General features: G+C 44.9%; 3 protein-coding genes across 14 annotated transcripts in view; 1 reads left to right on the forward strand and 2 right to left on the reverse strand.

Moving 5' to 3' along the window:
• Positions 1–27495: 27495 nt before the first annotated feature.
• On the reverse strand, positions 27496–56739 carry dbr1 (debranching RNA lariats 1). 5 transcript variants are annotated; one of them, XM_038789036.1, is made up of 9 exons: positions 56537–56739; positions 50385–50713; positions 49974–50098; positions 49375–49455; positions 48861–48946; positions 34621–34845; positions 29942–30022; positions 29548–29693; positions 27496–28547 (listed from the first exon to the last, which is right to left on the reverse strand). In XM_038789036.1, the coding sequence occupies exons 2-9, from the start codon at positions 50579–50581 to the stop codon at positions 27860–27862; spliced, it is 1629 nt and encodes a 542-aa protein (XP_038644964.1). In that variant the 5' UTR covers positions 50582–50713; positions 56537–56739; the 3' UTR covers positions 27496–27859. The 5 variants fall into 5 exon arrangements, with proteins under 5 accessions (XP_038644964.1, XP_038644965.1, XP_038644963.1 ...); XM_038789037.1 differs by lacking the exon at positions 56537–56739 and adding an exon at positions 56260–56352; XM_038789035.1 differs by lacking the exon at positions 56537–56739 and adding an exon at positions 56076–56289.
• On the forward strand, positions 56352–168568 carry armc8 (armadillo repeat containing 8). Of its 8 annotated transcripts, none has more exons than XM_038789031.1 (24): positions 56352–56567; positions 60688–60725; positions 68789–68865; positions 69946–70017; positions 72504–72646; positions 77912–78009; positions 78473–78565; positions 87570–87650; positions 90999–91074; positions 91656–91746; positions 92017–92077; positions 96052–96252; positions 97065–97160; positions 114537–114619; positions 118046–118127; positions 130835–130921; positions 131331–131423; positions 140918–141067; positions 144194–144289; positions 154759–154854; positions 160655–160727; positions 160995–161084; positions 161816–161909; positions 166207–168439. In XM_038789031.1, exons 2-24 carry the CDS (start codon positions 60720–60722, stop codon positions 166238–166240), a joined length of 2073 nt encoding a protein of 690 aa, XP_038644959.1. In that variant the 5' UTR covers positions 56352–56567; positions 60688–60719; the 3' UTR covers positions 166241–168439. The 8 variants fall into 8 exon arrangements, with proteins under 8 accessions (XP_038644959.1, XP_038644957.1, XP_038644955.1 ...); XM_038789030.1 differs by lacking the exon at positions 56352–56567 and adding an exon at positions 56744–56873; XM_038789033.1 differs by lacking the exon at positions 56352–56567 and adding an exon at positions 56953–57180 and having other exon boundaries at positions 166207–168568.
• A 104770-nt stretch (positions 168569–273338) lies between these two features.
• Positions 273339–288358, reverse strand: part of kcnh3 (potassium voltage-gated channel, subfamily H (eag-related), member 3) — a 1115372-nt gene continuing 1100352 nt past the window's right edge. Inside the window, exons 13-15 of the mRNA XM_038789040.1 lie at positions 288250–288356; positions 281978–282024; positions 273339–277992 (exon numbers count right to left, since the gene is read on the reverse strand). Of these exons, the coding sequence (XP_038644968.1) occupies positions 277246–277992; positions 281978–282024; positions 288250–288356 (901 nt within the window). The 3' untranslated portion in view covers positions 273339–277245. The remainder of the gene's footprint in view (positions 277993–281977; positions 282025–288249; positions 288357–288358) is intronic.

The raw sequence follows: 288358 nt of genomic DNA on the forward strand, positions 1-288358 counted from the left end.
ACTTAATGTTGCTCGTTCTGGGTGAGTGTGCTTAACACTCGATTTGGCTCTGTTTCGTTACTTAGCTCTGGAGTCGCCAGGTTAAGATACCGCCTCAAGTTTCAAGGTCAAGTTCAAAGCAATAAAACCATACACCAATTAGTAAGTTCAAACAACTGAGTTTATTATAATACAATTATAATACTACCCATGCACACGCAAAGGTGACTAAACTATTCCTACCACGAAATAAACCAATACTTATCTCAAAGGGAACTGCTGGATCAGGGGACAAGGCCTCTTGCTGTGCTCTGGTCTGCAGACTTCAGGTTGGTACGGGTTAAAAAGGGGTCAGGAGTGTCTATCTCTGGTAGCGATCGTTGTGAGACACACTTGCTGGCGGCTGCTGTCCCAAACCTCTCCCCTCGCTCGTTCAAGGTCTTCTTTGGCAAAAGCTGGTCGAGATGCTGGTCCAGAGAGGAGGGCTGGTTAAGAAGAACGAACTAAGTTTGGGACCTGTCTTTTATAGATCCTAGGGCTTTGCGCCCTTTTGGGCGGTCCATCTATCTGCTGGGAATCGATTGGGTCTCTTCCCAATCGATTTGTTTGAATCCCCCAATACTGAAGCTGTCTCTCGGCTACTGGGCGGGCCTTCAGGTGCTTTGTTTTCGAACCCCGCTGGTGCCGGGGTGTCTGGTTTCCCATACACTGTTGCAATCACTTCTCTATTTGTGTCCATTGTCCCTGGGATCGTTCCATTGCTATGTTAACTATCCCGGAGATTGCCTCATTAGTATGCGGAATGTTCATTTTGGTGCTGTCTGCTCTTTTAGCAGACAGAATACACATTGGCTTGGTGCAGCCTGCTTGTGCTGCAAACATTGTCCATTTTAACCTGCAAGCTTTGCGTTCCTCCATTTTGTATTGAGGGAATGGCCAACTTCGGTGGCTACACTCCAAACCAGGAATAGAACCTGGGACCCTGGCACTTTGAAGCAACAGTATTAGCCACTGTGCTATTGTGCCACCCATCAAAATTATGTAATTAATGGGAGGAGTCAGGTCTGTAGCAGAAAGGTTAGCTTTTTGCTAGGAGCTTGAAGCTGAGCAGGAGATTTTGCCAACGGCTGTCAGGTTAAGCAGTCATCTCCTAATGACAGCAAGACTTACAGCTGGTGTCTGAAAGCCTTTCTCTCCCTCTTCAAGCAGTCTTTCCAAAAAATGTCTATCCAGAGGACAACAAGTATCTCTGTGTTTGTTAACTTTATTTATTTTAAAGTTGTTTTTGTCCTGTGATGGGGTTGCATAATTAAAGATAGAAACAGTATCAGTTAGAAGTTGAAGAAGTTTATTGTAAAGAATTGTTCAACTGTTAATTGAAAGCTATTTTCTGTGACATTAATGTATTTAATCCTATGTTAAGAATAAAGTTTGTCAGGGCAGCACGGTAACGCAGTGGTTAGCACTGCTGCCTCACGGTACCTCAAACCCGGGTTCGATCCTGGCCCTGGGTCTCTGTCCATGTGGAGTTTGCACATTCTACCCATGTCTGTGTGGGTCTCGCCCCAGAATCCCAAAATGATGTGCAGGGTAGGTGAATTTTGTTTTTGTTTTTTTTATAAATTTAGAGTACCCAATTCATTTTTTCCAATTAAGGGGCAATTTAGTGTGGCCAGTCCACCTACCCTGCACATCTTTGGGTTGTGGGGACGAAATCCACGCAAACACGGGGAGAATGTGCAAACTCCACACGGACAGTGACCCAGGGCCGGGATTGAACCTGGGACCTTGGCGCCGTGAGGCATGAGGGCTAACCCACTGTGCCACCGTGCTGCTCCCAGGGTAGGTGAATTAACCACATAAATTGCCCCTCAATTGGAAAAAATAATTGGGTGCTCTAAAATTGTTTTAAAAAAGAATGAAGTTTCTTTTAATATAAAATATCCCCAGTTGTCGGTGTAATTACTCCTGGAGCAACGTATCCTTTCCTCATAGTTTTATAAATTTAAAAAAGTGTTTGGGGTTCTTGTCTAGTATCCTAGCAAATATTGGGGTCTAGACCGGCATTGTAACAAAATTGGGGGCTCATCTGGGATTGTTGAACTTAAAAGACAGTGTGAGGCATCGAATTCTGACTGTTTTATTGGCTAAGAGTTTTCTGGGTGTGGTTGGTTTACAAAAGGTGGTTAAAACAAAACTTTTGGATTTTGCAGTCAATCCGCAGTTGACTACCTGAAGGCGTGAGGAAGGTGGAGATAATTCAAGTGATAGCTAAGCATTTGAATTTGCCAGAGACACCATCTGAATCATTAGAATTAGATAAAATTCAATTACAAATGAAACAATTAAAAATGCAGGAAAAAGAGAGAAGAAATGGCAAAGGAAAAAGAAAGCTTCTGAAAGGGTAATTGAAATGAGAAAACTTGAGGGTGAATTGAAAGATTAGCAAGGCAAGAAAGGGATAAAGAAAGAGTGACAATGGCAGAAGCAAAAGATCATTTGAACTTCGGAAACTGAAACTGCAAGCGAATATTAACTTGAAATGTTGGAGTTAAAGGCAGAAGTTAAGGAAAGTCTAGAGGAAGGATTAACCTCTCCTAATCAAACAGCTAGTGGAGATGTGTTTAAATATCTTCAAGCATTGCCAAGGTTTGACGAGAAAGATGTGGAAGCCTTTTCTTAAATCTTATTTGAGAAAGTAACTAAACCATTGAATTGGCAAAAGATCATTTGTTGGTTCAAACAAAGTTAGTAGGTAGAGTTAATGAAGTGTTTGCATCACTGTCAGAGGCGATTTCTAGAAATTATGATAAGTTGAGAAAAGCCATACTAAGAGGATATAAACTGGTGACAGAAGTTTAGAAATTTAAGGAAAGAACCAGGTCAGACAAAAAAAGTATTTGAAAGAATTTTAAAAATAATTTTGAACAGTGGATAAGAGCATTAAAAATAGACCAAACGTATGGCGCTCTTGAGGAAACAGTTATTTTGGAGGAATTTAATAGATACATAGAACATACAATGCAGAAGGAGGCCATTCGGCCCATCGAGTTTGCACCGACCCATTAAGCCCTCACTTCCACCCTATCCCCATAACCCAATAACCCCTCCAAATCTTTTTGGACACTAAGGGCAATTTTAGCATGGTCAATCCACCTAACTTGCACGTCTTTGGACTATGGGAGGAAACCGGAGCACCCGGAGGAAGCCCACTCCCACACGGGGATAACGTGCAGACTCCGCACAGATAGTGACCCAGCGGGGAATCGAACCTGCCTCCTTGACGCTGTCAAGCCACAGTGCTAGCCACGTGTGCTACCGTGCTATCCTAATGATTCACTCCTGTTGTATTGAGAAGAGCAAATGGTTAAAAATGCAAGACAGGTTGCAGAAATAGATGATTTTGAATTGGTTCACAAACTAAGTTTTTGGTTTTCAACATGAATTTCAATCTGTCTATGATGGAAACTGTGGAAAGGTGAAAAAAGCTCCACTCCAGCTTTTTGGGGTCTGGATTTACACCCTTAGCCTACAGGTCTCTAGAGGTATCCACAAGGCAGTGGAGTTACCTTCCTTTGGCCGGTAGTTTGGTTTGTGAGTGTGTGTCCACATGCCAGTGGGATTGCATCTAGGGGCCCAACCTCCTCTGATTTGCACCGATGCTATATGCTTGAGCCACGAGAGGCCCAGTTTCCATGTGTTACTATGAGGAGGCAGAACTGAAGACAATCCATGGGGAGGCTGTATACTGTCAGAGGCTTTATGCATCCTTTTTGAATTACTGCTAGCCAGCGGTATGTGCTTCAAATTAGTACACATACAGCAGGAAGCTTGCTAACTTTCTTCACCCTATACTAGATGGATTGCATTGACTTGTTGGAAGCACAAGCATGCTTTGACACAATGAATTTTAATATGGCAATAAGCAAGTTAAGGGCCTTTATGCTGGTTAGTTCGTTCATTGGAAATAAGGCCCCACAGGGCCATCTGTCACTTGTTTTTCAGTTTTGCTTTCACTGAACACTGACCCTTTACTGACCTTTGTTCTATTAACATATTTTGCTATCTTAACTTTATGGCACTATTAGCACTTCTTAAATCCTTAGTGCAACCTTTGATAAAGATGTCTTGAGCACAATGCAATGTCTCCTTAGCTCCGACTTATCCGTGGCCTTATATTCGGCTCCACATCCCTCTCCAACTATATACTCCATCCCATTTCTAATTCTTTTCATTTCTGTAGAAGAGTCATATAGACTCAAAACATTAACTCTGTTTCTCTCTCCACAGATGCTGCCAGACCTGCTGAATTTATTCAGCATTTTCTGTTGGTTCAGATTTCCAGCTGCTGCAGTATTTTTCTTTTAGTAGAATAGTAACATTGTACAATACATGCTGCATTAACATGACCATGAAATCATTGTTGTAAAATACCATCTGATTCAATAATGTATTTTAGGGAAGGAAATCTGCCATTGCTCTGGCTTACATGTGAATCCAGTCCAACAGCAATGTGGTTGACTCTTAACTGCTCTTCAAATTGGCTCAACTAGCTACTCGGCTGATTCAAATCATAGAACATAGAACAGTACAGCACAGAACAGGCCCTTCGGCCCTCAATGTTGTGCCGAGCCATGATCACCCTACTCAAACCCACGTATCCACCCTATACCCGTAACCCAACAACCCCCCCCCCCCTTAACCTTACTATTAGGACACTACGGGCAATTTAGCATGGCCAATCCACCTAACCCGCACATCTTTGGACTGTGGGAGGAAACCGGAGCACCCGGAGGAAACCCACACACACACGGGGAGGACGTGCAGACTCCGCACAGACAGTGACCCAGCCAGGAATCGAACCTGGGACCCTGGAGCTGTGAAGCATTTATGCTAACCACCATGCTACCATGCTACCCTGCTGCCCAAAGACTAAAAGGAATGAAACAAACAGACCACCTGGTAGTGACCTAGGCACTGGAAACAACAATGGTGCATCCAGCCCAGTCGACCCTGCAAAATACTCCTTACTTTAAAAAAAAAAAATTCAGAGTACCCAATTCTTTTTTTCCAATTAAGGGGCAATTTAGTGTGGCTAATTCACCTATCCTGCACCTCTTTTTGGATTGTGGGGGCGGTACTCATGCACCCAGGTGGAGAATGTGCAAACTCCACATGGACAGTGACCTGGGCTGGGATCGAACTCGGGACCTTGGCGCCATGAGGCAGCAGTGCTAACCACTGCGCCACCGTGCTGCCCAAAATCCTCCTTACTAATAACTGGGGTCCGGGAGAGTTATATCACATACTGTAAGGTGCTCAATGAGCATAACTATGCTTACGACCACCACGCCACCCGCCATCCTCTCAACGGATGAATCAGCACTGCTGATCTTGTAATCCTCCACATTGAACACAAATTGGAAGAAGCACTGAGGGTGGCAAGGGCACAGAATGTACTCGTGACTTCAATATCCATCCCATAGTGGCTCAGTAGCACGACTATTAATTGAGATGGTTAAATCCTCAAGTACATAGCTGCTAGATTAGATCTGCGGTGACTGGTGAGAAAGTCGAGAGAAAACCTTCTGGACCCTGTCCTCACTAATCTACCTGTCACAGACCCATCAGTCCATAACCGTATTGGAACTACCACCCCACAGCCCCTGTGGAGACAAAGTCCTGTCTTCACATTGAGAATTCCTCAATTGAGTATTGTTGTGTGACAGTACTACTGTGCTAAATGGAATAGATTTTGAACAGATCCAGCAACTCACACCAGGCATCTATGAAGTCCTGTAGGCCATCAGCAGAAGCAGAATCATTTTCGACCACAATCTAAGTTTGTGATGATATTGTCCATGCTATCATCACCATCAGGCTGGGAGTCAAACTTGGTTCAATGAAGAGCACAGGAAGGCATATCAGGAGAAGCACTAGGCGTATCCAGAAATGAGCTGTCAACCTGGTGAAGCAACCAACAGGACTGCTTGTATGCCAAACAGCGGAAACAGCATGCAACAGGCAGAGCTAAGCGATCCCACAACCAATGGATCTAAGTGCTGCACTTCTGCCATGTCCAGTTGTGAATGGTAGTGGACAATTAAACAACTCACTGGAGGAGGAGGCGCCACAAATATCCGCATCCTCTATCGTGGGGATCCCAGCACACCAGTGCAAATGATGAGGCTGAAGCATTTGCAATAATCTTCAGGCATAAGTACCGAGGGGATGATCCAATCTGTTGTCCTCATGAGATTCCTAGCATTACAAATGTCAGACTTCAGCCAATTCAATTCACACCACATGCTATCAAAAATGATTGAAGGCACTGAATCCTGCAAAGGCTCTGGGCCCCAACAATATTCTGGCAGTAGTAGCAAAGACTTGTGCCCCAGAGCTAGCCGCACCCCATGCCAAGCTGTTGCTGGTAATGTGTAAAATTGCCCAAGTATGTCCTGTCCCAATAAGCAAATCAAAACTAGCCAATTAATTTCCCATCACTTGATATCAGCAAAGTGCGATTAGGCAGCACTTATTCAGAACTAACTGTTCACTAATGCTCAGTTTGGGTTCTACTCTGGCCATTCAGCTCCTGACCTTATTACAGCCTTTGTCCAAACATGGATAAAAGAGCTGAACTCCAGAGGTAGGGTGAGAGTGACTGGCCTTGACTTCAATGAAGCATTTGACCAAGTGTTGCATCAAGGAGCCCTAGCAAAACTGGAGTCAATGGGAATCAGGGTAAATTCTCCATTGTTGATCAGAGATAGCATACAGGAAGATGATTGAGGTCGTTGGGGGTCAATCCCAGGACATCACTGCAGAAGTTCCTCAGGTTAATGTTCCAGGCCCAACCATCTTCAGCTGCTCTATCAATGACCTTCCTTCTATCGTAAGTAGGAATGTTCACGGATGAGCACACAATGTTCAGTACCATTTGTGACTCCTCAGATACTGAAGCAATCCATCTCCCATGTGCAGCAAGACCTGAACTACATTCAGGAATGCTAAATGACAAATAACAATTGCCCCACACAAGTGCCAGGCAATGACCATCTCCAACAAGAGAGAATTTAAGCATCTCCCCATGATGTCCGACGTATTACCATTGCTGAGTCCATAGAGGTATGTATAGAGTACATGGTAAGAAATTGTTCCCACTCGAAGGTATCACGAATTAGAGGGCAAGATTCAAAACAATTGGCAAAAGGTGTAACAGTGATAAGGAAATATTTTTCACCCAAAGTGTGGCTGGAGTCCGGAACAAATTTCCTGAGAGGATGGTGGAGGCAGGTTCAATCAATGTATTGTTTAAAAAACCCACTACTGTCAAATGCAAGAGTATCCCAAAACCCAGACAGGTAACTTGGAACCCTGATTCTCAGTGGTGTATATTTTCAATTTGGTATACATGAGAAAAAATTGTGAACCAGGGAGGAATAGTTCAGTCATTGTATGAACAATTAATAAAGAATATTTATAAACTTAAAAGAAAAAAAACTACAAGAATGACAATAATATGCTACAACACGCAATTACACGAATGGCTATACACACAGTATTACAGTAAATTACACCTTGGTTCCGACTAGCTATGTTCCCTAAAATTGAGTCACCCCTTTATTCCCAAACAACTCTACGAGCGAAATCAAGTAAATAATTACCACTCACAAGTTATGTGGCCATGTTTGGGTAAATGGTCTTCCGTTTCAGCGAAGATGAAATCTGCTCGGTTTGAGTTTTGATCTTAACAGGCTCCATTTTCGGGAGACAGTTTCTGCAAATGGGTGTGGCTGATAATAGCTAAGTCTGTGTTTGCCTTTGTCTCCCCCTTTTGCCCAGTCACTGTGCTGTGGATATACCACTTTTTCCCTTTGATGTTATCCATCCTGTGAATTCGGCTTTTGCATATACATTTCAATTTCCTTATCTCTCCACTTTGAAGTCACCGTTGTTTTCCTCTCATCACCTAGGTAAACCCTTGATTTTCTCAATGATCTGCTCATTTGCATCTCAACATCTCACTGTTTCATTTTCTTTTATCCTTTGGATAGCACTGTAGTTTCACAGCGCCAGGGTCCCAGGTTCGATTTCCCGCTGGGTCACTGTCTGTGCAGAGTCTGCACGTTCTCCCCGTGTCTGCATGGGTTTCTTCCGGGTGCTCCGGTTTTCTCCCACAGTCCAGAGATGTGCAGGTTAGCTGGATTGGCCATGATAAATTGCCCTTGAGGCCAGAAAGGTTAGGAGGGGTTATTGGGTTATGGGGATAGCGTGGAAGTGACGGCTTAAGTGGGTCGGTGCAGACTCGATGGGCTGAATGGCTTACTTCTGCACTGTATTGTAGCCACCTGGGTTGGCCACTTCCTGGCTTTAAAATGGAGATTAGCTAAGAATTCAGGGAAATTCAGCCAAGGACCGAAAAACAAGCAGGTGCAAAATCTCCTGTATATTAGAACTTGCAGAACCCAGACAGCACTGAAACTGACGACCATCTACATATTGATGAGGGATCCCCGGGAACAATTGAAACAGTTAAGGTAATCGAGGCCGAGCCAGCAGGAACCAAGACAAAGGAAGGCCAACGGACACTTAGGAACCGCCCAGCGATCAAGGAACAGCTCCAGTATTGGAGAAATTGATCCAAGTGATCAGAACTCAGTCCAATCACTTGGAACCAGCTACGGGGCCCGCCCAAAAGGGCGCGAAGCCCCTGGGGCCTATAAAGTAGAGTCCCCAAGTTCAATTTGGTCTTCTTGGCAGGGTCTCCCAGCAGCTCGACACAACCCTTGACAGAGACCTGCCTAGCAGCTGCACCAACAAGTAGGTGTCCAGTCAACGCACGCTACGAGATAGACGCTCCGAACCATTAGTCCATACCAGCTGGAAGCCTGCAGACTCAGGATCGAACGAGAGGCCAATTGTTCCCCTGACCTAGTGGGTCCCTTTCCAAAGCTAAGTATTGGCCTGTTAGTGTTAGTGATAGCCTAGTGAATAGTATTTTATGCATGAGTAGCGATCGACTGTGTATATAATAAATGTGTTTTGATTTGAACCTTACTAACTGGTGTATTGAGTTATTGATCAGCACTTGAACTTGAACCTCGTGGTGGTATCATAAAGATACCTGGCGACTCTAGAGCAAGGTGATTAAACAGAGCAAATTAAGTGTAAAGCACACTTAGCAACATTTAGTGGTGAACTCTGACGGGACTCGACTTAGAAGTGCCCCCCCCACTCCGAGAGAACCCAGAAATTTTAAATTAGAATCCAATTGGGAACAGAAATACCCACAAGTGTTCAAGTGGTTCTGATCAATCCTCATAATTCGGAAGTGTGTTTATGCATGCGTAACAAACAGGGATATAAGGTAAAACTGATAGATTTTGTTGCGAAAAACTGTCGGGAGTTTGTATTCCGGAAATTAGCGAAAGCCGTACCCGTGTTCACAGCACCGCCTTAGTACCCCTCGTTCCAAATTTTAAAAGAGAGCATTCAGAGAGGAAAAATGGCAACGAAGGCAATGGAACGCCTCATGAACCCTCAATAATTCGTGGTCGCCGTGACCAGTAGTAGGATAGGACAGTGTCCCATTTGGGAAGTTAAGATTAGAAGGTACCTCAAAGGGAAGGGATGGCCCCTTTGGAGTGACTTTTGTTTAAATGAGGAAACAGGTCCCGGGAGTATAGGACATACTTGGTGGGAGAACCTGAGTGAAATACATAAGAAGAGCTTAGGGAAAGCTCGCAAGCCGATGGCAATCGTGTCCTGTCTAGCACAATTGTGAGGCACAGAGGAGGTTGTTCGGACGCTCCACAAAGAGTTAGAAGAGATGAATCGAATGAGCAAGGTTGATGTTAGCGAGATCGAGAGAGAGAATATTGAGTTAAGAAGGAAGTTAGCAGCAAAGGACGGAGAGGTGGATGATGCCAAGAGGGCACACCAGTCTTGTCTGGCGCATCTGAGCAGCTTTCAAACCCAATACGATAAGGCCTATCAGGACACACAACGTGCAGTCCTGGTAAGAGAAGAGACAGAGAAACAGATAGAGGCATTGCAAAGGCAGTGCAGCAATCTGAAAGCAGCATTAAGAGCACTCCATGCTGCCACCACGGAGCAGAGACAAAGCTCAGTGGATCACGCAAAATGCCGGAAGCAGATTGCAGAACTGCAGTCTTTGCTTTCAGTTCAAAATGGGTTTCAAAGCACCTTTGGATCCCAATTAGATGAAGAAGGCGGCCCTGATTGGCAAGAACTAAATGAGACAGTGCAAAGATATGTGCAGGGCACATGTGCGCAAGGAAAGCCCCAAAAGAGAAAAGCACCCCCCCCCCCCCCCCCCCCCCCCCCCCCCCCCACAGAGCAGATAGATCAGGCACCCATGAATCCAGTCACCACCCACCGCAAAGCCACAGCGGACGGAGAAGCGCAATTCCTGTACACAACCCCCTTAACCGTGACCCAATTACGGGACGCGTGCAACAAGATCACACCGTTCCTCCCCACCTCAGACCCCCACCAATTCTTTGCTAGAGTAAAGCAACAGGCGACCATGTACGGCCTGGATGAGCGTGAGCAAGTGAAGCTCACAGTTTTAAGTTTAGATCCTTCTTTTGTAGCAGCCCTTCCCAACCCACAGAATGTAGGAGGAGGCACCCTTGCAGAGATGCACACGGCGATCCTAGACGCGATAGATTACAATAGAGGTGACCCCGTAGAAGGCCTGGATGAGTGCAGGCAGAAGAAAACAGAACACCCCACAGCGTTTGCTGGACGCCTGTGGATCCATTTTACAGCAGTATTCGGAAACTTAAACCGCGCCCATTTGACCCCCGATGACACGGCCAAATGGACCCGCACCCTTATCTCCCATGCCACAGAGGCAGGGCAAAGAGCCTGTACTAATTATGACCCCTCAGAAGAAGCACACAATGAAAAATGGGTTTTAAAAAGGTTGTCCCGCGCTTGGGAGCAATCAGTTCACAATAAACCTGCGATTAGGAAACCCGAGGAAGCACAGGCAGAGGCAGATATTCAAGCAGTTAGAGCTCACCAGAACCCCGCATGGGTGAACGAAGGCAGGAACAGCCCCCCACAGAAACCACAGGAGTGTTACAACGTGGACAATTAGGTCACTTCGCACGAGAATGTAATGCCCCACAGAAAGCACAGAGAGCCCAACAGACAGGCACTCTAAATAGGAATAGGGCAAAGCCTATTCACAGTGTTAGCACCCGTTCAGACCAGACAGACATGAACGGAACAGACTGACGATGTTCGGGCTCCCCCACTTGGGTCTGCGACACCCTTTGGGATAGGTCCGGCCGACCGGTCGTTGCAGCGAAAATACGGGGACAGCCCATTGAATTTTTCTGGGATACAGGAGGGTCCCGCACCACAATTAATTGCTCCAACATGTTCCAAAATGACACGTGGCCCACTACAGCCACTATCACCCTCAGCGGCTTTACAGGCCACTCACAGCAGGGACACATCATAGCCCCTGTACCCATTCAAATTGGCACCATTACAACAAAACACCCCATAGTTTTAGTTGATCTGCCCCACACAACAGAACATATTTTGGGCATCGATTTTATGAACTCGCACAACCTGTCATTTGACCCAGTAAATCAATGTGTCTGGAAAATGGCAAAGTCAGCAAGAGCCCCCGCAACGCTCACAGTAGGTGAGTATGCTAATAAGATTAGCGCAGTCAGCGATTTCTGGTTTGACCCGACCACGATTAGCGCAGACAAACAGGTTAGGGCAGTTCTGCAGAAAAACAGGACAGCATTTGCAAGTCATAAACATGACTGTGGCAGGGTGACTGGTTCGGTTCAAATTACAGGACCTGCCCGTAGACCCCAAAAGCAATATGGATTTCCCCAAGAGGCAGAGGGAGAAATCACAAAAGTTATTGAAAGCTTATTAGAGCAGGGCGTACTTAGATCAGTAGCCTCTACTAATAATGCCCTGATTTGGCCAGTGAGAAAACCCGACGGATCATGGCGACTGACCATCGATTACCGGGAACTTAATAAAATCACCCCCGCAGCAACCCCCACGGTAGCCACAAGTCCCGAGACCATGCTCAAACAGGGACTCAACTCATGACATTTTACGGTTTTGGACATCAGTAATGGATTCTGGTCCATTCCATTGGCAAAGGCGTGCCAGTACAAATTTGCCTTCGCTTTTAAAGGTCAGCAGTATACGTGGACATATGCCTTCCACAAGGATTCCACAACTCCCCCTGCATTTTCCACCGACAGCTGGCAAATGGTTTATCTAAATTTTCTTGCCCCGAATGTCTGGTCCAGTATGTGGACGACCTATTACTGCAGACAGACACCAAGGCAGAGCACATCGCGCTTCTGTCAGAACTCCTGGAACTCCTACAGCAAATTGGATGCAAAGTGAACCCCAAGAAGGCCCAAATTTTGGAAAATAAAGTGATGTATTTGGGAACGATTATCACGCATGGTAAACGCGAGATCGAGCATAAAAGGATTGACTCGATTGTCAAATTTCCCCTTCCCCAGAATGTTTCAGCCCTCCGGTCGTTTTTAGGACTGGTTGGGTATTGTCGGAACCATATAGATGGTTTTGCGACCAAAGCAGCCCCCCTCTCAGACCTCCTAAAGAAAGGAGCCACTTGGGAATGGCTTCCGCAGCATACAGATGCTGTGGATGCTTTAAAACATGCCCTCATCGCAGCCCCCGCACTACAGGTTCCAGACCCACTCTCCCCCTATGCTATAGAGGTAGCTTCCACAGATCGCACCCTTTCGGCCGTGCTCCTCCAGGACCGGCACGAACAGTTAAGACCCGTGGCTTACACCTCCAAAGTTTTAGATCCTGTGGAGCAGGGATTTTCAGCCTGTGAAAGGCACCTGCTCGCAAATTTCTGGGCAGTGCAATATTTTTCTTACATAACCGGACTAAACCCCATCACCATCCTCACGGAACACACCCCCACCTAACTTTTATTAGACTTACGTCTAAAGGACGGCACAGTTAGCCAGATCAGAGCAGCCAGATGGACCCTTCTTTTGCAGGGACGGGACATCACTGTTAAAACGACTAAGACCCACACTTTCTTAGCCGACAACCTACAGTACCCAGGCACCCACCATCAATGTGAAATCATCTCACCGCACCACAACACAGGCCCCTTTATCGCAAAGACACCCCCCAAAAAGATAGGCAGTTCACCCCAGAGCCCCCAGCATACAGACACATGCGCACCCCTAAGAATATATGTGGATGGTTCTTCCACTATATTAGATGGGAAACGCATTACAGGATATGGTATTTATGTTGAGGACGCGCAGGGACGCGCCCTAGAAGAAATTTCATTAAAACTGCCAGGACACTTAGGCGCGCAAGTAGCAGATCTAGCGGCCATTGCATACATTGTAGATCACCCAGATTCGTTCCCCAGCCCAGCAGACATATACTCGGACAGCCTCTATGTCTGTAACAGCCTTACAGAGTTCCTGCTCCTGTGGAAAGCAAGAGGTTTTGTTTCTGCGTACGGTAAAACCCTTCCTTCAGCCCCATTGCTCCGCCACATTTTAGACAAAGCACAGGACAGGATATTTGGCATTATTAAAGTACGAAGTCACAACCGTTCTTCCCCACCTGGAAATGTAAAAGCCGACGCACTGGCTAAAGCAGGTTCCAGGCATGGTCATTTTTGGAACCCCCCCCCCCGAAAGCGCCCCAGTAAATGCAGTTCAGGTCTCGCAGACAAATATTGAAGATTTAGTGCAGGCCCAGAAGCAAGATAGTAATCTCAGGGAGATTTTAAAGGGAAAATTCCCAGCCCCGTACGATAGGTTTAAAAACGCACTGACCACACATGACGGTGTGATCCTAACAGACACCCTTTATGTGGTCCCTGAACAGGACCGGAATCAGCTTATTTGTTTGTTCCATGATAGTCATGGACATCAGGGAATTGACCCCACTACAGCCCACCTCAGGCAGCTCTGTTGGTGGCTGAATTTAAAGAAAGACGTCATGCACTATATAGAAAATTGCCTTATCTGTGCCCAAAACAATCCGGACAGATATGCGAAGAAAGCTCAGCTTAGCCACACCCGCCCCGTTAATGGCCCCTGGACTAACCTCCAGATTGATTTTATAGGACCATTGCCCCCTTGCAGGAATGGTTACAAGTATGTGTTAGTTGTTATAGACACGTTTACGAAATGGGTAGAAGCATTCCCATCTAGGACAAATACAGCAAAGACCACGGCTAAGATTTTAACCCACCACATCTTTACGAGATGGGGACTCCCCTGCAGCATTGAATCCGACCAAGGCTCCCATTTTACGGGATGTGTCATGAAGAACGTCCTCACGATATTTGGCATTACCCAAAAATTCCACATCGCATACCACCCCCAGTCAAGTGGTATCTTGGAGCGAATGAATCGGACCCGAAAAGCAACCCTCAGAAAAATGGTCCAACAAAACAACACCCCTTGGGATTCAGTCCTCCCTTTTGCGTTGATGTTTTTGCGTAACACTGTTTCAACTTCCACATGATACACCCCACACACTCTCATTACCGGACGCCCCATGAAAGGCACAGAATTTTTATTAGCACTTGACTTGACCAGCCCCGAAGTGACGGCCCTCACCCACGAGAACGCAGTGAACCAATTGGTAGGGAATATTAAAACGGCCCAATAGCAGCCGCAGTAAAATTAGGCACAAGGAAGTAACAGAGCAAAGCCTGTTTCGACAAGACAGTGCATGCGACTGGATTTTGAGGTAGGACAGCAGGTCATGCTCTCTATTTACAACCCCAGCACATTGGGCAGCACGGTAGCATGGTGGTTAGCATAAATGCTTCACCGCTCCAGGGTCCCAGGTTCGATTCCGGCTTGGGTCACTGTCTGTGTGGAGTCTGCACGTCCTCCCCGTGTGTGCGTGGGTTTCCTCCGGGTGCTCCGGTTTCCTCCCACAGTCCAAAGATGTGCGGGTTAGGAGGATTGGCCAGGCTAAATTGCCCTTAGTGTCCTAATAAATAAGGTTAATAGGGGTTGTTGGGTTAGTGGTATAGGGTGGATACGTGGGCTTGAGTAGGGTGATCATTGCTCGGCACAACATCGAGGGCCGAAGGGCCTGTTCTGTGCTGTACTGTTCTACATTCTATGTTCTATTCCTGTCACCCAAGTATACGGGTCCGTACTCGATTGCAGATAAAGTAAGCCCCTCGGTTTATAAGATTAAGTACCCCAACGGGAAGACTGTGTGGTTTCATATAAACCAACTCAAGGCATATGGCTCACAGTCTAACCATGCGCACCACGTCATGCTCGACGCAGCAGACCACGCCCCGCCCACATCCAACGTATCCCTAGCCTCCCCCAGCACGTCCAGCCCATCCACGGACTCGACCTCGACTCCGCCCCCAACTCCAGACTCCGCCCCGGAACGCCCAAAAGCAGCAGCAGCAGAGACAGCGACTGCGACACAGACTTCAGCCACAGCACGCCTCCCTACTATCCCCATGCAACAGGCCCCACACCCGGTGATCTCTTCCTGATCACATTCCTTAACAGCCCTCACCAAAGACCACTGCCCTACGATGATGATCCCGACTCCGTCCCCACAGAACTAGACACGACTATTTGGCACCGTGACACTTCGTACAGGCTCGTCCGGAACGACGAGATGGACCCTAAGTCACACCATGCAGCTTTAGCAACCCTTATCCATACGAGAGTATGGCATCCGGGAGAAGAGGATGACATTGAGTCTGACTCCCAACACGTGAATCCCTTTGCGACCCTGTTCGCAACAGATAACTGAGGTGTCCAGATGATGTTTTAAAAAGGAACCGCTTGAGAGAGAAACGGTGTCCTTTCTGATGGAACCTGCACGATGTTTGTTCCATGTTTGTTTGTTTTGTGTTTGTATGTGTCCTTTGTTTCAGTTTCATCAGCTCCTACGGCCACACGCCCCATTTGTCCGCGGATAGCTACGGGAACTTGACGGCATGCTTATCAGCCAAAACCGCTGAGAGCTTGCCCGATCCCTATTCGTAACTGCTCTTCTGATTTGAGGATACACTTATCAGCAGGAACCACTGAGAGCTTGCCAGACCCCAGTTCATAACTGCTCTTCTGGTTTGACGGTAGAGCCTTTACAGCAACCCCCCACAATGACTACATTCTTGCCCGTTACTCAGGCAGTGGATAAATGGCAGTGGTACCCGCCCTCTGGTCAGCCAAGCTCGGGTCCATCCAACTCTTACCCGTTGCGGCCCATACGCACCACATTTCGGCACTCTTGGTTAAAAAGTTTTGTTTTATTTTCAGGTGACCCTTCGGTTGCCACCCCTCCTGCTATTTACATCCTCAAACATTTGGATGGTAAATCACACAGCCTGCGAGACGGCTCGCACTGTGTCAGTATTTTTAAGTGTGTCTTGTCCTGAAATTCGTTTTTTAAAAAAAATGAGGGAGTCACAGATGGTGACCAATTATAAAGGGAAATTGGCACTAAAGGACAGACATGCTAACGTACAAGATATTAAACAAGGTAGTAATAGACACTATGCTTGATCCACAGAATTCCAGAAGCTCTAGGAAGAGAACAGAGGAAGAGAAGGAAGAAATGAGAAGAAGAGAACAATGAAGACATCCTATGTGTTTTTCGTTATTACAATTTGTATTCGGTTGCGCGCGAAAACCACACACCCCCACTCCACCGGCTGTTAATGATTCACTTCCCCATAGCACCCAGAGCCCAGTGACAAGTAACAACACACCGTCATGGTGTGATAGGTTTATCACATGGTACTCCCTTTCATATGTAGTCGAATCACTTCTGGCATTGGCAATACTCTGCAGCATCGTGCAGACTATTTGCATGAAAAGTGGCAAAGGAGAGCCTACCGCTCTCACACCCCGGTATACAGGATGAGATCCCCTATTTTCGGTTTCCACCAGGCCCCCGAACCCCTTGAGATATAATAAAGAACTTTCGTTTTGTTTGTGCGTCATTTGTAAATAAAGAAATGTGTTTCGTTTGCAACTGAAAGATTGTCCAACTCTGTGCTTGACTGCCAAGCCAGAGAAAAATGTGAATGCTGCTATTATTTTGTACTGATAGGAAGTTAGTATGTTTGGATGATTTAAGTGAGAGTAGTTTATTGAGGATAGTTAGAGGTTCCAGTTCTTGTTCTGTAATGCATGTCCCTTTTATGACATAGTGCCACTTAGAATTGTCAGTTAAAATTTCTTGCATAGTTATGGTCAGTGTAGAGGCCAGGGAAGGGTGCTCGTTGGGTCAGGGAGGGAAGATGACGTAGTTATGTGATCCTTCACGCTTCGAGTTAGGGATCACAAGGAGGGAGTGTAGCCACCTGGGTTGGCCGCTTCCCAACTTTAAAATGGAGATTCGCTAAGAATGCAGGGAAATTCAGCCAAGGACAGAAAAACAAGCAGGTGCAAAATCTCCTGTATATTAGAACTGTATATTAGATAATCGAGGCCGAGCCAGACTCCTCGGCGCCAGCAGGAGCCAAGACAAAGGAAGGCCAACGGACACTTAGGAACCGCCCAGCGATCAGGGAACAGCTCCAGTATTGGAGAAATCGATCCAAGTGATCAGAACACAGTCCAATCACTTGGAACCAGCTACGGGGCCCGCCCAAAAGGGCGCGAAGCCCCTGGGGACTATAAAGTAGAGTCCCCAAGTTCAATCCGTTCTTCTTGGCAGGGTCTCCCAGCAGCTCGAAACAACCCTTGACAGAGACCTGCCTAGCAGCTGCACCAACAAGTAGGTGTCCAGTCAACGCACGCTACGAGATAGACGCTCCGAACCATTAGTCCATACCAGCTGGAACCCTGCAGACTCAGGATCGAACGAGAGGCCAATTGTTCCCCTGACCTAGTGGGTCCCTTTTCCAAAGCTAAGTATTGGCCTGTTAGTGTTAGTGAAGAAATATCTCCTTATGTCTGTCTGAAATGGTTTACCCTGAATCCTGAGACTGTGACCCCTGGTTGTGGACACACCCATCATTGGTAACATCTTCCCTGCATCTACCCTGTCTCATCCTGTTAACATTTTATAAGTCTCTATGAGATCCCCTCTTATTCTTATGAACTCCAGCGAGAACAATCCTAACCTCGTCAATCTCTCCTCATATGACAGTCCCGCCATCCCTGGAATCAGTCTGGTAAATCTTGGCTGTACTCCCTCGAGAGCAAGAATATCCTTCTTCAGAGAAGGAGATCAAAACTGCACACAATACTCCAGGTGTGGCCTCACCAAGACCCTGTGTAATTGCAGCAACACATCCCTGCTTCTATACTCGAAACCAACATACCATTAGCCTTCTTTGCCGCCTGCTGCACCGGCATGTTACACTCAGCGACTGGTGCACAAGGACACCGAGGTACCGCTGCACCTCCCCTCTCCCAATTTACATCCATTCAGGTAGTAATCGGCCTTCCTGTTTTTGCTTCCAAAGTGAATAACTGATCCAAACCTTGTGTTGCCCTATTATGTATTTTCTATTAAGTATTTTCATGTATTTGCTTTTATTCCCTTTTCTTCGCATGTACTTAATGATCTGTTGAGCTGCTTCCGGTGGCGGCGATGACATAGGAAGCCGCACATTAGGGAGCTCCCGTTTTGAACAGACTTTTCAGCTCTTTTTAGAGCCCAAAACGGAAATTTTTCGACGTCTCCCGGTGGGAGAAGGTGTGCTGATCGACTTTCCCCGCAGTCCATGACTCGAACTCGGAGTGGAAAGGGGGAAAACACGGCAGCAGCTCCCCAGAAAAAACAGGGGAAGGAATCCAAGATGGCGGCCGGCGGAGCTCCAGAGGAGTGGGCCCTGGAGCAACAAGCTGCTCTCCTGCGCTGTTTTGCAGACTTCAAGGCTGAGGTACTGAGCTCTCTGCAGGAAATGAACAGAAGGCTCTTGGAGATTCAGACGACCCAGGGTGCTGCCATCAAGGAGTTGCAGACGCAGGCCACTGAACGAGAGGAAGAGGCCGGGATCCTCGTGAGTAAGGTGGAGGGGCACGGGGCACTCCACAAGAAGTGGCAGGAACGCCTCGAGAAGCTTGATCACCGCATGAGGCGGACAAATCTGCGGATCTTGGGCCTTGCGGAGGGGCTGGAGGGGTCGGACCTGACAACCTACGTGGCTACGATGCTGAACTCGGTAGTGGGGGCCGGGTCTTTCCATCTGCCCTTGGAGCTGGAGGGAGCACACAGAGTACTGGCCAAGAGACCTAAGGAGAATGAACCCCCGCATGCGGTGCTGGTGAGGTTCCACCGGTTCAGTGATCGGGAGTGTGTGCTGCGCTGGGCCAAGAAGGTGAAGAGCAGCAATTGGGAGAATGGGGTAGTATGGATCTACCAGGATTGGAATGCGGAGGTGGCTAAGCAGCGGTCCGGATTTAATCGGACGAAAGAGGTGCTTTACAGGAAAAAGATAAAGTTCGGAATGTTGCAGCCCATGCGCCTGTGGGTAACTTATTTGGACCGGCGCCATTATTTCGAATCCCCGGAGGAGGCATGGGCCTTCGTGCGGATGGAGAAACTGGACTTGAGCTAGGGGTTGGGGGTTGCGGGGTCAGTTGTAATACTTTATTGCTGGATTCTGCTGTTGCTGTGTTCTCTTTTTTTTTGTACTTTTGCAATTTTGGTATGGTTATTTATGGGGGTGTTGTTTTGTTATGTTTTTTTTGCTGTGGGGCATTGTTTGAGTTTTGTATCTTGCGGGGAGGGTTGGGGGGGCTTGTATTCTATGTCGGGTTGGGGTATGGAGTGGGGCTGGTATTTGGGAGCTGCGTCAGAAGGGTGTGGTGGGGCAGTGCGAAAGCGCGGGCTTTCCTCTGGTTTCCCGCGCTGCGGGGCTGGGGGGGCGGAGACGGTGACGGGGGGAGGCGGGGCCTGAAGTGGTTCTTCCCCGCACTGGAGCGGTGCCTGGAGGAGGGATAGATTGAAGGATGATCCCACTTTGGGAGGGGTCGGGTTATTGGCGGGAGTTTCCGGCGTCAGCAGAAGTGGCTAGGAGGGTTCCTAGCCTTGGGGGGGGGGGGGGGGGGGGGGGGGAATACCGGGTTGCTGCTGGTAGGGTCAGGAAAGAGCTGGCGGGGGCAGAGGTGAGGTGTTGTCGCTGTGGGGACTGGGTCGGGCAGGGGGTGCTGGCCTGGGGCGGGCAGTTGACGGGCTATGGCTAGCCGACAGGGGAGGGGGAGCGGGACGCCCTCTGATCCGGTTGGTCACCTGGAATGCGAGAGGATTGAATGGGCCGGTGAAGCGGTCGAGGGTACTTGCTCATCTGAAGGGGCTAAAGGCAGATGTGGCAATGCTTCAGGAGACTCACCTGAAGGTGGCGGATCAGGTCCGTCTGAGGAAGGGATGGGTAGGGCAGGTTTTCCACTCTGGGTTGGATGTGAAGAACCGGGGAGTGGCGATTCTGGTGGGGAAAAATGTGTTGTTTGAGGCATCTGAGGTGGTGGCGGATAAGGGAGGTAGGTATGTTATGGTTAGGGGCAGGCTACAAGGAGAGAAGGTGGCACTGGCTAGTGTGTATGCCCCAAATTGGGACGATGCGGGCTTTATGAGGCGTATGTTGGGACGGGTCCCGGATCTGGAGGCGGGAGATCTGACCATGGGGGGGGACTTTAATACGGTGTTGGATCCTTCACTGGATCGGTCCAGCTCTAGGACGGGTAGGAGGCCGGCGGCGGCCAAGGTACTGAGAGGGTTTATGGATCAGATGGGTGGGGTGGATCCATGGAGGTTTGTGAGGCCGAGGGCACGGGAGTACTCTTTCTTCTCCCACGTACATAGGGTCTACTCTCGGATAGACTTCTTCGTGGTGAGTAGGGGACTGATTCCGAGAGTGGAGGAGGCCGAGTATTCGGCCATTGCAATCTCCGACCACGCTCCGCATTGGATAGAGTTGGAGATGGGGGAGGTACGGGACCAGCGCCCGTTGTGGTGGTTGGATGTGGGGTTGTTGGCGGAGGAGGAGGTGTGTAGGAGGGTCTGGAAAAGTATTGAGGGGTACCTCGAGGTGAATGATACGGGGGAGGTTCAGGTGGGGGTAGTCTGGGAAGCCCTGAAGGCAGTGATTCGTGGGGAGCTGATATCCATCCGGGCACACAGGGAGAGGAGCGAGAGGAGTGAGAGGGATAGACTGGTGGGAAAGATGCTGGAGGTGGACAGGAGGTACGCAGAGGCACCAGAGGAGGGACTGTTGGGGGAGAGGCGCAGCCTGCAGGCTAAATTTGATTTGCTGACCACTAGAAAGGCGGAGGTACAGTGGAGGAAGGCACAAGGGGCAGTGTACGAACATGGTGAAAAGGCGAGTAGGATGCTGGCTCATCAGCTCCGCAAGCGGGATGCGGCTAAGGAAATTGCTGGAGTAAGAGACAAGAGTGGGAATGTGGTGCGCAAGGGGGTAGAGGTGAATGAGGTCTTCAAGGACTTTTACGGGGAACTGTACCGGTCGGAGCCAACGGGGGAGAGGAGGGGAATGGAGAGGTTCCTCGACGGGCTTTCTTTCCCGAAGGTGCAGGAGGAGCAGGTGGAGGGGTTGGGTGCGCCGATTGAGCTGGAGGAGCTAGTTAAGGGGATCGGGCAGATGCAGTCAGGGAAGGCACCGGGGCCGGATGGGTTCCCGGTGGAATTTTATAAAAGGTTTGTGGACCTGGTGGGCCCCTTGCTGGTGCGGACACTTAATGAAGCGTGGGAAGGGGGGTCTCTGCCCCGACGATGTCACGGGCGCTGATCTCGTTAATTTTAAAGAGGGACAAGGACCCCCAGCAGTGTGGTTCATACAGGCCCATATCTCTCCTCAACGTAGATGCCAAGGTGCTGGCAAAAATTCTGGCCACCAGGATAGAGGACTGTGTGCCAGGGGTTGTGCACGAGGACCAGACAGGTTTTGTGAAGGGAAGGCAGCTGAAGACGAATGTGCGGAGATTGTTGAACGTCATCATGATGCCGGCGATTGAGGGGGAGGCAGAGATAGTGGTGGCGCTGGATGCGGAGAAGGCCTTCGATAGAGTGGAGTGGGGGTACTAATGGGAGGTGTTGGGGAGGTTTGGATTTGGTGAAGGGTTCATTAGATGGGTAAGGCTGCTATATGAGGCCCCGATGGCGTGCGTGGCCATGAATGGGAGGAGGTCGGAGTACTTCTGGCTTTACCGAGGCACCAGGCAGGGTTGCCCCCTGTCCTCCTTGTTGTTTGCACTGGCAATCGAGCCGCTGGCGATGGCGTTGAGGGATTCAGAGAGGTGGAGAGGTTTGGTGCGAGGTGGGGAGGAACAAAGGGTGTCGTTGTATGCCGATGACCTGTTCCTGTATGTGGCGGACCCGGTGGGAGGGATGCCGGGGGTGATGGAGCTGCCAGCTGAGTTTGGGACCTTTTCAGGTTATAAACTAAATTTAGGCAAGAGTGAGGTGTTTGTGGTGCACCCTGGAGACCAGGAGGAAGGGATTGGTAGGCTCCCGCTTAGGCGGGCAGGGGAGAGCTTTAGGTACCTGGGGGTGCAGGTGGCCAGGGACTGGAGGACTCTTCACAAACATAATTTCACCAGACTTGTAGATCAGATGGAGGAGGAGTTCAAGAGGTGGGACATGCTGCCATTGTCGTTGGCGGGGAGGGTGCAGTCCGTCAAAATGACGGTGCTTCCAAGGTTCTTGTTCCCTTTTCAGTGCCTGCCCATCTTTATCCCCAGGGCCTTCTTTAGGAGAGTGACTAGCAGTATTTTGAGCTTTGTGTGGGCACATGGGACTCCGAGAGTGAGGAGGGTGTTCCTGGAGCGAGGGAGGGATAGAGGCGGGCTGGCGCTGCCCAACCTTCTGGGGTACTATTGGGCGGCCAATGTGTCAATGGTGCGTAAATGGGTGATGGAGGGGGGAGGGGCGGCATGGAAAAGAATGGAGATGGCGTCATGTAGAGGTACGAGCCTGGGTGCCATGGTAATGGCGCCGTTGCCGCTCTTCTCTAAGAGGTTTACCACGAGCCCGGTGGTGGCGGCGACCCTAAGAATCTGGGGATAGTGGAGACGGCATAGGGGGGAAAACAGGGGGCTCGATGGAGGCTCCATTGGATGGCAATCATCGGTTCATCCCAGGGAACAGGGATGGGGGATTTAGGGGGTGGCAAAGGGTGGGCATCAGTAAATTGAGGGACCTCTTTATTGGCGGGAGGTTTGCGGGCCTGGGGGAACTGGAAGATAAATTTGGGCTTCCCCAAGGGAACATGTTCAGATACTTGCAGGTAAAGGCGTTTGCTAGGCGACAGGTAGAGGGATTCCCTTTGCTGCCCTCGCGGGGGACAATGGACAGAGTGCTTTCGGGGGTGTGGGTCGGAGAGGGGAAGGTGTCTGACATCTATAAGGTAATGCAGGAGGTGGAGGAGTCGTTAGTGGAGGAGCTGAAGGCTAAATGGGAGGAGGAACTCGGGGAGCAGATTGAGGACGGAACTTGGGCGGATGCCTTGGAGAGAGTCAACTCTTCCTCCTCATGTGCGAGGCTTAGTCTCATCCAATTTAAGGTGCTGCACCGGGCCTACATGTCCGGGACTAGGATGAGTAGGTTCTTTGGGGGTGAGGACAGGTGCACCAGATGTTCGGGGAGTCCAGCGAACCACGCCCATATATTCTGGGCATGCCCAGCACTGGAAGAATTCTGGAAGGGGGTGGCGGGGACGGTGTCGAGGGTGGTTGGTTCCAGGGTCAAACCAGGGTGGGGACTCGCAATTTTTGGAGTTGCGGTAGAGCCGGGAGTGCAGGAGGCGAAAGAGGCCGGTGTCCTGGCCTTTGTGTCCCTAGTAGCCCGACGAAGGATCTTGCTACAGTGGAAGGATGCGAGGCCCCCAAGTGTGGAGACCTGGATCAGTGACATGGCGGGATTTATAAAATTGGAAAGGGTCAAATTTGCCCAGAGAGGATCAATACAAGGGTTCTATAAACGATGGCAGCCTTTTCTGGACTTCCTGGCTCAAAGATAAGTATCTTCTTGGTCAATAGCAGCAGCAACCCGGGGAGAGGGGTTGGGGGGGGAAGGGGAAGGGGAGGGGGGGGAAGGTGGGGGGGAGGGGGCCTTATTGTAGTTTCTATTATGTAACTTAACATTGTATTAATTTGCGTTGTTAAAATGCTGTGTTTTTCATGGAGGTGGGGCGAATGTTTATGATTGCTAATATTATTGTTATTTTTGGTATTTTATTATGGTTCGTTGTTGTTGTATAAATTCAAAATTTTTCAATAAAAATTATTTTAAAAAAAATGATCTGTTGAGCTGCTCGCAGAAAAATTCTTTTCACTGTACCTCGGTACACGTGACAAAGAAATCCAATCCAATCATACTGCATCTCCCATTGATTTGCCCTCTCCCAACCCGTCCAGATCATGCTGTAGGATCCCTGCATCGTCACAATTCACCTTGCCATCTAACTTGGTATCATCTGCAAACTTTGAGATGTAACATTTTGTTCTCTCATCCAAATCATAAATATATATTGTGAATAGCTGAGGTCCCAGCACCGATCCCTGTGATACCCCACTAATTACAGCCTGCCAATTTAAAAAGGACCCATTAATCCCTCCTCTTTGTTTCCTCTCTGCCAACCAGTTTTCTATCCACCTCAATACGTTTCCCCAATCTCACGCTTTAATTTTGCACAATAATCTCTTATGCGGGACTTTTGTCAACGCCTTCTAAAAGACCAAATATGCCACATCGACTGGCTCCCTTGTCAACTGTACTGGTTACATCTTCAAAGAATTCCAACAGATTTGTCAAGCATGATTTTCCCTTCATAAATCCATGCTGACTCTGACTGATCCTGGCACTGCTTTCTAAATATTCCGCTATAAAGTCCTTAATGGATTCAAGCATTTTTCCCACTACCGATGTTAGGCTCACTGGTCTATAATTCCCTGCTTTCTCTCTACCTCCCTTTTTGAATATTGGAGTGATGTGAGCCACCCTCCAATCTGCAGGGACAGTTCCAGAGTCTATATAATCCTGGAAGATGACCACCAATGCATCCACTATTTCCAGAGCCACCTCCTTAAGCACTCTGGGATGCAGATTCTCAGGCCCTGGGGGTTTATCCGCCTTCAATCCCATCAATTTTCCCAGCACCATTTCCCTACTAATGTTGATCTCCCTCAGTTCTTCCCTCTCACTAAACCTTTTGTTCTCCAGCATTTCTGGTATCTGATTTGTGTCCTCTTTTGTGAAGATAGAACCAAAGTATGCATTCAATTACTCAGCTATTTGTTCTTTATTATGTATTCCTGTTTCTGTCTGTAGGGGGCCTACATTTCTCTTTACCAATCTCTTTCTCTTCACATATCTATAGAAACTTAAGTGTCAGTTTTTATGTTCCCTGCAAGTTGCCTTTCGTACTGTACTTTCTCCTTCTTAATCAATCGCTTCTTCCTTCTTTGCTGAATTCTAAACTGCTCCCACTCCTCAAACCTATTATTTTTCTTGGCCAATCTGTATGCTTCTTCCTTGATCGGATACTATTTCTAATTTCCTTTGTAAACCATGGATCGGCCCTCTTAACCCTTTTGCTTTTGTGCCAGACAGGAATGAACAGTTGCTGTAGTTCCCCCATGCATTCCTTGTTTGCCATTGTCTATCCAGTCATCCTTTAATTAACTCTCCCCAATCTATCAAGGCCAATTCACGCCTCAAAACTTCATAGTTCCCTTTATTAAGATTCAGCACCCTAGTCTCCGAATCAACTATTTCACTCTCCATCTCGAGAAAAAAATTCTATCTTGTTATGGTCGTTGGTTTGCAGGTGCAGCAAGTAATTTAAGGCAGCAAATGGAATTTTGTTCTTCATTGCTAGAGGGATGGAGTTTAAAAGCAGTGAGGTTATGTTGCAGCTGTATAGGGTGCTGGTGAGATCACACCTGTGTACAGTTTTGGTCTCCTTACTTGAGAAAGGGTGCACTGGCACTGGAGGGCACGAGAGGAGATTGACTAAGTTGATTCCAGAGTTGAGAGGATTAGCTTATGAGGAGAGACTTAGTAGACGGGGATCATACTCATTGGAATTTAGAAGAATGAGGGGGAATTTTATAGAAACATAAAATTATGAAGGGGATAGGATAGAAGCAGGGAGGTTGTTTCCACTGGCGGATGAAACTAGAACTAGATGGCATAGCCTCAAAATAAGGGGGAGCAGATTTAGGACTGCGTTCTTCACCCAAAGGGTCGTGAATCTGTGGAACTCCCTACCCAGTGAAGCAGTTGAGGCTACCTCGTTAAATGTTTTTAAGCCAAAAGTAGAGAGATTTTTGAACAGTAAAGGAATAAAAGGTTACATTGAGCGGACGGGTAAGTGGAGCTGAGTCCACAAAAAAATCAGCTATGATCTTATGGAATGCTAGAGCAGGCTCGCGGGGCCATAGTTCTTTGTTCTTACAGCTTCACGGCAATAGGACAGATGGGAGGTACTGAGCAAAAAGAAAAATACTGCAGATACTGGAAATCTCAAATAAAAACAGAAAACGTTGGACTACTCAGCAGGCCTAGCCACACCTCTGGAGAGGGAAATAGTGTTAACATTTCAGGTCAATGACCAAACACATTTGTTTCTGTGATATATTACAATATTTCACCCAATTCGTTTTTTAAAGCCTCAACTATACCTGTAATACTTTAGACATGTATTTAAAGTTGAGGGACAATTGGGAAAAATGACATGGTTTTTGAAGGCACGCTATTTTGGATTCAAGGAAATTTGTGGTTGTTCATTTGTGCAACATTGTTGGGCGTTGGTAAAGAGACCATCAACCCAACTCCTTCCACAATGGGCAGGTTTAGCAGCCAAGGTTCATTCAACCCAAATTCATCCATTGAATGCTTTTCAGAATGCGCTTTATACAATTATCCCTCCTTTATTGTTAGGAAGTCAGGTATAGTGTGCACCTGGATAGAAGATCCCAGCATTGAGGCTCCTGGCCACAGCTCAAAGTTGGAAATTAACTCCTTGGTTGCCATGTCCATTAGTGGACACAAATCATTTATTTCTTTTATGAATGGACCTGTAAATTAATTTGGTATGAAGATCAGTTCCCTATTCAAAAAGAACTTGCATCTCTAATATGTTAATCAACAACCAATTTAAGAAATAATTGTACCCAACTGAATTATTCTGGGATCATTGGTATGATCAATTTAATTTTCCTCTCGTGAACAATTTATTTTTAATTTTAAAAAAAACCAGCATGAATGCGCTGTAGCAAGGCCTCATTACAAGACAGCAACTGTGATAAGGTTAGATTATGGGTTACTGTGGTGTGGTACAGAGTTGTATGCAGTAGTCAGGTGCTGCGTTTAGTTGTTGTACTCTCAGGAATTGGCTGATAACAGTTCATTGCAGTTGTGATGTCAGTGGCTTTGGAACTGTTTGATTATATCTAAAAGAAAAACAAAAAAAATCAGTCCAGCACTGCTCGTGAAAGTAATCAAAGACTGGAATGAAGGTTTTTTGAAAATACTGTACCACAATTTTATTAGCTTTTTTCACGTGTGCACAGTATGGCTTATGTTTTAAAAGAATAGTATGTGTCACATCAATATAATAAAATTATTTGGCTACTCCATCACTACCTGGACAAACACATTAGAGAACAAATGTATGCATGGATTTATTTTTGACATTTAAAATACAGTTAGTGTAGTTCTACACTATTTCTACCCCGATTAGGCATGTTTTGTAATGTAGTTGCTGAGAAGTGCAGATGTTAAAAACAGAAAAGCTAAAGTCATCCTTGTCAATCTTAAAAACTCATTGTGTACAGTAGCTGATGCTCCTGAAGTTCAGTGTCTCTTCGCCTTGTGTAATCAATCATTCATTATCTTCATCCTCATTATTCTGTGCATGATATATATTCTGATTACGTCTCTTAATTAGTTTTATTCCACTGCTTCCATTCTCATGCTCGTTGCTAATTCGTTTCACAGCCTTTGTGCGTGTGCTTTTTCCTTCTCCCTCAGTCATGCTGCTGTCTCCAGACTTGCCCAGATCTTCATTTGCAGAGTCCTGCATCTCATCAGAAGATACAATCATAGAATCAGGGAGATCTCTTACATCAGAGAAATTTGCTGAGGAGTCCATAAAAGGGTGGTCTGGTGATGGTTCTATGGAATGTGTACTGAGTTCCCCATTATCATCATCATCATCTTCCAGTGTTATTTCATCTGGATTTATGGAGGAAGAAAGTCCAGAAGTGTCTGTGGTATAATCACTGGGCTCCTCAGGATTATCAGCACTGTCCAGATCATCCTCTTCTTCTCCCTCCATAAGCCCTTCATTTTCCATCTGTTTCACTTTAGCATTCAGATCAGTGAGGCCAAAGGTGGCACAGAACTCAGTTGTCTGGGGGTTAATCACATGGAGAGGTTCCCTTGATCTCTGTAAGTGTGCTGGGTCATAGGCAGGCACTATCTGGCTAAAGTTACTGGGGATCTGAAGGTTATGGCCTTGCTCTTCCAACAGTTCTTCAATGTCTTCTCCTGACACACTGTAGTCCCACCTGTATCAAAACAGAAGAAGTGATCAATACAAAAGAAATCAGATGAATATAAGCAGGATTTTAAGGGCTAAATCAAAATTTTACTTAGATGAACACAAGTATATTAACAGTTTGGGTTATGGAATCATAGAATGGTAGAGTCTATTTGGTCCATTGTGTTCATGCTGACTTTCTGCAAGAGCAGCTCAGCTTGTCTCTCTTTTCTTTTCCTTCTGGTACTCATCTACTTCCCTTCTGAAAGCCACAATTGAATCTGCCTCCAGCACCTGCTTAAGCAGTGCATTCCATATCCCAATGATTTACTGCACAAAATCTTTCCTCAATTCATTCATGGTTCTTGCCCTTTATTTGACCCTTCTGCCAATGGGGTTTCTATCCACTATGTCTACACCCCTCACAATTTTGAACACCTCCATTAAATCTACTCTTAAAAATTTTTATTTTTTAATTTTTTAAAAAAAGAGTACCCAATTCATTTTTTCCAATTAAGGGGCAATTTAGTGTGGCCAATCCACCTAGCCTGCATATCTTTGGGTTGTGGGGGCAAAACCCACGCAAACACGACGAGAATGTACAAACTCCACAGGAACAGTGACCCAGAGCTGGGATTGAACCTGGGACCTCGGTGCCATGAGACAGCAGTGCTAACCACTGCGTCACCGTGCTGCCCCCATCAAATCTACTCTTAACCTTCCCCAAGAACAGCCCCTGCTTTTCCAATCTATCCATGCAAGTGATGTCTCTCATCCCAAAAACCATTCTCTTCAATCCTTCCTGCACCCTTCACCTAAATTATGGTGCGCAGAATTGAACACAATATTCCAGTTGAGGTCATACCTATGTTTTATGACCGTTCAACATAACTCCATTGCTTTTGCTCAGTTTGAAAATGAGGACTTTAGAAATGTGCATTTTCAGCTTTAAAATGCTTGGAAAACAACCTGATTTTTATCCTGTTGTGAAATAGGCACTTTTAATACTGCAAATAGGCTAGACTTACTTTGCATGTAGACTGTTATTTTCTGGCATGTTCCATGTTTTAGGGGTGACATTAATTAAATCATTTGTTGCTTTTAGAATGGTCAGCCATTCAGAATCATACTCTAGGTGATCTGAAGCGTTTGGGTCATGCTCTATTTCCACAATCTAAAGTCAAGAAAAAAAAAGCATTGAAATTGCAAATTACACACTATGCTGCAGCCAGTAATGTAGAAATTAATAGGTTCCATTCAATATTCTACAAGCCTAATTTATCATTACAACGATTTTGCACTTTTTCTCTGGCCTCTTGTTCAATAACACTGAACACATGAATGTAAGCGCGAGTAGCAGGAAGAAGTCTTTCTGCTGGTAATTTGTTTCCAATCAAAATTATACCAAATGTTGCATAATACCTGTAGAAAATCTCTGCGAGGGAGGCATTTATCTAGAGCCAAAAATTTTGTTGCTTTTGGCAGCTGCTCACCGTTACTCTTCTATAAGGGAACAAAAAGAATAAACCGCTTTGGGTTAAGTTGTGTCAACGTACACTTATAACAGACCATATCTTCTTCACCATCAGAGCCTTGGTAAACACACAAATTAAAATTAATTCTCTGAATGCGAATGGCATTGGCAAGGTTGGTAATTATTGTCCATTGCTGGCTGCCAAGGTGTAGTGGTGGTGAGTCACATTCTTGAATTGTTAATGGCGATTTGTTACAATGGAGTGAGGGAAATTAAGAGTCCACCACACTGGCGTGGACTAGAATCACCAGACGATATAAAAGACAACAGGTTTTCTTCCTTGAAGGACATTAATGAGCCAGATGGGATTTCCATCAGCTTTAAAAATCACACACACGTGAAAAAAGTCAACTAAATTTCTCAAGTTGCCAAGGTTCTCCATCACAGTAGGCCAGGCTTCAGAATTACTAATCCTATAACAGAACCACTTCACAATTGTATTACTGAAAAAGGGATACCACTCACTACCCATCTCCAATTCATAGTAGCCATTGAACACCTGCCAAAAATTATCGAAAGGACATTGTGCTTGCATATTACAGTTTGTGAATAAAGTAATGCAGTACACATCTACTTTGTGAGAACCGTATTTTATGGATAAACAAGGTTGGGCGATCAATTACTGTAAACATGTAGGTCCTAATGCTGGGAAGAGAAATTCAGCAAATCTTGCAGCATTCATGTATCAAAGTGCGCAATCAATATGATCTTTCTTAATTATCCAAAGCACATTACCCACTGTCTTTGAAAATATGAGCCCCTGATCAAGTCAGAAGAGGGGTCATTGCTATACCTCTTTTTATATAGTGCGAGTTTCTCTTCAGAAAAGCAAACAAACATATTGCCGTGGATTTTCCACTCTGGATCAGGACCTGAACCCCTATTTCTGACCCTGATCAGACAAAAATATACACACTTGCCCTCCTCCGATTTTTTTTAGGGTAATCTTCCAAAGGGGGACCTGCAGAATTCAAATTAGCATAGAACAACACGGAAGAATGATGAGGATCCACACAGAAGCCACACCACCTTTATGGAAGTGGCTGCAATATTCTGGTAAGTAAAGAGTTTAAATGTCTCAATGCTTTTTCTAAAAACAAAGGAGAGAAGGTAAGTGGCTGGAGGAGGGGAGTGGGAAAGAGAGAAAGAGGGGTGGGTAAGGGAGTAAGTAGTGTGGGCAAGATAAATGGATAAGGAAGGCAAGAAGGATGGGTAAGGTAGCTGGATGGGTGGTGAGGTTGGGTCAGGTGAAAGTGATTGGTGGACCAGTTCTGTAGTTACCCAGGTTTTAAACCGGGTAACATTTCCTGGGTAACTATTCAGATAAGTTGGAACCGTCCAAAGTCTCTGGCTCTAACTCAAGAGTTGAAGATTTTTTGGAAAGTCCCAGGGAGCAGGGGAATTATCCATCGCAAGCCCAACATCTCAGGCAATTCCCACTGAGGTCACTGCGTTGCAACTTCAGAGGGATCCCATTATGCATCTTCAGGGTACGTCTGGTCTCTGACTATCTGGAGATCAGAAGATTTGTGCAAATGTCAAGTTTGATTGGATATGCTATAGTAAGATAGCATTCTTCCTTCCCATTCCTTGGTCTGAATTTTTGTCATCTCTTTCACCCTCAACAGCAAACATATTTTTAAAAGTATTTTAATTCAAAGTTTACCATTTGAAAAACATAACAACACAACACCCCATTCCACCTCTTTCCATCTCTCTCTCTCTCTCTCCCCCCCCTAACAATAACTAGTTCTCCTAAATGCAAATACACGTCGGCAGGTCTGACACCCCAAATATGGCCCCCAGAAGTCAGCTCCAAGTCCACATGCAAGATTGCTGAAAAGCAGGACCAGAACATACGTAGATGATTAGCTGGGCCCCTCCCACACTGTTCACAGATATCCTCTACCCCATCAAACAGCCATCTCATCCTCTATTTCATCAGCTGCTCTCCATCCACCACCTTTAGCTGAATCTTGCACATGAGGTTATGGCATTCACCCTCTGCAGCACCTCACACCGCAATCCCTCCTCTAGTGCCACCCTCCCCCCTCCAGAAAAACATCTTCCTCCAAAAGACTCCCTTAAATCACTGAGACGACTCCACCCTCCAACCCCGTCACCGACAACACCTCGTCCGACAACGAGGAGGCAAGTGCTGCAGGAAAGGTTGGAAAGACCTTTTTTGCAAAGTCCTGCACGTACTTAAAACCCTCCCAACCGCAAACCCAAACTTGCGAGACGCCCCTCCTAGAACAAGTCCGTCATCTCCATCACCTCTCTTCTCAATGGCAAACATGCTGTTTACAATAGTTGAGTGCAGCAGTTGTTTTTTGGAAGTTGGGTGAAAAGCAGTTTACACTCAGCAAGTGATCTGTGACACACCTTCATGGAAGAGTTAAGTGGAATCCCATTTCATTTTCAATACAGGCTGGAAACCTAGCTGCTCTCCCCCCCCGCCCCCGAACCATTTGAGCAGCATCCAAAGTAATTCCTTTTCATACCTTCAATACATTTTTACACAATACCATTTTCTCTCTGCTTCGCAGGATGGTGAAGATCATAGCCATCAGTAACATGGGGAGCATTTGGCCTATTATTCTGGAGCTGGCATTTAGGAATAGCAGCCAATTAATCCCACACCCCTTCTCTTAACCCATGGCTCTGCAATTTTCCTTTAAAATATATATCCAATTCCCGAGCAGATAGAGGACGGGACTTGGGCGGAGGCCTTGAAGAGAGTCAACTCTTCCTCCTCAAGTGCGAGGCTTAGTCTCATCCAATCTAAGGTGCTGCACCGGGCCCACATGTCCGGGACTAGGATGAGTAGGTTCTTCGGGGGTGAGGACAGGTGCACCAGGTGTTCGGGGAGTCCTGCGAACCACGCCCATATGTTCTGGGCATGCCCAGCACTGGAAGAATTCTGGAAGGGGGTGGCGGGGACGGTGTCGAGGGTGGTTGGATCCAGGGTCAAACCAGGGTGGGGACTCGCGATTTTTGGAGTTGCGGTAGAGCCGGGAGTGCAGGAGGCGAAAGAGGCCGGTGTCCTGGCCTTTGCGTCCCTAGTAGCCCGTCGAAGGATTCTGTTACAATGGAAGGATGCAAGGCCCCCAAGCGTGGAGACCTGGATCAGTGACATGGCGGGATTTATAAAATTGGAAAAGGTCAAATTTGCCCTGAGAGGATCAATACAAGGGTTCTATAAACGATGGCAGCCTTTTCTGGACTTCCTGGCTCAGAGATAGGTAACTGGGTCAATAGCAGCAGCAACCCGGGGGGGAGGGGGGGGGGTGCATTATTGTAGTGTTTATTCTGTAACTTTATAGTGTGTTAATTTGCGTTGTTAAAATGCTGGGTTGTTCATGGGGATGGGGCGAATGTATATGATTGTTAATATTATTGTTATTTTCGGTATTTTACTAAGGTGCGTCAATGTTGTATAAAATCAAAATTTCTCAATAAAAATTATTTAAAAAAAAATATATATCCAATTCCCTTTTGAAAGTTAACCTTCAATTTACAAGTGCTAGAAATATTGATCAATTCTAGTAGATGCGACACATTTCATAACCCCTTGCTTCCACCCCATCTTCAATAATGGAGCGTATTATAAGAATTCCATTAGCTTCGGAAAAACAAACCAGTTTGCACCCAATTTCTGCTGCTATTGAAAATCAACAAGCATTAATTTAAAACACTTACTCACATTAAGAGAATAACAAAATCCTAAAGAATTCATATTTCCTTTTAAAATAACAGGACAGTGTATTCTGCAAGTTGGAAATGAAATCAGAAATGTTGGAAATCACTCAGCTGGTCAAAAGGACGACCAAAGGGAAAGTCTGGGATAGGGTGGTAGATAGAAGAGATGATGGTGCAAGGATGGTGGTAGTGGCAGAAGGAAAGAAGTAAAAGATGTATCCAGAGGAGGAGTACATGGGAAATGGAAAATCATCAACATCTGCCACACAAAAAACAAAACAAAAATAGGGCCAGTGGCTATGACCTGAAATTATTATATTCTACGTTCAGTTCAAAGGCTATAAAGTGCCTAATTGAAAGATGGGATACTGTTTATCGAGCTAAATTTCTGAGTTTTCACAATATGCCATTGTGATAATAATAATCTTTATTATTGTCACAAGTAGGCTTACATTAACACTGCAATGAAGTTACTGTGAAAATTCCCGAGTCCCAACACTCCGGCGCCAGTTCGGGCACATAGAGGGAGAATTCAGGATGTCCAATTCTCCTAACAAGCACGTCTTTCGGAACTTGTGGGAGGAAACTGGAGCACCGGGAGGGAACCCACGCAGACACTGGGAGAGAATGTGCATACTCCGCACAGACATTGACCCAAGCGGGAATCGAACCTGGGTCCCTGGCACTGTGAAGCAACAGTGCTAATCACTGTGCTACCATGAAGGTGCCGTGAGCAGGCATACTTGCTTTTCACAAATGTGTCATTTCTCTAGTTTCACACCACAAACAACAAGCATACTTTATTTCTGTAACATGCAATTAAGATAGAAGATGTAAAGTCTACATTTTTCCTCTCTCATCTTACTGGATGTTGCATTAAAGCTGCAAACTTCACATGTAGATGTGCTGCAAACCAATAAGAAGGCTTGAGATGCTGCAGAAGTTCTGTAGCTGCAGGACTGCCCAAAGTATTGGCCTCAACGTCTGGACGAAGGAAGGTCTTATGCTTAAGCAGCTGTTTTTTGTTACCATAGTGATAGATACCCCGTGGCCAATCATGTGACAGGAAGATATCCATGTGTTGTTTTATCTGAAAATAGAAAATAAGAGTAATGACGATGGTTCATTTCTTTTTTGCACTCTGAAATGCAGACAGGTAAGAAATAGACAACCTATGAAGGATGGTCCAAGGTTTATTACCTCTAACACAGGACAAATTTCTTGCATGTCTCATGAACGGGGAGCTATTAATTTTCTTTTATTATTTTTGCATGGATGAGAGCATCATTACAAGACCAGCATTTGTTGCCACCCCTAACTGCCCTTGAGAAAGTTGTGATGAGCCACCTTCTTGAACTGCTGCAATCCATCTGCTGCAACACACTCAGTGCTGTTGGGAGGGGAGTCTCAGGTTTGTGACCTAGCAACAGCAAACGAAAGGCGGTATATAGTTCCAAGTCAGGATGATAAGCAGGTTAGAACATAGAACATACAGTGCAGGAGGCCATTCGGCCCATTGAGTCTGCACCAACTCACTTCCACCCTATCCCAGTACCCCAATAACCAACCCCTCCTAACCTTTTTGATCACTAAGGCCAATTTAGCATGGCCAATCGATCTAACCTGCACGTCTTTGGACTGTGGGAGGAAACCGGAGCACCCGGAGGAAACCCACGCAGACATGGGGAGAATGTGCAGACTCCGCACAGACAGTGACCCAGCGGGGATTCGAACCTGGGACCCTAGCGCTGTGAAGCCACGGTGCTATCCACTTGTGCTACCGTGCTGCCCTGCGGTATAGTTCCAAGTTAGGATGATATGCAAGTTGGAAGGCGGTATAGTTCCAAGTCAGGATGATATGTAGGTTGGAGGGGAACTTGCAAGTAGTGGGGATTCATATAATCTGCTAAACAGCCTTTTTAAAAACCTTTGCCTAAAATATAAAATATTGGGAATGCAAGATAAAAATTCAGCATTTCTAAATGAAATGCATGAAAAATTGCCACGCATCATTGGTAGAAAGCATAACTTGCATGTATAATATGGGATACTTGTGGACCTTTCTATGGATAATTAATGTCAACCTCCATTCACAACTGGATGCGGCAGGACTGCAGAACTTTGATCAGATATGGTTGTGGGATCACTTATGTCTGGCTATTGCATGCTACCTGTTGGTATGCTAGTAGCTCGGTGTGCAGCTTCACTAGGTTGACATCTCACTTTTTAGGCCTCCCTGAATGCTACTCCTGCCGTGCTCCCTGAACTCTTCATTTAAAAAAAAAATATATATATTTTATTTCAAACTCAAACAAAACTTGGATTACCAAAACTGACAAGCACATTTAATTTTTTTTTTTAAAAAAAAGAGTACCCAATTATTTTTTTTTCCAATTAAGGGGCAATTTAGTGTGGCCAATCCACCTAACCAATCCATCTTTGGGTTGTGGGGGTGAAACCCACGCAGATATGGGGAGAATGTGCAAACTCCACACGGAGAGTGACGCAGGGCCGAGATTCGAACCCGGGTCCTCAGCGGCGCAGTCCCAGTGCTATTCACTGCGCCACATGCCGCCCTACCGACAATCACAATTACTAGTTTGTAACATTTTCCCCCTTAACCCTCGCCACCCCGGCAAACAATGCGATCTGTGAACATGGATAGGAACGGGCGCCAACGCACATAGAACCCTTCCTCCAACACTCGCAGGGCAAACTTGACCTTCTCCAGGCTCAGAAATTTGTGCAGGTCCCCACCATGTCAAATGCCAGTTAAGCAAAATCCTTCATCGGGCAATCAATCCTGCAGCCCAGAGACTCCAATAAATCACCACCAAGGGGCACAGCGCTATCCCCCTTAACCCCTCCACCAGCCCCATTAAATTCCACCTGTGCATAGTTACCCAATCATGCGTCACCTGAATCGCCAAATATCAGAACCTGATCTTAGCCACCCTAAATGGCAATGCCCAAAGATTCATACTCATCCCCAAGTCATTCACCGGGAAAAACTCACTCTTTCCCACATTCAATTTTGTACCACGAAAAGGCCCCCAATTTCTCGAAAAAGTTCAGAATTCTTCCCATACTCTCCCAATGCATTCAACACCTATGCTCCTTACCCCCCTTCACAATTCCTCAACACCCAGAGCGCAATCACCAAAGGCTCTATCACCAATGCAAACAATAATGGTGACAAAGGGCACCTCTGCCTTGTTCCCCTGTGCAGCCTACTGTGCATAGAATCCACGCCATTCATTCACACTCGCCATTGGGGATGCGTGGAGTAAGCTTACCCATGTCCTAAATGTCAGCCCAAACCCCCGCAAGGCTTCAAACAAGTATAGACACTCAAGACTCGGTCAAAGGCATTCTCCGCGTTCATTGACACTATCACCTCTGGCACCTTGCTCCCTGACGGGATCATGACCCACGTTTAATAGCATCTTAATGTTGTTCGACAGCTGCTGCCCCTTTATGAACCGCATCTGATCTTCTGATACCACTTGGGCACACACCCTTCCAATCGCCTTGCTAGCAACTTGGTCAATACCTTTGCGTCCATACTTAGCAACGAAATAGGTATGTGTGACTCATATTCTAACAGATCCGTATCTTTCTTAGAAATTAAAGAAATAGAGGCCTATGACAATGTACCCGGCAACTCCACCCTCTCTAGTGCGTTCTTAAACATACTCAGGGAGATAGGGCGGCACAGTGGTTAGCACAGCTGCCTACGGCACTGAAGACCCAGGTTCGATCCCGGCCCCGGGTCACTGTCTGTGGACTTTGCATATTCTCCCCGTGTCTGCGTGGATTTCACCCCAACAACCCAAAAATGTGCAGGTAGGTGGATTAGCCACTCTAAATTGCCCCTTAAGGGGAAACAAATAATTGGGTACTCTGAATTTATTAAAAAAAACATACTCAGGAGGTGCTGGTCCAAATCCACAAAAACATTTAGTAAAACTCGACCAGGAAACCATCCGGTCCTGGCGCCTACCCAGATTGCACCAACCCCACCCCCTCCTTCAACCCCAATGGCTCCTCCAATGCTTGCCGCTTCTCCTCACCCACCTCTGGGAACTCCAACCCATCTAAGAGGCGTCCCCCTTCCAATCGCCGGGCTCAGACCTACACAATCCCTGATAAAAGGCCTCAAACATCTCATTAATTTGGTGTTGGCCACCCGCCCCCTGAACGTGCACAATTTCCCACACTGCCGCCTCAAACTTTTGGGCAGCAAGCCTTATTGCCGTACTCATACTGGGCACCCCTAACCCCACGAAGCTGACCCATCACATTTGCCGTTGTCAGTCAGTCAAAATGCCTCTGCAATTCCTTCCTTTCCGCTAGGTCAGGGTTGCCAAATACTGCGGCCTAACTCCACAATACCCTCCAGCACCTCAACCTCCATCTCCACCTTATCCCTATGGGGCCTCTCACGCCCTTACGCCTAAATCACGGCCAGCTTGGGGAATCCATTTCCCCCGCAAGGAATCGGGACCGGCGCCAGCTCCCCGATTCTGCGGGCCCCCAAAAAGTGGTGTACTCTGGGGGTACGACGTGCCGCCGAGGACCTACCTGGGGCCATTGACAGAGGCCCGCTCCGCCATTCGCTGCCCCTGATGGGCCAAAGTCCCGATGGCGTGGATCTAATATGGCCCAGCTGCTAGGGATACTCACATGGCAGTTGCGGACTCAGTCCACGGCTGCTCTTTTCAGGCTGATCGGAGGGCGGGGGGGGGGGGGGGGGGGGGGGGGGGGTCTTATAGGCAGTCAGAAAATGTTTGTGGGCGCGATTGAGGGGTTTATTATTCGGGTCCAGCTCTGTGGTCAGAGTCCGCCATGGCCGCTCCCGTGCACATGCGCGGCCTCCAAGCTGGAAGAGTGGGGGCCCGTATATGTAGCAAAAGCTGCTAGATCTACGCCGGGTCCCTGCTTGCCCCCTGCAGGGCTAGGAATTAATGACCCTTTCAAGCCAGTTTTTCTGGCATGAAACACCACCGTTTTGACGCCGGATGGGGACATAGTTCCAATAACGGAGAATCCAGCCGAATCCAGACTTCCCCATTCTGATTAAATTCCAAATCATTCTTTATGGCTAATCGCACCTCATCACAAAACTCTTTAGCCACAAGCAACCCCAAATCAAATCTCCACCCTGCCTCAAGCTCGAAATGACTATGCCTGCATACTAGCCCCCACCACAAAATTGTCTACTCAGGAGTATACCCGATGAACCTGGGAGAAAGGAATATTCCCTCTCTCCCGGGTGCATGAACCGCCACGGATCAATCCACCCCCCCATCTGCTCCATAAAAACCTCCAGCCCCTTTGCCAGCCTTGTCCTAACCTTGACCCGTCTACCCTCGGGTGCAGCACACAACTAAAATCCCCCTCCCCCATTAACAGCTTCTGGGAATCCAAATCCGGAATGGACGGCAACAGTTTCTCAGCAAAATCCACATCATCCCAGTTGGGTGCATACACATCTGACCAGAATTACCGGAGTCTCCGCCAACACCACACTCAACATTACAAACACACTCTCCGGATCTTGCACCTGCTGTGACACTACAAAAATCACCGTTTAACGAAACATGGTCGCAGCGCCCATTAACTTTGAGTCGAACCCGGAGTGGAATGTCTGCCCAACCCACCCCCTCCGCAGTTGCATCTGATCACTTACCTGTAAATGCGTTTCCTGCAGAAAAACACATCTGCCTTTAGACTTAAATGTAGGAATACCCATGACCTTTTAACCGGCCTATTTAGCCTTCAGCCATTCCAGGTTACCACCCTCACTGGGGGCTTCAGCCCCCCACTCCCTCAAAGGTCTTCCATCATCCTCTAATCTGTCCACCCACCTATCCACTCTTCAAACTACTCATGCCCACACAAAATGGCCACCCCCTCCATCCTTCCAGAGGCCTACCTTGAAAAGCAACTGTGACACAAACCCAACCACCCCACCACACTTACTCCGCACTTCCCCTCCCCCTACAAACCTACCAAAATATCCCTGGTAGGCTAAAGCAACAGCCCCTTAGCACTAGAAAGTGCATATAAAATAAAACATCAGCCTTCCAGACAAAAATCAACAACATATTACAGACTCAATAAAACATACCCGTGGCAAAGGGTCCCAACCCCAACCCGTGGCCTCGGACAAAGTCATTCGCCTCTTCTGGCGCCTGGAAATAATGTTTCTTGCCCTCAAACGCTACCGACAACTTGGCCGGATAAAACACCCAAACCGAAACTTGCTCTGATCGAGCACTGCTTTAGCCATGTTGAACTCCATTCACCTCTTGGCCAGAACAGTCCCAAAGCCTTGATATACCAGACCCGATTCCCCACCCAGCTACAATCAGAGTTGCCCTGGCCCACCTCAGTATCTTCTCTTTATCTTGAAACTTCTGTGTATAATCATAGCCTGGGGCAGCTTCCCCACCCTCAGGTGCTGTCTCAGGGACCGGAGCACCCGATCCACTTTGGGGTTCTCTCAAGTATCTTTGCATCCACCAACTTTTCAAACATCTTCACTAGCTGGTGGCACTAGTTTTCTCCCTCTGGCAAACCCTTGATGTGCAGATTCTGCCACTTGGACCAATTCTCATGGTCATCGGCCCTGGCCAGCAGCACCTTGTATATTTCCCCTAACATCGACATCTCCGCTTCCACGTATACGATTCGGTCGCTCCAGTCTGAGATTGTCTTCTCTTCTTCTTTCATCGTCGCACGCTGTGCATCCAGGCCCTTCGCTCCTGAATCCAGTGAAGAGGTGCTAACGCTCCCTCAATTACTCTTGACCAGTCTCCCTGCATTTCCTTGCGCTGCTGTCTAAACTCATCTTTAAAAAAAAATAAATTTAGAGTACCCAATTATTTTTTTTCCAATTAAACGGGCAATTTAGCATGGCCAATCCACCTGCCCTGCATATCTTTGGGTTGTGGGGGTGAAACCCACGCAGACACGGGGTGAATGTGCAAACTCCACACAGACAGTAATCCGGGGCCGGGATCCAACCTGGGTCCTCAGCGGCGTAGGCAGCAGTGCTAACCACTCCACCACCATGCTGCCCTACGAAACTCATCTGTAAATGAAGCTCATAAGCTGCTCCATTTGCGATGTGGCCGTGGATGGCGACCCATCCACCTCCGCCAACCTTTCCAACAGTGCTGTGACATGAGGCCCCTCCAACTCCTGAGTTAGGGCTGTCACCGACTTCTGCCGGCTCTGATACCCCACTGTCATCCCACACTGGGGTAGAATCCACCATCCACCTCACAATTTGTCACCAAAAACCACGCTGGAATGGGCAGAAAGTTCCAAAACAATCACCTCCATGCAGAACGAACCTGTGTGCGACCGATCAGACAATGGCCATCACCGGAAGTCTACTGTTCATTACACCAGGGTTGATCCTCTTGATGGCAATGGTAAAGAGGAGTGAGCTGGGCTGTGAGATTGGATTGTGATTGAATAAAATTCTGCTGTTGCCGATGGTTCACAATGTTTCATGGATGCTTTAAGCAGCTAGATCTTTTCTGAAACTATATTGTTTAGCATAGTAGTATTGCTACACAACCCAATAGATGGCAAGACTTAATCTCCACAAGGACTATGTGGTGGTAAGTACAACTAACACTGTTGTGGACAGATGCATCTGCAACAGGTAGATTGGGGAGGTCGAGTAGGTTTTTACCTTGCTGGTTTGACTCACCACCTTGGGGAAACGGTTGTGTAGTGGTATTGTCACTGGACCAGTAATCCAGAGACCCACGGTAATGCTCTGGGAGCCTGGGTTCGAATCACACCACAGCAGATAGTGGAATTTGAATTCAATAGAAATATAGAATTAAAGGATAATGATGACAGTGAAACCATTATCGATTGTTTTAAAAATCGAACTGGTTCAGCAATACCCCTTTAAAGGAAGGAAAACTGCCTATATGTGACTCCAGCCTACAGTAACATGTCACATTTCAGAGGCCATTTATCAGTTACAAAGTTAAAGAAGATAATGAAACCAGACGGACCACCTGGCATTGACAATGGCAAACACAGCCCTGTCGACCGTGCACAGTCCTCCTTACTAACATTTGGGGGCTGGTGCCAATATTGGGAGAGCTGACTCATAGACTAGTCATACTCACAGAATCATATCTTACAGATAATGTCCCAGACATCACCAGCACCATCCCACTAACAAGAGCTGGTATACCAGATGTGGGAGAGAGTTACACTGGGAACCCTCAACATGTCTCATGGCATCAGTTCCAACTGATGGGCAAAGAGACCTGCTGATTACCATGTACCTCGTCCCCTCAGTCTATGAATCAGTACTCCTCCATGCTGAACACCACTTGGCAAGGAGGTATGAGGAAAGATTGAATCGGTTGGGATTGTACTCGAGTTCAGAAGATTGAGAGGGGATCTCATAGCAACCTAGTAAACTCTAACATGACTGGACAGGGTAGAAGCAGGAAGGATGTTCCTGATGGTGTGCGTGTCCAGAGCCAGGGAGGTGCTCCGGAGACGATGATGCAGGCAGTAATCATACTAATCCTGAAAAAGGAGAAGGACCCGGTGGAATGTGGGTCGTATAGGCCCATATCACTATTCATCACGGATGTGAAAGTATTGGGTGGCGGGGAGGATGGAAGATTGTGTCCCGGGGGTGGTTGCAGAAGATCAAACAGGCTTTGTGAAGGGCAGGCAGCTTTCGAGCAATACAAGACGGCTGTTGAATGTTGTGATGAATCCGCCAGAGGTTCTGGTACCGGAGGTGGTGATGGCCATGGAGGTGGAGAAGGCATCTGATCGGGTGGAGTGGCGGTACTTGTTTGGGGTTTTGGGTGGACATTTGTGGCATGGGAGTGGTTGCTGTTTGTGGTACCAAAGGTGAATGAGGACAAATATGAGTTTGTGGAGCTTTGACTTACACAGGGGTACGAGGCAGGGGTGTCCGCTGACACCGTTACTGTTTGCGGTGGCCATAGAGCCATTGCTGATGGCTCTCAGGGGGTTGGCGGAGTGGCCGGGGATTATGAGGGGAGAGAGGGAACATCGGGTGTTGCCCTATGCCGATGACCTGTTGCTGTATGTTTCGGATCTGCTGGAGTGTATGGGAAGGATTATGGGCCTGCTGTGGAAGGGTAGGGAAGAATTGGGGATGTGTACAAATGGCTGGGGGAGCAGGGAGGCGAGCGGGTGGTGAAGCTCAAGGAGAAATGGGAAGGGAGATCAATTGGAGAGTATGGAGTGAGGCACTGCATAGGGTAAACGGGACCTCCTCCTGTGCAAGGATGAGCCTGATACAGTTTAAGGTGCTGCACAGGGTGCATAGAACTCGGCTAGAATGAGTGGGTTCTTTCACGGGGTTGCGGATGTGTTTAAGAGGTGTGGGCGGGGGCCAGCGAATCACGCGCACATGTTTTGGGGTTGTGAAAAATTGGGAAGATTTTGGGAGGGAGTATTGGAGGTCTTAGCCAGGATAGTGGAGGTAGTGGACCCGGACCCTTCGGTGGCGATATTTGGAGTTTCAGAGAAGGGATTGAGAAAAGGTGGGGGATGTTTGTGATCGTGTTTGCGGAGCTGTTCGTCGTAGGGGGGCAGGGGGTGAAAAAGGGGAAAAAAAACAAACTTATACAGACTATATAGTTGATTGCTGGGAAGTATGTTTCCCGGGGTGTTTATTTGCTGTTACCTGCTTTGATATATAATAAAATACATTTAAAAAAGTAATACAAGTTTTACATGTAGGCATTGTATAATAACTGAAACCACTGTTGGTCTAATTTTTGATGCATGTGTTGATTTTTGACTTGTTCTGTAACTGTTGATATAAAAATGTGAAAAACTCAATAAAAATACTTCAAAATGAAAATGACTGCCTTTGACATTAAGGCAGGATTTCACCGAGTGCAGCATCAAGGAGCCCTCACAAAACTGAAGTGAATGGCAATCTGGGGGAAAAGCCTTTGCTGATTGGGAGTCATACCTAGCACAAAGGAAGGTGGTTGAGTTAGTTGGAGGTCAATCATCTCAGTTTCAGGACATCACTGCAGGAGTTCCTAGGCTCAACCAACTTTAGTTGTTTCACCAATGACCTCCCTTCTATCACAAGGTCGGAATCATCACATGCTCAGCATCATTCATGACTCCTCAGATACTGAAGCAGTTCATTTCCAAATGCAGCATGAGCAAGTTTCCAGGTTTGGGCTGACAAACAGCAATTAACATTTGCACCACACGAGTGCCAGGCACTCACCACCTCCAACAAGAGAATCTAACCATCGCCCATGACATTCAACTGCATTACCATACCCGAATCCCCCACTATCAACATCCCAGGGGTTACCATTGACTCGAAACTGAACTGGACTAGCCATATAAATACGGTGGCTACAAGAGCAGATTAGGATCCTATGCGAGTAACTCATCTTCTGACTCCCCAGAGATTATAAAGGCACAAATCAGGAATGTGATGGAATCTTCTCCATTTGCCTGGATGAAAGCAGCTCCAACAATGCTCAAGAGGCTCGACACCGTCCAGGACAAAGCAGCCTGCTTGATTGTGCCATTCACTCCTTTCACCACCGATGAACTGTGGCCCTCGTGTGTACCACCTGCCAGATGCATCGCAGGAGCTCACCAAGGTTCCTTAGGCAGCACCTTTCAAACACACACCCACTACCGTTTAGAAGGAAAAGGGCAGTAAACACTTGGGAACACCGCCACCTGAAGTTCCCCTCCAACTCACTCACTCACTACCCTGACTGGAAATATATTGTGGTTTCTTCATCGTCGCCGAGTCAAAATCCTGTAACTCCCTCCCTAACAGCACTGTAGGTGTGCTTACACCAATCTTAAGGGCAATTAGGGATGGGTAATAAATGCTGGCCTAGCCAGTGATGCCATACCCTGTAAATTATTTTAAAAAAAAAAAATCTGCTGCAGGCCCAATCTAGCAGATATGTTCTTCAGGATTCAGCTAGCAGGGTTGCAACTGTACAACTCTTGAGAATGGGTGACAAAGTTCACCCCATTCAAAGTACATTCTGTGCCCTTGCCATCCTGAGTGCTTCTTCCAGTGGTGTTCAACATGTATATCAATTCACTGGAGAATGGGAATACCTACAAAATAATTCACTCTCTGGGGAATGGAATTCACTCTTAAAAAAATATATATATATTTTTTATTACAGTACCCAATTTATTTTTTCCTAATTAAGGGGCAAAGTAGTGTGGCCAATCACCTAGCCTGCACATCTTTGGCTTGTGGGGGCGAAAACCACGCAAACACGGGGAGAATGTGATAATTCACTCTCTTTTTTATAACAGTAACATAAACAATGACATCAACATGGTAAAATAAACATTCCCCCCGCCCCCCCCCACAGCCCAATCTTCACGCATCTCAACCATACAACAACAATCCCCCCCCCCCCCCGAATACTGCATCTGCTGACATTTTAATTTTTCCCAAGAAAGTCGACGAACGGCTGCCACCTCCGGGTGAACCCCAACATTGACACTCTTAAAGCGAACTTTATTTTCACAAGAGAAACCCAGCCATGTCACTAACCCAGGTCTCTACACTCGGGGGCTTCGAGTCCCGCCACATTAACAAGATCCGTCTCTGGGCTACCAGGAAGGCAAAGGCCAAGACATCGGCCTCTTTCGCCCCCGGAACTCCCGGCTCTTCCGACACTCCAATGATCGCTACCTCCGGACTCGGCATGACCCGTGTTTTTAGCACCGTGGACATTGACTTAGCAAAAACCCAGCCAAAACCCTCTAAGCTTCGGGCATGCCCAAAACATGTGGACATGATTTGCTGGGCTTCCCGCGCACCTATCCGCTACCCCAAAAAACGTACTCATCTTAGCTGCTGTCATGTGTGCCCGGTGGACTACCTTAAATTGTATCAGGCTAAGCCTGGCACATGATGAGGAGGTATTAATCCTGCTTAGGGCATCCGCCCATAGACCCGCCTCTATCTCTCCTCCTAGCTCGTCCACCCACTTGCCCTTAAGCTCCTCCACAGAGGTTTCCTCCGCAAGCTCCTGGTAAATATCTGATACCTTCCCCTCTCCCACCCAGGTACTGGAGACTACTCGATCCTGTATCCCCCGTGGCGGCAGCAGCGGAAAGGCCGGCACCTGTTTTCTCAGGAAGTCTCGCACCTGCAAATGCCCAAAACCATTCCCTGCTGGCAATTTAAATTTATCCTCCAAAGCTTTCAAGCTGGGAAAGCTCCAGTTTATCAATAGATCTCCCATCCTTCTAATTCCTGCCCTCTGCCAACTCCGGAACGCGCTATAAACCTGTGGTTATTATAAATCAGGGTCCAAATCGATGCTCCCTCCACTCTTATATCTCCTTCAATGCCCCCAGATCCTCAGAGCCACCACTACCACCAGACTTGTGGAGTATTGGGCTGGCGAGAATGGCAGACGTGCCGTTACCAATGTCGCCAAACTTGTGTCTTTACATGACGCCGCTTCCATCCACTCCCATGCCGACCTCCCCACCCCCTTCATAATCATGGCTATATTAGTCGCCCAGTAGTAGTTGCAGAGGTTTGGCAGCGCTAATCCACCCTCCCCCCGATTGCACTCCAGCAACACTTTCTTCACTCGCCGGGTTTTACAAGCCCACAAAAAGCCCGAAATAACCTTATTCACTCGCTTGAAAAAGTCCTTAGGGATGAAGATGGGAAGACACTGAAAGACAAACAGAAATCTGGGGAGGACCGTCATTTTCACGATCTGTACCCTTCCCGCCAGCGATAGCGAGAGCATGTCCCATCTCTTAAAGTCCCCTTCCATTTGTTCTACCAACCAGGAACTTGTGCAGTACCGCCCATTCTCGGGCCACCTGGATTCCCAGATATCAAAAGCTCTTCCCTACCATTCTAAGCGGCAGCTCTCCCGGTCTCTTCTCCTGGATCGTACCTCGCTTTCCCTCATGTTCAATTTATACCCTGAAAGCACCCTTGCCTCGTCCCTCAGTGTAGTTTAAAACACCCCAACTTCAGCCGGTTCGTACGCACACTCGCTACTGGTGCCTGATAGAGCAATCGCACCCAGTCAATAAAGCTCTCATCAAACCCAAACCTTCCCAGCGCCTCCCACAGGTAATTCCACTCCACCTGATCAAAAGCCTTCTCCGCATCCATCACTACCACCACCTCCGCCGCTCCTCTCCTTCCGAGGGCATCATAATAACATTTAAAAGCCTTCGAACATTGGCCTAGAGTTGCCTGCCCTTTCCAAATCCCGTCTGGTCTTCCCCTATCACCCCCGGGACACAGTCCTCTATCCTGGTGACCAGTATCATAGCCGCAGTTTGGCATCCACATTCAGTAGGGAAATAGGCCTGTATGACCCACATTGCTCCGGACCCTTCTCACGTTTCAGGATCAATGAAATCGAGGCCTGCGACATTGTGTGTGTGTGTGTGTGTGTGTATGTTGGGAGGGGGGGAGGGGCAGGGCAGGACTCCCTTCTCTCTTGCTTTGTTAAATGTCCTCACCAGCAGTAGGCTCAATATCTCTGAAAACTGCTTATAGAATTTCACCGGGTAGCGGTCAGGCCCCGGGGCCTTGCCCGACAGCATGCCCTCCAGCCCCTTGATTATTTCCTCAATCTCAATTGGGGCTGACAGCCCTTCACCAGGTCCTCTGCACCCTCGGGAACCTCAACTGACACAGAAACTGTCTCATCCCCTCCACCCCAGCCGGGGGTTCCGACTCATGTAATTTACTATAGAAGTCCTTAAACACCTCATTCACCCTCCGCTGGGTTCAGGACAGTATTACCGTCTCTATTATTTACTTTACCTATCTCCCTAGCCACCTCCCTTTTCCTGAGCTGATGCGCCAACATTCTGCTTGCCTTTTCCCCGTACTCATCGCCCCCCCCCTGCCATCCTCAACTGTTCCACTGCTTTCCCCGTGGTCAACAGCCCAAACTCTGCCTGTATCCTCTGCCGCTCCCTCGGTAGCCCCACGTCCAGGGCCTCGGAGTATCTCCTCAACAAACCTGTCCCTCTCAGCCTGTTCCACATTTTCTCTGTGGGCCCATATCGAAATTAATTCCCCTCTGACTCCTGCCTTGAAAGCTTCCCAGACCGTCACTGCAGAGACCTCCCCCATATCATTTGTTTCCAGGTAGTTCAGAGTGGACTTGTTAACCCGCCCTCAGATCGCTTTGTCCACTAGCAACCCCACATCCAGTCTCCACAGCGGGCATGATCTGACACTGCGATTGCCGAGTACTCAGCATCCACCACCTTCGGTATTAGCGCCCTGCTCAGAACAAAAAAGTCGATGCAAGAGTATACCTTGTGGACATGTGGAAAAAAAGGAAAACTCCTTCGTCCTCGGCCATGCAAACCTCCATGGGTCTACTCCCCCCTTCTGTTCCAAAAAACCCTTCAATTCCTTTGCTGCAGCCGGCCTCCTCCCTGTCCTGGATTTTGACCGGTCCAATTCCGGATCACTGACTGTATTGAAATCCCCTCCCATGATCAGGTTATGTGACTCTAAGTCTGGGATCTTACCTAACACACGCCTCATAAATTCCACGTCGATAATTCACTCTTTATTTGTGATTTGTTCTCTGGCCTTGATGGCACAAAGATTGTCTGTAACTCTGGACAATCCCTTAGTTGACAATGTCTTTTGGGCACTAAGGAAGGGTTACAAGTTCAAACTCTATTCTACTCAGGGGGAAACATTAAAATTAATTTGGAGAGGGATTTTCACCTTTCCTTCCCAATGAACTACCTTAAAACAAAATGCATTGATACAAGTCTAGACTGACCTCAGGTAAATTCTAGCCAGAAGAAAGTCTGTCAATCTGGAGGAATTAGTTAGGCAATAACGTTGGAAGTATTTCATGTTCTGTATTACAATTGAGCCACATCTATCAAAGTAAACACTGCTATACCAATTTAAGGATATTACAGGGAATTATTTCACTTAAAATACGTTAGATGTAGAAAACTCAGAATATTGCAACAGGTTCACAGATCAAATCTCCAAATAATGACAATATGAATGACATGAACAGCACTAATGTTTCTAACCTGCTTAAGTTTGAAGACTTCAATATTTCTGACGTGATAAGCACTTCGCATTGTCTGCTGATTATATGGCGGATATTCAAAATGGCCTGGAAATTTTAAAAAATCAATAGAATTTTTAATGTAATAAAAATGACCATCTTTCATTATATTAGAAAGTTTTCCTCATTATACTCCACAAACCCAAAGGGTGGCCCACCAAACCCAAGAACAAAAGTCCTGGGGATAGATTTTAAAGAAACTTTAGAAGTGAAGCCATGCGATCACTACTGGTTCTTTGTGGCAAATTTAATGTATAGGACTTCATGTCACATTCATATATTACTTAGTTCCATTCATTGGAGTAACACTCCCAAATTGATAACAGTAAAAGAACATGCATCATTTTAAAATCTGCATTGTTCAGTACAAAACCATTTCAAATAATTGTTTTCGACAAAAATTACAGGATTGCGGCAATTTTTAGTTGGCATTCACTATTTGGAAAATTGAGCTGCGCTAAGTTACATCAATTTACCTTTCCTGTAGTCGTGTGGTTTAAAAATACCAGAGAGCCCTCCTATACGTACACCACGGTACTTCACCACGCCAGCATACCCTAGAATCAAATAACAAATTTGTATTCTTTCTGAGAAGCAGACCTTGAAGATGAGGCCCATAAATCTTTAGCCACCCTTTAATGTTGATACCTTGTTGCAAGAAAAACATCAGCCAGTTATCTGAAATTGTTACTGGGCTTCCATTCAAATTCTTTATCATTTTAGGTAGAATAGTTTACAAATATAAAACAAGAAAAACTAAAAATTACATTGGCTCTGCATAGCTTCTGTCAAGGTGATGCAAACCATGTTGCCATTCTTTCTAACTATCCCATCATACTCACAATGACCTAGAATTGTAATTGACATTTTACAGTCAATTGTAAACCCAAGACATAATGTCAGCGAGTTTTACAGGTCCTTAAAAATCTTGCTGCCACCTTTTCAGAGGAGGTATAATATAATCATGTATTAGCGAAAGTCAGGAAACAATTAATTCCATTATCAGACACGTTGGCTTTAAAGCCAAGAACTGTTGCAAGATATATACTGCATAGAAACATCAGTAGTGTAATACCTAGGTAGTAAATGTTTGGTGCCACCCATCCTCCGTAAGGCAACTCCTGCAAGTGATTCGAGGCTTCATGATTGCCTCCTATGAAGATGGTGAGAACCGAGGCTTTTTTTTCTCCAGAGTAATATCTACATTTAACAATTCAACATATGCCATTTTACTTCACAAACAGTTCATTTTATACAGCATACATTAAGAAAATATAATTTGTTGGTTAGGTACATTTTTCACCAGATATAAAAATTCTACACAAATTTTAAAAAGATGTTTTACATTCCAAACAGACGCTTGCTACAGCAAGCATTTGAACACAGCAGCTAAAAGGTGAATCAATCTTAATTTATACACAATAAACATAAATAATAAACAAATAAATAAAATGATATGAAAGAACAACCTTGAACACCTACTTACTTGTAAAAGGTTTGCATTTGTCTGTATTTAATGGGTACAGCCATGCAAATCATGTCAGCTTCATTCCTGACTGCTTGAAAATCTCCACAGCACAACAAGAGGTCCACCTTAACATTGTCCTTTTTCTCCAAAAACTGAATACTCTCATAGATTTTGTCCAGCTCACCATGGCAGCAACCTTCTACTGCTACCTTCATTGTAACAGTGTGCAACAGCTTGCACTACAAGTTCCAATGAGCTGGCTGTCTTTAGGAGCAATCTCCCTTCCTGGGCCCTATTTAAGCACACTCATGTCTCAGTGTACTGACCCAATTAAACTATCATAGACTCTGAAATTAAAGAAAGGGCAATATTCATTAATTACTGAAGTTAAACTTAAAAAAGGTTTATATATTCAAATACAGCTTTTAAGGTTTTTCTTACAGGCTGTTGAATAAATAGTTGATTAAGAGACTCAGAAATAGAATGCAGTTGTAAATTGAATCTTAAAAGACTATTTAATAATCGAATCAACAGTTAAGATGACTGCTTAAACTCACAGTGAAATATGTCCAACTGTCAATGTCCCATTAGGCCTGAATCAAACTATTAGAACAAAGTATTACCAATTCAACTTCTTTGATAACTTAACTGACCAGAATTATAAACTAGCAAAACATGCCTGGTTCTACAAATCATAAAACAATAAGATATGTAGTTGCTCCCTTTGATTGTTATAACATTGTATAAAATACTATCATACATTACCGTAATTAAATAAAATGCTTTAAAAACATCATAGTTTTTATTTTTAAGAGGAAAAAAGTAAAATCCTGTTTCAGTTAGGTATTTTTCAAAGCATAGCAAACAATTTCACTAATATCCAAATCTCATCTCTAAATGATAAGATTTCACTTAGTTTAGAATGATTACTCGAACTGTAAGTACTTTAAATCCAGGCTTGAGATTCAACATCCACGTAGCTAAAATATCAGGTTAATCCATACCTGAGCAATAATGATTTTTAATCCATCGGCCGGAAATTGAACATTTAAAAAGAGACTTTTAAAAAACATATAGGCTAGAAGAGTGACTGGAGCTTCAACAAATGGCTACCCAATTTGCATCACTTCCACTCCATGTTCAAATCCACATGGAGACACCACGTATCCAAATCAAGAGAATTCAGGAGAATGATACATTCAACAAGGGATTCTTAGACACAAACTGAACTTACAAGGGGACTGCACTAGTCACGACCAGATTGACAGGCCTGAGCGTTTAAGCCACTGCTTTCTTTACAGTAAGCAGGACTAGCAATTGAGATGGTGATGAGAGAAGACTGGAGCGGGGACCCTCCTTCTCTCTCCCACCCACCTTCCAAGCTCCAAACCCCATTGGCTGACCATGACATCCAGAGGGAAGTCCCTGCTATAGATGAAGACTTAAAAAAAATTCATCCCAGCACCACTGTCTCCAGGTGGATGGCTAAATCAGCCATTTAATCTTAATCAGAAACATCAGTACCACCAAAGGAAAGTCACAAAACCACAGAATTCAGCCTTGTGCCAGCTAAGTAACCAAAATGCAGGCAGTATAACCCTTTATTTCTCAACACTCTTTAAGTTGATAAATCTATTCTTACCCACACAGTAATCAATTACCGCGCATGGGAATTTCAGGATTGTGTCGCCACATGCGAAGGTTGCTGTGTATTTTAATCTTATACTTAGATCGGTTCAGGTATATTAAAGCCAAACTCTTCAAGAAAGCCACCCAATTGCTTATTTTATGATCGCAGCGCATAAAAAGTTAAACGCTTGATGATTTAGCAAGATTTCAAAAAATCTGTTGTGGTCAAACGAGAGCTAAAAGGGGGAAGGCTATTTAACTGCCAAAGGTCCCCCCCCCCCCCCCCCCCCCCCCCACCCCAACAAACAATCCGAACACATCATACTATAGAAAGGCAGTTACAGTATTGAAACAAGGGCTACATTTTATGCAGCTAGTTACTTGTTGAACATGACTGACCAACAATAACAAGTTTATAGGTGTCCAGATCACCAACAACCTGCCCTGGTCCCCCCATGCCAACACTATAGTTAAGAAAGCTATACGACTCTACTTTCTCAGACTAAGGAAATTTGACTCTTACCAATGTTTACAGATACACCATAGAAAGCATTCCTTCTGGTTGTATCACAGCTCGGTATGGATTCTGCTCTGCCTAAGACCGCAGGAAACTACAAAAGGTTGTGAATGTAGCCCAATCCTTACGCAAACTAGCCTCCCATCCATGGACTCTGTCTAAATTTCCTGCTGCCTCAGAAAGGCAGCCTGCATAATTAAGGACCCCACAACCCCGGACATACTCTCTTCCACCTTCTTCCGTCAGGAAAAAGATTTTAAAAAGTTTGAGGTCACCTACCAACCGACTCAAGAACACCTTCTTCCCTGCTGCCATCAGACTTTTGAGTGGACCTACCTCGTATTAAGTCGATCTTTTCTCTACACCATAGCTATGCCTGTAACATTACATTCTGTAGTCTCGCCTTCCTTCCCTATGTACGGTATGCATTGTCTGTATAGCATGCAAGAAACAATACTTTTCACTGTATACTAATACATGTGACTATAATAAATCAAATCAAGGAATCAGTAGAAGGGAAGCTGCCCAATTTTGATTGCGAACTCATAAACCTAAAATAGTTACCACAGTCGGTGTAAAAGGCTGCAAAGAAACTAGAATTACACCCAACAAACATTTTAAAATATAAATTTAGAGTACCCAATTCATGTTTCCAATTAAGGGGCAATTTAGCGTGGCCAATCTATCTACTCTGCACATCTTTTGGGTTGTGGAGGCGAAACCCACGCAAACACGGTGAGAATGTGCAAACTCCACATGGACGGTGGCCCAGAGCCGGGATTGAACGTGGGACCTCGGCGCTGTGAGGCTGCAGTGCTACCACTTCGCCACCATGCTGCCCTACACCCAACAAACCTGATGGGGACTATGCTCATAGAAACATAATAAATTAAAATGTTTAATATTAACAATCCAGTGTAGTAGGAATATTGCCTTCACACCAAATCCTGCCATTTGAACATGGTTGGGTGAGCAATCTGCAATTTCAATCCTGAATATCCATAGCAAGCTACTTCTTATACAAACAATTCATTGAATCATCATTTAAATCAGCCTGGACTTAATTGACAGATTACTCCATTCTAAAAATTGATGTACATGCAAAAGTAAACAAAAACATTGCCTTTTTAGCTGCTATTAAAACAAAATGCAAAATTGAATCTATCCCCAGATAAAAGCATTGTTAAGAAACAATTCATAAGACATAGGAGCAGAATTAGGCCATTCGGCCCATCAAGTCTGCTCCGCAATCATGGCTGATTAGGTTTTTCATCCCCATTCTCCTGCCTTCTCTCCATAATAATAATTGTTGTCACAAGTAGGCTTACATTAACACTGCAATGAAGTGCAAGGCCCCTAGTCGCCACATTCCAGCACCTATTCGGGTACACAGAGGGGGAATTCAGAATGTCCAAATTACCTAATAGCACATCTTTTTGGAACTTGTGGGAGGAAACCGGAGCACCCGAAGGAAACCCATACAGACATGGAGAACGTGCAGACTCCGAACAGTCAGTGACCCAAGCAGGAATCGAACCTGGGACCCTGTCGCTGTGAAGCAACTGTGCTAACCATTGTGCTACCATGCTTATTAATCAAGAATCTATCTGTCTTAAAGACACTTAGTGATTTGGCCTCCATAGCATTCTGCGACAATGAGTTCCACAGATTCACCTCCCTCTGGCTGAAGAAATTCCTCCTCATCTCTATTTTAAATGATAGTCCCTTCAGTTGGAGGCTGTGTTTTCAGGTATTAGTTTCTCCTACTAGTTGAAACATCCTCTCCACGTTTACTCTATCTAGGCCTCTCAGCATTCAGTAAGTTTCAATGAGATCCCCCTGTTCCTTCTAAACTCCATCGAGTACAGACCCAGAGTCCTCAACCACTCCTCATATTACAAAAGTCCTTCATTCAGGGGATCATTCTGGTGAACCTCCTCTGGACCCTCTCCAAGCCCAGCACATCCTTCCTTAGATGCAGGGCCCAAAACAGCACACTATATTCAAAATGGGGTCTGACCAGAGCCCTATACGGCCTCAACAGTACATCCCTGCTCTTGTATCCTAGCCTTCTTGACACGAATGCTAACATTGCATTTGCCTGCCTAACTACCAACTGAACCTGCATGTCAACCCTAAGAGAATCCTGAACAGGACTCCTAAGTTCCTTTGTGTTTCTGATTTCCAAAGTCTACTGCAACAGTCTGGGGCTGGTTTAGCACAGAGCTAAATGGCTGGCTTTTAAAGTAGACCAAGGCAGGCCAGCAGCACGGTTCAGTTCCTGTACCAGCCTCCCCGAACAGGCGCCGGAATTTGGCGACTAGGGGCTTTTCATAGTAACTTCATTTGAAGCCTACTTGTGACAATAAGCGATTTTCATTATCCCATTTAGAAAATAGTCTATACCTTTAGCCGTTCGACCAAAGTCATTGGGGAATGATAAGTACTATGCCAAAATTGCAATTATTCACGTGAACCTCACCAGGGATGCGAGCAATTTGACCGAGATGGGGTTCACAATCAAGTCCGATTGTTAGAAACTGGCACCCATGCTTGAACACTTCCAGTAATGAGGAGCAGGTATTTTTGGTCTTCTCCCCAACTCACAGGAACCTATGCCAAATGCAATGTATAATCTGGAAGAGTTTAGCCAACAGCATAAGGAGGCGACGGAACAGCAATTCTTCTTACAAGCCTGGCTCAGCTATATGCTAGATGAATCATCATTAGTTAGAAAACATTTATAAAGAGCGATTGACAGTTGCAAACTAAGAACGTAAATGGAAAAAAAGTCTAGACAGGGTGTAAGATTGTATGCAGTGGTCTAGCTAATTAGAGTAAACAAAGTGAGACAATGTTCAGGGAAATTAAATTTATCTTTCTTGACTTTCCAAATAAAAAGAAACACAAAATGCAGCAATCAGTATAAAGTTTTTTGATCCTTTTAAAATACTAGAAACAATGAGTTATTTATTCACTAGCAACATTTCCCTCAAAGTTAAAAGATCACTGGAGTTCATCATCCTCAGAGTAAATTAAATAAAACAATTGGATAAAAGCAAATTACTGCGAATGCTGAAATCTGAAACGAAAGGGACAATGCTGGAAAATCTCAGGTCTGGCAGCATCTGTAGGGAGAAAAGTTAGCTGTTAGCTCTGTTGGATTTAAAAGATGTTAGCTTTGACAAAGTAATCGGACTCGAAACGTTAGCTCTTTTCTCTCCCTACAGATGCTGCCAGACCTGCTGAGATTTTCCAGCATTGTCCCTTTCGTTTTAAATAAAACTGTTGTGACCAAATAGTGCAGACATAGCATAATAAGGTGACACTATTTGTACACCCAGGCCAATGTAGGAACATTATACGAATCATATTGATGTGCAAACGCACAGATTTATTATTAGAATCAATTAGACAGTTGACAAATTTAAATACTGTTGGGTGTGCATTTATTTTCAGGGCTTTTTAAGAGACTTACAAGGAGTGTCTAGACAATCCTTGGTCTACCTCCGTAAACTGCAAGTGAGTCTAGAGGTGGGCTATTTGACTACCGGGGGCATTACCTGAAGAGCCTGAGCCTACACATGCGCTTCTCCCCCGTCAAAATGGCCGGGGGTGGGGCGGGACTCGGATTATATTGGGCGACCGGAACTGAAGAGTTTGCTGCTCCGAGGAGGCCACCAATCAGTAAGCAAACTGACATCCCCGCAACATAGCCGGAGTGTCCGTCTGTTGCTTCCTTCCTACCTGCTCTCCCCTCCCTCCCGTCAGCCGGAGTTCCGCCGCCGCCGCGTTCGGGGAACCACACCGCCAAACAACCAGCGCTGCACCGCCCTCCCCCCATTCAAGTAAACTCAGTGCAGCGCCACGCCGCAACATTCAACACTTTCCGAGGAAAGAAGCCAGAGAGAGAGAAAAAATAACTAAACCAAACAAAACTCTGCAGCTCATTTTTCGGAACATATATATATATTACAAGAAGAAAATATAATTGTAAAAAAAACATCTCAAAGCGATAACTTACAATTTATCCGAATCTGCGGGTGATGGATAAGGTAAATATACATAATTCAAAGCCTCACTTTCGATGAATTTGATGCGACAATTTATAGATTTTTAAAACAAAACAAGTAAATAAGCCGCTGGCGCTGTAAAGTCTTATCATGCGAAGGGCCGCGTGTTTTTATTGTGCGGCTGTGGCCAGTAGGCTGGCGGTGTTGCGGCTGCGCAGTGCAGTGTTGCCGGGCCCGGCCTAGTCAGTCCGGGGTGTGTGTGGGGGAGGGGCTCCCGGGGCGGCTTCGCTGCTGCTGCTGAAGATGGCGTGCCTGCTGGAGGCCCCGATGCGGATGAGCGTGCTCTCGGTGAGTATGTAACCCCGCTCGCACTGACTCGCTCTCCTCAGGCCACGGCTGTGAGCCCCACGCGAAGGGGCCCCAAGCATGTCCGGTGTGAGGTGGGCGGAGGGTGTTTCCGTGTATCGGCTGCAGCTCCTCGTATTTAACGTTGGAGTCTACGTGAATATCGGCATACTGCAGCTCCCGGCTTGGGCCTGATGTTTACTGTAAACCTTCCTCTTTTTAAAGTACAAATCACCAGCCTTCCTGCATTTCACTTATCGTTTAACAGTAAATATGCACCGGGATAACTCATTTTTGTGAAGGGTTATATGTATGTAAACGTTTTGACATTTATTTTTATGTTTGTGTATCCATTTTAATTGGAAGAGGAAACCTACTTACTCGTATCTATGGTCACACTGCTAGTCCACAGCGGTTATTCTTTAAATCGTCAGGAAATTGCAATTCCCTTAATTAAGAAACTAGTAACCAGATAGAGTACAAAGTGCTGGAACAGCTCAGCAGCATCTGTGGAGAGAGACACAGTTATCGTTTCGAGTGCAAAATGACTCTTTGGAACTCGTTTAGAGTCATTTACGGCACATAAGTAGCCCATTCGATCCATTGAATGCATATCCGCTCTCTGTAGAACCGTGCAGTAAGTACCTATTACCTGACTTTATTTCAGGAGCCATGCAAGTTTATCTCCCTCATACCCATTCAGCCTCCTTTTGAAATTATTCATTGTTTCTGCTTCCACCGTCCTCATGGGCAACGAGTTCCAGGTCTTCACCACTCACTATGTTTATATAAAAAAAGCTCTTCTCACATCCCTGAAAAAGCATAGTTAATTTCCACTGTGTAAGTATGCATTTACTGATTAATTGGAAAACAGAGTGGTTTTAACTTCCTTCTGCCATTTTAAGTGCAAAGACCTCTGTTATCTATCTGAAAAAGCTCAACTGACCTGTCAAAATGTTCAGCAAATCATAGGCTGAGTTGAAACAAAACCTTTTATAAGAATAAAGGTGCTGTTTTTCTGAAAACAATTTTGGGTCAGATCTTTAAGGTGGAAGTAAAATAATGGCAGCACCGTAACACAGCGATTAGAACTGCACTTCACAGTGCCAGGGTCCCAGATTCAATTCCTGTCTTGGGTCACTGCCTCTGCGGAGTCTGCAAGTTTTCCCTGTGTCTGTGTGGGTTTACTCCGGGTGCTCCGTTTCCTCCCACAAGTCCTGAAAGAAGTGCTTGTTAGATGAATTCTCCCTCAGTGTGACCGAACAGGCGCCGGAGTGTGGCGACTAGGGGATTTTCACAGTAACTTCATTGCAGTGTTAATGTAAACCAACCTGTGACACTAATAAAGATTATTATTAAATGAATTGGGCAGTACTCCCAGATTATCTTTCAATCACTATTTCCGTAACGTTGCCAGACTCTACCCCTCCCTCGACTCTTCTGCTGCTGATACCCTCATCCGTGTATTTGTTACCACCCAGTTTCCTTCAGAAATGGTTTGATACAATTCTCATCCTTGTGTCGATATCCCTCAATAGCTTGTGTCGATATCCCTCAATAGCTTGGCCCCTCCTGGCTCTGTAGGAATGTATTCAAACACCATTGGTGGCCATGCCTTCAACTGCCTAAGTCCAGAACTCTGGAATGGACCACTTAGAGAGGCAGTGACATGATGGGCCAAATAGCTACTTTGCCATTCTATGGTTCTAAATCTCATTTCCTCTATATCTTTTACGCTTTTAAGCTCCTTAAAATCTACCCCATGCCGAGCTTTTGGTCATCTGTCCTGATATCTCTGTATGTAGTTTGGTGTCGAATTTTGTTTTATAATGCCTCTGTAAAGCTTCCTGTGCATCTATTATGTTAAGGTGCTATGCAAACCTTACTGTGCACAAATTAGCTGCCATGTTTCTATGTTACAACAGTAACAACGGTTCAAAAATACATCATTGGCTGTGAAGTGCTGTGTCATGTCCTGATGAAAATCTTTTGCAGTGAAATATATTTGTTTCTGTAAGCTTTGAGGACAGTTAGTTATTTCTAATAACTTGATTTACCAGTCGGCATTACAGTGGCAATTTAGTAATGATGGACTGCATTTAAATAATTCCATACCTCTGTTTTCTCTGGAGAAAAGAAACAAGATTTTTTTTTAGTTTTCTGCGAACGTTTCAGATTGGGGACTGCTGTATCAGCAAAAATAAATAATATAAACATTTATCATTTTGAGATTCCCCTGACAGTTGTTTATTTGTGGCATTGTGGCAAAATGCACTGTGTTCGCTTGATGTGTAATGAAGATGAGGATTGCTTGATTGCAGCCTGTTCAGGATCTTGTAGGCTCCCATTTCCCAGCTCAAGGATTTCTGAAACTCTAACTGTGACCTAGCTTCTTTTTCTGATGCCTGTCCTTGACCAGCTAGATTGGGAACAAATTCAGTTTGGACTGTTATAATTTATCTAAATTATGCAGCAGAGAGATTTGAATGTTGGAACAACTTTCTAGTCTTTAATTGGTCTCAGTGCCTCAAGTTAGAGAAAGGAAAGTTGACCGCAATCTTGCCCTGAAGCTTAGCTATGATTGCCGTTGCAGTTGAATGGTCAATGTCGCTAAATTGCTCATTCGGAGAGCTGGCACGGACATGATGGGTGAAATGGCCTCCCATGCTGTGACAATTCTGTAATCACGGTGCTTTCCTAAATAATGGCCATTTGGGGAAGGTGGTGTTGAAACATTTATGTCTGCGATCAATTTATTCTCTAAAGGAAGGGAGCATTTGTTGAGAAAAGCAAGTTCTATCATATCTATGTTGATCCCTAGCTCTTTTATCTGAACCTAATGTAATATTCAAACTCAATGCTCAACATTATAATGGCACATTATATGAAACATTAGACACATTGCAAGGATTAATTTATTTATACATTTAATTGTATAGTTTTCAACTGCTTTTGAAATGTTCAGACTACAAGGTTACCTTTGATGCAAAGTTGCTTTATGTCACAATATATTCACAGTAAATAAGTATGAGCTATTTCCCCTCAATCACTGCAATCTTCAATGGGTCATTAGAGATAAAAATGCTTTAAATGAATTTTTATTAGTGAACCTCCTAGTACAACACCTGCGATTTCTAATGGAATATTGATGGGATAAATGTAATTTTTACTATTGAGAGAAATTTGGTATTTTTACAACATTGTTGGGGTTCACACCTTTTCCTCCTGAAACCGTGATTATGCATTGCAGTTCCGACACACAAGGGCATATATTTTATGTAGGAAAGAAAGAATAGTAACATTTGTAAAATAATCTTGCAGTTAGCCATTGTTTAGAGCTCTGCACAAAATTGCTGATTATGGTTCAGGAACCTGATTCCAATCTGCTTGCTCAGCTCTCCAGTTGTGGAATGTATCGTTCACTTTCAAAAGGATACACCATCTAACTTAAGCCACCTAAATACTCACTATTAATGATTTTGAATTCTAAGTTGGAATGAATGAGTTTTTTTTGCAGAGTAAATGTTGCTGAACTATGTAAAATTTGAGCATTTTCAGTTGTCTTGATAATGCAAAAGAAACAAAGTTCAATGTTGCAATTCTTGATTCGAAAGTATGCTTAAAACTCTGATGCTTGCATCTTAGAAACTCACACTAGCTGTGTTTAAGCGATTGTAATTTACTGGTTATTTAATTGAGGTGCTATTTCTTAAAAAAAAAATAAGGAGCATGCTGCTTTCCAGTGCAGATTTTAAGGATCTCTCTTTTGGTGGTCATTGTCACTTAATTCTGCAGTTTCTTGATTTTCTCACTACAGAACAGCAATGCAGTGGAACTCTGAGTGTAACAATGAAGGTAAGAAAAAGGGGCAGTGAAATAGTTAATAAAATTACTTTAGATTGTTGTACTGTATATCGGTAGGAGCATGCCAGTTTTTTTTTGGGTTACATCAGAGAGTGCAACAGATACCCTAGGTGTGACAAAATGTGATAACTCACGAAAAATAATTAAAAGCCTATCACTGTTTGCTTAGTATGACCTAAGGGACAAGATGGCTATTTCCCTGAATTGCCCTAGCTTTTATGGTCAAACCCAGCTGCAATACAATGAGAAGTTGGATTTAATACTGCTGGGATTTTAGATATGATCTAGGATGAGACAATATACTAGAAGGGGCAAGACATCATTTTACTGTTCCGCCACATTGACATGATGGTTGGAAGTATCAGGGCGATGCATTTCTTTTTAAATGGCATTGGTAGTACCTGTGTACAATATAGATGGAAAAAACCTGGCACTAAAATGTCTTCAAATAGATAATGCCATTGCATTTATTCCTGGGCTAATTAAACCGTTACATGAGACCAATGTGTTATATGGAAACTAAGTGGGTACATGGAAAGTGTGGTACAATATTTGCATAGTTGTGTTTGTAATAAAGTGGAAAGCAGGATAACAAATGTAAAACTGCGTGTGGTATTGTGTACATGTGGTGTAACCTAACTATTTTCTGCTAAATCTACAATATAGTAATGTGAAAGAGGAATGTAATACCATTCTGTAAACATCATGTAACAAACTCCCACCAAAATCCTACTCATAGATTATCATAGAATCCTAGAATGGTTATAGCACTGAAAAAGGCCAATTGATCAATCATGTCTTTTTCCAGATACCTATAAATTGATATCCACTGGTTCTCAACCAATTGAACAGTTACTCTCTATTTACTCTGTCTAGACCCCTCATGATTTTGAACACCTTTATCAAATCTCTCAACCTTTTCTTCTCTATCATGCTCACAGTCAAATATGAATGAACTTTCTTCAACAAAAGATCAATGAATGCGCTTAAATTATGAAGAATAAGTACAAGTGTAAATGGTCAAAGATTCGGACAGGACTTCTCAAACTGTGGGCGTGAGATTAGCTTTTGAGGGGATGGTCTGGGATATTAAAACTGGTATTGTGAAGTACTAAGCTAGGAACATGCTTGTTGCTAGGTGGTGATGGTATCGAACTAAGGAAATTAGGTGACAGTGTTCTCTGCATTGCTTTTCGATTATAAAAAAAAACTAAAAACTATCAGCTATTTGTTATGGTGGGTAGTTGGTAATGGAATTACTTTGTCAAAGAAATGTGTTTGACTGAGTTGTCTTGTATTCATCTATGCTCTTTATTTAGCTCAGTACTGAGAATTTTAATTTCGCTGAAAATGTAAGGCACAGTCGTTCCTAATGGAACTAAATGATAATCTGAGTCATGAGATGTTTGTAACCTGGTACTTTGAGCTTTACTTTATGGTTTGTAAATCAGGTTAAATTATTACAATTCCACTGTGTTTAATATTACTTTAGCAAACTGGTGTATGCCACTTGATACAGAAGGGAAGAAATACTCACAAGAAGAAGTGAAATTTTGATAACTTAATATATTATTGATTTGAAATGTATATAAAACTTGTGCTTGATTACTATTCATTTGTATTAAAATAGATGCTGAAATATTGCCTGGCTTTTGGATTACTGTTCTCTAGCAGGACACGGCATAGTTTAAAAGCTTTAAAAAAAGGATATTAGAGTATGGGCAGGAGGCAATGTAGTATTCTTTATAGGAAGGTGTTACTGTTAAGTCAGATAATTTATTTTTTTAATCAGATTTCTTATAACATTCTTGAGCTAAAATTGGCTCAAATGTTGCAGGTGTTTATAAAAAAAACACACCTGTATGCTGATCCTAATGGTAACCAGTTGCAGATTAAACAGAAGAGATGTTATATCAGTCAGTGAGTGCCTTCATGGGCTGACTTCATGAAGTGCGCAAATTGTTGACGTACACTCAAAAGTGCAGGGCTCTGAGGTAAGGGCAAATTAAGTGGCCAGCTCTTTCGAAGACCAAATCGAAAATGCTGTAAAATCTCAGCAGGTCTGGCAGCATCTGTAGGGAGAGAAAAAAGCTAACGTTTCGAGTCCAGATGACCCTTTGTCAAAGCTTTTATCCAGCTCTTTCAAAGAGCTGGCACAGCTACAAGGGACCAAATGGCCATCACCTGTTCATTCTATGTCTGTGATGAACACCTCTCTGATGAACACCTATGTGATTTTGGAAGGACAAACAATTAAAGTGCCCAGCCCCCTCGCAATGTTCATCTCCAAAAGCCAGTGCTTGGTGAAAGTAAAATTTCTGATATCCCAGAAAATCGATCATAGAATTTACAGACGGAGGGCATTCGGCCCATCAAGTTTGTTCCGGCCCTTGGAAAGAACACCTTACTTAAGCCCACGCATCCACCCTATCCCCGCAACCCCACCAAACCTTTTGGACACTAACTGGCAATTTAGCATGGAAACCGGAGGACCCGGAGGAAACCCACGCAGACACTGGGTGAAAGTGCAAACTCCACACAGACAGTCACCCGAGGCTGGAATTGAAACCGGAACCCTGGAGCTGTGAGGCAGCAGTGTGAGCCACTGCGCCATCGTGCCACCCCAGAGACTGCAACTTGTCTCAGGATGGAAGGTACTTGGGTTGACATCTAAACTGATTCAGATTAAATGAATGCTTTTTGTAGCACAAGATGTCTGCTTTTTATTGAAGCAATCCAAGACTATTTGTACTACCCTTCTCTTTCCACATAACCTACTCTGCATCAAATCTTTCCCTTAATTATATAGTGGCCTCTGCCTCAACTATTCCCTGTGCCAAAGCATTTTGTGCTCCAATGTAAGCCTATTTGTGACTATTATACATTGTCCATATGAAAACATTTCTCTTAACCTCGTGCTATGCAATATGTTAGCCAGAAGCCACATTGTTGCTGATTGTGAATTACATTTTATATTGTGTATATGTTGCATTCTTACCAGAGTTTGCACACATAGAAATATAGGAACAGCAGTAGTCAAGCCTGTTCTATCACTATTCAATGGATATGGTTGATCTGCAACTGAACGTCATATTTGCCTCCTCTCCCTTAGATCTTTGTTGGACATATAATCAATTCAAAAGCAAAACATCGCAGATTCTGGAATTCTGAAATAAAAACAGAAAATGCTGGGAATACTCGGAGTGTAGCAGCCTCTGGGGAGGGGGGGGGGGGGGGGTCGAGATTATGGGCTTAATCTTTCAGGTGCACGGTGGTTTTCTCAGCAGATCTTCTGATGCTTAGAATAAAAAACGTCTTTTGGCATTTCTAACACTGTCACGCTGGTCACATAGAGCCTCTTTTTAAAAAGGGCGCCTGGTCAGCGAGCTACAAAAATGTTTCTAGTTTTCCACTGTTTCTAGTTTTCCACCATTCAGAATGTACCCTGTTCTATCCTTTTTGCATCGAGTGGTTAAATTGGCGTAGCCACATCAGTGATATATAATTGGGCAACTCTAATTTCTCACTATTGTCGTTATACTGCGGAATATGCTGCACTAACCTTGCTCTTTCTATACTGGGTATCCAAAATTACACTATCTTAATTGTGACAACCTTTATTTTGCATAAATTTATTACTTATTTTCTCTTGGCCCCTATTTTTAAAACCCAAACTCTGTCAACCTTTTTTTTCCATAGTCAGGACACTTGCACCTCCGAGGAATTTATATTTTGGGCTCTTGGCCATTGTTCGTCTGCCCTCGAAGTAGCCTTTAGATTTTATTTTGGTCAGATGTCCTTAACCAACGTCACTAAAACAGTTTGGCTGTTTATCTCATTGCTAATTGTGGAACCTTGCTGTATGCAAGTCCACTTGCCACACTTTACTCTATTACAACAGTGACTGCAGTTCGAAAGTACTTAATTGATTGTGAAATACTTTGGAATGTCCTGAGGTTGTGAAAGGGACAATGTAAAATATTTTTATTTTGTATTTTTGTTTGTTATTCAAGCTAATCTTAATTTTTTTGTGATACTCAACTCAGCAGCAATTGGACTCCTTTTACTGACTTACTATTGTGGATAATTATTGTTTTAAATTTTGTAATATATTATAGAATCTGAGCGCACCTGCTTAATTCCATATCACAAACAGAAGATACTGGAAATTGATGTTCTGTCTGGAAGATGTTTTAAGTTGATGAGGAAGTATAGAAGCAGAGGAAAGGATTGGATGGTTGGGGGAAAGAAAAAAAGGGGGTAGGTATGTGATGGAGTGGAGGGCAGGAGTGATTAAATGGCAGAAGGGATGATGTTGCAAAGGAAATAAACAACGTGAGTCTGGAGGAGGTATAAATAGATACAGCACCTGCTCTCTGAGAAAGTGAACATTGTTGATCACAGGAAATGGGTGAGAGTTTTGGCTTGAGGAACAGTAAGTATGGAAATATGTGTTAGCATATATGGATCTGAAACACAAAGATATAATTTAATTTGGAATTCATATGTAATTTCTTAGCAGTGTTAATGTAAGCCTACTTGTGACAATAATAAAGATTATTATAATGCTTCAGAGGAGATGTTGAGGAAAGTGGTTGTGCCTGTGGAAGTGAGTTTTATTGGTTATCTTAAACAGAAAGAAAACAGCCCCCCCCCCCCCCCCCCCCCCGGTATTTTGTATGTGCCTATTTAAGTAAATGGGGAAAGTGGACAAAGATAGAAAATAGGAAGTATTTCTGTAAGGAAAGCTGTCTACTGGCGTTCTTGCACACCTTTCTTACTCTGGTTATCCTGCTAAGGTTATAAATTTGTGTCTGTAGTTATCTTTTCCCCAGTAGTTAAACTTTAAATGTTTACACAATGAAGTGACTACTTATGTTTAAAATTGCCCACAAATTTTGTGGAGCTCTCAAGGCATTTTAAATCTGTTGCAATCAATGCAGCTTCATATCTGAGATTGCATCCACCTGTCAACTTCTCATCCTTCCACTCTGACATGGGGTTGGATCTGGAATAAGGACTTCCACTGCAACCTTTACGTTGCACAAATAATTTGACAACCATGCTAAAATTGCAGACTAAACATTGTCAAAATAAACTAATTGAAAGATTTTAACCACGGTCATAAAGGACGAGGTCTGGAATTCTTTAACAACTTTCTCTGGAGGTTTGTGCTCAACAAACTGATCTTATGCCAGAATGTGATATTTTTTTCATCTTTTTATCGAATCCTCATTTATCAGGTCAGCAGTGGTCCGACGAGGGCAAAGCCTCCTGTGCGTGTTCCTTTCTCCTTACTTAAATTAATCATATTAACTTATTGAGTCTTGGTTCTTACATCAGCCAGAAGTTTTAATGGCTCCTGAATAGATTGTCAGTTTAGTGATAGTTGTGCAGCATGATGGACATTTGTAGATTATCATTTACTTTGACCTCCGTTAATGGTGGCCCTTCTGCCTTGAAAAAGAGATTTTTGTCAGTTGCTCTAGATTGAATTCTGTTCTGAAGTGGGGGAGTGCTTTCTCAACTTAGTCTAATGACCAGTTTCTGTAACGAAATTGTTTAAAATATTTCTAGAAAGTGATGCCGTTATAATATGCCATTGTAGGGCCATCCTATTAATACACCATTCTCGTCAAGTTAATACTGAATAGGGCAGGGGTGGGCAAACTACGGCCCGCGGGCCGCATGCGGCCCGCCAAAGGTATTTCTGCGGCCCACCAAGTCATTTAAAAAAAAAAAAAAAATTTTATTTTAAAAAAAAAAATTTTTAAAAAAAAATTTTTTTTTTTTTTTTAAGGTTAATGGGGGGGGGGGGGGGCTGTTGGGTTACTTACTGGTATAGGGTGGATACGTTGACTTGAGTAGGGTGATCATTGCTCGGCACAACATCGAGGGCCGAAGGGCCTGTTCTGTGCTGTACTGTTCTATGTTCCATATGAGGCACCCAGAATCATAACCGGGTGAAGTAATTATTTTACTTAATATACTATGCGGCCCTTTGTGAATTGTGAATTTCTGAATGTGGCCCTTGCACGGAAAAGTTTGCCCACCCCTGGAATAGGGGGTAAGTGGTTGTAGACATCTAATTTTGATTGAAAGAGTCATTTTGACAGTGCGCTGAACAGCGTGTTTGTCTTTGGTATTTCTGTGATTTCAGGTGACATTAGAGAACCTAAGATGTTAGGTCAGGGAAAATTCATGGAGTATAGAGGTAATTATCAAAATGTAGTTTAGGCTGCTAGACTGCCTGTATAAGAATTGGATTTATGTGACTATAAAACTAATATAAATGACTGGTGAATCATGCTGATTCTCATGAATCATGAGCCCAGTTTATTGCTAAATGTTCTCTCTTCCACCACATTCGTGATGCTTTCCTTTTTTTAAAATGCAGTGGAGTGTCATTAGAAAATTGCAGACTTTTTACTATTGCCAACAAAGCCTCCACTCTGCAATACTGATATGACACAATATTTTGAAAAAAACAATCCTGCTGGAGACTGTGGTAATGAAATTAAGTAAAGCAAGTATAATGTTGCATGTGCATTACTCTTTATTCAATGACATTGGACTCCCTATCTCTGCCATCGCCTTAAGTCCTACAACCTCTCTCAGCCCTATACACACATATCTGTGCTCCTCTAATTCAGGCCTCTTCAGCATCCTCCATTTTATTTGTTCCACCATTGGTTTCTGGGGCTTTAGCTGCCTAGGCCCTAAACTCTGGAATTCCCTCCCTGGACCACTTTGCGTTTCTACCTTGCTTTCCTTTTAAAACCTGACATACCTTTTCCTAGCTTTTGCTCATCTACTCTGATATCTCCTCATATGGTTCAGTGTCATTTTGTTTTATAATACTCCTATGAAGTGCCTTGGGACACTTTTTTATGTTGAAAGTCCCATATACATGTACATTTTTGTTGTAATAAACTAGTCTGTGGAGTACTATTGTGCATCTCTTATGCTGTTATAAGTCTACTGATACAGGATCTGTAAGAAACCTATTTTAATATTTATTGCTTTTGTTCAGACAATAATATGCTTATTCAAATATAATTCTCACTGTAAATACCAGTGCCAGACATTACAGCACTGCCTGATATACATATTCTTTAAGAAGTACTGTACCATTGAAATTTAAAGTTGAATATATTTAATATTGAATATCTGAGACTGTACTTTGACCATATTAATGTTTTTTTCTAATGCAGAATTAAAATCTAGTGTGTTGTCCAATACATTAGCCACTAACCATCACTGGGCAGATTGTGAATTCAGATGCTGCTAATTGTAGTTTTGTTATGAGAGTAAGCATTATGCATTTCTCAGCTAAATAGTGATACGTTCTGGTTGTTCAGTGTGCCTTAAAATGCTGTTTAGCACTGTAACAGGCTGCATTGAAACATCTGTACGGAGTCCGAGTGAATAGTTGGAATAACCTCTGCATGCTAGAACAACAATTAAGCCCAACCAGCAGTGCAACAAGGCACAATATGGCAAAAGGAAAACCACATGTTCTTAAGAGCTTGTTGTGGAACTGGCACTTTGTATGCGAGTCAACCTCCTCAGGGATGACTTTGATGAAGTTAGATTACCTCCAGCAGCTGCTGGACAAAAGCTTGGAAACTGCAATTTCTGCACATTTGTGCTGTGATAAATTCATGCCAGAATTCCAAACTTTGCTGAAGGAGTACGGCTGCAGAGTTACATACTGAATGCTAGATATTTTTTTAAATAAACATACACAAGAAGAACATTTACCTATATTTGTGTACGGTGTTTTCCATTTAAAATTAGTACATGTGGCAAAGAGTGTTACCGTAGCCATTGGTCTAGAAGAGAGTGATAGTTTTGTTTGTAAAATGATACACATTATCTCTATAGTTTATCTTTCTCAATGTGGTCCATTTATTTTGTGTAAAACTCGTACAATTTGGATAGTAGGTTATTATTGACCACGAGGTTAACCTTGATGAGTGTCTAGTTGCTAACAGAAGGAATCCTGTTCATGAAAAATGCAACTATTAATCTAAGCACTTCATTCTCTTTAGGAAGTTACAGCCAGCAGTCGTCATTATGTTGACCGGCTCTTTGATCCTGACCCCCAGAAGGTGTTGCAAGGTGTCATGTAAGTACTGCATGAGGATATGTAATCCATGTCTTCTGGGTGCTTGTGTAAACTTCCACCTCCATTATAATTTGCAAACTATGTCTCACTTGTGATAAGCTAATCAGTCACATAAACTGCAGTTAATTAATTTAATGACTATGTACAATGCTGACCGTATATTTTAAATTCTGGGAATCAAATGAACAAATGGTCTCAGCTGTGGCAATTAAGTATACTTGGATCTCTGTATGCAACTTGTTTAATAGAAGTTGTTACACAAGAAATATTCAGAACTTTTAGTTTAAAACCATAATTGTGTGGCAGTTTTTTTAACACGCTATAATTTAAAGTACTGAAGAGAATCACATTTTAAATTCTGATCTCCAGATTAGTCATAATAAGTAACAATGAAAGTGGTATCCTAATTAGTTTTGTAAATAATGACTGTAGACCTCTCTTCTAAAGAAGAAGCTTAGTACTTGGTTCCAGTGATGTTTGACTGAGACACAATTTTGTTTGGCTTGCCTTATCAACCTAGAGGGGAAAAAGTTATTTTCCTTAAACATCAGATGAGCTGGGATTTAAATGTTAACTCAGCAAATGGTGTTTGAATATCCCTTTGAAAACCAGGAATAACAAGACCAAGCACTATAGAGAAGGGCATCCTAGAAACTGATGTCACCTGAAATGGGTGCAACAGCTGGCCAAAAAATACACTGAAGTGGAAGACTGATGGTGGCCATATGTAGCCCATAGTGAGCTTGTTGGTTTACAAAAGAAAAATACAACACAGGAAAAGGCCTTTCTGCCCTCCAAGCCTGTACCGGTCATGATACCAACCTTTGCCAAAACCTTCAGTACTTCCTTGTGCCGTATCCCTCTATACCTATCCTATCCATGTGTTTGTCAAGATGCCTTTTGAATGCTGTTAATGTAAAATGGACACATCTGAAATTGTGGTGATAGATAGAGTATCCAGGAGCGCAAATTTGGAAAACAAAAATTTCTGCTTTCAAATTAAATATTGAAGTATCAAACCACTTTGTTTTTGGTGGATTTTTAAAATCGTTTTGTGTCTTTGCTTAACTTTTTGTGCAGTGACATGAAGAATGCTGTAATTGGAAATAACAAACAAAAAGCGAATCTGATTGTCCTGGGAGCAGTACCAAGGTATTGTAATAGTTTTATAATTTTCTATGTTTGGGTCATGGGACCAGGAGTAGCTTGGTCTGCCATTTGGTCCAAATGGGTGATCTGGGACTTGCCCACCGTTGCCCCATTATCCTTTAATATCTTTGTTTAACAGAAATCTAGGGCGTGATTTTCCACAATGTCCCGTGGCGTCTTTTGTGGCGGTGGAGATGGCCTGCATCAGAAAATCTTGCTGTTATCAACAGAGTTTCCCGTTCTATACACCCCTTGCAGTGGGGGTTTGCCATCGGTCGGACCTGCCGGAAAATTCTGGCCCTATTATTCTCAGATTTAAAATTGGCAATTGACCCAGCATACTGACGTGGGAGAGAGTTACAAACTTCTACCAATCTGTGTCAGCCATGGCTCAGTTGGTTGGATTTTTGCCATGTGAGCCAGAAAGTCGTGCCACTCCAGGACTCGAGCATAGCAAACGCGACTGAGACTCCAGGACAGTACTGATGAACTGAGGCACTGTCCGAGTTTCCGTCTTTCAGATGAAATGTTAAACAAAATCATCTTTCTGTCTGTCACCTTCGAAGGACTTAAAGATCCCATGGCATAACTGCCAACCGTATATTTAAATGTTTATCCATCAATCATCATCAAAAAGACAGATTATCTGATTTTAACATATTTCTGTTGATGGGAGAGTACTCTGAAAAGTAGCTGCCACATTTCCTACATTAGAAGAGCGACTAGGCTTCAAAGTACTTTATTGGTTGTAAAGTGTTTTATGACATCTGGTTGTAGTGGAAGATGTTAAATAAATAAGTGTTTCCTGACTTCACTTTTGAAAGGACAAGCTCTAATTATATGCTATGTGTCCTTGTCTTGGATTCCCCAACCAGTAGTAGTTTCTCTTGACCTGCGCTTTCAGTTCCCAATAATATCTTAAACTTCAAATAAATTACCCCAGAACCTTTAAAAATGCACCAATAGAAAGGTGTACAAATATTTAACTTCATTTATTCTTTCACAGGATGTAGGTGTCGCTGGCTGGGCCAGCATTTACTGCCCGTTCCCTAGTTGCCCTGAGAAGGTGGTGGTGAGCGTTTTTTTTTAACCACTGCAGTCCATGTGGTATTGGTATACCCACAGAGCTGTTAGAAAGGGAGTTCCAGGATTATGATCCAACGACTGTGAAGGAACAGCAATGTAGTTCCAAAACAGGATAGTATGGCTGGCAGGGGATCTTGCAGGTGGTGGTGGTGGTATTGTCATGCATTTGCTGCCCTTGTCCTTCCAGGTGGTGGAGGTCATTGATTTGGAAGGCACTGTCGGTCGAAGGAACCTTGGTGAATTGCTGAAGTGCATCTTGTATATGGTGCACACTGCTGCCACTGCTTTGGTGGAGGAGGAAATCAATGTTGAAGATGGTGGATGGGGTGCCAATCAAGCATCCCGTTTTCCACATTACCTGAGTAGATGCCAGTGTTGTAGCTATACAGGAACAGCTTGCTGAGGGGCGTGGCTAGTTCTGGAGCACAAATATCTACTACTACTTATGGAATGCTGTCAGGTCCCCTAGCCGTTGCACTATCTAGTGCCTTCAACCATGTTTTGACATGAGATGGAGTGAATGGGATTGGCTGAAGACTGGTATCTGTGATGGTGGGGACCTTGGGAGGAGGCCGATATGGATCATCAATTGGCACTTCTGGCTGAGGATAGTTGTCAGTGTTTCTTGCTTGTCTTTTGCACTGATTTGCTTGGCTCCCCCATGGTTTTAGATATTTGTGAAGCTCCTGTCTCCAATTAGTTGTTTAATTGATCAGCACAATCCACGCCTAGATGTGGCAGAACTAACTAGTTGGTTGTGGCATCAATTAGCACTCAATGTTGCATGCTGCTTCTGCTATTTGGCATGCAAGTAGTCCTGTACTGTCGCTTCACCAGATCGACACCTCAACTTGATAACCTGCTTAGATAAGGAAGAGCATCTTGTGTGGCTAAGCCTTAATAGCTCCTGAGAAGCATTGCCCATGTTTTGGGACAGATAGCTAATTTCCCTTCGAAACAACACATTTGGAGGATGGGGCAGGTCAAATTTACTTTCCTGAAATCCAAGGTGTTTTCTGAGGGACTAAGGACTGTAATTGGTGTAGAAGAGAGTTTGGTGAGGGGCAATGTTCCCTTTCCTATCATTACCAGCAATTAACTTGTGCAGGGTGGAAAAACTTGTCCAAATTATAGAACTTTTGGCGAGCATCCTGATAATTCAGTTCTTATGCACTAAAAGGACAATTTTCCAGAAAGTTGAATGAAGCAAAGTGAGCAATATAACCAAAGTGAAAATTTAGTATAATTTGAATTATCAAATTTAAACTAAAAAGCCCTATACAGGCCAATTGGTGCAATCTGCTTGAGCAACTTTAATTATTTTGGAAATAAAAATTGTTGTGTATTTCCTTTTGACTTCAACTTGAGTTTAAATATTTTCAATTACCTTTTTTGTTTTGCAGGCTACTTTACCTACTGCAGCAAGAGACTTCGACAGTTGAACTTAAAACCGAATGTGCCGTCGTATTAGGAAGTCTTGCAATGGGCACCGAAAATAATGTCAAATCTTTGTTAGATTGTCACATAATTCCAGCATTGCTACAAGGTACTGCTGTTTTGATTGCATTAAAGTTCAAGCGATCATCAGTCTGGTTTGTTTGGCATGAAGTAGTCCTATTGGCTTTCATGGTAGTACTTAGTCATTGAGACCAGAACAATCTCAAGGTTCATCCCTGGCCTGTACTATTAATTATTGTCAGCTTGCTTCAGCGTCCTAGGCTACTTTGGAGGTGTGAACAGCCAGGATTCCTGTTTTTGATTGTTCAGTGACTCCTGTTTGGAAAAAGTTGCAGATATTAACGTCTGGCTACTGCATAATGAGGTTCAAGCTTGCCTGTGATGTGTTCCAAGCCCATGTGAACAACATGATTGGCCATATAATTAAGTTAATGGAAATTTGCTGCTGCGCACATTCCTGATACGTAACTAGACATTTTTTTATTAATTTGTGGGAATGTTACTTGCAAAGCCAGGATTTGATGCCTGTTCCTAACTGCCCTTGAGAATGTGATGGTTCATCATTTTATTGCAGGGGTTAACTTGGATTCTTTTTTTCTTTTTAATTTTAGAGGGCCCAATTATTTTTTCCCCCAATAAGGGGCAATTTAGCATGGCTAGTCCATCTGCCCTGCACATAGAACATAGAAAAATACAGCACAGAACAGGCCCTTCGGCCCATGATGTTGTGCCAAACTTTTGTCTTTGAGTAAGAACAAATTAATCTACACCCCATCATTCTACCGTAATCCATGTACCTATCCAATAGCCGCTTGAAGGTCCCTAATGTTTCCGACTCAACTACTTCCACAGGCAGTGCATTCCATGCCCCCACTACTCTCTGGGTAAAGAACCTACCTCTGACATCTCTCCCCCCCCCCCCCCCCCCCCCCCCCCCAAATATATCTTCCACCATCTTTGGGTTGTGGGGATGAAACCCACGTAGACATGGGGAGAATGAGCAAACCCTACACGGAGTGTGACCCAGGGCCAGGATTCAAAACCGGGTCTTCAGCGCCACAGTCCCAGTGCTAACCACTGCACCACATGCCAACCTGGATCTTTTTGCAAATTATTGTAGAATCGTAGAATGGTAACTTCACAGAAGGCAGCCATTTGGCCTGTTGTTTTCATGCTCTGTCTTCCAGTTCTCTGGGAGAGCAACTCGACTAGTCCCCCACCTTTTCCTCAGCCCTGCAAATGTTTTTATTTCAGATAATTAAGCAGTCCCTTTTGCAAGCCTTAATTCAATCCGTCTCCACCACACTCTTGTGCAGAGCATTCTAGATCCTCTCCACATGCCATGTAAAAAGGAATTTCCCCTGGTCACTCTTGCCAGTTGCTTCTGGTTCTTGACACATCTGCCAATTGGAATGGTGTATCCCTTTCTACCAGAGACCCCTCGCAATAGAGCCATGCCTCATTATGCATTTTTAGCTGACAGCTCTGACATCCGTTAATTTGTTGAAACAGCTGCACCGAAGGGAAAACGGAAAAAATTGCTTGTCAGTTATTTCTCTCTGATCTATTCTGCCAATTGAACAGTGTTTATTTATATGAAAATAGATGTTTCAAGTGCTTGCAGTTCCTGCTACTGATAGTTTAAAATGTCTGGATATAGGTCTAGTAAAAGCTGTTATGGTTTTAAGGCATCAGTGACATAGAATTGCCAACAGTTGGCATGGAGTGTAAGGAGCCATTGGGGGAGGGTTTGGGGGGGCATGTGGCACAAGTTGGCATGGAGGGTGTGAGGGCAAGGGGATTTTTTTTTTGTTCTGTATTATTGATTTTATTGCAATTGGGAAGAAGTCCCAGAGCATTGAGGCAAGCCTTTTAAACCTCAGCACCTGATAACTCATGTGGCTGCTTCCGAATTCTTTCTGGGGGTGACGGGCTGACTTCTGTTATTATCTTTCCCACACCCCAGGAGAAAATCTTGCCTTTGTCGGCACTTCCTCTTTAGGTCAATGAGCTGAGCTGGAAAATTTCCTGATTTTCCTAACCTACTTCGAAGATGAAAATCCATCCCCAAATCTTCCTCTGTACTGAAATACTGAAACATAACTGTTCACCACTGCTTTGTTTCCTGTCGCTCAGTTAAATCTGTATCCATGGTACCACGTTCCTTTTTATTCCATGGGCTGCAACTTTGCTGATTAACTTGTGTAGCCCTTTTTCAGATGCCTTTTGGAAGTCCATGTTCACTAGATCAATCTCATTACCTTCATTAACCCTCTATTTGCACAACCTCCCAGTGTCTGCATGGGTCTCCCCACCACAGCCCAAAGATGTGTGGCGTAGGTGGATTAACCATGCTAAATTTCCCCTTAATTAGAAAATGTAAAAGAAAATTAACCCCCTGTTTTACCTCATCCAAATCTCAAGTAAGTTAATTGGACATGATTTGTCTTTAACAAATCTGAGCTGGTTTTCCTCAATCCAGATTTGTCGAAGCGGCTCTTAATTTTGTCCAGAATGAGCATTTTGAAAAGTTTTCCACCACTGGTGTTACACGTAATGGATTACAGTTGCTGGACTTATTTTGCACCTTTCTTGAAACAAATGTGTAGTATTTGCAATTCTCTCGTTCTTTGGCCCCTGCTTCTAAAGATAATTAGAAGATAATGGCCAGGGCCTCCACAATTCCCACATATACTTCCCTCAGTATATTTGGATACTGCATCGCTGACTCCCTTGATTACTTACCAATTGTAAACACAACCAGCACATCAAGCTTACCACCTCCACCAATTTGCAGACCATTCAGTGCCTTAAGTTACTTCCTCTTTCACTATAACCTTGGCATCACCTTCCTTATTAAAGACAGATGCAAAGCATTGAGTTAGTGTCTCAGCCATGCCTTCTGCTCTGATACATAACTCCCTTTTCAGGTACCTAATTGGCCATTCTCATTTTACTATCTTTTTACTATTTATATGAAAAGACTTTCACATTTCTTCTCATAAGCTGCCAGTCTCAACCCATAACCTCGGACTTCTCATTTATTTTTATTTTTGTATTCGGCATGATTCTCAATTGTAATATCAACCTGATATCTGTGACATGCATGCCTTTTCTGGTTTGGATTTGTTGCCTTTCTCCCTTGATGTACACAAGTTATCTTGGCTTTTTGAAGGCAGCCCTTTGTTTTGTTTAAATCTTGCCAGCCAATCTTTGATTCCAGTTAACCAGGGCTGGAACTTTTCTCGCCCCATTGAAGTTGGCCGTCCCCCAATTAATCCTCCTTACTCCAGATTGTTCCTTGTTCTTTTCCATTGCTGATCTAAAACTTATGATATGGTGATCACAGTCCTCTTAAGTGTTTCCCAGTAACATGAACCACCTCATTCCTCAGAGCCATATCTAGCATTTTCTCTTTCCCAGTTGGGCCAGAAACACATTAATTTGGAAAATACTCCTGAACTTACTTCATAAATGCTTCTCCCTCTCTGTCCTTTACACTACTTGCACATTTGTTCCTCTATATTTTTCCCATTAGATGGCTATAGAATATACCTGGCTGTGTAATGGTACCTCTTTTTTTCTCCGCTCTAACCAAATAGATTCTGTCCTTGACCCCTCTGGGGCATCCTCTCTCTCCAGAACTGTGATGTGCTTAATCATGACTGTTACCCCTTTTGCTCCCTACATTTCCAGAAAATGTAATATCCTGGAATATTTAGTATCCAGTCCTACCCTTTTTGAGCCAGTTCTCCGTTATCACCATGACATCATACTCCCACATGTCTATCTGAGCCCTGCAGCTCACCTACCCTATTCACTACACATGGTGTATTGTTAGGGACGCCTGGTCAGATCCCAACAGTGACTAAGATACTGGACCAGAATGCAATGTTTATTTAAATTTTAAGACTATACGGAAAGAGTGAAGGAGTGATTGCATAAGAAATAGGGCGTGGGTATTTTTACCAACAGAACTTTATTTAAACAAAAGAAAAACAATATTTAAGCTTTTAAACTTCAAACCTAACAAGAACAGCTTCCATGTATCTTTAAACCCTAACACAAAATTTCCCATTAAACAACACCTAAAATGAACATACAGTTCTCAGCTCCACTTGGCAAACAGGCAACAATGATATTTATAATAAGAATAATCTTTATTGTCACAAGTAGGCTTACATTAACACTGCAATGAAGTTACTGTGAAAAGCCCCTAGTTGCCACATTCCGGCGCCTGTTCGGTACACCTGAGGGAGAATTCAGAATGTCCAAATTACCTAACGGTACGTTCTTTCGGGACTTGTGGGAGGAAACCAACACCCGGAGGAAACCCACGCAGACACGGGGAGACTCGGCACACCCAAGCCGGAAATCGAACCTGGGACCCTGGAGCTGTGAAGCAACAGTGCTACCTACTGTGCTAGTGCTGCCATTTGTAGAACATACTACTTTTGTTAGAGTAGCTCCTTCAGACCCCTTTTCGGAAGCTGGTCTCTGGCAGCTTTTCATGACGCCTCTCAGTGGCTTTCCAAATCCTTCTGCTCCCACCTGTTCGAACAGGATTCTTTTCTCTCCCTGAGCTCCACTCAGCCCTCAAACAATGATTCTATCCTGGGGTGTCCAGATTTGAACTCATCATCGCTATCTGGGCTTTTGATTGTCCACTCCTGTTTATACAAAAGACCAGAGCCATGCAATTAACCTCCAATTTACAGACAAAAGAGGCCATCAGATTCTGTAATGAGCTAATAACTGGTCAAATCACAGTGTCCTAGAGCACAATGTTGATCTTGAGTAAATCACCCCAGCTAAACAGGGATATCCTGTTTATTCCCATTAATGAATTTAAGTCTGAATGGGATAATGTACCTCCGACTAGGTGTGGGCGTATACCCGTGACTCAGTGCTAGCAGTTTTACCTTCAGTCTGTTAACCTCTAAAAGATCCACTGCATCTTCAATCTCATTTCTGGATCAACAGTATTTGCATACATGCACAGTAACTTAATTTAGATTTAAATTTTTAGATATTTAAAAAAACAAATTTAGAGCACCCAAATCATTTTTTCCAATTAAGGGGCAATTTAGCGTGAGCAATCCACCTAGCCAGCACATGTTTGGGTTGTGGGGGCGAAACCCATGCAAACACGGAGAGAATGTCCAAATTACACACTGACAGTGACCCAGAACCGGGATCGAACCTGGGACCTCGGCGCCGTGAGACAGCAATGCTAACCACTGTGTCACCATGCTGCCCCATTAGATCTTATAACAAATAATTAGCTGAAGAATGTTACTAGGTTGAAATAAATCATTGAGTGTAATGGATCCTCCTTCCATCCGTGAAATAGGTCTTCTCCTTCCGGACCTGAAATTTATAGAGGCTTGCCTTCGATGCCTTCGCACAATATTAACAAGCCCTGTGACACCAGTGGAGGTGCTTTATACAGTAAGTACAATGTATTTGATGCATGAATAGATTTTGTAGTTATTGTATCTTTTTACAAGGGCATTTCAGTTCTTTGGATATCTGAAGAGACCATTGAGTGGCGAGATGCAAATTTTATTTTTCCCACTCTGTTCTTGTTTTTAGCTAGCTTTTGCTTTGCTCCGTTTATATAATCAGGAGTGCCTACTCAAAAGGGCATACGATCACACACAAACCTCTAGATGGCTTCTCTTGCATTGCCTCCAGCTGGCTGACATGGCAACCAAAGCTATTGCTGCCTGCCTTTTAACCACAAGTACAGTATGGCTCCTTACAAGAGGTCGGCAAGGAATGAGAAACTAAAATGGAGTGTGTGAGGAAAGATGCACACCATCAAAATTTATTAGTGTTGGAAGTTTCAGGAGACCCAGTTATTTCCGAAGGATATACAGTATTTTAACTTTTGTTTTGTTACTGTCCCTAGGATGTTACTGTGGTTCCACACCTCATGTCCTTGCTCAGTAAATCTCGATATACACAGGAGTATATCTGTCAGATTTTCTCCCATTGTTGCAAGGTAAGAGATTTGAAATGGAAAAAATACATTTTGTTTGTAAAGGCACAAAAACTGAAAAATCTTCAAAACATTAATGCTGACTTTTTAAACTGTAGACTCAAAAAGCAGTCTGTCATCGTTTTAATTGTTGTGTTAAACCATTATAATAAACCTGTACCTATGATGAAGCTGAACCACATTTGACAAAATTAGCACAACCATTTATTTTTGGGAAAGCATGTGCAGTGACTTGTAATTTGAATTTATTCTATAGAAATCTGTGATTAATATTTTTATATGTTTAGGATTTCACTGAAATGAAGGAGCAAACACCAGAGCTAGTTAAAAAGGATTTTGCATAAATTTGCTTCAGTCCCAATCTGCATTATTGTGATTGACCAATTTCAACTGACTACAGAATAGCAGCATAAGTTTATCTGATTCAACAAAATGGGAGTTCTCTTTAGTGAGAACGTTGGGGTGGGGGTAAAATACTGTACTGGACAGGAGCAAGACATAGTGGGAAGAAGTAACTTTATTCTTCATATGGCCTGTTTTGTACTAATTTTGGAGTATTTACTTATATTGAGTCCCAAAATTAGGACAATATTTCATTTTTCACCGTGGATGTGAGCAAGTTAATTTTGATAGGAATAGATGACCCCATCTTGTCACATTTTGGGATTTTGACGCTAACTATTCTCTGCATTATTTTCACTGGCCACTCCTGGAAGCTTTTATTTCCTACTCACTGGAAGGTTGGCAAATAGCAAGGTAGCTTGACCCTGCAGCTGGGCAAAGAACCCTTGTCACTTACCCTGGTTTATTAGAATGTATGACATGCCAATCCTCTTGACTTTAGAAGGAAGGAGGAATGTACATCATATCGGGTATTGGGCAATATACACCAAATTTACAATAAATCTAATAAATAAAATGTATTTAAAGTTAAAGACAATGAATGGTATTGATACAAACCTTTACCTACCTCTGCATTTTTGCTGGCTTCCCATGGAGATGAATATTAAAATTAATATAACTACATTAAATGGTTAGTCAGTTATAGGATTCAAAGGTATAGCTTACACAAATATGGATGGCACTTCTACTTTGCTTCAGAGTTATCTCTCTGGTTGGATATCAGTTTGGAAAATCAATTAACTGGCTTTAATCCTGAGGTTTGTGACTGGCAGGAAAGAATCCAATAAATAAACCGTTATAAACAATTTGTCATCATCCTACACTTGCGGGAGGAAGAATTGGTATTCTTACTAGTGGTGTTCCGCAGGGATCAGTGCTGGGACCTTTGCTGTTCGTAGTATATATAAATGATTTGGAGGAAAATGTAACTGGTCTGACTAGTAAGTTTGCAGACGACACAAAGGTTGGTGGAATTGCGGATAGTGATGAGGACTGTCAGAGGATACAGCAGGATTTAGATCGTTTGGAGACTTGGGTGGCGAGATGGCAGATGAAGTTTAATCCGGACAAATGTGAGGTAATACATTTTGGAAGTTCTAATGCAGGTAGGGAATATACAGTGAATGGTAGAAACCTCGAGAGTATTGAAAGTCAGAGAGATCGAGGTGTACAGGTCCACAGGTACTGAAAGGGGCAACACAGGTGGAGAAGGTAGTCAAGAAGGCATACGGCATGCTTGCCTTCATTGGCCGGGGCATTGAGTATAAAAATTGGCAAGTCATGTTGCAGCTGTATAGAACCTTACATAGGCCACACTTGGAGTATAGTGTTCAATTCTGGTCGCCACACTACCAGAAGGATGTGGAGGCTTTAGAGAGGGTGCAGAAGAGATTTACCAGAATGTTGCCTGGTATGGAGGGCATTAGCTATGAGGAGAGGGTGAATAAACTCGGTTTGTTCTTACTGGAACGACGGAGGTTGAGGGGCGACCTGCTAGAGGTCTACAAGATTGAGGGGCATAGACAGAGTGGATAGTCAGAGGCTTTTCCCCAGGGTAGAGGGGTCAATTACTAGGGGGCATAGGTTTAAGGTGCGAGGGGCAAGGGCCCAGGAAGTGAAGAAGATTTTAGTTTAGACGGGCAGCATGGTCGGCACCTGCTTGGAGGGCGGAAGGCCCTGTTCCTGTGCTGTACTTTTCTTTGTTCCTTCAGCACCCCTATACAGCCTTGGCATTTGAAGAGTCAAGGAAGGACCAGTATTATGTGGTACTTAAGCATTTGCTGCAGCTGCCCCTTCTGATTAGTTGCTTGCCGAGGAACTTCTGAGTGTGGGAGTATAATTACCAAAATTTGTGATTTCAAGCAAACTCTTGTGTCTACGCTCGTTGATGTATTTTGGACAGAGGAACCATTTCAGGTTCTTATTAATCTTCAGCTTTATGGAGATCTCTGAGTTGAAATTCTTGAAGTACGTTGACTTGAATCTGAGAAACCCTTGGGCGACGTAGTCTTTCCTTCCCCTCTCAAACCTCCATTACCAAGCAAAAATCCACCCCCCCACACACTCAACGGTCTCCAGGCAATCAGGAACGCAAAGGCCAAGACATCGCCTCTCACGTCCCCTGGATATCTGGATCTTCCGACACCCAAAATATCACTTATCTCTGGGCTCGGCACCACATTTATACCCAACACCTTGGACAATATGTCCGCAAAGCCCTGCCAGAACTTCAGTTTCAGACACGGCCAAAACATGTGGACATATTTTTCAGGCCTCCCTGTGTATCACTCACACCTGTCCTCTACTCCCTCAAAGAACCTATTCATCCTTGCCACTGTCATATGCACCCTCTGAACTACTTTAAACTGAATAAGACTACGGGTGGCACGGTGGTGCAATGATTAGCACTGCTGCCTACGGTGCTGAGGACCCGGGTTCAATGCCAGTCCCGGGTCACTGTCTGTGTGGAGTTTGTACATTCTCCCCGTGTCTGTGGGTTTCACCCCTACAAAGATGTGCAGGTTAGGTGGATTGGCCAAGCTAAATTACCCCTTAATTGGAAAAAAATAATTGGTAATTTAAACCTGCTCCCCAGCTCATCCTCCCACTTCCAACTAATGCCTCCTACCGGGGCCCCCTCCCAGTCTATGAGTTCCTTGTAAACCTCGGACACATTTCCCTCTCCTCCTCTCTCCCTTGACAACACCTTATCCAGCAACCCGGAAAGGAATGCACCTCCCTCTTCATGAAATTCTGGATCTGTAAGTACCTAAAATAATTTCCCCTGGGCAGCTCATATTCCTCCTTCAGGTCCTTTAATTTTGCAAAGCTGCTCCCTATGAACAGATTCCCAAACCGCTCAATCCCTACCTGCCGTCACACCTGAAACCTCGCATCCAGCCCCCTTTGTGCAAATCTATGGTTATCACAAATCAGTGTTCACACCAAGGCACCCTCCAGGCTCGAGTGCTGTCACACTACCCCCATACCCTCAAGGCTGGTAGCACCACTGGGCTCACGGAGTGCTTGGCCGGTGGGAATGGCAGAGGCTCTGTCAACAATGCCCCTAAACACATTCACCTGCAAGAAGCCGCCTCCATCCGCCCCCATACCGACATCTCCCCATTTCCGACCATAGCGATATTAGCCACCCAATAGTAATTCATTATATTTGGCAGCGCCAACCCTCTCCCTCCTCGCCCCCGCTGCAAGAAAGCCCTCTTGACCCATGGGATCTTCGTCGCCCACACACACCCCGAGATCAGCGTATTGACCTTTTTAAAAAAATAAATGACTTTGGAAAAAGATCGGGAGGTACTGAAATATATACAAGAACCATGGCAATACTGTCATCTTCACTGTCTGCACCCGCTCCGCCAACGACAGTGGCAGCACATCCTACCTCTTAAAATCCCCCTTCATCTGTTCCACCAACTGAGCCAAATTTAACTTAGCAGCTGCGGCCACCCCTGCGTCACCTGGATGCCCAGGTACCTGAAACTCACCCCCACCATCTTGAACTACAGCTCCCCCAACCACCTCCTCCTGTCCTCTGGTCTCAATCGGGAACACCTCGTTCTTTCCCATGTTCAGGTTGTATACACAGAACCGACCAAAATCCCCATAATACTGCAAATGGTTCCAAAATAAATATATAACAACAGGTCATCTGCATACAGCAAAACTTTGTGCTCTATCTCTCCCCCCCCCCCCCCCCCCCCCCCCCCCCACTCATAGAACATAGAACAGTACAGCACAGAACAGGCCCTTCGGCCCTCAATGTTGTGCCGAGCCATGATCACCCTACTCAAACCCACGTATCCACCCTATATCCATAACCCAACAACCCCCCCCCCCCCCCCCCCCCCCCCCCCCCCCCCCCCAACCTTACTTTATTAGGACACTACGGGCAATTTAGCATGGCCAATCCACCTAACCCGCACATCTTTGGACTGTGGGAGGAAACCGGAGCACCCGGAGGAAACCCACGCACACAGGGGGAGGACGTGCAGACTCCACACAGACAGTGACCCAGCCGGGAATCGAACCTGGGACCCTGGAGCTGTGAAGCATTTATGCTAACCACCATGCTACCCTGCTGCCCCACTCCTCGCACAATCCCTTTCTCCTCTATCGAGAAAAAAGCTCTTTAACAACCACCAAAAGGAAACACTTCCTCAAAAGTTCAATGTCCTCCTTCTCCTGCCAGTCCACTGTCTCTCAAAACTTCCGTCGCTTCCTCTGGCTTACCAAAATCGTATTCTTGAATGGGTAAGGACCAAAACAAAATCCACCTTAAACAGGAGCTACCAAACGTGCGACTGCTCATGGTTGCCACCGGAAGTTGATTTTAATGGAAGCTGCTATAAAATGTGTTATGGGAGAGATGTTTTCAGAACCCCAAAATGTATCATGGAGTCCAACCAACCTCTCCCTCTCCGCCTCTCCCCCACTCCCTCCCCCTCCCCCTTGTTCCCTAGGTGTGGTATTACAATTATGGACACGTGGTTTTTAAAACTAAACAATGTTTATTCCATGAACTCAACTTAACCTTTTAAAATAAACATTGGATCTCTTAACACCCCTTACTTCAAAGATAACCCCGAAAATAATACAACACTAGCCAATCCTGCAAACTGTTCTTTAAAACATCCAAAACACTTCAATCCTTCAAAAATAGGAGCACAACAGGTTACATTCAATATATTTATAGTCTTTGGATTTGCAGAAATCACCAGACCAGCTCTCTTCCTTCCAACTGCTCTCCCAAACCAGCCAGGCACTTTTCAGCTGCTCTCTCAAATTGAAACTAAAAACTTCAAAATGGCTGAGCTAAAAACCCAGCCCCACCCACACTCTGACATCACTGCATTTCTTAAAGGTACATTGCTTAAACATCCAATTCTTAAAGGCACTCTCACATGACAAATGATTTGAACGTATTAAATCTCTTCAGGCATTTCAGAGGTGCAAAGAATTGTGTCTGAGGATACGATTGAAGACCCCGTAGAAAGTGTAAACACACTGCTGCAAATAAAGCCGGGGGGGGGGGGGGGGGGGGTGTAATGCAAAACATAAGTTGGAAAAGCTGACTCATAGGACTCTGCTTATATTGTTTAGAGAGGACAGGCCATGGAAGGATTTGTGCAAGATCAGTGTAGCCAACATATGAGTGAGCTGAAATGTATGTAGGTGGAGCATGGCAGGCCAGAAAACACAGAAGCTCAACCTGTGTTTGATGAAGATGGAGGTGGGGAGGTAATGTTGCAGAATTTGAAGTAGGCAGTTTTTGTATTGGATAAAATTTGGTACTTGGAAGTTCAATCAGGTGTTACATGTGATAAATTGGTTGCATGCAATTGGTTTGAACAGTAGAGGAAGTGATAGATTTGGGATTTTGGGAGCAAAGTTATTTCTGGGAGTTGAATATCATGCCAGATATTGTTGAATACAATTCTGCAGATACTGAGGATTTGATCTTTTGTTTATCTGTTTTGAGTCCATTTGGGCAAGATCGGTTTTTGACAGTTGCCTTTGGTGTCTCCATAAACCTCATCCATCTCTGTTGTGTATTCCATGTTACAATTTTACATTTTCCCAACATTTTTAACTTGTTTTCACAGAAGAAAAATGCTTTCTGAAAGTGGACTGAATTCCTTACAAACCATTTTGTTGTGAATAGAACAAAACCTATCACAGACTAAAACCTGTCCTTCTACCATGAAATTACACACCAGAGATCAGTTGAGCACCATCTGTAGAGTTCAGAAGGGGATAATTATCAACGTTGGGTCAAGCCAACAAATAATGCCTGATTCATTTGAAAGCAAGATAATTGTATAATAGTAAATGATACAGCAATATACCAGTAGTACAATACTGATTAATATGTGGTAAGATGTAGTCAAACATCTTGGATGAAATAAATGTGATCCAGTGACTTAATTCATACAAAGTTGGTATTCCTGCCTTTGAAATCCAAGTAAACTATTAGTAGTGGGATGGTGTTACTGCACCCTAGGCAAGTGCACAGTCAATTCCAGCCCCACAGAGCCCGGAGTTCCAGCATAAACAAATTAACCAACAATTTGTATTTCCCGGAGATCTTTGACCCTTGACTGCTCTAATAAGTTACAGGCACCAGATTTCAAGTAAAACATTGAAATTAAACTTTATTTATAACCAGAGAAGAGACAAACCTGTAATGGCAAGAATAGAACAACAATCTTTTAATCTAGGTAGTCCCCAAACCCCATCCCACCCTCCACCCAGACGCACACAAGACAGACACACAGAGGGGGAAAGGAAAGGATCAAAATAACAGGGTGTAAAATGAATCTTTGCTGCTCAGATTGTAGTCTTTGTAGTTGGTTATCTTCCAAGGATGCAAAGTGTTGAAATCATCGGTTGGTTTGGAACTTCTAATGTTTGACTTCAATTAGAACATGCAGGCTATAGAATTCTCTCTGGGGAATCATTTTCATTTGACTGACTTACACCTGGCTGGCCCTCAGACTCACTGAGATAATATTAGAATCCTTTGCCTGAGGATTTCAAACAGGTTTTAAACAGCCCCCTCTACCTGCAGGTGGTGCTGGACTGGACCTCTCACACATTGAACTGACTGCAGAGAGAAAGGTCTTTCAACGCAGGCCATCAGTTGAGATAAATACGATTCAGCTCCCCAACATTTTAATCAAGTGGAACGTTCACAGGTTGGGTTGGATAGTATTTTGACCACCAGCCTTAGCTGATAGAAAGAGTGTTTTAAATCACCAGCCTTCCAAACAGAGTTAGGGGTTTTAAAACCAGCCAGCCGGACAGACATTAAAAAGGAAAACAAGGATTGGAAAGAGGTTCCTTACAATGGATTTTCCACCATAATAAGGCATCAAATTATTAACCATTGTTACCGTTCTGATATACAGAGGTTTCTTGATTAGATTTTAAAACCTTGAGTGTGAATTCATCTTCCAGTCGACAAATTTGAGTTAACATCTCAAAAGGAGTTGAGCTGGCCATTGTATAATCCTGTAACAAAATTAATTTGCAAATATAGGAAACATTATCAACCAAAAGGAAACTAGTAAACAAGATTATTCTCGTGGAAAAATATATCTCGACAGTTTTATCTACTGGTTGTTCCATGAATCAAGAAGCTGCACGTTCAGAAATGTTAACAAAGTAATTTTTCCTCCACATTGATCTGTCAATCTAAAGTCATGCAAACCGATACAATCCAGGCGTTTCCCCTATTTGATGCAGATCAAAACTCTGCTTCTGCTAACATTAGTTTGATTTTCATTTGCATTCCGAAGGGTAATAGTTAATGGTATTCTCTGGCACTTGAAGTAAACACTGTTTGTCAGCACTGTTGATGAATATGATGGTTCCATTTATGTAGCATCAATATTCTACAGCCTGCACTTGCCCCTTGCTGCACAGATCTGACTCAGAATTGCCAAACGAGGATGAACACATCCCACCTCTCTTTCTTCGAACTTCCACAGTACAACTAACACTTTTGAATAAGCCTCAAGTTAGAAATGATAAATTGTGATGAATTAACCTGATTAGAGTGCTTGGATGAGAAGGGAATCCTGGGAATAGTCAGAGGAATTAAGATTGGGCCGAACCTATTCCGGAAGGAGTCCGTGTGATAGATCGTGTAATCCAGTGGGAGAGGAAGTAGTGATTTTAAAGCAAGGACAGTGAGTTGGTCTGTTCTGATCGATTTAGTGTAAAGAAAACATGATTATAATTTACAATTATGATTAATCACTGACTAGATTTAATTTAAATGAATTTTTCTGTTACTACTTGTGTATAATTGCATTTGTTTTCTCCCAGCTTGTCTAAATTGATAACACTGGAGTCTGGGTTGCAATTCCTCACTTTGCGGACATTGTGCACCCAATATTATAATTTAAAAATTAACACTTGCTATCTCTGAATACTCCACTCTTTTATTTGCATGCTGTTACTAATTAAATTTAACTAGGTATTAGAATGTTGAGCACCCTGAAGCAATTCTCATGTTGGAGAGATATCTTTTAACATCTTTCAATCATCAGACATTTTAAAATTCAAGCTTAGTGCACCTTATTCGCCACTTCCTGATTTACTTTGTCTTGTCATTTGCCCATCTGCCAGCATTTCTGAGTAAATTAAGTCAATAGGAAAAACTTGAAATTGAAATGTGAAAATTGCTGTCTAAATGAGTTAATTCTAATCTTTATTATTGGTGGTCCTTAGCTGTAGCGTCTTCATTTTAGAAATATAGTTCAGCTATTTTTAACAGTTCATTGTAGACATTATGTAAGGACCATTGTTTTACTGACACAAATAAAATTATCCTTATTTCCCCAGTCATATTTCTTTGAAAATAGATTTTTTTCTAAGTCAATTCCTTTTGTGCATGGATAGATTTGTACCATTTCAATCCAACTAAAACTTAACTAATTCTGCCTTTCAAGTCATAACCATGTAGTTGTATTTAATATGTGGATGATCTTTTTTCCTTTCTTCTCTCTCTCCTGTTTAAATTTTCTCTTTGGTAAGTAGAGTAGAAGAGAAATATTAACATGTCTCTTGCTTTTGTTAGACTCCGGAGCACCAGGCTGTGTTGTTCACCCATGGTGCAGTTCAGAACATTGCCCATCTACTGACTTCACCTTCGTACAAAGTAAGTGCCTGAAAATTACGTAGAGAAGACATTTTCGGTAATGATATTTTAAGTGTAGCCAAGACCCCGAAAGTAACATTATGGCAGAAATGCCCAATTTAATTTCTAACCAAAAAGGAAGAACAATTTTACTTAGGAAAACAAGCATTTTGGTTTGAATTATCCCTTAATGATCAAAGTTGTTTTTGATTTGTTCAACAGCATACTAGGAAAATGTCATGTTGTGTTTTGAATTATACTGGAAAACCGCCATAATGTTTTCAATATGCCCCACTGAGGTTCTTTGATCTGCAGGAAATGGTTGGTATTCATAGCTACTGGTGCAGGTGTTTATGAGCTAATCATTGATTGGAAGCTGCTTACCAAAGCCAACCTTCTTTCACTTTTCAATTGATATTGAAGAAGGAATATCTCCATCAGGCCTCCCTTTTAATATTAAAAACAAACAAGAGTCCGAATCATAGAATCCCTACAGTGCAGAAGGAGATCATTCGGCCCATTGAGTCTTCACCGACCCTCTGAAAGAGCATCCTACCTAGACCCGCTCCCCTGCCCTATCCCCGTAACCCCCACCTAACCTGCACAGCTTTGGACAAGGGGCAATTTAGCATGGCCAATCCACTTTAATCTGCACATCTTTGAACTGTGGGAGGAAACCAGAGCATCTGGAGGAAACCCTGGGAGAAAGTACAAATTCCACACAGTCACTCAAGGTCAGAATCAAACCTGGTCCCTGGCACTGAGGCAGCAGTGCTAACCACTGCCACCATCCACAGCAAAAGAGATTTCAATGAGAAGTTGTAGGAGTTGAATAAGTTACAGATATAAGAAAGGTCATGGCTCTGCTGGGATGGGGATGTAATGGATGACAGGATTTGTAGAATAGAAGACGAGAAGCATAGTTTATGGGTCCAGAGTTTGACAGGCCCACCAAGAGAACATCGACCACTTGAGATGCTTTCGAGGCAAATAGAAATGTAGGAAATGGGTGCAGTAGTGAACTATTTGGCCCCTTGTTCTTGACCCCTCAGCCAGAGGAAACAACATCCCTGCTGCATCCAGTCTGTCCAGCCATGTTAGAATTCAATGAGATCCGCTCTCATTCTTCTAAACTTCAGTAAATACAGGCCTAGTCAACCCAATTTCTCCTCTTACAAAAGTCTTGCCATCCAGAACTCAGTCTGGTGAATCTTTGCTGTACTTCTGCTATGTCAAGTATATCCTTTCTTAGATGAAGAGACCAAACTGCACACAATACTCCAGGTGTGGTCTCACCAAAACCATGTACAACTGCAGTAAGACATCCTTGCTCCTGTACTTTTTTTTAAATATAATTTTTATTGGAATTTTTTACAGAAAATATAAAACATAATGACAAACAATGAAATGCAACAAAATAACCCATAATAACTGTGACACCCCGAGACCGTATCGGCGCATGTATCACATCCCCCCCACCCCCCCAACCCTAATGAACAACAAAAGAACTTAAAAAATATTAAAATTAAATAAACAAACATAGTCATTGTCGGCCCTCCCCTTTTCCCTCCCCTTTTCCCTCCCCTTTTCCCTCCCCGGGTTGCTGCTGCTGCTGTCCCCGTACCCTATCGTTGAGCCAGAAAGTCGAGAAAAGGCTGCCACCGCCTAAAGAACCCTTGTACCGACCCTCTCAGGGCGAATTTGACCTTCTCTAGCTTAATGAAACCCGCCATGTCATTGATCCAGGTCTCCACGCTTGGGGGCCTCGCATCCTTCCATTGTAGCAAGATCCTTCGCCGGGCTACTAGGGACGCAAAGGCCAGCACACCGGCCTCTTTCGCCTCCTGCACTCCCGGCTCCACCCCAACCCCAAAAATCGCGAGTCCCCATCCTGGCTTGACCCTGGATCCCACCACCCTCGACACCGTCCTCGCCACCCCCTTCCAGAACTCCTCCAGTGCCGGGCATGCCCAGAACATATGGGCATGGTTCGCTGGACTCCCCGAGCACCTGACACACCTGTCCTCACCCCCAAAGAACCTACTCATCCTCGTCCCAGTCATGTGGGCCCGGTGCAGAACCTTGAATTGGATGAGGCTAAGCCGCGCACATGAGGAGGAAGAATTAACCCTCTCCAGGGCATCAGCCCACCTTGCTCCTGTACTTAACTCCTCTTGTAGGGAAGCCCAACACACTTGCCTCATAACTGCTTGCTGCACCAGCATGCAATGAACTGAAGTATTGCTTCAGATATTTAGCATAAGATTGAATAGGATGTCCAGGCTGCAAATTGTCTGATCTAATCTTAGGTTGGTCAATGAGAGGGATGGGGTTGGTGACCATTGACTTTCAAATGTTCAGCTCAATGAAGTTGTCCTCTACAAGACTGAATGACAGCAGCGATGTTGAGAGGTTGAAGTAGTTGGAGTGGCAGAGCTGTGTTATTGGCATAAGCGTTGAAGCTTGTTACTGATGCCTGGCCATCCCTCAACAGTGGTTAAGAGATTGAGCCAGACACGTAACTCTTTTAAGACATTGCAGAAAGTCCGATTCGTTCTGCGAGTCATAATCTAAGAAATAGGACTTGCTTATCATAAACAAACTTTATTGAAACAATATTTAAAATCTTAAACTTCAACTTTACCACTAATCGATTACATGTAGTTTCTTAACCATAACATTAGTTCCCATCAAACACTTTTCATGAAAATACAGCTCTCGTTCCACTTATACATACAGGTAAAGGCAACACTTGCATTTAGGAAGCAATCTTTCTTCTGTTAGGGATATTTGTTCAGAATCCTTTTCCAAAGCCATTTCTCTGTGACTTTTTTCATGACCTCTTTGAAAGCTGCTTACATCCTTCTCTTTTACCTGTCCCAAATCAATTCTCTCTTGTTCAGCTTCGCCCAGCCCTTCAAACAAAGGTCCTCCTCTGGAACGTCCAGACTAGAACTTAATCAGCTGCTTGATTGCCCACTCTCGTTTACACAACTACAGGTCATCAGACTCTGTAATAGGATAATGGCTAGTCATGCAGAAAGACAATATATCTCTGGATCACCTTCTGCATTCCCTAAAAGAGTTCAGGTCTGAATGGGACTATGTGACTCAGCCAGGTGTGGGCGTATCCCTTTGAGTCTGGGCTGACAGCATTTAATTCAATCGGTTTTGTCCTTAAATTGCCTGCTACACCTTGGACTCCCATTTCTGGACCCAAATTCCTAATATCTCCCGCATCTTGACAAGCTAAATTTAAAAACTTTATATAGCTTAATCTTAAACTGGTTTAAATATAGCCTAATCTTAAACTGGTTTAAATAAGTGCATGTATAATTCAAGCATTTATTCAATTCTGTTTCTCAATAGGTTCAGATGCAAGCGCTAAAATGCTTTTCAGTTTTGGCTTACGAAAATCCACAAGTTTCTTTGACTCTTGTAAATGGTGAGTAGTGTATTTCGCTGAATTTCGTTGTCTATTTATTTTCTGTCCTGTATCATTTCCAAAAGCATGGAATATTACTTTTCAAATAACTACAATCCAGTATGAAATTCAGTGCGAGTTGTACCATGGAATTTTTAATGGGGCTGTTCAGTCAATGTGATAGTGTCAATCTAGGTACTTGATGTATGAAGTTGTTTTGCTCTTAATTTTTAGAAGTCAATTTTACAGAAAACATTGAAATCAGTTCGGTGTCCTTTCCCTCCACATAAACATTCTTCCAAAGAATGTTTACTTTGGTGATCGGTGGCACCCTCTGGTGTTTTAGGCTTGTGATTGCATTGATGATGCTCTATCTTTTTTAGGATTCAAAGCCAAAGATGGTTTGCATATTAGTATTTTTACGGTTTTCTGTAGCTGAAATTTGGTTTATATTTGTTTTAGTATAATCAATCCACCATTTGCTGTTTCTGTCAGTGAAGTAAAAACAAATTCTTTAAAAGCTATTACAAACTCGATGCAAACAGCCTCTTTCAAACATTTTGGTTGCAACATGTCTAATGACTCGTATTCGTCTATTTTAGTGTTGGTAGATGGCGAGTTATTACCCCAAGTATTTGTGAAGATGATGCAGAGGGATAAACCTATTGAAATGCAGCTGACCTCTGCAAAATGGTACCTATTCATTTTTTTTTTTTTACTAGTGGCATTTTGTTGAGGGTACATGACGTGTCATTTAAATTTGATCTACAGATAAACTGCTTCCACAGCTTTGGATCACAGCTGTTCAAAACATTATGGTTTATAGTATAATTTCAGGATATTTGTTTTGTTCTTAATACATTAACTGAGTTTATTGTCTGCTCTATATAATTAACAAAAACACAAAATTCTGAACATTCCAGTTATTTCTGTAACTTACATTCCAATTTTATCATTTTACAGTCTGACTTATATGTGCAGGGCTGGAGCAATCCGGACAGATGATAACAGTATAGTTTTAAAGGTTGGTATGAGATTTCAACAGTATTCAACCTGTTTGTGATTGGAGAGTAGCTTTTTTGTGATGATTTCCCCTTCCCACCTGTAAGGCAGTTCAGCCTTGTAAAATTTAAAATTTCTGACTAAAACGATTTTGACTTCAGGACTGCAAGTTTGATAAAAGGCAATAAGGGACAGTTCAGTGAGAGTGCAAAGCTCCAGGGCACTCTTGTATTTGTGCAGTCACTGATCCTTGTTTTGGAGTGTGAGCTGTAACTGAGATATTGCACAAGACGAATGTCACCTTCAGCATGTCAAAGAAATTCGTAGTATTCACATTGGGGGAAGGAGCGATCAGTTGGTTCTGATTGTAAAAATTCTGTTAAAGTAAGGCTGCTTCAGGATTTTCCATCTTTTTTCAGAATCTAGAATGCTGTTTTTCCATGTTTCCTTGCTCCAGCTCTAAAATATTTTACCTCTTCACAGTAAACATGCGAGTTAGTTTTACTCTTGAATCAGTTATTCCTTGTCTTGCTGAGCAACAATTCAGGTCTGAAGCAAGCTCCAGACTGTTGAAGCTGTTTGTTTTCAATATATTATCTGTTTTATTCTAATATGTGATTAACTATTAATTCAGCAATTTGAATTGTATAACTACTTGTAAAGATATGCCCCAAGGCACTGCATGGAAGCAAAAGGGAAAAAAAAAGAAGTGGAGTCAAAGAAGGATATTTGACCAAAAGCCAGGTCAAAAGAGGTGGTTTATGAAGAAGCTCTTGAAGGAGGAGAGTGCGGTGCAGAGGCAGACACTTGGGGAAGGAATTCCAACTTAATGTGCAAAGCTAGCTGATGGCCTGGCCTTATTTGAAATACAGGGTGGGATATGAAGAAGTCCAAATTAACAGCAACAATGAGCATGGTGAGCAAGGTTTTTTGGGCTACACTAGGTTACAGAGGAAGGGTGGCAATTGAGGAATTTAAACACAGGAATCCAAAATTTTTCATTTGAGGCATTGGGCGATGGAGACCAATGCAGTTCAATAAGCACAAAACTGTCAGCTAAGTGGCACTTCGGGGATAGGATATGGGAACTGTGTTTTGGTTGAGCTGAAGGTTATGAAGTATAAGGGAGGAGAGCATTGAGTGGCCTAGTCTGAGGATTGCAATTGCATAAGGGTTTCCGCAGTTTGCTCCCACAGCTGCAGATAAATGTACTCTATTTACTTCATAAACATCTACCATTCAGTGACCAATTATGTAAATTATTTGTGCACTGCTTTCACATTTCAATTTTAGCAAACAAACTCAAGGTTGCATAGTTCACATGTATTTACCATGCTCATGGGTATTGAGATCACATGCCCAGTGGAGTTACTATTTCTTATTTTTATTTACTAAACAGAAATACAATTGACCATTTCTGACTTTCTAATTAGTCCCATGTGACTTGGAGTCTGATGTATTGGAGAACATTTTCTTATACCTATTTAAGAAACGCAGTATCTCAGCATGCAGTTCTTGTTGATTTTTCTTTACTTTTATAAATGTCTGTGTCTGCATTTAAAAAAAAAAAAATTGTTTGCTGGTATGCATATTTCAATTTTGAGGTGGGTGCACACCCTCACACAGGTTGTTATGGAAGGATCAGCATCTGTCTTAAATACCTTCATTATTATCACTGGAGACCTGGCTTATATAGTTTGCCCAGAGATTTTATTGGGAGGATTCTGTGTTTGTGAATTCTCTATTGTTCTGCAATGATGTGTGGTATCACCCCTGGATCACATGTCTGTGCTTGCTTTTGTCAATTCTCAAGGCCATTCTCATACATCTTATGTCATCGTCTGAGGAAGTTTACAGTTAACCACTTCATAAGAAGAGTATGAAACAAGACAATTTGTTCGTTAAGGCCTCTAGAACTATGTACACAGTCTGGAAAGGCTGCTGCAGAAGCTTGCTATAGATCAACCTCTGCAGTTTAAATACTGCTGAGGAATATGGACACCAGGCTTTTCCAATGTACTTTTAATTTAGAGCCAAATAAAGGCAATAAAAAATACATAATAGAAACAGGGCAGTATGGTCTGCCTGTATCTTTCTCCACAGAAGTTGAATTGAGAACACTGGTTGAAGGCCATGAAAGTTTAGTTATGATATTGTAACCACCTGAGCAGGTGACACCTGCAAACCTTTCTATTCCTGCTTCTTTGCACTCTGATTTGTCCTCAACTACTTTGTAAAGGTGAATGCTCTGAACTGGGGACCTCAGTCAGAGCTGATCTGTTCTTCAACTTCACGTATCTAAGTGCCATGTATGGATCAAACAAATTGAGAGATTGTCTAAAGGCTTGGTTTTTAGGGCACTTCTCACAAGGTAGCTCAACCTAAACTCAGCTCAGCACCAACCTTTCTGAACCACTCCCCATGATTTTCATAGAATGATTAAAAATTAAATTTCTGAGGCCACTTTGCACCTGTTGCCAGTGTTGATGTTCTCTCCTCTATCCAAGCACTTCAGAACCTTTTATATTTATCTTCAGATATTTGTTCCATTTTCTTCAAAAGGTGATCTGTTTTCTATTTCGATAGTCGCTTCTGGTGAAGCATTGTGTGAGGTCTAATAGTCTTCAGTTCAAGAATCCTCCTCCCATTCCCCCTAGATTTTCCCTTCCCTGACCCCACTATTTTCTCCTCAGCCCACACTCTCCCTTCCTCCCTCCCTGCCTTTTACTTCCTTCCAGTGGGACTGGTGACATTCTGGGAGGGTTAGAAATACTCCAAGCCCATCAGTCTCCTTTATTGGTATTTAGTAAATTGATTTAAGAAACAATATAAATTATGCACACAGGCTACTATGTAGTGTACAAGTGTTTGAAAAATAAATTTGCCCTTCTGTTTTACTAGATAATGGGCTGGATCTTGCTGGAAAACTCATGGCATGTACAGTAAATGATGCACATGTACAAATTAAGCAGTGTGTTCCTGGGGTCTTGCTGCTTGTTTTATGTTGGTGTCCGTTCGCTGTTTGCTTTGCATAAACACTTCATCCTTGTCCTCCCCTTTTATTTTTTTTAAAAGCCTGCACAGTCTTCATATTTGCTGACTTTTTTTTCTTTCATGGGATGAGGGCTTTGCTGGCAATCCCAGCATTTGATGCCCATCCCGAATTGCCATTGTAGAGGCAATTGTTGTGGGACTGGGGTTAGATAGGCCAGACCAGATCAGGATTGCAAATGCCTTCCCCAAAGGAAATTAATGAACCAGGATGGGGCTTTAAAAAAAATAAATAAATTATAGCCAATGATCGTTTCAGGAGATTTTTTCTTTAACACATTTTTTCAGTCTTTCATGACAACATCAGTTTATCTTTCTCTACCTGGTTTTGATTGTAATTCACCCTTCTCTATTTTACTTCTTTCTTTCACAATCATTAAATCTCTGGTTAGCAAGGTAGACTGTTGGCCCCAATGTTAACTGGGGTCCTTGATGCTCCTTTGCCCATGCCACACTGTGACAAATCCACATTTCCAGCAAGTCGCAGTGCAAAGATTCTTCAAACTGAAGATTGTTGAAGGGTTTAGTTAATGGTGCAGTGTGGGATGTCTTGCTTCAGCAAGATCCAGCCTATTCTGATGTCAAGCTGTCCCCCATGTCAAGTTGCCCACAGAAACCAACGAAGATGTACAGATATAAGATATGACATAATTTGTGATATAATTTTAATCCATCCAAAATATGCATATGTTCAATTCGTTACGTTACACAGTTGTTCATCTGATGGAAAGTAAAATGCAGTTTAAAGGTGGCCTATTTTTAGGACTGTGGCTTGTTAAATAGAAGTCATTTTGGCGTTCATTCTCATGGTGACAAGGCAGCACTCTGCAAAACCTAATCCTGAAAAATCCTCAGAGGGTCTCCCACCCACGCTTTAAGAAATTTAATGTATTGTATGTATTGAAAATATTCTGATCAACATCACCAAATTCCTTATCTGTTTAGACACTCCCATGCCTCGTTAGGATGTGCAGTAAAGAGAGGCTGCTGGAGGAACGGGTGGAAGGTGCTGAAACCTTGGCATATCTGATAGAACCTGATGTTGAGTTGCAGAGGATTGCCAGCATCACAGATCATCTTATTGCAATGCTTGCTGATTACTTCAAATATCCAAGTTCAGTCAGTGCAATCACAGATATAAAAAGGGTAAGTTTCCTAACTAAATTTGCAAACACTTTGCCTTTCCTCAAAATTAACTGCTTGTTATGAAGTAGATAAATAGATTGCAGTATTTAATCTTGGTTAGATGATCCATTATAAAACCAGCTATATTCAAGGTTTTAACCCAAGTAATTGCATAATAGTAAATTTACTGTCCCCCTAACATTTTGTATTTCTATTCCTTTTGTATTACTCTTGCTGACAAAGATCGGCCAAAGAGCAGCAATCTGAATTAATTGTTCCACTCCTGCCTTCAAAGTAACTTCACATCAGTGGGATGTAGTCTGCAGGATGAAGATTGTTTTTCCCACTATCTCCAGGAGATGGAGCTCTCCACTTAAAACAAAATTTATCCCTAAAGTATTGCTGATCACCTTCAATAAATCTTCAGCGAAGACAGCTGTTTGAATTATTTGTGCCTTGTAGTGATGGAACATAAAGCTGGCATTTATTTACTGCAATTAATGTACTATTTCTTCGTTACATGCAGTATCAGCAAAATAGATCTGCTTTTGCCTGGAATGTCTGCTTGTCTTATTGTAGCTGTGATTTCTAAGTTTAAATTGAAAACCATTTTTTAAGGCAAGCATGTAAGGTCATCGGTAAAATGGATAATTGCGGAAGAATTGTTTGACATTTTAAAGTCATTTTAATGCACTGATGCAAGAAAATATTATTTGAATATTAATTGTATTTGGTGTGTCACTATCAGTTTTATTGACGGTTAATGAATTAATTGCACCATGTACAAAATTGTGAAAGTTCTTCATTTCTTCATCTTTCCTAATATTCTTCAGCTTGACCACGACCTCAAACATGCTCATGAACTTCGCCAAGCTGCATTCAAGTTGTATGCCTCCCTTGGAGCGAATGACGAAGACATCCGGAAGAAGGTGAGTCTGGGAGAGGGGCGTCCCCCGGTCCTGGCAACCAACAGGCAGGGAGTGACGTCAACCTGAGAACAAGGTGAAGAGAATTAACAGTGACTTTACGAAAGAGCATAATCAGATCTGAAGAATGAATGGGATTGAGACTCATTTATCTAGAGAAATGAGTTGTGACGTGTTCATGTTGGAATGACAAGTACTGGTGTTTCCTGTGTTGAACCTGCACCGGATCCTTAAATTACATTCTTTGCATGAGTTCGTAACAATAGTAACACAATAAGCACTGTGAAGTGTAGTGTATAGTACTGACTCACATAATGCAGTAGTACTGTAATATCAGTTATATAAATGCTTGCCTACCTACCTGCTGCAAACCGGAAGTCTCAGCTTCTGTTTCTGTATCACTTTTAATTTGTGGCCTGCTGATGTGTTCATTTGTGTTGCTGATGTGCAAGTTTAACTGTAAATAAAGCTTTGTGCAATGACATTGCTGGTAGCTTGTTTTCTGAATCTACAGTAAACCAAAACACTTTCCAGGTAACTTGAATAATGGCATTTAAAATGTATTTGAACTTTAATCCTTACACAGTGAATGATAAGCCACCCAGAATGGCATTTTGCCTTATCTCAAATAAGGAAAGACCGTGTTGTGCATGCAAGTGTACCTACCCATCAAGACTGAGAGCCACCAGTGCTGGAAAACATGCATGTTGCTCTGGCAATGTGACTGAAATCTCAACCTTAAGAGTGCCGTTTTGCTGTAACAATGTGGCATTATCAGTTTCATGTACTTCCTATGCTCTTTGTGAGCAAGATTGTCAAATTTAACAAAGTAATGTTGTGGACTTTGAAAAGAGTCTGCTTACATTAATTTCCTCAAGCAATTGTCACCTCTGGCTTAGAGTGGGGTCCTGGTATCTTACTGATTGCTTAAACCATTTCAGTTTTTTAAGTTTCAAGTTCAAAATACAAGAAATGGCATTTTGACCATTTTCGTTTGTTTGCAAGTTGCAATTCTGCAATCATCAGTTTCTAACAAAAATGTACAGGAATGATAAAGATGATGAGCAAATTGTAGCTGTGTCAGAATCTGAACTTGGGAAGGTGAACAGACCTAATAATAAACATGTGCAGACCCCCAATGTGTTATCCTGTGAGTCTGCATTGTGTTTTTTCTGCGTTAGTTATGCTTGTTACAGACTGAACAATATTTAGGTCAGGGCATCTGAAGTGCCTTATTCTAATATTACAACATGACTTTCAATGTGCGCAGATGCTACAAGTGCCTTTTCAGCACCTCTGGGCAGAATGTTGCAGGCACTAATGTTAACTGAGAGGAAGTGAAGAAGAACATCCAATAAACAATTTTAAGATTAGAAAACACCTCTTCCACTTTAGAGGCTTTTCCACAGTTGTAGTGAAATCATTTTTGGAGGTAAATTAAAGTACTTGTTCAACTGTTCTTTAGTGAAATTGGTGTAAAAATATTTATTGCATTAACCCAAGTTATCGAATCATCACATAGAAAGAAGCTACTTGACCCATTGTATTTGTCTTGGCTCTAGGTCTCCAGATCATGCTGTTCTTGCACCCAACTTACAAACTGTATCATTAGATTATATAGTGTAACCTCATTTATAAGACATAGGAGCAGAATTAGGCCACTCGGCCCATTGAGTCTGCTCCGCCATTCAATCATTTTTTATTTTTTTAAATAAATTTAGAATACCCAATAATTTTTTCCAATTAAGGGGCAATTTAGCGTGGCCAATCCGCCTACCCTGCACATCTTTTGGGTTGTGGGGGTGAAACCCACGCAAACACGGGGAGAATGTGCAAACTCCACACGGACAGTGACCCAGGGCCGGGATGTGAACCCGGGTCCTCAGCGCCGTAGGCAGCAATGCTAACCACTGCGCCACCGTGCTGCCCAAGCCATTCAATCATGGCTGATATTTTTTGCATCCTCATTCTCCTGCCTTCTGATCCCCTTATTAATCAAGGACCTATCTATCTCTGTCTCAAAGACAATCAGTGAGATGGCCTCCACAGCCTTCTGCGGCAAGGAGTTCCACAGATTCACCACCCTCTGGCTGAAGAAATTTCTCCTCATCTCTGTTTTAAGGATTGTCCCTTCAGTCTGAGGCTGTGTCTTCTGGTTCTAGTTTTTCCTACAAGTGGAAACATCCTCTCCACATCCACTATCCAGGCCTTGCAGTATCCTGTAAGTTTCAATAAGTTCCTCCCTTATCCTTCTAAACTCCGAGTACAGACCTGGAGTTCTCAACCGCTCTTCATATGGCAAGCTCTTCATTCCAGGGATCATTCTTGTGAACCTCCTCTGGACACTTTCCAAGGCCAGCACATTGCTCTTTAGGTACGGGACCGAAACCTCTCTCAGTACTCCAAATGGAGTCTGACCAGAGCCTTGTACAGCCTCACACATGCATCCCTGCTCTTTTATTATAGCCCTCTTGACATGATTGCTAACATTACATTTGCCTTCCTCACTGCCCACTAAACCTGCATGTCAACCTTCAGAGAGTCTTGAAACTAGGACTCCCAAGTCCCTTTATGCTTCTGATTTCCGGAGCATTTTCCCCATTTAGAAAATAGTCTATGTCTCCATCCTTCCTTCCAAAGTGGTAACCTCTCACTTTTCCATGTTGTATTCCATCTGCCACTTCTTTGCCCATTCTCTTAGCCTGTCCAAGTCCTTCTGCATCCCCCCCCGCTTCCTCAATACTACCTGCATATCATTATCATCTGCAAACTTAGCAACAATGCCCTCCGTTCCTTCTTCCAGTTCGTTGATGTATATTGTGGAAAGTTGTGGTCCCAACACCGACCCCTGAGGCACACTACTAGTCACCGGCTGCCATCCTGAAAAAGACCCCTTTATCCCCACTCTCTGCCTTCTGCCAGTCAGTCAATCCTCTATCCATGCCAATATCTGACCCTCACGGGGCTGGTTTAGCTCAGTGGGCTAGCCAGCTGGTTTGTAATGCAGAACAAGGCCAGCAGTGTGGGTTCAATTCCCGTATCAGCTGAGAATTCTGAATTCTTCCTCGTACCTGAACAGGCGCCGGAATGTGGTGACGAGAGGCTTTTCACAGTAACGTCATTGTGGTGTGTAAGCCTACTTGTGACAATAAAGATTATTTTATTTATTTAACACCATGGGCTCTTAATGTATTTAACAGCCTTCTTTACGACACTTTGTCAAAGGCCTTCTGGAAATCGAAATAAATCACGTCCACTGGTTCTGATTTGTCTAACTTCCTTGTTACCTCTTCAAAGAATTCTCACAGATTTGTTCCACATGACCTCCCCTAGATGAAACCGTGCTGATTCTGTCCTATTTTATCATGCGCTTCCAAATACTCTGCAATCTCGTCTTTAATAATGGACTATAAAATCTTACCAGTGACCAAAGTCAGGCTAATTGGCTTATAATTCCCTGTCTTCTGCCTCCCTCCTTTCTTAAACAGGGGTGTTACATTAGCCATTTTCCAGTCACTGGGATGCTCCCTGCCTCCAGTGATTCCTGAAAGATCATCACCAATGCCTGCACATTCTCCTCAGCTATTTCCTTAGAACCCTGGGGTGTAGTCCATCTGGTCCAGGTTATTAATCCACCTCCAGACCTTTCCATTTCCCCAGAACCTTCTCCTTCATGATGGTCACTGCACTCACCTCTGCCCCCTGATTCTCCTGGAGTTCTGGCATTCCACTTCTGTCTTCCACTGTGAAGACTGATGCAAAGTAACTACTCAGTTCCTCTGCCATTTCTTTGTTTCCTATTGCTACTTCTCCAGCCTCCTTTTCCAGTGGTCCAATGTCGATTCTTGCCCTCTCTTACCTTTTATATATTGAAACAAACTCTTGCTATCTTCTTTCATATTACTAGCTAGCTTGCACTTATATTTCATCTTCTTCTCTCTCTCTCTCCTCCTCCTCCTCCCCCCCCCCCCCCCCCACCTGCTTATTTAGTTGTCCTCTTGCTTTTAAAGGCTTCCCAATCCTCTGGCTTCCCACTAATCCATGTCACTTTGTGTACTTTTTCTTTTGCTTTTTTGCTGTCCTTAACTTCCCTCGTCAACCATGGATGCCTTGTCCTCCCCCTTGGCATGTTTCCTCCTCCTTGGGATGAATTTCTGTTGTGCCTCCTGAATAACCCCGAAAAACTCCAGCCATTGCTGTTCCACTGTCTTCCCTGCTAGGCTCCTTTTCCAATCAACTCTGGCCAACTCCTCCCTCATGTCTTTTGTAGTTACTCTTATTTAATTGTAATACCGTCACATCTGATTCCAGCTTCTCCCTCTCAAACTGCAGGGTAAATATCATATTATGGTCATTGCCCCTTAAATTCCCTAATCAAGTTTGCTTCATTACATATCACCAAATCCAGAATTGTTTGTTCCCGAGTGGGTTCTGTCACCAGTTGCTCCAAATAAACCTCTCTTAGACATTCCACAAACTCCTTTTCCACTACCAACCTGATTTCCCCAGACCACTTGCTTATTGAAGCCCCCATGATATTGTAATATTGCCTTTCTTATATGCTTTTTCTATCTCCCGGGTTTATTTTCTGCTCCACATCCTGACTACTGCTACGGGACTTGTACAGAACTCCCATCAGGGTCTTATTACCTTTTGCGATTCCTCAACTCCGCCAATACAGATTTTATGCCTTCTGATCCTCTATCGCATCTTGCTATCGATTTAATTTAATTCCTTACTAACAATGCAACCCCCACCCACTTTGTCCATCTGCCTGTCCTTTCGATAGGACACATATCCTTATATATTTCGATCCCAGCCCTCATCCCCTTGCAGGCACGTCTCTGATGCCCACAACATAGTACCGGCCAGTTTCAATGTGTGCAACAAGCTCATTTACCTTGTTCCGTATACTGTGTGCTTTTAGACACAATACCCTTGGTCCTGCATTGGCCACCTTCCTTCTCATATTTGTCACCTTTTTTTGCCGTGCCTGAAGTTAGATTCCTGCCACCTTCTATGCTCTCCATTCTATTATGTGGTCTAGAAACTTCACTAATCTCTCCTGAGCCCTCGGCTTGTTTAACTAGTTTAAAGTTCTCGTCATTAACCTGCAGTTCTACGTTCTCCTTTAACTTTGATTTTCTAATTCTCCATACAACTGAACTTTCGCCCCCACTATTTAGTTTATATTTATAGCCTTTGTTATCCTGCCAAAATGAATTTTTTCACATTTCTCTGTTAATTCTTTAAATATTTGTTTATGGGATGTGAACATCACTGGCTTGACCAGAATTTGTTTCCCATCTTTAATTGTCATTGAGAAAGTGGTGGTGAGACACTTTCTTGAATGCTGCAGTCCTTGAGGTGCAGATAAACCCACAGTGCTATTAGAGAGGGAACTCAAACGTTTTTGACCCAGTTACAGTGAAGCAACAGTGAAATGGTTCAAGTAAGGATGATGTGTGGTATGGAGGGGAACTTCCAAGTGATGTATTTCTATGTGTCTGCTGCCCTTGTCCTAGGCGGTAGAGGTTGCAAGTTTTGAAGGTGCTATCAGAGGAGCTTTGGTGAGTCATTGCAGTGTATGTTTTGTCTATGGAACGCGCTCCTGCCACTGTGCGCCGTCGTGCTGGGAATGAATGTTTAAGGTGACGGCTGGGTCAAGTGGGTTGATTTGGTCCAGATTGCGTTGAGCTCATCGAGTGTTGTTGAAGCACCACTTATCCAGTCAATTAGAGAGTATTCCATTGCACTCCTGACTTGTATCTTGTAGATGGTGGACATGTTTTGGGAAGTTGAGGTGAGTTAAATTTGCCCAGTTCACTAGCCTGTGTCCTCCTGACATTTGTTACTATCCTCCTCACTGTCTTCAGTTTTGTGCCACCTGCAAACTTTGAAATTATGCCCTGTATGGATCCCATGTTCCGGTCATTAATATCTATCAAAAGGAACGGAGATCCCAACGCCAATCCTTGGGAGACACCACTGCACACTTCCTCCAGTCTGTGGAACAACTGTTGATCACTATTCTTGGTTTTCTGTCCCTCAGCCAATTTTGTATCAACACTCTGCAATCACACAAACTTTTGCCAATACACCGATTTCTGTCTATTGCTAGACCCTCATCAGAGAGCTCCATCAAGTTAGTCAAACATGATTTGCAATTAGCATCTGTGATGGCTGTCATTGATTAACCCTTATTTTCCCAAATGGCAATAAATTTGGTCCTGGATTAATGTGTCTCAAAATGTCTTCATCACTGACTGCTTGGTAATGGTTGGATATTTCTCTCATTTCAACAAGGGTGCAACATTTTGACACCTCTTCCATCTCTACTACCTTTTGCTGTGATATTGACAGCATCTTTGGTGGAGAACGGTGCAAGGTACTTCAGCCATGCCCTCTGCCTCCAGAGATAGATCTCCTTTTTGATACCTACCTGTGACTACCCTCATACTATCTATGCTTATGAAAGATATTTGGGTTCTTTTTATGTTACCTGCTAATTTATTCTCGCGTGTACATTTAGCCCCTCTTTTTTTTTAGTTTTTCTCCATACAATTGTGTTTGGCTTGCTTCTCTACTGAATTATTGTGACATTTATCATTAACCCTCTATTTCCAGTTTTATTTTTACCTCTATCTGGAGTTATCCAGGATCTCCTTTTTCCTCCCTTGCAGTAATGTGTCTAGTCAGTACCCAAGCTATGTCCTCTTTGAAGGCCACCTGTTGTCATTCACTGTTTTAGTTGCCGGCCTTTGATTCCACCCACCTGGGTTAGATCCCCTTTTTAAAAAAATAAAATAAAATTTGGAGTACCCAATCCATTTTTCCAATTAAGGGGCAATGCGATCGACCTACCCTGGACATCTTTTGGGCTATGGAGGCGACACCCACACAAACACAGGGAGAATGGGCAAACTCCACACAAGACGGTGACCCAGAGCCGGGATCGAACCTGGGACCTCGGCGCCATGATGAAGCAGTGCTACCCATTGCACCACCGTGCTGCCCTAGACCCCCTTTTAACTGATTGAAATTGCCTCTCCTTGAGTTGGGTATTTTTAAGGATTTTGTTTTGCTTGACCTTTTCCTTAAAAACACTAAACTGTTTCTCTATATATACGCTATCAAAACATTTTGACTACATCTATTAAATTTCTTCTTAACCACTTAGACTTGGAGGAAAACAATCCCACCTTCTTTTTCTAATTAAATGAATTCCCTAATAATATAATAATCGCTTATTGTCACAAGTAGGCTTCAATGAAGTTACTGTGAAAAGCCCCTAGTCGCCACATTCCGGCGCCTGTTCAGGGAGGCTGGTACGGGAATTGAACCCGTGCTGCTGCCTTGTTCTGCATTACAAGCCATTAGCCCACTTTGCTAAACCAGCCCCATATCCCTGATGTGATTCTGGTAAACCTCAGATCCTACTCCAAGGCACTTGACATCCTCCCGAAACTGGTGCCCAACTGTGATTTATCCTAAATATTCCTAAATTATTGGTAAAACTCTGGGAAATAATTTTCATGGCCCAATTTATGAGGTCCATTTTAGTATGTCATTACAGGAAAATCTTGTTGCCTCTATGGATTTTATACTAACTGACAAAGTTAATTCCTGTTTACATTTTGCGATGTGGATTTCATCAACTTGCACTGTAAAGTGCTTGCACATTGCACAGAAAGTGTTCAAATGCTGCACTGTCTTAGGGCTTAAGGCAGTTTAAAAAATATATATATATGAAAGAGAGATTTCCGAATAAAGGCCAAGTGCCTCATTCCCATATGATTTCTAAAGATATTTGTCAAAATTGGCCTGTTTTTGTATCTCCACAACATGTAATCATTTTTAGACACTTTTTCACCTGTTCCTTCTGCAAGCATTATTAATTAGCGACTATATTATTGACCTCTAGTTCACACTAACATTCTTTTTATTATAATGGGGCAGTGAATCAAATTGCCTTGTGCACATTGTATTGATGTAACAAGACAAATAATTAAATTATATTTGTATGTGGGCACTGACTTGTATCTGCATGAATGGGAACCAAATCGACTCAAAATTCACTCATTATTCTACGCTGTCTTAATCCATTCATTATTCATTTGTAAATGGTAGGCAGGTGTTCTGGGAAATTGAGTTGAAGTCTCATTGTTTCCTGCTTTTTCAAGTCCATCCCCCCCCCCCCCCCCCCCCCCCCCCCCCCAATTTCATTTGACTTTAAAACATGCCCATTCTGCCTTCACCTACTTGCATTCTGCTGTCCAATTAGAAAGCAGTACTGTTACTGATCATCAATGAATCTGGCTCACAGTCTTGCTATCCAAGCATCGAGCATTATCTGTAAGGCCACTGAAAGAATATCAATTTAACTAGTGTTTGCCTGAAATTTCTCAACAAAAGTGACAGCAGGAGTTCATATTGCATTCTGCATATTGTGAAGGTTTGTCAGTCACTTGCGGTATGCAATATATTTACCATCAAGAGCAAATGGTGTTGGGCATAACCATTGAATAGTACATGTATGCAAGACATGCAAAACCTTGGAAACAAAAATATTCCCACTATGTGGAATTTTGACTCCTCACCAAATACCTGAGAAAATACATTGTAGTACACAGCACATTCTTGCGTCTGCTCGAGGATTTCTGCTGTCTCTGACCTATGGCCTCTACAGTTATACTGCTCTAAAATGAGGTCCGCCCTATGACTTTGAATATATTTCTGCATGAATCATCAATGTGAAACTTCACATGTCTGTAATTCATGTATAACTATCGTTTGCATTCTTTGGCATACAAAATCAGTCCACAGCAGCATTGGCTATAATTCTGGAATATTGAAAGAATGAACTGTGGCAAACAATGCTCAGAATTTTTGGCTATTGAACTAAAGGCTTGTTGTTAAGGTGGACTGCTCAAATGATTTGTTTGCACATTTATCAGTTTTAACTAATAAGTACTGTAGAATCTTTTACCGCGGGCCTTTCAGAGTTGTTGTCAACATATAAATACATTTTTGATTTATCTTCACTGTTAGAAAATGGATAGATATTATTTTCCAGGGCATTGGTCAGATACTTTCTACATGAAGTCACCTTTTACATCATGGGTTGTTTTAAATTCTTCCCCACCCTTTCTCAAAATGCTTAGTGAATATTTTTGTAGAGTCCTAGGCCAAATATCAGTCCTGATGTAATGTCTGAATTAAATCAATTGCAGTACAAGTAAAAGGGAATATTTTTAGCTTGTGTGGAAAACCTGCTGTGGTCTGACATTTTTGTTTGCATTTCTATGCAGCCTTTCCTGTCCACTCCAAAGCTGTTTTTTGGTTTTGAAATGAGGTTTAGGTGTTTTTGATCAATTCCCAATGGGTTATATGTTCTTTTGTGCTATCATTGTCATTACTTTTATTCGTTCAAAGTAGATAGTTAACCTTAATTTTTGCAGTGCTGCAAATTCAAAGGAAGCCCCGTATTAGGATTTCTTTTGTATTTGCATGCAAAGCTGCAGGGAGCCTTTCAACAGCTTCAGGATGGACTGTCATGTGGTATACCTCGTGCATAATTTTAGCAACCGAAAAACTTTGGGACTACTTTGTTCATTGATTTGCTGTAAAAGGTCCCCTATTTGGGAGACCGCTTTAAATATCACAGGATATTTAACCCACCCAATTTCTTATCAACACTATTCAGAATAAGGTGTTTTTCATTTGATGCTTTTTAGCAAAAAAGCAATTTCAATTCAATAAAATTTTAAAGTGTTTGAGATGTCAGTAGTACAGTGGATTATTAAACTTGGTATCTGAAGGAAAATATGTATAAAATATAAATTTATTTTGTGGTGCAGTAGTCTTTTTTTGAGGTTGTGGCCAAGGTACATTGTTGGGGCAGAATAGTTGAAACCTGTGCCGTGTACCTCCCTATGCTGTACATGGCTAAGGGCACCATGCTGAAAAATGACACACGTCTTTGTAAAAGTTCTGTTCTCCAGCCAGCATGACATCCCTCATCTTCAATACAAAATGATTCCCCACAAAAATGGAACACTCACCATTTCAAAACAGATTGAGAATTCAGAAAAACTTTCAATGTTTTTTAATGTTGAGTTGATACCCATGGAGTTAATGAATAAGTTGAAAATGTTGAGGTTGTTGATGAACTACCACATTAAGTTAGTTTCCAGCGCAGTTTTCAACAACACACTCTCTTATTCCTGTGTTCAGTATAAATCAACATAAAAATACAAATGCCTGTACCAAAATTGATGCCCTAACTATGAAAGTTAGCAGTATTGTTGCAAGCATTCTGATTTTAAACATTGTTTAATCAATGCTTAGTGATTTAACCATTGTTTAATTAGGTAAAGTGGTAGATGCAGAACTGTTGAACTGTTACCTGTATCAGAAAATTGCTGCTGGTTAGTGCTGTCAATTTAAAGGTTTAAAAAGCAAATCTATTTTTACCTCATGAGATCCTATCAAATGTTGTAACTTCCATTTTACATTTGTGGAATAAGTAAGTACCTTTAGCACTTTGGGTGGATTATAATTCATGTTCTGCCATTGACAATGAATGGGTGAATATTTGTTTTTTAAATGACACAGTAGATTTAGTTATTTTGTTTTCTTCCTAATAACCTTAAATGTTTTGTTTGTGATGAAGGTGTAAATCATCAGTGCTCTGCTGTAGCAACATATTTCAAGATTTTTTAATACTTAAGTACTTTTCACGCAAGTGATCTGAAAGACGATCAGTCTAGGGATTCAAATTATATCCTGAGCAACCCAAAGATTAGATAACAACTTTCAAGTTCCTTCTATGCATTTTGAGCTATCAGTTTTAGAATAAATCAACAAACGATTGTAAAATAGCATTTAATCTAACTTGGAGGTTGCCATCATTACATTGAAAAACTGAAAATTATAGGAAAATTCTTGTCACTATACCAACTAACAGGCTTGATTTTGCAATGGAGACTTTTGAGATTAATCCAGTGGAAAGGTAATATAAGAGCAAAGTCAGTACAGCTTATGACTGTTGTGGGACATTTAGATTTAAAATTATGAACTGGTTATAGAGCACCATGTCAGCAGGGTTATTGAAATATTGATTATAGTAATTCATAATTTAAGATGTTCATTATTTCCAATAATGTTGAAGCATGCATGAACCATATTTATATAATATGTTACGTATATGAAATGAAAGTTGGAATTTTGCCCCCTCAATGCAAATTAATCATTTCATGAAGAAGCATCTGTCAAGTTCTGGGAAATCTGACTTTTCTGTTGGTGTGGCAGTCCAATTTCCGTAGCCTGCTCCACTCTTAGTAACTACCAAAATTGCGACAATTGTCCTCGTCAGTCACCCCAGCTACATCCTACGAATGCGTCTTAATGTTAAAAGCTACCATCGGTTTTTACGCATTAAATTATTACAAAGAATTATCACCAACCTATGTATCTGGTTTTTTTTCTTGGTATCTTTAGTTTCATTAACAAACCCTGAGGAAACTGAGTTGCAGTAAGCCAAGATGAATGAAGGAGAAGAATGTGCTAGTTAATAACTTCATTAATAATTTACCCCCTCATACCATTGGCAGCAATAGCATTTAGCCAAAAGTCTCAATTTCATCAATAGATATTATTTTTAAAAAATATATAAAATGTTCCAATGAGATTCTTTTTAACCATTTGGTCAATTTACTCTGGCACTGCTGATGGTGATTAAATAAGAAGCCTCATTAAACCTATATAAAAACTTTTAAAAGTGTCATTGAATACATAAGTAATGCATATGTTTACAGTCATCGTAATTGGATTTGTTACAATGATCCACAACGAACTAGCCATTCTATTGTTTATTCAACAGCTTTTTAAATGACCAATTTAAATTCAGCATGGCCAATTCATAGTGGACCATTGTAACGTAGTATTGCCATGTTGAATTGCTGGACAATTAGTGGGAACAAGGAGTATGTCTCGTTAATTTGATAGTTGCAACTTTGTCACATTTGCTCATTTGGTGGGGCAGTTTCACCTGTTGCAGAGAAGGTTCAATTTCCAGGCCTATTCTAGAGTTTGAGTTCACAATCTAGGGGGACACCCAAATGAAGTGTAGTGGGTGACTCCTTTCGGTGAGACATTAAACCAAGAGGTTTAATTAAATCTGTTGATGTTAAAGATTGGTTTTCATTATTCAAAAAAGCATAAAGAGTTCAGGCCATGCCTTCTTCACCTAAAACCATTAAGCAACTGCTGTTTAATGTACTTTGCTATGTGCAGAATGACTTTTGTGTTTGCCAATGTATGTGGTGACTACACTTGAAGGGAATTCTTACTGGGATATATTCAAGTGGAATGAAAAAGTCAGCCTTGATTGAATGGCGGAGCAGACTCGATGGGCTGAGTGGCCTAATTCTGCTCCTATGCCTTATGGTTTTGTATAAAGCAAGTTATTATATTGGGAGCATAAGAATTTGGCTAAAGATTAATGATGGTTAGTTGGATAGAAAACTTCCAGTTTTTAAAAATTAAATAGCATCCATATGAGACCGTTTCACTTTTCATCATATTAAAGTTATAGAACAAACCCAATAGGGGTCCAGTCTGATTTGGGAACAAGTCTTGAGTGAAAGGCATTGGAGGAAACTTTGCTCTGGAGGTTTGTCTGGCCCTGTCTATTATACATTACAGCAGTTGCTAAAAGTTTATATATTATAAATGCAGCCTCTGGAAGACCAGATTTATATTTTAAGTGACTCCAACATTCTTACAGCTCTATTGCATTTTACCGGCTATTGTGCATAACGGGCAAATCATCTTTACACGAGCATGCCAGCCATAAAAATCTTTGAGGTGATTTTAAATAACGTACACAAGATGCACTTTCAGTTAAAGAAATGTAATTCTGTCCATGTATTTGGAAAATAAGATGCACCCACCTAAGTTGCTTACACTTATATATTTTTAGTACTGGGCACAAGAGTATTTAGATGCAAATTATTACTGTCCCTTTCACCCACCCTGCACCTCACCATGCCAATTTCGGTTCTGAACTGACTGGTTATCAAGTAAGTCTCATTTTGTCTGTGTTTACTTGAAGAAGCAGAGATTTCTTGTCCGTTTACTTGGCTAGGAAATTGGAAAGAAACATAATACTTATATATTCTGTGGATCAACGGTATTCTGGTGCTGTTATCATCAGTCTCCAGCGTGGGTTCAGCACTGTTAGTCTTTGTTAGTATTGTTTTCATTTAATTGAATTTGTATGTTATGATTAAAAGTTGAGTGTTTGAGGGTGCAATTTAATGTTCAGAGATAAAAATAGAAATTTGTAACTGCTGGAAATCTGAAATAAAACAGAGGAAATTATAAATACACAGCAGGTCTGTGGCATTTGAAAGAGTGTATTTGGAGAGCAGAACGTCCTTAATTAAATCTGCTCTCTCAGAATTTTGGTGGAAGTAAAGTCCAGTGAACAATAAGAATCACCTTGCCTCAGTATTGCTGTTGGATACGCTCAGGGAAACGTCTGCAATCCTTCAGATGCAGGACAAATTGGTTCCTGAATTTTTTTGTCTAAGAATTCTCTAAGAATTAACCGGAGTTTGATGTATGAACAAGGACATGCACTTAGGATGTGACTCACTGACTTAGTTTAATATGTGTTTAATCAAAGTTAAATCTCTCATTGGACAGTTTTCTTTCATTTACTGTTCTTCATTTATATGTCATTTTTTGAGAGAAAGAGCAAAGTACTTAAATGAATTTCTGTATGGAAGTGAAATTGAATTTGAATTGAAAAGATAGTTTAATTTTTCAGGTATAGACTGGAAACGTTGGCATATCTTTTCTCTTTATGGTTTCTGACAGACCTGTTGGGTATTTACCACATTTCTGTCTGTAATAATTCTGACAAATCTCACCGCAGCCAAAGGTTTTTGCACTTGGGATTTATTTAAAATGATAACCTGTGTGACCACTTCATTCCAACTACAATTCAGAGCTATGTGTGTCATAATAACAGCATTGGTATGTGGTGCTGGTTTCAATGGCACAATGTCACAAAAGAATTCACTAATTGTGAAGTTGGGAATTTTAAACAAGTAACCTACAGCCAAGAAATTCTTTAGGTGGAAAGGTTTACTAAGAATTAAAAATACAAATTGAAATGGGATTTGTTTCATTTTCATTTTTGACATAAATTTAAATTTCACAGTCAATACAAATATATATTTCCAGAGACAATCTCAGGAGTATGAGTTTTCAAAACTGTACCCATGTGCGTGAGATGTTTTTATTTAACGAAAAATAATTTTCAATAGATTATACTAGTTGAGTTGAGAGACTGGTTACTTTTCCTTTTATTATTTTTAAGGGATTTTCAGGACTAGCTAAGCTCTTGAACAAAAGTATAATACCAAAATCCAACTTTGTATTGCAAGATTTTAACCAATTTGTAAATGGTGAAAAGTGGAATTTGCATTTTTATTGCTGTACAAAATTTGATTTAATGTGAGAACTTATGACTGCTTACAGTGCTAAAAATTTGCCATCAGGATGGTTTGTGGGAACAGGAGCTATACTGCTTTGCTAAAATGCTGTTTCCCCTCCAGGACAAAAAAATATGTAAATTGAATAACAGACGTGCAGTAATGTCTATTTAGTGATTGTGCCGCAGTTATTTTCCTCCTGCATATACCAGTTTATAACAACATTTTGATAACATGTCCCCTGTGAGGATCAGGTTTAAAGTCAAGTGTGTTCCATCTAACAACAGGCTGTAATGCTTTTAGTAACCTCCCACGTACTGGCCAAGATTTGAAATGAATACACCTGTTTGACCTAAAATTTTAACTACGGAACAAATGCATTAGAATTCAACTCAGTACACTTATTTTTATTTTTAAAATTGCTGGCACATGGAGTGCCAATTTAAAAAAAAAAAAACTCCGATGGAAGAGGACATTGCTTTCTTTGGGATTCCTTAAGAGGGTACAGTAGCCTTGTGGTTATGGTACTGGGCTAGCGACCCGGAGGTCGTGGGATTGTGACATAATGGTAATTTGTGAAATTGAATTGAATGGGTTGCTGGGCTAGCATCAGGGGGAAATATGACGGTGAAAGCTGCCAAGTTGATGTAAAAGCTCAGCGGATCACTCATGGGCGGCACAGTGGTTAGCACTGCTGCCTCACAGCTCTAGGAGCCCGGGTTCAATTCCGGCCTTGGGTGACTGTGTGGAGTTTGCACTTTCTCCCTGTGTCTGCATGGGTTTCCTCCGGGTGCTCCGGTTTCCTCCCTCAGTCCAAAGATGTGCAAGTTAGGTGGATTGGCCATGCTAAATTGCTCCTTAGTGTCTGAAAGATTAGGTGGGGTTACTGAGTTATGGGGATAGGGTGGAGGTGTGGGGTTAAGTGGGGTGCTCTTTCCAAGGTTTGGTGCAGATGCGATGGGCCGAATGGCCGCCTCCTGTACTAAATTCCTTCAGGGGAAAGGGGCTTCTTATCGCTACCTGATCTGGTCTAAAAGTGACTCCTGTCCTCTGTGTATGTGTCACTTAAGGCCCTCAAGGGGCAATAAAGACACCCCTGCTAATGCCGCCTGCATTCTAATAACAAATAAAGAAAATGCTACAGTTTTGCATGTGTTGATGTGGAAATGGGCGGGTGGTAGGTGTAGAGCAAAAGAGGTGTTTTAGAAAAATTGCTTTTGAAAGTTGATTTCCATAAGAAGGGTGTTTGAGGCCGAGGCTGGATGCAAGTCTCTCAGACTTTTGGGCGATGGCCTACCTTGGAAATGGCAACCCTGATTGGGAGGCTACACGTTGCCAGGTAAAACTTCTAAATATAATATCATCTTGAAGAGCAGTGTGTTAAGAAGGATTTCATGAGGAAAGGCCTAACAGAAGGCCTGATCTTAAGGGGTTGGTTTTAACAGCTAGGACTTGATTGCGTTTTGCCTTTACAACTGCTACCAGTTTGAAAAGCACCTTTAATGAAGTAAAATGCTACAAGAGCATTTTCAAACAAAATTTGTCATTGAGGCCCAGAAGAGATATTAGAACAGATGAGGTAGGTTAAAATAACTTATTTTCATCCTGTAAATAAAGATGTTGATACAGGGAAATCCAATTAACCAAATTTAAGGATTATTTATTTCTAATTTGTCACTTAGTGGCCAACGTTTGGCATCATTTAAAAAATAGCCTATGAAAATTTAATCGTTTGCTGTGTTTGGAAGGGTTCAGAATACAGACAATGCTAATCAAGTCGATATGTTTGATCTACATTTCTTAGATTGGCTGAGTTACCAAGGGTGGCACGGTAGTGCGATCGTTGGCACTGCTGCCTCACGGCACTGAGGACCCGGGATCGATCCTGGCCCTGGGTCACTGTCCGTATAGAGTTTGCACATTTTCCCTATGTCTGCGTGGGTCTCAGCTCCACAATGCAAAGATGTGCAGGGTTGGTGGATTGGCCACACTAAATTGCCCCTTAATTGGAAAATATAATTGGGTACTGTAAATTTATATTTTAAAAAAAAAAAATTGGCTGAGTTACCAAATCCAGGAGATGAACAATTGCCACTGCATGGGAACTTCCTACAAGCACCTTTCATTTCAGGAACAATTGCTGCATGGATGGTCTTTTGTCTGCTTTCAAGCTGTTATGCTTTGAGATTCCTCTTTGGGGGGCAGCACGGTAGCATGGTGGTTAGCATAAATGCTTCACAGCTCCAGGGTCCCAGGTTCGGTTCCCGGCTGGGTCGCTGTCTGTGCGGAGTCTGCACGTCCTCCCTGTGTGTGCGTGGGTTTCCTCCGGGTGCTCCGGTTTCCTCCCACAGTCCAAAGATGTGCGGGTTAGGTGGATTGGCCATGCTAAATTGCCCACAGTGTCCTAAAAAGTAAGGTTAAGGGGGGGTTGTTTGGGTTACGGGTTATAGAGTGGATACGTGGGTTTGAGTAGGGTGATCATTGCTCGGCACAACATCGAGGGCTGAAGGGCCTGTTCTGTGCTGTACTGTTCTATGTTCTATGATGGTTGACCTTAGATTGGTGGTGCCAGATATTAGAAAATATAGACCAATGAAAGCCCAATGTGTGATTAATGGGTTGGTACTGATTGCTTATCATCTAATAGTCTTTCAAGCCCATATGAGTTTCTACTAATCTTGATATTGTAGTATGTTTTTTAAAAATTGTGAAGTTGTGAAAACTATTTGAATCATTTTGCCCATTTCTTTCTGAGCCCCAGCTAAAATATGTCTTGTTAAGTACAAAGGCTAGATTTAATTATGCTTCAAGTAAATTTGTGACATCGCAAACCCTGTTAGTTACTTACGCAACTGTTAACTTTTCGTTATAGATTATTGAGACTGAAAATATGATGGATCGAATTGTGACGGGCTTAGCTGAGTCTAGTATCAAGGTGCGGTTAGCTGCTGTCAGGTATGGATGGACTCCTGAACTTTCCAGTCTGAAATATAATTTGATAGTTCCAAAACAAATGTAGTGATTAGTATTGAATTGACTTAGCAGTCACTGAATCTATAATCAGCTTGGTAAATACTCCTGAAGCACTTTGCGGGGATAATAGTAGGGTGGCACGGTAGCACAGTGGTTAGCACTGTTGATTCACAGTAACTTCATTGCAGTGTTAATGTAAGCCTACTTGTGACACTAATAAAGATTCTTATTAATAAAATATAGAATGAAAGAGCCCAAATTTGCTAGCTGGCTATGGTAAGATTAATCATGAACTTGAAGTTTAAGCACTTCCTTTCAATAATTTGGAAGTATTCTTTGAGGGCCTGGCACACTTTGAAAAATTCTACTCTAGTATAACATAAATACGCTATCAATTTTAAGTGATCAGTTGCATGAGAGATAAAGTAAATTCTAGTTCTGAGAAAGAATGACTGCATCAGGTAACTACTTCAAGTAAACGTTAGCCTGATAGTTTTGTGATTATGCTTTCAAATTCTTGTTCCTGGGGGTGAAGCTTTTAGCTGGTTGAAACATATATTTTAAAAAATGTAATCTAATAATCCTATTGATCTGTGGATAATTGAATTAGTAAATTATTCTAAGATGCATTTAAAGAGTATAACTAGTTCGGCAAATTCCACTTTGGTATTGATTTTGTGTAAGGTGTAAATTGTATAGGTGGCATGCACCTTGTCTACAAGGTTGTTTTGAGTTGTAGTCTTGCATTAAATGGATGTATGTCAGCTTGACTGGAGAAACCCTTGGTTATGAGACTGATCTAAGCCAGTAGAGGCCGATCCCAAACATAAAGGACTGAGTAATGAGAAGAGAACAAAAAAAATTCAGTTGTTTGATCTTGGGAGACAATTTTGGGAAAACCTCAAGTTTTTAATGGTGTAGAAATCGTAATTGAATTTTGATAGTGGGACAAGGAGGAAAAATTTCAAATTAGTCATGACAGATTTTCTACTGATGTCAGGAAGTTGTTCTTGCAAAATTGATCAATTGGATGAAGTTTATTTAAACTTTTGGACACTGTAAAGGTAGCTTGGTTTTTGGGACTTATCATTTGTGCAGTTCAATTTTTAATGGTTAATCGTTGTTTTTGAAATGTTGGCACAGATGGAGGCGATTCAGCCATTATTTCTGAAATGCCATCTTTCTGTTAGCCTTGGTAACTCTTTAAACCCTGCCTTTTCTCCATTTTCCTTAATATAGACTTTTAATGAGCAGTCTATTTCTTTTTTAAGAATGTCAGTTGACTTTCTTTATGGCCATCTGAAGCGAAATCATTCCTAGAATTTGAGGAAGATAGTCCCCATTTCTAGATTCTCCATTAATTGTAATCATTATTTGAATCAGCTTAGTCGGGGTCATCATTTAGACTTATCTGTTGGACATATATCCAAAGCTTACAAAATCTCATCAAAGCTCAACCCCCCAGGTATTTTTTGTGGTGAATAGTTTAGATTTTCCCTGAGTAAACAAATTATTTCTAAGGTAAAACTGTCCATTTGATGTATAATAGGCATTTTGCATAATTGAAGTAATACTTTTATATTCTCTACCTCTTGTGTTAAAGCCTGTGACCCATGAGTCTTTTGATTGCTATTTGTACTTGAAGGCTAAAGTTTGGTGATTTATATACCTAAACCCCAAAAACATCTGTATCCAGAATTTCCCATTAAAGCTAGACGACCTGCCATTTAGTCCAAATGTACCATTCACTCTTTCCTGAATTGCATTTACACATTCGCGTAATCTATTTATGCCCTTTCATAATCTTATACTGTCTTTGTTGCAGTATTTGCTATCTTGGGATCATCGGTTGACTTGGATTTATTTCCTTCTGTTCCCAAATCTAGATAATACATGTGATGGGGCATGTACGTGGGGCTGCACGGTAGCACAGTGGTTAGCACAGTTGCTTCACAGCTCTAGGGTCCCAGGTTTGATTCCCGGCTTCAGTCACTGTGCAGAGTCTGCACGTTCTCCCCGTGCCTGTGTGGGTTTCCTCCGGGTGTTCCGGTTTCCTCCCACAGTCCAAAGATGAGCTGGTTAGGTGGATAGGCTATGCTAAATTGCCCTTTGTGTCCAAAGAAAGTTTGGTGGGGTTACGGGAATAGGGTGGAGGTGTGGACTTGGGTAGGGTGCTCTTCCCAAGGGCTGGTGCACACTCGATGGGCCGAATGGCCTCCTTCTGCACTATAAGTTCTATGATGCTATGAAAAACTGAGAACATATAACCTGGGGTGGGGTAATAGCAATCATTATAGCTATCCCATTTATCTTAATTGTCTACCTCTACCTAATAATAATCTTTAGTGTCATGAGTAGGCTTACATTAACTTTGCAATGAAGTTACTGTGAAAATTCCCTAGTCGCCACACTACGGCATCTGTTCGGGTACACTGACAGAAAATTCAAAATGTCCAATTCGCCTAACAGCACGTGTTTCGGGACTTGTAGGAGGAAACTGGAGCATCCGGAGGAAACCCACACAGACACGGGGAGAATGTGCAGACTGCACACAGACAGTGACCCAATCCAGGAATCGCAGTTTTGTCCCTGACGTTGTGAAGCAACAGTGCTAACCACTTTGCTGTTGTGTCCCGTCATCACCTGTTTCCCACTAAATTCCATGTTCCTCAATTTTAGCTAGCTACGTGTGGAATTTTAAATTTATGACTACACCACCTCATGCTCTCCCAAGCATCACCTCAATGTCTATGACAAGAAGCTCTGATAGGTTGATTGACATGGTCCACCTCTACAAAAGTATGTTTGAAGAGACCTTTTACTCTGTCCATAATGTATTCTTAAAATCTCCCTACTACAAAAATTTATCTTAGTGATTTGTTGGTACTTGGTTTCTCACCATCCTTGTTAAATAAAGGGGTGTAACATTTGATGCCTTTAGTTCTATTGTATTTTCCCTAAATGCAGTGTGTTTTAATGAATGCATTCCCAGTTTATTTGCCTTCTAAGTTTAATATGCATATCCATCAAGATCTAGTGATTTCATTCCCATACAGTTTTTGTTTTTAATTTCTCAAAGTACTTACCCTGCTCAAACCTTTAGCTTTTCTTCAACTCTCTTGCTTCTTTAATGTGAAATTGAAAATAGCTGTTCAGTTCTCCATCCTCTGTTACTGTCTTGAATATATCAGATTTCTTGATGCAGATTATAGACTAATATTTCCTTGATTTATTACTTCAGATATTGATGGGGATTGGATTTATTTAACCTGTGCAATCACTGATCTTGAATGTTTGATTACTACTTATTCTTACATTGTTAACGGGTGATCAAACACTCCATCCACATTTGTTTAAGGCTATATGGTTTTTGAAAGATGTGCATATTTTTCTGATTTCCATTCATAGATGTTTGCATAGTCTGTCCAGATCTGTACAGCAACTCCGGACAAGTTTTCAGGATCATACAGTGTGGAAACCACTAATGAAGGTGGGTAATGGCACGCATTTTAAGGAGCATTAATTACATTGAAATTTAAGATTAAACTTTAAAGTATTTTGTGTCTAAATAGAGCTCAAGCTATTAGAAATTAATTTGGTTGTTACCACCAATTTGAGAAATGCGATGCTCGTGGAAATTAAATAAGTTATTTATCTGCAAATAAAGGTCATTCGTGCACTGAGTAAATCACCTGTACAATTCGGTCAAGGACCTGCAAAGTGCACTATTGACAACTGATCGTTATAACAGGTTTGTACTTGGCATATATATATGGATCTGATTAAAAGCATCTCTGAAATTAACATCAGAGAATACTTATTTAACGATTTGGGAGTGGCACGGTGGCACAGTGATTAACACCGCTGCCTCACAGTGCCAGGGACCTGTGTTCGATTCTGACCTCGGGTGACTGTCTGTGTAGAGTTTGCACATTCTCCCCCCACCAGGTGCTCTGGTTTCCTCCCACAGTCCAAAGATGTGCAGGTTAGGTGGATTTACCATGCTAAATTACCCCTAAGTGTCCAACGGTTAAGTGAGGTTACAGGGATAGCGTGGGTAGGGTGGTCGTTTAAATGCTCCGTGCAGACTTGATGGGCCAATTGCCTCCTCCTGCACTGTTTTATGAAAGATATAATGATCATACTCAATCAACTGTTCTATATGAACAAGACCTGTATGGTACAAAAGGCGGCAAATTTGGTGTAACAAGTTTAGAATACAATATTTCAGACCAGCAAATTGTAGGTAAAATTAATATTTTTCTCTTTTCATGGGACGTGAGTGCATTGACAAGGTCAGCATTTGTTGCTAATTCCTAATGGCCCTTGAACAAAGTGGCTTGCTAGACCATTTCAAAGGGAATTGAGATTTATCCACATTGCTATCCTGGAGTCACATGTAGGCCAAACCAGGTAAGGATGACAGATTTCCTTCGCTAAAGGAGATTATTGAACCAGATTTAATAACAATCAATGATAGTTGTCATGGTCACAATTATTGCGCCGAGCTTTGTATTCCAGATTTATTAATTGAATTTAAATTCCACCAGCTACCCCAGAGCATTAGCCTCGACCTCTGGATTACTAGCCCAGTGACGTTACCACTGTCATCTCCACCAGTACAGGGCATACAGATTAGCTATGGTCTTATTGAATGGTGAAGAAGACTTGGAGCTGATGGCCTACTCCTGTTGCTATGGAACTATCACTGAATTACATAACTATCACAGAAAAAATAGAGATGGTACTGCATTAATGGAAGCCATTCAGCCCATCAAGTCTGCACCTGCTCTCTTGAAGTGCAATCCAGTTAATCCTACTCCCCTGCTCCTTCCTTGTACTCCTGCCGTATTTTTATGCTTCAATGTATATTGTCTCTTTTGAAGGCCACTTTGGAATTTGCATTCCCCCTCTATCAGGCAGTTTATCAATCTCTAATCCATTGGAAACAGTTTGTCTCAGTTACAAAATCTAAACTCTTCTAAAAACAAAATCTGAAACAGGTTATCAAATCTGCTCTTAACCTTCACTGCTCTAAGTAGAACAACCCCAGCTTCACCAGCGTATGTAACTGCCATACCTCATCCATTTTAGTACCCATCTCCAAAACCTTTATGTCCTTCCTAAAGTGCGGTGTCCAAAATTGGGCAGCCTACTCTGGCTGGCTCCATACTAGTGTTTTATTTATGTTTAACATAACTTCTTGGTTTTTATACCTTATGCCTCTACGAGGCATTCATAATCCTATAAACTACTTTGTGAACCCCTGCCCTGCTATCTTCAAAGATTTGCATATAGGTATCCAGAGGTGTGTGTCTCCTTCCATCTCTTCAAAATTTTACTATTTAGCTTGTACTGTCTTTTCATTTTTCTAACAAAAATGTGTCACCTCATTTAACTCTGATAAATTGCTTTCATATGTCCCACCCATTTCACCAGCCTTCATGCATCCTCTTGAAGTTTATTGCTGTCTTCCTCACATTTACTATGCATCCAGTTTCATGTCATCTGCAAATTTTGAAATTATGCCCTGTACCCCTGAATTCCAGGTTATTAACGTAGATCAAAAATAGCATTGGTTTTGGTATTGAACACTGGGGAACTCTATTATATGTCTCCCTCCAGTCTGAAAAACACATTCGCCGCATCTCTTTTTTTACTGTCCCTTAACTGCTGCAATTTTCACCCACATTATTGTTTCAAAAGCTTCTTTGTCATCCATATTAAACTAACTGACCTGTAATCTGCCTTTATTGGAAAAAGATGTAACATTTAATACCTTCCAGTCCTTTGGCATCACCCAAGTATCTGACGTATATTGGGGGATTGTGGTCAACCCCATTGCAGTTTCAACCCTTAATTCCCTGAGCAACCGAGAATACGCCCCATCTAAACGGGTGACGTCTCCACTTTTAAGTACTGCTAGCCTTTCTGGTATCTAGTTTTATGTAATCCAGGATCCCAACAATATTCTCGTTTATCACAGTTTTGGAAAAATCCTTTTTCCCAAATGAGCAAAGTGTTGTTTATTATCTCAACCATGCCTTCTGGTCTGCACAGACAGTGACCCAAGCCGGCAATCGAACCTGTGAAGCAACAGTGCTAACCGCTATGCTACCGGTTTCCTCCCACAAGTCCCTACAGATGTGCTTGTTAGATGAATTGGACATTCTGAATTACCTGAACAGGTGCCATAGTGTGGCGAGTGGGGGATTTTCATAGTAACTTCATTGCAATGTTAATGTAAGCCTACTTGTGACACTAATAAAGACTACATATAATAATTATTATATCAGCTGTACTACTCCTCTGTCATCCCGTTTGCTGTCAATAAGCCTACCGAAGGCCTTTGGAATTCCTTTTGATATTAGCCACCAAACTATCCTTGTACTGTCTCTTTGCCCATCTTATTTCCTTTCACTTTTCTGCACCTTTCATATTCAGCAAGATTCTTCCTTCTGCTATCACATTGACATCTGTCATGTGTCCACTTTTTCTGCTTCATCCTACTCTCCCAATACCTTCATCATCTAGAGATCTTTGGCATTGTTTGCCACCGTCTCCTATCCAAGCTCATCTATTATTTTCATTTTCCAACAAAAGGGGGAGACAGTGGCATGGTGGTAATGGACTAGTAGTCCCAGGGTAAGACTCTGAGGACGTGGGTTCAAATACACCCATTGTAACTGGTGGGAATTTTAATTCTATTAATGTAGTTGGAATTGAAAACTAATCTCCGTAATGATGACTATGAACTATCATCTATTGTCATAAAAACCCATGCAGTTCATTAATGTCAGTTTAGTGAAGGAAATCTGTCATCCTTACCTGGTCTGGCCTACATGTGACTCCAGACGCACAACAATGTGGCTGATTCTTAGTTTCCCTCTGTCATGGCCTTGCAAGGCACTAGGTTCAAGGGCAATTAGGAATGGACAACAGATGCTAACCTTGCCAGCAATGCTTTCATCCCATGAAAGAATGAAGGAAAAAAAAAACCTCTGTCTTTGACTCAACAGTCTCTTTCTAGCTCTCTAATATTTTCTTGAATTAATACTATTTTCTTTTGCTTTCCCTATTATTTAACCTGCTTGCCAGGATATTGGTGTGAGCTCTGTTCATGTTTGACCCTCAATCCGTAGACGAGGGCAGCATGGTGCTGCAATAGTTAGCACTGCTGTCTCAGTGCCGAGGACCCGGGTTTGATTCTGGATCCAGGCAGGTCACTGTCGTGTAGAGTTTGCACATTGTCCCCATGTCTGCATGGGTCTCACCCCCACAATCCAAAGATGTGGGCAGCACGGTAGCATTGTGGATAGCACAATTGCTTCATAGTTCCAGGGTCCCAAGTTCGATTCTAGCTTGGGTCACTGTCTGTGCAGAGTCTGCACATCCTCCTCGTGTGTGCGTGAGTTTCCTCCGGGTGCTCCGGTTTCCTCCCACAGTCCAAAGTTATGCAGGTTAGGTGGATTGGCCGTGATAAATTGCCCTTCGTGTCCAAAATTGCCCTTAGTATTGGGTGGGGGTTACTGGGTTATGGGGATAAGGCGGAGGTGTTGACCTTGTGTAGGGTGCTCTTTCCGGGAGCCGGTGCAGACTCGATGGGCCGAATGGCCTCCTGCACTGTAGATTCTATGATAATCTATGATGTGCAGGGTAGGTGGATTGGCCACGCTAAATTGCTCCTTTATTGGAAAAATTAAAGAAACAATTTGCAGGACTAACGTTCTGTAGTCATAAAGGTGCAGAAAGTCAAGAGGAACTTTTTTGTTGATTAGAAGTATGAAATACCTGTATTTTGCTATGGGACATAATTATGCTGTTAAAATGGACAGTAACTTTGGGAGTCAGGTGGTATAGAATAATGCATAAATTCAGAAATTTCTGACCGTGACTATGCTTTTCCATAGGGTGCACTGGAGTGATTACTCCCCAGATTGTTATCTCCCTTCCAATCTATGAATTTACAAAAATGTTCACTCTGACATTCAGTTCCACTGTAAATATTCTTGAAAAAGTTGGACCTTTTGAATGAGGCGCAACTGGATTTTAAGGTTGTACTAACTTCATAATTACTGCTGTGAACTTCCTGTGAGTTACCATTGACCAGAAATTGAACTGGACTAACGATACACATACTGTGACTACAAAAGCAGATCAGCATTCGGGAATCCTGTGGCAAGTAACACGCCTCCTGACTCCCCAAAGCCTGTCCACAATCTACAAGGCACAAGCCAGGAGTGTGATGGAATATACTCCCCTTGCTTAGATGAGGACAATTCCAACAACACTCGAGGAGCTTGACACCATCCAACGCAAAGCAGTCCCCTTGGTTAGCATAAAAACAGAAAAATCTGGAAAAACTCAGCAAATCTGGAGTCCATATGACTCTTCAGAGCTAAAGTGAAATGTGATGGATTTTATACTGTTTGAGGGGCTTGAGCAAAATGGGTCAGGGCTAGGTGGGAGCGCGGGAGAAATTTGACGAAGATGTAATGAGCACAAGAAAGTGTTAAAGACTAAAGAAGGTATTGATGGTGGCATAAAGGTAAGATGGAATATATAATTATAGCAGAACAAGGGTTAGTGCTCTGTGAAAGCAAAACTTAAGAACAAGTGACAGATGGACCGGCCGGGGGAGGTAGGGAAACAAGTGACAGATAGCCCTGTGGGGGAGGGAGATTGCATTTGACGTACAATTGTGTTAAAAATGGGACTCAAAATGGAAGAGAGAGTTCACAGCCTGAAGCTGTTCAGCTCTTGTCAAGTCCAGAAGACTATACAGTGCCTAATTGGAAGATGAGGTACAGTTCCTCCAGTTCGCGTGGGGTTCACTGGTACATTGCAGCAGGCCAAGGATTTACATGTGGGCATGAGAGCAAGATGGTGAGTTGATATGACAAGCAACAGGAAGATCGTGGACTGAGCGAAGGTATTCTGCAAAGCCATCACCCAGTCTGTATTTAGTCTCCTTGATTGGCACCCCATCCACAAACATTCCCTCCACTAACACACACTGTGCACCATCTGCAGGATGCACTGCTGGAACTCACCAAGGCTCCTTAGACAGCACCTACCAAACCATAAGACATAGGAGCAGAGTTAGGCAACTCGGCCCATCGAGTCTGCTCCACCATTCAATCATGGCTAATATTTTCTCATCCCCATTCTCCTGCCTTCTCCCCATAATCCCATATCCCCTTATTAATAAAGACACTCTGTGATTTGGCCTCCACAGCCTTCTGCGGCAAAGAGTTACATAGATTCACGACCCTCTGGCTGAAGAAATTCCTCCTCATCTCTGTTTTAAAGGATCATTCCTTTAGTCTGAGATTGTGTCCTCTGTTTCTAGTTTTTCCTACAAGTGGAAACATACTCTCCACGTCCACTCTATCCAGGCCTTGCAGTACCCTGTAAGTTTCAATATGGAACCCCTCATCCTTCTAAACTCCAACGAGTACAGACCCAGAGTCCTCGACCGTTCCTCATACGACAAGCTGTTCATTCCAGAGGATTCCATCCTCTGGACCCTTTCCACGGCCAGCACATCCTTCCTTAAATAAGGGGCCCAAAACTGCTCTCACTACCCCAAATGGGGTCTGACTAGAACTTTATATAGCCTCAGGAGTACATCCCTGGCCTTGTATTCTAGCCCTCTCGACATGAATGCTAACATTGCATTTGCCTTCCTAACTACCGACTGAACCTGCACGTTAACCTTAAGAGAATCGTGAACAAGGACTCTTTGTGCTTCTGATTTCCCCATTTGGAAAATAATCTATGCCTCCATTTCTGCTTCCAAAGTGTATAACCTCACCCTTTTCCACATTGTATTCCATCTGCCGACACTTTGCCCATTCTCCTAGCCTGTCCACTCTCCTGCAGCCCGCCTTCTTTCTCAATATTACTTGTCCCTCTACAGTTCTCTGTATCATTTGCAAACTTAGCAACAGTGCCTTCAGTTCCTTCTTCCAGATCATTAATGTATATTGTGAAAAGTTGTGGTCCCAGCACCGACCCCTGAGGCACACCACTTGTCACCAGCTGACAACTTGAAAAAGACCCCTTTATCCCCCCACTCTGCCTTCTGCCAGTCAACCAATCCTCTGTCCATGCCAGGATCTTACCCTTAACACCATGGGCTCTTAACTTATTTAACAGTCTCCTAAGCGGCACCTTGTCAAAGGCCTTCTGGAAATCGAAATAAATCATGTCCACTGGTTCTCCTTTATCTAACTTCCTTTTAAAAAAAATAAAAAATAAATTTTGAGTACCCAATTATTTTTTCCAATTAAGGGGCAATTTAGTGTGGCCAGCCCACCTACCCTGCACATCTTTTGGGTTGTGGGGGCGAAACCCACGCAGACATGGGGAGAATGTGCAAACTCCACACGGACAGTGACCCAGGCTGCGATTCGAACCCGGGTCCTCAGCGCCATAGGCAACAATGCTAACCACTGTGCCACCGTGCTGCCTTAACTTCCTTGTTACTTCCTCAAAGAACTCTAACAGATTTGTCAGACATGACCGCCCCTTGATGAAGCCGTGCTGACTCAGTTCTATTTTAACATGCACTTCCAAGTACTCCGCGATTTCATCTTTAATAATGGATTCTAAAATCTTACCAATGACCGAAGTCAGGCTATCTGGCCTATAATTTCCTGTCTTCTGCCTCCCTCCCTTCTTAAACAGCAGTGTAATAGTGATGACGATAACCCACAGCCACTACTATCTAAAAGGATATCTGGGAACACCACCACCTGGAAGTTCCTCTCCAAGTCGCTCTCCATTCTGACTTGGAAATATATCGTCTTTCCTTTACTGTAATTGGTTCAAAATCCTGGAACTCCATCCCTAACAGCAATGTGGGTGTACCTGCACCACAGGGACTGCAGCCATTCAAGAAGGCAACTCACTACCACCTCCAGGGTAATTAGGGAAGGGCAATAAATGCTGGTCTAGCCAGTGAAGCCCCCAACCTATAAATGAATAAAAAGAAACACCTGGTTGCTAGCCTCAAAGCATTTGTGAAGTGCTGAACCTCTCCACAATGGTAGTTATAAGTTCCAATCATTTTGTTAAATATTTACCTCTACAAAAGTACTTTTGTTTCTATCATAATTCTACCATCCAACATTTATTTCACTTTTTGAAGGAATTTACATGGTGCTTAACTTCCTAGTTTGCTGCTTGTGAATGCTTCAATTTGGTTGGTTACCTGCCTGCTTGTTGTTTTTTATTCATTCATGGGATGTTGACATCGCAGGCTGTGCCAGACAATGCTTTCATGGTCATCATTCAACTTTTAATTCCAGATTTTTATTGAATTCAAATCTCAAATCTGCAGTGGCGGGATTTGAACCTGGGTCCCCAGAGCATTACTCTGGGTCTCTGGTTTACTAATCCAGTGACAATACCACTGCGCCACTGGTTTGCTAAAATCATTGCTGTTGCACGTCAAGGCATCTGTTTGACTTATTGGTAGACTGAAATTACTGGTGGGAAACGGGAAATTCCCACCACAAAGATCGCTAGCGTAGCTTTTTTCAAAGTAATCAGTGAGTGCTCTTGGGAGAACACAAAATTTGGGCTTATCGGTACATAGTGAATAAGAAGTAGTAATACCCGCTGTCTTTCTGTCATGCAAATTTGGTTGTGCCATTGCAACTCCTGTCTAACATTTAATTAAAATGCGGAGTGTATCAATAGACATCCCCAATAGAGATATGTTTCTGCCTCTCAATTGTTATGTGGATCATGTCCGAGAAATGAAACTACTCGGACAGATCTTTGCTACGCTTTATGAACATTAGGTTACCAAGACTTTGCTGGAGGAGCTAGAAGAGACGGACCACTTGTCACCTAATATGGAACCCTTTGTGCATCTTTTCCCTCTCTCATAGTAAGGATTCTTCAGAGGCCCGAGTAGAAAAAAAATAGTTATTTTTGAATTCCCTAATTATTCGGCTGAATGTTTAATGATATAGCTTGTGGTGATCTGCAACCATTATGATTGCTGCGCAGTGATCATTAAACGAGTGATTCATTCCCAAAAGTGGAGGCAGTTCTACTTCAGTTGTGCTATTTGATGAGCCATTCTGTGTTCTGATTCACAATTTAGTACCTTATCTCTTGGTATAGTAGTTGAAACAAATCATTTAACACAGAAGGACTCCTACTTATAATAGAAACTCCACAATTGTAGGCATATAAATGGCTACAGGGTAGTAAGAGAATGATGGGGAAATTAGGGATCAAAAAAGGGATCTACACAAGGCGGCAAGGGACTTGATGAGGCACCAACAGAATATTTTACACCTTTGGCAAAGATGAAGATGCAGCCGAAATCATAGCAAAAAAAGGGTGTATTTGAGGTACTGGATGGGCTAGAAATTGAAAATGGAAGGCATTAGAAAGGCTGGCTGAAAGTTGTTAAGTTACCAGGATCAGATTGAATGCATCCAAGAATGCTGAAGGAATGAAGGGTGGAAATTGCTGAGGTACTGGCCATAATCTCTCAGTTCTCCTTGGATATGGAATTGGTGCCACAGGTCTGGAGAATTGCAATTATTGTACCCTCTTTCAAAAAAGAATATTGATAAATCCAGCAAGCCACAGGACAGTCACTTTAAACTTAAAAAAAATAAAATAAATTTAGAGTACCCAATTAATTTTTTCCAATTAAGGGGCAATTTAGAATGGCCAATCCACCCAGCCTGCATATTTTTGGCTTGTGGGGGCGAAACCCACGCAAACACGGGGAAAATATGCAAACTCCATACGGACTGTGACCTAGAGCCGGGATTGAACCTGGGACCTCGGCACTGTGAGGCAGCAGGGCTACAGTCACTTTAAACTTGGTGGTGGGAAAAAAAATTAGAAATAATTATCCTGGACAATGTTAACATTCACTTGGCCAGGTGCAAAATAAATAAGGAAAGCCGGAATGGAATTGTTAAAGGAAAATTGTGTTTAACTTGATTGAATATTTTGGTGAGGTAACAAAGAGGTTGGTATGGGTAATGCAGCTAATGTGTACATGGACTTCCAATAGGCATTTGATAAAGTTGCATTCTGCTTGCCACAAATGTTGAAGCTCACTGAATAAAACAGGCAATGTCAGCTGGATACAACGTTGGCTGAGTGGCAGGAAACATTGAGGTAAATGGTTGTTTTTCAAACAGGAGGATGGTATACAGTTGGGTTCCCCAGGGGTCAGCACTAGCATCATGACTTTTCTTGATATTATTACAATCCCAGACCAGACCCTAACAGTGGCTAGGATACTGAACCAAAACCCCAATATTTAGTTTATTTGTAAGACAGTGCAGTGAATGCATGAAGAAATAGTGATTGGAGATTTTTGAAACAAAACTTTATTATGATTACAGTATTAACGACCACAAGAATTGAGGATTGCGTCCCAGGGGTGATAGAGGAAGACCAGTCTGGGTTTGTTAAAGGCAGACAACTCAATACCAATGTCCGGAGACTTTTGAATATTATTATGATGCCCTCCGAGGGAGGGGAGGCGGAGGTGGTAACAGCGATAGACACAGAGAAAGCCTTTGACCGGGTGGAGTGGGAGTACCTGTGGGAAAAGCTGGGGAGGTTCGGGTTTGGTGAGGGCTTTATTGGCTGGGTGAAATTGCTGTACCAGGCGCCTGTAGGAAGTGTATGTACAAACCGGCTGAGGTGGGGAACGAGGCAGGGGTGTCCCCTCTCCCCGTTACTATTTGCCCTAGCTATAGAACCGCTAGCTATGGCGCTGAGAGCCTCGAGGAACTGGCGGGGACTGGTTTTGGGGACGGGACGGGGGGGACATCGGGTCTCGCTATACGCGGATGATTTGCTCCTGTACAATTTGGACCCTGTGGAGGGGATGGGGGAGGTTCTGCGGATCCTGAGGGATTTTGGTAGTTTTTCAGGGTACAAACTGAACATGGGAAAGAGCGAGTTGTTTGTGATCCAGGCCAAGGGACAGGAGGAGAGACTGTAAGAGCTGCCGCTCCGGATGGTAGAGAAAAGTTTTTGTTACCTGGGTATACAGGAAATGGGATGCCCTGCACAGGCTCAACCTGACCTGGTTGGTGGAGCAGATGGAAGGGGACTTTAAAAGGTGGGACATGCTCCTGCTGTCACTGGCAGGGAGGGTGCAGACTGTGAAAATGACTGTCCTCCTCAGATGTTTGTTTGTCTTTCAGTGCCTCCCCATCTTTATCCCTAAGGCCTTTTTTAAGCGGGTGAGCAGGATCATTACGGGCTTTGTGTGGGCGAATAAGACCCCGCAAGTAAGGAGATCTGCCTTTAACAAACCCAGTCTGGTCTTCCTCTATCACCCCTGGGACGCAATCCTCAATTCTTGTGGCCGTTAATATTGTATTCATCATAAAGTTTTGTTTCAAAAATTTCCAATCACTATTTCTTCATGCATTCATTGCTAGGTGGTGCCAGTCCAGAGATAGTGATCTTTGGAGTGTCAGAAGACCCGGGAGTTCAGGGGGCGAAAGAGGCCGACGTCTTGGCCTTTGCCTCCCTAGTAGCCCAGAGACGGATTTCATTAATATGGAGGGACTTGAAGCCCTCCCAGTGCAGAGACTTGGGTTAACAATATGGCTGGGTTTCTCAGCCTCGAGAAAATAAAGTTTGCCATAAGAGGGTCTACGCTAGGGTTTTCTTGGAGGTGGCAGCCGTTCGTCGACTTTCTCTGGGAAAATTAAAATGTCAGCAGCAATATGTAGGGGGTGGGGGGGGGGGTGAGTGCTTCATTGGGATGGTGTGGGAAGACTGAGTCGCCTGGGGTAATGTCTATTTCATGGTTATTGTATATTCTCTTTTTGCACTATGTTAATATTTACTCTAGTTTGTTTTGTTATTATTGTTACTACTGTTTTATGAAAAATTCGGCAAAATCTTAATAAAAAATGCTTTTTAAAAAAATGAATACAATATTAACTTCACATCCGAAAAGAACAGCTTACAATCACCCCTCAAAAACTACTACTCAATTTCCCATTAAACAACAAGAAAAAGAAACATACAGCTCTCAATCTGTCTTGCTATGTGAGAATTGTGGACTCGGAGTCAGTCAGATCAGAATTCAACTCTTCCAAAACCTTTTCCCAAAAACTCCCTCTTGAAAGCCTATCAAAATGTCTCTCTGCATTCCTTGGCTCCACCCAGCAATGACCTCATCTCCCCAAGCTTAAAAAAAACAAATGACCTCTGCAGGCTGCAAAGCACATTAACTCCCTGGGGACTTTACCAGTCAAACCACAGTCGTTTTTTCCAGACTGAAAAACACATTCCTTTGTCAATTTCACCTTCTCATAGAATCATAGAATTTACAGTGCAGAAGGAGGCCATTCGGCCCATTGAGTCTGCACCTGCCCTTGGAAAGAGCACCCCACTCAAGCACATGCTTCCAACACCCCATCCCCATAACCCAGTAACCCCAATTAACCTTTTTGGACACTAAGGGCAATTTAGCATGGCCAATCTACCTTACCTGCACATCTTTAGACTGTGGGAGGAAACCCAGGCAAACATGGGGAGAAGGGGCTGGTTTAGCACACTGGGCTAAATCGCTGGCTTTTAAAGCAGACCCAGGCAAGCCAGCAGCACGGTTCAATTCCCGTACCAGCCTCCCCGAACAGGCCGGCGCCGGAATGTGGTGACTAGGGGCTTTTCACAGTAACTTAATTGAAGCCTACTCGTGACAATAAGCGATTTTCATTTCATTTCATTTCATTTCATTTCATTTTTTCAAGTGCAAACTCCACACAGTGTGCTAAAAGCACCCAGGCTCTGCAAAACAATTATTTTTAAACCAACATGATCGCTGGAGCCAAACACACTCTAACCCCAAACATTTAACCCTTGAATTGCCCAATACTTAGAATGCCTGAAGTCTTCCAATCGTCACAGTACGCATTAATGACTTAGACTTAAATGTACAGGGCATCACTTCAAAATTGCAGAGAACACAAAACTTGGAAGTATTGTGAACTGTGAACATTGAATTCGGGGGGGGGGGTGCAGGCTGGTGAACACCTGCCTTGAATTTAATGCAGAAAAAAGTGCTTTTGAGGTGTAATGTTGAAAGCACCACCGTCAATTTTCACTGGAATATTTTGCTTGCTAAACCATGTTGGAGAATACAGTTGATGAAGTAGCCTGTTTCCTTTTATCTTTCAGTTATTACAAAATGCTCCTGATGAGGTCCTTGTCGTGGCGTCATCAACACTGTGCAACCTTCTCCTTGAATTCTCTCCAAGCAAAGAGGTTTGCCTTTATTAAATGAATGGGCATATAACTGCCACTGCTGTTGGTATTAATTATTAAATGCACCCGAAAGTTATCTGCCGACTGCCAAAATAAGTTGTTGGCAATTTGTTTCATATATTAATTTGGCCGTAAGAAGATTTAAAATCTTATTCTATTGTCCAACTGAATTACATTTTTATACTATTAATTTGCCATTGGAATAATGCAACACAAAATTACTCAAAGGTGATTGGTTTAAATTGTTAGTGCTGTGGCTGTTGAAATGGCGACCGTCAAGGCGATACATAATTTTGGTCGGATTTTTATGTCAGTTATCAGATTCCGACCCTTTGGGAAGAGCTAGAAATCCTTTTTTGAAATAAATTAATTGTAAAAAAAAACCGTAATATAATCTTGTATTTTACAGCCTATCTTGGAGTCAGGAGCTGTAGAGCTACTGTGTAACCTGACTCAGAGTGAAAATCCAGCCCTCAGAGTTAATGGAATATGGGCTTTAATGGTAAGAACTTCTCGTACTAAGGCTCATCTATTGTACTGTTTAAAATATTTTGTTCTTACAGTCTCTCACTATTTAGACAATGGTTCAAGAGGTTTCTTTTGTTTGCAGCCCCACTCATTTTAGTTGTAGAGCTGTCTGGATGACAGGTCTGTTACTTAGTTGCTTTTTCCAATGTGTTTGTTGCAAAGTTTACTTTCTGCAAAACACAGATAGATGGAAAGACAGCCTCTGCATGAGTAGAAACAATTATTTGACATTTAAGTTCCACCAAGTAGACACTTTTAAGCTTTTTCTGCATGTGCTGAATTTGCAATGGGCAATATTGAAGATTATTTTGAGATTTGGTAGAAAACAAGATCCCACATTTAACAGTTAAGTGTAGGAATGTTATCAAAAAAACTGTAATTAAATTAAAAAGCTTAATGCACTCCCTTTCCAATCAGTCCTTCAATTTGCTGTTTTTCCAGTATTCTTTGCCATCCCTTTTTTGAAGGCGGGAGAATTAACAACATATTACCAAACCAAAGAGATTAGACAAGGATGACTAAATACTTGGGTCAAAGATTTGCAGTGAAGATTTTTTTGAGCACTTGTGCTTTGTGGGAATCAATGGTGATGCACACATTTGTATCCCATCCATAACTTCCTCAGAGAGGGTGGTGTTAAGCTGCATTCTTGAACTGCTGCAGTCTATATGGTGTAAGTAGACCCACAGTGGTGTTAGGGAGTCTCAGGAATTTGACTCAGTAACGATGATGGAATGGTGATGTATTTCCAAGTCAGGTTGGCATTTGATTTGGTATGGAGCTTGATGGTGTTCCCATGCATCAATTCCCTATGTTTCTCCAGGCAATAGAGCTGACATTTTTGGAAGGTGCTGTCAAAAAAGCCTTGTTGAATTACTGCTGTGCATCTTGTACATGGTACCCACTGCAGCCACGGTGCACTGATGGTAGAGGAAGCGAATGTTTAAGATGGTGGATGGAGTACCAAGTGGGGTGTTTTGCCCTGGGTGATGTTGAGCTTCTAGTCAGGTGTTGAGTATTCCATCGCAATCTTGACTTTTGCCTTGAATTTGATGGACAAGGTTTGGGATGTCGGGAGTTGAGTTATTCACGACAGAACACCAAGCCTCTGATCTGTTCTTGTAGCCACAGTATTTGTGTGGCTCATTCAGTTATGCTTCTGGACAATGGTGACCCTGCAAAATGTTGAGGTGAAGAATTCAATGATGGTAATGCTGTTGAATGGCAGGGTGGCTAGATTCTCTTTTTTTTTGTTGGGAATGTTTATTCCCTGGAGTGTGGGGGGGCTGGTTTAGCTCACTGGGCTAAATCGCTGGCTTTTAAAGCAGACCAAGCAGGCCAGCAGCACGGTTCGATTCCCGTACCAGCCTCCCCGGACATGCGCCGGAATGTGGCGACTAGGGGCTTTTCACAGTAACTTAATTGAAGCCTACTCGTGACAATAAGCAATTTTCATTTCATTTTCGTTTCATTTCATTTTCATAAATGTTACTTGCCATTTGTCAACCCAAGGCTGAATGTTGTCCAGATCTTGCTCCACGTGGGGACGGACTGCTTCATTATTTGAGGAGTTGCATGCAGAATTGCAAGCAACGCTGTCATCAGTGGACATCCATCAGTGGCAGATGGAGGATCACTAATGAAGCAACTGAAGATGGTAGGGCCGTGGACCCTATCCTGAGGAACTCCTACAATTATGTACTTGGAGCTGACATGATCAGCTGGCAACAAACATAGCCATCTTTCTTTGTGCTAGTTATGACTCTGGCCATCTCGCGCTCTCTTTCTCTGTCTCTCCTTCCCCCCCCCTCCGCAATTTCCATTGCCCTCAATCTTGCTAGGGCTCCTTGTTGCCAGACTTGGTCAAGTACTGCTTTAATGTCAAGGACAGTCACTCGCACATCACCTCTGGAATCCAGCTCTTTTGTCCATGTTTGGAAGGAGGCTCCAATAAGGCTTGAAGTGGTGTTCCTGACAGAACCCAAACTGAGCACCTGTGAGCTTGGATTGGTGAGGAAGTGCTTTTGGTGGTATGTTTTCATCTGTGCTGATGGCCCTCGTGTACTTCATTCAAGTGACTTGTGCATGAATGAGCCCAGACAGAATTTTGATAGGCAATTCAAGCACAGGATGAAGGAAGCACAACCATGTCTTTGCCTCTTCTTGCTCAATGTCCACATGTGCTCAGTTGCATTAGAAGATAAGTGATCAATAGTAGGAATAGGCTGACTTTGTTTTCTCCACCTTAGTGCAAGGCTGCTGGTATCCCTCTGTGACTGTATCATATCAGCTAATTCAGGACATACGCTGCTGGTGTATGTGGCTCAATATCACATATTCAATCAGTGAATCATCTCAGGAGCCAAATTCTCACTGAATTTATAAGGATTGAAATTTTGGGAGAATGCACAACTCCTTCATTTTTATTGTGATTTGTGTACTCCAGACAAAAACAATAATTGGTGTTTGAATAAATGATTATCTTCAAACTGGCAAAATAGATTAAAATAAAATACCAAAATGTTGGACTTTATCCGGCAAATATATAGCTGGATTATTTTAAGACATTTTTGTACTTCATGCCAATTGTGTGAGTTTAAGCATAGACCCCAAATTGTTAATTAGTCCATATAACTCTGGTCTTGACCGCCTGCTAAATATTGTTTGTAAATCTTGATATTGATTCCTTTCTCGCATCTTTCTCCCATTCTCAATCATGTTTAATTTAACACATATAACTCCAATATGCATCAGGTTGCTCACAATTGTTGGCTATTAAAGCATGGAAGATGGCTGGCTACTTGTGCCAATGTCCCTGTGGCCAACACTCTACTAAGGCTATCTACTTAGTTTATTTTCCCATATGCTTTTGCTCTACAAATATTTATCTACTTCAGTATTTAAGAGCCATTATGTTCCGGTTTATTTCAGAGTAAACCTCTGTTGAAGAAAATTCTCCCATTGTTCCCTTCTTCAGGTACTGGTTCCTTGGTTACATCTTTTACTGCTGATGTTTCTTTGTAACATTATTTTGACCTGACTAAAGACTGGTTCAATTAATATGTGAACTTTGCTTTACAACTATAATTTTCATGACATATTTCCCAGATATTTAACGCTTTCAATGAAGTACAGTTTTGCAGTGTTAAATCTGCTTGCATCTCTGTAGAAGTGAAAATGATGTACCTCAGGTGTCACAATCCCAGGATGTCCTAAAGCCTTTTAATGCCAATCTAGTTTTGACAGGTAGTCACTATTCTAATGTAGGAAACACAGCAGCCATTTGCTGACAGTAAGCTTTATTAAGCAGCAATCTGATGATGGCCAGATAATCTGCTTTTGTGATATTGATGTAGAGGGGTAAATATTGAACAGCGATAATCCCCCTGCCCTTCTTCGGTTATAGTGCTTTGGGACCTTTTGTGTTTCTGAGAGAGCAGATAGGGTCTCAGTTTATAATTTCATGTGAAAGACAGCAGTTCCAACTGTGCAGCACTCCTTCAGTACTTTTTTCTTTCATGGGATGTGGGGATGATGTGGGGATCACTGTAAAGGTCAGACCATTCGGAATTGTCCCTCAACTGAGTGGCTTGATGAGCCATTTCAGAGTCAACCATATTGCTGTGGGTCTATGGTCAGACAGAGTAAGGATGGCAGATTTCCTTCTGTAAAGGGAATATCATGATTCAGATGTATTTTTTTGCAACAATTGATGATCTTCCAGATTATTTAATTTAAAATTCTACCAGCTGCTGTGGTGTGATTTGAACCCTTGTTCCTAGATCTTAAACCTGGGCCTCTAGATTATTAGTCCAGGGCATTAACAGTGTGCCACCATCTCCTAGAGTGTCAGCCTCAGTTTTTGTGCTCAAATCTCTAGAGTGAGATATTAGCACATTGACAGAGTGGTTAGCACTGCTGCCTCACAGTGCCAGAGCCTTGAGTTCGATTCCGGCCTTGGGTGACTGTCTGTGTGGAGGTTGTATGGATGCCTGCATGGGTTTCCTCCGGGTGCTCCGGGTTCCACCCACGGTCCAAGGATGTGCAGGTTAGGTGGATTGTCCATGCTAAATTGCGCCTTGGTGTCCAAAGGTGTGTAAGTTAGGTTATTGGGATAGGGCGGGGGAGTAGGCCTAGGTAGCATGCTCTTTTGGAGGGTCCATGCAGACTCGATGGGCTGAATGGCTCCTCCTCCACTGTAGGCATTCTATGTATTCATAATCTTTTGCCTCAAAGTACTCCCGACTTAATCATGGCTGGCATAGCACTATTATTGAAATGTTAGCTGACTTTGCTGTTCAAAAGTAAATATCAAGATTCTGGTGCGGCCTTAATTATTGGTGCTGTGATGTACCCCAAATGTATGCAAACAATTAATAAAAAAGAAATAAAGCCAGATCATCTGGCTTTGAGTTATTCTATTGTTCATCCATTCATTGTAGATTATCCCATACAAATTACAGTTTTTGTCCTCCTTTTCTCATGATTTGAATTCAAGCTTTTGATACAAGCTAAACTGGTGCATAAAGGATCATCTTACCCAAGTATATTTTTCTGTCAGATATCCCAGTTATTTGAAAATCTTTTGGAACAGGAGGGAAGTACGAATGGATATATTGGTCGAGACTGGGTCCAAACTTGGGTGCCTTGATCAGAAATCTATACCAGAATACACTTGTAGACAAATCTGTCTAATGAGATTACCACAGCTTTTTATGCAATATGTGAGTGAATTGGATAACCTTGATAGCATTTGTTTATCAATTTGTGGATTACTGTGTCAATTTGAAGTTGGAACCTCAGAATTTAGCTTGTATTCAATAATGGAATGCAGAATGTGGATCTCTTGAGACATATCTGCTGATAAGAATTCCATAGCTGTTCAAAAACAGCTGACATGTAATGTTCTATTTCATGCCATGCTGAACATTGTCATTTCTTTTGAAAAAAAGCCTTCAAACTAAGGTGATGTGTGATTTCGCTTTCAGACTTAGCTGAATTGGAGATAATTATAAGCCTTGCAACTCTTCTATGATGAGGTGACCGTGCTCCAGGCTGTACTATTGTCATAATAAGCTGCTATGACCAAATGCACTGGTTGGAGTGTTATTTTCTTATTGTACTCACTTATTTAGACATGGTATGACAATATTGAGAAATTTAATATTTAGATTTTCATTTGTTGCCGTTGAACATTCTCAGAGCATACGGTGCATCTGCTGTAATGTAACTGTCTCAGCCTGTCTAAGAAAAGGTCCGGTCCCCTCCAGTGTGGCAGTTTTTGAAGTGAAGGACCAACTGTTAGACTTATGAAGTCAAGTCATATCTATCTAACTCATTTTAAACCTGTGATTTTAATGAAGTTGGTGAAGAGAGCGATATTGTACACTTTAACTTTATAAGATTAAGGGTAGAAATCTGTGGGATGAAGGTAGAATGTTAAGAATTCAATGGTGAATTGGTTAGATAATTGAGAGTTGGGGGTAGTAAATGTTTCAATGTGCAACTGTGATTATTTCTTTGGAGAAGCACTACTAACGCTCAATGGAAGGACAAAAGGTGAGCGGGAGTCAGGGATTCTGGGCAGCTAAAATTCTCTTTTGACTTCATTGTGAATTTATACAAACAGTGAGGCAGGATACGTGGCACTAACGTCGCAGTCCTGTTTCAACACCAGATTTGTAGTGGCTTATGAAATGAAAATTGCTTATTGTCATGAGTAGGCTTCAATGAAGTTACTGTGAAAAGCCCCTAGTCACCACATTCCAGCGCCTGTTCGGGGAGGCTGGTACGGGAATTGAACCGCCTGGGTCTGCTTTAAAAGCCAGCGATTTAGCCCAGTGTGCTAAACCAGCCCCTTATGAAGGTGGAATGATTTCTTTTTCCTATTTTGGTCCCATTTCTTACTGTAAGTTGAAAAATACTGAAACATATTTGTAATGTCAATAGAGATCTCAACTATGCAATACTGGAACTTGTATAATAAATGATTCAAATTTACTACGTCACATTTTGCAGGACAATTTCTTTTACAGCACTTAATCATTGTAATAAGAACATAAGAACATAAGAACTAGGAGCAGGAGTAGGCCATCTGGCCCCTCAAGCCTGCTCCGCCATTCAATTAGATCATGGCTGATCTTTTGTGGACTCAGCTCCACTTTCCGGCCCGAACACCATAACCCTTAATCCCTTTATTCTTCAAAAAACTATCTATCTTTACCTTAAAAACATGTAATGAAGGAGCCTCAACTGCTTCACTGGGCAAGGAATTCCATAGATTCACAACCCTTTGGGTGAAGAAGTTCCTCCTAAACTCAGTCCTAAATCTACTTCCCCTTATTTTGAGGCTATGTCCCCTAGTTCTGCTGTCACCCGCCAGTGGAAACAACCTGCCCGCATCTATCCTATCTATTCCCTTCATAATTTTAAATGTTTCTATAAGATCCCCCCTCATCCTTCTAAATTCCAACGAGTACAGTCCCAGTCTACTCAACCTCTCCTCATAATCCAATCCCTTCAGCTCTGGGATTAACCTAGTGAATCTCCTCTGCACACCCTCCAGCACCAGTTCGTCCTTTCTCAAGTAAGGAGACCAAAACTGAACACAATACTCCAGGTGTGGCCGCACTAACACCTTATACAATTGCAACATAACCTCCCTAGTCTTAAACTCCATCCCTCTAGCAATGAAGGACAAAATTCCATTTGCCTTCTTAATCACCTGTTGCACTTGTAAACCAACCTTCTGTGACTCATGCACTAGCACACCCAAGTCTCTCTGAACAGCGGCATGCTTTAATATTTTATCGTTTAAATAATAATCCCGTTTGCTGTTATTCCTACCAAAATGGATAACCTCACATTTGTCAACATTGTATTCCATCTGCCAGACCCGAGCCCATTCACTTAACCTATCCAAATCCCTCTGCAGACTTCCAGTATCCTCTGCACTTTTCGCTTTACCACTCATCTTAGTGTCATCTGCAAACTTGGACACATTGCCCTTGGTCCCCAACTCCAAATCATCTATGTAAATTGTGAACAATTGTGGGCCCAACACGGATCCCTGAGGGACACCACTAGCTACTGATTGCCAACCAGAGAAACACCCATTTATCCCAACTCTTTGCTTTCTATTAATTAACCAATCCTCTATCCATGCTACTACTTTACCCTTAATGCCATGCATCTTTATCTTATGCAGCAACCTTTTGTGTGGCACCTTGTCAAAGGCTTTCTGGAAATCCAGATATACCACATCCATCGGCTCCCCGTTATCTACTGCACTGGTAATGTCCTCAAAAAATTCCACTAAATTAGTTAGGCATGACCTGCCTTTTACGAACCCATGCTGCGTCTGCCCAATGGGACAATTTCTATCCAGATGCCTCGCTATTTCTTCCTTGATGATAGATTCCAGCATCTTCCCTATTACCGAAGTTAAGCTCACTGGTCTATAATTTCCTGCTTTCTGCCTACCTCCTTTTTTAAACAGTGGCGTCACGTTTGCTAATTTCCAATCCACCGGGACCACCCCAGAGTCTAGTGAATTTCGGTAAATTATCACTAGTGCATCTGCAATTTCCCTAGCCATCTCTTTTAGCACTCTGGGATGCATTCCATCAGGGCCAGGAGACTTGTCTACCTTTAGCCCCATTAGCTTGCCCATCACTCCCTCCTTAGTGATAACAATCCTCTCAAGGTCCTCACCTGTCATAGCCTCATTTCTATCAGTCGCTGGCATGTTATTTGTGTCTTCCACTGTGAAGACCGACCCAAAAAACCTGTTCAGTTCCTCAGCCATTTTCTCATTTCCCATTATTAAAACTCCCTTCTCATCCTCTAAAGGACCAATATTTACCTTAGCCACTCTTTTTTGTCTTATATATTTGTAAAAACTTTTACTGTCTGTTTTTATATTCTGAGCAAGTTTACTCTCATACTCTATCTTACTCTTCTTTATAGCTTTTTTAGTAGCTTTCTGTTGCCCCCTAAAGATTTCCCAGTCCTCTAATCTCCCAGCAATCTTTGCCACTTTATATGCTTTTTCCTTCAATTTGATACTCTCCCTTATTTCCTTAGATATCCACGGTCGATTTTCCCTCTTTCTTCCGTCCTTCCTTTTTGTTGGTATAAACCTTTGCTGAGCACTGTGAAAAATCGCTTGGAAGGTTCTCCACTGTTCCTCAACTGTTCCACCATAAAGTCTTAGCTCCCAGTCTACCTTAGCTAGTTCTTCTCTCATCCCCTTGTAATCTCCTTTGTTTAAACACAAAACACTAGTATTTGATTTTACTTTCTCACCCTCCATCTGTATTTTGAATTCCACCATATTGTGATCGCTCCTTCCGAGAGGATCCCTAACTATGAGATCATGAATCAATCCTGTCTCATTACACAGGACAAGATCTAGGACCGCTTGTTCCCTCGTAGGTTCCATTACATACTGTTCTAGGAAACTATCGCGGATACATTCTATAAACTCCTCCTCACGGTTGCCTTGACCGACCTGGTTAAACCAATCGACATGTAGATTAAAATCCCCCATGATAACTGCTGTACCATTTCTACATGCATCAGTTATTTCTTTGTTTATTGCCTGCCCCACCATCTCGTTACTATTTGGTGGCCGATAGACTACTCCTATCAGTGACTTTTTCGCCTTACTATTCCTGATTTCCACCCAAATGGATTCAACCTTATCCTCCATAGCACCGATGTCATCCCTTACTATTGCCCTGATGTCATCCTTAAATAACAGAGCAACACCACCTCCCTTACCATCCACTCTGTCCTTCCGAATAGTTTGATACCCTCGGATATTTAACTCCCAGTCGTGACCATCCTTTAACCATGTTTCAGTAATGGCCACTAAATCATAGTCATTCACGATGATTTGTGCCACCAACTCATTTACTTTATTCCGAATACTACGAGCATTCAGGTAAAGTACACTTATGTTGGTTTTTTTACCTCTGTTTTGAATCTTAACATCTCCAGTTTTATTCCTTTTTTTATTACTGGGCCTATTCACTGTGCTCCCCTCAGTCACTGTACCTTGTACTGTCGCCCTTATGGATTTTTGACTATGTCTTCTCTGCTCTTGCTAAATATTGTAAAGGTTGTGAAATAAAACCAATATTTTACACTACGTAATTTAACTTTTGTGCCGTGTACTGTCTGATGTAGAAGTTAGCACTAAACCCATTTTTAAAACGAAGATCAGTTTGTACTTTATTTTTGAAACTGGCAAAGGAATGTATTGTGTATATACCCCATTGTTTCCTTGTTGTGTTCGTTCTCGCATATGCCCACATATTCTTCTTATGCGCAAAGTTTTAAAATAAAATAGATATGTCAAAGGGAAGTCGTAAAGATTTAAGAAACGGCTATAAAAGATATGCTGCACATAATTTTCCCATCAAGAGGGGACTAACAAAATCATCTAACTTTTTATGTTTTTAGAATATGGCTTTTCAAGCTGATCAGAAGATAAAGACAGACATTTTGCGAGGACTGAGTACGGAACAGCTATTCAGATTGCTGTCCGATTCAGATGTGAATGTACTAATGAAGACTCTGGGGCTCCTCAGGAATCTTCTTTCCACTAGGCCTGTATGTATTTGTAATTTGAATCTCAGAACTTTTCTATTCCAACCAACCTCTCTCTGATCTTGAGTGTTATGATGTTGAGCTGCTAAAATGACCCTGGTCTGGAAGATGACCAAACCCAGGAATTGTAGATAATTATAAAAGTGATGAAATCAATCGGGAGTATAACAATAACTGTTTATAAATTTCAGAATCATGGCCAGTGACCTTTTAAAGATTTGCACCTCTTAAAAAGTGTACATGCATATAGCATTAAACAAGACCCCAAGAAATGATCTTTTATATATTTGCAGGTAATCATAAGTATGTAGGTGTGTACAGAAATTATAAATAACCATTAACAGTATTTCCAGGAGAGGTTCCATTCTTCGGTTCTGGAGAATCTTGGATTTCTGTGTGAAAAATCTTCGACCTGTTATTTACTTGATATATAAAAATGGTACTCTCTTGAATTTCAGAAGCAACTATTTCCCACTTGATGCAAAAGAAACACCTTCATTTCAGTATTGTATTTTCTACTCCTTTCTGATTTGAGTTTGTTCATTTCACACATTATCCCAGCTAAGAGGACAGACATGCAATTTATTTCCCTGATTTTCATCAATATTGTTATGAAACTTCTTGAGCTTAGAAGGGAGTGACTAGAGAACTTTATATTTCCACCCTCTGCTCATCAGCAGTTCAAATTAATAAGCCTTCATAAAGACAGGCATGCTCAGAATCTAGAAATTCATGCTGCGAACGACTGGGATTTCAATGTTCTGCAGAAAGTACTATTGCAACAGTAGTTATTAAGTATCCACGTGAAATCTGATTTTCAGCACATTAAGTTGCTTAATAATTATAGCTCTGGACCTCTTTTTATAATGGCATTTGCATTATTCAGAGGTCATAATACTTACAGAAATATTGTTAGTAGGACCTAATAATTCAGAGCTTCATAGAAATTGCATAAAGAAGATGTGCAGCATTCTGTAAATCCCTCACTGGTGTTAATTTTCAACTGGAGTAACCTAATTAGAAATAACCTTTCTGTACCCTTTCCTTGTATATCTTTACAGTAGATCATGGCACATAAGTCGATCCGACATATAAGATGACCACAAGTTTTCCACAAGCACCAAATGTATGTTTAGCCTGTATTTAGCATATATGTTGACCCCTTCTTTCTTTGGCTAATTTTCCTCCGTCTATCTGGATTATATCAGTTTCAAAAAGATCAACTTTAAAAATATTTTTGAAATGCAGTATGACTATATAACACCATTTGCTGAAACCTTTCACACCTCTCATTTTAGTATGCGCACAATTGTCTGCAGTCCTCTCACTGTGGCCCAACTAATGTGCGTAAATTCAATGTCACTTGCTTTTAAGTTCAGCGCAACAAATAAGAAAAAAATCAAGAATCCTGTTTGTAGTTGACCAATCAATTTTTAAAAACCCAGCAGCATTTATTAATTATATTAAAAATTGAGGAAAAATTAGAGCAAAAGACCTTGCCTCCCCTTTTTCTTCATATTTCACAATTGTTTATTTTTTCCATTGTTCAGAATGGAATTCTTTTAACACCTGTTGCAGAATTCAATTTCTGCTTTATTTACAAGTGTAAACATTTGTGCAAGGAATAATTTTGGTCAAAGGTTATCTCCTCTAATTTATAGTGTTATTACCCCTGGATGAGTGCACGGTCAATTCCAACCCCATAGACCCTGGAGCCCCAATTTAAGTGAATTAACCAATAATTTGTGCTTTCCGAAGATAACCATTGACTGGTCCCATGAGTTACAGACACCAGATTTATAAGTAAAACTATAACAAGCGGTTTATTCATAAAAAGAAGAAAATACAAACATAAAAGGAAATAACAGGATAATGGTCTACCAGACTACCTAATCCCAAGACTCTGTCCCACACTCCAGCTAGTCACACATAAGACAGATACAAGGTAAGGGTTGGTGAAGAATATAAAAAAACAGGGATTAAAGGGTAGGTTTGAGATTAGTATTTACTGCTGTGGTAGCAGTTTCTGAGAAATAGATTTATTTAAGAGGTTCAGCTTGGCGCAACTCCGTCCTTCCACTACCAGATGACGTTTCACCTAAGAATATCAGGTTGCTGCGATTCTGCTCATCGGCCACCAGATGCAGCTGGGCCCAGGGTGTTCAGATCAGTGCAGTTCTTCTTGCTGGCTACCAGATGGTGCTGTACATAGGATTCTCAGGTCGGTGCACTTCTGCCTTTCTACCACCAGATGGAGCTTTCACCTCCCTGTGTGATTCTTGCAGGCTGCCTGAGTAAACTCAGGTTCTACTGTTTTGACTCAACTCTACACCGGAACTCTGGCTGTTCTTTAAGGAATATTGTCAGTTTAAAATCCAATTTTGAGCTCTTCACAGCCACTGACACACAGCTCGAAGGTTACTGACCTTTGGGAGAATGGCTTGCACTTTCATATTCAGGATCTCGTTCCCAGTTCTGATGGCTGTCTGTGCCCCTTTAAACAAGGAAATCTTCACATATTTGGCTAGAATGTCTCTTAAAATCATCTTGCAGCAAGAGGAGAAGAGAGCCCTCAAGGTCCTTATTCCCTGGCTTTCCTCACGGAATTGAACAAAATATGGAACTCTCCAGAAGACCCACCTTCTTTCCTGAAAGTTTCTGACTGGCTTCACCAAGCACAGGCTACGATAAGAGAAGGCTGAACATTCCACATCCACCGATTGGCTGCTTGCCAAGTCTATCAAATGACATCACAGGATCTGCCATAGAACCTAACGATGCCTGGCCCAACTGGAGAGGGGTATTCTAGCTGTCTGGCATCTGTATTTTAACAGAAATCCCAAATGGCGCAGTAATGTTACAGCAGCAACCCAGAAGACTAAATCAAAGCAGGCAGCAGGACAAGAACACAAAGAAGGAAACAGGGCAGACAAAAGGTTTTACAACAATATCCTAACAGTATAATAGCAGGCTATGTTGCCTTGCATAATTTTTATTTCATCAGCCTTGCGTGCACTCATCAATCAGTATCATTTACTTTGTGATGGTATATGAAACAATTGAATATTGAAGGAAAGTCCGCTTGGTTTAACTTTTAAAATACATAATGTGACTCTGTTTTATTGCTAGCACATAGACCAGATAATGAGCACTCATGGAAAACAGATAATGCAAGCTGTGACCCTCATCCTTGAAGGAGAGCATAATACTGAAGTTAAAGAACAGGTAAGTTTCATTTTTCTTGGGCACATTTATGCTACACGCTGGAAACATTTTCATTTGAATATGTGTTATGTATATTGTCAATGTAAACAACCTGCAATTTATCCTTTCAACATGGAATATCAAAGCATAAATTGGATATGAAACCTAACTTTGCAGGGGCTGACATATTGTCTATGCAGTGTATTTGCCAAGTCTGGGTTGAATATAGATTCCACCTTTTCAGAATAGATGAAATGGCAGTTTCAGCACTTCCTTTAGCTCCTGCGTTTACCGCTGAGGACCCAGGTTTGACCCCGGCCCCGAGTCACTGTCTGTGTGGAGTGTGCACATTCTCCTGTTTCTCCATGGATCTCACCCCCACAACCCAAAGCTGTGCAGTTTAGGTGAATTGGCCACGCTAAATTGCCCCTTATTTGGAAAAAGTAATTGAGTACTTTAAATTTATTTTAAAAAAATCTCCTGCTTTTACCGTCGGTGGCAAGGCTTTTGACCATCTTGACCTCACACTGTGGAACTCTTTCCCTAAAGACCACTCACTGCCTTTTTATTTCTACCGCTGCATCCAAAAGCTTCCTCAAAATCTATTTCTTTAGCATTCCTATTGTTATTCCCACTAATCCTTCTGCTGCCACTTGCATCCATTTTTACCTCTGCACATGCTTTTGGACTTGTATTATGCTCCAGGCATGTGGTAAGTGCAAGTTGTATGTTCACATTAAAGGAAGCAGTTGGAATAAGATTGTTTCATCACTAGATTAGATCATGACCAATAATTGTAACATAAATTACTGATTATGCAAGTGAGTCTGTAGAAAGTAAACTGGATCTTTAGGGTTTGTTAATATTTCAAGATGGGTTTGCAGAAAAAAACTGAAATTGTTGAGTGCAAAATCATTTAAACACTAAACTGACAATACTCGGAGCTTTATTTAGCAGTTAAGTACACATTTTGAAAAATAATCAGATTACACTATCCAAATTGAATCCAATTTTAGTTTTGAACAGTAAACCTAGATAAGTCTAGCCAGTATTTAAAATATCGGTCCACACCAAAATTAAGTTGCCTTCTTTTAGGACTCGGTGCAAATATGATTTATTGGAATTTTTTGTTCTGTTTCTTTGCCCGATAATGCATTTAAAATATCTACTCCATGTTAATAGTAATAATCTTTTATTAGTGTCACAAGTAGGCTTACATTAACAATGCGATGAAGTTACTGTGTAATTTTGGTGTGGACAGATATTTTAAATACTGGCTAGACTTACCTATGTTTAATGTTCAAAACAAAAATTGGATCCAATTTGGATAGTGCAACCTGATTATTTTTTAAAATATGTACCTGGCTGCTAAATAAAGCTCTGAGTATTGTCAGGATAGTGTTTGATACTTTTGTAGAAGTAATAGGTTGTTTTTCAGTTTTATAGTCTATGATTCTGCAGTTACAATGGAAGCAATAACAGGCCATAAAATGCTAACTTTGCTCAGTAGCACAGTGGTGGGCAGCACGGTAGCACAGTGGTTAGCACAGTTGCTTAACCGCTCCAGGGTCCCAGGTTTGATTCCTGGCTTGGGTCACTGTGCAGTGTCTGCACGTTCTCCATGTGTCTACGTGGGGTTCCTCCGGGTGCTCCGGTTTCCTCCCATAGTCTAAAGATGTGAGGTTGGGTGGATTGGCCATGATAAATTGCCCTTACTGTCCAAAAAGGTTGGGTTGGGTGGGGTTACAGGGATTGGGTGGAGACGTGGGCTTAAGTAGGGTGCTCTTTCCAAAGGCTGGTGCAGACTCGATGGGCCAAATGGCCTCCTTCTGCACTGCAAATTCTACGCTGACAATCAATAAACCTGTTTTCAGGAATCTGCTCTGCTCAGCTTATTCCTGGATCTAATTGATGAGATCCCTTATACCAGAAAAATAAGCAAGTGTTGCATTACAAAATATGTTTTGTACTTTTATTTAAATTACTGGTTAACATCAATAGCACCATTCTTAGCCATTTTTTAATTCTCTAGACTCCTTGTATCAGCATTAGTTCATTTTGGATGTTTCTCTGTCACTGAGTCAAAGGAAGCATGAAAAGCAGTTGTTGGAATATGGATCTTAAAATTGATGTCTGTCATTCTGATGTGGAAATTAAATACAAAACATGTGTCGAGTCTGTCATTCCAGAGCAATAAACAGCAACATTTGTGGGTACAGCTTGGACCTGGTTGGGCTCCACACTAAAAGCAAATATGCAGCTGTGTTGGTGATTGTATTTGACAGCTGGGATGTGGTGATTATTAATGTGTGGTGACGGGTTGTGCTGACACTACACAGTTATGCAGTTAAAACCGAGGGAAGAAATTTGTTTTGGAACAAATTTATGACATCAAAAGCTAGCACTTTTGGTGACTTTTCATTTAGGTTAACTATTCTGAATTGTGGGCATAATTACTTTAAAAATAGCATTGGAGGGGTTGTGTTAGAATAAAAGTTTTGCCTTGCAGAAATGTGCAAGTGGAATTTGAGGTGTAACTATTTTTTCTCAGTTCGTGGTCTATTAGCATGCTAACAAAAATTGTAGACTTGGTGATTCTTCCACTTACAGAAAGTAGAAAAGTATTTGCAAATCCAGAAGAGAAAACTGGACCAAGATTGAAATTCTGAAATGGCATGCACCCAATCATGACTGCACACATTAATTAGAACAAAATATTGGGGGCCAGTTTTTTGGCTGCAAAGATTTGTAATTAATCCAAAGATCCTGTCAGATTGGGATCAGTGCTTCTTATTGCCAGATTTGATAAAGGAGGATGTTGACCATTTGAAAAGTTGAGATCCGATTTTGCAAGAGAGCCACTACCTGCACTTGACCTAATGAAGTTCAACCTCTGCAGAAGAATAAACATCTATTTGGCTATAATAGAAGGAAACTGCTTTCAGAGGCTCCAATGCAGCAGGAACACAGTTACAGAAATATGCTATTCTTTGTAAATTAATTTTCAGACAACTCAACTACAGGAACATCATTGCCAGTGAAAGTCAAAGACAGTGCTGCCCAAAAGCGTCATACCAATGTAGACTATTTGCGGCACACGTGTATTAAAACAGTGACATTGTTTGACAGGGTCAACTGTTTAATAATTTTAATTTTTAATAATCTTTATTGTCATAAGTAGGCTTACGTTAACTCTACAATGAGGTTACTGTGAAAAGCCACATTCTGCGCCTGTTCTAGTACACGGTGGGAGAATTCAGAATGTCCAAATTACCTAACAGCAGGTCTTTTGGGACTTGTGGGAGGAAACCCACGCAGACAGGGGGAGAACGTGCAGACTGCACTGACTGACCCAAGCCGGGAATCGAACCTGGGACCCTGGTGCTGTGAAGCAACAGTGCTAACCACTGTGCTACTGTGCTGTATAGAGCAGCAGGTCAGAGCCTTTCATCACATTGCTAATTCAAAAAAGTACTGGGGCTCTTGTTGATATCCATGTGGTTATTCAAATACTGAGACAAAATTAATTTGCCTAAATTAACTGAAAAGCACTCCACTCATTATCAGTGATGGTCACGTTCAAATTGTGGATTTGAATGACCATTTCCCAGGCAACTTTTATTCTAAAGCAATCATTTGTGTCACCCTATTTGAAGATGGCAAAGGTGACTCCAGATATGGTTATGGACTTTAATGGGTTTCCTTGTAATAGGCATGAGCTTGAATGCAGTTACAACGAGACACAGACTAAAAGATAATTTTCATCATTTGAACATGCCATAAGAATCTTGAAACAGATTTTCATATGGCTTCAACAGTTCAGAGGGTGCCCATGTATTCACCAGGATTTTAAGGATTATCATTTGCTGCAAAACTTTGTTTTGTATTATAGTTTGAAGTTATGTTGCTACATCGGCAAACGTAGCAGGTATTCTGAGTTGAAACCTTTACAAGCACCAGGAAGGTGAATAATCAGTTAATTCTTTGAATTGTAGTTAATTAAGGGAGGAATGTATAATGGATCACTGGAGAAATTTCCAGTATTCTTCAAATTGTGCTGTCGGGTTTTCAATGTTCACCTTTCTAAAAATGTATTCTTTTATGGGATATGAGCATTGCTGGCAAGCCCACTCCTAATTGCCTTTGAACTGAGTGGATTGTTAGGCCATTTCAGCGAGCATTCACATTGCCAGGAGTCTGGAGTCACATGTAGGCCAGACCGAGTAAGGGGGATAGATTTCCTTCCCAAAGGGATACCAGTGATGGGTTTTTACAATAAATGATGAGAGTTGTCATGGTCACCATTACTGAGTTTAACCTTTATATTCCAGGTTTATTAACTGAATGTAAACACCATCAGCTGCTATCAGCCTGGGTTCTGGGATTACTAACCTAGTAACATCATTACTATGCCACAGTCTCCCCTGAATTACTGCAACAGGCATCTAGGAACTTGGTTGAATGTTTCATCTTTGGAACAGTGGGTGTAATCTTCCGCTCTAGAATGGCAGGCACGAAAGTGCAAGTAATTCTTGCTGTGGGGGCAGTGGAGGCAGCTAAATATTATGATCCCAGACCAGACCCCAACAGTGGCTCGGATGCTGGACAGAAACCGCAATATTGTATTTAAATTTGTAAGACTGTGAGGAAAGGATAACTCGCTCCAGGAGTGATTGCACAAAGAAATGGGAATCTTGTATATTAAAACAAACTTCATTACTAATGCAGTATTACAATATCTTTACCATCACACCAGAAAATAATTTACAATTGCTTATTAAACAATACTACTCAATACAGTGAATACAATATCCTTAACTGCTTTTTATTCTGACTCAAACAACAAGAAAACACATCATCCACTGTTAAAATACCTTTAACACATAGGAATACCTGCTTTATATAGATGTTCTTTGAGAAAGAGAGATCTTTTGACACTGCTTTAAAGACAAGATCTGACTCCTGTCAGAGCCATGCACAAATTCTGGCTGTATTTCTTCAGAAGTTGTTTCGGCTGGTTTCAACTCTCCGACACATCTGCACTGCTTTAAAGACTGCTGATCTTTTAACTGAACTACAAAGAGAGCAACCTGCTGTACTTCTGGTCACAGCTTCATTCAGCTCACAACTGAACTCGGCAAAATACCTGATCCCTTAGCTCTACATAGCAACAACATCACCGTAGTAAGTTAGAATTTAATTAACTCCACAGAGAATCCCCTTAATACAAACAAAACTGCATTAGCCTAAGACTTTTGTGATAGTTCAGTTGCACCCTTGGCTCCCAGATGTACTTGCCTTTCAAACTAGAATTTATTTTAAAGTATGAGTGCAGCAGTGATACACACTAAGACTGGCTTGTTAAAAAAAAAAATTATTTTATTGGTTTTCACATTTTTATGTTGCATATTAAGGGGCAGCATGGTGGTTAGCATAAATGCTTCACAGCTCCAAGGTCCCAGGTTCGATTCCCGGCTGGGTCACTGTCTGTGCGGAGTCTGCACGTCCTCCCCGTGTGTGCGTGGGTTTCCTCCGGGTGCTCCGGTTTCCTCCCACAGTCCAAAGATGTGCGGGTTAGGTGGATTGGCCATGCTAAATTGTCCGTAGTGTCCTAAAAAGTAAGGTTAAGGGAGGGGGGGGTTGTTGGGTTACGGGTATAGGGTGGATACGTGGGTTTGAGTAGGGTGATCATGGCTCGGCACAACATCGAGGGCCGAAGGGCCTGTTCTGTGCTGTACTGTTCTATATTCCAGTTTGTACTTTGAATTCACAAGTTTCATCACTATGCACCGAATTGGTCAAAGCAGTTAGAGAAAAGTTCGAAATTAAAAAATTATAAGTTAGAGATAAGCTAAAAAAGAACGAGAGGAGAGCAAAAACAATCCATACAAACAAGGATCATTATACGTGTTTACATGTTGTTTCCCCCCCCTTCCCCTTCAATCCCCGTCTGTGAACAAAGAACAAAGAGAAGTACAGCACAGGAACAGGCCGTTCGGCCCTCGACACCTGCTCCAACTAGGCTGCCCGTCTAAATTAAAATCTTCTACACTTCTGGGCTCTGTATCCCTCTATTCCCATCCTATTTATGTATTTGTCAAGATGCCCCTTAAATGTCACTATTGTCCCTGCTTCCACCACCACCTCCGGCAGCGAGTTCCAGGCACCCACTAAAGAAACTTGCCTCGTACATCTCTAAACCTTGCCCTCGCATCTTAAACCTATGCCCCCTAGTAATTAACCCCTCTCCCCTGGGAAAAAGTCTGACTATCCACTCTGTCTATGCCCCTCAACTACCGTCGTTCCAGTGAGAACAAACCAAGTTTATTCAACCTCTCCTCATAGCTAATTCCCTCCATACCAGGCAACATCCTGGTAAATCTCTTCTGCACCGTCTCTAAAGCCTCCACATCCTTCTGGTAGTGTGGCGACCAGAATTGAACACTATACTCCAAGTGTGGCCTAACTAAGGTTCTATAGAGCTGCAACATGACTTGAAAATTCTTATACTCAATGCGCCGATCAATGAAGGCAGGCATGCCGTATGGCTTCTTGACTACCTTCTCCACCTGTGTGGCCCCTTTCAGTGACCTGTGGACCTGTACACCTAGATCTCTCTGACTGTCAGTACTCTTGAGGGTTCTACCATTCACTGTATATTCCCTACCTGTATTAGACCTTCCAAAATGCATTTCCTCATATTTGTCCGGATTGAACTCCATCTGCCATCTCTCCGCCCAAGTCTCCAAACGATCTAAATTCTGATGTATCCTCTGACAGTCCTCATCGTTATCTGCAATTCCACCAACCTTTGTGTCGTCCGTAAACTTACTAATCAGACCAGTTACATTTTCCTTCAAATCATTTATATAGACTATGAACAGCAAAGGTCCCAGTATTGATCCCTGCGGAACACCACTAGTCATAGCCCTCCAATCAGGAAAGCACCCTTTCATTGCTACTCTCTGCCTTCTATGACGTAGCCAGTTCTGTATCCATCTTGCCAGCTCACCTCTGATCGTGTGACTTCACCTTTTGTACCAGTCTGCCATGTGGGACCTTGTCAAAGGCCTTACTGAAGTCCATATAGACAACATCCACTGCCCTACCTGCATCAATCATCTTTGTGACCTCCTCAAAAAACTCTATCAAGTTAGTGAGACACGACCTCCCCTTCACAAAGCCGCGCTGTCTCTTGCTAATATGTCCACTTGCTTCCAAATGGGAATAGAACCTGTCTCGAAGAATTCTCTCCAGTAATTTCCTGACCACTGACGTAAGGCTCACAGGCCTGTAGTTCCCTGGATTATCCTTGCTACCCTTCTTAAACAAAGGAACAACATTGGCTATTCTCCAGTCCTCCGGGACTGTGGGTCCCTTTTGGCCTCTTTACTTCAGTTGGACTGCCCTGTGTTGGCCTTAGCTTGTCTTGCTCGACGTGCTGTTGCTTCATCTGGCTTTTCCTACTTGCCTTTAGACTTGTTTCCTGTGGCCATGTCACCTTCGTATTCAGGCTTTTAACCCTTAACTGCATCAAATACCTATGATACAACACGTCTGAAATTCCTACACTCATCACATGAGCACGCATGATCGTAATGCTGTGTATATCCTTATTTATGCATCCATGCAAAGCACAGCGAATCTCGTGGGCAGGAACTCTCTCTCACCACCATTACATCCTGGGTTTGAAGGTCCAGGCACTCTATTCAAAGGGCATCTGGTCAGCCTCCCTTCCCTCTTTTAGTCTGCCTCCCAGATCCATCTTCCACTCCACCCTTGTACCCTACTATCCCCTCTTTCATCCTTGCTGCAGCATTTGATACCGGCACCCCATATGAGTGATGTTGAGTGGTCCCCAAGAAGGCAGAAGCAACATCAACTGACCTCTATGTGAAACCATGCAGGCGCATGGCACTTGTATACAGTCATGAATCTGAGTGTTCTACTCGTAAAACTTCAGGTACTTTCGACCAGTTTACTTATTCACAGGTTTTAACTAGGGTGTCTTTATTTACGAGGAAACAAACCACAAACACAAGTTCAAAATTCAACGATATTGATTAACACAGTTAAACCTTGCATTACCCACTTCAAACAAGACGATACCCCAAATTCAAGTATACTACCCGCAAAGATGGGTTGGTAGGCTGTGGATCTGATCGCTGGAATTCCTCTGGTCCGTCTTCCATCCGTGATTATCGCTGGTGGTTTCTTCTTTCCTTCCTTACTTCTGGTCTGATCACGGTCACCTCACACACCGAGTCTCTGCTGCTGGTGTGCTTGAGTTGCGTACCTTTATCCCCCTCCCTCCCCGCCTTTGCAGAAACTTCTCTGGCATCCGACCAATGAGATCTCGGGAAAGGGTCCCAATACCCAGTGGATTTCTTGATGTCTGCCTGATAGGACCGTCCCCAGGTGTCCACCTGTTGCTTACATTTAACCTGTTCCCATATAAAGTAACAGTACAAACTCCGGGTGATGGAAAGTCTTGCTCGATCTGAGCTACGGGCAATAGACCTGTGCATTTCAATGGAGTATGATGATCTGCTGGTTCTCAGTAGACAGTGATAATCTTTGATGGGTGATCAATGGGACAGGCACAGACATGTTCTGGCAGCTTGTCTGTCGGTTGTGCATTTGCCTTTGGTCAAGTCTGAATTCCAACAGCCTGCCTGAGGTTGACTGCAGTATGATTTAAAAATGCCCAATACTTTAATTTAGGCTATCTAATTTAATCAGGCGTATTCTTTAATTTACAATACCCAATTTTAATTGGGCCTAAATCTAGGCCTTGCTTGGTTACTACAATGCTCTAATTTCCTGCTGGGAGTGGGGGGAAGACAGACGACTTAATTTGGCAGAGGGACTTAATTCCATCAAGTTGGCATTTTAATGAGTGTGCGTGAGATGTTAACCCATGCAAAAGGGCTTCCTGACATTGTTCATCGGGAACACAACCCACCTTCAAGGTCTCGAGAACACAATTCCAACTGTTTATCCCATGTAGGAAAACTGGTTTTTGGCTCCATGCCAAATTAGGTGTTTCCAGCATCCAATGAGACTGGAAGATTCTGCCCAGCATCTCAACAATTCTACCCCCTTAAGTACTACACTGGGCTGTCAGTTTAATTTTACGTTGATCGCCAATGCAGGGCTCAAACCCATACCCTGTGATCCAGAGGAGAATGCGTCCAGCTGAATCAAGCCAAATGATTCTGATGTAAAGTTCGGAAGTTTTGGATTTAATTGTGTGTGACTCCCGCTTCATCAATGTTGCCATTTTGAATGGGGTGGGAAATGAGATCTGCAGTTGGAGGTTCTCACCCACTTCACACATATTTATGTTAATTAGAAAATGCCTGACCTATACTTCAGAACTACTCCTTCTCACACTCCATTACAGTGCTAGAATGGGTAGAGGAAATTAGGGCTATGGAGTCAGTGCCCCAACACTTTAAATTGAGATACATGTGGAAAAATGCCTTAAATGTAAATTTATTACTGTTGTTGCAAAATGGTTCTTGCTTCGCAATTGTGCAAAAGAGTTTTTGGAATCTGAGAGCTTGACCCGCGTCTGGAAGGTGTAATTTGCCACCAGGCAGCATAAATAGGGCCTGCTAAATTTGGATTGCTTCTGTCACTATCAGTTCCTCAAAGCCTGAAGGTGGAGATTTACAATTATCCATTTAAACCTGTGGTTCCTCTCAAAATATTTAAATAATGTGGTGTGATTACTTGTATAAACATTATATGGTTTAGATACTCTCTGTAATCTATTTGAATACTTTTAGCACTGTTATTTAGATATACCAAAGTGATTCCATCATTGTTGCCTTATTCACCTTGTAGATGTTTGGGGTGGAATCTTCTGCGCTCGGACTAAGTCCCGTGGTAGGGACAGGAAGTCTGAGTGACCCCACCGCACAGTGTAGTGAGTAAACCTACAGAATTATGTGATCTTCAGCTCATTATTAATATAGGCGCAAGGTTCATTGAATCTTGTGGTGGGACAGGCAGGAAGTTGGCCACCCCGTCGACCACCCCTGATTTTGCCTCCTAACAGGCCCTATTTATACTACCTTGCTTTGAGTGTTCCAACCTCCCCTTTCCTCCGCGCTCATGTGTTTCAACTTTGCATTTGAGGTTGTTTTAATTTTTATTTAAAATTTCGAGTACCCAGTTCGTTTTTTCCAATTAAGGGGCAATTTAGCGTCGCCAATCCACCTACCCTGCACATCTTTGGGTTGAAACCCACGTAAACACGGGAAAAATGTGCAAACTCCATACAGCCAGAGCCGGGATTGAACCTGGGACGTCGGCGCCGTTGGGCAGCAGTGCTAGCCATTGCGCCACCGTGCTGCCCTGGTTGTTTTCATTTTACTGAATTTACCAACTGTAGCATGAATTCATGACCCAAACTTTCTTATAGTATGTTCTGTATCTGTGCCAATTTACTAATTATTGTTTTTTTTAAAAATGTCATCCAGACATTATGTATACTTGCTAATATAGCAGATGGAACAACAGCAAAGGACCTCATCATGACTAATGATGACATATTACAAAAAATTAAATACTACATGGTAAGTAATCGTTTTTCTGAAATTTCTAAATTATCAATTTTGTTTTTCTGTGGCATTGATCTTCATTGTAAGAAATAGTTAATAGTTATAGCAGTCAATAAACCCCATTGCTATTCTGAAACTAATTGGTTTGCAGTGTTTTCTGTAAACATGTTGCAAAGTGCAGTGCTCAGCACAATGGCTGTGTTAGAGGAGCTGCTGTTTGCGGAAAATCTTATCTGCTGCAGACACCGTTTGAGTTGAGCACTTTTATTACTGGAAATATGGACTTTAAAGTTGCATTAGTAAATGCCTTAATCCAGCTAGGATTTAATTTACACACCAATAAAAATTTCTCAATAAAATTATTTGTCATGCAATCCTCAAACATATTTCATGTCAATACCTCTTCTGCATATTTTACTGTAATTGAGGCCATCTTTTCTAATGTGGAGAACTAGTGAGACATGGTTTTTCTTCAATTGATTGCTACTTTTACTTTCCTACTAAGGGTTATATCTTATTCTTCTTGCAGCTAAACTTGCAGGACCATTCTTTAGATGAAGATAATTCCTTTCTGATTGCTCAATTATCAGAATATGCAGGGAGGGAACTTTTACAGGAAGGCCACATACTTTCCTGTTAAAATTTGAAAGGCTCGATGGGCTGAGCTGTTTCTCGTTTATTAATTTAAAGGTGGTATGTTGAGCACTTGCGCTGCACGTTTTTTCCCAAAATCTCATTTGCAACCGATTGTCCTTTGAAGTCATTAGAAGTGAAGTTCACTTCTGTGGAAGTTTGATTAGTTCTGCGAAGAAGTAGCCTGGTACCAGCTGTCATATTTGTATCACTAATTAAAGCTACTGGCGCCATAGCAGACCACTAAAACCTGGAAATAAAAATGATTGATATTCATTGCAACTGTTATGATCTCCATGGAGGCCGATAACTTTTAAAAAGAGATGTGGATTTCACGGCAACCGACAGAAAGAATCACATGACAAGATTTTAAGACTTCTACTGTTACTAACAAATTAAAATCAACATAGATTAAACATTACTTTTTTAAAATTATAAATTCAGAGTACCCAATTATTTTTTCCAATTAAGGGGCAATTTAGCGTGGCCAATCCACCTGTCCTGCACATCTTTGGGTTGTGGGGGTGAAACCCACGCAGACATGGGGAGAATGTGCAAACTCCTCACGGACAGTGACCCAGGGCCGGGATTCGAACCCGGGTCCTCCGCGCCGTAGGCAGCAATGCTATGACTAAACATTACTTAAACATAATGTCACCATTGTCCCAGAAGATCATAGGCTGCTTTCCTTTGGAAAAAGCTGACTTAACCAGAGGATCACTTCACTTAAGGCGATAGGCAAGGTTAAGAATGCGGGCCTTCATGAATAATCTTACTTAACAAAAAAAAGTATAGCACAGGAACAGAACCTTCGGCCCTCCAAGCTTGCGTCGACCATGCTGCCCATCTAACCTAAAACCTTCTACACATCAAGGGCCCGTATTCCTGTATTTGACTGTCCTATTCATGTATTTGGCAAGACGCACCTGAAATGTCACTATCGTACCTGCTTCCACCACCTCCTCCGGCAGCGAGTTCCAGGCACCCACTACCCTCTTGTGTGAAAAACACTTCCCTCGCACCTTAAACCTCTTCCACCTTGGGGGAAAAGCTTCTGACAATCTACTCAGTCCATGCACCTCATAATTTTGTAGACTTCTATCAGGTCATCCCCTCAACGTCCATCGTTCCAATGAGAACAAACCAACCTCTCCTCATAGCCAATGCCCTCCTTACCAGGCAACATCCTCTTCTGTCCCTCTCCAAAGCTTCCACATACTTCTGGTAGTGTGGAGACTGGAATTGAACACTATATTCCAAGTGTGGCCGAGCTAAAGTTCTGTACAGCTGCAGCATGATTTGCTAATTTTTATATTCAATGCCCTGGCCGATGAAGGCAAGTATGCCATAAGCATTCTTTTTTTAAAAAGTATTTTTATGAAGGTTTTGCAGAATTTTTCATAATAAAACAGTAGTAACAATAATAACAAAACAAACTTGAGTGAATATTAACATAGTGTACAAAGAGATAATATAAAATAACAATTAAATGGACATTACCCCACCCGTCCCAGTCTTCCCACACCATCCCAATGAAGGCCCCCCCCATCCCCACCCCCTACGGATTGCTGCTGACATTTTAATTTTCCCCGAGAAAGTTGACGAACGGCTGCCACCTCCGAGAAAACCCTAGCGTAGACCCTCTTAAGGCAACCTTTATTTTCTCAAGGCTGAGAAACCCAGCCATGTCATTAACCCAAGTCTCTACACTCGGGGGCTTCGAGTCCCTCCACATTAATAAAATCCGTCTCCGGGCTACGAGGGAGGCAAAGGCCAAGACGTCGGCCTCTTTCGCCCCCTGGGCTTCCGGATCTTCTTACACTCCAAAGATCGCTATCTCTGGACTCTGCACCACCTGTGTGTTAGCACCTTGGATATTGCCCTCGTGAACCCTTGCAGAACTCTCTAAGCTCCGGGCATGCCCAAAACATGTGGACATGGTTTGCAGGGCTGCCCTTGCACCTCATACAACTGTCTTCTACCCCAAAAAACTTACTCATTCTCGTTGCCGTCATGTGTGCCCGGTGGACCACCTTAAATTGAATTAGACTGAGCCTGGCACATGATGAGGAGGAATTAATCCTGTCCAGGACCTCTTCCCACAGACCCGCTTCCAACTGCTCACCTAGCTCCTCCTCCCACTTGTCCTTGAGCTCCTCCACCAGGGTTTCCTCCGCCTCCTGTAGTTCCTGGTATATATCCGACACCTTCCCCTCCCCCACCCAGGTGCCGGAGACCACCCTGTCCTGTATCCTTCGTGGCAGCAGAGTCGGAGCCATATGCATTCTTGACTATCTTCTCCACCTGCATTGCAGCTTTCAGTGATCTATGCACCTGCACACCCAGATCCCTCTTCCTGTCAATACTCTTAAGGGTTCTGCCATTTACTGTATATTTCCCACCTGTATTAGACCTTCCAAAATGCATTACATTTGTCCAGATTAAACTTCATCTGCCAATTCTCTGACCAAGTCTTCAACCAATCCATATCCTGCCATCTCCTCTGACAGTCCTCATCACGATCCGCAATTCCACCAACCTTTGTGTCGTCCGCAAACTTACTAATTAGACCTGTTACATTTTCCTCAAAATCTTTTATATTTTCTACAAACAGCAAAGTGCCCATATGACTTCCGGTGCCATGGGTTTGAGAGGTAAGGAGGGAGGGAGGTGCCATGGGGCTGAGTGGTGAGGAAGGAAAGGAAAGTCAAATACAAACCCGATATGGAGTTGCAGTTTTGGCACCTCTCAAAGAACAAAAAAAATGCTGCTGATGAGAAGCAAGGAGGAGAGAATTGGAATTCACAAAAGAACAGATCTTAGCTGTTCTGTAGGCAATGATGGTGAATAGAAGTAAAACTCTCCACGGTAAGAAAGGTTTCACCAGAACCAACTAAAGCATTTGAATCGGTCGGATGCCGGAACCTCTGGAGTTCGGATCATCAGGACCGTCGTGACCTGAGGGGGAGGGGGATTTGTCGAGATGTACCTTGCTAGTGATCATTAGATCCAGAGGACTTGATGGAAGTGGAGTGATGGTGAAAGACACTGGCAATTTGACTCAGCATATCGAGGAGTAACTGAGCTCATCTGTAGAGCTGGGAGAAGCTACTGGACTTACTCTTTGATACTACTGTGTGCCTGAAGCATAGAATAAAGTTAAAACAAATTTATCTTTTTGTTAAACTGATGTATGATTTGCCTGTGAGTTAATATTTGAATTATGTTGTCATTAGGTTGTTTGTAACCATAAAAGTCTTAAAAAGTGAAATCTTGCCCTTTGGTTATATAAACATTACTTAATATCCAACTAATATACCCAAACTACAGTAAAGGCACTTCCCATTAAATAATTGGCACGCATAAATGGTTTATGCCATGTTTAAAGGCTACATTGTGCTCTGTGGATGGGTAGCCTCGTAGACTGACTCCCATACTCTCGCAGCTTTCCAACAGGATCCTTTCTTTCTAGCACATCAGGACAAGCCTTCCAGTATTCTGTTGAAAGTTCCTTCACTCAATTTTCTGAGTATCATTGAACTGACTTCCGGCAGCAAGACATCCTCCCATCCTTCAATTTCCACAAATCATGTCTCTTCAAATAGGGAATCCATTCTCTCCAGTAATCTGCTTTGTGGTCAACATAAAAATAGTCTATTCCTTTACAGTAGCAGGTGTTTCTCTCCATCTCCCGGGGTTTCGTGTCCGGCAAGACCAGCTGCCCTTCTTTTGTGTCAAGGTATGAAAACTGACACGTGACATTCTGTGCGTTTTGATCTGAGTCTTTTTCCCCCATGATGACCTAATCACATGGGTTCAGAATGCATTCACCATCTCCAATTCCAGGACATCTGTCTTACCTTGTACTAAAGGCGACAGTTTAAAACATAAATGCCTTATAAGATCTTGTATTTGTAACACAATCTTTATCATAATTTCACAGTATTCTCTCCCCTTCCCCTGGTTTCGGACAAGGTTCGGCACAACATTGAGGGCCGAAGGGCCTGTTCTGTGCTGTACTGTTCTATGTCATACCTCTTTCTAAGCCCTATTCTTTAGGAGGGGGTAATTAACTGATGCCCTTTGTGCTTCTGCATGAACACACCTGTACAAATGCCTTAACACTGTTCTGTAACATACACTTCAAGAACATTTGGGGGATAGAATTGGAAATCCCTAGGAATTTAATTAGATTGCTCTTCAATAAGAATTCTAATTGTTAATATTTATAGGTACCAGGCTGTCCAGAACAGACATGTTTATGCTTTGGTTGGTATATAATGCTACCACTTTCTAAGCTCAGGATCCATAGAATAATTTAATGAGAATCTGGATAGTGTCACCTAGCAAATGGCAAAATGAAGTGTCAGAAGTGAATCTATTCATGCCAAGTTTCGAAAATATGCTGAAGGCAAGGGGCAAGAGTAATGTTTGGAAATTAGTGGTCTTAACCAGCAGTATCAGCGCAATCCAATTGTTAACCTGGGATGTGTACTCCAACTACAAAATCCATATAAATAAAATTAACTCATTGAATCTACTTCATTGTTTAAAAAATTGCTTTCATCAATTATCCCACACCATGTCCCACTCGCCCAATAATCTGGTTGACATTCCATGACCCTCCTTCAAGATTGCCTTTTCCTTACTTTACCCATGACTGACTGCACTCCCTTTGTTGGGCTGCAAGATATCTGGTCACCTTTGATCAACCAACTGCTCCAGCTGACAATGCTACTGAGGCATAACCTCCGGTGTTTCCATTGAACAGGCACCATCTGATGGAAACAGTCACTCGAAAATCCTCCACAATTGACTCGGGCCTCCAAATGTGTGCGCAGTTTGTTTGAGCAGCAGAGAGGCCTGGCCATGGAGATGGATCGAGTCTCTGACCGTTTCCGTTGAGTGGGTTTAATTTGTCTGCCGTCCACTAGCGGAAGCACTGATTTACAAAACCAGGATATCCTGATTGTGCCACAAAATTGAATTGCAGCTCCAGATTAAAATCAACAATCCTGAATCTTCAACATTTGCTCCTTATTTCTCAGACTTATAACATTTTGCTTCAGCCGCAAGGGAACTGGAATTTTCAGTGAGATGTACCACTGACCGGGGGACTGCTAACATTAAATACATTTTGTATTATCTAGCCTCTATATTAATACAATTAATTATTTTCCAGGGTCATTCAAATGTAAAACTTCAGTTAGCTGCTACTTTGTGTATATCTAATCTCATTTGGAGCGAAGAGGAAGGTAAGGGCATCACTTGTTACCTTCGAGTTTATATCGTTGTTTCCTTGTAATTCAGACATTGTTACAGATTTTTTTATTTCTTGAAACATTAAAATTATAAAGTATTTGCTGATTACTTAACCTGCCAGCTGTCTTTGTTTCACAATTAATTTTTTTGAATATTTAACTTTGTCCCAATATTTCAGTATACTGTTTGGTGGCCAGAATTGCTAGTTTTCTGTGTGAAAATGTGTAACAGATTTCCTAATTTGTTGATTTCTTTTAAAGGGACATTGTCGGATTCCCCTGATCACTCACCAGGCTTAAGCAGTGAGTGGCTGAGTATACAGACAAGGAAGGTGCCAGGTTTAAACACTGGTCTGTGCTGATTTAGCTGATCTCAAACAGAATGGAAATCGGGGGGTACTATTAAGTGGCCATAATCTCTTGGGTTTGAGATGGGGAATAAAAAGCCAGAAATTATCGTTCCTTATTAGCCAGCATCCTTTGCTGGGATTCTGAATGTGGATATCAGATGAGGACAACATTGGGCTCTCTGATGTCACCACGAACAACAGCTTGCTGGCCCACAGTGTCTCAGTTCACACCTGAATAATTGTTCCTTCGGTGAGATGTGCCAGAGGGTGGCCACTATCCATTAAACCGTACCCCGACACACAATTCAAGTGTAATGCCCATTATGGCATACATTCAACTGTGTATTTGGCGCAAGCAATTACTGTTCCGAAAGTAGAATCTTCATAAACATTCCCCAGTGCAGACTATTGGGCTTTTGACATTGTCGTTGTAAGCCTCTTAGATATAGATGTCTGATCTATGAAGACTTTCAAATCTCAGTGATGTTCTTTGTGGGCTACAAGCACTCATAATTCTGAATAAAGAGCTTTTGGAATGCTAAAGGGCTTTACTGTACATCGGTCTTTGTACCCAATTAAACATGCAAAAGAAATGTTTTGTAGTAAAACACTTTCTAATTGAAGGATGTAAAATATGCCATGAGATTAGTTTCATACAGAACACTACATTTGTGCCAGTCTGTGATTAATAACCAATGATGTTGAAGGATTAACTTGTACTTTATTTATTAGGTTCACATGAGCGTCAAGATAAACTCCGAGAGATGGGAATAGTAGATATTTTACATAAATTGGTTCAATCTACAGACCCCAACCTATGTGACAAGTAAGCATTATAAATGCATGCATAAATCTTGTCCTTGTTGGAATACATTCCATACCTTTATTCATTTCATAAATGTCAAATAGTCCGTGACATAAATTAAAGTGAAAAGTCAGTTAATAAATTGTGACATACAGATATGTGACCATGTTTTTAATTTTTGTATGTTACAATAGAGTTGTGAAGTCGGTAAGAAATAAACAGTTATAGGCTGCAATTAAGAAAAATGCTCCCTGGACAGATTTTAATGATTAATCATTTTGCATAAGAGGGATAGGATCTCCTAAGCTTTGTGCCAATATTGTTATGTGATTTCTCCTGTGCTGCCATCATATATGCAAACTTTCAAAAGAACAAAGAAAAGTACAGCACAGGAACAGGCCCATCGGCCCTCCAAGCCCGTGCCGACCATGCTGCCCGTCTAAACTAAAATCTTCTACACTTCCTGGGTCTGTATCCCTCTATTCCCATCCTATTCATGTATTTGTCAAGATGCCCCTTAAATGTCACTATCGTCCCTGCTTCCACCACCATCTCCGGCAGCGAGTTGCAGGCACCCACTACCCTCTGTGTAAAAAAACTTGGCTTCGTACATCTCCTCCAAACCTTGCCTCTCGCACCTTAAACCTATGCCCCCTAGTAATTGACCCCTCTACCCTAGGGGAAAATCCTCTGACTATCCACTCTGTCCATGCCCCTCGTAATTTTGTAGACCTCTATCAGGACGCCCTATCGCTCCAGTGAGAACAAACAAGTGTGGCCTAACTAAGGTTCTATACAGCTGCAACATGACTTGCCAATTCTTATACTCAATGCGCCGATCAATGAAGGCAGGCATGCCGTATGGCTTCTTGACTACCTTCTCCACCTGTGTTGCCCCTTTCAGTGACCTTTGGAGCTGTACACCTAGATCTCTCTGACTGTCAATACTCTTGAGGGTTCTGCCATTCACTGTATATTCCCCACCTGCATTAGCCCTCCAAAATGCATTTCCTCACATTTGTCCGGATTAAACTTCATCTGGCATCTCTCCGCCCAAGTCTCCAAACAATCTAAATCCTGCTGTATCCTCTGACAGTCCTCCGCGTTATCCGCAATTCCACCTACCTTTGTGTCGTCTGCAAACTACTAATCAGACCAGTTACATTTTCCTCCAAATTATTTATATATACTATGAACAGCAAGATCCCAGCACTGATCCCTGCGGAACACCACTAGTCACAGCCCTCCAATTAGAAAAACACCCATCCATTGCTACTCTCTGCCTTCTATGACCTAGGCAGTTCTGTATCCATCTTGCCAGCTCACCCCTGATCCCGTGTGACTTCACCTTTTGTACCAGTCTACCATGAGAGATCTTGTCAAAGGCCTTACTGAAGTCCATATAGACAACATCCACTGCCGAACCTGCATCAATCATCTTTGTGACCTCTTCGAAAAACTCTATCAAGTTAGTGAGACACGACCTCCCCTTCACAAAACCATGCTGCCTCTCACTAATATATCCATTTGATTCCAAATGGGAGTAGATCCTATCTCGAAGAATTCTCTCCAGTAATTTCCCTACCACTGACGTAAGGCTCACCGGCCTGTAGTTCCCTGGATTATCCTTGCTATCCTTCTTAAACAAAGGAACAACATTGGCTATTCTCCAGTCCTCCGGGACATCACCTGAAGACAGTGAGGATCCAAAGATTTCTGTCAAGGCCTCAGCAATTTCCTCTCTAGCCTCCTTCAGTATTTTGGGGTAGATCCCATCCGGCCCTGGGGACTTATCTACCTTAATATTTTTCAAGACGCCCAACACCTCGTCTTTTTGGATATCAATGTGACCCAGGCTATCTACACACCCTTCTCCAGACTCAACATCCACCAATTCCTTCCCTTTGGTGAATACTGATGCAAAGTATTCATTTAGTACCTCGCCCATTTCCTCTGGCTCCACACATAGATTACCTTGACTATCCTTCAGTGGGCCAACCCTTTCCCTGGCTACCCTCTTGCTTTTTATGTACATGTAAAAAGCCTTGGGATTTTCCTTAACCCTATTTGCCAATTACTTTTCGTGACCTCTTCTAGCCCACCTGACTCCTTGCTTAAGTTCCTTCCTACTTTCCTTATATTCCACACAGGCTTCATCTGTTCCCAGCCTTCTACCCCTGACAAATGCCTCCTTTTTCTTTTTGATGAGACCGACAATATCTCTCGTTACCCAAGGTTCCCAAAATTTGCCGTATTTATCCTTCTTCCGCACAGGAACATGCCGATCCTGAATTCCTTTCAACTGACATTTGAAAGCCTCCCACATGTCCGATGTTGATTTACCCTCAAACATCCTCCCCCAATCTAGGTTCTTCAGTTCCGCTTAATATTGTTATAATTAACCTTGCCCAAATTTAGCACATTCACTCTAGGACCACTCTTATCCTTGTCCACCAGCACTTCAAAACTTACTGAATTATGGTCACTGTTCCCAAAATGCTCCCCTACTGAAACTTCTACCACCTGGCCGGGCTCATTCCCCAATACCAGGTCCAGTACAGCCCCTTCCTTAGTTGGACTGTCTACATATTGTTTTAAGAAGCCCTCCTGGATGCTCCTTACAAACTCTACCCCGTCCAGGCCCCGAGCACTAAGTGAGTCCCAGTCAATATTGGGGAAGTTGAAGTCTCCCATCACAACAACCCTGTTGTTTTTACTCTTTTTTCCAAAATCTGTCTACCTATCTGCTCCCCTATCTCCCGCTGGCTGTTGGGAGGCCTGTAGTAAACCCCCAACATTGTGACTGCACCCTTCTGATTCCTGATCTCTACCCATATAGCCTCGCTGCCCTCTGAGGTGTCCTCCTGTAGTACAGCTGTGATAATCTCCCTAACCAGTAGCGCAACTCCGCCACCCCTTTTACATCCCCCTCTGTCCTTCCTGAAACATCTAAATCCTGGAACGTTTAGCTGCCAATCCTGTCCTTCCCTCAACCAGGTCTCTGTAATGGCAACAACATCATAGTTCCAAGTACTAATCCAAGCTCTTAAGTACATTTGCCTTACCCGTAATAATACTTGCATTAAAACATATGCACTTCAGGCCACCAGACCCGCTGTGTTCAGCAACATGTCCCTCTCTGCTCTTCCTCAGAGTCATACTGGTCCTATTCCCTAGTTCTCCCTAAATGCTTTCACCTTCTGACCTATTGCTCCGTTGTCCACCGCCCTGCCATATTAGTTTAAACCCTCCCGTGTGACACTAGCAAACCTCGTGGCCAGGATATTTATGCCTCTCCAGTTTAGATGCAACCCGTCCCTCTTATACAGGTCACACCTGCCCCGGAAGAGCTCCCAGTGGTCCAGATAACGGAAACCCTCCCTCCTATACTAGCTGTTTAGCCACGTGTTTAGCTGCTCTATCTTTCTATTTCTAGCCTCACTGGCACGTGGCACAGGGAGTAATCCCGAGATTACAACCCTAGAGGTCCTGTCTTTGAACTTCCTGCCTAGCTCCCTGAACTCCTGCTGCAGGACCTCATGCCCCTTCCTGCCTATGTCGTTAGTACCAATATGTACAACCACCTCTGCCTGTTTGCCATCCCCCGTCAGGATGCCCGCTACCTGTTCGGAGACATCCTGAACCCTGGCACCAGGGAGGCAACATACCATCCTGGAGTCTCTTTCACGTCCACAGAAGCGCCTATCTGTGCCCCTGACTACAGAGTCCCCTATGACTATTTCTCTTCTGCGTTTTGACCCTCCCTGCTGAACATCAGAGCCAGCTGTGGTGCCACTGCTCTGGCTGCTGCTGTTTTCCCCTGATAGGCTATCCCCCCGACAGAATCCAAAGGGGTATACCTGTTCGAGAGGGGGACAACCACAGGGATTTCTGCACTGACTGCCTGCCCAAGCTAGTTCTTAATTTTTACAAGTTCTGTCTGAAGCATAGTACAGAAACTCAGCTTTATTTTAAAGTATTTATTTGTACATATTCTTTTCATGTTTGGTGGTTTTGAAGCAGTTGACATTAACCTTAGACACTACATGCGATCTCTATGCATTGAGATAATTCTATTTCTTTTGTTCTTCAAATATAACCGATTGGTAATTATTTTAGGACCAAAATTGATAACATATTTGTGCTGCGATTTCCATATTTGTTATCATTTTAAATACTAGTTGTTGTTTCTTCAATATGGGAGTTTCAGTTGCTGACCACAAAAGTAACCATTTGAGTTTCAATAAATGTTTTATTAGAATTTTAGCTGACTACTGTAAAATCAGCATATCATGAATTATTTCTGAATTTGTTACAGGGCAAAAACAGCACTGCAGCAATTCCTGTCATGAGTAATCAACTTGGTGGGGTCCCATCCGAGACTTTGAATGGACAACAGGCAGGAGGCTCAGTGGAAAGCTCATCCCTGACCCTTTTTTGCACAAGTCACCTTGGACTGCAGTTTTTGTGCAGTGATTCGTGAAGAAATGTTAGTCATTCAGGAAGAAAAAACAAACAATGCAGTGGACAAAAAGGTTCAGTCTCAATGTGACTGCTTCCACGAAGACTAAAAAAACAATCGATTTTTTTCCCCCCTCGAGTCTGAAAAAAAATCTACTCTTGCTGCAGCTATTTAGTGTGTGATTGGTTACTTTTTGAATTTTTTTTAAAATAGTGTTTTCTACAGATTTTCCAGGGTGGAGTATTGCTTGCTGAACTAAGGCTATACTTGGTGTAAAGAATTTGCTTATACACAACCTCCTAAAGAGAATGTAATATTTAAACAAAAGTGTGGAAAAACTATAGTTTTGGTTGGAAGCTCTATATGTAAAATATTGTATGTATTTGATGAACAACAATTAATCTGTGTTTACTTTGGAACTGTTTTTAGGCCTACACAGTTAGTATTAAAAATCTACATTATATATTGCAACTTCAACCTTCCATACCCTCCCCCCAGAGGATATTCCTAGCAGAAGGGGAACATAGATGCAATGGTCACTGACCTTCACGTAAAGATCCAGGTGTAAATCCAACTCAGGGACAGGTAATGAAGGAATTCTCTCACTCATCCTCTTTAACTCTTTTTAGTTGCACTTTTTGAACAAGCTACAATTCTGCTCCTCGGCAACAGGATTGTAACGTGTGGCTGAGCTCCAATGGATTGAGTGTTGGTGGCCTTTGTCAGATGCACAGAGACTTGATCTCACTGCTGCTACCTGTACACCTAACTGCACAGACAAGGGATACTTGGTACTTAGTGCATGGGAGATAATAATGCATAAGGCTGCTCAGAAGTTGAGGAATATTGATGGATTATTTAAGGAAGCTCTATGCCATACCTGAGGCATGATCGAGATGAGCCTGATATCTTAGAGCAAGATAAACTATGTTGTCACACAGGACACTGGAGCTGCATGTATGATATTTCTATAATGCAGCTGTATAAAGATCATACATCTTCCATACAAATGGGTGTTGCTACATAAATGACTTGTATATTCACATATACCAAACCTGGCATTGGCGCACTGTTGAATGTACCATGGCCGGCGCTAACAATGCCACTGCTGGTCGAGTGAAACTTTTACCTTGCACTGTCACCCCTTGTCTTCACGAATGCAAAACAAATGATGGCCAGTATTGCCATCCATTCAAATATCCTCATCTCCAATTAAAAATAAAAACTACACTACAAATTTTAGATTAACTTTACACTTAAAAGTATGTTATCTGAATATGATACTCAAATAAAACCTGTGTAGGCCAATTGAAAAGAATGCAGTTCTTTTTATTTTTGTAGTGTTTTCACCTTAATTGGAATTTCCCAGTTCGCACAATTAGCTCCTGTGTGTTATGTTGCTTTTGCTTTTGCCCTTACAACTTTCTCCAAATGTTGGCATTTGAATTTTTAGCACCTGTTTTTACGCTGCCGCAAAAGGTTTGTTAGTATTTGTATACTACTGGGGTTAGTGCAGCATTACAAAGAGGGGCTTCCATTCTGGTTCTTGACAAATAAAAATAGTAGCAAGTTTTGTAAGGAGTTGCATTGAAATTTCCAGTGTTCATATTTGTGTTGTCTTGGTTGCTGCATGTGTCAGTGCCTGGCTGCATGAAGCTGTTATCATTATCTTAGCAGATACATTTTTGTAGCAGATGATCTGTACAGAAATATGGATGGAAAAATGTAAACCAAGTAATCAAAGGTTGAAATACTAGAGCATGAAGAAATTGAACGTGAAACAATTTTTAAAAAATAATAATAATCTGAAGAACACTTTTTTAAAAAAAGAGTTGTGACCACTACATTTTAAGTACACTCCTCCCAACTGGATTGTTTTGATTACATTGCATTTTAAACTGATCTCACTCAGTTTTTGTACATACCTGCAGCTGATTTGAATAGGTTTCTGCTTTTATACACAAGTATTTTAGCAGCACTGTCTGTGTAATATATTGCGAAGAGACTATCACATTTTTCTGATGTCATTTTAAGCTCTGCTGACAGAAGTCAATTAAATAAAATGTGGCTTCTTAGGCTTTTTATATAACACTGGTTATGAAATTATAGTTATGTCCTCTAATTAACAAGGGTCTATTATGATAACAGTATAATGTACTCACATTCATGGTGTCTGTGCAGGAAATTTATATTTTCTTATTAAAAATGATTTTCAGTTAACCTATTGTACAGAATCCAAAGATTCACTTTCCTCCATTAGTCAAGAATTCCTTCTACTTATAAGCCTTTTAAAGAAAAATTTGAAATGGCTGTTCTTGCAGGGAATGTGACTTGCCTAGTGACACAAATTAGAAGAGCTTCTGGGGACACCTGGGGACTCTTAGTAATTGCATTTCCCATTGTACAAGCCAAGGAAGTTCTCGGCTCAGTTCTCAGTCCATGCTGATATGTCTGTCTGCCAGGGGCTGCAATAGGCAGATCTCTGAGTGAGGTTAGGGGAAATTAACTGAGGTTCCTGCTTCTGATTTTGACTTGCTAAAAATAATGCAGAGGTGAGTGCCTAGTGAAAAGATGATTTTTCTCATTTTTGAATAATTTATTAAAACTATAAGAATGATGATTTTTAGAAGGGTGCCAATGACTACCACAAGTGACTGCTTTTTATGAGAGCAGGAGAAAAAAATTTTGAGTGGGCGGGGAGGGTAAGGGAAAGCAGTCTCTGGTAGTGAAATGCAAAAGGGCGAAACATGCTCATGCATTACTGCTTGTTCCTTCAGTCCACCTGCATGTTGATGTTTCAGTCTGTCCTTAGAAGCTACGCTGTGATTTATTGGATCAGATGATTGGGTAAACTTTGCAGCTTAATTCTCCTGGTGAAAAGCTATGCACATTTAAGGAGCGATGCTGTAGCTCTATTTTTTAGGCATTTTGTGATGTCCTATTACATGGAAATAGAATCTAAGAAAAGAGCACATGCCTTGGTGAATTATATGCCACCTGGGCAAAGGAGTCTGTATAAGTGCATACGATGATTGCTGGCAGCATGCAGAGCAAGAAGATCAGAACTCGCTGCTGACATTTACAACATCACCTTTCATCCTATTCCTTATGTAACCTTGCACAATGCTCAATGATGTGAAGAGCCACTCCCCTTCTTCTAACAGTGCTGTTTGAAGGGATCATGAACTACTAATGAGTTTGTCATTGGATAATCTCTTTCGCAGCGGTATGTGTTTTTGGAGATTTCCTATATTTCACAACAGTACCCAGGGTGTTGCTGTGAGACATGGGTGGCTTGGCAGAAGTTCCTATGGAAATTAAACATGACTATGGGAACGAAGCGATCCACGCAAAGCAGGTCAAGCGGCTAGAAGATGGAGGGCTATCAACTAGAGGTGGCATCTACCAACAGGCTTTAAGGATCGGTTTTCTTACCTCAGCTTCAGCCAAGATCAGTGCTTTAGTTATCTTCACTCACTAAAGAGATTAGAAATGAAAGATCCCAAATGCAACCTCCGAGCAGTCCAAGGTCAGAATTGCCTTTGGCTGGCAAATGTACCCATGGCATCTGAACGTGGCTCCTTCCAAGCTGCTTGTGGAGATATAAGCAATATCTCACAGGTTTGAGGTACACTGTTAAATAAGGGAGGCCACAAAATCTTTAAGAAGGGGAGCACATGCACTGGACTCGGCCTTCATGTTGGCTGTGGGTAACTCTCCCATCTGAGTCATCAAAGTAGTGGGTTCAAGTCAAGGATGCAACCTCATTCCCTCTTGCCAGTCGGAGGGAACATGAGGGTTGGCACAGATTGCAGGTTGCCATTTACTCCATGCACAATGCCTTGAATGAACTTTGAGAACGTTGTAATTTTCATAACGTGCAAGGAAATGTGCAGCTGATGTGTAATCACAGGGAGCTCATCATGCAAGTGAATGCTTGTTATTCTGGCCATGATGTGGAGATGCCAGCGTTGGACTGGAGTGAGCACAGTAAGAAGTCTTACAACACCAGGTTAAAGTCCAACAGGTTTGTTTCAAACACGAGCTTTCAGAGCGCAGCCCCTTCCTCAGGTGAATGAAGAGGTAATTTCCAGAAACATTTATATAGACAAAGTCAGAGATGCCAGACAATGCTTGGAATGCGAGCATTTGCGGGTAATCAGATCATTACAGATCCAGAGATAGGGGGTAATCCCAGGTTAAAGAGGTGTGAATTGTCTCAAGGCAGGACAGTTGGTAGGATTTTGCAAGTCCAGGCCAGATGGTGGGGGGTGAATGTAATGCGACATGAATCCAAGATCCCGGTTGAGGCCGCACTCATGCGTGCGGAATTTAACTATAAGTTTTTACATAGAATTTACAGTGCAGAAGGAGGCCATTCAACCCATTGAGTCTGCACCGGCTCTGGGAAAGAGCACCCTACCCAAGGTCAACACCTCCACCCTATCCCCATAACCCAGTAACCCCACCCAACACTAAGGGCAATTTATCATGGCCAATCCACCTAACCTGCACATCTTTGGACTGTGGGAGGAAACCGGAGCACCCGGAGGAAACCCACGCACACACGGGGAGGATGTGCAGACTCCACACAGACAGTGACCCAAGCCGGAATCGAACCTGGGACCCTGGAGCTGTGAAGCGATTGTGCTATCCACAATGCTACCGTGCTGCCCGTTTTGCTCGACAATTCTGCGTTGTCACGTGTCCTGAAGACCGCCTTGGAGGACGCTTACCCGGAGATCAGAGGCTGAATGCCCTTGACTGCTGAAGTGTTCCTCGACTGGAAGGGAACATTCCTGCCTGGTGATTGTCGCACAATGCCTGTTCATTCGTTGTCGCAGTGTCTGCATGGTCTCGCCAATGTACCACGCTTTGGGACATCCTATCCTGCAGCGTATGAGGTAGACTACATTGGTCGAGTCGCACGAGTATATGCCGTGTACCTGGTGGGTGGTGTTTCCACGTGTAATGGTGGTATCTATGTCTGCCATCTGGCATGTCTTGCAGAGATTGCCCTGGCAGGGTTGTGTGGTGTTGTGGTCGCTGTTCTGAAGGCTGGGTAATTTGCTGCAAACAATGGTTGTTTGAAGGCAAGTAGTGGGGGTGTGGGGATGACCTTGGCAAGATGTTCATCTTCATTGATGATGTGTTGAAGGCTGCAAAGAAGATGCCGTAGTTTCTCGGCCCCAGGAAATAACTCGACAACGAAGGGTACTCTTGTCAGTTGTGTCCCGTGTTTGTCTTCTGAGGAGGTCAGTGCGGTCTTTTGCTGTGGCGCGTTGGAAATGTCGATTGATGAGTCGAGCTCCATATCCCGTTCGTACGAGGGCATCTTTCAGCATCTGTAGGTGTCTGTTACGCTCCTCCTCGTCTGAGCAGATCCTGTGTATACGCAGGGCTTGTCCATAGGGGATGGCTTCTTTAATGTGTTTCGGGTGAAAGCTGGAGAAGTAGAGCATCGTGAGGTTATCTGTGGGCTTGCGGTAAAGCGAAGTGCTGAGATGACCGTCCTTGATGGAGATGAGTGTGTCCAAGAATGCAACTGAATTTGGAGAATAGTCCATAGTGAGTCTGATGGTGGGATCGAATTTGGCAGCAGTCATGCTCCCTGCATTCTGTGGCAATCATCTCTGCCACGAGTATTTGATCCCCTTCAGGAAGTTAAAAACTTGGTTGCTGGGCAGAAGGAGTTTCTACTGTTGACCTGACCCATGAATCTGGTCCAGAACTTATTCACACGTGATCAACAGGCCTACAATAAGAGCAATGTCACTACAAGGAACATTAGCGAGCACACTGGTACAGAAAGGAGGTTGGTTAATTTAAGCAACCCTGATTTCTCCTTCCCACCTGTCTGTGAACAAAGGTATTATTGAGTTTTTATTTCCCCCTTTATAAGTGATGGTGAAATTTTCCCTGATCTTCAGTTTTGTACTGATCGAATCCTCTATGAATAACTTGCACATCTAACTTGAGATAAGATCAAATAAAAGGGTTGGTTTAATTCTCTCACTCACAAAATGCAGGAAGGGGTTTTGCAATGTCTACCCCTTTTGCACTCTACAATAAGAGGGATAAAGGAAAGAAAGGGTGTTCAGGGCAAGGCCCACAATAAAAATGAGTTCCAGTTTTACGCAAGTCCAGAATCAATGGTGTATTCCTTCGCGGGTTGATCTTGCTTTCCAGAAGTGAAAGACTTCCCCGATGAGAGAAGACATGTTGAGTTTAATTAGCCTTGAAGGCACCAGTTCCAATGTTCCAGGGTTCAATGTAGATAAGCGCAGATAGAAAATAGAAGAGGCCATTTGGCCCTTCGAGCCTTCATTATGATCATTGCTGATCATCAAATTCTATAATACCCTGATCTCTCTTCCCCATATCCTTTGATCCCTTTTACCCCGAGAGCTACATCTAATTCCTTCTTGAAATTACACAATGGTTTGTCCTCAACCAGTTGCTGTATTTCATACATTCGCCACTCTGGATGAAGAGATTTCACCTCAGCTCAGTCCTAAAAGATTTACCCTTATCCTCAAACTATGACCCCTAGTTCTGGTCTCCCTCACCATCGGGAGCATTCTTTCTGAATCTACTCTGTCTAGTCCTGTTAGAATTTTGTAAGTTTCTATGAGATCTCCTCTCGCTCTTCTAAACTCCAATTAATATAATTCTAACCGATTTAGTTTCTCATATGACAGTCCTGCCATCCCAGGAATCAGCTTGATAAGCCTTTGCTGCACTCTCCATAGTAAGAACATCCTTCCTCAGATAAGGAGGCCAAAACTGCACACAATGCTCCAGGTGTGGCCTCACCAATACCCAATACAATTGCAGTAAAACATCTCTATTCCTATACTCAAATCGTCTCGCTATGAAGGCCAACATACCGTTTGCCGTCTTTGCCAGCTGTACCTGTGCACTTACTTTCAGCAACTGATGCACGAGGACACCACGGTCTCACTGTGCATCCACTTCTCTCAATCTACACCCATTCAAATTATAAACTACCTTCCTATTTTTGCTACCAAAGCAGAAAAGTTCACATTTATCCACATTATACTGCATCCGCCATACATGTGCCCACTCAGCCTATCCAAATCTTGCTGAAGCATCTCTGCATCCTCCTCACAGCTCACCCTCCCACCCAGCTTTGCATCATCTGAAAATTTGGAGAGAATACATTGTTCCCTCATGCAACAGTTGGGCTCCTAGCACAGATCCCTGCGGAACTCCACTAGTCGCCCTCTGCCAATCAGAAAATTCACAATCTACTGCTTCCTGCTCGATGGTAAGATGGTCAACTGAGATGGCTGTTTGCTTAAGAGTGCTGCTTCTCTTCAGAAGTCAAACAGTGGAGATAAGATCCAAAAGCTGCCTGATTAAAGGAGTTCAGACAGCTTGTGGGAGATCATGTGACATACCTCCCAGCACTTCTGTGTTTTTGCCAAAAGGAGGCATTTTCCCAGGTCTGGAATCTTGAGGTGCTTAACGGAAGAGTCAAGGTTTCCTTTGTCATTGGGTGACAGCATCTCTGATGGCCTGAATTATTTAGGAACGTAAAGAGACTTTGTGCAGTTCCAGGAAGTGCCAGTAGCGCATTTTATTTTTGAGACATAACAAGACTCTTCTGTTTGTCGAAAGGTTTTATGTTTTTCTTTGTCATAGTTCTTATTTTATTCCTCCCAACTGAAGATGCTAACTCATGTTGGGGTAGTTTCCCAGTAGGAGGTTGTCGGAGTTCCTCACGGAAGTGGCTGTGTGTAAGCTTGCGAATGCCAGTAAGTTTATGCATCTGCTGAGGACATAATTGGCCTAATCTTTAGCATTTTCTGACCTACGAACATGTCAACTTTCCAACAGGTGTGTCATCAGGGTGCAAGGGTACTTCTGTTTATTCCCTTTGTTCCCATTTCTTTCATGTTAATTTTATTATTTTTGGTCCGTCTTTGAAATGTGGCAGTTGCATTCTTCATGCTGAAAGACAACATTTTGAACTGATTGAGTGCATTGGGTACCACAAAGGCAGAGATCTCCTTTGCCCTTCTGGTCAAAGGTTCTTGCCAGTACATTTTCATCACGTTGACCTGGATAATAAACTTGGAACATCCAATTCTATCAATACATTTGTCCATGCGCGGATTGGGGAATGATTCTCTTTTGATGACAGCGTTTACTTTTCTGTAGTTAATACAAATTCTTTGTGTTCCATCAGGCTTTGGCACCATCACTATAAGAGAGCTCCAATTGCTAAAATTTAACTCAATAATATCATTTACCAACATAAACTCCATGGGCGCAATTCTCCCAAAGGGAGACAAACCGCTGACGCCGGAGTGAAACCCGGAGTGTTTCACTCCGGCGTCGGAGGCCGCTCCTCGCCCCCTATTCCCCCCCCCCCCCCCGGGGCTAGGAGCGGCGGCGCATGAATTCAGAGGGCCCGGCCTTGACGCTTGCGTCAAAGCGGCGCGCTGGGAATGACGCGGCCGGCGGCGCCTAAGTGACGTCAGCCGTGTATGCGCAGGTTGGGCAGCGCCAACTCGCGCATGCGCGGTTGCCGTCTTCCCCTCCGTTGCCCCGCAAGACATGGCGGCTTGATCTTGCGGGGCGGCGGAAGGAAAAGTGTGTCTTTTAGAGACGCCGGCCCGACCGGCGGGCACCGATTGCGGGCCAGACATCTCCTGAGCACACCCGTGGTGCTCGAACCTCCCTCCGCCCCCCCCCCCCCCAAAGGCCCCACACACAGCTGTCGCGCGCTGTTCACGCTGGCAGCGACCAGGTGTGGTTGGCGCCGGCATGAACCGGTCAGGTTCAGCATCCGGGCCGGAGAATCGCCGGTCGCCATGAGAAACGGCGAGCGCCGATTCTCCGAGTGGGCCTGTCGCAAAACGCGACACGCCATTTTGGGGGGGGTGGGAGAATCGCGGGGGTGCCAGGGCGGCGTGGCGTGATTAGCCCAGCCCTCCCACGATTCTCCCACCCGGCGTGGGGTGCAGAGAATCGCTCCCCATTTCTTTCTGTACTTGTGCTACTTTAGTTGGGCTTAACTGATATGGATGTTGTTTGATCGGAATAGCATCCCCACATCTACATTCTGTATAGCTACTTTTGTTCTACGCAATTTATGAGGACATCATGGTTAGCACTGCTGCTTCACAGCGCCAGGGTCCCAGGTTCGATTCGCAGTTCGGGTCACTGTCTGTGCGGAGTCTGCACGTTCTCCCTGTGCCTGCGTGAGTTTCCTCCGGGTGCTCCGGTTTCCTCCTGCACGTCTCGAAAGATATGCTGTTAGGTGAATTGGACATTCTGAATTCTCCCTCTGTGCACCCGAACAGGCAGCGGAATGTGGTGACTAGGGGCTTTTCACAGTAGCTTCATTGCAGTGTTAATGTAAGCCGCCTTGTGACAATAAAGATTATTATCTCCACAAATAGCTTTGTCTGACTGCAATAACTCTTTCAACTCCATCCGATACTTGCCTTGAAAGATAACTTAACCAGTTAGCTACAGGACTTCCTTTTTACCCTATTGAATTTGAGAAAAGTCACTGTCAGAATTTAATCCCTCATTTTCCTCTTCCTGTTTCACGACTACTGAGACCTCATTTTGGTCCTCATCCCTCTTCCAATTTTTAAAAATCGTTTTGATGTGACATACTTAGCAATTTATGTCTATCTGGTGCATATATCAAATAATTCACATAATTCAGCTTATCATTTTGATATGATCCACTAAATCTGCTTTCAGTGGTTCTCCTGATACTGGTAATAAGACGAGAACTTTCTCTCCTGCTGCAAAACGTCTAATCTGTGCTTTTCTATCAGCTACTGTTTCGATTTCTTGCTGTACTATCTGTAAATGTTCCTTTGTCAACTCATACACCCATTTAGTCATTCTCTGAAAGTTGAGACATTATCTAGATGTGTAGCTTTTGACTTTATTTAACTTTATTCTGACTTAATTAATTTGAGTATCCTTTGAGTGATCCTCTAATTGTATGTTCAAAAGGACTAAATTTAGTCAATTTTTTTTGTGCATCACTGATTGCAAGCAGTAATGATGGAATCCCTTTGTTCCATTCATCAGGGTAACCTTTCCATATGCTTTCTTCATGGTTTTCAATAGCACCCCCCAGGACTCTGGATGATAAGCTGACAAATGGCATTGTTTTATCTCCAAAATGTCCATTACATCTCTAAATAATTTTTAAAAAAAATATTTTTATTGCTATTTTCAAGAATTATAAACAATTATATACATTACTGGTCTTGTTAATTTACTGTACAATACAGAAAGGTTTGTCTTTTCCTTTCCTTGAATTTTCCTATATACAGTGCTCAGCCCACCCCTCCTTGCTCCCCTCTTGCCCATCCCCCTTTGTGCCTTCCCAGGTTGGTCTGGGGGGGTGGGAGGGAAAAGAGTGTTCCCCCCGTCTCCCCTAACCTCTTTCTTTTCCTCCCCCGTCGGCATCGGCCGTGTTTCTCCTGTGGCTGGGGGGGGGGGGGGGTTTGCCCCTCCCTCATGTGTTGTCTCTTTTGTGCCTCTCCAGCCCTTCTTCCTCTTTCACCCCCCCCCCCCCCCCCGAGCATTTAATAATAATAACCGTTTATTGTCACAGGTATGAAGTTACTGTGAAAAGCCCCTAGTCGCCACATTCCGGTGCCTGTTTGAGTAAGCTGGTACGGGAATTGAACCCGCGCTGCTGGCCTTGTTCTGCTTCACAAACCAGCTGTCTAGCCCACTGAGCTAAACCAGCTCATTTAGGAAGTCTTCCTCCGACTCTCGGATGGCATATTTAATCTTCTCTAGGTGGCGAAATTCCAAAAGGTCAGCGAGCCAGTCCACAGCTGTGGGTGGTGCTGCTGGTCACCAGCCAAGCAGGATTCTTCGGCGAGCGATTAGGGAAGTGAAAGCAAGGGCGTCAGCCCTCTTCCCTAAGTGTAGTTCTGGCTGCTCTGATACCCCGAAGATTGCCACATTTAGGCACGGCTTCACCTTCACCCCTACAACCTTGGACATTGCCTTGGAGAAGGCTATCCAAAACCCAGCAAGTTTGGGACAAGCCCAGAACATGTGGGTGTGGTTGGCCAGGCTCCTCTGGCACCGTTCACATTTATCCTCCACCTCCGTGAAGAACCTGCTCATTCGGGTTCTGGTCAGGTGTGTCCTGTGCACCACATCGAACTGCATGAGGCTGAGCCTTGTGCAGGAGGAGGTGGAGTTCGCCCTGCTCAGTGTTTCGCTCCAGAGTCCCCACCCTACTTCTGTCCCCATTTTATCCTCTCATTTCCGTCTGGTCTCGTCCGGTGGTGTTCGGGCTCTGTCCAGTAGCTGTCCGTATATTTTCCCACAGAGTCCCCCTTCTTTACTGTCTGTATTCATCAGGTCCTCAAGTTGTGTGGCCTCTGGGGCCCAGGGATACCCTACCCTACTGTCTCTTTGCAGAGGAAGTGCTTTATTTGCAGCTGTCTTATTTCCTGTCCTGTCGACAGTTCCCATTCCTCTGTCAGTTTGTTCAGTGTCGCTAGTCTGTGCCCTATGTAAAAGCCCCTAACTGTCAGCGTGCCCCGTCCTGTCTCCGTTTCTTAAAAGGTGGTGTCCAGCATGGCTGGGTGAATCTGTGGGTGCCAGATGGGGGACATCCCCGTTAGTCCAAAGTGCTGTCTTAATTGGGCCCATGTTTTCAGTGTAGCCGCTACCACTGGGCTTGATGTGTATTTTGATGAGGGGGGTGGGAGTGTTACTGTAGCCAAGGCCTGGAGAGTCATCCCCTTGCAGGAGGCCTCCTCCATCCACACACACTCTGAATTGGGTTTGTGTGCCCATCCCCTCACTCTCCTCCATTGCTGCCCAGTGGTAGTCCTGCACATTTGGTAATGCCAGGCCACCTTTGATTTTCCTCCGTTGCAGTGTCGGTTTGGGAACTGTCGGATTCTTACCCCTCCACATAAACGCCATGATTAAGCTGTCCACGTTTTGGAAAAAGGCCTTGGGGATGAAGATCGGGATGGATCTAAACAGGAAGAGGAACCTTGGCAGTATGTTCATTTTGATCGTCTGCACTCTACCCGTCAGGGAGAGTGGGAGTGTGCTCCACCTCTGTATTAGCGAGAGGCAGCACGGTTTTGTGAAGGGGAGGTCGTGACTCACTAACTTGATAGAGCTTTTCGAAGAGGTCACAAAGATGATTGATGCAGGTAGTGCAGTGGATGTTGTCTATATGGACTTCAGTAAGGCCTTTGACAAGATCCCTCATGGCAGACTGGTACAAAAGGCGAAGTCACACGGGATCAGAGGTGAGCTGGCAAGATGGATACAGAACTGGCTAAGTCATAGAAGGCAGAGTAGCAATGGAAGGATGCTTTTCTGATTGGAGGGCTGTGACTAGTGGTGTTCCGCAGGGATCAGTGTTGCGACCTTTGCTGTTCGTAGTATACATAAATGATTTGGAGGAAAATGTAACTGGCCTGATTAGTAAGTTTGCGGACGACACAAAGGTTGGTGGAATTGCGGATAGCGATGATGACTGTCAGACTATAGAGCAAGATTTAAATTGTTTGGAGACTCGGGTGGCAAGATGGCAGATGAAGTGTAATCCGGACAAATGTGAGGAAATGCATTTTGAAAGGTCTAATACAGGTAGGGAATATACAGTGAATGGTAGAATCCTCAAGAGTATTGACAGTCAGAGAGATCTTGGTGTACAGGTCCACAGGTCACTGAAAGGGTCAACACAGGTGGAGAAGGTAGTCAAGAAGGCATACGGCATGCTTGCCTTCATTGGCCGGGGCATTGAGTATAAAAATTGGCAAGTCATGTTGCAGCTGTATAGAATCTTAGTTAGGCCACACTTGGAGTATAGTGTTCAATTCTGGTCGCCACACTACCAGAAGGATTTAGAGAGGGTGCAGAAGAGGTTTACCAGGATGTTGCCTGGTATGGAGGGCATTAGCTATGAGGAGAGGTTGAATAAACTTGGTTTGTTCTGACTGGAACGAAGGAGATTGAGGGGTGACCCGATAGAGGTCTACAAAATTATATGGGGCATAGACAGAGTGAATAGTCAGAGACTTTTTCCCCAGGGTAGAGGGGTCAATTACTAAGGGGCATAGGTGCGAGGGGCAAGGTTTAGAGGAGATGTACGAGGTAAGTCTTTTACACAGAGGGTAGTGAGTGCCTGGAACTCGCTTCCGGAGGAGGTGGTGGAAGCAGGGACGATAGTAACGTTTAAGGGGCATCTTGACAAATACATGAATAGGATGGGACTAGAGGGATGCGGACACCGGAAGTATAAAAGATTTTAGTTTAGACGGGTAGCATGGCCAGCGCAGGCTTGGAGGGCCGAAGAGCCTGTTCCTGTGCTGTACTTTTCTTTGTTCTTTGTTCTGTCCTTTTTAACTACCTCCTCCAGGCTAGTCAGGTTCCACTTGTGGATCTGTGTCCAGTCTCTGGCTATTTGGATCCCCAGGTATCAGAATCTATTTTGGGCTATTTTTTAAACAGGAGCCCCTCCAGTTCTGTCCATTCCCGTTTAGGACCACTGAAAATGCCTCACTTTTGCCCAGGTTGAGTTTATAACCCGGGAAGGTTCCGAACTCTCTCGGGATCTGCATGATTGCTTTCAGTTCTTCCTGTGGCTTCAAGACATACAGGAGCAGGCCATCCACATAGAGTGACACTCTGCTCTCTGTCTCCTCTCTGGATGCCCTTCCAGCTTTTCGCATCCTGCAGGGCTATCGCCAGTGGTTCGATTGCCAGCACGAACAAGAGTGTGGACAACGGGAATCTCTGCATAGTGCCTCTTTGCAGCTGTAAGTATTCAGAGCTGGTGGTGTTAGTTTGAATGCTCGCCTTGGGAGCGTTGTATAGGAGCCTCACCCAGGCGGTGAACCCTGCTCCTAGCCCAAACAGTTTCATTACCTCGAGGAGGTACTTCCATTCGACTCTGTCGAAGGTCTTTTTTCCTGCATCCAGGAAGACGATCATCTGGTATTTTCTCCCTTGGGGGGGGGGGGGGGGGGGGGGGTTCAGAATCACATTCAGCAGCTGCTTGATGTTCGTAGTGAGTTGCCTACCCTTGTCAAAGCCCGTTTTGTCCTCTGCAACCACCTCTGGTTCGCAGCTTTCCAGCATTTTGGCCAAGACCATTGCGAGTATTTTTGCGTCTACAGTTAGCAGCAAAATGGGTCTATATGATCTGCATTCCGTCGGGTCTGTGTCTTTTTTGGGTATCAATGAGATTGTGATCCTCACCAGCAAGTCTGCGAACATGTCCCTTAGTTTGGGACCAGGGCTGGCGCGAATTTCTTTTATAGAAGTTGGCTGGGAACCCGTGAGGGCTCTGTGCCTTCCCTGCCTGCATGAAGCTGATGCTCTCCATGATTTCTCTCAGATCTATTGGTGCTTCCAGCTCCCCCCCCCCCCCCTCCCCGTGTCTGTCTTCCCCCATAACTGGTAGTTCCAGTCTGTCGAGGAACTGTTTCATCCTCATGTTCCAGTCGGGGGGGCTCAGAGGTGTGCAGCCCTCGGTGCAAGGTCTCAAATGCTCAGTTGAACTCCTTTGATTCTGCTACCAGTCAGCCTCTGCTATTCCTTACCTGTGCTATTTCCCTCATGGCTGCCTGCTTCCTCAGTTGGTCAGCCAGTAGGCCAGTAGGCGGCAAGCCTTGCCTCATGTTCATAGAAGGTCTCCCGTGTCTGGCGGAGTTGGTGCACTGCTTTCCTGATGGATAGCAGGTTAAAGTCCATTTATAGCTTTTTCCTCTCCGCCAACAGCTCTACGTTTCTGGCCTCGGAGTACTTTCTGTTAACCTCCAAGATGTAGTCGACCAGTTGCTGCCTGGCCGCCCTCTCTTCCCTATCTCTGCTTGCCTTTAAGGCTATAATCTCTCCTCTAATCATGGCCTTCAGTGCCTCCCAGAACGTTGAGGGTGAGACCTCCCCGTTTTGGTTGTTACTTGCGTAATCGCATATGGCTCGCGAATTTTTCTGGCAGAAGGCCTTATTGGGCCTCCATGTAGGGCGCTGGGCATGGCCCATCTCCAACCTCTCATCCATGTAATGTGGAGCGTGTCCATGTAGTGTGGAGCGTGGTCAGAGCTGACGATCGTGGAGTATTCCGCTCGTATAATTCCTGGAAGCACCAATTTCCTTACTGCAAAGAAGTCGATGCGGGTGTATACCTTGTGCACATGCAAAAAGAATGAGAACTCCTTTTCGGCCGGGTGTAGGAACCTTCACGGGCCCACCTGCTCCGTGAATGCTCATGATCAGTCGGTGTGTGTTGATGTCGGGCATTTCCGCCATGGTCTTTTTTATAAAGTCTGTGTCATCCTAATTGGGAGTGTACACATATACCAGTCACCGGTGTCCCGTCTAGGATACCGCTGACCATGACGTACCATCCCCCTGGGTCCATAACTGTCCTGGTCTCTCTAAATCTCGTCCTCTTGCTGATCAGTATGGCTACTCCCCCAGCCCTTGTCCCGTAGCATGAATGGTATGTTTGTCCCACCCAGCCTTCCTTACCAGCAGTTTGTCCTTCTTCCTTGGGTGCGTCTCCTGTAGGTAGATTATGTTCACTGTCGGGCTTTTCAGGTGGGCGAAGACTCTAGATCTTTTCACCAGGCTGTTAAGTCCCCTTGCGTACCGGTGACTATCCTGAGGGGGTTTCTGACCCTCCGGTCCTGCGGGATCACCCATACTTACCTGGTGGATGCACCCCTGCACTCCGGGGTTTCCCTTTGTTCGTGGCCCGTCCAAGATGGCCACGGTCGTCGCTCTCACCATGAGGTTAGGCCCCTGGGCTCTGGGGTTTCCCTTTGTCCTGGGGCACCCAACATGGTCACATGAGTACGCCACGCGGCTGCATCCCTGCACTCTGGGGTCTCCCTTTGCCCGGGGGGCCCTCCCAAGTGGCTGCTTGAGGCACCATCTTGGTTCCTTGTCCTGTTCCATGCCCGCTGAGGCCTGTGTCTGTCTCGCTGCCCAGCCTTTCCTATCTTTTTGTTCCCTGTCTGTTCTGCTCGTCGTTTGTTTGTCGTTCTCCTCCCTGTCCTCCTTCTCTCTGTCCCCCATGCTGTGTTCTCCCCCCTCCCCTCCCCCACCCCCACCTTTGGCCAGGTGCTCCCTCTCCCCTGAGAGGTACGCCGCGGCCTCCCTTACTGCCTGCCTTCCCATGCTAGCCCTCTACGCTAGTACGGTGACTTCACTCCGTTTGCTGATCTAGCCCTCCCCCCATTCTGCCTACCAGTCTCCATCCCCTACCTTGCCCCCTGACCTCCTTCAACTATTCTCGCTCCCTTCTCTCTGTTTCCCAGCTTCAAAACGAAAACGAGGATGTATAGTCCTGCGTAGAAACGTAGTCCACGTTGCACTCCTTGTTGTTGGTCCATTCTCCACTTTTATTCCCTTCTTTTTTTCCATGCTGCCTTCACCGCTGCCGCGTGTGTTCTCCCTCCAGGTTGTTCGTTTGTGCGAACTCGTTGGCCTCTGCTGGGGTGCTGAAGTAATGTTCCTTCCCCGGTATGTTACCCAGAGTCTGGCTGGGAATAACATGCCGAATTGCACCCCTTTTTTATTGAGTGCCGATTTCACTCTGTCAGATTAGGCCTCCTTTTTGGTCAGGTCCGCCCCAATGTCTTGATAGACACTGATTCGGTGCCCTTCCCATGAGCACGACCTCGTCTGTCGAGCCCACCTCAGGATCTTTTCCCGGTCCTGGTACCGGTGCAGCTTTGCAATTGTCGCTCTCGGCTGCTCCCCAGTTTTGGGTTTAGGCCGGAGCAACCTGTGTGCTCTGTCGAGTTCTGGGGGGGGTTTGAGAAGCTTTCCCTCCCAACTAAGTTGCCCAGTATTTGGGTGATGTAGCCCGTTAGGTCCCTTCTGGAGCTGGTTGCTCCTGCCCCTTCCGCTTCTGCCTTCTTGTTGTCCCTTCGAACTGCTGTTTGCCAGGATCTTCGTTCCCCCTCGTTTCTGTTTGTGCCTTTTAAGTTTGGGGGAGTTTTAGGTGGCCTTTTGAGCCACAAACCCAAAGAAATTCGCTGTATTGGGTCCAATTGAGAGGAGAGCCATCTGATGTGCATCCGCTCAGCACAACACCGCCACCGGAAGTTGGTTCTAATTAATTTTGACATCAAATTTGACCCCTGGTCAGATTTGATTTCTTTTGGCACCCAGATAGAACAAAGAACATAGAATATTACAGCGCAGTACAGGCCCTTCGGCCCTCGATGTTGCGCCGTCCTGTGAAACCCCTCTAAAGTCCCTCTACACTATTCCCTTATCATCCATATGCCTATCCAATGACCATTTGAATGCGTTTAGTGTTGGCGAGTCCACTACTTTGCAGGCAGGGCACTCCACGCCCTTACTACTCTCTGAGTAAAGAACCTACCTCTGACATCTGTCCTATATCTATCTCCCCTCAATTTAAAGCTATGTCCCCTCGTGCTGGACATCACCATCCGAGGAAAACGGCTCTCAATGTCCACCCTATCTAATCCTCTGATCATCTTGTATGCCTCAATTAAGTCACCTCTTAACCTTCTCTAACGAAAACAGCCTCAAGTCCTTCAGCCTTTCCTCATAAGATCTTCCCTCCATATCAGGCAACATCCTTGTAAATCTCCTCTGTACCCTTTCCAATGCTTCCACATCCTTCCTATAATGTGACGACCAGAACTGCACGCAATACTCCAAATGCGGCCGCACCAGAGTTTTGTACAACTGCAACGTGACTTCATGGCTCAGAAACTCAATTCCTCTACCAATAAAAGCTAACACACCGTACGCCGTCTTAACAACCCTCTCAACCTGGGTGGCAACTTTCAGGGATCTATGGACATGGACACCGAGATCTGTCTGCTCGTCCACACTACCAAGAATCTTACCATTAGCCCAGTACTCTGTCTTCCTGTTATTCCTTCCAAAATGAATCACCTCACACTTTTCTGTATTAAACTCCATTTGTCAGCCCAGCTCTGCAGCTTATCTATGTCCCTCTGTAACTTGTAACACCCTTCTGCACTGTCCACAACTCCACTGACTTTAGTGTCATCTGCAAATTTACTCACCCATCCTTCTATGCCCTCCTCCAGGTCATTTATAAAAATGACAAACAGCAGCGGCCCCAAAACAGATCCTTGTGGTACGCCACTAGTAACTGGACACCAGTCAGAACATTTCCCATCAACCACCACCCTTTGTCTTCTATCAGCTAGCCAATTTCTGATCCAAACTGCTAAATCACCCTGAATCCCATGCCTCTGTATTTTCTGCAATAGCCCACGGTGGGGAACCTTATCAAACGCTTTACTAAAATCCATATACACCACATCAACTGCTTTACCCTAGTAACTGAACTCCAGGATGAACATTTGCCATCAACCACCACCCTCTGTCTTCTTTCAGCTAGCCAATTACTGATCCAAACTACTAAATCACCTTCAATCCCATACGTCCTTATTTTCTGCAATAGCCTACCGTGGGGAACCTTATCAAACGCCTTACTGAAATCCATATACACCACATCAACTGCTTTACCCTGATCCACCTGTTTGGTCACCTTCTCAAAAAACTCAATAAGGTTTGTGAGGCATGACCTACCCTTCACAAAACCATGTTGACTATCTCTAATCAAATTATTCCTTTCCAGATGATTATACATCCTATCTCTTATAAACCTTTCCAAGTCTTTTCCCACAACAGAGGTAAGGCTCACTGTCTATAGTTACCGGGGTTATCTCTACTCCCTTTCTTGAACAAGGGGACAACATTTGCTATCCTCCAGTCTTCTGGCACTATTCCTGTAGACAAAGATGACTTAAAGATCAAAGCCAAAGGCTCAGCAATCTCCTCCCTAGCTTCCCAGAGAATCCTAGGATAAATCCCATCCATCTATTTTCACACTTTCCAGAATCGCTAACACCTCCTCCTTATGAACCTCAAGCCCTTCTAGTCTAGTAGCCTGTATCTCAGTATTCTCCTTGACAAACTTTGTCTTTTTCCTGTGTGAATACAGACGAAAAATACTCTTTTAGCACCTCTCCTATCTCCTCGGACTCCACGCACAACTTCCCACTGCTGTCCTTGACTGGCCCTACTCTTACCTTAGTCATTCTTTTATTCCTGACATATCTATAGATAGGGTAAAACGTTTGGTCAATTCCTCCACCACTCTTAGCTGAAATACTTCTGCGTGGGATGGCTTCAGGAAATTTAGTTCATATATCCATGATAGTCAACTAATATTGATTTTGGTCAGAGATCCACACAATCCACACAAGGCCAAGCACGGTAGCATGGTGGTTAGCATCAATGCTTCACAGCTCCAGGGTCCCAGGTTCGATTCCCGGCTGGGTCACTGTCTGTGCGGAGTCTGCACGTCCTCCCCGTGTGTGTGTGGGTTTCCTCCGGGTGCTCCGGTTTCCTCCCACAGTCCAAAGATGTGCGGGTTAGGTGGATTGGCCAGGCTAAATTGCCCTTAGTGTCCTAAAAAAATAATGTTAATGGGGGTTGTTGGGTTACTGGTATAGGGTGGATACGTGGGCTTGAGTAGGGTGATCATTGCTCGGCACAACATTGAGGGCCGAAGGGCCTGTTCTGTGCTGTACTGTTCTAATTCTAATTCTAATTCTAATTCTAATCAATGAAAATGCGTGAAAAAGGTTCTTCAAAAGCTGGGGTAGGGACCAATGGCACAGTTTACTTATAGCTTGTGGTTTCCCCACTATTTGGGCAAGTGTGACAATTTTTTTCAGAAATTAGCCACATCTCTCTAATCCAGGGCAGTAGAAATGTTTTTGTATGTTGTATTTGTTATTCCTTACCCTCAAATGTTCCCCTGAAGGTATTTCATGTGCTAATCTTCGAATCTGTTTTCAGGAGGTAGTACAGTCTGATGTTCTTCTGCTCATTTGTGCTCACATATGGTGGTCTCCACTCTCATCAGGACGTTATCCTTGTCATAATAACATTCAGGGATGCACTGCTTTCATCATAGAATTTACAGTGCAGAAGGAGGCCATTCGGCCCATCGCGTCTGCACTGGCTCTTGGAAAGAGCACCCTACCCAAGGTCAGCACCTCCACCCTATCCCCATAACCCAGTAACCCCACCCAACATTAAGGGCAATTTTGAACACTAAGGGCGATTTATCATGGCCAATCCACCTAACCTGCACATCTTTGGACTGTGGGAGGAAACCCACGCACACACGGGGAGGATGTGCAGATTCCGCACAAACAGTGACCCAAGCCAGAATCGAACCTGGGACCCTGGAGCTGTGCTATCCACAATGCTACCGTGCTGCCCTAGTGTTGTTCAGTGTTGAATAGTCTGATAAAGGTGGCGTAACTTGGAATCTTTGCAGCTCAATCAGTCTGTTTGAAGTAAGCACATCTCTTTTTGGGCGCGATCTATCAGCCGCGTCGCGTTTGAACCTGGTAGAGGCCGGGTAAATCCTCCCATGGGCTTCCTGGCAGCCAGTACGCCTCGCGAGATCAGGATCCTGCCCACAATCAACGTGACCAAGCTGGGAGTCACTTAAATTGGTTTTAAAGTGACTTCAGTGAGCTCACCCAGCATCTACTGGAGGTCCCAGTTAGGCGCCGTTCAGTACTGGTCCTCACAAACGTGGACCAGGTGGAACGGCATTCGGGGTGGAGGTGGGGGGGGGGGGGCATCGCAGGAGGCATCAGGGACAGCACAGGGTGACTCTCTGATTCTCCCCCCCCCCCCCCCCCCCCCCAGAATGTGGGCACCATGGCACTGTCACCCTGGCATTGATGGGGTGCCCAGGTGGCACTGCAAAGCTGGCAGGACTGGTGCAAGGATGGATGGAGGGGCACGAAGTGTGGGGGGTGCAGGGCCGGCAAGAAGGGGCTTCTGGAAGGTTGAGGGTCATGAAGGATGCGGTTCCTGTAAAAGAGAAGGCCTGTAAGGGGACCCCTCAGTGATCCCATAGTGGGGTGGCTTCAGTGACCCCATAGCGCGATGCCTTCACTTGGGGGGGGGGGGGGGTGTGTGTGTGTGTGTGTGTGTGTGTGTGTGTGTGTGTGTGTGTGTGTGGGCGTGTGTGTGTGTGTGTGTGTGGGGGCGTGCATGTGAGGGACCTTCAAGTTCACTTTGAGATCGGGACACTTTTTCAAAATAGCATCCTGATCTCTGAGGAGCTGGTCTGGCCCGCGAGTTCAGCTCCCCAGTGATGAAAATAATTCTAGGTGAGGGCTAAACGGTGAGACTCCCCAGGGCCCCCCAAAAATGACAAAGTATGGTTTTTTGTTCCCCATGAATGACTTTGATCAGAACATCTTTTAACATTCCTATCATAGAATTTACAGTGCAGAAGGAGGCCATTCAGCCCATCGAGTCTGCACCGGTTCTCGGAAAGAGCACCCTACTTGAGCCCACATCTCCACCCTATTCCGTAACCCAGCAACCCCACCTAACCTAAGGGCAATTTATCATGACCAATCCATCTGACCTGCACATCTTTGTACTGGGAGGAAAGCGGAGTACCCGAAGGAAACCCACACAGACACGGGGAGAATGTGCAGACTCCGCACAGACAGTGACCCAAGCCGGGAATCGAACCTGGGACGCTGGAGCTGTGAAGCAACTGTGCTAACCACTGTGCTACCATGCCGCCTTTGGAATGTGGCATATCTTTATGCCACGTTAGGGATTGACTTGCCCCTGTATCTCTGAGTTTTAATGTCTTTCCCCATTCTATCCTATCCACATGGAAAAAGCTTTTCTTACACACACACACAAACACACACAATCCTTGGCATCTATCAGCTGCTGGTCACTTTGTCCCTGTACAATTTGTGCACACGTGTTCATCACTACTGGGTGCTCACTCACTTTATGCAGACATCCTACTTGGTTTTCTTGTTCTTCTTTCCTGATTTCTCCATTCTCTGATTTCATTTTTCCCTTTTCGATGTTGATAACTCCTACCATTTGCACTTGGCTGAGTGAGAGTGCACATGGAGCTGAATGGTAACAGGTTAGGTGAAACTGGCAGCTGAGGCTAGAAGGGAGAGAACATGAGCAGAGTGGGAGAGAGGATTCCAGACACACGGGATCAGTGGGAGAGAGGATTCCAGATACCGGTGACTCCGGGGAGCAGAGTGGGAGAGAGGATTCCAGACACTGGGGATCAGTGGGAGAGAGGATTCCAGATACCGGTGACTCCGGGGAGCAGAGTGGGAGAGAGGATTCTAGATACTGGTGACTCCGGGTGCAGAGTCGGAGAGAGGAGTTCCTGACTCCAGGGAGCAGAGTGGGGGAGAGGAGTTCCTGACTCCTCTCCAATTCCCCTCCAACTCGAGAACAGCTTCTTCCCTACTGCGACCAGACTTTTGAATGAACCTACCTCAAGTTGATCTTTTCTCTACACCTTGCTATAACTGTAACATTATATTCTGCAGTCACTCCTTCCTTCCCTATGTACGGTATGCATTGTTTGTACAGCATGCAAGAAATAATACTTTTCACTGTATACTAATACATGTGACAATAATAATCAAATCAAATCAAAGATTCCGGGGAGCAGAGTGGGAGAGAGGAGTTCCAGACTGATGCGACCATCAATTCGCACAAGACACCAGTAGAAGTAAACGGTGGCTTTAATCGACTTACAACTGAGCCTTCCTGCGACCAGAAGAACTGAGGGCAGGCTCACAAGACCGCAGCACTTTATACTTCTGGTAGTGGGAGGAGACCTGGGCGGAGCCAAGGGTGGAGCCCTGTACATGCTCCTCATCTCCCCCTGTGGGCAGAGCTGTGCAACGGCTCACAGATGGAGCCCACAGGGACACAATGATGCACAGTGTGAATTATACATTCACCACATTCACCCCCTGTTAAAAAATCAAGTCCTGCAGGGGTGACGGGCCTACAGATTGAGTTGGTCCGGTGCCCGAATCGTCCGCTGGGATCGGTGGAGCACCGGGGTTGCAGCCGCTTCGGATGGCTGTGTGCTGATGTCCGGTGTAAATCTGAGGGTGGACTCCGGGGGTAGTTCGTTCAGAGCTTCGTTCCTGACTGGTGCGACGGGCGAAAGGGGGCGCAGGAAACCTGTCGGCGTGGGGGTGCAGGGCGTGGGGGGGTCGAGTGGTGTGAGGGGTACCTCGGCGGTGGTGTTGGTGGACCCTGCAGGCAGCAGGTCCCCGAGGGAAACGGTGTTCGATAAAGGCGTAGTGGGGGTTTGAGTGTAGTAGTAGTACCCTCTCTGCCAGCGGGTCCGTTTTATGTGTCCGGACATGCTTCCGGAGGAGAACTGGGCCTGGTGTCCTCAACCAAGATGGAAGCGAGTCCCCCGTGGTAGTGCCCCTAGGGAAAACAAATAATCGCTCGTAGGAGTCAGGTTAGTGGCAGCACACAGGAGGGACCTAATTCCATAGAGCGCGTCGGGGAGGACCTCCTGCCAGTGGGAGGTCAGGTGATTCCTGGACCGTAGGGTCAGTAGGACGGTCTTCCTGACTGTCGCGTTCTCCCTCTCTACCTGCCCATTCCCCCTGGGGTTATAGCTGGTAGTCCTGCTCGAGGTGATGCCCTTGTCGAGCAGGTACTGACGCAGCTCGTCACTCATGAATGACAAACTCCTGTCGCTGTGGACATAGTTAGGGAAACCGAACAGAGTGAAGAAACTGTGCAGGGCTCTGATGACTGCATGGGAGGTCATATCGGGGCACTGGATAGCAAACGGGAAGCGGGAGAATTTGTCTATGATGTTGAGGAAGTACACATTACGGTTGGTCGAGGGGAGTGGCCCTTTGAAATCGATGCTCAGGCGTTCAATGGGCCGGGAAGCCTTTACCAGGTGGGCCTTGTCTGGTCTATAGAAATGCGGTTTGCACTCCGTGCAGATCGGGCAATCCCTGGTGATGGCTTTTACCTCCTTGGTGGAGAAAGGCAGATTGCAGGCCTTGATGTAGGGGGCGAGCCGGGTGACCCCTGGGTGGCAGAGGTTGTTGTGGATAGCCTGTAGTCGGTTGTCTTGCGCGCTGGCGATGTGCCGCGTGCCAGGGCATCTGGGGGCTTGTTGAGCTTCCCCGGACGGTATATATCATAATTATAGGTGGAGCGTTCGATCCTCCACCTCAAGATTTTATCGCTTTTAATTTTGCCCCGTTGTGAGTTGTCAAACATGAAGGCAACCGATCTCTCGTCGGTGATGAGGGTAGACCTCCTACCTGCGAGGTAGTGCCTCCAGTGCCGTACGGCTTCCACAATGGCTTGAGCTTTTTCGACTGAGGAGTGTCGAAGTTCCGAAGTGGAGAAGATTTGGGAGAAGAAAGCTACTGGCCTACCTGCCTGGTTCAGAGTGGCGGCGAGAGCGACCTCTGAGGCGTCGCTCTCCACTTGAAAAGGGACGGATTCATCCACGCCCGCATGGCGGCTTTGGCGATGTCCTCCTTAATACAGTTGAAAGCCTGGCGGGCCTCGGCTGACAGTGGGAAGAGTGTAGTCTTAAATAGTGGGCGGGCTTTGTCCGCATATTGGGGACCCACTGGGTGTAATAGGAGAAAAATCCAAGGCACCTCTTGAGAGCCCTGGAACAGTGAGGGAGAGGGAGTTGTAAGAGGAGCCGCATACGGTCTGGGTCAGGCCCCAGGACCCCATTTTCCACGACATTGCCGAGGATGGCTAGTCTGGTTGTGCGGAAAACGCATTTCACCTTATTGTATGTGAGGTTGAGTTTTTGGGCGGTTTGGAGAAATCAGTGGAGGTTGGCGTCGTGGTCCTGCTGGTCATGGCCGCAGATGGTGACGTTATCCAAGTGCGGAAACGTGGCCCGCAGCCCGTACTGGTCCACCATTCGGTCCATTGCTCGTTGGAACACCGAGACCCCATTCGTGACGCCAAAGGGGACCCGGAGGAAATGGAAGAGGCAGCCGTCTGCCTTGAACGCCGTGTAGTGGTGGTCCTCCGGGCGGATTGGGAGCTGGTGGTATGCAGACTTCAGATGCACCGTGGAGAAGATGCGGTACTGGGCGATCTGGTTGACCATGTCTGCAGTTCTGGGGAGGGGGTACGCATTGTGATGCGTGAACTGGTTAATGGTCTGGCTGTAATCAACCACCATCCGGAACTTTTCCCCGGTCTTGACGACCACCACCTGAGCTCTCCAAGGGCTATTACTGGCCTCTATGACTCCCTCACGTAGGAGCCGCTGGACTTCGGCACTAATAAATACCCTGTTCTGCAGGCTATACCGCCGGCTGCGAGGTTAGCGAAGAGTGGAGGGGGGTCGATTTTTAGAGTCGTTAAGCTGCATATAGTGAGGGGGGAAAGGGGTCTGCCGAAGCTGAGTGTTAGGCTTCTAAGATTACATTGAAAATTGAGCCCGAGTAGGAGAGGGGCGCAGAGGTCTGTGAGTACATACTATTGGAAGTTGGAGCCCTGTATCGTTAATGTCGCAACGGTGCACCCTTGTATCTGGACCGAGTACGACCCCGAGGCAAGGGAGATAGTTTGCCGTGCTGGAAAGATGGGGAGCGAACAGCGTCTTACCAGGTCTGGATGAACGAAGCTCTCGGTGCTCCCGGAGTCAAAGTGGCATGGTGTCCTGTATCTGTTGACCTGAATGGACATCATTGAGCTTCTGAGGTGCTTTGGCCGCGACTGGTCCAAAGTGACTGCGTTGAGTTGCGGGTTGTCGGTGGCATGGTCGGCAGTGCTGGAGCGGCCCCGTGATGACTGTCAGCGGAGGTCGTGGTCGTTGATATGCATAATCGGGTGATGGCCAAGATGGCGGCCCCGTTGATCGCACGTGGCGAGCGGCGAGGAAGATGGCATCCAAGATGGCCACCCTCGTGGATCGCACGTGGCACGTGGCGAGGAAGATGGTGCCCAAGATGGCGGTCTCCATGACTCGCACATGGCCGGCCGCGTGGGGGAGGATTGCCAAGATGGCGGCCCCCATGAGTCGCACATGTCATGCGGAGGCGGAGTCGGCAGACACGCTGCCACATTGCGGGCTCTGCAGGCCTGCGGATTGGAGGGGCGATTGTTCTGGACAGCGGTAGAGTTTGAGGATTTAGTTTTAGCCAGGCATACCGTTGCAAAGTGTCCTTTTCGACCGCAGCTGCTGCAGGTCGCGTTGTGGGCCGGACAGTGCTGCCGTGGGTGTTGGGCCTGACCACAAAAATGGCACGATGACGCTCCGTGGTGGGCGGGCAGCCGCGCGGCGCAGGCCTGGGGCAGTCTCTGGTTGGGGGTCCACGATGGGGTCGCGTGGCAGGCTGGGAACGAGTTCAAACTTTGGAAAGCGACCTCCAGCGAGGTTGCTAGCGTTACTGTGTCCTCCAGATTCTGGGCCCCTTTTTCGAGGAGACGCTGGCGCACGTAGTTGGACCGGACCCCTGCAACATACACATCACGGACAGCGAGTTCCATATGCTGGGAGGCAGTTACAGCCTGGAAGTTACATTTAGGTTGCGCAGGTAGTCTAGTGACCCTGTGGGGCGCTGGCGGCGGGTAGTAAAAATATACCGCGCGGCGCTGGCGGCGGGTAGTAAAAATATACCGCGCGTAAACTTCATTTACAGGCCGGACGTACAGGCGATCGAGTATCGCGAGGGCTTCAGTGTACGAGTCGGTGCTATCGAGTTGCGTAGAAATTCGATGGCTCACCCGTGCGTGTAGAAGACTGAGTTTCTGCTCTTCCGTAACAGCGGAGGTAGTCGACGCAGCCAGGTAGGCCTTGAAGCACCAAAGCCAATGTAGAAAGATTTCCTTCGCTTCCGCGGCTTGCGGGTCGAGTTCCAGTCGATCAGGTTTGAGGGCTGATTCCATGGTGATTTTTTAAAGTTGATTAAATTGATGCGACCTTCAATTCACTCAAGACATGAGTAGAAGTAAACTGTGGCTTTAATGGACTTACAACTGAGCCTGCCTGTGACCAGAAGAACTGAGGGCAGGCTCACAAGATCGCAGCACTTTATACTTCTGGTAGTGGGAGGAGCCCTGGGTGGAGCCAAGGGTGGAGCCCTGTACATGCTCCTCATCTCCCCCTGTGGGCAGAGCCGTGCAACGGCTCACAGATGGAGCCCACAGGGACACAATGATGCACAGTGTGAATTATACATATACATTCATCACACAGACACCAGGGATCAGAATGGGCGAGAGGAGTTCCTGACTCCGGTGACTCCGGTTGGTTCTGTGGACCAGCTTGTAATCATTCACTAGCTCTGCTGCCTGTCTAGTAGTCTGAACTTTTTGTTCCTCCACGTGTGTCCCAACAATCAAAGAGATTGAATTTTTAAAATTCTTCTAAAACCTCTTCAAGGGTTTCAAACGTTTTCGGGATCATTCAAGCCCGTATCCAATGATCAAAATAGTTTTCCTTTAGTCTTTCTAATTCAAGATGAGTGTGCCCATGCTGTTTACTTGTGTTTTGAAACTTCTGCCTGTACGCCTCAGGAACTAACTCACATGCACTAAGCTTAGCTCTTTTGACTATCTCATAGTCATTCGACACCTCCTGATACAAAGATGCCTTGCCTACAAATTTAATCTGCAAGACTATTGTCCAGTCTCTTGTGGCCATTTTAATTGTTTACATGTTTTCAAAAGATATAAAGAATACTTCTACATCCTTCTCCTCAAATTTTGGAAGTATCTCTAAAAATCGAAACATCTCCCCATTAGGTTCATGTTTAGAATTACTCTTCCTCATACAGCTCTGTTATGCCTGTTGCAATTTGCCACATTTTAATTTAATGTTCCTTCTCTTTATCCTTTTCTTTCCTGCCATCGCTAATGTCTGCATTTCCAAAGCCCGAGCTCGCTCTTGCTCTCTTGTGCTCTCTCTCCTTGTTCACTTTGGTACACTCGCCTTCCCTCTCTTTTCCTGCATCTCTAGTTCAAGTTTTTTCTTTTTTTTTGTAATTGAATTTTAGCTGTCTCACTTTTGGTGAACTTGGTCGATCATGCAATGCTTGAAATTTTAAATGCTTCGCTGTGTATTCAATAATCTCAGTTTTCGTTACTCCTGCAGGTAATTCCAATTTATCTGCAATTCCAACAGGTTGTCCTTTGGCACATTTTTCAATTGTGCCACGATTGTGTTACCCATTTCCAAATAGGGTAAGGCTAGAGTGAGAGCCATTTTAATATTATTATTTATTATTTTTATTCTGCAGTCTTTTTCATTGGAGAACAAGTTCTCACTTGCTTTCCACGTTTCTCATACTCGTTACCTTTAAAAGGTAAAATTCTCTACACCAAAAGAATTATGATTTTTTAAATATCCTGGTCTGCTGATGTTCTGTGCGAGAGTGTCCCAACCTGAAACATTGATTTTGCATGTTTTTTTGGATATTAATGAGAAACAACTGCAGAAACAGAACACAAACCTCTCTTTCATTAAACAATAAAAGTATTTAATAAAGTACAAGACAGATAATTGAACACGACAAAGAACAACCTTAAACTTAATTTACAGTAAGCACTTAGTCGCTCAAAGACTGAAAACTGAAAAGCATTGATCCCCCCCCCCCCCCCACTTAATCCTAAACACATTTCCCAAACAACAGCTAGCCAGTGACCATTACACTGTTTAGCCCAAGTGACCCAGAACTTGGGACTGGTCTTTGGTTCTGTGAAGAAAGTGATCTTTTGCACAAACTGGCATCTGCCTTCAGCACTTCAACTCTAGCTGAGCTGTTTGCTGAGGTTGGCTGCCTCTCACTTGCTGTTGTTTCTTCAACACTTCATCTATGACGAGCTTGCTTCTTGGCTCACAACACTCTGACTACTAAATGTATCAATTGTAATGAATACACTGTGACCTATTCTTTCCTGTTCCTTCCTTTCTCTTAGTTGCTGCCCAAACATAGTTTACCAAATACATGTTAGTTTGATTACATTTATGCAGAAAACAAAACATTCATTTTAACAACATCCTACTTATTCGTGATGACAACAAGAAGAAAACAAATATTAAACATGAAAAAATTGGATTATAATACAATACTGCTTTACTCCCCCCTTAGTTTAAGAATTATACACAGATTTTAAGATGAATACAGATTAGAAAGTACATCTTTATCTATAATGGCCGCATTAACACAAAGTCCCTTTATGCACACAACTGTGGTAAAATTCACACACTCCACTCTGAACTCTACTTAGTGTATGTGGATGTCTCTTCTGAATGTCCCCAAATGATTGTCACATTAGAGTTTCCAAATTCCAGGCCCCAAAACACACTTTAAATCTTCTCTCTCATTAATGCTTTCCATCAGCAATTTGCATTCTGAAATCACGTCCAGATTTTCCAAATGACGTTTAAACAATGCTTCTACTCCACTTTTAACAGCTTTTGACACCACCCCCTTTAGGATTTCTTTGTCTTTACCGCCGTTCACAGAACCAAAGACAATTCCCAAATCCTGTTCACTTGGGTTAAGTGGTGTGGTGGTCATTGAGTAGGCTTGACCCAAAGATTTATAGCTGTTGTTTGGGAAATGGAGGGGCCTCAGTAGAGTTTAGGATGAAGGGAGGAGGGGAGGGAGGAAACAATTGCTTTAACCCTTCATCCCCAGACTACTAAAATGACATCAAACTTTTGATTTACCTCTGAGGTCTGCTATCCCACTTTAAATCAGATTACTACAATTGTCTCTTTAACTCAAACCCTTTGTTTACTTTTCCTTGAATTATTCTGAGCAATACCTTGGCCCCTGTTCTTTTAACTCCAGTAGTCATAAGATATTTTTTTCTGACCCAATTTCCTGGTTATCTGGACAGTAACCTATTGTTTGTAAGCCTGCCCATGTGTATCCCTTGTCTTGTCCAGTCTTTCCTCTGGCAGATATCAAAGATTATCATAGAATTTGCAGTGCAGAAGGAGGCCACTCGGCCCATCGAGTCTGCACTAGCTCTTGGAAAGAGCACCCTACCCGAGGTCAACACCTCCACCCTATCTCCATAACCCAGTAACACCACCCAACATTAAGGGTAATTTTGGACACTAAGGGCAATTTATCATGGCCAATCCACCTAACCTGCACATCTTTGGACTGTGGGAGGAAACCGGAGCACCCGGAGGAAACCCGCGCACACACAGGGAGGATGTGCAGACTCCGCACAGACAGTGACCCAAGCCGGAATCAAACCTGGGCACCTGGAGCTGTGAAGCAATTGTGCTATCCACAAGGCTACCGTGCTGCCCAAATGCTGACAATGGTCTAATGTATGTAAGTTTGAAAGATGTTCACTCCTCAGTGTCTCCAATGCAATCAAATTCAACTAAAACTTAAACATTTTTCTACCTTATAACGGCCTCCAGCTGTTAAGCAACAGCAACACACACTTATGCATTTTATTTATTCTTCATGCCGTAATTCTCTCTCAACACAACTTGAAACAGTTGGGATTGAAACCAATCCCCACACATACAAACACCTTTGTCCAGGAAGAATCTAACTATAGGTTTGACCCTTCTAACTTAAACCACTGTTATGGATGCCTGGTTAGCTCTCAACAGCAGCTAAGAGACTGGAACTTTAAGTTTTAAGAAGGTATGGAAAGATCAATTTGTTCCAGGAGTGAGAATATAAGAAATAGGTATTGGTTATTTATAAACAGGCTTTATTAAAACAAAAAGAAAGAAAACAATATTTATACTTTTAAACTTCAAACCTAACAATAACAGCTTACATGCAGTTTCTTAACCGTAACACACTGGTTCCCAGTAAACAAGACTTTAATTGAACATGCAGATCTCATTCCGCTTACATAGACAGGCAAAGGCAATGCTTGCATTTAACAAAACAATTTTTCTACTGTTTGGGAAATTTGTTCTGAAACCTTTTCCAAAGCCTGCCTCAGTGGCAACTTTCATGACCTCTCTCGTTCGATTTCCAAAGCCTTCTCCTGTACCTGTTCAAAAGATTCTTTTTTCTCTCTCCCTAAGTTCCACCCAGCTCCTCAAATAAAGGTTCCCTGCTGGGGTTTTCAGACTTGAATCCATCACCTTTATCTTGGCTGTTTGATTGCCCACTCCAGTTTATACGAAGAACTGACCTATGTTATTGATATCCAACTAACCTCCCATTGACAGACAGAGGCCATCAGGCTCTAAGGGACTAATGGCTGCTCAGAGAGGAGTGTCCCAAAGGACAATAGACTTTGGGCATCCTATGTATTCCCATTAATGAGTTTACGTCTGACTGGGACAATGTAACTCGGCCAGATGCGGGCATACTCCTCTGACTACATACTTGCTGTTTTTTTCCCCCTCAGTCTGTTTAACCATTAAATTCCCTGCTATATCTTCAATCCTATTTCTGGACCCAAGTTTCTAATATCCCATTCATGTCACCCTACTCAAAACTATACCTTATTCCTAATGTTTACCAATACATCGCTTAAAATTACCTTTGCTTTCGCAACACTTTGAAGTCGCAGCGAACATAACCTTGTAATGACACAGTTGATGTACGTGAGGCCATTTCTAGAATATGTACAGCATCGTTTTAGATGAGTTGAGCGGCGGAATGTTTAGTTGCTGAGACTAAGTGTTGATGCCGGGGCACGATTTGTGGACTTCCACGACAGCAAAACTGGTGTCGCACCTGGATCAATTAAGGGGCTAGCACCGGTGCCAGGTGGAACACAAACTATTCCAATGTGAAACGGTGCAGGATTTGCTGGATTCGTGATTGACACTCAAGAGGCCGACAAGCTGCCCCACACATACACCATCCCAGCCAACAAGATGGCAGCAAGACGCATAGCGCCCAGTTTTATGGACGCCGAGCTCGAGACCCTGCTAGACACCATGGAAGAGAGGTGGGCGACCCTGTACCCTGGCCCAGGAAGGAGGCTGCCATTCGCTGCCATTCACCGTGCAGCGCAGGTGGTAGAGGCTGTCATTGCCCCGAGCAACAACGTCCCCACTGGCCAGCAGTGCCGTAAGAAACAGCACAACCTCAGGGTGAGTAGGCAGCACTGTGCCCCTGGTACCAACCCCCGTCCCACACACCTGTAACCCTATCCCCCCACCTGGAGGCCAGCCGAACCTCCACCTTGCACCACATGCTGGCACCCATACCGGCCGCCATGACCGTGTGCCCTGGCCACTGAAGTAACCAGCTACCCACCACCTGGGTAGTATGCACCGGACTGTCTAACGATGTGCGTTTTCTGTCCCGCCACCCCTCCAGGCGAAGGACGCCCAGGAGCAGGAAAAGGTTGGAATGGAACCGCTGGACCTGTGGCCCCTCACCGCGGCAGAGCAGCAGACCCTGGACATGGTTGTCAGGCCCAAGTACAGGGCAGTTGGTGAGGTGGAGGTTGGCATCAGGCGAGGAGCTGAAACCCCGCTGAGTTGCAGTTCCCCATGACATGTGCTAACCCCCCTGCCAAACTACCCCCACACCCCGCTCCACCACCACCCCTACTCCCCCTGCCCCTCCCAGGCCCAGGGTCTAATTATAAGACTTGTCATGTGTCTTGCAGGACCTGCTGGTGATGGAGCGGCCCCTTTTGGTGTCCCCTGCCCCCAGCCACAGCCAGAGCCTCAGGTGCCAACCTGTGATGAAGATACAGACATGGAAGTGAGTGACAGAGCTGAGACCTAGGACACCCTGAGGAGCCTGAGGATGATGCAGATTTCCCGTCCAAGCTGTCTCCTACACCCTCCACCATTCTGGAGATACTCACCTCAGTTGGGCATTTTAGTGAAGAGGTGCCTGGGACGTTATCTAGAGCACACATGCTCCGGTACAGCAGGTGGAGGCCTGCAGACACGCCGACCCCAGGGATGTGCTGCCATCCTGACGGGTTTCAGGCTAGGGATTGTATGAGGGGTTGTCAGTGAGCATCCAGCACCTGCAGGCACAGGTGGAGGAATTCTACCATGTTCAGGGCTAGGAGGTGGTGGTGGCTGTGCCTGCCTCCTAGGCCAACACCGCACTGGTGGCATCCACGGGGGAGACCTTGAGGGTGCGAGGGTTTCACCTATGGATCATGTCCAAGGCCTGGGGCAATCTGGGCAGGCAGTGGCCTGGACATCACAACGGCACACCTGAGCGTGGCCCAATCACAGAGGCCATGGCTGAGAGCGTCAGCAGAATTGCCCAGGCGCTGGCACAGACAGAGAGGGAAGTGGCTCCATCCCAGAGGGAGATGGCACAGTCATTGGCTGAGGTGGCACAGACCCAGAAGTTGGTAGCCCTGTCACCACCTCCTCCCTCAGGGTGCCCGATGGCTCCTGTGCTACTCCCTGGAATGGGGATGTGAGCGGAGCTATCCTGTGAGGCCGCCAAACGGGACCCAAGTCACGGGGTGAGAATCACAGCAGGCCGTCTCCACTCCTGATGTACCATCTGGGGATCCATCCAGATATAGTGTTAGGGCCCATAAAGTCAGAAAAGTACACACCAGTTAAGTTGGCATGGGTGCAGGGCATAATTTAGTGATAGAGCCCAGGGCAGGTATCTGTATGTATGTTTTCACATTAAACACTTGTCATCCTCCACCCCATGGACCATCCCGCTGTTACTACCAATTCGCCCCCCCCCCCCCCCCCCCCCCCCCCCCCCCCCTCCGCAGTCGGTGAACCTGGAGGCTATCAGAGTGTCCTGTGCACGTTGGTCCTGGGGGTGCTCCTCAAAGAGAACGGGAATTGTCGAGTGTGGCAGATGAAGGCACTGTGCGCACTGCCCGGGTATCAGGAGCAGTTGTGCATGATGCACATCTGATGGCCACACACCAGCTGCATGTTCATCAAGTGCAACCCAATGCAGTTTATGAAGAGCGGTCTGTCATCTGCAGATGCTCGTAGGGCAATATGCATGCCATCGATCACCCCCTGGACCTGGGGCATCTTTGCAATGGCAGTGAACCCCACTGCCCGGCCATTTTAGTGGGCTTGGTCCACATTGAAATGGATGTAGTGTGCCGACTAGGCATATGGGGCTTCCATGCTGGACACAAGCATCCTAGATAAAGGGAACTGTAGCGACATGTATGAGTGACTGGTAGAAAGGGCCAACACTGTATTGGACGCAACAAGAAAGAAATGGAAGGAAGACCTGGGGATTGAAATAGGGTGGGGACTCTGGATCGAAGCACTGCATAGGGTCAACTCCACTCCACGTGCGCAAGGCTCAACCTGACGCAACTAAAAGTGGTACCTAGAGCCCATTTAACAAGAACCCGAATTAGTAGGTTCTTCCTGGATGTGGAGGATAGATGTGAATGGTGCCAAGGAGGCCCGGCCAACCACGCCCACGTGTTCTGGTTGTGCCCCAGACTTGCAGGGTACTGGACAGCCTTCTTTGAGGCAATGTCCAAAGTGGTGGGGATGAGGGTGGAGTCATGCCCAAAAGTGGTGGTCTTCGGGGTATCAGACCAGCCAGATCTATTCCTGGGGAGGAGGGCGGGAGCCCTTGCCTTTGCCTCCCTGATCGCCCGCCGTAGAATCCTGTTCGGCTGGCGGTCCCTTCACCATTTAAAGCGGCAATGTCCGGCAAAATCACGACGGTGTTTACAGTATGGCAAGCTTGGCCACTACGTAGCCCTTTGCAGATCTGCTCCACTGCCCAGCATCCAGCGATCTCAGCCACGGCGCAGAAGCGTCCGTTCAATACAGCAGGCCGTGCCAAACTCCGACCCTGACAGCCCAACAGATCCAGACGCCGAGTGCCTCAAATCCCCATTTCGGGTGGGCATCATTACTAAGCATGCACTGCCTTTCCCAAAGATGGTGCAACACCTCCAAATCCCAAGCATGGATCCTGACGACGAGAGGTGCGCTGTCCTCACAGTCAGCGAGGCTCGCATTCGTTTCAAGCTGAGCACCGGCGCATCAGCGAACCTCCGATCTCGACACCATCCACGTCAGACCAAGCATTCTCCCACCGGCCTGCCAGCTCCTTGACTACAATGGCAATGCCATTGCTGCCAGTGGCTCATGCCAACTCGGAGTTTCCAATAAGTCATTTAAAGCGACGCTGCAATTTGAAATCGTTGGACCCGACAGAGCTTCCCTGATCGGTGCTCGGGCCTGCAAACTCCTGAACCTAGTTCGAGTCCACACCATGTCATCCTCACAGGCGACGGCCTCACCTGATGAAAACTTCCAGGCTCAAATTGATGACATCATTGCGCAGTACCAGAGTGTGTCCGGCGTTAAGGGCACACCCCCATACCGATACAAAATCCTACTGAAACCAAATGCCGCCCCTGTGGTTCATGCACCACGTCAGGTGCCGGCACCCCTCAAAGACCGCCTCAAGCAGAAGCTGCAAGACCTCCAGGACCAGGGCATCATATCAAAGGTCACAGAACCCACGGACTGGTAAGCTCCATGGTCTGTGTCAAGAAGCTGTCAGGGGAGCTTCGAATCTGTATCGACCCCAAAGATTTGAACCGCAACATCATGAGGGAACATTACCCAACACCAAAGCGAGAAGAGTTGACCAGCGAGATGGCTCATGGCAAACTCTTCACGAAGCTGGACGCCTCCAAGGGGTTCTGGCAAATACAGCTGGGCGTATCCAGTCGCAGGCTGTGCACATTCAATACTCCGTTTGGTCGCTACTGCTACAACCGGATGCCTTTTGGCATCATCTCTGCCTCAGAGGTATTTCACCGCATCATGGAACAGATGGTGGAGGGCATCGAGGGGGTGCGAGTGTACGTTGACGATGTCATAATCTGGTCCACAACTCCTCAAGAGCACATTGATCGCCTCAAGCGGGTATTCCACAGGATCCACAAGCATGACTCAACAGGGCCAAGTGCCCATTCGGTCAATCAGAAATAAAATTCCTTGGCGACCACATCTCGCAGCAAGGCATGCAGCCAGATGCTGACAAGGTTTCGGCGATCAACGCCATGAAGACCCCAGAGGACAAGAAGGTGGTCCTCTGCTTTCTAGGGATGGTCAACTTCCTTGGGAAGTTCATCCCCAACATGACGTCCCACACCACAGACCCTCCGCCATCTCGTCGGAAAATCGACGGAATTCCAGTGGCTGCCCGCTCATGAGAAAGAATGGCGTGAGCTGAGGGAAAGACTCACCAAGGCCCCAGTGCTCGCGTTTTTAGACCCCGCCAAGGAGACAAAAATATCCATTGACGTGAGCCAGGATGGTATTGGGGCAGTGCTCCTCCAACGGGATGACTCCTCCTCCTGTGCCCCAGTTGCATATGCCTCCAGAGCCATGACGCCCACTGAGCAACGGTATGCTCAGATTGAGAAGGAATGCCTGGGCCTCCTAACGGGAATCGACAAGTTCCACGACTATGTATATGGCCTCCCAAAATTCACGGTTGAGACGGACCACAGGCCATTGGTCCACATCATCCAAAAAGACCTCAATGACATGACGCCATGGTTACAACGAATCCTTCTCAAGCTACGCCGCTATGATTTTGAACTGGTCTACATCCCAGGCAAAGAACTCATTGTTGCAGATGCCCTGCCCAGATCTATCACCACACCATGTGAGCAAACTGACATTGTCTGTCAAATCGACGCGCAGATGCAATTCTGTGCCTCCAACTTTCCGGCCTCTGATGAGACGGTCATTCAGATTCATGAGGAGACGGCCAGGGATCCGCTGCTCCAGCGGGTGATGCAGGACCTCACGAAAGGCTGGCAGAAGGGACAGTGTCCCCAGTTTTACAACATCAAGGACGATCTGACGGTGGTAGACGACATCCTCATGAAGCTTGACAGAATCGTGATCCCGCAGAGCATGCGAGCTATGGTGCTCAGCCAACTCCACGAGGGTCACCTGGGGGTCGGGAAATGTCGACACAGAGTTTGGGAGGCAGTCTACTGGCCGGGCATCAGCCAGGACGTTGCCAACACAGTCCTCAACTGCCCGACATGTCAAACATTTCAACCAGCTCAACCTAAAGAAACTCTGCAGCAACATGAGATTGTGACCTCTCCGTGGTCCAAAGTCGGTGTCGACCTTTTTCACGCCAAGGGGCATGACTATGTCCTCCTGGTCGACTACTTTTCCAATTACCCCGAGGTGGTGAGACTGTCCGACCTCACGTCGGCGGCGGTGATTAAGGCATGCAAAAGGACATTTGCCAGACATGGGATACCACTCATGGTGATGAGTGACAACGGTCTGTTTTTACAGCCAGGAGTGGTCTGACTTTGCCCGGCTGTACAATTTTCGTCACGTCACATCCAGCCCCCAATACCCGCAGTCAAATGGGAAGGCCTAAAAAGGGTTCCACATCGTCAAACGATTATTATGTAAGGCTGCAGACTCAGGCTCCAACTTCAACCTGGCGCTGTTGGCATACAGAGCTACCCCGCTGTCCACTGGGTTGTCTCCAGCGCAGATGCTCATGAACCGCACTCTACGAACCACGGTTCCAGCTATCCACATTCCGGACCTTGACCACTTCCCGGTCATACAGAAGATACAGCAGTCTCAGGCCCAACAGAAGTCAGCATACGATGCTCATACCACGGATCTCCCCGAGCTGGTCCCAACTGATCGAGTTAGTGTACAGCTGCCTGACGGCGGCTGGTCCGCCACAGCTGTGGTGGTCAAGCAAGTTGCCCCGAGATCGTTCCTCGTTCGCATGGCTGATGGCTCTTTCCTACGCAACAGGCGGGTGCTGCACAGACTTCCTCGTTCACCACTCAACCGTGATAGCCCACCTCACACACTGCTTCCTCTGGACGCGCCCTGCCACGAGGCCACCGATCTACCAGCTATCCTGTCGACCTCTGCGACCACCGCATTGGCGGCAGTCCCGCCCATCCAAATGTAGGCGGCCCCTGACCCACCCTTGAGGCGGTCAACCAGAATTCGCCGCCCGCCACAGAGACTAAACTTATAGACTGGACTTTTGTACATCTTGTTACCTCATCATTTTGACATCTGTAAATATTGTTTTTTATACCGTTCAATCTGCCCTATATCTGCACTAGCGACACCTTCCTATGTATATAAGTCCATTATGTATATAGTCACGTACATATACACCTTTTCACACACATGCACCTTAATATTTATTATGAGATGTCATAATATACATCCAGGTATATGATGGAGTGCAGACAGGCAGTGATTGACACACAGGATGACCAGTAAACACACAGAACACAGCAGCCAATCACCAGACAGGACACAACCACTATAAAGCCAGAGGGCACCAGTTTTCCCGCTTTTTCAGGATCCAGCCTCTGAGACAGTCAGAGCTCGTGAGCATAGCCAGTGCGAACACCATGTGGTAGTCAGTAAGTCTGGTCAGGCTAGCATCAGGTCTCCAGTCAAGTCAGCATAGTGACAACCCACAGTTGAACATGTAAAATAGTTAGATGTTAAATAAAATCGTGTTGCATCTCATCAAGTGTTGGAAGTCTGTCTCTCGCTACACTGCATCAAACGCAGTCCACCTAGACCCAGCCTACCCAACACATCACTGCTTGCAGCAAAATACTTTTCACTGTTCCTTGGTACACGTGACAATAAACAAATCCAAACAGATCCAATCTAATCCCACTGTGTCCCATTGAGCACCAGGAGTCCACAGACGCCAGCCGACCCATCATTGGGACAGGACTGGCCCAGTGCGGCTGGTGGTCCACCATGTGTTGGCACACCCCAGTGCATCCATCTGAGGTGTTGCCTAATTGCAGGCAGAGCAAGCGAGCCGCGGAGTATGCCTCGGCCGGCCGGCACCATGGCCTTTGGCACCCACCCTGGCACACTGCCCCTCACCGGGCAGACTTCCTCCCAGTGACACCCTCAGCTAGTCCATCCCACATGACTACTGACTGTCACCAAGTCCTGCCTGCCCCCTATGCCCCTGCCCCCATTCATCCTATCCCCATACAAGTAGGCACAACCAGTGCGCCGCACAAAGGACTTATAGCAGACTGCAGCTATGGTCCCAATGGGTGACCAACTCCCCTGGCTGAGCCCCACCTGTAGGCCCTGCCAGCACGCATACCACCAAGCAAGCGCTGGTCAGTGGCACATTGCGCTCACCCCCCACAACCTGATGCCACCCTGTTGGCGGGGTATCACATGCCCCACTCAAGACGGACCCCCACAGTAGTCCCCACAGGAAGGTGCAGGCCAGAGGCTCTAGAGCATACAGCTGGCATGGGTAGAACCAGTCACCAGTACCCCTGTCGACATGGATGGGTGGCAGGCTTAGAGAACCCTAGGTGGCTAGGGTGTGGTGTGGAGGGAAAAGTGCCTGGGGGAATGGCCGGGGTGGGAATGGGGGGAGGGAGGAACATGCGGGGGCAGGGGCTGCAGTGCAGGCCAGAGCCACAGTGTAGCCTGGTTGGGCATGGGGGTACTCACCATGCTAATATGACTGCCCTTTACCCCCTACAGAGAATGGACATTAGTATCGAACCAGGAGTGGTTGTCATCCGCGTAGCTGCCGCAGCTCTAGCGGATACACTGAAGCTGCATGAGCAGGACTTGCTCAGGAAGGACCCTACAGAACTGCAGACTGCCCCAGAGGAGCAGGAATCAGCTGGTGAGGATGGAGAGCCGGCCACCCAACTTGTCGAGGAGAGGAGGTGGGATGGAGACATCACATCAGGCCTCGTGTGTGTATCGGCAGGGTCTGTCATACAAGGACGTGCCAGATTGAGTGTGCCACCGACTGTGGCTGACCAGGGAGACCATTAAATCAACCATTGCATTGGCACCCTGAAGATATGGCCCGGATGCCTGGATAGTTCTGGAGGGACCCTCCAGTACAGCTCCAGGAGGGTCTCCCATATCATGGTGGCCTGTTGCGTCCTCCACAACAGAAAGGTGACATGCTGGAGGAGGAGGAAGAACGCCAGCCCTCGTCTGATGAGGATGTGAGGAGGGCCAGGTTGGCAGGACATGGACAATCTGATTAACTCCAGGTTCACCGATGGGGCCTGGCCACCGGCAGCTCGAACGTTGCACCCACCTCGGTGCTTCCCACCTGCTTCACTGCAGGATGCTAGCCCTGGCTTGGCAGCGTCAGTGGGTCTGGTCTATGGGATGGAGGATGATGACGAACCACTCCATGATGAACTCTGGTGCTTCGCATCGTTTGACGTGTTCTGACGTGTGCGGTCGGTAGCACTTTCCACAGTCTATCTGGGTGATCCCTGCATACATGTTGGCCATTCCATCTCACCGTCCCATCAAACCCCTGGGGTGACGGGGAGGGGGGGGGGGGGCGGTGGGGTGGTGGTCCCGGGTGGTAGGGGGGTGTGGTTGGACATTGGGGCAGTGTGCAGTGATGGGTCACTCACTGGGTGGGTCCTACCACATGGCACCTGCACATTTCTGGCTCCATGTTTTGCTGCCTCTGGGGATACCCCGGGGTTGGCCTCCAACTGAGAGCCTTGGGCCTGATTCGACTCCAACATCCGCACCACCAGTCTCCCAACCCCGCCCCCACTCGGCACACCCCCTGCTCCCAGCCCATCCCTCACATCCTCCAGACAGAGAACCGAGGCAGTTCGGAATGTCCGTGACCAAGAGCCATCCCCGGGCTACTCCTTGGGATGGGGGTGCAGCCAGAGTGAGCTCCAGGGTCTCCCCTCCACCTGGCACTGCCAGTTCCAGAGGCCCGGTCACGTCTCAGCCAGGGTCTCCATGCTCAAGACCATGGAGCACAGGGACTGTGCTGCCTCCCTCTGGGACTGTGCCACGTCACTCATGGACCAGACCAGGTCCCTCTGTGATTGGGTCAGGGCAGCCAGTGCCAGGCCAATTATCTTGATGCCCGCAGTCTGGAGCGCCATTGCAATGTCCATGTTTCCCTGGTAAATGGTTTCCTGTGACAGGGCTGTCTTGTCATAAGAACATTTAAGAACATAAGAACATAAAAACTAGGAGCAGGAGTAGGCCATCTGGCCCCTCGAGCCTGCTCCGCCATTCAATGAGATCATGGCTGATCTTTTGTGGACTCAGCTCCACTTTCCAGCCCGAACACCATAACCCTTAATCCCTTTATTCTTCAAAAAACTAACGATCTTTATCTTAAAAACATTTAATGAAGGAGCCTCTACTGCTTCACTGGGCAAGGAATTCCATAGATTCACAACCCTTTGGGTGAAGAAGTTCCTCCTAAATCAGTCCTAAATCTACTTCCCCTTATTTTGAGGCTATGTCCCCTAGTTCTGCTTTCACCCACCAGTGGAAACAACCTGCCCGCATCTATCCTATCTATTCCCTTCATAATTTTAAATGTTTCTATAAGATCCCCCCTCATCCTTCTAAATTCCAACGAGTACAGTCCCAGTCTACGCAACCTCTCCTTGTAATCCAACCCCTTCAGCTCTGGGATTAACCTAGTGAATCTCCTCTGCACACCCTCCAGTGCCAGTCCATCCTTTCTCAAGTAAGGAGACCAAAACTGAACACAATACTCCAGGTGTGGCCTCACTAACACCTTATACAATTGCAACATAACCTCCCTAGTCTTAAACTCCATCCCTCCAGCAATGAAGGACAAAATTCCATTTGCCTTCTTAATTACCTGTTGCACCTGTAAACCAACGTTTTACGACTCATGTCTCTCCAGGTCTCTCTGCACAGCAGCATGTTTTAATATTTTATCATTTAAATAATAATCCCGTTTGCTGTTATTCCTACCAAAATGGATAACCTCACATTTGTCAACATTGTATTCCATCTGCCAGACCCTAGCCCATTCACTTAACCTATCCAAATCCCTCTGCAGACTTTCAGTATCCTCTGCACTTTTCGCTTTACCACTCATCTTAGTGTCATCTGCAAACTTGGACACATTGCCCTTGGTCCCCAACTCCAAATCATCTATGTAAATTGTGAACAATTGTGGGCCCAACACTGATCCCTGAGGGACACCACTAGCTACTGATTGCCAACCAGGGAAACACCCATTAATCCCCACTCTTTGCTTTCTATTAATTAACCAATCCTCTATCCATGCTACTACTTTACCCTTAATGCCATGCATCTTTATCTTATTCAGCAACCTTTTGTGTGGCACCTTGTCAAAGGCTTTCCGGAAATCCAGGTATACCACATCCATTTGCTCCCCGTTATCTACTGCACTGGTAATGTCCTCAAAAAATTCCACTAAATTAGTTAGGCATGACCTGCCCTTTATGAACCCATGCTGCGTCTGCCCAATGGGACAATTTCTATCCAGATGCCTTGCTATTTCTTCCTTGATGATAGATTCCAGCATCTTCCCTACTACCGAAGTTAAGGCCACTGGCGTATAATTTCCCGCTCTCTGCCTACCTCCTTTTGTAAACAGTGGTGTCACGTTTGCTAATTTCCAATCCACCGGGACCACCCCAGAGTCTAGTGAATTTCGGTAAATTATCACTAGTGCATCTGCAATTTCCCTAGCCATCTCTTTTAGCACTCTGGGGTGCATTCCATCAGGGCCAGGAGACTTGTCTACCTTTAGCCCCATTAGCTTGCAAATCACTACCTCCTTAGTGATAACAATCCTCTCAAGGTCCTCACCTGTCATAGCCTCATTTATATCAGTCACTAGCATGTTATTTGTGTCTTCCACTGTGAAGACCGACCCAAAAAACCTGTTCAGTTCCTCAGCCATTTCCACATCTCCCATTATTAAATCCCCCTTCTCATCCTCTAAAGGACCAATATTTACCTTAGACACCCTTCTTTGTTTTATATATTTGTAGAAACTTTTATGATCTGTTTTTATATTCTGAGCAAGTTTACTCTCATAATCTATCTTACTCTTTATAGCTTTTTAGTAGCTTTCTGTTGCCCCCTAAAGATTTCTCAGTCCTCTAATCTCCCACTAATCTTTGCCAGTTTGTTTGCTTTTTCCTTCAATTTGATACTCTCCCTTATTTCCTTAGATATCCATGGTTGATTTTCCCTCTTTCTACCGTCCTTCCTTTTTGTTGGTATAAACCTTTGCTGAGCACTGTGAAAAATCGCTTGGAAGGTTCTCCACTGTTCCTCAACTGTTTTACGTAAAGTCTTTGCTCCCAGTCTACCTTAGCTAGCTCTTCTCTCATCCCATTGTAATCTCCTTTGTTTAAGCACAAAACACGAGTATTTGATTTCACCTTCTCACCATCCATCTGTATTTTAAATTCCACCATATTGTGATCGCTCCTTCCGAGAGGATCCCTAACTATGAGATCATGAATCAATCCTGTCTCATTACACAGGACCAGATCTAAGACCGCTTGTTCCCTCGTAGGTTCCATTAAATACTGTTCTAGGAAACTATCGCGGATACATTCTATAAACTCTTCCTTAAAGTTGCCTTGACTGACCTGGTTAAACCAATCGACATGTAGATTAAAATCCCCCATGATAACTGCTGTACCATTTCTACATGCATCCTGTGCCTCCGCCACCAACCGCGCAGAGTGCCCCAGGCCTTGGACATCTTTTTTTAAAATGAAGTTATCAGAGTTACAAAGCCAGAGCTCAGAGTGTGGACAGAGCCAAACCCCTAATCCAGCCCCTTACCTGCTCCAAAAACCAATTCAAATTGAATCCAATTTATGGTCTCCACAAGAGAGACATACCAGATCCAGGCATTACACCTGACCTCATGCCATCTTAGCCAAAAGGCCGAGAGGCGCTAGGCCTTGGACATCTTGACCAGTGGCTGATACCTTCACGCTCAAGGCATCCACCATGGATGCCATCCATGCGGCATTGGCCTGGGTAAAATGCATCGTCAGTACTGCCTCCTGCCCCTGCAAACAGTTGGACTCCTCCAACTGCACCTGCAGGTGCTGGATGATTGCTGACAGCCCCTCACGTAGTCCCCAGCTTTGCACCTGCATCTTTAGCATTGATGGGACTTCCCTTTCCAGAAGGGGTAGATGGGTGTGGGGAGTGTGGGATGGGGAGGTGCCATGATCACAATGGTGATGGTGACTCATCCTGGCCACCCTGAGGAGGCAGTGCAGTTTCTTCCTGCACTGTTGCCCGATCCTGGCAGTGGGGTTCACGGCGCTCATGGCTTCTGCCACCTGCGCCCAGGTCCGGTTGACGTAGGCGGGTGGCAGTCACCTTCCCAACCCGGGGAACAGTATGCCCTGCCTCTCCTCCATGGCATCCAGCACTGGTTCCAGCTCTACATCTGTGAATCTCGTGGCTGCTCTTCGCAGTGGCATCTTCTTGGCTGGAATGAGAATGTGTTGTGTGATGGGAGTGCAGCGTTTATATGTGGCTGCATCTTGTCAGTCTCTCAGGTGCCAATCCCGATGCCAGCGAATCACACGCTGACATGCGCTGGAATCACACTAGTTCAATGTGGCACCAGTGCTGGCCCATTAGCATGTCCTAAATTTCTCTGGGACCGGAGTTCTATTGGGGCCGTAGAACACCCGCAATTTAGTCCCAGTGTGAGCACTTAGTCTCTGAAATGAAGAAACCTACCCCACTTGATTGATACCTGTTTACCACCATTACATCCACTCCTTCCACCACTGACTCACAATGGCAGCACTGTGTGACATCTACTCTAAAAGATGTACGGCAACAACTCACCAAGGCTTCTTCGACAGCACCCTCAAACTTATGACAGGGGCAGTAGATACATGGGAACTCCACCACCTGGAGGCTCCAAGACGTTCACCATCCTGACTTGGAAATATATCGCCGTTCCTTCACAGTAGATGGGTCAAAATCCTGGAACTCCCTCCCTAACAGCACCGTGGGTCTACCTACATATCAGGGACTGCAAGTGGTTCAAGAAGGCAACTCATCACCACCTTCTCGAGAGCCATTCGGGATGGGCAACAAATGCTGGACTAGCCAGCAATGCCCCCATCCCATGAACAAATAAATTAAAAAGAAAATGTGGTATAACCTTAAATATAGAACCAGAATAATAAGTAGATGTATTTCCTCTCACCTATATTTGGTGTTCGTGGTGTATCCTCCTCTGGAGCTGCATCTTCCAAATTAGACATATCTGGTGAATATTCTTTGTGTGTTTCCGTGCATGTCAAGATTCAAGATGCGTGGTTTTATCTTTGATGCTCATTACTTTCACTCGCAGTTACTTCAGCTGCAGCTTTGTTCCTAAAACCGGTCCCAATAATTTCAGATGATCATTCTCTTGAACTTCACAGTAAGAAACCCAGTTAATGAGGTATGTGTGAGACAGGCTGTTTAATAAGAATTTAATTGCATTTCTTGAAAGAGGGTGGTGACGTTTGTAGCTGTGTCACTGTTGTGGCTCCTTTAAATCAGCTGCTACTTGCTGAGAGCAGACTGGCTAGATCAAATGTATCTGTGCTTTGAACCAGGACTCCAGTATCAGCAGATCTCAGCTATTTAATTCATCTGACTTTGGCGTTTTTCTTCTCTTGTAGCCTTTAATTAAATCTGAGGAGGTATGTAAATTGGAACCAACTATTTTCCGACACTATGGATCAATATGAAAGAAAGCTTGGCCTCCCTGGATGATTAATATTGATTATACTGGACTGCAATCTTCCTATATTTACTGTCTGTTTCTTGTACTATTGTACCAGGCCTGGTGTGATTCTGCTTCAAAAGATGTTTGTGTTAACTCTGCTTGTAATTTCCATTCATACCACTTCAGATTTCCCTTCATGGATTTCTACAATCCACCTTAGACAAAGGTCTCTTCAAGAATATGTGTTACATGGCTCTCTACTGCTCCCAGGCCGTTGCTATTTCCCATTCTGTAAAGCCTCCATCCCTTGCTCTCATGGTTTTCTGTCCATGTTGTGTTTGCCCTGGTAACATCACATCACCAAAGATTCTTTGTCCACACCCCCCCCCCCCCCCCCCCCCACACTCTGCAACCTACCAACGTGCACCTCTTTTCATTTCCTATCTGCCCTGCTTTTCAGACAGAGTATTATCTCCTGCAAGGCCTTATTCACTCTTTTACCACCCGGACTCTCAATCTGTCTGCTCTTTTTCTGTGAAACTGAGGCAGGGATAACATCTGTTCATTCACCACCTTCTATGTCATTTTTCAAGGACCGCCAGCACTCTTCATGCAAGTGCAAGGTCTGTGAGAAGTCTACACGCTCTCCCCATGTCTGTGCGGGTTTCCTCCGGGTGCTCCGATTTCCTCCCACAGTCCAAAGACGTGCAGGTTAGGTGGACTAGCCATGCTAAATTGCCCTTAATGACCAAAAAGGTTAGGAGGGGTTATTGGGTTACGGGGATAGGGTGGAAGTGAGGGCTTAAATGGGTCGGTGCAGACTCGATTGGCTGAATGGCCTCCTTCTACACTTTATGTTCTATGTTCTACAATTTGCATTTATTCTCTCTCATCTCAATATGCTTTGCATGATGTGGCCTGCTCTGCAGATCTGAAATACCTTGCCAACCTCCACTATGACTTCCCTGACTGCCAGACAGGCAGCATCCAGGGCACTTCATCTTCTGAGGATCCAAAGATGGCACGTTGATTCTAAACATCCATATCAACCTGACAGAATGTTAATGAAGCCCAACCTTTAAAATGGACCATGCCTGCCAGTGCAGCTCCTGAGCAGTTGCCTCCACATACTCCATGTGACATCACATCCAGATGTTAAAAGCCTTCAACATATTTAATTTTAGGTTGAGTCTTCTGATCTGGCCCAACATCAATAACTTTGTGCTTTCTTTTTACCCTCTTTTTTTCTTCCTTGCAATAAAAAATCTGGGGCGGGATTCTCCGTTCTTGAGAGTGTTGCTGCTGATCTCCGCATCAAGCCTGATGGCCTGCAGCTGAGCCCTCAAGCAGCCAACGCTATGTCCGCCTTTGAGCACTGGCTAGCCTGCTTTGAAAGCTACCTCCGAACATCCGCTGAGGAACCCTCGGACTCGCAGAAGCTCCAAGGCCTTTATTCACGGATGAGCCCTGACATTTTTCCGCTTATGTGGGATGCGTCCACTTACTCCGAAGCGATGGAGCTCCTGAAGGGACATTACGTTCGAACAGTCAACCAACTATACGCCAGGCACCTCCTGGTCACGAGACAGCAACTCTCCGGGGAGTCTCTGGACGATTTCTGGCGTGCCCTGCACATCCTGGGTAGGAACTGTGACTGCCAGGCAGTTTCGGCAGTCCAGCACACAGAACTTTTAATTCGAGACACTTTCGTTACGGGAACTAGGCAGCTCGCGAACTCGTTAGAAGTGGCCTCCCGTAACGTCCAGTCGTACCCCCCCGACTGCGCAGCATCCTCATGGGCATTGTGGGCCCCACCAGCTGCCGACTCCAGCTCACCGCAGGCTTGCGCAGCACGGCAGCCAGCCAACTCTGGGGGGCCCAAGTGCTCTTTTTGCGGGCAGAACAAACACCCCAGGCAGCGCTGCCCAGCGCGTAGCACGATCTGCAACGGATGTGGGAAGAAGGGAGACTTTGTTTCGGTTTGCCAGGCCCAGTCAGTCGCCGCTGTTTCCAGGTCCGGCGTTCCTGCACCCCCCACATGCGACCCAGGAGCGCTGCTATTTTCCTCCTCACAAGCCACGCGCAGCTCATGGGCGCCGCCAACCCCTTCGATGCCGCAAGCCATGTGCGCCCCATGGGCACCGCCATCTTCAGTGCCATTTTGGATGGCGCCTCAGGACCCCTGCTCGTCTGGCCGTTCATCGCCTGCCACTACCTCCACCACCACTGACCAGCCCGGACCTCCCAGCATCTGCCGCAGCTCGCCTCGATCACACTCGATCAGTTCTGATCCCGCAAACTCGCACCCGTAACGACAACGGTGAAGATCGATGGGCATGAGACGACCAGCCTTTTTGATTCCGGGAGCACAGAGAGCTTCATCTACCCCATGACAGTAAGGCACTGCTCCCTCGCGGTACACTCCGCCACCCAGAAGATCTCCCTGGCCTCCTGATCCCATTCTGTGGAAATCCAGGGGTACTGCATCGCGACCCTCACCGTTCAAGGCGTGGAGTTTAGCAACTTCTGGCTCCAAGTCCTCCTCCACCTCTGCGCTGCCCTGTTACACTGCCTGGGCTTCCAGTGCCACCTCCAAAGCCTAACTTTAAAATTTGGCGGACCCCTACCCCCCTCACTGTATGCGGCCTCATGACCCTTAAGGTCGATCCACCTTCCCTGTTTGCGAACCTCACCCCAGATTGCAAACCCGTCACCACCAGGAGCAGACGGTACAGTGCCCAGGACAGGACCTTCATCAGGTCGGAGGTCCACCGGCTTCTGCGGGAAGGGATCATTGAGGCCAGCAACAGCCCCTGGAGAGCCCAAGTGATAGTAGTAAAGACTGGGGAGAAGCACAGGACGGTCATTGACTACAGTCAGACCATCAATTGGTACACACAACTTGATGCGTACCCCCTCCCACGCATATCTGACATGGTCAATCAGATTGCGCAGTATCGGGTCTTTTCCACAGTGGACCTGAAGTCCACCTACCACCAGCTCCCCATCCGCCTGGAGGACCGTCAATACACTGCGTTCAAAGCAGATGGCCGCCTCTATCACTTCCTTAGGGTTCCCTTCGGCATCACTAATGGGGTCTCAAGGTTGTCAGGATGGCCGAGTGGTCTAAGGCGCCAGACTTAAGCAGACATTGAAGACTAATGGGGTCTCGGTCTTCCAACGAGAAATGGACCGAATGGTTGACCGGTACGGACTGCGGGCCACCTTCTCGTACCTAGATAATGTCACCATCTGCGGCCAGATCAGCAGGACCACGACGCAAACCCCCAAAAATTCCTCCAGACTGTCAAACGCCTTAACCTCACATACAATAGAACTTGGTTCCAACTCCATCTACAAGTTTGCTGACGATATGACAATAGTGGGCTGGATCTCGAATAATGACGAGTCAGAATACAGGAGGGAGATAGAGAACCTAGTGGAGTGGTGTAACGACAAGAATCTCTCCCTCAATGCCAGCAAAACTAAAGAACTGGTCATTGACTTCAGGAAGCAAAGTACTGGACACACCCCTGTCAGCATCAACGGGGCTGAGATGGAGATGGTAAGCAGTTTCAAATTCCTTGGGGTGCACATCTTCAAAAATCTGTCCTGGTCCACCCACGTCGACACTACCACCAAGAAAGCACAACAGCGCTTATACTTCCTCAGGAAACTAAGGAAATTCGGCATGTCCACATTAACCCTTACCAACTTTTACAGATGCACCAGAGAAAGCATCCTATCTGGCTGCATCACAGCCTGGTATGGCAACTGCTCGGCCCAAGACCGCAAGAAACTTCAGAGAGTCGTGAAAACCGCCCAATCCATCACACGAACCTGCCTCCCATCCATTGACTCCATTTACACCTCCCTCTGCCTGGGGAAAGCAGGCAGCATAATCAAAGACCCCTCCCATCGGCTTACTCACTCTTCCAACTTCTTCCATCAGGCAGGAGATACAGAAGTCTGAGAAAAACAGCTTCTTCCCCACTGCCACCAGACTCCTAAATGACACTCTTATTAACTGACCTCATTAACACTACACCCTGTATGCTTCATCCAATGCCAATGCTTATGTAGTTACATTGTATATCTTGTGTTGCCCTATTATGTATTTTCTTTTATTCCCTTTTCTTCCCGTATATTTAATGATCTGTTGAGCTGCTTTCAGAAAAATACTTTTCACTGTACCTCGGTGCACGTGACAATAAACAAATTCAATCCAATCCAATCCAATCCAATAAGGAGAAATGCGTTTTCCGCACCAACCGCTCAGCCATCCTTGGCTATGTCGTGGAAGATGGAGTTCTGGGGCCCGACCCTGACCGTATGCGCCCCCTCATGGAACTCCCACTCCCCGCTGCCCCATGGCCCTGAAACGATGCCTGTGGTTTTTCTCCTACTATGCCCAGTGGGTCCCTAATTATGCGGACAAGGCCTGCCCACTCATTCACTCCACAGCTTTTCCCCTGACGGCTGAGGCCCGCCAAGCCTTCAACCGCATCAAGGCAGACATCGCCAAGGCTACGATGCACGCGGTTGACGAGTCCCTCCCCTTTCAGGTCGAGAGCGATGCATCGGACGTAGCTCTGGCCGCCACCTTCAACCAGGTGGGCAGGCCCGTGGCCTTCTTTTCCCGTACCCTCCATGCCTCCGAAATTCGGCACTCCTCTATCGAAAAGGAGGCCAAAGCAATCGTTGAAGCTGTGCAGCATTAGAGGCATTATCCTGGCCGGCAGGAGATTCACTCCCCTCACTGACCAATGGTCGGTTGCCTTTATGTTCAATAATACACAGCGGGGCAAGATCAAAAACGACAAGATCTTGAGGTGGAGGATCGAGCTCTCCACCTATAATTACGAGATTTTGTATCGCCCGGGAAAGCTCAACGAGCCCCCTGACGCTCTATCCCGCGGTACATGTGCCAGCCCACAAGTGGACCGACTCTGGGCTCTCCACTATGACCTCTGCCACCCGGGGGTCACCCGGTTCTTCCATTTCATCAAGGCCCGCAGCATGCCCTACTCCATCAAGGAGGTCAATACCCTCACCAGAGACTGACAAGTCTGCGCGGAGTGCAAGCCGCACTTCTACCGGCCAGATTGTGCGTACCTGGTGAAGGCCTCCCTCCCCTTTCAGCGCCTCAGCACGGACTTCAAAGGGCCCCTCCCCTCCACCGACCGCAACACGTACTTTCTGAACGTGGTTGATGAGTACTCCCGGTTCCCTTTCGCTATCCCAAGCCCCGATATGACTTCTGCCACGGTAATTAAAGCCCTCCACAGCATCTTCACTCTGTTCAGTTGCCCCACCTACATCCACAGCAATCGGGGATCCTCTTTCATGAGTGATGAGCTGCGTCAGTTCCTGCTCAGCAGGGGCATCGCCTCGAGCAGGACGACCAGCTACAACCCCCGGGGAAACGGTCAGGTGGAGAGGGAGAACGGGACAGTCTGGAAGGCCGTCCTGCTGGTCCTGCGGTCTAATAATCTCCTGGTCTCCCGCTGGCAGGAGGTCTTCCCCGATGCGCTCCACTCCATCCAATTGCTCCTCTGCACCGTGACTAACGAGACCCCTCATGAACGTGTGTTTGTCTTCCCCAGGAAGTCCACCTCCAGGGTCTCGCTCCCAACATGGCTGACAGTTCCTGGACCCATCCTCCTTCGGAAGCGTGTGTGGACCCATAAGTCGGACCGTTTGGTCGAAAGGGTCCACCTCCTACACGTGAACCCACAGTACGCCTACGTGGCACACCTCGACGGGCTCCATGACACAGTCTCCCTCCGGGACCTGGCACCCGCTGGATCACCACCCATGGCCCCTGACCTGACACCGCCGCCCCCTCCCCACCAGTTGCCTCATTCACCCCTGCGCCACTCACCCTCCTCACCCTCCCTCCAGCGAACCTCACTGCAGCCCCGCCCCAGGAGGATCCGTCCTCCCACTGATTCCACTCAGGGGTGACGAAGACGAGGACAACACGCTCCCGGAGTCACAGGTGATCAAGTCGGCGCCCACATCACCACCAGGACTGAGGCGATCGCAGAGGAGGGTCAAGGCCCCCGACAGACTGAACTTGTAATTTTTTTTCCACTACACCACAGGGGGTGAATGTGGTAGTCACCACTAGCAGTATTACATGTATTACGGTACGGCATGTATAATAGAGGTACATGAGTAAATGCCTGCCTGCTGGCTCCGCCCAGTAGGCGGCATATAACTGTATGTGCCTGCCAGTGCTGCAGCCATTCTGGTGGCAGCTACAGGAGGCACAACATCTTTGCTCAATAAAGCCTCGATTATTCCACTACTCTCGTCTTTGTGGTAATTGATAGTGCATCACCGCAGGAAGTCGTACAGGTTACCCAACCATGCTGCTACCCCCGTGGCGATGCTGTGTGCCACTCCAGCAAAATTTGCTGTGTGCAATCAGAGAGGTGAAGGCCAAGACATCGGTCTTCCTCCTCTCCATGAGCTCCAACTTCTCTGAAACCCCAAATATCGCCACCAAAGAGTCCGGGTCCACCTCCTCCTCCACTATCCTGACTGAGACCGTGAACACTCCCACCCAGAATCTTCCCAATTTTTCACAACCCCAAAACATTGCGCGTGATTCGCTGGCCCCCGCCCACACCTCTCTCACTCACTTGCTACCCCCTCATTCTCGCCCGATTCATATGCATCCTGTGCACCACGTTAAACTGTATCAGGCTCATCCTTGCACATGAGGTGGTCCCGTTTACTCTACGCAGTGTCTCACTTCATACTCCCCAATTGATCTCCCCTCCCAACTCCCGTCCCCATTTCTCCGTGATTTTCACCACCCGCTATCCTCCCTGCTCCCCCAGCCACTTGTATATATATATATCCCCTATTCTTCCCTCCCATTACACATCTGGAAGCAGCAGTGGCTCCAGCAGGTTGTATCCCAGCATCCTAGGGAATCGCCACCAGGCTTTTCACGCAAAGTCCTTAGTCAGCAGATACCTGAACTCACTTCCCCTCGCCAGCTCTACCCTTTCCCTTAGCTCCTTCAGACTGGCGAACCCTTCCCCCAAATCACCTCTGCCCCCCCCCCCCCTCTCAAACCCCCACAGCCTGCGGTCTAATCATGCGTGTTCCCTTGTGTCGTCCAGGAGCAGCTGGAGATGGGACGGGTCCATCTGGTGATCCCGCCCCAGGCTTGTGCCACAGCCGGAGTCCCCCCATGAGTCAAGCGGCGATGAGAGCAGCTCGGACACCAGCCCTCTGCCCGGGAATCAGGAGACCCTGGAGCTCGGATCAGTGGTTGACTCAGATTTCCCGTCAGAGCTGTCTCCAACACCCTCCACCATCCCAGAGACATTATAGTGAAAAGGCTGCTGGTACACTATCTGGTGCTCACCACACAGCTGCTCCGGTACAGCAGGTGGAGGTAGGAACAGCTGGTGGTCGGAACCCAGTACCCCAGGAACTAGCTGCCGTCCAGACAGGCTTCTGGATCAGACAGTCCCATCCATAGTGGAGAAGCAGTCGTAGAGCCAGGGACTACACGAGGGGTTTTTGGTGAGCATCCAGCAACTGCAGGTGCAGTTGGAGGAGTCCAACTGCATGTAGCAGCAGGAGATGGTGCCGACAATGCGTGCCACCCAGGCCAACACTGCACAGGTGATGTCTGTGGTAAAGGCACTGGGGCTTCAGTTTTGGCGATGGATCAACATGTCCAAGGCCTGGGGCATTCTGTGCTGGCGCTGGCCAAGGCCCAGGGCAGGGCTGCCGCCTCACAGGCAACCATGTGCCAGAGCCACCTGGAAATTGTTGCGGCGCTCCTGAGTGTGGCCCACTCATAGCAGGTCATGGCTTGGAACGTCGGCGGCATTGCCCAGGCATTGGCCGATGTGGCACAGACACAGAGGGAGGTGGCCCAGTCCCAGAGTTAGATGGCACAGTCACTGGCTGATGTGAAACAAACCTAGAAGGTGGTGGCACAGTCCATGGATGATGTGGCGCAGTCCCAGATGGAGTAGGTCCACTCCATGTGTCCCATGGCCGCAAAAGTGCAGACCCTGGTCGAGACTAGAGTGGGCCTCCAGGACTGGAATTGCCAGGTAGCGGGGGAGCCCAGGGGGATAGCTCCGCTTGCATGCCCGTCCCATGGAGTAGACCCAAGGCACCGTGCACCCCAGGGAGGAGGAGGTGATGGGGTCCATGCTGGTGACTCCCGTAGGGGAGGTGCCAGAACACCGCAGCACCTCGGACTTTCCCCTCCTGTCCCTGGTGCATCAGGTGGGCAGTGGGAGGAACAGGGTAGCACAACGCCACCTGGGGCACCCAGGCAGCAGCCGGCCCCATCCAGGCCCGGTCGACCCAGAAGACATCTGTCAACGGGCACCCAGGTCACGGGCAGGAATCGCAGCAGGCCACCTCCACTTCTGATGTACCATCTGGAAAACCAACTCGACGTAACGTTAGGGCCTGTAAGGAGAGAAAGTTAGTCACCAGTTAAGTTGGCATGGGTACAGGGCACAGCTTAGTTATAGAGGCTAGGGCACACATTTGAATATATTTGTTCATATTAAACACCTGTTACCACTGTTACAACCTGTCTTGGTGCTCTGTGAGATGGTGTAAGGGGTGGGCTGGTCTGGGCAGGCCACGGGAGGAGGGGTGGTCAGGGGGGGCAATGGGCAGACGTTGTGGGTGGCCCGAGATCCCGAATCCACCTGCCCCACCCCCGACCGTCCCCACCACCGTCAATCCAGGGATTCGATGGGACCGTGTGATGGAATGGCCAGCTGGCAGCAGGGCTCACCCAGGTGGACGGTGGAAAGTGCTACCGTGGGCAGGGGTTAGACATTGGACTATAATGCAGAGCACCAGAGCTCATCACAGAGCGGGTTGTCATCATCCTCCATCCCATGGGCCAGACCTGCTGTTACTGCCAATCCAGGGCTCCCACCCCACAGTGTGGCAGATATTAGGGTGAGGGTTAGGGGGTTGAAAGTGTGGGAGGGGTGGGGGTAGCTGGGTGCAGCCAGGATGGGAGTGAGGGTTTTTGGGGGTGGGATATGGTGGCCGTGCCTGCTGGCCTGGCAAATCCACATCCCCTAGTTGGTGAACCTGGAGACAATCAGAGTATCCGTGCACGCTGGCCCTGATGTACATGTTGTGCGTCCTCCCATGCCTGCTGAGGCCCCATGTCCTGCCAAGCCTCGCCCTCCCCCGCATCCTCTGCGTCGGATGAGGACTGGTGCTCATCATCCTTCTCCAGCACATTGTCCCTCTGCTGTAGGATGTTGTGGAGGAGGCAGCAGGCCCCTACAATGCGGACGACCCTCTCTGCGTCATACTGGAGGGCCGCTCCAGAGTGGTCCAGGCACCTGAACCGCATCACGGCGGGTGGCGGCCGGCGGCCGGGAGGGGGAGGTGTGGTGGAGGGTGGGGTGGTGGCTGGGGGCACCCATATGGCCGGTGTCACTCTGCAGAACCAGGGGCCAAGGTGGGTGGCCAGTGGGGTGTGCAACAATATGGCTGCCTTGCAGGCCGTGGTAATGGCAGTCCAGTACTGAACACTGCCCCAGTCCCATAGGGGGTCAGCCCGGCTACTCGGCCTGTTCCCCCATCATCCCCCCTCCCCCGGCCCTGGTAGGCCCCCCCTTCCCCCATCCTGGCCAGTGTCCAGCACAGCAGCCCATGGTTGCTCCTCTCTGTGTCGTGCCTCCTCTCTCTCTCCCTCATCAGCCATGACGCCGGTTTCATGATTTTTAAAAGCACAAGTGAACCGCACTATCGGGAACTCGGCCCATTGGAGATGGAGAATCGCAGAGGGCCCAGAGAATACCGGAACGGGCCCGCTAATGATATGCAAACTGTGTTTACTGTACGTGCGTCCTGGACTGCATGATGTTTGCATATCATTAGCGGGTCCAACCCAGTATTCTCCGCAGCCTCCGTGATTCTCAGCCTGCACTGGGGGAATTCCCAATGGCGAGTTTCACTGGTGCTTTTAATAACCGAGAAACAGGCGCCATTGCTGATGGGGAGAGAGAGGAGGTAGGACAGTGTGAGGCACGACCATGGGCTGCCAGGCTGGACACTGGCCGGGCTGGCTGTGGAGGGACACCATGCCAGGGCTGGGTGATGCGCCATGGGGCCGGGGTGGCCCCCCCATGGGACTGGCATGGAATACTCAGGCATGGAGTGACATATCCGCGGCCTGCACCCCATCTTCCTGTGCACCCCACTGACCACCCACATTGGCCGCTGGTTCTGCAGAGTGGTACACGCCATATGGGTACGCCCACCCCATTACCCCCGCACCCTAACCTACCCCCTCAAACCCACCATGCCCAAACTCCACCTTCCACCATACCACCCTTGGGCAGGCCGCCACCTGCCGGCAGGGCATCAGCTGCTCGCCTAAGTGCAATGAACCTAGTAGGCCCTATTGGTGGCATCGGCCGGGGGCGGGGAACTGTACTGCTGGCAAGGGCAGCGCCTGATGACAGTACCCCTGGCAGCAGGGACAGGTGCCAGGGCCAGAGGCTTCCATGGTTTTGGGCACCGACAAGGCCAGGGGTGCAGGGATGGGGGAGTGCGGGACAGCAGGGGCTGCATTGCCAACCGGAGCACCATTTAGCCTGATGAATCTGGTTGGTCACGGGGGTATGCACCATGCAAACATATCAGCCTTTCACCCCCTGCAGATAATTAATATTGGAATTCAACCAGCAATTGTGGCCTTCTTCCTAGTCGCCACATCCCTGGGGGATGCACTCGGCTGTGTGAGCTGGAGCTGCTCGAGGAGGAGGAGGCTGCAGCAGTGGAGTGTGCAGCAGTGAAGCCTGCCCCAGAGGAACAGGAGGCAGCTGCTGATAATTTAGAAGCAGACGGCCAAACGGCCAAGCAGGAGGAGATGCAAAGGAGGCGCCACATGAGGCCCCGTGCGTACCAGCAGCGTCTGTCATTCGAGGACCTGCAGGACCAGGCGTGCTGTCAAAGATTCCGACTCAGCAGGGGGGCCGTACAGTGTATCTGCCACACTGCAGGACAATGGAGGAGGACAACCGCTCCTGATGGCTGTCAAGGTGACAGTCGCCTTGAACGTCTATGTCAAGGGTTCCTTCCAGGTGGCGAGTGAGGACCTGTCCGGGATCTCACAGACCTCGGTGCACAGGTGCATCCGCGCCGTCACGTAGGCCCTATATGCCCAGTCGGCACAATACATCCACTTCAATGTGCTCCGCATTGTTTGACAAAGTCTGACTCCTCCTGCCCACGGTAGCACTTTCCACCATCGACTTGGGTGATCCCTGCATATGATCTGGCCATTCCAACACACGGTCCCATCGGATCCCCATGCTGGCAGAGGTGGGGCCGGGGGGGGGGGGGGGGGGGGGGGGGGGGGGGGAGGGGATGCAGTGCCTGAGCCATGCCCATCCCCAACATCCGCCATTCCCTCCCCCACCCCCTCTGCAGCCAGCCCAGACCAGCGCACCCCTCACACCCTTTGGTCGCCATCTTCTGGGGTGACCAGGGCCTGGAAGGGCTTCTGATCAGGTGTCCCAGGTGGCATGGTACCCCCTGTTGTGCTCACTGCCCATGTAATGCGCCAGCGACAATAGGCGGGGAGGGAGTCCGGGTTGCTGCGGAGTTCCGGCAACTCCCCTGAGGCAGTCACCAGCATGGGTCCCATCACCTCCTCCTAATTCGGGGTGCCCGATGATCCCCGGGCTATTCCATTGGAGGCAGGAGTGATCAAAGCTATCCTCTGAGGCTTATCCACCACCTGGCGCTGTCCTGGAGTTCCGCTGCTGTCTCGACTTGGGTCTGCACGTTCACAGCCATGGAGTACAGGGTGTGGACCATCGCCGTCTGGGACTGCGCCACATCACGCTGCAACTGTGCCACCACCTCCTGGGCCTGTGCCACATCAGCCAGTGACTGCGCCATTTTTCTCTGTGCTGGGCCACTTCCTTCTGGTCTGTGCTACGTCAGCCAGTCCCTGGGATATGCGGCCTACGCTCTAAGCTTGCCCCCCTGTGACTGGGCCACACTCAGCAGCGCCACGGCAATATCCAGGTAGCCCTGGCATATAGTTGTCTGTGATAGGGCAGCCCTATCCTAGGGCTCGGCTCCAGCCCTTGGACATGCTGATTCATGGCCGAAACCCTTGACTCCAAGTCCTTCACTACAGATGTCACCTGTGCGGAGTTAGCCTGGGTCGCACGCATGGCCGGCACTACCTCCTGCCCCTGCACGCAATTGGTCTCGACCATGGACACCACTACCTCCGGTACCAGGGCTCCCGATGGATTCATGACTACATTCAACAACCTTCTTACATATCCCACCCTGTTTTCAGCCTGTCAAATTGTCCCTGCAACCTTTTCCTCCTCACCAATCCCTCCGCGGTGGGTGCTCTCGAGTACTCCCTATCTACCTCCACGATCTCATTCATTAGGCGGTCAAACTCCTTCCTCCTTTCCCTAAACGCGTTAGCCTTGAATGAGATCATTTCCCCCCGGACCACGACCTTCAGCGCTTCCCAAACTAAGGCCGCCGACTTATTTTGATTCAACTCCACATAACTCTTAATTGCTGCACGCACCTTGTCACAGATGAGGGTGGCCAGTACATGGTAATCAGCTGGAGGTTTTCTTGCTCATATTTAACCTGAAGCCGTGTGACTTCATGGGTTCCAGAGTCGATGTTGAGGACTCCCGGGGCAAGTCCCTCCCGACTGTATACCACTGTGCCATCACTTCTACTGGGTATGGTAGTATGACTAGGGACATTACGGTACCTTAGAACCCATACTGTCCGGCAGTCGGCCTTTCTTTCTGTCCGTCTACTGCCGGGCACACATCTTGTACATTAAAGCCTGTCGTTTGGAACTTCTTCTCGTCTCCTGTCCAATTGATGGTGCATCAATTTATTGTACAACATTTTTTGAAATGGAGCTTCATATCAAGCCGGAGTGCCTCCAAATCAGCCCGCACGCCACAAATGCGTCAGCAATATTTAAACACTGGCTGGCGTGTTTTAACAGCTACCTGAACACAGCAGAAAACCGACCGACTAGGGAACAGAAAGTCCACATCCCCCTCTCGTGCGTGGGCACCGCTGTTTACACTCTCATAGAGGATGGGCCAGACTATGATGCAACGATGGACCTGCTGAAGGGGTCATTTTATCCGGCCGGTGAACCAGGTCTACGCACGGTACCTCCTGGCTACGAGACAGCAATTCCCCGGTGTATCCCTAGACAAATTCTACCGGGCCCTCCTTGTCCTGGGGTGAAATTGCGCCTGCCCGCAAGTCTCTGCGGCCGAGCATACCGAACTTTTAATCAGAGACGCTTTCGTTGCGGGTATGCAATCGTCCCAAATACGCCAGAGACTCCCGGAAAAAGACACTTTAAGCCTCGCCGAGGCACGGACCCTCACATCCTCCTCAGATATCGGCAACCGCAATGCCCGCGCGTACGCTCCCGACCAGGCGGCGGCCCCCTGGGCATCATGGAACGTGACTCCCCTCACCTCTGCGGACTCAGACCCCCCCCAGGCCTGCACCGCGGGCCGCCCCGATAAACCCACGGGACCCCGCTGTTATTTTTGCGGCCAGTCCAAGCACCCCCGCCCGCGCTGCCCGGCCCGCACCGCAACCTGCAAGAGCTGCGGCAAGAAGGGCCACTTTGCGGCCGTCTGTTCCCCCCCCCCACGCTCCTCTCGGGCTCTGTTCGGCCCGTGGACCTCGCTGCCCCCAACCCCCACCGCCACGAGTGATCCCTGGGCTCCGCCATTTTGGGGCACCGACACCACGTGCTCTCCCCAGATGCCGCCATTTTGCCCCCCCGACTCCACGTGCGACCCCCGGGTGCCGCCATCTTGTTCTCCCCCCACCACGTGCGGCCAACGGGCGCTGCCATCTTGGATCAGTCACGGCCCCGCACACTGTCCACAGTGACCACGAAGATCCTCCTCAACGGCCACGAGACGAGCTGCCTGCTGGACTCCGGGAGCACAGAGAGTGTCCACCCCGACACGGTAAGACGCTGTGCGCTTCCCATCCACCCGGTGAAACAAAGGATCGCTCTGGCCTCTGGTTCGCACTCGGTCCAGATCACAGGGTGCTGCGTAGCGGACCTCAGGGTCCAGGGGAGGGTATTTAAAAATTATAAGCTCTTCGTCCTCCCCCGCCTCTGCGCAGCAGCACTCCTGGGGTTAGATTTCCAGTGCAACCTCCAGAGCTTAACATTCAAATTCGGTGGCCCTATGCCCCCCCCCTTACTGTCTGCAGCCCCGCGTCCCTCAAGGTTGAAACCCCCGTCCTTGTTTGCAAACCTCACCCTGGATTGCAAACCCGTCGCCACCAGGAGCAGACGGTACAGTGCCCAGGACCGGACCTTCATCAGGTCCGAGGTCCAGAGGCTTCTGAAGGAGGGGGTTATCGAGGCTAGCAACAGTCCTTGGCGAGCACAAGTGGTGGTGGTTAAGATCGGGGAGAAAAATCGGATGGTCATAGACTACAGTCAGACCATCAACAGATTTACGCAGCTGGATGCGTATCCTCTCCCATGTATCTCCGACCTGGTCAACAGGATCGCGCAGTACAAGGTTCTTTCCACGGTGGACCTTAAGTCCGCCTACCACCAGCTCCTCATCCACGCGAGTGACCGGAGGTACACTGCGTTTGAAGTGGATGGGCGACTCTACCACTTTTTAAGGGTTCCATTCGGTGTCACAAATCAAATGGGGCAAGATCAAGAACGACAAGATCTTGCGGTGGCGGATCGTGTTGTCCATGTACAACTACGATATCTTGTATCGTTCTGGGAAGCTAAACGAGCCTCCCGGTGTCCTGTCCCGTGGCCACCGTGCAAGTGGACCGCATCCGCTCCCTCCACGCGGACCTCTGCCATCCGGGGGTCACCCGTTTTTTTCATTTCATAAAGACCTGCAACCTGCCCTACTCCATCGAGGAGGTCAGGACAGTGACCAGGGAATGCCACATCTGCGTGGAGTGCAAGCCGCACTTCTACCGCCCCAAACAAACTCACCTTATTAAGGCTTCCCGCCCCTTTGAACGTCTCAGCATGGACTTCAAAGGTCCCCTCCCCTCCAACAACCGCAACACGTATTTCCTCAACGTGTTTGATGAGTACTCCCGCTTCCCCTTCGCCATCCCCTGCCCTGACATGGCCACACCCACCATCATTAAAGCCCTACACACCATTTTCTCCCTGTTCGGTAACTCCGCATACATCCATAGCGATTGGGGGTCCTCATTTCTGAGTGACGAGCTGCGTCAATTTCTGCTCAGCAGGGGCATCGCCTCCAGCAGGACGACCAGTTACAACCCCCGGGGTAACGGACAGGTCCAGAGGGAGAACGGTATGGTCTGGAAGACTGTCCAACTGGCCTTACGGTCCAGGTGTCTCCCGGTCTCCCACTGGCAGGAGGTCCTCCCAGACGCCCTCCATTCTATCCGGTCACTTCTCTGTACCGCCATGAATCAAACACCTCACGAACGTCCTTTTGTTTTTCCCAGGAAGTCTTCCTCAGGAACCTCGGTCCCGACCTGGCTGGCTACCCCCGGGCCCATCCTGCTCCGGACGCACGTGCGGGTGCACAAGTCCGACCCGTTGGTCGAAAGAGTCCAGCTACTGCACGCGAACCTGCAGTATGCATACGTGGAGTATCCCGACGGCCGACAGGACACGGTCTCCCTTCGGGACCTGGCACCCGCCGGAGTGCGGCCAGCACCCCCCCCCGCCAACCCCAACCGCCCCCGGCGCCCCCCCCCCCCCCCCCCCCCCCACCGGCCCCACAGACGCCCCCGCAACCCAGCGGACAGGAACCCCCTCCCCCGGCCTGACCCCCGCTAGCTCTGACCAGGGGTATGGACACAGGATCAAGACCATCGCTCCCGGAGTCACGGACGACCACCGCTCCGACGTCGCCGACACCGCTGTGCAGGTCCAGCAGGACATCGAAGGCACCCATCCGGCTGATTGAGTCAATATGATGTACTGGTGGACTTTATGGACTCTTGTGTGTGTTCCTTGCCTGTTTCTCCATTTACCCCCCCCCTTCTGTAAATAGTTACTGTTGCTCTATTGCACGTTAGTTGCGGGCCAGTGGGCAGCCATAGATACATCGGTACAGCTTAAACATCTCTAGTCATAGTACCAGTCTCCCATACCCGCTGGACCCCCCCCCCCCCCCCCCCCCCCCCCGCTTCTTTCTCAACAAGTGGTGAATGTGGTAGTATGACTAGGGTCATTACGGTACCTTAGACCGAGCTGCTATTGGTGCAGAGGTCTCGCTGCCCATTGGCCCAGGCAAGTCATGTGCCTCTCTGCCGATTGGCTGAGGAAGTCATGTGCCTCCCTGCCGATTGGCTGAGAGGTAGGTAGCTCCGCCTGTGAGGCGGAGTATAAGAACCCGTACTATCCGGCACTCGGCCTTTCTTTCTGTACGTCTACTGCCGGGCACACCTCTTGTACATTAAAGCCTGTCGTTTGGAACTTCTTCTCGTCTCGTGTCTAATTGATGGTGCATCACTGGGTATGTCCTGCATACCCAGGAATGGTAATAGTGGTGTCTGGGACATTGTCTGTAAAGTATGATTCCGTCAGTACGATGCCGCCTGGCCCGTTCGTTTCTTTTCTTTTTATTGATTTCGTCGTGGTTGAATGCAACTGAGTGGCTTGCTTGCCCATTCCATTTCAGAGGGCATTTAAGTGCCAACCACGTTGCTATGGATCTGAAGCAAGACCAGGTGTGGACTGCAGATTTCCTTCCCTGAAGGGCATTAATGAACCAGCTGGATTTTTAACGACAATTGACAATGGTTTTATGATCATCATTAGACTTTTTAATTCCAGATATTTATTCGATTAAATTTCCACCATCTGCCATGGTGGGATTCGAACTCGGGTCCCCAGAGTATTGCCCTGCATCTCTGGATCACCAGTCCAGTGCCACTATGCCACCACCTCCGTGCCTAAATTTTAAATATTACAAACTATTATTTTTTTTAAAAAATCAGATAGATCAGGGAATGTGTGGAATTTTCGTTACAGTTTCCAGTGCCTATAAGAATTGCCCATAAAAAAAATGAATACACACATCAAAATTGTACAAGATTGGGCACATTAACAAAAGTATTAAATCACTCAGCAAGACCACTTGATTATCTGTTCTTGTTGGATGTGCCTTTTCCTTCGCTGAACAAGTGCAATGTTCAACAAAAGGCTTTTAATGTAATTAACATACTCTAAAATCCCTGTGCTGGTAAGTCGGGTTGTTCTGACCCTGGATAACTGGTTACTGCATGTCAACATGATGTAGTTTCAGCTACAGTCATAACAGGATTTGCAAGCCTTAGTTTTAATCAATCCTCTTCTTCTTAGTCATGCTGTCTTTCTCTGCGTAGTCTGTCCTTCTATATTTGTAGTACTTAGTGTTTTGATGGGGCTTTCTGTTTGTTATTCTTTACTTTGTCTGATTTTTCTTAACTCTCCGATGACTTGTCCAAGTGGCTATCTTTTTCTTCCCTCATGGGCTATGCAAGGCCAGCATTTGTTGCCCATTCCTTTTTAAAAAAAATATTTTTAGTGGCATTTTTCAGGTTTTACAGAAAACAGCTCAATCTATGGTGCACCTGGGATTTACATATAGATCGCTTCTTAGTTTTAAAAAATAAATTTAGAGCACCCAATTATTTTTTCCAATTAAGGAGAAATTTAGTGTGGCCAATCCACCTAACCTGCACATCTTTTGGGTTGTTAAACTGCTTGAGGGTTAGCCTAGCGCATGAGGAAGTGGAGTTGCTTCGCTCCAGAGTCCCCAACCCATTTCAGTCCCCAGTTCATCCTCGCATTTTCATCTGGCTCCGTTCCGTTGTATTCTCTCCCTTTCCAGCAACCACCCATAGTTCCCCCCTTCCTTACTGTCCTTGTTTATTAGTTCCTCTAATAGTCTGTCTCTCGGGGCCCTGAGGTATCCTACTGTCTCCTTGCTGAGAAAATGTTTGATTTGGAAGTGTCTGAGTTCCTGTCCTGTCGGTAATTCCAGGTCTTCCGTCAGTTCGCCCAAGGTCACGAGTCTGTCCCCTATATAAAAATCCCCCGTCCTGTCTCCATTTTAATTTTACCTATTTTTATAAATTTAGTGTACCCAATTCATTTTTTCCAATTAAGGGGCAATTTAGCGTGGCCAATTCACCTACCCTGCACATCTTTTGAGTTGTGGGGGCGAAACCCACGCAAACACGGGGAGACTGTGAAAACTCCACACGGACAGTGACCCAGGGCTGAGATCAAACCTGGGACTTGGGTGCTGTGAGGCAGCAATGCTACTGTCTCCATTTTTATAAAGGTGGCGACGAGCATGGCTGATGACAATTTGTGGTTGCCGCAGATGGGGCCATGGAGGACATCTCTGTTAGGCCGAAATGCTGCCTCATTTGGTTCCATGTCTTCAATGTTGCTACCATCACCGGGCAGGATGTGTATTTCGTCGGGTGGGTGGGGGGGAATGTGTGGGACCTCTGCCGTGTCGAGGGCTCAGAGAATTCTTCTCTTGCAGGAGGACTCCTCCAGCCTCACCCATTCCATGTTGAGTTCTGGTATCCATCCCTGCCTTGTGTCTATGTGCAGCTGGAAGTATTCAGAGCTGGTGGTGATGGTCTGAATGCACACCTTGGGGACGTTGTACAGGAGTTTCACCCACGAGGTGAACCCATTCCTAGCCCAAACCGCTCCAGTACCTCAAACAGATACTTCCATTCGACTCTGCTAAAGGCCTTTCCTGCGTCCAGGGACACAATCACCTCTGGTGTTCTTTCCTCGGAGTGTGTCATTATTACATTCAGCAGCTGCCTGATGTTCGCAGGTAGCTGTCTACCCTTAACAAGGCCCGTCTGGTTCTCTGAGACCATCGCAGGTCCGCAGTTCTCCAATCTCTTGGCCGGGGTAGCACGGTAGCATAGTGGTTTGCACTATAGCTTCACAGCACCAGGGTCCCAGGTTCGATTCCCGGCTTGGGTCACTGTCTGTGCAGAGTCTGCATGTTCTCCCCGTGTCTGCATGGGTTTCCTCCGGGTGCTCTGTTTTCCTCCCACAAGTCCTGAAAGACGTGCTACAAGATAATTTTGACATCCTGAATTCTCCCTCTGTGTACTTCAACAGGCGCCGGAATGTGGTGACTCGGGTTTTTTCACAGTAACTTCATTGCAGTGTTAACGTAAGCCTACTTGTAACAATTATGTGGACTCCATAGTTAGAGGAACAGACAGGAGGTTCTGTGGGAACGAAAGAGACTCACAGTTGGTGTGTTGCCTCCCATGTGCCAGGGTTCGTGATGTCTCTGATCGTGTTTTTGGGATCCTTAAGGGGGAGGGGGAACAGCCCCAAGTCGTGGACCACATAGGTACCAACGACATAGGTAGGAAGAGAGATGGAGATTTGAGAGAGAAATTCAAGGATCTAGGGTGGAAGCTGATAGCTAGAACAAACAGAGTTGTTATCTCTGGGTTGTTACCCGTGCCACGTGCTAGCGAAGTGAGAAATAAGGAGAGAGAGGAGTTGAACACGTGGCTACAGGGATGGTGCAGGAGGGAGGGTTTTGGTTTCCTGGATAATTGGGGCTCATTCTGGGGTAGGTGGGACCTCTACAAACAGGATGGTCTTCACCTGAACCAGAGGGGTACCAATATCCTGGGGGGGAGATTTGCTAGTGCTCTTCGGGGGGGTTTAAACTAATTCAGCAGGGGGATGGGAACCTAAATTGTAGTCCCAGTGTACAGGATGTTGAGAGTTGTGAGGTCAGGGATAGGGTTAAAAGTTCGAAAGAGGGCACCGGCAAGCAAGACGCTGGTTTGAAGTGTGTCTACTTCAACGCCAGGAGCATCCGGAATAAGGTGGGTGAGCTTGCAGCATGGGTTGGTACCTGGGATCTTGATGTTGTGCCGATTTCGGAGACATGGGTAGAGCAGGGACAGGAATGGTTGTTGCAGGTTCCAGGATTTAGATGTTTCTGTAAGAACAGAGAAGATGATAAAAGAGGGGGGGTGTGGCATTGTTAATCAAGGAAAGTATTACGGCGGTAGAAAGGACGTTTGAGGACTCGTCTACTGAGGTAGTATGGGCCGAGGTTAGGAACAGGAGAGGAGAGGTCACCCTGTTGGGAGTTGTCTATAGACCTCCGAATAGTTCCAGAGATGTAGAGGAAAGGATTGCAAAGATGATTCTCGACAGGAGCGAGAGTAACAGGGTAGTTGTTATGGGGAACTTTCCAAATATTGACTGGAAATACTATAGTTCGAGTACTATAGATGGGTCAGTTTTTGTACAGTGTGTGCAGGAGGGTTTTCTGACACAGTATGTAGACAGGCCAACAAGGGGCGAGGCCACATTGGATTTGGTACTGGGTAATGAACCCGGCCAGGTGTTAGATTTAGATGTAGGTGAGCACTTTGGTGATAGTGATCACAACTCGGTTATGTTTACTTTAGCAATGGGCAGGGATAGGTATATACCGCAAGGCAAGAATGATAGCTGGGGGAAAGGCAATTATGATGCTATTCGGCAAGATTTAGGATGTATAGGATGGGGAAGGAAACTGCAGGGGATGGGTACAATCAAAATGTGGAGCTTTTTCAAGGAACAGCTACTGCGTGTCCTTGATAAGTATGTACCTGTCAGGCAGGGAGGAAGTTGTCGAGCAAGGGAACCGTGGTTTACTAAGGAAGTTGAAGCACTTGTCAAGAGGAAGAAGAAGGCTTATGTTAGGATGAGATATGAAGGCTCAGTTAGGGCACTTGAGAGTTACAAGTTAGCCAGGAAGGACCTAAAGGGAGAGTTAAGAAGAGCGAGAAGAGGACACGAAAAGTCGTTGGCAGATAGGATCAAGGAAAACCCTAAGGCTTTCTATAGGTATATCAGGAACAAAAGAATGACTAGAGTAAGATTAGGACCAATCAAGGATAGTAGTGGAAAGTTATGTGTGGAATCAGAGGAGATAGGGGAAGCGTTAAATGGATATTTTCCATCAGTGTTTACACTGGAGAAAGACAATGTTGTCGAGGAGAACACTCAGGTTCAGTCGACCAGGCTAGATGGAATTGAAGTTCAAAAGGAGGAGGTGTTAGCAATTTTGGAAAATGTCAAAATAGATAAGTCCCCTGGGCCAGATGGGATTTATCCTAGGATTCTCTGGGAAGCCAGGGAGGAGATTGCAGAGCCTTTGTCCTTGATCTTTATGTCGTCTTTGTCGACAGGAATAGTGCCGGAAGACTGGAGGATAGCAAATGTTGTCCCCTTGTTCAAGAAGGGGAGTAGAGACAACCCTGGTAATTATAGACCTGTGAGCCTTACTTCGGCTGTGGGTAAAATGTTGGAAAAGGTTATAAGAGATAGGGTTTATAATCATCTTGAAAAGAACAAGTTGATTAGCGATAGTCAACATGGTTTTGTGAAGGGTAGGTCATGCCTCACAAACCTTATTGAGATTTTTGAGAAGGTGACCAAACAGGTGGATCAGGGTAAAGTGGTTGATGTGGTGTATATGGATTTCAGTAAGGTGTTTGATAAGGTTCCCCACGGTAGGCTATTGCAGAAAATAAGGAAGTATGGGATTGAAGGTGATTTAGTGGTTTGGATCAGTAATTGGCTAGCTGAAAGAAGACAGAGGGTGGTGGTTGATGGCAAATGTTCATCCTGGAGTTCAGTTACTAGTGGTGTACCGCAAGGATCTGTTTTGGGGCCACTGCTGTTTGTCATTTTTATAAATGACCTGGAAGATGGTGTAGAAGGATGGGTTAGTAAATTTTCAGATGACTCGAAGGTCGGTGGAGTTGTGGATAGTGCTGAAGGATGTTATAGGATACAGAGGGACATAGATAAGCTGCAGAGCTGGGCTGAGAGGTGGCAGATGGAGTTTAATGCGGAAAAGTGTGAGGCGGTTCACTTTGGAAGGAGTAACAGGAATGCAGAGTACTGGGCTAATGGCAAGATTCTTGGTAGTGTAGATGAACAGAGAGATCTCGGCATCCAGGTACATAAATCCCTGAAAGTTGCCACCCAGGTTAATAGGGCTGTTAAGAAGGCATATGGTGTGCTAGCCTTTATCAGCAGGGGGATTGAGTTTCGGAGCCACAAGGTCATGCTGCAGCTGTACATAACTCTGGTGCGGCCGCACCTGGAGTACTGCGTGCAGTTCTGGTCACCACATTATAGGAAGGATGTGGAAGCTTTGGAAAGGGTTCAGAGGAGATTTACTAGGATGTTGCCTGGTATGGAGGGAAGGTCTTACGAGGAAAGGCTCAGGGACTTGAGGTTGTTTTCGCTAGAGAGGAGAAGGCTGAGAGGTGACTTAATAGAGACATATAAGATAGTCAGAGGGTTAGATAGGGTGGACAGTGAGAGTCTTTTTCCTCGGATGGTGATGACCAACACGAGGGGACATAGCTTTAAATTGAGGGGTGATAGATATAGGACAGATGTCAGAGGCAGTTTCTTTACTCAGAGAGTAGTAGGGGTGTGGAACGCCCTGCCTGCAACAGTAGTAGACTCGCCAACTTTAAGGGCATTTAAGTGGTCACTGGATAGACATATGGATGAAAATGGAATAGTGTAGGTCAGATAGGCTTCAGATGGTTTCACAGGTCGGCGCAACATCGAGGGCCGAAGGGCCCGTACTGCGCTGTAGTGTTCTATGTTCTATGTTCTATGTTCTATTATTATGAGGACTTTTGCGAGTATTTTCATGTCTATGTTGAGCAGCAAAATGAGTCTGTATGATCCATATTCCATTGGGTCCTTGTCTTTTTTGGGTATCAGCGATATTGTGGCCTGTGTTAGGGTAGGAGGCAGGGTGTCCCTAGCTAGAGAGTCTGTGACCATGTCCTGTAGGTGTGGGGCCAGGGCCGGTGCAAATTCCTTATAGAATTCTGCCGGGAACCCGTCGGTTTCTTCCGCACCTGCATAGAGCTGATGCTTTCCATAATTTCTTTTAGTCCTATTCGTGCTTCCAGCTCTCCCCACCTGTCATCCCCTATGACAGGCATGCCTAGTCCATCGAGGAACCGTTTCTTCCGCACGTCGGAGGGTACAGTTCCTGCTAGAAGGTCTCAAATTCTCGATTACCAGTCTGCATCTGCTATTCTTCAGTTGAGCTGTCTCTCTCGTGGCTGCCTGCTTTCTAGCTGCTGAGCAAATAGGTGGGCAGCCTTGGCTCTGTGTTCAGAAGAAATCTCCCGTGTCTGGCGGAGTTGGTGCACTGCTTTCCTGGTGGATAGCAGGTTAAAGTCCATTTGTAGCTTTTTCCTCTCCACAAGAAGTTCTACGGTCGTTCCTCGGAGTACTTTCTGTCGACCTCCAGAATGGAGTCAATCAGTTGTTGCCTGGCTGCACTCTCTTCTCTGAGTCTATGTACAATCTCTCCCCTAATCACAGCCTTCAGTGCCTCCCAGAACATGGAAGGTGGAAGGTGAGACTTTCCCGTTACGGTTATTAGTAACATACTCGCCTATGGCCTGTGATGTTTTCTGGCAGAAGGCCTTATCGGCCAAGAGGTCTGTGTCTAAACTCCACCTGGGTCATTGGGCACCGCCCGTCTCCAACTTCACATCCATGTAATGTGCAGTGTGGACGGAGATGACTATCGTGGAATATTTCGCCCTTTTTATTCCTGAAATCACTGATTTTCCCACTGCAAACAAGTCTATTCATGAATATGCTTTGTGCACCATGAAAAGAACGAGAATTCCCTCTCACCGGGGTGTAGGAACCGCCATGGGTACACTGCCCCCATCTGTTCCATGAATGCTCCCAATTCCCTAGCCATGTCTGTCCTTTTCCCTGATCTGGGATTCGATTGGTTCGTCATTGGGTCCTGTACACAGTTGAAGTCGGCCCCATGATCAGTCAGTGTGTGTCAATGTTGGTGATTTCCATTTGGTCTTTTAAAAAAATCTTTTTATTGGTATTTCCCATATTTATAAACAGTTGTATATATACACATCACATTTTTCTTGCCCGCGCTAATTTCCTTTATTATACAGAGAGGTTTAGTTTGTCCTTTGTTTAACTGACCCTATGTGCATTTTAGTGCCTTTTGGATCGGTCTATAGTTCCTCCCCCTTCCCCGTTGACCCCCCCCCCCCCTCCCCCGGGTTGCACAGTCTTTTGGTGCCTCATCTATCTTGGTGTTTTTTTTTACATTCTTATTAGGTTACTCCTTGTTACCGGCCTCAAACAGGTTTTGGAACAGACCGACAAACTGCCCCCAAGTATCCAGGAAGCCTTCCTCTGACCCTCGGGTGCCGTACTTAAGCTTCTCCAGGTGGAGAATTATGAAATCTGTGTTGTCCCAGTTGGGTGTGTACACATTTATCAGAGCTACTAGAGCCCCATCCAGGACACCTAGGTCTGGACCATCCTTGTCACTGTAAACATCGTCCTCTTACTAATCAGTATAGCTACCCCCTAGCCCTCATCCCATAGTGTGAAAGGTATGTCTGTCCCACCCAGCCCTTTCTTACCCGCAGTCAGTCCTTCTCCCTCAGGTGTGTCTCCTGCAGGAAGATTATGTCGGCTTTCAAACTCGGTTTCCTCCCACAGTCTAAAGATATGCAGTTTAGGTGGATTGGCCATGTTAAATTGCCCTTAGTGTCCAAAAAGGTTAGGTGGGGTTACTGGCTTACGGGGGTAGGGTGGAGGTGTGGGCTTAAGTAGAGTGCTCGATCCAAGGACCGTTGCAGACTCGATGGGCCGAATGGCCTCCTTCTGCACTGTAGATTCTATGATTCTCAAATGGGTGAAGATTCTGGATCTTTTCACTGGACCGTTAAGTCCCCTAACATTCCAGGTGATAATCCTGGTGGAGGTTTTTGTCCCCCCTTCCAGCGGTAACAACCATACTTACCTGGTGAACACGGCCTTTGTTAGGGGGCCGTCCAAAATGGCTGCGGTCACCGTTCTCACCATGAGGTCGGACCCCTGTGCTCCGGGGTTTCCCTTTGTCCAGGTGGTCGGGGGTGATAGGCTGATGCTTGGGCCATTGGTCTCCCTCTCGCTTGGGTGGCCGGGGCCCACTCGCCTCATTGGTCCTCCGGTTTATCCACCTGCTGCTCATGCCCTTTCTGCCAGTTCTGCCATCCTTTGGACCTCTTGAGCTCCTGTTTGCTGCCATTTTGGTGTTGTTCCTTTCTTCTCACCTTTGAGGTTAATTTGCTTTCGAATTTTTAGGCACAATTCGCCTAAAGTGCCTATTTCGCACAAGGCTCTCCACTGCGGACATCAGCCTGGCAGTGTTGGCCTCAGTACCATGCATTGCCAGCAACATTTCCTGCACCCGTAGCCTCTGGGGCTCCCCAGAGCAGCTATGGATCTGCTGGAGTGAATGTCCCTGGTGCTCCCTATCGTCTCCATCAGCTCCGGGTACCTCTGTACCACAGGATCCATATCAGACTGAGCCACAGCTGGATCCTGGGATCCAGCAGTCCTCCGACTGTTGTCTCGCTTGGGGGTTCCTGCCTCCACCTGGTGTGCATCAGCAACTGTGTGGTGCTCATCAGATTGTGCCCCAGAAGCATGTTCACAAACATATCCCACCGAGGTATGTGTATCCGCATGGGTGGAGGGTGCAGAGATATCATGGTTGTGTTGTAATTCACCAACTGACCACTAGGAGTCTCATTAGTATATAAGTGAATGTTATAGTCAGGTGACCTCAGACTAACTAGGGAGCTGGGAGAGAGCATGCTTATATATGTTCATACCATTATTAATCTGTTGAGTTGTATATATTTGACCCACAGTTAATGTTGATAAATTGTTTATAGCTTTAGCTGCAAGTGGGCAGCACAGTAATGCAGTGGTTAGGATTGATGCTTCACAGGGTCCCAGGTTCAATTCCTGGCGTGGGTCACCTTCTGTGCAGTGTCTGCACATCCTCCCCATGTCTGGGTGGGTTTCCTCCGGATGCTCCGGTTTCCTCCCACAAGTCCCGAAAGACGTGTTTGTTAGGCGAATTGGACATTCCGAATTCTCCCTCTGTACCCAGACAGGCACTCGAGGGAGTTTCACAGTAACTTCATTGCAGTGTTAATGTAAGCCTATTTGTGACACTAATAAAGATTATTTAAAAGGTGTTCTTGTAATATAAATCAGGCCATCTGACAAGAACATTACATGGTACCAGGGTTACATGGTATTAAACACTGAGAAAAACTATCACATCATCGGTGAAGCCTGCCACGAGGTCCACAAATAAATGAAGATTTTGCAGACTGCACGAATGAACTACATAGAGTTGTTGAAGCCACCAATGAGTCTCAGATTTCATGGTAATGTGAACAACAACTGGCGTGTATGTAAACAACAATTTAATCTGTTTCTTCCCACAGGAAATGTAGGAAATCAATCAGATTTGTGTAAGGTTCAATGCTGTCTTTGGAACAAACAGTTAAGATTTGTCAGGCTCAGGACTTCCGGTTGTGGCTATGTGGAGCTAAGCCGCACGTTCGGCAGCTCCCGCTTTAATAGGACTTGTCGGCTCTTTTAAGGGCCCCAAATGGCGCTGATTCGATGATTCCCAGTGGATAAAGGGGTCTGGAGCAAAACCCCCCAGGATTTATGGTGCGGACTCGAAGTGGGGCGAGGAGAAAAACGACAGCAGCTCCCCTGGAAAAGCGGGGAAAGGTGGACAAAATGGTGGCCGGTGGAGCCCCTGAGGAGTGGAGGCAGTGGGCTGAGGAGCAGCAGGCGGCCCTTCTGCGCTATTTCACGGAGCTGATAGGGGAGTTGTTGGAATCCCTGAAGGTGACGACGAGTAAGCTGCTGGAGTCCCAGACAACCCAGGGTGCAGCGATACTTGAGTTGCAGCAGCAGGCCTCTGAGTGCGAGGAGGATGTTTCGGCCCTCGTGGGGAAGGTGGAGATACATGAGGCGCTTCATAAAAAGTGGCAAGATCGAGGAGATGGAGCTTCGGTCACGGAGGAAGAACCTGCGGATCCTGGGCCTCGAGGAGGGGCTGGAGGGGTCGGACCTGCCGGCCTATGTGGCCGTGATGTTGAACTCGCTGGTGGGGGCAGGATCCTTCCATCTGCCCCTGGAGTTGGAGGGCACCCACAGAGTACTGGTCAGGCGGCCTAAGGCGAATGAACCCCAGCGGGCGGTGCTGGTGCGGTTCCATCGGTTCAGTGACCGGGAGTGTGTTCTCCGATGGGCCAAGAAGGTGAGGAGTAGTAAGTGGGAGAATTCGGTAGTGCGTATCTACCAGGACTGGAGTGCGGAGGTGGCCAAGTGGAGAGCCGGGTTTAACCGGACAAAGGCGGTGCTCCATGGAAAGCAAGTGAAGTTCGGCATGTTGCCGCCTGCGCGCCTGTGGGTCACCTACAAGGACCGGCATCACTACTTTGAGTCCCCGGAGGAAGCGTGGGCCTTTGTGCAGGCTGTAAAGCTGGACTCGAACTAGAGATTGGGGGCTGTGATGGTTTTTCTATTTCTGTACCATTGTTTATGCTGTAGCGGGTTATTCTGTTTGTTTCTGTTTTTTCTCTCGCTTTCGGACGATGTGGGTTATGGTTTTGTGTTCTAAGGGGGGTATTGGGGTTTGTGGTTGATCTGTCTCTTTGTTTGTACGGAGTTGGTGGTTGGGTTGGGTCTGCGGTTTGGGAGCTGTGTTGGTGGGGTGGGGCAGTGTGAAAGCGCGGGCTTTTCTCTGGTTTCCCGCGCTGCGGGACGAGGGGGAGGAGCTGGTGGCGAGGGGCGTGGTTATTAGACCGGGTTTCCCGCACTGAAGCGATGCCCAGGAGCTGATGCAGGGGAGGAGGGGGGAACTCATATCGGGAGGGGTCGGAGTTAGAGCGGGAGCTGCCGGGGTCAGCAGAAGTCAGCTGGCTCACGGGAGTACAGTGGAGGGAGAGTCGCGGCTAAGAGGGGTCCTAGCCTGGGGGGGTGGATACCGGGTTGCTGCTGGATTGGCCAGGGAGGAGTTGGTGCGGGTCAGGGGGGTCGGGGTGAGGTTCTATCGCCGCGGGAAACGGGCCGAATGGGTGCTGGCCAGGGGCGAGCAGTCGATGGGCTATGGCTAGTCGACAGGGAAGGGGTGCCCCCTGATCCGGCTGATTACGTGGAACGTGAGGGGGTTGAATGGGCCGGTTAAGCGGGCCCGGCTGTTTTCGCATCTGAAGGGGCTGAAGGCGGATGTGGCCATGCTCCAGGAGACCCACCTGAAGGTGGCGGACCAGGTCGGTCTGAGGAAGGGGTGGGTGGGGCAGGTTTTCCACTCCGGGCTCGACTCGAAGAACCGGGGGGTGGCAATCCTGGTGGGGAAGAGGGTGGCGCTTGAGGCGTCTGAGGTTGGGGCTGATAGTGGCGGCAGATATGTGATGGTGAGTGGTAAGCTGCAGGGGGAGAGGGTGGTGTTGGTTAATGTGTACGCCCCAAATTGGGATGATGCTGGTTTCATGAGCTGTATGTTGGGCCGCATTCCTGGCCTGGAGGTGGGGGGCCTGATCATGGGGGGGGACTTCAATACGGTGCTGGATCCCCTACTGGATCGTTCTAGTTCAAGGACAGGCAGGAGGCCAGCGGCGGCCAAGGTATTGAGGGGGTTTATGGACCAGATGGGAGGAGTGGATCCCTGGAGGTTCGGGAAGCCGAGGGCTCGGGAGTACTCTTTTTTTCTCCCATGTGCACAGGGTTTATTCCCGCATTGATTTCTTTGTTTTGAGTAGGGGACTGGTCCCGAGGGTGGAGAAGGCCGAATATTCGGCTATTGTGATTTCGGACCATGCTCCGCATTGAGTGGATCTGAAGATGGGGGAGGTGCGGGACCAGCGCCCGCTTTGGCATCTGGACGTGGGGTTGTTGGCCGATGAGGAGGTGTGTAGGTGGGTTCGGGGATGTATCGAGAGGTACCTCGAGGTCAATGATACTGGGGAGGTCCAGGTGGGGATGGTGTGGGAGGCTCTGAAGGCAGTGATTAGGGGGGAGCTGATCTCCATCCGAGCCCATAGGGAGAGGGGGGAGAGGAGGGAGAGGGAGAGACTGGTGGAGGAGCTGTTGAGTACGCGGAGGCCCCGGAGGAGGGATTGCTGGGGGAGCGGCGTAGCTTGCAGGCCAAGTTTGATTTATTGACCACCAGAAAGGCGGAGACACAGTGGAGGAAGGCGCAGGGAGTGGTCTATGAGTATGGAGAGAAGGCGAGCAGGATGCTGGCGCACCAGCTTCGTAAGCGGGACGCGGCTAGGGAGATTGGTGGAGTGAAGGATAGAGATGGGAATGTGGTGCGGCAGGGGGCAGAGGTCAATGAGGTCTTTAGGGACTTCTATAGGGAACTGTACCGGTCGGAGCCACCGGCGGTGGGAGGGGGAATGGAGAATTTTTTGGACAGGCTCCGATTTCCAAGGGTGCAGGAGGAGCAGGTGGAGGGACTGGGGGCGCTGATCGAGTTGGAGGAGCTGGTCAGTGGGATTGGCCACATGCAGTCGGGGAAGGCGCCGGGACCGGATGGGTTCCCGGTTGAATTTTATAAGAAATATGCGGACCTGCTGGGCCCCCTGTTGGTTAGGACCTTTAACGAGGCATGGGAGGGGGGTGTTCTGCCCCCGATGATGTCTCGGTCGCTAATCTCCCTGATCCTGAAGTGTGATAAGGACCCCTTGCAGTGCGGATCATACAGGCCGATTTCACTGCTGAATGTAGACGGCAAGTTGCTGGTGAAGATCTTGGCCACTAGAATAGAGGACTGTGTGCCGGGGGTGGTACATGAAGATCAGACGGATTTTGTGAAGGGGAGGCAGCTGAACACTAACGTGCGAAGGCTGCTAAATGTGATAATGATGCCGGCAGCAGAAGGAGAGGCGGAGATTGTGGTGGCATTGGATGCGGAGAAGGCCTTTGACAGGGTTGAGTGGGGGTACTTGTGGGAGGTGTTGGAGAGGTTCGGGTTTGGGGTGGGGTTTATTAAATGGGTGAGGTTGCTGTACAAGACCCCGATGGCGAGTGTAGCGACAAATGTGAGGAGGCCCGCGTACTTCAGGCTCCACCGTGGGCCGAGCTTTTTGCTTTTTGCGCTGGCAATTGAGCCTTTTGCCATGGCTCTCAGGGAATCGGGGAGGTGGAGGGGTTTGGTGCGAGGTGGGGAGGAGCACCGAGTGTCGCTGTATGCGGACGACTTGCTGTTGTATGTAGCAGACCCGGTGGGGGGAATGGCGGAGGTGATGGAGATTCTTGCTGAGTTCGGGAGTTTCTCGGGATATAAATTGAACCTGGGCAAGAGTGAGCTGTTTGTCGTACACCCAGGAGATCAGGAGGAGGGGATTGGTAGGCTCCCGCTAAAGAGGCCAGTGAGGAGTTTTAGGTACCTGGGGGTTCAGGTAGCTAGGAGCTGGGGGACTCAGCACAAGCTCAATTTTACTAGGTTGGTGGAGCAGATGGAGGAGGAATTTAAAAGGTGGGACATGCTGCCGTTGTCGTTGGCGGGTAGAGTACAGTCCGTTAAAATGACGGTGCTCCCGAGGTTTTTGTTTTAGTGCCTCCCCATTTTCATTCCGAGGGCCTTTTTTAGGAGGGTGAACAGCAGCATTCTGGGATTTGTTTGGGCGCACGGGACTCCGAGGGTAAGGAAGGTCAGTGCAGAAGGAGGCCATTCGGCCCATCGTGTCTGCCCGGCCCTTGGAAAGAGCACCCCACTTAAGCCCACGCCTCCACCCTATCCCCGTAACCCAGTAACCCCACTTAACCTTTTTGGACACTAAGTGCAATTTAGCATGGCCAACCCACCTAACCTGCACATCTTTGGACTGTGGGAGGAAACTGGAGCATCCGAGGAAACCCACGCAGAGATGGGGAGAAAGTGCAAACTCCACACAGACAGTGACCCAACTTGGGAATCGAACCTTGGACCCTGGAGCTGTGAAGCAACTGTGCTACTCAGTGTGCTACCATGCAGGAGAGGGTGCCGCCTGAGATGGGTTGACACCATCAGCTGGAGGACCTGCGGGAGAGGGAGCGTTGGGGGGGGGGTTGAATTGGAAGGGGGTGGAAGGTGGATTGGTGGGTTTGAAGGGGGAGGGAGGGAGGGTTGGGAGTCGCATAGGGAGTAGTGGGGTGGATGCTCCCTTGGAGGGGTTTGAGGGCATTGGGGTCTACTCACTCATGCTGCCCGGTGTAGCTCATTGACCTTCTTTCAGCACTGGAAGCCAGTCATCCTGGCCACACTCTCTGAGCTCACAGCTGCCACCACCTTGTTCCAGGCAACACTGGCTGCCCTAAGGCTCACCCTCTGGGACTCTCGGGGGAACAGGACATCCCTCCTGGCCTCCACTGCATCTAGGAGCCTCCCCAGGTCAGCATCCCCAAATCTTGGGGCCAGTCCCTTGGCGCCATTGTTGAGAGCTGGCTTGGGTTGGCTGACCACGTGCAGCTTAAGTGCTGCTCGACCTTGTTAGCGGGGGACTGGCGAGTGCGGTGCCAGCGAATGAGCTGGTGAGCCTTTATTTGGGGTCAGAAGCCCGTGAGGCCTCGTTAAGTGGACCAATTGACGTTGAATAGCATTGCCGGCCTCACTGGGCTTAGCGCCGGGAAGCTCGCAGCAATTCCCGTTTGCTACCATACTTAGAAATTTTCCTGGAGAGTCGCACCCCCACACAGACATGGGAGAATGTGCATGTGGCCTTTCCTAATGGAATAAAGCGCAGTCTTACTTTTTTCACTTAATCTTCAGTGACTACCTGTTCTGACTGCTGGATGCAGCCGTCATTGGAAAGAGTTGAGAGAAGCAGGGGCCAGACCCTTTTTGATGTCAGCAGTGAAAGGAACAGTCCTTAAATTCCTGGAGAATTACCGTGTTCTGGGTTTGTTTTTTTCGTTCTTTAGCAGCTTCTAAGCAATTTTTAATGTTTTAAAGACTCATAGTTCTCCAGTTCTAATTGCTTTTATGAGTTTGTATAATATATAATGTAAGTAAATGTGAGAAGTCTTGAAATAATTTTTTAGAAATACTTAAAATGAAATAAATGGTGAAGTGGTGGTGGGAAAGCTATAGTGATGGGAGATAGGAATTGTTTAATAAGTTTCCTTTAATATGCATTTTGTATAATAAAAAGACCTTTCCAAAGCAGCTTAAGCTGTAACTCACTTACAACCCTGCTCCATGCCTGTGATTACAGTTCTTCGACATTCTGGTGTCAATTTCTAGCCCTAGTCTTCGAAGACAGGGTCAATTCCAAGAAAAACGTTTTGTGTTTGAAGAATCCACAGTGGGGTTTGTATAACCCATCTCTACCCTCTGGATGTTTGCACTTACCCTGGCTGCCAAAGCTCAACAGCAGCTAACACCTGACCATTTACCACAACTCCAGTCAGAAGATTTGGAGCAATGTGTGAATCTCCAAGCTAGCTGTGGTTGAAATTTGACTCCGGACCTGTTTTTGTGTTTTCGCGCAGCAGCCATTAGGCAGTTGGGAGGAAATGTTTGCCCATTATCCGAGTGTTACATCACTTATCAAGCCAATTGTCAGTCTCCACACGATATGAGCTGAAACCTATCACAGCAAATGTGATTTTATGAAATATAAATAATACACAATTTCCTGAACCCGGAGCTGGATCTTTCTGGCTCTAGCATGGTCCTGCATTCAGATCCAGGCTTAGGTGCAATGATTATCTATAAATAAATACCTTCTGGGTATATAATCACGCGGTGTATTAACACTTGCTGGATAATTCAAAATGTGAGAGAATTGTGATGCTTTGAAAGCCCGACAGCAGGTTTGTAATGACTGTAAAATGAGGACCTTATAAGATGTGTCAAACCAGGAGGACATGTGCATCATCCACAGGGAGCTGAATTGCTCTTCACTATTTTGGAAAATATCATAATTATTAATTCCTTCAAAATCACCCTGGATAACTATGTCATAGGGTGCTTTTATATTTGGTACTCCTTCAGTTTGAATCAGTGTAGTGTGTTATCTGTGGGGAAACTCTTTGTATTTATAATTAAAACCATTTCCTTTATCTCAGAGTGCAAGTCCGAGTCCATAATTTGCACTACCAGGACAAGGAAGGCAGTTTGAATGATGGAAAAGAATAAGCAGCTGTCTCATGCTATAATTCTTCCATGACCTGAACTGCAGAAGCAGCGAATCTCAAAGTGCCTTAAGAATGACAAATGAAGGTCATAGGAATCAGTAGAGACAGGGATAATCAAATATTTCATACAGCACAATGAGCACCACGCTGCTGGGGCCTAGGCAATTCAATTTGTGGAAAAACATCCAAGGATTAAAGTGGAGATGACTGAATCCAGGGATTCCTCACTTATTGCTGATCGGCCAATATTTTTGCGTTACAACGTTACTGATACAATAGGGAATGACTGTCCCTCTAACGTCATGACATTTGTTATAATGTTGTTTGCCAGAGGATCACAATTAGGAGGGTTTAAATGTATTGATGAAATCAGCCTCGCTCTTTATTGAATTCAGTGGTGATGGGGATTTTTAAAGGGCAGTATTTAAATAATGAATTACCATCAGTGAATAACTGATTTGGCTGCATTTATGTATCCAGTCTGTAAGCAAGGAAGCAAAATGTTATACAAAACAGACTGAGGACCTGACTGGGGTAAGCACACAGGCAGCAACGCTAACAATAACAATTTCAACTCACAGTTTCTCTCATTAATTGTCCTGGACACTTCAGTTTATCATCATAAATTATTTATGCAGCTGCTTCTCTCTCTCCCTCTCTTGTTATTTGGGCCGGATTCTCCATTTCAGAGACAAGGGGCGGGATTCTTTGTTGCCCAACACCAATATCGTAATCGGCAATCGGGCGGAGAATCCCTTCTGACGCCCAAATCGGGAGCGGCGCTGGTTTGATGCCGGTTTTCAATTCTTTGTCCCCTCTGAAATGGTGTAATGGCATCGCGCGGCGCACACCGTTGGAAGACCCTCCCCCAATGCTCTGCCCCCGATGGGGCGCGTTCAGACGTGTGGTCTGAGCGGTCGATAACCCGGCATGGTGGCTGTGGACTGTGTCCAGTGCCTCATAGTCGACTGGGAGCCGTGCCGCAGGCCGTAGACTGCGCCTTCTGCGAGGGCTGGGGAGACTGGTGGGGGGTGGCCTGTATTTGGCAGATTGGGACATCGCACGCTGGTGCCATGGTGTATGGCGCGATCGTTGCAGGTCGTCACTTTGTGCATGCGTGGCCACAGACTTGGCCATTTTACGGCCGTTTTTGGTGCGGGAAACAGGAGTTTTAGCGGCGCAGCTGCTAGCCCCTCACTGATCCCAGAATAGGTGAGGATTTTGGCATTGAAAATGCCCGGAAATTCTCTGTTTCAGCTGGCACTTAGCCTCTGAAATGGAGAATCCAGCCCTAAGTGCTGTGGAGTCGGAGCATCGCGGGGGGCCCGGAAATTGCCATGTCGGGTCTGTTAATGATATCCAATGGCAATTACTTTACAATTTTTATGCCTACACCATGGAACACATGGCATGGAACCAATTCATGTCGCTGTCGAGGCATTGGATCATGGTATTCCGTCGGTCACCTGTCATCGGCCTTGATTTTCAGCTGACGTACGATTCTCTGCCCGAATGTGTTTCTCGATTCTCACGTTGCTGGGTGGAGAATCCAGCCCTCTTTCTTTCTCTCTTCTCTGTGCCATCCTCCCTGTTCTTTCCATCCTCCCTCAATCTCCATCTCTCAGCCTCAAATACTCACTCCCTGCAGTCGCTTTTTCTTTCCCTCTCTCTCTCTGTGCCATCCTCCCTATTACTTATATCCCTCTATCAGTAACCTTCTTTCTCTATCTCAAGTGCTCACTCCCTGCAATCTCTTTCTCAATTATTCTTTTAAATCTGATTTTATTCTAAAATCCTGTGCTTGTATTCTGCCCACCAGCCCTGTGTTCAATAATTCTATTCTCACTATCAATTTTCAAAATGGTGGATCCTTTGTGAATAGTTTAAATTGATATTTCAATAATATTTAGAAAAATGTCTAAAAGAACCTAACTAAAATTTTTACATTTGTTGCAATGGGCATATTTGATTTGCTTAATGTTGTTTGCTTAAAGTCACACTTTTCAGAAACACAATTACAATGTATTTTGTTTTAATATTCTCTCAGATGGTAGGTTATGTGATGTGAGCGTAGGAGCGACTCCGTTTATGCAAGTTCTGGCTCTGCTCATCCTTTACTCCTTAATCTTATCCAAGTGCATATTGCATCATTGTCTTTTGTTCCAAAATATGTTTTGCACTTTGTCCCTGGATGATCCTGATTGGAGTTTTGGGATGAGGAACCGAGTTAAATTGCAGAGAATCCTCATTTGACTGTGGTGGTCGGAGTTGGGTGGGGTGGGCCCTATGTTATTCTCTAAGTCTGAATAAAGATTGTAGACTTCCAGTTAACATAAATACTTTATTCAGTGGGTTTGTTCTGATTCCAGAGCTTAACTAGATATAATACAGTCAAGAGGTATGACCAGTGAAGCTGAGGTAAACTGCCTATGCTGAGCTGTCTCTGTCTGCTGCTGCTCACTAGCCCTGTGCTTCTAAAAGAGGCGGATCCTCCCTTGGGCTGGACCCTTTATACCCGTCTCTGATGCTGCCCTCTAGTGATGCTGTAACTGTTACATCTGTCTGTAATCCCTGGTGTATGTGCAGATGTACAGATCACTACATCCCCCCCCCCCTTTTATTTGCCATGTTTTCTAGACTGGCCGCAAGAAAACTGTACATAACAAGTGGTGAGAATAAGCAAATCTGCACACTGCGAAAATGATAACAATAATATATGTTGAAGTGTCGTTACAAATCTAGCCGGTCGGGTGCCTTACGGCGTCTGCTGGAGCGTCTTAATGGTGGTAGTAGGGATGATGGTTTGATGTCATCGAGTACTGTCTGGCATTGTGTGGAGAGGAACGTCCTGTGGACAAATGGATTCGGTCAAGTCCAGTGTGGGAAATACTGGCGTTGTAGGTTGAATCTCTGATAGATCCCGGCGGTTACGGCGAAAAAGTACTCCCGCAGACGGTTTGACGATGTAGGACCGTGGTGCCCCCTGCCTGATCACCGTGGCTGACTCAGACCATCTGCCTTCCGGGTCCCTGATTCTGATGGCATCACCTATTGAGTAGGATCGCATGCTGATCGTAGTATAGTTTTTGTTTGGAGCATAGTGTCCATACGTTATCGAGAACTGGTGCGTTGCTGGGGTCTCGGAATGGCTTTGCCGGTAGGGTTGTCCGGATATCTCTGCTGAAGAGCATTTGCGCTGGCGACAGTCCTGAGCTCAATGAGGTTGCTCAGTACGATAACAGAGCTAGGTTGATGTCGGAACGTGACTCGGCTGCCTTGCTGACGAGTCGTTTAATGCTGTGGACACCTTTTTTCACTGTTCCATTTGATTGTGGGTAGCGATTCTGTGTTGCACCGTTGTCTGACCTTGACTTTTTCCTGTGTTTGTGGTATTGATTCTGTATGTCATCGTTCGTGAAAGCTGTTTTGCTTGTTTGTTCTGGAGCAGATGTGAATTCATGAGATTCTTTATCATGCCATGGCATGTTTGTAGTCTTGTCATTGTTTTGCAGTGTGCTGTGTCATTGTTCTTCACGTGCAGAGTTGTACCATGTTGTACAGGTCGTTGTTTCATTGTTGTTGTTTCTGTCTTTGTTGTTTTCGTTGTCGTTCTTGTTGTTGTTTTTGTCGTTTCTGTCTTGGTTGTTTTCGTTGCCGTTCTTGTTGTTGTTGTTGTTCTTTTTGTTGCGCTTGTTGACTCTGTTTTCATTGTTTTTGCTTTTATTCTTGTTCTTTTTCTTGTCGTGCTTGTTGTTTCTGGGATGCTTCTTGTTGCTTTTGTCGTTCTTGTTTTGCTGCATGTTGTTTTTGTTGTTGCCGTTATTGTTCTTGTTTCTGCTGTGCTTCTTGTGGTTTTTGTTGTTCTTGTTGCGCTCAATGAGTGTGCCATGTGGATGATTTGAGTCATTGTCACAGTTATTGGTGTCAGTGTCCTTTGTGGTATCTGCTACATTGAGCATTGTGAGAATGATCTAATGTTGCATTGATATTGGTGACTTCAGTCATTTGTGGTGGATTCGATTCCTCTTCTTTGCTTCCTTGATACTCCTCTTCCAGAGTCATTTCTGGTTCACTTGAATCATCATTGATTTCTTGGTGCTCCTCTTTTGGAGTCATTTCAGGTTAATTTGAATCATCATTGATCTCTTTCTGCTCCTTTTCTGGAGTCAAAATCTTCAGGATTTCTATTGACGTGGTCTCTCTGGACTCTTGGTGCTCCTCTTTTGGAGTCAAAATCTTCACGATTTCATTTGATGTGGTCTCTCTGGACTCATGAGTAGCTGTCCTCTGATTATTGAGTGCTTCTGTGCAGACGAGCTGAGATATGTCAGTCTCGCTGTGATCCTGCAAATCCTGTATGGGAATTGTGATTTCTTCATCACTTGTCTCACATACAGTGGGTAGACATTCAGTGTCTTCTTCCGGTGGCTCAAATAAGCTTGATAGATTTATTTATGGTCTTGTACATGCATGGCGTTCGCTCTGGAGTGTTTGCTTGCTTCCATTTTTGAGTCTGTCACCGAGATGTCTGTGGAGGCTTGCTTCACTCTCTTTGTGGAGGCTTGCATCACTCTCTTTGTGGAGGCTTGTGTCGTTCTGTTTGTGGAGTCCTTCATCGCTCTCTCTGTGGAGTTTGTCATTGCTCTCTCTGTGGAGTCCTTTATCGCTCTCTCTTTGGAGTCTGTCATCGCTCTCTCTGTAGAGTCTGTCATCGCTCTCTCTGTGGAGTCGTGCAGTGTTCTCACTGTAGAGCTGATCTGTGCTCTCTCAACGGAGTCGTTCTGTGCTCTCTGTGTGGCGTCGTCTTCGTCTTGGGTATTGCTGTCACCCAATGTACCGCTGATCTGCCATGGCACCGTGGTATTGGATTCATCTACCATGAGAAGAGTCGTATTGAGCTTTTCAACCATGTTGCTGATGCTGTGATCAGGATCTCCGAATAACTCAGCCATATCTGAGCAGTATTGTGTGTATTGTTCGATAGACAAATCATCGCTTTTTGTTTTGGAGTTGTGATCGTTCTCTTCATGTTCAATGAACAAATCATCTTCTTGTGTGGAGGCTGGGACCCTTCGTGGTGCGTGGACCACTCTCTGTTTCTTGGCGTCAGGCCGCAGCATAATCCTGCACTCATGAGTCGGGATGTCATATATGCCGGGCTGAAGATTCGCCATTCCGAAGAACTCATCGTCGGGGTCTTCACGGTACAACACCTCTAGTTGTGGTTTGGATTTGGTACTGGGGTAGCCATCTCTCAAGATGAAATCTTCGTCTGAGTCGTAGTCTACAAAGGCCCATATCATCTTCTAGGGTGGTGCTAACTGCTTGTTCCAGGGAGTTGTGAAAGTTATTTTCGACTGATGGTGTAAGTTCGGGCATTGTTCTGTCCTTTGAAGCAAGAAAATTGGGTTTTGCAGCTTTAAATTTATTTTTGTTCATTTTCGTGCATTACCCTTTTAAGTGGGCGTGGTCCTGGTCCTCTAACGCCATGTTGCTCGTGACGTCATGCGCACAACGAGTTTCCTGTACTGTGCACTCCTTTCTCAAGATGGCTGCCGCTTAGAACCTCTCTCTTCCTCCGATTCAACCCTGCTTCCACCTCGTGGTGAGTGTTCGCGTCATTTTTACCAATTTTGTTTTCGAAATGATGATTCTGTGTTTGTAGAGACTCAAAGTACTGATTTTGTTTTTGTTCATAAACAAGGCTTTTTTGTATAGCGATTTCTATAGTTAGATACTTATTTTGTGGAAGTTCTTCCCTCAAATTTTTATCAGATAGTCCAGAAATGAATTAATGCATTATCACAGTGTCTCTGAAATCAGCATAATCACATCCTTGTGGTATTAACTTGAGATTTGTAATAAAATCAGAGATGGGCCCTCTGTTTCTCTGACAAGAGTTAAATCTTTCCAGCATCTCACCAGACTGACTGTTACAGCGTTCATCAAATTTTTTGAGTAATACTTCTACTTTGGTGTTGTCCTCACCTTCTAAGTAACTAAAGCAATTATAGATTTCTCTAGCCTCATACCCTCCTGTTGAAAGTAGTAGAGCTATTTTTGTTGTGTCAGAGGCAGTACTTAAATCATTAGCTGTGATAAATATTTGGAACAGCTGTTCAAACATTTTCCAGTTAGAACTTAAATTACCGGTTGTTTCCAGCTGCCATGGAGTTCCAAACAAGTTCCATCGAATCAGTTAGTCATTGAGGAACCATTTACTTTGAAGTCTTCCACAGTCGAATATCCTGTTTAAGTTTTTCTTCTCTTGCTGGTGTCTAGCTAGCTTTCTGAAATCACTTCTGGTACCATATGTTATTCTCTAAGTCTGAATAAAGATTGTAGACTTCCAGTTAACACAAATACTTTATTCAGGGGGTTCGTTCTGTTTCCAGAGCTTAACTATATATAATACAGTCAAGAGGTATGACCAGTGAAGCTAAGGTAAACTGCCTATGCTGAGCTGTCTCTGTCTGCTGCTGCTCACTAGCCTTGTGCTTCTGAAAGAGGCAGATCCTCCCTTGTGCTGGACCCTTTATACCCGTCTCTGATGCTGCCCTCTAGTGATGCTGTGGCTGTTACATCTGTCTGTAGTCCCTGATGTATGTGCAGATGTATGTACAGATGTACAAATCACTACAGGCCCCAGTTTTCAGTGGCTTTGTTGCTGGCGAGTGGGCCTTCACACTGGCAGTGCGATATGCATCAGGATGATGGCCGTTATTGAGAATGTTGTTCTCGATGAGGATCTCAGCTCTGTGGTACAGATCTTTGAAGCACAGTTTGAGGAACTGTGAGGTATTCTTGGGAGAATGGTGGAGGCGCTGGAGAGAATCCTTGTATTCGATAGGGCACTTTGCTGGTGAAAGCCCGTCTTCGATTCGTTGAGATCCAGCTGCATGGTGTCGGATTCAGGAAATAGGGGTTCCTTGAGATTGGAGTTTTTTGGGGGTCTTTTTTCTTTCGAGCTATTGGAATAGGAGGAATTGAGTGGCCGCGCATGCGAAGGCGGATTTGGTCAATCCTTGACTCATTTTTTCAAGGCAGAGACTGTTTACTATGTCTCTAAATTGTTGGTGCCCTTACCTCGTGTGAGAGTATGTTTGATGGGGGAGCTAGGCACCCTCTTCCAAGTGGCCTCATATGGTGGGTACCTGAGATTCTTCGTTGTGGTTGGGTTTTCCATGTGGAAGCAGTGCGTCTGTCTCTGTTGAGGCAGTGCTATCGTTTGCCTTAATATCCTCCTTGTAGTGGTGTGCAGTGCGGGACAGTGGCTAATATTCCCAGGTCAGCTTGAGCGTTCTTCCTTTAGGCGTTTTTTTTTTCTTCTCTTCATCTGGGTGAGCGGTTTGTTGTTAAATTCCTGTTCCAATCCAGTGGCCTATGGGAGGTTCCCCTTATTGTACTTGGGGGAGGCCAGGGTGCCCAATTATAGGGTGTCATGCCAATTCTCCTACTCTTTGGTAATGGGGTTTCCCAGGCTGGGGCTGGCGCAGTCTGTTTTTTAGTGTAAATGGGTGTGGTGCACTGCGCTGGGTGTGGTTGGTGAAATGCAGGATCGGCTGGGGCGTAGGTTTTGGGATGTGCTGGAGATGCTAGGGGTACTGATTCCTGTGTGTCAGAATGTGCTGGGCTAAACTGCTCGGTCGGTTTTCTTTTGCCTCCTGGAGCTTGGGATATCTCTTATTCGGGACACCCTGAGAGGCTAGGTTTGGCTTCTTCTGTGCATAGCAGCCTGGGTTGAGCCAAGTTCTGTACTTTAGTTGATATCCTTTTGCCGCCCCCTTCCACCCCAATGATTGGGATGCTTTCTTGTTTGAATGACCAGCTTGTTCTCTTCAATAATAGGTGTGCCAGGGGAATAGGGACCCATGGTGGGGTCCTGATCCTTTGTTATCCTGTGATCCACTCCTGGCAGTTCTAGTTCTCCTTCCTTTCCGATTTTCTTGGGAGCTGTTGATGGCACTTATCACAATCCAAACATGATGCTGCTGCTTCTTTCTGTATCAATGTATGGAATGATGCTGGTTCTGTGCTGGGCCTGAGACTGGGGTTATCTTGCGTTGTGTGATATATATGTAACACTCTTTTAGAGCCGGAGTTCTCATGCATTTTCATTGCATGTTATCTTTTTTAAGGGTGGGTGTAAAGAATCTGTGATTGGTTCCTGCAAGGGTGCCGATGGGTCTAGCATCCGAGGAGAGGAGGTTGTGGTGTGTCACTGGTGCCTGAACTCTCCTGGCAATTGCAAGAAATGGCTGCTTGGGAAGGTAATAATAATAATCTTTATTAGTGTTACAAGTAGGCTTACATTAACACTGCAATGAAGTTGCTGTGAAAATCGCCTAGTTGCCACACAACTGCGCATGTTCGAGTACACAGAGGGAGAATTCAGAATGTCCAATTCACCTAACAGCACGCCTTTCGGGACTTGTGGGAGGAAACTGGAACACCCGGAGGAAACCCACGCAGACATGGGGAGAATGTGCAAACTCCGCATAGCCAGTGACCTAAGCCGGGAATAGAACCTGGGACCCTGGCGATGTGAAGCAACAGTGCTAACCACTTTGTTAATGAGTTGTGCACCATTTTATCATATTTTCCTGGCTCTATCCTACTTCTCCCTTGTCCCATGGTGGGTCTTATAGAGGCATTATGTCTAATTATTGTTTTGAGCGAGTGGACCCTGCTGTTCTCCTGCTTCCCTCTGTATTCATGTATGTTGAGCCTTTTTCTTTACTTGCTGTGCTGCTTCATTCTTGTGGTTTGGTTGTGCAGTTTGTCAAAATGTAAAACCTTAATAAACATACTTAAATGAAATGCTCTCAGGTATTAAATAGGTGAGTTGGAATTCATAAAAGATTAACTGGAGCTCTGGCTGCATTTTGACGAGTACATTGGAGGTGAGTGGGAATGTGGTGGGCTGGTCAAATGCATTTGGAGGGAAGCCAAAAATGACTTTGCTCTACGATGGGATATTTCCAAAAGAACAGGTGAAGTGTGGCTACTGGCAACCAGAAATGGGCAGGCAAACGCCCCCCCCCCCCCCATCGTCAAGGGTCAATCCTGAGGCTCTGATGTTACTGCTGTAAGGCTCACATGTCCAATTGCCAGAGACTGCCTGTCTGGCCTTGGCACATTAAACAAAAATCCTCGCAGCCCTCCAGGGTGCCTCAACATAGAGGCATCTTCTTTTCTCCCTGCCCTTCCAGTAGTAGCCATTTCTATTGGTAGCGCTTTCGAGGTTACAAAATTGCCAAGCCTCTGACTGGTGACTCAGCTTGGAGAGGTGACGTCTCTCCTGGCAACAGACTCTTAATTGGCCACCGCTGGTAAAATCTCCTCCGCGGTCTGGCCTTGTGGCTGTGCGGACCCGGGACCTACGTTTCATTGAAACATTTTTCTCCGCTGTCGCGATTCTCTGTTGCAGCCGGCAGCGCACCCAAGCTCGGGTATTTCCCAACGACGTGGGGCTGCCCACAATGGGAAATCCCATTGACCGGCTGGCAGGATGGAGAATCCCACTCTTAGTTTCTGACAGGGCTTGACATGGTAGATGCTGGGAGTGTTACCCCTTGTGGGGGCTTCTAGAACTAGGGGGCACATTTTAAAATAAGAAGTCTCCATTTAAAACTGGTGATTAGAAATAAATTTTTTTAGGGGGTCACTCATCTTTGGAATTATTTTCCACAGAGAGCAATAAAGACCAGTTTGTTGGATATATTTAAGGTTCGACAGATTTTTGATTAGCAACGGAATCAATTGTTATGGGAGACAGGCAGGAAAGTAGAGTTAAGGCCACAATCAGATCAGCCATGAGTCAGCTTTTTGAATGGTGGAACAAGGTCAATGGGCTGAATAGCCTACTCCTGCTCCTAGTTCTTGTGCTCTCGTGTCCTGATTGCGGTGTTCAGGGTATGGCGGTAAAATCTTGACTTTTTCGGGTGGCTGTAAAAAATATGATGGCATTATTTGAAAGAAGAGCAAGGTAATTCTCCCTGGCACGCTGGCCAACATTTTCTCAAACAACATATGGTCATTATCTAATTGTACTTCATGGAATTTAGCTGTACTCACTGGCTGCTGTGTGTCCTACGTGGCACCGAAGACTACACTTCAAAAGTAATTAATCAGCTGAAGAGTACATTGGGATGTCCAGAGCTTTTTGGAAATTCAAGCTTCTTTCTTGTTAATAAACTTTCCCATTCAAAATGATGGTACAAAAATTGGCTTTGTGGTTCTCTTAGTGAGGAAGAAAACTACAGATTAAAGATAACTTCAAAGGGCAGCAAGTGGCACTTGTAATTTAATCTGAAGAGGTTTGAGGTATTGTATTTGTGGAGTGCAAACAAGGCAAGAAAATACACAGCTGATAGCTTTCTAAGATGTCCGGAGGAATAGGCAGATCCACAAAACCCTTCAGTTGGTATGACTGGCAGAATGACATGGTTAATGTAATACATTGCTAGTTCTGAGAATTTTGTTACATTGCTCTCAATGCTGGGGAGTTGTATAAAAAGTTAGCACAATAATGGCAGACTGCAATTGAGCATATGATAGTCTTGATGCAATGCACAGTAGAAACAAGGTGACTGTAATAACCCTACGACTCCCACGGGGATACCCTGATTGATTTCCCCAAGGCACTCATGGAATATGAGCTTCCCCGCTCGTGCGTGGAGGCCCGCACAGCTGGGGCTCATACAAACTCTGTAAAAAGGCTGGCTTGGACAGGAACCGGCAAGTTGGTTGTCCCAACAGGACTTTACTCTGTAAACGTATTTGCTGCTGTGGACAGACTTTTCGTGACCGTAAATAACTTGGCTTCCTGGGTCTTAATAGTGATCAACTGTCCAGGATTTCGCGGGAATGTCCTATATGTGAGATGCTTCTGATATTTGACTTGAAACATTAACTCTGTCTCTCTCCATAGATGCTGCCAGATCTGCTCAGTTTATCCAGCATTTTCTGTTTTTATTAACCACTTAAACCAATCAAAGTGCATGTGGGAAAGTCAGCCAAAGCCAGATGTTGTGTAGGAGTAGAGAAAAGAATAATGTTCCCCGTTGAGGTAGAGTTCCAGGCCACAGCCATGCATGTTATGGGGTGGGTCACCCCACCTGCAGCGGGATTCTCCGTCCCGCAAGCCGACCAAAGGGTTTTCCCATTGTGGGCAGCCCCATGCTGTTGGGAAATACCTGGGTGTGGGTCCACTGCCGTCGTAACGGTGAATCCAGCCCATGGTAGATCTAAAGCTAGTTCAGCGGTCTGGAAATGCCCAAATATGCAAAAGATAGATAATGAAACAGAAGTTCATAAAATCATAGAATTTACAGTGCAGAAGGAGGCCATTGGCCCATCGAGTCTGCACTGGTCCTTGGAAATGGCATCCTACTGAGACCTAGCCCCGTAACCCCCCTTAACCTTTTTGGTTACTCAGGGAAATTTAGCATGGCCAATCCACCTAACCTGCACATCTTTTGACTGTGGGAGGAAACTGGAGTGCACGGATGAAACCCACGCAGACACGGGGTTAAAGTGCAGACTCCATAAAGACAGTGACCCAAGCCGTGAATCGAACCTGGGACCCTGGAGCTCTGAAACAACTGCTAACCGCTGTTCTACTATGCTGGCAAGTTGAAGGCCGAGATCTTCTGGTTAGCTGTTTGTGATGTTTTATCCAACTCAACAATGCTTACATTTACAACCATATTGTCTGATCCTGGTGGTGTTTCAACAAGGAAGATCAAATAATAAAATTGGCCATCTGTATGATATCATATTTTCCAGTGTATACGTTGATGTGAAGTATAAGTCAAATTGATTCGATTTCTGATTTTTCTGAACTCCATTCATATACAAGTCAAAGCGATGCATAAAATTGAACTCAACTGGTCTAGTCAAATCTCTTTTCTTAGTGCATTTATTAATGAAAAACAAAAATCATACAGCACTAACACTGATAAACAGACGTGACTCCCAAGACAACTGCAAAACTGCATGTTAGCACATTAAAAGTCTGTAGCAATCTGTCTGGCTTTCAGATGAAACTGAAATGTAGTTTACCCATGGCATGCAGCTTGTATGTTAACACATACTCTTCCGATTTCTGTTTAATGTTAGTCAACCTGGATTTAGATCAATGGTTTGCTTCTCTTGTCTTATTGGTTGTACATATTTTTGTTTTGCGCCAGTCCTGTACAATTTTCTCACTGAGTCTGTAGTTACCATGAGCAGCCATTTTTCCAGACTCTTTCCCATGAATACTCATATACTTTTAGCCACTTAAGTTATGGATTAATTACTTTACATGCACAAATGACATGCCAATGTCTGGCAGAGAAATTAGTGAAGAAACTTGGAAGGATGTGATACTCAGTAAGTTGCTCAAAGGTACAATAAATGGCTTCTATGGCGTTCAAGAGTCCTTATTCCACCAAGACATAGTGAAAGATTGTTAAAGGAGCTTCAACAAGAGCACACAAGGATAGTCAGTATGAAGGCAATAGCAAGAAGCTAGTTAAAGGCAGATAGAAATATTGAAGAGTTGGTGTAAGGTTGTGGTGTGTCTGAGAATGAGAAATAATCCAACAAAGGTTCCTTTCATTCCATGAGTAAACATAAGAGAACCATGGGAATGACTGCATGTTGATTATTTTGAAGTGGAGGGGAAAGAGTATTTTGTTTTGGCTGAAAGCTATGACAGTTGGATAAATGTTGAGCCCAATACCACAAGTGTCAAAGCTACTGAGGCTTTGAGAAGTTGGTTTGCAATTTATGGGTTGTCACAGGTGTTGGTATCAGAAAATGATCCGGAGGTTATGTCAGAATTGGGAACAAGTAAGATTAAAAATCAAAGTAAAACAGAGTTGATTAGAGGCTGGAGAAATGATGAAATGCGAATTTGTCTATCAGTGGAAAACAAGTACTTTACATATATAATTTGAGGAAACAATGGGGATAGAGAGATGGTACTTCAAGTGGAGATTTAAGGAAATGAATACATACCTGCTAAAAGCCATCTCCACATGGTGAATAACATCAAAAGGAAATAAATAGTATAAACTGTAGAACCATAACTAAGGACAAAAAGATAGGCAACTAATATTAGAACTGCATTAAGTTGTCAAATGAAAGAAGCAGCCATTTTCCACCTTCGCTGAACCTGAAAACTATTTCCCAAACGTGGCCACCTTAACCTGGTTGTGGTAATTACTTGCTGGATTTAGCTCATAAAGTTACTTAATTTTTAAAAATAAATTTAGAGCACCCAATTATTATTTTTTTTCCAATTAAGGGGCAATTTAGTGTGGCCAATCCACCTAACCAGCACATATTTTGGGTTGTGGGTGTGAAACCCACGCAGACACGGGGAGAATGTGCAAACTCCACACGGACAGTGACCCAGGGCCGGGATTCGAACGCGGGTTCTCAGTGCAGTAGTCCCAGTGCTAACCACTGTAAAATTACTTAATATTGGATGTTGTTTGGGAAAAGGGGTGTCCAGAGTTCAAGTAAATGTAGGTAAGTGGGGTCGGAGGAATAGCTTCATGTAAAATTGTGTATATAGCCATCAGTCTATTTAAGTGATATTGTGTATTATAGTCCTTCTTGTCTTTTGTCTTTTGTCTTTCTTTTAAGTTGATCAATATTTTATTTTAATTGTTTTTTAAAAATAAATTTAGAATACCCAATTCATATTTTCTAATTAAGGGACAATTTAGCTTGGCCATCTTTGCCTGCACATCTTTGGGTTGTGGGGTGAAACCCACACAAACATGGGGAGAATGTGCAAACTCTACATGGACAGTGCACCAGAGCCGGGATCGGACCAAGGACCTCGGTGCCGTGAGGCTGCAATTCTATTTTAATTGTTGACACAATGACTGGACTGTTCCTCACTGGATTATATACCATTCCTCACATGAAGCAGAAAAAACACATACACCACTACAAACTGGTGTTCCAAATTACCCTTCGGGGGTTTGGGATACTCTTGCATTTAACATCAGCGTGGTCCGTAACACAGAAGAGTATGAAATATTTCTGTAAGAATGGAGTCAAGCACATTCTAGAACCACCATTTCAGCCGGCATCGAATGGTGCTGTGGAAAAATGTACACAAATTGTGACAGAGTCTTTGCAGAAGTCAGTGCGAGATGGCAAGTTAGGAAGCAAGTTCCATGTTATTCTTCAACACAGGCTTGGACAATTTTCTATTCTCTGACAGAATAACCCCACAGTCTAGAATAGGTGGCTCACCTTACAAGTTATGTTTAAACACACTCCTAAGATAAGTTTACTTTGCTTAAGCCTGACATCAATAGCAAAGTAAGATAAAAACAATAAAACAAAGAGAACATGAATCATGAAAATGAAATGAAAATCGCTTATTGTCACGAGTAGGCTTCAAATGAAGTTACTGTGAAAAGCCCCTAGTTGCCACATTCCGGCGCCTGTTCGGGAAGGCTGTTACGGGAATCAAACCGTGCTGCTGGCCTGCTTGGTCAGCTTTCAAAGCCAGCAATTTAGCCCTGTGCTAAACAACCCCATGATGCATCATATTGCAACTTGGAGAGTTCAGTGCTGGTTAGAACGTCATGCTGTTGAACCACTAAGTTGTTGAGGAGAAATATGTGATTGAAGTTGTAAAGAGATGAGATGTTTTCACATTTCTCGTGAAGATTGACACTGATGTAACCTCTTTCCATGTAGATTATTTGCTTGAAAGAGGAAATCTGATGAAGGGAGAACATGAGAAATGTCATATAGTCTAATTTCCTTCTACAGCCAAAAGTAAGAAACACTGGTAGAGCAAAGTGAGTCGGGCTCTTTGATCGAGACATATCAATCAATATTACCAACAATGAAGTGGAGTTGGTAGCTAAAGTCAAAGTTCAGGTTTGACACAGTCAAATATATTGAGAGAGCAGATTCAAGGTAATGGAAATGGAAGGAAATACCTAGACAGAAAGAGGAAGAAACCAGGTATATTACTTGAAAGTATATCAGACAGACCAAGAAATAACTGATAATTTCATATTTTCTTGTCAAATTATGATATTTTGTAAAACATACTTTGGTGATAAGGAATTTTCTTCTGCATGTAAATTATTTGAAATATTGGTCATATATGTTTTGGTTCTGATTACCATAGAAACAAAGTAACTATTACATTTTCCTTAATACACGATGTTCCTCCCTGTGTCTGCGTGGGTCTCACCCCCACAACCCAAAAAGATGTGCAGGGGAGGTGGATTGGCCATGCTAAATTGCCCCTTAATTGGGAAAACAAAATTGGATACTCTAAATTTATACTAAAAAAATACTTGATGTTCATTTGGTTTGGATTGGATTTGGATTTATTGGCACAGGTACTAAGGTACAGTGAAAAGTATTGTTCTGTGTACAGTCCAGACAGATCGTTCCATACATGAAAAAACATAGGACATACGATAGATACACAATGTAAATGCAGAGACACAGACATGGGGTGAAGCAAAGGGAGTGTAGTACTACTCAGTAGAGAAGATAGAGTCATAGAGATTTACACCCAACTTGTCCATGCCGCCCAGTTTTTACCATTAAGTTAGTCCCAATTGCCTGCATTTAGCCCATATCCCTCCATACCCAGCTTTCCCATATAACTCTCTAAACACTTTTTAAAAGACAAAATTGTATCCGCCTCTACCACTGCATCTGGCAGCGCGTTACATACATTCACCACCCTCAGTGCGAAAAAACTGCCCCTCTGGGCCCTTTTGTATCTCTCCTCTCTTACTTTAAACCTATGCCCTCTAGTTTTAGACTCCCCTACCTTTGGGAAAATATATTGACTATCCAGCTTATCTATTCCCCTCATTATTTTATAGACCTCTATAAGTACACCTCTAATCCTCCTACGCTCCAGGGAAAAAAGTCCCAGGGTGCGATTCTCCGCTGCCCACGCCGGTTGGGAGAATAGCGGGAGGGCCTCCCGACATTTTTTGCGTCCTCCCGCTATTCTCCACCCCCCCCACGCGTCAGGAATCGCCGCTCGCCGTTTTTTACGCCGAGCGGCGATTCTCCGCGGCCGACGGTCGTTAAGGCCGCGACGCCGTGATTCCCGGGGTCCCACTCCTAGCCCCGATTGGGGGGGGGGGAGAATCGGGTCCCGGGAACGGGCGTGAAGGCTGCCATGAAACACGGCCAGTTTCACTGCAGCCTTTACGACTCTCCACATTTGCGGAGAATCCCGCCCCCCAGTCTATCCAACGTCTCCTTATAACTCAAACTGCCAAGTCCTGGTAGCATCCTAGTAAATATTTTCTGCACTCTTTCTAGTTTAATAATATTCTTTCTATAATAGGGTGACCAGAAATGTACACAGTATTCCAAGTGTGGCCTTACTAATGTCTTGTACAACTTCAGCAAGACATCCCAACTTCTGTATTCAATGTTCTGCCCAATGAAACCAAACATGCCGAATGCCTTCTTCACCACCCTGTCCGCCTGTGACTCCACCTTCAAGGAGCTATGAATCTGTACTCCTCTGTCTCTTTGTTCCATATCTCTCTCCAACACCCTACCATTAACTGAGTAGGTGCTGCCCCGATTTGATCAATCAAAATGCATCACCTCACATTTATCTAAATTAAACTCCATCTGCCATTCATCAGCCCACTGGCCCAATTGATCAAGATCCTGTTGCAATCCAAGATAAACTTCACTGACCACTATGCCACCAATCTTGGTGTCATCTGCAAAATTACTAACCATGCCTCCTAATCATCCAAATCATTAATATAAATAGCAATGGACCCAGCACTGATCCCTGAGGCACACCACTGGTCACAGGCCTCCAGTTTGAAAAACAATCCTCTACAACCACCCTTTGCCTTCTGGCATCAAGCCAATTTTGTACCCAATTGGCTACCTCACCCTGGATCCCATGAGATTTAACCTTATGCAACAACGTACCATGCAGTACCTTGTCAAAGGCCTGTCTAAAGTCCATGTAGACAACGTCGACCGCACTGCCCTCATCAACCTTCTTGGTTACCCCTTCAAAAACTCAATCAAATTCATGAGACATGATTTTCCACTCATAAAGCCATGCTGACTGTTCCTAATCAGTCCTTGCCTCTCTAAATGCCTGTAGATCCTGTCTCTCAGATACCTTCCAACAACTTAACCGCCACAGTCGTTGGGCTCACCAGTCTGTAGTTCCTAGAGTTTTCCCTGCGGTACTTCCTAAACAAAGGCATAACATTTACTATCCACCAGTCTTCAGGCACCTCACTTGTGGCTATCGACGATTCAGATATCTCTGCTAGGAGTCCCACAATTTCCTCCCTAGCCTCCCACAATGTCCTGGGATACATTTCATCAGGTCCCAGGGATTTATCTACCTTGATGCTTTTTGAGACTTCCAGCACCACCTTCACTGTAATATGTTCACTCCTCAAGACATTACTGTTTATTTCCCCAAGTTCACTAACATCCATACCTTTCTTAACAGTAAATACCAATGAGAAATATTCATTTAGGATCTCCTCCATCTCTTGTGGATCCACACATAGATGGCCTTGTAGATCCTTAAGAGGCCCTACTCTCTCCCTCGTTACTCTTTTGCCCGTTATGTATTTGTAGAAGCTCTTTGGATTATCACCAAGGCCCTGTACAATTGCAGCACCACATCCTGCTTCTATACTTGAAACCTCTCGCAATGAGGGCCAACATACCATGAGCCTTCTTTACCGCCTGCTGAACCTGCATGCTCACCTTCAGCGACTGGTGCACAAGGGCACCCAGGTCCTGCTGCTCTCTCCCCTCTCCCAATTTTAAACCATTCAGGTAGTAATCTCCCATCCTGTTTTTCTTCCAAAGTGCATAACCTCACACTTATCCAAATTATAGTGCATCTGCCGTTGACTTTCCCACTCGCCCAACCTGTCCAGATCATGCTGTAGGGTCCCTGGTCCTGGTCACATTTCACCCTCCCACCTAATTTGGTATCATCTGCAAACTTTGAGATATTACATTTTGTTCCCTCATCCAAATCATTAATATATATTGTGAATAGCTGAGGTCCCAGCACCGATCTCTGTGGTACCCCACTGGTTACTGCCTGCCAATTTGAAAAGGACCCATTAATTACTATTCTTTGTTTCCTCTCTGCCAACCAGTTTTCTATCCACCTCAATGCATTTCCCCAAATCCCATGTGCTTTAATTTTGCACAATAATCTCTTATGCGGGACTTTGTCAAACGCCTTCTGAAAGTCCAAATATACCACATCGACTGGCTCCCCCTTGCCAACTGTACTGGTTACATCTTCAAAGAATTCCAACAGATTTGTCAAGCATGATTTTCCCTTCATAAATCTATGTTGACTCTGACTGATTCTGGCAGCGCTTTCTAAATATTCCGCATTCAAGCATTGTCCCCACTACCGATGTTAGGCTTATTGGTCTATAATTTCCTGCTTTCTCTCTACCTCCCTTTTTGAATATCAGAGTGATGTGAGCTAGCCTCCAATCTGCAGGGACAGTTCCAGAGTCTATAGAATCCCGGAAGATGACCACTAATGCATCCACTATTTCCAGAGCCACCTCCTTAAGCACTCTGGGATGCAGATTTTGAGGCCCTAGGGATTTATCCGCCTTCAATCCCATCAATTTTCCTAGCACTATTTCTCTACTAATGTTGATCTCCCTCAGTTCTTCCCTGTCACTAAACCTTTCATTCTCCACCATTTCTGGTATCTGATTTGTGTCCTCTTTTGTGAAGACAGAACCAAAGTATGTATTCAATTGTTCAGCTATTTATTTGTCCCCTATTATGCATTCCCCTGTTCCTGTCCATAGGGGTCCTACATTTGTCTTTACCAATCTCGTTCTCTTCACATATCTATAGAAACTCTTAGTGTCAGTCTTTATGTTTACTGCAAGCTTCCTTTCGTACCCTACTTTCTCCTTCTTAATCAATCCCTTTGTCCTTCTTTGATAAATTCTAAACTGCTCCCAATCCTCAGACATATTGAATATATTTTTTTTCTTGGCCAATCTGTATGCTTCTTCCTTGGATCGGATACTATTTTTAATTTCCTTTGTATTTTAATATATACATTGTTTTATTTAAGTGGGGAGTGATTGTAGTCTAGATTAGGGAATAAATACAAGGTTCAAAGAGTAGTGTGGGAAGAAGGGGTTTCACTTCATGAGGCATTAGTACAAGTATTGGGGAGAAAGGTAGCTATCCATTGTTTTCATCGCAGTGGAAGACAACACGTACACTGGAAATGGAGGGCAGCCAATCTGAACATTTTGTTATATTGCCTTTTCTGTTGGGGAGATGTAAATAAAGTTAGTTCATAATAATTCCCTGCAGTTGAGCATCTTACTCAGTGCAGTTCACAACAGTTGAGAAGACTTATGGGATATTTTCCTTTATTAGCAAAGATATAGAATATTAAAGCACAGAGTTTATGCCAAATTTATATTAGGTAGGCCACAGGTAGAGTACTTCATACAGTCCTGGTCACCGCATTTACAGGAAGGATGTGATCATGCTCGAGAGGATACAGAGGAGATATACAAAGATATTGGGCTACATTCTCCACCGAAGGAATGCTCCATTTTTCCAGCAGCCAGGGGGCTTCCCAATGGCGTGGGGCTGCCCCATAATGGGAAACCCCATTGACTAGCCAGTGTAACGGAGCATCCCGCCAGCGGGGTAAAACAGAAATGTGGCGTTGGGGGGTGGAGAATCCAGCCCATTGGCAGGAATGGAGGATTTTAACTGTCAGGCAAAATAGGCTGAGGTTATTTTCTTTGGAACAGAGGAAACTGACACAAGATTGTGCTGAGTTGTACAAAATTATGAGGGGCCTAGATAAAGTGGATAGGGGGACATATTTCCTTATGGTCAATAACCAGAGCGCATTAAAGTCAGAGGAAGAAGGATTAGATGGGAGTTGAGGCAGTCTAAAATACAGGATCGAGGAATAGAACGTTTTGTAAACTGAATGCTAAGTTTGGGAATTTGTTGCAGCTGGAATCACCCTGGTAAGTATTTTTCAGGTTCTAATTTATATTAACATGAAGAATTTGACTTGGAACTTAAAAACTGCAAAAGAAAATATGTGAAGGAATGCAGCTATGAATACAGTTATTAGATTGTAATAGTGATTCTCTGATGAATTAGGGATAAAAAATTAAAAGCAGAGTTCATCTATTGGACAAAGGTTTAAGGAGAACCAACAGACGCGGTATACTTGGATTTGCAAAAGGCATTTGAAAATGTGCCATGATAAATGATTAATGCGCAAGATATGTGCTCATGGAGTTAGAGGTAGTATATTATCATGGATGGAGGATTGGTTAATGGAAAGGAAGCAGACATTTATGATAACGGTGCTTTTCTCTTGTTGGAGTTGGTCATTTCTTGCCACACTTATGTGGAATAAATCTTACCTGCCACTTGCCAGCCCAAGCCTGGATATTATCCAGAGCATATAGGTTTATATTTCTTCTTATTCTTCAGCAATCACCTACTAATGAGTATGATTGTCCACCTAAGAAACTCCCTGTCACTGGTCATGGGCTCTGTGGTCCTTGCGTCGCTGATGTGCCCAATCCTAGAGCCACATCTTCGACTGCACACCTGACAGATGTTTCCAGGAGGTGGGATGGGTCTTTGGACTCTAGATTGCTGGTATTCCTTTCTCAGGCTCTTTTTTTGGGCCTCCTCTTGCCATTGGGTGTCCTTGAAGAATTGTGTCCTTTCCAGCAGGAGGTTCCTCCAAATAGGTCTCTTTTGAGCAAAGATATGCCAGACATTGACATTGATGTTGCATTTCTTGAGCTAAGCCTTCAGAGTGTCTTTGAACTGCTTCCTTTGTCTTTTTCTGTTTTGCAGCCTTCCTTAATCTGTAGAAATAAGATTTGCTTTAGAAGTCAGGACTTTGACATTCTAAGCACATGGCTGGCACAGCGGATAATCATGGCCTCAATGCTGGTGCTGTTGGCTCCTTCATGAACACTAATGCTAGTATGTTGTGCTACCAGCTGATGTGGAGAATTCATCTCAGACAGCATTGATAGTACCTCTCCAGGGCCTTGAGGTGGTGTCTGTCCATAGTCCAAGTTTCCGAGCCTTATGGAAGAGTTGGGAGGGCGACCACCTGTTCACGAGGATCTTGGTGTTAGTACAAATGTCACCGACGTCAAAGACTCACCCTTAGGCGTTCGAAGGAGTCGCTCGCGGATTGGATATGATATTGGGATCTCTGCACCGATGTTAGCCATAAAGGTGATGTGGCTCCCAGGTATAGGAAATGTTCCACATTTGGTAGGGTTTCTCCATTGATCATGATGGAGGCAGAGACTGGATCTTGCCCTGGGGTAGGTTGGTAAAGGACTTGAGTCTTGAATTTGAGGCTGATAATGATTGTTTGGTCTGCTTCTGAGAAGGTGTCAAGCATGGTTTGGAGCTTCTCATCTGAGAGGGTGAGGATGGAGATTTCATTTGGATACTGAAGTTCCAAGAATGATGTCAGTGTTGTTTTCTCCTTGGATTTCAATTGGTTGGGGGTGAAACGTTTTCCGTCCATTCTGAAGACGATGCCCACTCCACTGGAAAGCTTGCTCTTGACAAGTTTTCTGTCTTATTTCTGTCAATGAGGACTGTCACCAACATATTGTTGTGGAGATATCGTAAGATGTTGATAAATTTCTCTGTACAGACAGGGACTTCCATAACATTTCCCAATTACTGAGTCAAAAGCCTTGGCCAAATTGATGAAGGCCATGTAGACTGATTGATGTTGCTCCTGGCATTTCTCTTGAAGTTGCTGAACAGTGAAAATCGTGTCCACTATTCCATGGTTTGGTTGGCTTTCTGGAAGAATTTCTTCAAGAGATTGGGAGAAGGCGGCTAGTGAAGATTCGCGCGGTGATCTTCCCAGCAATGGAGAGTAGGGAGATTCTTTTGAAGTTCCTACAGTCCACTTTATCTCCTTTCTTGAAGATGGTGGTGATGATGGCATCCCTGAGGTTTGCAGGTATTTCTTCTATGTCCCAGATTTTCAACAACAGCTGATGGAGATGATGGGTGATCTCCTCTCCTCCAAGTTTAAAAATCTCTGCTGGGATCTCATAATTTCCTGTAGCTTTTTCTTCCTTCGTGTATTTAATGGCGACTTCGATTTCTTCTGCGTTTGGTGGAAGTTCAAGATCATCTTTGATGGGGAGTTGGATGATTTCCTCAAACATGTCTTCAACTGTGGTTGTATCATGGTATAGGAGTTCTTTGAAGTGTTCTCTCCATCAATAGCTGATGTTTTCCCTGTCTCTTAAGATGGTTCCATCCTTACTCCTGCACTGGTTTGAGGCCGATAACATTGGGTCCATATATTGCCTTGGTGGCACTGAAGAAACCCCTGGTGTCATGCTTGTCAACGAGGAGTTCGTTTCCTCAGTCCACCATTGGTTCTTGATTTTCCTATTTGTTTTTTGTACTTCCGCCTTGGCTGATTGGTGAGCTCTTCTCTTTGCCTCGATGGTTATGTCGTTTTGCCAGGCGTGGAGAGCTTTCCTCTTCTTGTCGATGAGGCCTTGATGGTGTGGTCATTCTTGTTGAACCAGTCTTAGTATTTCCTGGTCTTGTAGCCAATGGTTTCTTCACAGCTTGAGATGATGACTATCTTCAGCTCTTCCTCAACTCCATTAGAATGGACACCTTTGAGATTTTGGAGAACACATTGTTGAAACTTCACGAGCAGATTTGCGCTTGAAGCCGCTCAAAATTGATCTTTTTTCTGAGCTGTTTCTTCATCTTCCACTGCTTCTGGTGGAGTTTGATGGACATAGAAGAGCATTGGGTCAGTGATCTGTCCAGCAATTATCTGCTCTGATTATCGTTTTGATAATGAGGGCATCCTTTTGGTCTCAGGATCGGATGCTGGTGAAATTTTCTAGCCCTTTATAGCCTTTTCCCCATGCGGGGTGAGCAGAGTGGATCCTGAAGATAGTCGTGAAGAAAGCTGCCGAAATACCCTACTGTTCCTATTCCAAGAGTGAACTAACTGAATCAAACTCCACTGCCTTTGTGCTGTTCCGAAGCTAGGGACATCCACATCTCACGGTCCTGTCCCTGTCACCTCTCGCCGATCGCCGCAAGGCTAGTCGATGTTAGGGGTGTGCTGGTTTCTTCTAGGTAGCAACCTGATGTGAGACATCTTTTAGCGTGGGTATACCATTGCACATCAATAGACACAGGGTTCTTGACCAAAAGTAGGTCCAGCTCCAGTAGGAAGGGAACTTTGACGACTGGAAATCGCTTAGCACAGTGGGCTAAACAGCTGGCTTGTAATGCAGAACAACGCCAGCAGCATGGGTTCAATTCCCGAACTGGGCTCCCCGAACAGGTGCCGGAATGTGGTGACTAGGGGCTTTTCATAGTAACTTAATTGAAGCCTACTTGTGACAATAAGTGATTATTATTTTATTATTACTGCTGCAACCTTCATCTGCCATTGCACCAGCTGATACCATATAAGTATCTTCCGCCTGATCCACTGTTGAGGATTTGTTTGTCTGGTTCCTCCTCTCCGACCTTACCGTCATAGCTTGCCAGGAGCTTAAGATGGCATGTAGGAATTTTAAAGACTATCTCATTGTTGGAGGAGAGAAACTCAACATTGTGGCATCATTAGTGAACAGCCCCAGGCTTGAACTTATAATGGAGGGTGATTGATAATGCAACCAAAGACCTCAGTACCCTGAGGTACTGTTGCAGCAATGTTCTGGGGCTGTGAAAATTAATCTTTGGTTCAATCACACCCATTTTCCTATGCTTCAGAAATACCTCAAGCAACTGAGGGTTTTCTCTTTCACCCCCAATGACTTCAGTTTTAGAGCAAGGTACTTTACCGGTGATGAGAAAAAGCACTCCACACAAAAAGTAGTGGAAATATGGAATGCTTTTCTACAAAAAGCTATCGATGGTCAGCCACTGGAAAATTTCAAAATCAAAATTATTTGATTTTGTTAAGTCTGGATTGAGGATTACAGAACCAAGGTTGGGTAGCTGTTGTTAAGGTCAGTCATGGTCTAATTGAATGGTGGAACAGGTTCAAAGGCCTCCCGTGGGTGCAATTCAGTGATTTTCCTCATTTGGAAGTGAAGTACAGCTGACCGTATAGCTGCACACAATAATTTATAAATGTGGGAGGCATTATTGGGAAATTTGCAGATGACACATAAATTGGCAGTGTAATTGATAGTGAAAAGAATAGCTGTTGATTCCAGAATTGCACCAATGGTTTGGCTGAGTGGGTAGAGAAGTATAAATGAAATTCAATCTGGAAAAGTATGAAGCAATGTATTTGGGGAGGGCAAACAAAGCAACGTAATACTCAATAAACGGGAAGATATTGAGAGAGGTTGAAGAAGTAAGAGACATTGGAGTGCATGTCCACAGGCCCTTGAAGATACCAGGACAGGTGGACAAGGTGGTCAAGAAAGCATTTGGAATGTTTTCCTTCATTGGGCGAGGTATTGAATACAAAAGCAGGGATGTAATAATGGAACTGTGTAAAATGCTGGGTTCGCCACAGCTGTAATTTGTGTACAGTTCTGATAACCACACTACAGGAAGGACACAATTGACCTGGAGAGAGCGCAGAGGAGATTTATAAGAATGTTGCCAGGGTTTGATAATTGCAGCTATGAGGAGCGACTGAATAGGCTAAGGTTGTTTCCCTTAGAACAGAGAAGGCCTAATTGATATGTACCCCAAAGGCTGAGGGGTTAATTACCAGGGGGCATAGACTAAAGGTGACTGGTAGAAGGATTTGACAGGACATGGGGCACCCAGAGGGCGGTGGACCTCTGGAATTCACTGCTTAAGTTGGTGTTTGGGGCTGAAATGTTCAGCTCATTTAAAAGGTACCTAGATTTGCACCTGAAGTGCTGTAACCTTCAAGGCTATGGGCCAGGTGCTGGAAAGTGGGTTAAAACTGAGCAGTTAGTTTCATTTTTCTCCGGCGCAGCCACGATGGGCTGAACAGCCTCTTTCTGACCTTAACATTTCTATGGTTCTATAGTTCCGCCAAATGATAGCAAATAACATCAGTCATACATCAGGAATGATGTCAACCAGCTTGGCGTGTGGGCTTCAACCCTTTCTCAAGCAGGGGAAGGAGGAATATAAAGTTTGAAAAAATTGACGACTGAAAGAGGAAAAAGAGCTATTTGTCTGATCTTTATTTCAAAATCAATAGAAAAGAGAAGTTTGATTGCACTCCAGTGCTTAAATTACAGCTACAAGTAATCCTCACGTTCCCACAAAGAAAAATAATTACCAGTCTTAATAGCAAAAGCCAATGGCACAAATCATTTATTTAAAAACAGAAATAACCCTCAAACTGAGATAATAGTTTATTTCTGGGATGATAGGGTGTCCATAGTGTTGTGAATATCCGATTCAATAATTCATGTATTCCAGAGGTATAATTTTTAGTTAAGAATATAACTTTCTAGATTAAATAATTAAATGTAAGTTAAGTGAAAAACAAATTTGATTAAGAAACAGGTAAATATCCCTAATGTAAATGCTAACCATAAAAGCCAGGTTAATTACAGTTAAAGGGTAACCCATGTCCAATCAATAAGGTCAGAGGTAATAGTGGAAAAATCTAAACAATGGATGACACATCTCAAAGCTTTTGATAGAGCAACGATACAAATATACAGTCTCACAACACAGACTGAGGCCATGCCTTTGCAGGCATTTTGAAAACTTAGCCCTAATTCTCCAGCTCTTTCCCTCAGCTATGAACATTTTCCCCTTCAAGGATTTATCCAATTACTTTTTGAACATTACTATCAAATCTGTTTTTGATTCCTCCAATGTTTGTCTATCACTCCTAATAAAATATCCCAAGGAGTGTTATAAAACAAAATTTGACACTGAGGCTGCATAAAGAGCTATTAGGACTGATTACCAAAATCTTTGTCAAATAAATATGTTTCAATGAATGTCCTGAAGGAAGAAAGAAAGGCAAAGAACTTTAGGAAGGAAATTTCAGAGGTTAAGGCCTCAACAGTTCAAGGCACAGTGGTCAGTGGGGATGTTAAAGGGTTCAGAATCGGAGATGTACGGTTATTTCAGGAGTTGTGGGGTTGGTGGAGATGACAGAGATAGGGTGGGATGATGCCATGGAGGGATTTGAAAACAAGGATCATAATTTTGAAATTGAGACATTGCAAAGCCTGGAGCTACTGTAAGACAATGAACATAGAAGTGATAAATGAAAGAGCCTTGTTGTGTGGCAGGGTATGGCTTACAGAGTTCATAGAAGATCGAAAGTAGAATTCATCATAGAATTCATAGAATCATATCATAGTATTTACAGTGCTGAAGGAGGCCATTCAGCCCATTGAGTCTGCACTGGCCCTTGGAAAGAGCACCCTACATAAGCCCACACCTTCACCCTATCCATGTAAACCATTAACCCCACCTAAGAGGCAATTTATATGGCCAATCCACAAAACCTGCACATCTTTCGATTATGGGAGGAAACCGAAGCACCTGGAGGAAATCCAGGCAGACACGGGGAGAAAGTGCAAACTCCACACAGACATTCACCCAAGGCTGGAATTGAACTCGGGATCCGGGAGCTGTGAGGCAGCAGTGTTAACCATGTGCCACCGTGCCGCTCGAAGCATTCAAAAAGAGGTTTAATAGTAATTTTCAAATGGGGAAACTTTGCATAGAATATAGAGAAAGAGATGGGGAATTGGGGGTAAGTTTTCAAAAAGCGTGCACAGGTATGATGGGCTGAATGGTCTCCTGTGTTGTGAGACTTTATAATTGTATTCTGTGATGCTGTCCAAAAAGCTGCTGAAGTTACACATTGAATGTGGACTGCTCCATTGAGTCGGGAAGCAAATGTACAGCTTGATATGGTGCTGAATGTGCAAATCAAGAAGGCTAAAGATTCAGTTGCTGATCTATGCTAAGATATTTTATTCCTGTCGTACCATCAACAGTTAGAATGTTACAAATGGCCTGAGAGTCTCTGGGGAAGGAAAATAAATATTAGCTATGATTCCCATTTATGATATATAGTGGCTTTTGTTGCAAAGTGAATTTAATCAAGGACAAAATTGTGAAGCCCTGTGATTGAATGTGATATTTATCACGCATGATGAATGAGTACTTGTGTGGGATGGCAGAGGCTGGCTAACCCCTGTGGAACTGTACTTCAAAACAAGTCACAATGTCCTGGACAAAATACAAAAGGGAAACTGGCTATCGGCCTGACAATATCCTTGCTGCGGTACTGAAGACTAGCACTCCAGAACTAGCTGCGCCCTTAGCCAAAATGTTCAAGTAAAGTTACAATATCTGTCTGACAATATGAAGAATTGTCCAGGTATGTCTTGTCCACAAAAAGCAGGACAAATCCAATCTGACCAGTTACTGCCTCATCATAGAATCCCTACAGTGCAGAAGGCCATTCGGCCCATTGAGTCTTCCCTGGCCCTACAAAAGAACACTCTACCTGCGCCTAATCCCCTATTCCTTCAGCCTCACCCTAAGGGGCAATTTAGCATAACCAATCCACCTAACCTGCCCATCATTGGACTGTGGGAGGAAACCGGAGCACCCAGAGGAAACCCATGCAGAATGAAGAAACTGAAGATGGTTAGACTGTCAGTCACCCAACGTCAGAATTGAACCAGCTCCCTGGCGCTGTGAGGCAGCAGTGCTAACCACTGTGCCACAATGCTGCCCTGATATATAAGAGCATAAGAACTAGGAGCAGGAGTAGGCCATCTGGCCCCTCGAGCATGCTCCGCCATTCAGTGAGATCATGGCTGACCTTTTGTGGACTCAGCTCCACTTTCCGGCCTGAACACCAAACCCTTAATCCCTTTATTCTTCAAAAAACTAATGATCTTTATCTTAAAAACATTTAATGAAGGAGCCTCTACTGCTTCACTGGGCAAGGAATTCCATAGATTCCCAACCCTTTGGGTGAAGAAGTTCCTCCTAAATCAGTCCTAAATCTGCTTCCCCTTATTTTGAGGCTGTGCCCCCTAGTTCTGCTTTCACCCGCCAGTGGAAGCAACCTGCTCGCATCTATCCTATCTATTCCCTTCATAATTTTATATGTTTCTATAAGATCCCCCTCATCCTTCTAAATTCCAACGAGTACAGTCCCAGTCTACGCAACCTCTCCTTGTAATCCAACCCCTTCAGCTCTGGGATTAACCTAGTGAATCTCCTCTGCACATCCTTCAGTGCCAGTACATCCTTTCTCAAGTAAGGAGACCAAAACTGAACACAGTACTCCAGGTGTGGCCTCACTAACACCTTATACAATTGCAACATAACCTCCCTAGTCTTAAACTCCATCCCTCTAGCAATGAAGGACAAAATTCCACTCAACTTCTTAATCACCTGTTGCACCTGTAAACCAACTTTTTGCAACTCATGCACTAGCACACCCAGGTCTCTCTGCACAGCAGCATGCTTTAATATTTTATCATTTAAATATCATTTGAATGATCTCAATCATCGGCAAAATGATGGAAGATGTGGCGACAGTGCTATCCAGTGGCACTTACTCAGCAATAACCTGCTCACTGATGCTCAGTTTGGGTTCTGGGGCCAAGGACACTTCGCTCCTGGCCACATTACAGCCTTGGTCAAAACATGGACAAAGCAGCTGATCTAAAGAGTTGAGGCGAGAGTATTTGTGGTTGCCATCAAGGCAGTATTTGACTGACTGTGCCAGGAAAATTGAAGTTAGCTGAAATCTGGGACATTCTCCCAGGTTGGAGTCATACCTAGCCCAAAGGAAGATGATTGTAAATGTCGGAGGCTGGTCTCCTTAGCCCCAGGACATCACTGCAGTGGTACCTCATGATGTTGTGTCCTTGGCTAACCATCTTCAGTTGACACTAGGCTTAGTATGACACTAAACTTCTGTCCATCATAAGGCCAGAAAGAGCACGATTGTTAATGGTGGCACAATGTTAATTTGCAACCCTTCAGATACTGAAGCAGTCCATGCCCATATGCAATAAAACCAAGTCAATGTTTGGGTTGGGAGGAGTGGCAAGTAATAATTGCGCCAAACAGGTGCCAGGAAATAACCATCTTCAACAAGAAAGAATCTAACCATTTCGCCTTGACATTTAATGGCATTACCATTGCTGAATTACCCACCATTCTGAGAGTTTACCATTGACCAGATATTTAACTAGACCAGTCATATAAATACTATGGCTACAAGAGCAGACAGGAGGCTGGAAATTTTGTAGTGAATAACTCATCTTCTGTTTCCCCAAAGTCACATGTACAAGGCACAAATCAGGAATATGAGGGAACACTCTTCACTTGCTTTGATCCAATAGCTGCAACAACACTCAAGGAGTTTGACTGCATCCAGGACAAGAGGCCGCTTGATAAACACCCCAATTACCACCTCAACCATTCACTTGTTTCCCTACAGGTGTACAGTGGTAGCAGTGTGTACCATTTGCAAGGTTCATTGCTTCCTTCGCCAACACTTTACGAAAACCAGACCTCTGCCACTTAGAAGGACAAGGGTAGCAGGATTCTGTGAAAATCACCCTCTGCAAGTTATCCTCCAAGTCACACGCCATCCTGACTTGGAACTATACTATCGATGCTTTATTGTCGCTGAATCAAGCTCCTGAACTTCCTTTCTAACTGTGGGTGTATTTTTACCATAAGGACTGCAGAGTTTCAAAAGTTGGATCACTGTCGTCTTCTCGAGGGAAATGAGGTATGACAACACATGCTGGCATTGCCCGTCATACTCACATTCCATGAATGAAAAACAAAAATAAACACTATTAAAGGGTGCAAGGTGTTAATAAATTAGTCCATGAGCTTTTGTTTTTTGCTCGTTTGGAAATGCAGCTTAAGTAAGCAAAAAAAAAGTACTATTGTTACACAACAATTGCTGTCTTTAAACATGTCTCCCCTTCACTAAGTAAAATTACAGTGCAATTAGGAAGTACTACATTTTCGGTTCTGCAATCTTTGGCTGAAATCAGTAATAGATTCACCCACCTGAACTCTTTTGATTAATTTAGTATACGTATCCTGAATAAACTTTCAGAAGGCAGGACCCAGCAATGTGAGAAAGTCTGAATTATAGAACAGGCCTGAGATTGGACGATTTATTTGTAATTATTTTCCATAATTTACCTAGTTTTCTGCTTTTATGCTGTGTTTTTTGTTTAGTCAGGAAGGCGAGAGAGTGTGTTGAACAGAAAGGCTGGAAATATTCAGCAAGTCAGACAGCATCTGTAGAGAGAGAAACAGAGTTAATGGGCGAAATTTAGTGGCCTTGTCAGGACGACTTGGTGTTGGGATGAGGCCATTGAATCTCGCGAGACAGTGCCAGGCTGGCAGTACCAGAGTGCTCAGGGGACTCCCAGGGATTGGGCCCAGAGGGGCCTCACTAGATGGAAGGAGGGTGAGAGAGTGCTCCAGGGGCTTCCCTTAGTTTGGGGTTATGGGAGAGGTCGAAAATGAGGTGGAGGGGCTAAAAGGAGGTGGGGGGAAGATCGGGGCAGCCAGACAAAATGGTACCCTAATTTGCGAGGAGCCTTTCCTGAATTGCTCGCCAGCAGGAAATTACTCAAGTGCGGCCTCGGCGGAGAGAAACTTCCTGAGGCTAAACAAAACTGGCAAAGTGCCTTTGAATAGCGGTAAATGTTTCAGGTCGATGGCCTTTCTTTAGAACTGGAAAAAGCCAGAGATACAACATGTATTAATTATTACAGAGGCAGAAAAAAGTGGTAGTTGGGGCAAAGAACATAAGGGAAGGTCTGCATGTGACCGCGTGGAAGTCAGGAGAGACTAAATGACAAAAAGGATGATGGTACAAGTCTAAAGGTGATGGTCATGGGATAAGTAAAGAAACAAAAAATGGATCTAGAAGAAATATAAATGGGAAAAGCAGAATCATTACCAACAGCTGTTAAAATTACTCTCCAGAAACAAAAAAAACACAAAAAGTGGGTAGGGGACGTGATTGGAAATTGTTAAATTCAAATGCTGAGTCTGCAAGGCTGTGAGGTGTTCACTGAATAATTACACAGACATGTTCTCTTAAAATTCTTTGCTGAGTATTCTCATCTTTGAATTGTGCAATGTTTTGATTGCTGCTGTTAAACCAGGAGAATAAACCAGGCGACGCATCAATGAGGTTAATTAATTTAAAAGTGAGTTTTGAAAATGTGCCCATGAACAGGAAATCATCTTACTGGCTCCAGAGCTGTTGCTCCCTGAGCAGGGGATAGAGTCTTTAAAGCTAGCAGAATTGGCTGCCAACCCCCACCCCCAACTTTTTAATTTTATTTTTATTAAAACATTAAGGGTAGAGGTTGTCTTAGGATTTTTTTTGGCTTGCTAATGCAAATTTAATTCAGTACAAGCCACATCCATCAAAGCAATGATAATATTTTCAGTGTAACGGTATCTAGCTCAACTTCCAATGTATTATATTTACAAACATATAAATAGCAGACTGCAAATGAAATGGTAAGTCGCATGTGTTAACCTCGGTCTATTTGGGGTAATAACAAGTCCAGTATTATGCATGGTTGAAATACCCAACATGGCATATCTTTCTCTTTTTTTCAGTGTGTTTTCCTTATTATTGTTGTTACTGTAGCATTAAAATTAAAGTCACGTGGACTAGGATTTGATTCATATCCGAATGCATCACCTTTAATAAATACATATTCAGTTGCAAGGTCCCTGCCTATGCCACCTTGCACCCATATGCATCATGCATAAATATATATGTATATATTACATGCAATTAATTTGATCTTTTAAAACCTGGTTAATAAACATGCTTGTCCCATTATGCAAAGAAAAGAAACATTAATCTGTATAAAGATTTTCTTTCATGTAACAAAGGTAGAAAAATAAGTCCTTTTTTTCTGCTATGTATAATCAGCCAGTTCCAACACTTTATAGCGATTTGTACTCTGTATTTATACACACTGGCTCATTCGAAAGAATACATGCGTAGAAACAAATCGCTAAAAGATCATGCCTGTATTACATTCGGTATTTTACACTAACTTTGTTCCCTGAAAGGCATCCCAAAGCAGTGTGATCTATTCACTTGTTGAAGTTACTCCATCAGGCTGCACATTCTTGCACAAGTTCATATGTTTCATAGCTTGCAAGTTGTCTCCAAGTAGCAGACATTTCTAACAAGTAAACAGTATCCACTTATTTTTAGCCTCCCGGAGTGAAACAAGGTTCTTTTTGTTAGATTGAAGACCAAAACAAAAAGCTTTTTGAAGAAAAAGTATTGATGTTACTGACATGGCAAACTTTATCAATTTCTTCAGTCTCAGGTCTTTATACATTTGTCCCTTCATCATCAATGAACTGAATTGAATCGCTGCTAGAATCCTCAGCCGATGTTATCAATTCAAAGGAACATGTTTCTGGCCTTTGTGGCTCCCTCGTTAACCTTATGCTGAAGGGGCTTAGGCGTTCAGCCACCTTAACTGGTAAGCAGTCAGTATCTGCTGGTAGGGAGAGTTTTGACAGCAGTGCCTTGCTTTGTCTGGCATTATGTTCATCTGGCTGTCTGGCCTGCTGTAAGTTGTCCAGTGCAATGCTGGGTGCAGAGACAAGGTGCATTAAATCTTCATGAAGAAATTGTTCATGAGTTAATTGGTTAGTATCTGGAGTCATGGACTGATTCAGAACCTGGGGCTCATTACTTCCATCATCTGTACGTTGGAATGAATTTACTAAAAGGGAGTCCAGAGATAATGAGGCATGAACAGTCTGTACCTTTCCCGATGGGCTGTTCAAATTTGATATTGATGACCTTGGGGGATATGGGTTGCTATTAGGCCATGAGACCCTCTGCTGAAAGTCAGGTCTCAATAAAGTCTGAGCTGTGGAGGGAGCTTGTGACTGAATTATGCTGCTGACTCCACTGCTGTTGCTGTAGATGGCTGCAAGACTGGGGTTGAGTGTAAGGTCTGGAGAGGGAGGGACATACTTGTGGGATGTCAATAAAGGTTTCAGGAGCTGCATCATATCTTGCAGGTCTTTACTCAGCTGGGTGACTTGCTGTGAGAGGTACGACATCTAGAAGATAAAAGAATCCCACCACTGAAGCAATTATTAATAATTACATTTCACATTGAAACATTTTGAGTGCAAGGAAATGGCATAGTATGATGATGTCACTGAAATTAAAACACATAGGGGTATCCATTTTAAAATTTGTTCATGCAGGTAAAATTAAAGACTACATCTACACTGTCATCTACATCTACACTGGTTTAAGTCATCATCTGTGGGTGGCTAATAAAAAAAATGGAAGTTATCATAACTTCTATGGGCCTGAATTTGCTGAAAACTTGCACTAGTGCACAGTGTTATCTGGTATAGGAATTCCAGGAATTTATGACATGAGCAGATTCTGTAATCCCTGCCATAAATTGTTGGGGCTTTTGTGTTGCTCGACAGACCCTCACCAAAAATAGTTAATTGCTGATTATCATATCTCTACCTCCCATCTATTATGCTAAATTAATGGCACTGTGATTGCCACAGCCACTTGGACCATTTAATTCATTCTAGAGAATGACACAGCAAGATCCCAGACGACTACTGTACTCGAACAGCTGATAGAGAATCCAGCCACAGAAAAATTTCAAAAGACCATCCTGGGGTATTTCTGGATTGCGTGGTGATGCATCACAGGCTCATAAGCTAAGACAAAAGAGGGAGGAACTGCGAGCTCAGATGATGCCAGTGAGATCAGGTTATCTGATAGCATCTTCAGCAAGCTAAATGAGAATGATACAGACACAGAGAACGAGACCAATATTTTCAATTCAAAGAGGTTGATTGAATTGCAGCAAAGTGATTCAAAATTAAAACAACTCTATCAGGCAATGTATTCAGCACCGTAAGCTCAATGCGTTCCCAAGTGTTACTATGTATAGGAGAACATATTGATGAGAAAGTGGCGACCACCACATGTTAGTGCAGAAGACAAATGGGTAGAAGATCACCAAATTGTATTAGCTTCCGAGTATGGGAAAGGGATTCTGAGGATAGACTCACGAAATTCCATTGTGGGGACAACTCGGAATAAAGAAAACTCAAGCCAAAATCCAAAGACCGTTTTATTGGCCCAGGCTACACAAGGATGCAGTCACCTTTTGTCGTACCTGACACCACGGTCAAGTAATAGAAAATTCACAAGTGATAATCAAGCCAGCACCAGCCTTTGAAGAACCTTTTACCAGGGTCTTAATCAACTGCGTAGAGCAGTTGCCGAGAACTCAAATTAGGAATCAATATTTGCTAACTATCATGGATGTATACACTAGATTCCCTGAAGCCATACCCTTAAAAACTGTCATAACTCCCACAAGGCCCACAGGGAAACAATTATTGATCTCCTTGTGGGGCTCATGGAGTACTAGCTTCCCAGGTAGGGGGTGGAGGCCCACTCAGCTAGGGCTTGTTATAACTGAGCATAAAAGCAGGCCCGAGCAGGGACAGGCATGTTGGTTGTTCCAACGGGGACTCTGATTGTAGATAGTTACTGCCATAGGCAGTCTTTGGGCGCGATTCAGCGGCCTCATCGCACCAGACTTGGTGCCGGGACGAGACTGTTGAATCTCGTGAGAGGCCTCTCACACAATTCGCGACACTTAAAACTTCTCATGAGATTCAACGGCAGGCTGGAGGGCTCAAAATAAGTAAACATAAGAACTAGGAGCAGGGGTAGGCCATATGGCCCCTCGAGCCTGCTCCGCCATTCAATGAGATCATGGCTGATCTTTTGTGGACTCAGGTCCACTTTCCGGCCTGAACACCATGGGTGCAATTCTCCGAAACGGAGAGAAACAGCCGACGCCGGAGTGAAACCCCGAGTGTTTCACTCCGGCGTCAGAGGCCGCTCCTCGCCCCCGATTCCCCCCCCCCCAGGGGGCTAGGAACGGCGGTGCGCGAATCTTGGGCGCGGGGCCTTGACGCGGCCGGCGGCCGGCGGCATGCGCGGTTGCCGTCTTCCCCTCCGCTGCCCCGCAAGACATGGCGGCTTGATCTTGCGGGGCGGTGGAGGGAAAAGAGTGCGTCTCTTAGAGAAGCTGGCCTGACGATCGGTGGGCACCGATCGTAGGCCAGTCACCTCATGAGCACGCCCGTGGTGCTCGATCCTCCCTCTGCCCCCCACAGGCCCCACATTTACCTGTTGCGCGCTCTTCACGCCAGCAGCGACCAGGTGTGGTTTCTGCTGGCGTGAACCTGTCGGGTTCGTCAGGCCACTCGGCCCATCCGGGCCGGAGAATCGCCGGTTGCCGTGAGAAACGGCGAGCGGCGATTCTTCGAGCGGCGTCACGCAAAATGCGACACGCCATTTTGGGGGGGGGGGGGGGTGGGAGAATCGTGGGGCGTGTCAGGGCAGCGTGTCGTGATTCGCCTGGCCCTCCCGTGATTCTCCCACCCGACGTGGGGAGTGGAGAATCGCGGCCCATAACCCTTAATCCCTTTATTCTTCAAAAAACTAACGATCTTTATCTTAAAAACATTTAATGAAGGAGCCTCAACTGCTTCACTGGGCAAGGAATTCCATAGATTCACAACCCTTTGGGTGAAGAAGTTCCTCCTAAACTCAGTCCTAAATCTACTTCCCCTTATTTTGATGCTATGCCCCCGAGTTCTGCTTTCACCCGCCAGTGGAAACAACCTGCCCGCATCTATCCTATCTATTCCCTTCATAATTTTATATGTTTCTATAAGATCCCCCCTCATCCTTCTAAATTCCAATGGGTACAGTCCCAGTCTACTCAACCTCTACTCGTAATCCAACCCCTTCAGCTCTGGGATTAACCTAGCGAATCTCCTCTGCACACCCTCCAGTGCCAGTACGTCCTTTCTCAGGTAAAGTATGTAAACGCTTCACAAATTGTCCAAAAAGAAAATTTTACTGACTTGTTCTAGGAATATCAAAAGCTCAGTTAAGTAAAAAGTGTTTGTATTGATTTACTTGACTTTGACCGAAGCATAAATTCAACCAGCAACTGGCGAGGGAATCACATAAAGTTCGGGAGACAATCCTAGACAGATGGTTCCCTCCCAACCACTGATTTATATACTTACAAAGTCAGCAATCAAATAAAACCTGATTTGGGCATTTTGTCTGTTCATTATATGATTTGTCTCCATAGTATCAGACTGAAACAATTAGTCTGAAATGTGTCCCTGTTAAATAACCCATTGTTCCATTTTGTTTAGGGGCAAGGGTTTGCATCAAACGTTGATCAAACACTTGTGATTCTCCCACAATGCTTGCTGTGGCAGGTTCTAATTGTCTTGCCAGGAAATTGTGGCTTGATTTCGCCATTGGAGAATCAGGGATTACAATACATAAAACATACAGTGAAGAAGGAGGCCATTCGGCCCATCGGGTCTGCACCGACCCACCTAAGCCCTCACCCCCACTCTATCCCCGCAACCCAATAACCCCTCCTAACCTTTTTGGACAATAAGGGCAATTTAGCATGGCCAATCCACCTAACCTGCATGTCTTTGAACTCCCGGAGGAAACCCATGCGAGGAGAACGTGCGGACTCTGCACAGACAGTGACCCAGCGAGGAATCGAACCTGGGACCCTGGCGCTGTGAAGCCACAGTGCTATTCACTTGTGCTACCGTGCCTGCCCAAATGCTAACAATGGTCTAATGTATGTAAAGTTTCCATTTAAATTTAATTTAAAGTATTTAAAATCTGAGATATAGATTTTAAGAGTTTAATAAAACATTCAAGTTAACCTGCCCATAAAATAAAATGGTGTCAGTACAAGGAAATGAGCTGATTGGTGAGCAGCTTGTCTAGGTTGAGTGTTATGTTTATTTCTCCTGTGCAAGGAAAAATTAATTTCCCTATGATAGTCCTTACCCAATGCGTTGCATCACAGAAAAGTGTCTGTCTCTTACAATATTGTCATCCAGTGGGTGGGGGTGGGGATGATATGGGGAAGAAAGAGACTGGTCTCAGTTTGTCTCCATTTAGTGTGAAAGTCTTGAAGATGTTGGAAGTGTTGTGACTCACCTCAAAATTAAGTTTGGAGATATTTTGCTTGGTCTCTTCAGCCTCCCCTGGAAACAAAGCACACGGAGACTCAGTCAATTGTATCATGGGAACAAGAGCAACACCTGTGATGATCAATAGTTACATCAAGATGTTGAGATTGGATGTAAACCAAGCTAAGTTCCCTGTACAAATATTATAAGTGATAACATCCTAGAACGTAAAATAACATTTTCTTTTAAAACGTAATAAAGCTACAATTGAATACCAATAACAGACGGACACCTGTGGGACTTGGCTGCTTCTCTTTCCCAGGCAGCCTTTTGCGAATTCCACAGTAAATAAATAATTCAGCATAATTGCCTCTTAAAATTGCCTATCTGTTCATTTATTTCTGAAAACTAATAGTTTCTCTTCATTATTATGCATGTCGACTTTTTCTTTTTGCAATCGGATGCTGGACCATATTAATCTGAAAGCTGCAGTGCCAAGATTGCCAACTTTTGTTACATTTCTTCCTATCGGTTTCTATTACCTTGGCTCCTGCTTTCAAAGGCCATGCTCTAAGTCCCACTGCTCACCCAGCACATCCATCCTCACAACATATTGCCTTTCCAAGCCAACTGGATGATTTTGACTGTCAAAACAATAGTTTTCTAATTTCAACATTTTCATAACTAGTAATCTGAGATGTTCAAAGAAACTAGGAAGAAGGTTTTATTTAATAACCCTAATACAGGAGTTGAGTCATAATAGTACTGTTAGCGGACACGTAATCCAAGCACCCAGACTCATACTCAGGCATGAGTTCAAAATCCCACCAAGGCAGATGGGACAATTTAAATTAAATTAATTAACAAATCTGGAATAAATAGTTAGTTATATTTATGGAACTACCGGACTGTTGTAAGAACCCATCTGGTTCATTAATGCCCTTCAGGGGCCTTGACCATCGTATCCTTGATGTGTCCTACATATTCCAGAGCCACAACAATGTGACTGAAATAACCAAGCAAGCCACTTAGTTGCACCAAACCACTACAGAATAAGAATAAAACAGGTCTGTATCGACTTTTTAAAATATAAATTTAGAGTACCCAATTATTTTTTCCAATTAAGGGGCAATTTAGTGTGACCAATCCACCTAGTCTACGCATCTTTGGGTTGTGGGGTGAAACCCATGCAGACACGAGGAGAATGTGCAAACTCCACACGGACAGTGACCCAGGACTGGGATCGAACCCGGATCCTCAGCGCCATAGGCAGCAGTGCAACCATTGCACCACCGTGCCACCCTCTGTCTGTATTGACCTAGATACCATAAACAACAATATACCCAGCCCAGTTTGCCCTACAAAGGGCTCCTCACCAACATCTGGCACAACTGCAATCTGCACAACCACAATCACCTAATGGCCTGATATATTCCACACACTATGATTAAAAGTCAGGGGACCAACCCTGATTCAATGGGGGGGGGGGGGGGGGGGGGGGGGGATGCAGGAGAGTACCAGAACTATCTAAAAATGAGGTGCCAACCTTGTGAAGCATAGTGGAATGAATATGCTTAGACAGAGATAAGCTATTTCGCAACCAGCAGATCAGTATTGCCGCATTCAATTGTGAATGGTGGTGGACAATTAAACATCGAACCGGAGGAGGAGGCTCCAAAAGCATCTGCATTCCCAAAGCCGTAAAAGTCCAGCACAACAACTTGAAAGACAGTGCTGAAACTGTCAGATAGATAATCCATTAAAATCTCCAGCCTGCGATCCCCCACCATCACAGATGTCAATCAATTAAATTCACTACCTGATATGAAGAAATGGCTGAAAGCATTGGATACAGAAAAAGCTAAGGGTCCTGAAAACCTCCAAGTAGTAATTTTCAGAACTGTTTGTGGCTTGAGCCAAGTTGTTCCAACACATTAGTGGCATCTACCCAACAATGTGAAAATTTTCCCAGCTATATTCTTTCCATAAAAGGCAGAACACATGCAATCCGGTCAATTACCGGCCCATCAGTTTACTCTAAATCATCAGCAAAGTGATGAAATTGTCATTGACAGTGCTATCAAGTGGCAATAACTCAGCAACCACCAGCTCACCAATGGTCAATTTGTGTTCTGCCAGCATATTCAGCTCTGGACATCATTACAGCCTTGGTCCAAACATGGACAAAATGGCTGAATTCCAGAGGTAAAGTGAGAGTGACTGCCCTTGACATCAAGACAAAATATGACCGAGTGGCTTCAAGGAGCCCAAGCAAAATTGAAGTCGATGCAAATCAGAGATAATACTCTTGAGGGGCTGGACTCATGTCTCGTACAAAGGAAGATACTTGTGTTTGTTGGAAGACAATCACCTCAGCCCTATGACATTGAGGCAGGGGTTCCTTAGGGCAGTGTCCGAGGCAAGAAATTGGATTGTTTGCTGATTTTTGCAGTTTTCAGTACCATTCTAGATTCCTTAGATATTAAAGCAGTCCATACCCACATAGAATAAAATCTGGGCAACATTTAGGTTGGGCTAATAAGTGGCAAGTAACTTTTGCACCTTACAAGTGCCAGATGACCATGAGACCATAAGACTTCTGAGTAGAAGTGGGCCATTTGGCCAATCGAATCTGCTCCACCATTCAATGCAATCACCACTGATCTGAAATGATTATTCTCAACTGCACTTTCCCAGCTTATCCCTATAACATTTGATTCAAAACCTGTGGTTAGCACAGTTGCTTCACAGCGCCAGGGTCCCAGGTTTGATACCTGACTTGGGTCACTGACTGTGCGGAGTCTGCACGTTCTCCCCGTGTCTATGTGGGTTTCCTCCGGGTGCTCCGGTTTCCTCCCACAGTCCAAAGATGAAATGAAATGAAAATCGCTTATTGTCACAAGTTGGCTTCAAATGAAGTTACTGTGAAAAGCCCCTAGTCGCCACATTCCAGCGCCTGTTCGGGGAGGCTGGTACAGGAATTGAACCGTGCTGCTGGCCTGCCTTGGTCTGCTTTAAAAGCCAGTTCTTTAGCCCTGTGCTAAACCAGCCCCACATGCAGGTTATGCAGGTTAGGCGGATTTGCCATGCAAAATTGTTCCTTAGTGTCCAAAAGGTTAGGTGGGGTTACTAGGTTACGGTGATAAGGTGGAGACGGGGCATTGGTAGGGTGCTCTTTTCAAGGGCTGATGCAGACTCGATGGGCCGAACTGCCTTCTTCTGCACTGTAAATTCTATGATTCTATGAGGTAGGATTTAAAGCTATCAAAGGCTGTACAGTGAACAAATCAGGCAGAAGTGAGAAAATAAATTTGTGCATTTATTTGCGGCGATGGAGATTTCATGGAGAAACAAAACTGACACAGATCAGTTTTTAGGATAAGGAGTAGCAGCACATCTACTCAAAAATCAGGGAAAGAGCAAAGCGGGTGTGGTTGCCACCATTACTCAGTGTTCTTGCTGTGGCAGGGAAATATTACATCGGCATGAAGAATGTCCTGTCAAAAATGAAGAGAGCCATTCCTTTAAGAGAAGAGGACATTTTATGCCACAGCAAAAAAGCTCCTAACTCAGAAGTCTAAGGAGAAACTAAATAAAGCACGTGGCAATGAAGAAATTGAAGGTGCAAAAATTAGTGAAGTGCCATTCTTAGGGGAAATTGAGCATCAAGTGGGAACCAATGGAGAGCAGACATTATGGTCAAAGGACATAAAGCACATTTCATATTAGGCAATGGAGCAGGAGTTTCTTTTTCAGACACAAAACAGCGAAAGGAATCTCGGAATGTGTGACTGAAACCCTGGAGGTGGATTCTTGTTGAAGCTGTCCGAGTAGGGGCAATGTTTGGAGAGAATTCCAAGATGAGTGCTTCAAATGTGGAGTTCGGAAACCTTTGTGAGAAAGTCAGAGTTTCAGTGAAACCTCTTGGCTCACGGTGTGACAAGTGTTTGGGTAGATTTTTTTCAGGTATGTTTATTACGTTTTTATATCTTAACAAATAACCAACAAAAACACAAGAATGCAAATAGTACAAACAAAAAAAGTAACTAACTTCAACTCTTAACCTAAAATCCCTAACAGCTGACGACGTCTAGATCTTTGAAAATGGAAATAAATGGTTGCCATTACAGGTAGAATCTCTCCACTGAACCCCTGATGGGGTTTTCTCTAAATGTAAAAAGGACATCAAGTTCACGAATAAAACAGAGGCACCAGGCAGAGTGGGAGTCCTGAAAACAAGCAATTTCTGCTTCTGGGCTGTTAACCTTAGTAAAAAAGGATTTGGGCTGGAAAACAGGGAGGCAATTGAAAAAAAATAAGAATCTAGGACGAAAATTCATTTTTATTATTTGAATCTTGCCAGCCAAAGATAGAGGAAGGTTGTTTCTCCTCTTTAGGTCCATTATGACATTGTTGATCAGGCTGGAAGAATTCAATTTGTAAAGTGAAGCCCAATTGTGGGTTACCCTGACCCCGCAAAAGTGAGTTTGGAGGGATTATTGAGAATCCATTGAATCTGCTTCGGTCACATCTGCCATTTCCTTTGGAGTGTTCTGTGTCTGATCACAGTTTCGCCAATTGGATCACATGTACTGTATACATACCTTGAACATTAGAATGTGAGATAGGTAAGGTAATTTTAAAAAATCTTTCCGAATTTGTATATCTGCAAAGATATAGCTGGGGTGAAGGAATCGTGAATATTTGAATCATTTTCTTATATCATGTTTAATAAATGTTTGGGTAGAGTGGTCTTTTGAAGTGTTGGTGCAGACTTGATGGGCTGAATGGCCTCCATCTGCACTGTAGGGATTCCACAATTCCTGCTAACTAATTAACAAAATAGTGTATTTAATAGAGCCAGAGACATATAGACATAATCGGTGATATAAGATCACATGAGAACTAGTTCTATGTGAAGCCTCATGCAAAACCTTAACCTGAACATGGTTAGAAAAATATTTTTAAAAAGTTAAAGTGTCTCTAGCAGTCTCTCATGATTCTAACCATGCCCAACCAAAGCTAACAACCATAATGATGACAACAGATCACCAACATCCTGGGGTTTGCCGTTTCCCAGAAACATAGTCTAGACCAGGCATATAAATACTGTAGCTACAAGAGCAGATCAAAGACTGTGAATTCTGTGGCAAGTAATTCACCCCTTGACTTCCAAAAGTCTGTTTGCTATTTACATGACACAAGTCAAGGATGTAATGGAATACTCTCCACCTGCAGCTAAAATTACAATCAAGAAGCTAAACACCTTGTGGTGAACCACTGTACACCTATATTAGGGGGTGTAAGGGAGGGCCTGTATTACAGGTTTGCCGGTAGCCCCTGCCGGCTGGCTCCGCCCAGTAGGAGGAGTATAAATATGCGTGTCCTCCATTAATCTGCCATTTCGACAGCTGCAGCAGGAGGCCACGCATCTGACTGCAATAAAGCCACAGTTGTACCCAACCTTAGTCTTTGTGCAATTGATCTTGCATCACACCTTCCAGGCCAAAGCCCACCTACCACCTCAGACATTTACTCCAGTGCACAGTGGCAGTGGTGTGCCCCATCTACAAGATGTATTGCAACAATGTACCAACTATTCTGTGACAGCACCTTCGAAACCCACAACCTCTAGCGCCCACCAGGAGAAGAACGGCAGATGCATGAGAACACCACCACCCCCACCACCACCTGCAATTTCCCCTCGAAAGCCACATACCACCCTGACTTGGAAATATATAGTTGTTCCTTCATAGTTGCTGGGTCAAAATCCTAACTCCCTTTTCAACAGCATAGTGGGTGTTACTATAACACTGCAGTGGTTCAAATGGTGGCTCACCACCAGATTTGCATTAAATACTGGCCTTGTCAGTGATGCTCGCATCCCACAAATGTAAAAAAACTCAATCAAGCTAGTTAAACACAATTTACCTTGAACAAATTTGTGCTGACTTTGTCTAATTAATCCGCACTTGGCCAAGTGACTGCGAATATTGTCTTGGATTATCACTACTAAAAGCTTTTCTATCACCAAGGTTAAACTGACTGGCCTGCAATATTGATTGTGTTTTATTATTTAAAAGCCAAGATGAAAGGTTAGGATCTGTATTGCAAGGGCACATCAGGGTCATAAAGACAAAATAGAAGATGAAGTGAATTGTGAATGAGTCACAGAGGTGGCATCAAAAAATGATCTGTCAACCAGGCAGAACTTTGCAAGTTACTGAGTAAAAACATTTGGAACACGTTACTTGTTCCTAAGTATTTCTCTAGAAAGAAATGACTTTAAGTTATATTTACCTGGGCTTAACTTAGAATGGTTGTTGTCTTCATTTAGTTGCTTTGTACTGAATTCAAATTTCTGCCTGGCTGGTGCACTGTTGTCAGTTTCAATTCCATCTACAATCCT

The sequence above is a fragment of the Scyliorhinus canicula genome, chromosome 2, assembly GCF_902713615.1.
Source record: "Scyliorhinus canicula chromosome 2, sScyCan1.1, whole genome shotgun sequence".
NCBI classification, from domain to species: Eukaryota; Metazoa; Chordata; class Chondrichthyes; order Carcharhiniformes; family Scyliorhinidae; genus Scyliorhinus; species Scyliorhinus canicula.

Coding starts and splice junctions, on each gene's coding strand:
- dbr1 (XM_038789036.1), bottom strand. CDS start 50,581: ATGAAGGTAGCAGTAGAAGGTTGCTGCCATGGTGAGCTGGACAAAATC. Junction 49,456..49,973: donor ACCAAACATTTACTACCTAG/GTATTACACTAC, acceptor ATTTGATTCTAG/GGTATGCTGGCGTGGTGAAG. Junction 28,548..29,547: donor AATAACAGTCTACATGCAAA/GTAAGTCTAGCC, acceptor GTTTTGATACAG/GTGGGACTACAGTGTGTCAG.
- armc8 (XM_038789027.1), top strand. CDS start 56,829: ATGGCGTGCCTGCTGGAGGCCCCGATGCGGATGAGCGTGCTCTCG. Junction 72,647..77,911: donor AATTCCAGCATTGCTACAAG/GTACTGCTGTTT, acceptor TCCGTGAAATAG/GTCTTCTCCTTCCGGACCTG. Junction 91,747..92,016: donor CAGCTGACCTCTGCAAAATG/GTACCTATTCAT, acceptor ATCATTTTACAG/TCTGACTTATATGTGCAGGG.